Below are 274826 nucleotides of genomic sequence, written 5' to 3' on the forward strand. Positions count from 1 at the left end.
CACTAAAATAAAAAAATTTAATGTACATCATTATATTATGTTTAATATTCATACAGAATGGCCAGAATGTTTTGCAATTTCAAAATTTTTAATTTATGTATATAGCTAATTAATTATGAAAAATTAATTATAATAGATAACTTATTACGTTTACCCTACCCAATACCAAAAAAAAAGTTCAAATATACATTGAGAAACAATACATATAACTATAACTATATATATAAGTATATAGGTATATATAGCTATATAACTATACATATTTTAAATAAATGATTCTAAGCATACTTTAGAAAAAAAATGTATTATTTAATTAATGTTTTCTATCAGTGTAAGATGGATTTAATGATAATTTGAATATTAAATATAAATGTATAAACCTTTATAATTTAAACTTTAAAGCAAATATTTTTTTGAATGAATTGGCATACACCATTATAGTCATTACTCATTACCCATCAACACATCAACATTATACTATTTCCACAATAGTAAATAATAAAAATCTTTTAAACATTATGGTATTCAAAATATTATATGATTCTATTTCTTTTTTAATTATTTAAAGCATTTTCAATATAGTTCACTCGAAGCATTTTTAAAATTGAGGTTAGAATTCCTATCAGTCTTGTCAACTGTATTCCTCTATTGCATTACTTAACTTAGTATTAACCTTTGGTTTACTGAACAACGGTCATCGACAAGACGACAAAATATAATAAATAATGGCATACGCTTTTTATATGCATTACACATTTATGGGTACCGATAGGGTAATATATGGAATCACTTATAGGTGAATTAACATTCATCTCTTAAAACATAACCATAGCCATTCACTGATAAATGTTTATTAAATAATTTTCGAGTAAAACTATTTATCACGTTTTATTACTAATTAAAAACAATGGTTTTTTACAATGTGGAACAAGGTAATACATAGCTACCGGTTCGTGTCAGCAATACGCGTATTACTAATGTTTTTTTTTTTTTTTACTCTTGTAACAGAAGAAGACAACACGTTAGACTCGATTTTAAATTATATTTTTATAAAAGAAATAGAAATACGACATAACAGTTGTCCCCACCCCCTGAAACAAAGTTTCTATTGCGATATCGCATACAAAAAATATACTTATAGGGTACCTCGCCTAAAAACCATTGTTTTTTCATCCTTTTCAAATCGAATATTAGTAACGGTATACGATTGTATGGAATGTCAATGCTCATTATTATTATTATAAAGCGGACCACAATAATAATAAGTGAGTGTTTTCTTTGATAGTCACGCTACCAATATCCTTGTGACCCATAGCAATATATATATATATATATTTATAGGTTTCAGAAAACGCTACTTAATGTCCACTACACGGTGGTAGGTATTTACTATGTATAGACTTTCTCGGTTTTAGTTATACAGGTATGCTGCATATATTATACATCCGTTACAATAATATTATAATTTTACAAATCGCACTCGTCCAGTTAATAAATAAATTGGACAAATACATAATATAAATACTGATCGCAATCGAAAACGATATGATAAAATGTCCAAACGATATATCCTTTAGGTATTGATATAGTGTTTCGTTAGAATATATTAAAACGTATATAATTCGTGGTAATAAGTATAGCGTAACTGGCCCAGTTTATATATTATTAATGTTAGCTAGGTAGCTATTTTACATTCGTCGTAATAAATGATGTTTGTATCAGTTACTTTATTTGTATGTAATAACCTATATACATATAATAGTTAACTATATACCTATGTTATACAGTATACATATACAATATATAAGCATGTATTTTTTACCGTATAATTACACATTTACTGTAGTTGTACTTGTTTATAATATATAGTATAAAGTGAAATGTAAAATTTAATAATGATTAAACTTTTGAATTCACAACAATGGCAATTGACACGTATCTAATATATTTCTAATATTTAAACTTATAAAATAGATGTGCAATTCGTTAAACGACTTCTGATTTTCATATTTTTTTACTATAACACTTAATAGAGTAATCGATAAATTGAAAAAACTATTTTGTCAAACTATTAACAATTCGTGTAAAATAGGAAGAAATACAAAATGATATGTGCTCATGTAAACGTTAATCAGGACCAATTGTTGCAGAACAATGACTACCTAATTAGTAATTGACATAGACACAAATAGTTGACCATTTAAGTTATTCATTGAATTATCATAACAAAGCTATATACTGTGTTTTTGATTTATTGAAATATTTGTGATGATTTGATAACTATATTGATGACAAGATTACTTAAAACATACATAATATACTATTTAGTATTTATTTTGTCTAGTAGACGACTTAATGACTCGTAATCGTTATCAAAACTTCGTTTATATTACCCAGGATCGTCGGACTCGCAATATTATATTATTGCTTCACATACTAACAATGTACATAATATCATAACAATCGTCAATCTTACTACGGTCAGTTTCTAAGACATTAAACGATGTTGTGACCCGTGGGCCATGATTATTGCGACACAATACACACATACATTTTCCACATGTTATAGGAATATCATACTTTTATGAGTTCCATGTTATGTATTTACGTTTTCTTCATTTATTTAATTATATAGTTAATGGTTTTATTTTTTATTACCAACCTAGCATAATGAACAATAGATATTGTATTGTGATAAGTTAGATCCTACTATACACAATACACCCGCATATTATAGTGTACTTCTATGGTACCTTTTGGCACAAACTTTAAAACTTGCACAACTATTTGAGAAAAAAATTTAAATAAGTATATAGTTCAATTTATCTGTCTAAATTGGCTATATGAATTGGCGACTTCAAATCTATACATAACATTTACATATAATTATACAAAAAACATAAAAAAAATATTATAATATATTTTGTACTATGAACTGCTGTAATAATATTTTGGTATGAGTTTATTCATTAGTTTATCACTACTAAACATACTAATAAAATAATATAAAATTGTATACGTATTTTCTCTAAAATTGGACTTTTGAATAGTATAATTATTAACTACACGCTTATATATAGTATCTATTTACATAGGTATAGTTTGCACAATGCATCATGTATGGTATTAAACGAGATGTGAATTAATCTCAATACGTATAAGGACAACGAGTAAAGGATGAACATTAATTATCAATCAGTAAGATCCGAGTATTTCACTCAAGACTAAATATATTGAAGAGTACATTAGACAGTATATTGAAATTTCTAAAATATTACTTTGAAAAAATTCTGATAGAGTATACTGAGTATAGTATAATATAAATCGAAATTACAGTAGAATAACAATAATAGATATCTTGACAATGAAGAATAGGAATCTGTTTCATCACTTCCTTATATGTCATTAATTTCAAATTTGTTCAATGAAAAGCGCAGTAGGATAAACTATTAATTAGGTATGTGACCTATAGCCACCTACATTACCTATAACTTATAATGGTCAGAACGTATGATTTTTTTTTGTCTCAATAATATTAAAAACATGAATATTTATATTCAAAAAAACCTATCATAAACAAAATAGGTTCGATTATTATGTTCAAATTTAAATATATTATGTATAAGGATACTAAGCACCTATACATAGAGTTTATTAATGAATATGAATGAATAATCTGATATAGTTCCAATCAACATATAAATATGATATTAATTAGTTTTTTATGTTAAAAAAATATATAAAAATTAAAATTATATACTATAGATAACTTATTATTTTAAGAAATATTGAAAATTATAAGCCATTGTATATTTTGTTCTCTATAATTAGTATAGCTGGTATATTATTCAATTAATTTGATGCTACTTTAAAAACACCAAAATAAAAAAAATAATAATTTGAATGCATAAACAGTAAAATATAGATATTGCGTTTATACTAATATACTCTTAGAGTTAAAAACGATACATACGCCTATATTGTGTGGGTAATTGACCTACAATTATCAATAAGAAGTAAAGAATAAGAACTAATAAGCAAATATTATAATATAGGTACGTTTGAGATTTTATTTTTATTAATTAGTTTTATAATGAAGTGTATACATTAACAGGATAGTAACCAAAATTAAAACTAGGTATTCAAGGCTTGTATTTTTTTTTAAAATATTTTATACAAATATTTTTAAATAGATGCATGTTAAAATCTAACTATTTTTTTTATTGTTTTACATAACTTAGATCGTAACTTAACGAAAATATTGCTATTTAAAAAAATTGTAAAAAATCAACCACTGGACTTAAATAAATGTTTTTACCATCTAAATATTTTTTTTAATTAGATTCACAAATTAGCTATTTTCGAATATTTTGGAAATTTTTTTTATCAATTTTTTAGTTTTTTATTTTCAGTATAAAAATAAAAAATGTAGCGCAATTGCCTATGAATTATATTTAAAAATTGTTTTTAAAAATATTGATTAGAACAAAAGTTATTTCATTTGTCAGAACTTCGTGAGACAATTCGAAACGTCTTTCGACCAAAAATCAAGATTTAAATGTCAACTATATAAGCTGTAGGACCTGAGGACAGTTATATCAATCAGCAAATAACATAAGTTGGACGATTTCTATCGCGATTGTCACTCTAAATGAGTCACTCATCAGACAATAGAATACAACTGTATAGACAATTATTATTCATCCTTGTTGTAAACGAATCATGTCATATTGATAATCGAAAGTGCATTCTGATTAGTTAACATTATGTTGCTAAATAATGTATAGAAATTATTACTATAATTATAATATAATTTATAACAAACAGTATTATTAACATAGCCTATTATACTTTAATCCTTAGTGCATATTTTAAAACTTTGATTTATGGAATATTTAAAAATACTAAAAGAATATTATTTATTTTAGTATATGTACCTATATATATTATATTATATTATATCGTGTAATTTTTATAACATAGCAAAATAGTGAAAAATAAAAAATTTAGAAACCCTAAGTATTAAAATCATGTCTAATGAATTGGTTAATTAATGAAAATGTTGTTTGAAAAACCTGAAGAATCTTTAAATCCATACACTCATTCGTTTGGTTTATTTAATATGTAAGCACAAAATAAAAATATACATAAACTATGCACATTTTTAAGACCCTGACATCATATAATATTATATATTTTTCATTTTTAGAGTAATCAGTCAATCACTACGAACGTACATAATTTAAGAAAACGATATCATTTTATATTCCAAATGAAGCGCATGAACGTCGTTAAATATACTGTTTTAGCAATTTTTTTGTTTTCCTGTGATTTTTATCCCTTTATTATACTGTTATAATGACTAAAATGTTCAAAATAATAACTTTTTACGTGTTGATGATTATTTTGTTAGTATAACTTGATTGAAAACAAATACTGGACTTCTTAATACAATAATTATTTTGACAAACGTATTACATAAATATACCGTTCATATGTTATATTCTTAGGACGGAATCGTGTGTGATCGTGTTTCGTTACTTATATAATCAAGTTTTTATTTTCAATTTAATTGATTCGATACACGGTAGGTGTACCACCGGTACAATGGTTATTTTTCGACCCTAACATTTATCAAGTGAGTGGCACACTACTGATTAAGTTTTCGCATCATTCGCACCGACAGCAGGTTGTCAAGTATAACTGACGTTTTTAAAACGTGCTCCGTGTGTGTGTGTAACCGGAAAAGGTTCACAGGTCAAATGATTTAAAAGTTACGTTATTATATAGCTTCTTTTTTATACTGGCATTTTTCCTCTCTCTTATTCTTTTTCCCTCTCACTCGCTCCAACTCTCCCCTCTCTCTATCACAATATCGCCCCCCTCTCTTTATTAAATCCTATAAGCGTTCGTATGTTACCGTGTAATATAGTTATTCGCGCGCAAAAGAAGGTCATGCTGAACAAATAACTTTTCCGATGCCACATTTTAGTGCACACAGAATTACCAGGTATCGCGCGTAATGATAGTGCAAGAAGAAATTATTTATTTTGTGAAAAAAAAACCGTTTACCTATTGGTCGCGCACAATGGCACCGTAAAAATGGTACATTTGTATTAGGATTACAATATATTATCGAGGGGGGAAACGTGGAACAAATTTCATTGCACGTTTTATGATTTTTAATGAGATACTGCGCAGTATCAACAAATTGTTTTTGTTTAATATAATATTGGCAGTAGATTATAATAATAAATAGCCGGTAAAGTTATTTCAGCAGAACAGTGAAACGTAATAAATTACAACTGAAGACATCTAAACCGATAACGGAAACGTTTGTTATAAAAGCCGATAATATTATTATCGGTTGGGTCTCTATTATATACATAATAATATTAATGCAGAAACCTCACCTTATTATTATTGTACCACTATAATATATGCCCCGTGCACCGGGAATGAATGAATGACACTACATAATATGCTTTGCGCCTTTGTGTTTAACTTACTATCTCTATCAAGTATATTTTACTAAGCAGTCAATAATAATTTAACTGTATATCTCTATTTTATTATACACCTCGTTCTCAAAAGCTTACGCTTTTACTAAAATGTAAATATTATGTTATATTCAGGGTCGCCGAGTACAGGGGGGCTCGGGGGCTGCAGCCGCCCATGAGCTTGATAAGGTGGAACTCAGCCCCTTAAAATTGAAATTTCTAATACTATTAAATTGTTATAACATACAAAACAACAAATAACTATATTTTAATAATTGTTTAACGATTAGTAATGTTTAGTAATTATTTAGGTAAAACTGTACATGTGTTTATAAAATAATGAGTTCTCCATGACATTTTCAAAACCTGGCGCCTCTGGTTATATTAACTCATTTTTAGAATAGGGGCATTGATAAAATATGTATGTACCTGATCTGTATAGTCATGAGACTTCGAGGTGTCTAATATTACTGTTATGCAAACCTGCTATAAAAAAAAATAATAATAATAATCATACTCCTGATTATAATCTTAATCTTAATCTATAAACTCTTGTTTAATCTTTGATAAAATCACGTTCAAAATACTTCTAAAACGACTGTGATAATATTATTTTAACAACTTTATTCTTGACATCTATAATGTGTTATTTTTTTGTCAAAACATAGTTTTTCTAGAAAAAAAAACGTGCCTGATGATCAACCTTGAGAGAAATTTCTAGTAGAAAATTAAAATTAGTTGGTACATTTGGCAAGTAAAAATTTAAAATTATCTATAGGTACATTTTAAAATAATTGAAAAAAAATACGAACACTTGTTAAAATTGTATTGTTATTATTATTAAAATTACATTTCAATTTACTCAGAAACGTTTTTCATTGTATACATTAATTTATGATTTAATTAAGATTCACATCCACGTCTCCTCAATGACAAAATACACCAACTCCTATTGTACAGAATAGCAGTTACCAGATACTTTACTTTTTTTATTATTATTATTATTATTATTTCTTGATTATTTTAAAAAGCACTTAGAATTTATACTTTTGATCCACAAAGTACAAACCATATTAAATTTTCTAACAGAAACCTCGCTAGAAGTTGTTGATTGAAGTATTTTTTTCTACTAGAAAAAGTGTTATCAAAAGCTAAAATAAAAAAAAAAACACGCTTCATTGCAAAATCAATACATTCTACGTTCTTCTCAAAATGTAAAAAAACTATATTATTAAAACCGATAGATACGTTAACCACTACTATACTACACAATAAACAATCTATGTCTCTGCAGAATCTAAATGTGTGTACTATTTTTTTTTCTTATATAACTTAGAAAACGTATTCTAGTATAAATATCAAACTAATACCAAAACTAAAAATAGTTATTACATTTTCTATATTTTATGGTTCAGTCGTTAATTAGATTAATAAATGGACTAGTTCAATAATTATAATTGTAAAAAATAGTCAAATTGAATAAAACAAATTGCAACACCAAACCTGTTAATTATAAATCATAAACTCTATTTTGATGACGAAGTTCAAGAAACTTTGCAAAGTATAAAACATAAGTACATATTAAAGTAGATACTTATTTTCATCTTTCAAAAATTATTTTTTTTTCTACTAACATACTGTCATATTTTATTTATTCCATTGTAAAGCTTATTATAAAATAGGCACTTAATAAAACATTTCTCGTTTTCAAAGCATATTGAAAATTATAATAATTGTCAACAATGTCAACTGATATAAATAAAACAAAGTATTTGTACTCAAACCATTATTACTAGTTAGTTTTATAATCACTGTATATTTATGTACATAATACTTATATACTATATATACATCTATGTTTTCGATATAATTCATGGATAATATACCTAAAATGTGTACTTTTATCACTTATACACATAAGAACATTTTACTTTATTATATGATTAATAACATAAATGAAATGATTATTTTAATAGAGTGAGTAAAAAACGAATATAATTTATTCCAAGACTACTCGTATGTATTTTATATTATATTATCAGATAGTGATCATGGTTCATAATGTAACATTATGTGTAGACAATATGATTATTCTTATTTCTTTATAAATAATATATGTTGGTACAATGATAAGTACAAATTATATTATTATCTTAAACTCGTTATTTTTACTCCAAAAAACTTGACACATTATTTACAAGTACCGTGTTATGCCTGTTTGGTAACGATTGAATGATAAAAGTCAAACACTAACTATATACGATATATTTTTAATAATAATTTATCGATATGTATAATTAATAAATACCCACTTAGACGCATACACTATATATATATACGAATTTAAGACATTTAAATAAGGTACAAACAAAGTCTCATTTAAAATTCAAATTTTATTTAGCAGTGCAGACATAACATCATCTGTATGCATCGACAGCATTTAACGGTAATTCGTCATTCCAGACGGCATTTTAAAAACACGAGTAGAAGAACCTAAACCGTTTTAACGTAGTTCATAATTACGACGTTATAAAAGTGTCTCTCGATAACAAACGCGAATTTCATTACCAATAGTGAAGGGATTGCGATTGCTCCATTTATCTCGAACACGACACGCCTAATGAGCCGAAAATTATATGAGCGTTCGATGCATATACACGCGTAGACAGAATAGAAAATAGACAGCGTTTATCTTATAATAAAATATTGTTATATAATTATCACGATGTCGGTCATCGGAAGTCTTTGGTACAGTATAGGTATACACTGTATTACTATATATATATATATATCGATGTATTCATTTCATTATAATAGCATGCGCAATACGCGCCTATCGCCTGTATTATATTATTAATATTGTAACAGCGACACGGTACAGAGTGTAGTCGAGATCTGCAGCCTATAATAGGTGCTCGTCAGCGGCGATATTATTACATTATAGCAAGTACACAATATTATTTATTATAATATAAAACATGTACAGCCATTAATTAATGGATACAGTTACAAGCGACCACGCCCCCGTGTATGTTGTATATTAATTAAAATAATGAAAAGGAAAAATGAAAAAAAGAAAATTATCTAATGAAATTTGTAAATAAGACGTCCGTGAAAGATGTTCTCTGATGGCTAATTGCGGAATAAATAATTATTCTTGCACCGGGGAACTCGGTTTTTCAAACTGCCTGATTACTGTACAGTGTACACATATATACCTCCTACATAAATTATTATATAAAAAACGGTCTGGTACAAAAATAACAATTAAAAGAGCCAACACCGGTCAGAGGAGCGATTAAGCCTTCCGCCGCAAACGTTAAACACACGCACGGAGGTGTGTGTGTGTGTATATATATATGACATGGTTTAATGTTATTTTATGTTTATATGCATGTTACCTACATAATATTTACATGTAGGTACGTTATTAACGTAGTACTTATTCACTGTTATATTCTCGTATCAAACACGTCTTAAAAAAATAAACAAGTGGAGCGCTATATATATAGAAGCTCGCAAACTCATAAAAATCACCGAACCGTTTACTTGTAAAAAAAATAACAATGAAAAATAGATATAGCCACGGTAGTTTTTCGTGACATTCTACGGTTTTCTTAGATCTCATTAAATCTTATAACGTATACATTGCTACTATATAATATGGATATTATACAAACTAATTAGTAATTACTAATTATACTATCTTGATGATCAAGGGTCCCATGACGAGATTATCGTTAGAAACATGTTGTACTTACACGAACATCATGGGATGGCTAAAAAAAAAATAAGAATTATGCTTGTTAATTATTGTACAGGTAGAGAAATTATGAAAACTAACTTGAAATATTAATATTAATTTTCAATGCTATTACGGATAATTGTTAATGATGACCAACTATTATACTATTTACTATATCGTGTGGCATAAAAGACAATTAATTTACAATAAAACTAAAATAGCACATTATTGAGAAGAATCTTAAACAAAAAATGAATAAAGCTTCCATACAAAAAAACCCAAAACACGTTTTGCAATTAAAAACCCATCTTACTTCAAAATAACCAAATAGATTTTATTATTAGAAAACTATAAATCTATAGAATTTTAGAGCTTATGATTATCTGCCTGTAAAATACACTAAAAACATATTTTGTTGACTACCTAAGAGCAAATTTTTTTAACCAAATGCCTATTATCTCAAAAAAAATTATTCACTCAGGATTATTTATAATAGGAGAAAAATAGTGCATAGTTATTCACTATTTTCGGAATTATAATCAATAAACATTTTTATCGATAGAATAACATTTGTGTGTTAATAGTTTAATAAGTTAATACTAAGTTGAATCTTTTGTAATTAACTATGAAATCATGTTCTATGTTCGTCTGTATACTTATTTTCACTATAATTTTTATTTTTCCCAACTGTCCAACTGTAAATTCTTTATTGCTGTTAATTTATTTTTTTCATATTAAAATTTCATAATCAATCTTATTTAAAATAATACTATCTTCTCTAATACATGCTACGACTTAAAGTGATATATTATACTATATGGGTATTGTATAAATAAATATAATTAAAGTTTCAAAGTAAAATAATCATATAAACCGTAATCACAACAAATTATGAGATTCGGCTTTATAGATCACCTTAATAAAGCGAATATTATGTATAGTACCTACTAACGAACTATAGCTATTAACTTCTGAAATTAAGTAATTTTATCAGCATCTTACTGTAATTATTCGATGAACGACATACAAGTATAATATATATACAGCATCATTTAGACTTATATATTAGGTTTATCAGTTATTACTGCAAGAACGTACATACAATATAATTAATTAAATATTACTATTTATTATATGACCGTACATTTGAATTTCAAATTACTACTCATACTTATAATAAACAAATAAACAAACAAACTCAAAGTGCTAACAACAAACCCCTTGACCGTAGCGGTCACTCGCTGCAAGCTCTAAATACTAGTGGTTGGTTGCCAGTGTAGGTATACTTAAAGTTTATAACAAGTACAATGAAAGTTTTCAATTTTACAAGTACTAGCTGTCCGTTGCGAGTACTCGTTTTAGTTCTATATATCTGTCGTAGCCTTTGTACTTATTACTTTTAGTTCGTCCGTCGTCCACCATTACTAATTATAATTCGTTAACCATTAATCTAACCATGGATAATCGAAACTATTTAACATTGTACCCAAGACTAATTGAAAAACCATTAAATAGCATATACAGAAAAACACCGTATAATTAAATAGTTAGTGAAAAAACACCCTAACCAAAATCCCAAATTCAAAACATTCTAAGTATGTACTAATAACAGTATAGTTACGAAAACGATTTAAAATGTGCCTATGTGGTAACGCATAATATTGTATATTATTATGTATATAGTAGTTACACGCAACGAGGAAGTGATTTTATACCAATTGGTTTTTTACGTATACCTATACGTATATAAGTATAATACAACGACGGCGACGAGCACCACTTCTACACTCAGGACACGAATTCATCACATCCAATCCGCGTGATGGTACAATTCCTTTCACAAATACCCGTACAGCTGCTAAGCGTGTGATAAGAACAACCATGTTATGCGTATGTGTGTGTGTGTGTGTGTGTGTGTGTGTGTGTGTGTGTATTATATGTTTACAGAGACTCGAGTTATCTGTGCAAATAAAACAGAAGAAAACGAAATAAAAAAGAGCTTTTACCGCCGATCGTGTGAATCAGCTCAGAACGCGTACACACGCTCACACTCGCACTGTCGCGCGCACACGCACACGCGTATCGTAGAAATATCGTGTAAGTACATGCGAAGAGTATCTCTCATAGGATATTTCGTGATGAACTCTTTTTTTTATTTTCTGAGGGGAAACATTGTTGCAGACTCATCACGGGCACAATAGAGACTACGTTTTTCGAACGCACACGCGGCGGCGGCGACAAGGAGGACGCGGCGGACACACACACAGCACACACATCCTGCAGCTATATACAGCTATATGGGTGTTGACCCTTAACACCGACAGGAGAGTGATGGGGGGGGGTCAGTCTCCTCCGTCTAAGTCGAAGAACATGTGCAGTCATGGTCTGGTGTACACATACACACACGCACACGCGAGATATGACCAACACAATATTATTACAGATATACTGCTGCAACACGAAGGCCGAGCAGGGTGAGCCGCGCGCGTGGAAGCAGCTCGTGTCGGTTTTTTTTTTTACACTGCGCGTATATAATATATATTTTTTTAATGATTCCGGCGTATGACAACAACATTCATTCGGATGTATAATGACGACGACGACAGTGATGATTGTGCGATCATAAGCTGTTGCTGCTGGTGCGGCGGTGTTCGGTCACGATTTTTACACACGCATAATATCATTAAATAAAATATGATTATTATTATTATACAACGATATATGTGGTGTAAAGAGTCCTGTAAAGACTGCAGTAATATACGTCCGATAATATACGCACTATCGCTACTATATGTTATAATATATATATATATATATATATATATAGGCAGGTCGCAGGTATATACGCTGTAAGAATTTTAATTGATTCGTGTCCGCGCCGCGACGTGTGACGTGTCTCGTCGTCGCGTTGGATAAATTTTTTTTTTTCGGTCGATTCTAAATACACCTATTCGTGTTCGAAACGTTTACGACTGACGCTACAGCGCGGTGACGACAGTTTACAGACGTTGATTATCGTATCGGCATATAAACTATATCGCTTGTAACGCTCGTATTAAATACACGTACAGAGTTGTTGTACTCGTATAACTATTACTCCGTCGATTTCACCGTATAAACACAGAAAAGTCGTAATCGCAAAAACTAAAAATAATAAATCGTTGTTTATCAAAAGATACGATATGAACGTAGTCGGATTATTATGATTAACTTCAACATTTTATGAGTTTAAAAATACAAAGTGTTGAAAAATATCGAACGTATAATGTATACTTCGTACAGAATTACATGTCATTATATCATATATATATATACATTCTGTACAATCTATACTGTTAGTTTTGTATTCTGAATGGAGTTATATTACAGTTAATGTGTTTTTTATGATTAACTTGTACATTCATAAAACAATCAGGTATAAGTTTGATTAATATAAAATCACAAAACGCTATTACATGTGTAATATGTATTACTATTGAATCTGATACATTAAACTCCGTGAAAAAATAATAAATAATACGGAGAAAGGAAAACAATAAACAATTAGTAAAAGTAGTTTTCGTTCATACAGAGAAAGACCAAATAAAGGAATACGTATTATGTATAGACAATTTGAGTAAACCGGCATACAAATAAAAGGAATTAAATGTTAAATAAGACCGAGGAGACCTACCTATTATAAATTATTTACGTGAACCAAGTTAGGAGGTTACAGACGAACGTAGTATACAGAGGCACACAATTTAAGGCTACAGAAGAAAGGACTAGGTACGCACTTATACAATAATGGAAATAAATTTAAGAAAATATACATTGAATGTTCGTTTACACGGGGTTATAAATTGGAATAATATGCCAAATACAATATCTTCTACAGCATTGTATGCCATGTTTGAAACACATTATATTAACACATCCGACATACCGATTTTGTAATGTCATTATAATACTATACAAATAATAACAAGCAGTGGTTGAAAATATACCTACGCTATTTGTAGCGACAAGCGACGCTGTGTAGATACTTATTGTAGTAGTAGGGCATTATTTTTTTTTTCTATTAAATAATGCAAGTAACGTACTGAACGTACTAGTTTTGGTAGTAGCATTTGCCACTTGACGAGAGTGACAACAATTTTTCACAGACTAAATTTCACTACTTACTTTGTATTAGTGTATACTACATATAGTATACACTTTCCGTCTTTTCAACTGTATGTGATCAAATATTTCTATTTTATCCTAAACTAGAATATATGAGATTCGAAAAATGTTTTACACGTCTAATAAAAATACTGAAATCACATCATTGCTTTATGAAAAATTTAATAATTTTGCTTAATATTATCTTCCATTCTAAACAGGGCTAATCATAGATACGATTTTTCTAACTATAAAAAAAGACCTATTATGATTCGCTTTAAATTTTGCATGAAAATAGTGATTAATTAACCAAATTTTTATTATGACCTAAAAGCGAAGATTTTCACTTCAATAGTAGTGACTTACAATCACTATTAGTTAAAACTGAAGTATATAATTTCCAATCTTTCTTGCAATCAAAATTTGCAATCATACTTTTTCTATAAATTTTTCTTATTTCTCCTTAACAATTTTAACACATATTTACCAAAGTTTAAAATTCCGACAAATTAAAATGTAAAAAAAAACTTGGTAGGTAAGTATAGCAGATTTAACAAATGTATAATGATTAATCATACCTTAAAATTTAATTTCTTCTTTGAGATTTAAAAATATGTGAACATTAATTCTAAGTATAATTTTTTTAGATGTAATAATATAAATTTTATATTTAATGACCAAGTCAGAATTATTATGGACGGTTGTAATCACAAATATAGGTACTATAATTATCAGTTTTTGAACAAATTCAGTAATAGGCATTCATCTAATATTATAATTTATAGACCTTTAGAAACCCAACCATTTTCTTTTTCCTTGAACTCTGACTTTTTCCTAGTCTTAGCCTCTTTGCCTGGAGCAGAATACAGATCTAGATGGTGTTTTCTTATGACAATACCTAGAAGTAAGATTACCAAGCACCGCTCACATATTTTATGAGAGCTATGTAAAGTTGCTTGGTATTGATTCCGATTTATTGTTTAATAGAAATCTAAAACGAGTCTTCTCTTTCTGTATATTCTCCAGTTGTCCGTCCAAAGTTAATATTTTACCTAGGTTTTACAATTGTTTTATATCGATTAACATATATGATAGATCGATAATAATAATCATAGTAATATGTTCATCAAATTTTAAAAATAATTTTTTTTGAGATAAGTACTATTCAGGAAACATTATATTCAAGTGATATTCTGTTCACGAAAACTACTAGTATCCACTGTGTACAACTTGTTTTTTCTTGATTAAAAGCTTTATTTAGTATCTATTAATACACAAAAAGTAAATATTTAACGATAGGAGGAAAATTATACATAGCTAAGCTCGATGGAAGTGAATGGGAAAAGCGTTTAAAAAAATCCTTCTGTTACTTGTTAGTATATTACTTATTTTATAACGTTTTGTTACTGAAGGAAATTATCAGATGCCAAGTTACATTATAAACATAATATTAAATATAAACTGTCATTTTATTATTATTTAATTAATATTATAATGATTTTTAACATCCGTTAGTTAATAAAAATATTTAAATAAATGCATCCAAAAAATTAAAAAAAAAATTCAACAACATTAAAAATGAATTATGTATTCTGGTCTTTGTACGTGCTTTGAAGAGTGTACTATTTAATTGTAACACTACTACTACTACTATAATCTCTACATTTTCTCCCGGTCGGTATTTAATCTGAACAAGTCATCTATTTAAAAATTATGTTTAAAGTCGGGTCAAGTCGACCGCGTTACGCGGCACTTGGCTATTATCTTCATATTATTATTATCCGTTGTGTTAACTGGTTTACCATCACGAATTTGATTGTACAACATATAATACAACGGTTTAGCAATTTCGAGAACTTAACCGGTGTAAAGAGTAGAGCGTGCGTGCGGTAGCAATTACTGCTGCAGATAAATCACACAATCCGCTATTTAAAAAATATATATGTAGCGCCTATAAGACTATCACACCGTTTTATCAACACTACAAGTCAATCAAAAGTATAAACGTTCGTATTCTTTTTTTTAAAATTCGTATGGAGACACAAGGCCCAACCTCTACAATGATCAAACAACAATGCATCCGAAATGATGACATACCGACCGCACAACGTTATAATAATATATTATATTATTATTATTATTATTATTATTATACACGCATACCTATATAGGCGTATTGTGTTTATGTGTTTAGTGTACAGACGAGTTTTGCGTAATAATCATAATTCATTTTCCTAACACGTTCTCGTTTAATTTATGTCGGGAAGAAACAGAGATAAACTTGCATGACTCGTTGAATTTAAAAGAACCTCAACTGATGCGATCTTGTCCAAAAACGCTGCGGTTGACCCGTACGGGTTTTACGAAATTTCACATGACAATAATTTTATTGGTCGTAAACTAGAGCACGACCACGACGTGTTTACATTCGTCATTTTATTCGTTTCACTTGAAACACGTTGGAATAATAATTTGAACGACCATACACACAATATTATAGCTGAATTATATGATATAATAATTAATATTATATATTTTATACGGTTATACGAATGCAAACGATATTTTATTGAATATTGATTAATTTTATCTGTGGGCTAATATGGTGATAAAATATGCATGCGAAATGATAAAAAAAAAAAACAAGTAAATAATGTGTCGAAACATCTTTGTTTCTTTTTTATCCTATATAGATTGTCCATATGACCTTTTATAATTACATCTTATTAATGCGTAAATAACGAAATATTATTTGCGGATAGAGGATTATAGTATAGTTACCTACAAGTTGCTTATTTTTTGGTAAAAAAAAAATTTTTTTGTTTATTGATTCAAGAAGATAATAAGTATGGTTTTTAAAATATAAATTACATTTCAAAAGACTATCATCGTAATATGTAGGTAGTAGTGTAACTGTAGTGGTATTCTATACATATATAGGCTAGTATTAATATATTATAGTAATTATCTACTTAATATTCATTTATAATCATGTTGGTTATTTTTTTTACAACAATTCATTGTCGAACTAATTGACCGAGTTATAATTTGTAATATTAACTTAAACGTGTATATATTTGATGATCTGGCATAATATAATAATAAATAATTATGTCAATATTATGTCGCAATATGACAACGATAGTGTTATTATGAAATATCGAGAACGGCGCTTGTCGAAAACTAGTAATATTCGAGTGTTACTGTTCTGTTGATAGGCAAGCGACTTCTCATAGTATAGTGATTACATAGTGTGAGAATGAAAAAAAATTGTAAGCATGTGGTAAATAAACAAATGAAAACAGTTACGTTAAGTGCTGTCTGGCACAACTCGACCGTTCGCTGACAATGCGAGTAAGTAATTATTATTACGTACATCATAATAATTATATTGATGCTGTGCACCTTCATATACGCGCGATATGTCTGTAAATAATTAAAACTTCAAATCATTCGCCACGTTTTAATAATGAAATGAGGTCGTGTTATCGGACTTCGGTATCTGCCGCCTTTCAAACATTATTGTGCGAGTGCACGAAGACCAATAATTAAATAATAGCTGCTGAACTGACGACGTCGTCGACCACAGAATACTATACGCCGATAAAATTACGCGCTTTTTATTATTATTATTAGATAGCATTATCATCCCGCAAATTATGAACCATCTTGGCAATAATATAATAGAATTCGCATTCGGCAAATGTTATGCGCATGTGGGTGATACGCGTCGCTCGTACTACTCCTTATACGCATATAATATTATGTATACATAATATTTATTTATTTATTTATATTGATGGGCGAAGCCCTATACAACAATTTAAAATTTAGTTAACATATATAAGTTTAAACATGTTAATAATTCAGTTCAATATAAAAATAATAATATTGTAGATTATTAGAAGATTTGATCACACGTGTAGTACGCTAATAATCTGCACTATCTACAGACACATACTATTATTGTAATATTGTACTATATAATAGTAACGGCCGTAGTGTTAAGATTTGCAGGCAAAGGACACGAAACCGTATAATGTTATAATAATATTCAATTATTAATTATTATTTGTTCGTTGTTAGACGATTTCCTGTCGACCCAAATGATCTATACGTGGAATAGACACCAAGTTGTGAAAAAATAAAAAAAACTTTCTCCACGACATGAAATATGAACATATATTTTTTTTATGTATATTATATACATACACCTGTATATGTTTCTCGGCTGTATACAAGAGTAACGCGTCTGCTGTCGTACAAGCAACCGATCGCTACTCCGAAAGAGAAACCGAAATTCATAAATCGCACAAAAGGTCTTGCAACCCAAAGTGTACGTGCAAACGCGCGTGCTTGCAATGAATTATGTAACCGCTTAATACCATTACATTTCATGCCACCGTAGTCGGGATTAACACGTTTTCGTGCATTTTACATTAAGATAGGTATAGGCAATAAACTCAGATACAAGGATATATGAACTTATTTGTTTAAACCATTCGACGAGCTTAAGCGGTTTATTCGTAAATAGACGCTAAAAATATAAGCGCAGTTAAATAAAAACAAATGCATATCTATTTAAAGCATATTTAGTGTTACCTACTTGCTATAATAGACGGGCTAGGACTTTTGTCATTACGCAAGACGTGTAAGATAAACGATAAAGCTTAAATCATTTATAAATAAGTGACAGCTTTGCAGTGTAATCAATTATGTTTGCGAATTATTAAGAAATTTTCTTAAACTTATTACCAAACCAATTTTAGCACAAATCCTAACATTTCTAACTATTTTAAACTACGAATAAACTGATAAAATGATAAGTCATATAATAGATAAGTAATACTCTAATACCTAACACACACCGTCACTAGTTTATCTATACTTAAGGTATACCTTGTCCCTACATTATGCAAATAATGAAATATTATAAAACCTATAAACATTTTAGTTATTTTAATTAATAACGAAATAAATGTTATAAACAATAGATGGGTTTAACCAAAAAACTATTATTAACTATCTATAATATCGAGCATACTGGCTGATACTGCATATAAGTGATAACTATTATAAAGTTTTTTACAATTTTCATAAAAAATTATTATTCAATGAATTATAAAATTATTTCCATATTCTGCGATTAATATGTATTAGTTTTAGCATAACTAATTATAAATCTGTAACAAATTTTGGTATCAATTTTCAGTATTAGTCTTAACAAAAAAATCTCCGTCCGATAATCATTTTATTTATATTGAAAAATTACAACAATATACAATATAAACGCATATTGCATACAATATTTAGTTTTTAATTACAAAATAGTAGCTTTAATTACTGTAGATGAAACTATATGCACACACCATGCAATTATTTGCAAATGATTTATGGATTTGTTATACTTTAAAAAAATTAAAATTTTCATTTTTAAAACCAATAGGTTAATGTATAATAATAATCAAAGCTTACATGTTTTATTCAATTAGTGGCCAGATCGATTATCATAACCGGTTTTTACATAGTTATGCAAAAGAGTTAATACACACGTCCTATGGGTACTGACATGTACTAATTTTAAAATGATTAGCTGGAAAATTCTCATAACCAACACTATCTAATTAAAAAAAATAACTTTATTTTTAGTCCCCATAAAAAATTAATAATTTTAGATAGATCACGAGTAACTTATATATCACATATAATAATATAATATACAAGAAATGAAATATTATTTAGTAAATTTAATTCATTTTTAAAAATAGAATTTTATTAAGTCATAACGATTATATGTTATAAAAAATATACATTAATAGTTGCGCGTAATTTGGTTTGAATTAAATACAACATGTATTTCAATAGAAAAATGTATAAAAATAATATTATATTCTTGTTCATATTTCGTGTGCAATGGAAATTAAACAACAATCATCGAACCGTTGGATTAGCGAGTAGTGATGAATATATCTTTAAATTAATAACTTAAGAAAATATAAAATTGAAAAAAAACAAAACAAAAAATATTAACACCAAACTGGGTGGGATATTATTACGAACTATAAAAAATAAATACCATTAATTAACTATTAAAACCTGCATGATATAACCACTCGTAATAAGTTTACGGATTATATTTCGGATACATATTATAATATTATCGTAGTCAGTGTTATTTTACCAATAACACGATATTAATGAATGACTTGCATGATCCATATTGTACTGCCAGCCTTAAGACTTTCAACTTTCAACCTTCAACTCGATAAAATACGATAAACCGTTTCTTTTAACCAAAAAATAATATTATACATTTATAACCTACTCATATATACTTTTGATATTTTTTTTAAATAATACACAATATGCACACTACAGGTATACTGCACAGTATATATACAGTGTATTGTGTAGTTTATAGACATATATACATAGTGAACTATTATTTATAACAACATCGTGACTGATCGATATTAGAAAAAAACATGTATGCTTATATCTAGTGTTTAATCGATTTTAAACGGAACGAAATCTCTAGGTTATTAATTTTAAAAGATAATATTATTTTATTTATTAATTTTTATTTAAGAAACAGCGCAATAATTTCAACCAATAAATAATCGATTTCCCAATGAATTGTGCATTTTATGTATTTTAATTTAAAAACATAATTCTTTACGTACATGTCATTTATACAGTACCTACTACAATATTGAAAATGATTAATTAATGTATAGATATAAATATAAAAGATTCCACGATTCGTCTTCTTACACTTTCCGTGAATCCAAACGCTAACCAAAGATATGTACTTTTATAGGTATTTAAATTGTTTTTAATCGCATAATATTTATAAATCAACTTATTTAGGTTAATTCAGGATTTAATTTAAACATAACACATCGTTATATTTTAAACCAACATTAAAGAAAAATGTTAGCAATAACACGGAATATAAAATTAATATTATTATTACGTTTTAATACTTATAAAATATACAGTTATAATTAGGTAAGTTACTTATTTTGATTTTAATTTCTAAAAAATAATGCAAAGAACTCAAGGATTTACATTATATTAAAAATAAAATTATATTATGTAGTTTTAATTAAATGTGTATATTAATAGTTAACTATTCAATTATAAAATGCTATAATATTATGATTATTCATCTTTAATGCTTTATAATGACAGTTATATTTTAAATATAACAATTACATTGAAAAATAATAATTTAATTTAAAAGTTATAATCCATGTTAAACTCGAATTTAAAATAAATTCATTTTACATTTAAATGCATTAATTAAAAAAAAAAAAAACTTATTCTTATGTTGCTATAATATACTGTTTATATGAAGAAACTAGAAAGTAGATTAATATCTATTGTTTGTATAATGAACGATGTGAATAATTTACAAACAAAAGTACGACAAAAGTGACATATCAACTTCTGCCATCATTCCATAGTAATATCATATTATTTATAATAATAAATTTAACTTAATATTATAAATTATCAGTAATTTAAGATGTTATACAATAAAAATTTTAAGGTATACCAATTATTTACAGAGACTTTGATTTGTTAATTTTTATGGAAATATATAATAAATAATATAAATTGTATTTTTATAAAAAACTCACTAATGAAATAACGAATACAATTAGAGTTTTTTCATATCGGTTTATAATATGCAGAGGACAACATAGAAGCTATTGAGAATATTAATGAATTTTAATTACAGGTTCATTTGTACATACATACTTATATTGTATACGGTAGTCAATAAATACATTGAAATTTAAAAAAATTAAAAAGTCATTAATATTATATTAGATATTATTATATTAAACGAAATTAATTCAAATCAATATTAATATGTTATAATAATTTTAGTTTCTAAACAAAATACTTACAGGAAATCGCACTTCGTTAGGACCTCACTGACCTTTATTCTGGACTTTGACATTTTGTTCAAGGACGGCATTTGAACTTTATAATTTCCAGACTACAAACACTACTATATTATAACATAAGTAATAGTGAATTGCACAATACTGCTTTGGTGTCATCAACTCTATACCTTTAGTTTAATTACAAAATTGGATAAAAATGTATAACTTGATCAATAATTATAATATTGTTTTGAAATTTATCAACAGTGTACTAAATTTCTAATAACTGATTAATATTTCGGATAGTAGATCTTTATTGGACGATATAAAATATAATACGAGCAATTATAATTATCAACATAGTTTTTAAAAATATCCATGAGCTTATATAGTCATGATTTTATACTGCTGCCAATATCATTTTTTGAAACTACTTTTATGAAAAAACAAATAATAAAGGTTAATAATAAAAGTTTTTTATCATTAAAAGCATTCTCAATGTTATTGTTTAACACAAAATCACTGCACGTTTTAACATTATTACATAGATTAATAATTAAGTAATCTCAAATAATGTATAGGTACTAAATTTAATACGAGAATTATGTCATTATGATTATAAGATAATAACTAATAAACTAATAATTAATAGTTAGCATTTTCTTTAATATAAATATTACTAGATTTTCAGTTACTCGAAACAAAAGTTAATCTTTATTCTATAAAGTTGTCTTTTTAGACAAAGCGTGGGGGCAAATATAAGGATGATAAAGTGCAACCAGTAACCACTCCTTCTTTAGGCCAGATCTGGGTTTTTGTAATATAAAATATAAGCCATTATATTTTAGTCAAAATTCTTACAAAATATAAGTAAAATTTTTAAATAACATATAATAAAGAATTTATATCTAAAAAAAATGAAATTGTACATATACGAGTTTAGAGCTATACTTAGACTAGCTGTTTCTTCGTTCTGTGACCGTCCTATTTTTCGTTTAATAACGAATTTATTTATTAATTGAATTATGTTTCTGATTTTTTGAATAATTAAATATAATTAAGGATTAGATCTTCAAATACTTTTCATACCATTTAAGGTGCAATATCCAGTGATTATATTTATATATTTTTCTCTTTTCTAGACCTTTAAAATGTTCGATCTAAATCAAAATTTGAATGAATTATGAAGATTTTGAGGCTATAATAGACATTTTATAATTTGTTAAATTGCCTGAGATCCAATTTTACATTTACTTTATATTTATAAAGATCATATTTTAAAGGACTATTTCCCTTATTACCTAAATTTAAATAGCTTAGAGAAATAAAATAAATGACTCGTTCGAATTTTTATTAGATTAAAAATTCACAGTAAACAAGATTAATTCTCAATTAAAAATAATAAGTTAGCATCGTCACAAGACACTCCTCATTAAATGGTATGTGTTTCTTTTTTAAAAAAATATATACATAATTTAAACATATTAATTAAAAAAAATTCTTATAATATAAATGGAGGTTTTTTAAGATTTAAACTTTTAAGCAAAAATGTATATCGTAAATAGTATGATGTGAAATGTGAAGTAACTTTTTAATTTTAGTTAAGAGGTCACCTTAGCTAACTATACAAATAACTAATAAGCTGTATCTGTCACAAAAATATTAGATCAGTCACTGCGCCTTAACACTTTGATAGTTTGAGACTATAAATATAATATTCCTACCAAAATTGTACATGTACGTATTACAAATCATTAGTATTGCCATCATATTAGGGAAATATATGCATTATGCACTAATAAGTCATACTGTATAATAAAACCTATGCTTAAAAATTACATTTAAACAGAAAAACCTTTACATTTAAATAGATTTACAAAAAATTAAATATTCATGCTTTTATGTCGCTTAAATACTTTTAATAATAGAAAGTATATTATAATGATATAGTTACTTTAATGGAAATATTATTTTTATTTTTATAGAGAACGCACTGACAAGTAACTCAACTACTCAAGTAAGACTAGAGTTTATTTATATCGGTTTATAATATGGAAAAAATAAAGTAGTAGCTATAAAGAATATTAATGAACTATAAAGCCTTTCTACTTTTAATATTATATATGTATATATATATATATATATATATCGTACTCGTATTAAAATTAATTATTATTTTCAAACGTATCAACGAAATATATACATTATTAGATAAACAATATAGTATATTATAAATTTATATGTGTATTACTATAACACTAAATCGTACTACTTCACCATAATTAAAAAATATTTTCAAAATTGACTTAAGTCTTAAATCATGTTATTCTGCTGTCACCAATATCTAATATTATTTAAAATAAATTATTAAAAATACATTAGAGACGCATGTTTGCGGATGTTATCTCTCTTGGTCTTTTATTTTTTTATTTAGTTGAGTACGTATATACTCGTACCTAAATAATAATAATTTATATAACTTGTTTTAAAATAAAATATGAAAAAAAAAATTTTTGAGTCTTAGACTTCAGTCGTCAGATAATTCCTAGCTAATCTCGTTGTAAATGCCTGTACTGCGAGAAATGTCCCCTAATTTTAAATTAACAATAATTATGATGCAATGAAAATTGTAATATTTTTAAAAATCACACTGCATAATAAATATTATTTGACATACTTTTTCATAATTTGTTAGAATGATATACCTAATAAGTAATATGTGCATAACGCCTCACTTCAGCGGATTCCAAGCTGTGCACCGTGATGCTCAAAGGGCATCCACCAAAGCGTGGACCGATATGAAGTCTTAACCCTGTAAGGGGTTGTTGAATAAGTGGAAAGGCCCCATAGTACGTTATTAATAATAATTATTGTATATTACAAAAAAAATATCTGACACTTATTGGAAAAAATCACAAAATATATGTTTATATTCTGAGTCTTTCACGTGCTACTGAAACGCAGATAGTATTATATATACGCACGACTCCACGGAATCTGCAGCTATGTTCAGTATTGTTAACTTCCGTAATTGGTTGATTTTTTTTTATCGAAATAGACAAATTTGTCATCGACGAAAACTAGTACGAGTATTGTTTATATGCGTATTCCCCGTAGTAGGTATTCACTGGCCACAAGCCGGCGACTATATACAGTATGGGAACCGCTGCCTTACATCGCTAAATAATCCGTACGGAGATATACGAGTATTATTAACGAATTGTGGCGGAAAACAAGGTTTTAAATTAACCGTAATACAATATTATTTGACTTCTTTCACCGGGTTGTTCAATGTTCAATTTGTTCTACGCATGAAGAATACGCGGAGAACAAAAATGTAATAGCTACTTAACAATTTTGCCCTATCACAAATACCTAATAATTCCAAATAAATACGTATCGCATATTTTTCCATTCAGTATCAATTTTAACGTCAATCATCGTATTACATTGTTGTGGCAAACACTCGACGTATCCTGCAGGGTGTCATCTCGTGTAATTCGCTTCCCATGACGAGTTCTATTGTGGGCGTTCCGTCGTCAACCTATTGCCTATTATAGCTATGTTTATTATTAAGAGCATGGAATATTATATTTTATTATTATGATTTTTATTTTTATTTTTTTTTTTTTTTGTAGTCCAACAGTTACAATGGCCTCGAGTTTATTATTTCTCTTTTCTTTCACAAACTCTTTAGCTGGCAGAAGAAAACCAATGACCTGCGACGGCCACGGATAATATTATATTTTTGTCTCCCAACACAACACATCATGGTCGATTATTTTTCACCTATCTACACCACAGATATCCCCCACCCCCGCCCTTGGTCCATATTTTGGCCCCAATACGTGACCGCCAGCTATGTGGTTAAATATATATACATTTATACACTTCTTTTGAGGTTTTTGAGTGACGGTGGTAGCAGTATAACATGCGTAACAATAAAATCACAGTATATTATACAGAGATACTGTATGTGAATGTGTGTACCTATGTGAAATCAATAAGGACGAAAACAAAAAATTAATTGGCGACTATTTCGACCGTAACCATTTCAAAGACAATATTTATCGACCAATAGGATAAGAGAATGATTTTTTATAATATAAATAATAAGTTAAACAAAATATCAAACCATTAAATTATAATAAATACGTATATGTGTGTATATATACATAGAATATATCGTATAACTAGTTACTTATATAATTATAATAAAAAATTATTTTTTTGTTTTTATAAAATGAATTTAAAATGTTAAAGTTAATAGATCCAATGTTTTTTTAATAATTTTTTAGAGCTATGTATAAATAAATCATTTTTATAAGTAAATGTAATTATTAGAGTTTTTAACATAAGTCGTTTTAATATAGATTAACCAAATAATATCAGTGTAAGATAAAAATACTTTTATGCTTGAATATACCCATTATCGTTTATCATATTCATAAACATAAATTTTCCTAATAGCTATTTAACACATTTAAAAAAACTACAATTCATCATAATATTTTAGTTGAAAAATATGACATAAAAATGAATTTTTTTTTACTATTCGAGACATTAGTCTTCTTTGTATGTATATAAAAAAAAACTTTTACGCGTATAAATTGTTATTTTTCAAGTTTAAGGATACAATTATTTAATGATCTATAGTGTTAGATTATTTCAAATAATTTGTGAAAATAGTATACCTACTTAATATTAAAACACTATACATACGTCATATTTGTTTTGATTTTAATTTTTAAACATTTATGATCATACAGTAAAGTACATCAAGTATAAAAATAATATTCAATTGTATTTTATACTTTTTCTTTGTTTTTATATTCTTTTTGAAATAACTAGAAATTATGTATATTACATATACTATTCTTATGCCATATAAACGTCAACTGTGCCGTGCTTAGATACCTATTTTAATGTAGCTGTTAATAAATTGTTTTCACACATTATATTAATGAACAGGTTTATTATAACATTAACAGGTTGAGTTAATTTTCACTTTTGATTTGCAGTATTTTTATTTTTTTGCAATTACTGTTACTGCGTAGGTACTTACTAAAGATAATTTATTTTATTATTATTTATTTAGTTAGTTATAAATAGTTAAAATAATTCAAAAATATACTTAAATGATTCGCTCCATTCAATATAAAAACGTTAAGATACCTGATATTATATAATTAATATGAATTCGCTCAAAAATTTTCAATTTTCAATTTTCATTATGAATTAGGAATATTATATTTTACATAGATTATACACGTATAATTTTTATCTCTCCTTTTCAACCACATTCCTCCAAATGTTTATTTGACATTTAAGATAATTTAATAAACATTGACATTTGACAATGACCAAACAAATACGTTTATAATACATACACATAAAATCACAAAAAGTAAATTATAAATATAATGATGATTTAATTTTAAGAGTATAAATTATAGTTATTTAGAAAATAAAATATTTATTCAAATAGCTGCAATAGATTAAATACCTATAGAAATACGTAAAACGTTGCCTTTTTTATATTATTTATAATTTATATAATAAATATGTCAATATTTTTTCTTAATTATACCTACTAAATAGTAAATACGTATTTCCCAATTTTCATATATGTCTTATAATACTAACTATCATTTTTGTCCTTGAAAATTATATACAATTATATTTTGTAAATATTAAATGACATAAAAAAAAATATATAACACATTTTAAAGTGGTATTCCTAAGTACGTATTTTTCACTTTTAATAAATATTGAAGTAAATCATTAAAATGTTTATTTTTGAAACATTTGATGTAAGCTATTAAGGTTACATTAATTTTTTGCCTTTTAATACTCATATTTTTATGACTGTTAGTTTTAGTCAAGCTGAATTTTCATTATTTTTCAGCTCAAGTTTTTAATAATAACATTAAAAACTATAATTACTAAGTGTATATTTGGGTGATACTTGTAGAATTGTGAATCGTAAGTTCTATAAGACTTCTAACGCGTTTGTCGTTTAAAAAAAAAAATATTCCACTAATGTTCATGAAAAATTAACAATGTTACATTCGTTTGACTGTGTTCAATCGGGTTCCACCGACCCAAAAAATTTTTCTATTGGTTTTTTAGGTAGAGGATTGTTAAAATGTTTTTCCTTTCTACATAACATAATTACTACTTAAGCAATAGTAGTAATATAATTTATAAATTAATTATTGAATTGATTTATAAATTACAAGTATTGGATGTTTTATAAATAAAAAATTAAATGTGAAATTAAAATGAGTAATAAATAATATCATGTTCAGTGAACATTGTTCACAATTAAAATATTCACCTAATATTATTAACACAGAGGGTTACAGCCACCACCCACCAGGAAGATGTCGTTTTACATAAAAACGTCTACTTGAATTTTCATTTAAATAAATAAAAAAACTGCAAAGACAGTAGATGTACCTAACCTATGTCAATATTATCATTCATTTTTAAACGATGCAGCACGCTTATAACTTATTATAAGAAATAAAAAAAAAATTGAACACCTAATCCGGATCGGTCACGTCTTTTAACACACCTAAATATATACTTTCACCCGAACCATGTTTATGAACGAGCAATAGTAACAAATAATATCGTTTTTTTATAACATAAGTTAATACTAATTTATATCCTACAATTATTGTCGCGACAACAACAATGTACTTCTTAAGTCACGACTCACGATATTGTTTTAAAAAAAGAAACATCTAAAATTATATTCATAATACCTAGGTAGGTACATAAATACCTCCTATATAATTTTGATTAAATATATAAAACCAGATAAATTATTATCCGTAATACTTGTAAGTTATAAATGATAATATTATTGGATTAAATTTAGGTTTTACAAGTAAACGCTTATTCAGACTTAAAAATTATAAAATAATAATCTATTTCGTACAATTAAGTAGCCAATCATGTAATATAAATATTACTTATGTGTGTTATTTTCGTATTCGTTTCTTTTGTAATTAAATCATTATTTTGTTAAAACACTTAAAACATGTTACAATGGTTTTGTGACTACAAGTATTAAAATTATTAATTCAAATTATCTCAAAGAAATATATTTATCTTCTAACGAATGGTATAATTATTATGGTTATAGGTTATAGCCTAGGATAAAGGAATTTCAATTACCAACCTACGCTATTGCTTTAAATATTTAGTAGTTACTTATAATAATATAATTATAAATCACTTTATAATATATTAATATATTTATAAAAAAAACTAAATTTGTATACATTTATGAAATATATACTTAAACACCAGGGTTTAAATTATTATCCTAATATTCTCTCGTATGGTTATTTATGTAAAAAAATACCAACATGGAATAAAATCAGTTATGTGGTCCGAAAACCATCCATACGGAAGTAAGATATTTTTCATCCACCGTGAAAGAATGCTACTTTGTCAAGGAAAAAAAAGAACTGCTGACTAACCGAAATTAAACAACGAACATACAAAACCGTGCGTGGAAAACAGATAACATGCACTGATGACTATTTCCCAAGAGAAAAAGAAAAATGTCCGTTCTATAATTTTTTGTTTATATATAAAATGGTTAAAAATATTCAAAATATTTTATCCTAATAGGTTGTATATTATGGTTAAGAAGTTAAAACACTTGGAACAAAGGTAAGACACTATCGATTGAACAGATTTTTAATTAATTAATATTTTACTCTTTTTGATTAAACTATACTGACAAATAGTTTTCAATAAAATGTATTAAATTACCATTATTTTAAATAATATTATTATACGTATTAATAAAAAAAACATTATTTACAACTAGTTGTAATCGAAATTAAATTTTCGAATAAGTTTGATAAAAATGTTTAAATTATAATTTATTTTTACAACATTACATGCCATACCTGTTTTACACAATTTAAGTGAAATAACTTAAACTAGGCAGATGTTTATGGGCACTTGTTAAAACTATCATTGAATGTGATAATCGTATATAAATAATTTAGTTTATGCACCAATTGTTATGCACAATATTTACCTACTTTACATTTCAAAAGAAATATCTGATATAGGTATATTTATATAAATGCACTATAATATAAAATATACCAACATTATACATCTAATAAATGAATCTTATAACCACACAGTATATATTGAAGTATATAGTTAGTATGTATTCACAGTATAGATGAAGGATTACAAAGATAAAGGTGGGTATTATGTTAAAATGATTTCTTAAAGAATGCATTTGTGTGAAGATGCAAGTCCACGCCCTTGACGATGACCAATAGTCATATTGTGTGTGGTGGTGGTAGGGGGCTCGCTGTAATGAGCACGTGAGCCCGACACATTCGTCCTCGCATGAACGTGCCCCCGCGATTTACATATAACTGGTGACATTTTAACCTCAGCCAAGAGCATAATAATAAAACGCAACCATTTATGGAAACCTGGCAAACAGCATATAGGCTCTTGTGCGTTCTATGCTTCTTTACCGGCCCGTTAATAAGCCGCAGGTCAGCTCTGGGACCTGGGGGTCTTTTGTTTTCAATGCTATCCGATTGTGTATTGGCTACTTGTATTACTCATGTATATGTATTCACAATAATAATAAAACCAACCGTTTTCAGCACTAAATGCATTTGAAAAGAATAGTTCTTTACTGGCAAAGCAATAACCTTAGGAATTTTGGAATCAGTGCGGCTTGTTTTATATTATAATATTGTAACAACTGAAAGAGAAATTTTTAATAAAAATATTTTTTAAAATAATACTTAAACATTGTCGATATTAACTACATTACAATAATTAGAAAATATATTTAAAATTGAATTTAAAAAAATAATAATATTAAATAGCTTTAGCAAAATTTAAATTATTATGAATTAAAAATATAAATTAAAAAAGTATTTTATTTTAAAATTGTATATTTCTAAGATATAAGGTATACACATAGAAATAAAGACGTTAAATATAAAAAAAAAATAAACATAATACCTATTATAATATTTTATAATTTTTTGAATACTACAGACCATTATTCGGTCACTATAGCCACAGGTGTTAAAACGATTACCATAACAAATCCAAAGTTCTGATTTATGGTTCTGAATGAAATCGTCACCAATTGTATATACAAATACCTACAAAACAAACTAAGAAAGAAAACTCCGCAATATCTTCTCTAAGTAAAAAAATATGAATGAATAGTGCAAGACACTACTTCTGTGCTCCCAAAGATTCACAACAATAATAAATTATATTTTTTGAATGGGAAAGGTACATTATGTATCTCCCTTTGAAGATATTTTCATTTGTATATATTTGACGGTGATGTTGCTTTCCTGCTTCTTTTTCCCTAACCTAATGACCGTCGATTATGGCCATTGTGTGATGTATTACTATTATTCTTCAGTTCTTCACCTGAGTATTGCGTGTCCTTTTCAGTTACAATCGTCAAGCCTGTCAAGAACACCAACTCGCTAGTGCAGAGCAACCAATATAAAATAAAAATAATTTATTTGTTTATTCTTAAATTACCATTAGTAAGTATAACCACTAATAACCTGATATTAAAATATTTAGGGTACACATTGTATGTGTTAATTAATTTATATGTGAGTTTGTCTGTTGAATTTAACTCCACTCAATAAAAATCTCGTACTATATTATGGAATGTACCATTTATATCCAGTTATTTTGTTTTGAGATAATAATAAACTAATAGATAATATTGATAATAATATTTATCGATGGTTAGATTTTCGCAATCGTAAAAGCACACTTATTAAAAAAAAATTAAAAATTAAATACTTTAAAACTTTATCAAAAAATATGTTCGTTTATTCTTATATATATTATGAAGAACATAGGTCATTGTACATGGTGATTTTCTAAATTTTTAAAAAAATAATAGTTTTTACCTACGACCTACCACATTCAAATACAAATTGTTTAAAGAATTTTCTCATTATGAATTACTTATGAACTGAGGAAAAATTGGGAATAAAAACAGTTAATCTTTTTCCGCCTAAATATGTGGATAGTAAAAATTCCATGTTTTTTTTTTTTTATTAGTAATTATGTTATTATTAGAAGAAACATATCCTTCTAAATAATATTACAATCAAATACACCATCGACATCAAAAATCTATTAATTATTTTTATGTTCACACAAATTTGGTTTTATTAGTTTATATTTGAACTCTATAGAGTACTTAATAATAGTAATAATTTTTTTTTTTAATTTAAAATGGAAAATGTCATGATTGTTAACTAGAAAGAGTATTTTATTATGTCATACAATATATAGGTAATTATATATTTTATTACACATTTTAACTACCTATAATTTTTTATATTTTGGGAGACTAATATTATGTTAATAAATATAGGTAATCCCTTGTTAAAATAATGAAGGCCCTATGCTGCATAACTCAATAAAGGTACTTTTAGAAAAAAAAATTAACTTAAACATTTTCCACAAACTAGAATTTAAAATATGCATGGTTTTTTTTACACATTTATTGAAGTTAAAAATCTAGAAACACTAATCTAATCCCAAATATTGACAAACACGTTTAATCAAGTATCCTTATATTTCCACGTCAGATTTTTTTTAATTTTCCGCCGTCTTTTTGTGATGAAAAAAAAAAGTTATTTAATTAGGTTAAAAAAATATTGTAAAGCATAATATTATGTAATTTACAACACTATCTTGCAGCTCCGTTGCGTTGATTTGACTCTGTACGCCAAAATTTGTTTTAAATATTATTATTTATAAAACCCGTCGCACAGAACAAAAATGTGAAAATTACGCATAAAAATTATTATCGATATCTATGAGGGTGAAATCAATTGTGTAAGTCTGTAAAACACTATTAAACATATTTTTTTAAATGTAAAACACGAACCGATTTACTATTAGAACACTAATTATTACCGTCCAAATGATGATGCCATTTGACGAAAAAGAGTTGGAAATTCGGTAGTTGTGTGTACTTATGTCGATCTTGTAATGTTATTACTATTGTGTTCGACGCAGTACCTCCTCACAACAAACGCCAATAGACAACACATAATACACACGAGTAATGTTTTGTCCACCACACGAAACTACCGTCTTGGAACCTCTTTGGCCATCATGGCGCGAGTCCTTATCTCGTTTTGTTGTTGTTTGTAAAAGATTGATTACAGATGGAAAAAGAAGTAGGAAATTAATAATGTTTCACAGTTATTTTTCAGTTTTCGATTTGATCTTGTTATTAATCTTGTTTGTTTATTTAATCTTTGATTGAACAATATTGTGTACTAATTTTGCTGTGTTTACTTGATCGAATTCATTTTTCGTTTGCCCGTCATAGTTTGAAATATCATGTTGAAAACAGTACGTACATTTTGACGTTTAGAAAGTCATTTGCAAATGTTTTATTTTTTTTTTCTAAAAAGCAAGTATAAATAATCAGTGTATTCATTTACAATTTTATTTAAATTTATTTCCAGACATCATAAATTTTCATCTTCAGTATCAGCAAACAATGTATATCGGCCAAACTGTTAAAGAGTTATGAGTCAATTGTTATAAGATTTACATTTCAAATGTTGAAAGTCATACAGATGGGCATTCAAGCTTTCATGGTGTTAGCCTCGAAGGTGTGGGCCTGCATATGTTTCCTGATAAAACGACAGATAAAAACTGTAAGTTTTAAAATTTAAATATTTGATATGTGTATTATTACGATTTTTAGTTTTTTTTATAAATTAACTATTATGTTGTACCTACTTTTATCATTCTAATTATTGAAACTGTTGTTATACTAAATTTAATATAAGTATATTTAAGTAATAATCCTTTTAATGTATTACAACCTTTCATCTAAGTTAAAATAATATCTTTTAAAAAACTAGGTAAACTCTGATTGTATTATTTAGTAAATATTTTATATATTACTATCAAATACTAGGCATGTTTCAAAAATAAGGTCTCTGTAATAACTATGATCGAATTAACTTATATTTAAAAAATATTTGTTTTACGTGAGTTTATATTATACAATATTTATGAGTTATTTTTCCACCTAATTGCTATTCACTTGGATACATTTTTCATAGCGCACTGGCAGTTTTTGTATACCAGCCTCATAGAAACTCGCTGCATCTCCTTTTGCAGGTATTGAGTAACTTCTATCTTCAATTTTTCATCTATCTCCATCTTTTTTCCACCCAAATGTTTCTTTAAGTTCAAGAACAGGTGATAATTAGACATAGTAAGGTTTGGACTAAAAGGGAAGAGATGAGTAATCACATTTCATCCAAACTGATCTAAGATAGCTTTTGTGTAGCAATCAACGTGAGGCCGAGCGTTGTCATGCAGAAGATAAACCCCATTCGTCAGCATACCTCTTCTTTGGTTTTGTATGACTCAATGAAGTTTTTTCAGTCTCACAATGAGAAGCTGCATTTATGGTTGTCCCATTTGGCATAAACTCGATTAAAAGAAAGAAGTTCCTTTCTTGTTTCAAAAAACAGTTGCTATAACTTTTCAGGCAGATTGTGTTACTTTAAACTTTCTTTTTTTTGGAGAGTATGATTGTTGTTTGGAGCCTGGTGTGAAATGATGAGTTCATGTCACTTTACCTATTATTATGGAGTCTAAAGAAACCAGCATATCGAGCCAAAAACTTACATTGAGCATACACGAGAAGAGAGGTGGTGGTAAAAGCATCCATCGTTAACGCATGTCAGACGCAAAATAAACATCAGAATAAGTTAAACCAACTTTTAAATGGGAAGGAATTTAGCTATACACCAATATTAATAACTTTTGGAAAAATATTTATTTTTGGTGCTAGGCGCACGGAGAACTTATTTTTGAGACATACCTCATACATTCTCATAACTTTATAAAAAATTTAAAATTGGTCATTTTTATTACAGGTACGCCAATATCAACCAGTTAAATATGGAGTGTTTCCTCTATTACCATTGTCCAGGCATAGAATAAGTAAGTATTGTAAAGATTATTTTGCTTGTAATAACAAGGATTGTTTTTTATGTACATGGTTATAAGTTATTTTTACAAAATAAAAAGTTTTTAAGGCTATTAGAATAATTTTATCCTCCTATTCTAAATTATAGGTATGGTAAAACGGAAAGTTTTGGTGCTAGATTTAGATGAGACATTAATACATTCACACCATGAAGGTGTCCTACGTCATCCGTCCAAACCAGAAATGCCACCAGATTTTATTTTAAAAGTTACCATTGAGCGGCACCCAGTAAGATTTTATGTTCATAAGAGGCCGCATGTTGATTTTTTTTTAGATGTGGTAAGTTTTTAAAAATATTTTATTATACATTGAATACTTTTAAATACTAAATTTCATATTTTCCATGTTATAAAAAAATAGGTTTCTAAATGGTATGAGCTGGTAGTCTTTACAGCTAGTATGCAAATTTATGGTGCTGCAGTCGCTGATAAATTAGACAATCGAAGGGGAATATTAAGAAGACGATTCTATAGACAACACTGCACGCCTGAAATGGGTTCTTATACTAAAGATTTGACATCAGTTTCAAGTGATTTATCGAGGGTTTTTATACTCGACAATTCACCAGCAGCATACAGAGCATTTCCTGGTAATTAAAACACTTTAATTTGTAATTAAAAATGTTTATTATAAATAATAATATTTTTGTACTAATTTTTTCAGATAATGCAATACCAATTAAATCATGGTTTTCAGATACTTCAGATACAGCATTGTTAAACCTCTTACCAATGTTAGATGCGTTACGATTTACAGATGATGTACGTAGCGTATTAAGTAGAAATTTACACAATCATAACTTATGGCAATGATCTGTTCAATATAACCTGTTGAATTTCGTATTAAATAATATTTTTGACTATTTCAATAATATAATGTGAATATACTAACTAACTTATCTGACTTAAAGCGCAAATATTTAATTTATATTAGTATAAAACTTAATAAATAATAAAATAAGTGATATCTTCTATTTCAACAGCAATACATTCATTACTATTCATTTATTTCTTTTACGTCCATGTGTTGTGAAATAATATTTATATAATTTCAAACAAACTTGTTATTTTATAAAACATATTTAATTGAGTTTATAGACTGGCCAAGTTTATATTGATTATTATTGTGTTTTTATTTTTATTAAGTAAATAAAAATAAAGTATCCATTGTAAGGTTCTAGTCGCTGTTATTTCTAATATGCACTTTACAATACTAATAATTATAATAAGTAAAGTGAAATATACAGCATTATAACTTATAAATACTCATTTGTATGGTACGTATAATAAATTAATTTTCATTTTTCACTAATATAAAAATTCCTAAACTATAATAATGTGAAATATGTTTTCACTTTCTTTTAATCAAAATTATAGATGATATTCTAATTTCTACACAAATGTAATGCTAATTATTGTTGATTACATTGGTTGATTTCTTGAATTCTGATGCATATCTTTTAGTATTAAAATGAAAACATATTTTGTCAATGCACATTTTAAAAATATATTTTTGTTGTTGATATTCAAAAACCTAGATAAATTTATAACTTAAAAAATTATAAGTCATTTTGTTAGTTTTTATACAAAAATAAATAATTTAGGTTAACTTCTATTGTTTCAATATTATTTGTTAACTGTAAATTTGTTATATTGTTCATCAATTAACTTCCATACTCAAGTATTGATAAAAAAAAATATAAATATTATACATAATTAAATTTATCATACTAATTCATTATTGGTACCTAGCCAATACAAATTTAATGTAATACTTTCTGAGAACAAACATTTAATAAAAAAGTAACTGCTGAAATGTAAAACAATCTAACTTGTATAATAATATAATATGCCAATAACTATATATGATTATTATATAATAATATATGTAATATTCAGTCATATTACATTCATGTGATTTAAATTTATTTACATTGAATTTACTATTTAGAGAATAGTGGTATTTAATTTATTATTTAGTTGTGTGCTTACTGTGTGTCTCCAACAATAGTTGTGGAATATTTTCTCTTAATGTGATAAATTATGTATAAACACACATGTAATTTATGTATAAACACATAATTTTAAAAGAATGTTCAAGAACTAATGTAATAATTGTCATTTAGTACTTAATTAAAAATCTATGCCACCAAATTGTGATGTAAATATAGATTATCTTATTTGGTTTTTATAATTTATGTACATATGTTTGTATAAATTATAATAACCAAAGTTCTTAAAATACAGTTTTGTGGTTTAAAAAAAATTATTCATATTACTTTTTCCAATGTTTTAATTTGTATAATATTATGTTTTAATGTTTTCCAAATTATTGTCACCCGTTATCTATTTTTTGTCTACTTAATATTTAAATCATTTTGGACCATTCATATTATTATTGTGATAACTGCAAAATATTTGTTTGTATGCAAGTTATTAAACAAGAATATACAATTAAATCAACATTTTTAAATAATGTTTGTCTAGTGATAATTTTGTTAATTATTAATCTAAAAATGAACAATCTAATACTGATAAAATTATCGATGTTAAAAATAATGAATAATTTTAAAGTTTCATAATTTTTACAAACTAAAAGAATTTATTTTAAAAATAATAATTTGAGTTGTAATACACTTTAATGAAATTATTCAAATTAATAACTTGCAAATATTTTTTGTTAAATTTTGTTTATATTCAATCCACTGGGTATTTTTTTAACATTAGCATTACATATAATAAAAAACTGTAACGTCTTCAATAAAATACATATTATGTGTTTATAATGAAATATTAATTTAATTTGTTAAAATATGTTTATAATTTTAGATTTTGAGTGAAGTGACGGCAACTTGATTGTAAAATGGTATGTGTAGAGTGTATGTATTTTTATTTTTATTAATTTTTTGTCTGGTATAGATTATTTTACCAGAAAAATTACTTTATGCTTTAAGATTGGGAATGATTACTAGAAAAAAATTAAATTAGTGGTTGAGGGAGGATTTCTTAATTAGAAATTTTCTAGTAGGTAATTTTCTTAATTATTGCAAAAGGACTGGTATAACAGAAATATTATAAATAATACTGAACATCAGAATAATTTTCCCAGTTTTAATTATATATGAGTTATATTATAGTAACTGAAATATTATGTCACTTTTTTAAATCTTGGTTATTGTATACTTACTCAAATAATCTCTTATAATTTAAAAGAAACTTTATGAATTCTAATTAAAACTATTATAGTCATAGACTCATAGATTAATATTCTAGCACTAAACTATACTCCATGTTTATCCAAGAAATAATTTTAAAATTATCAATACCACTACAACTTCGAAATTAAAATCTCTGTATACATAGTAAATACCTTCATTAAACTATTTAAACCTGATTAATGATTATATTTAAATATTTAATTGCTCTGAGTCACAGAAAATTCAATTATTATAGCTAGTGATGGTGATTTAATGTGCAATTTTATGTGTACAAAAATAGCTTAAAGAGATACAAATATTATACTTAAGCATTTGTTAAAAATGCCTAGGCAGGGGCGCCAAACTCATGTCATGTGTCACTTTTTAAATGAGTTTATTATATAAATTGGACGGGTAAAACAAACATTTTAGATTTGCTTCATAAAAAGTCTGAGTTGGGTGCCACTGAACCTAAGTATAAAAAATAAAAGATATTTTGCTGGTAGCCATTTTTCACCTAACATATACTGTTAAACGTTTAATATTTTAAAATCCAAACCATTAATATTAGACTAGTAACAACAAAATGTTAATAAAGTTAAATTGACCACTAAAAAATCCAAATATTTAGTATAGGAAATTTAATATTTTTATTACTACAATTATTATCTGTACTTTACTAGTAAAAAATGTTAAAATTGTAAAAACATTATATAATAGCATAGAATTACAATAAACCATTTTTATGATAGGTAAGTAACTTAGAAATTTGTACTAAAAAGAAAATAAATTGTTATCCAGGTAGGTACATAAGGTAAATATTTTATTATTTTTGTTTTATTTGCTTTAAGCTCGCGGCAACTCATAAGACATAATCCCGACATAAAACTTGATACAAACGAATCAGCTTTGAATGCTTTAATAGAGTTAAAAGATGAGATGATTAAAAAATCACAATCTATTGATTCGACATGACTTTAATAAACTATTTGTTTTCTTTTTCTAAACCATATATAACATTTTGGACAATTTGTGTTCTGCAAAACCAAATGTTGAAATGTTATATTATTAACTTTAATCAAATACTTTAAAATTTAAAAATGGTTTTTTTTTTCTTAAATCCAAGTAATGAATAAGTTAATAGGAGTTTGTCATGAAATATATGTGAACAAATTTGATGTACACTATTCCCGATATTGTTGGTAATTAATAAAGACAACTTACTCACCTATCACCTAATATATGTATAATAAATGTATAAATAAATAAAATATATAATAAACAGTAAAATATTCAACAATAATAATATTACCAATATACTTCAGTACCTAGTCTTTACTGAGAATCAATGACTCAAATTCTTTCAAGTCATCTTCATTTTTAATTGAAAAAATTGTATCCATATTAAAATCCAATTGTTCAACTGATATAGATGAAGGTTTGAATTTATTTCTCAAGTCTAGGAGTTTTTCAATATTTAATTTATTAGTTTGAACAACAGTTGCAATGCCATCAATGCGATACCTTATTTGTGTAATTGTTTTTGTCAAGTAACTTTTTAAATGTGAAATTAAACAAATTATAATATTATAATAGCTATAGGTGGTACCTACTTATGACCAAGTGAGTTAATAACTATCAAATAAATAATATACTGTTTATTACCTAATATTTCTTCAGCTACCTACAGTTCTTTCTTTGAAAAGACATTTTTTAGCAATTGATAATTCATTATTGATCTTAGGAGAATAATTATCTTCAACAATCATTTTTCCAACAAACCACATTCCACTAGGTGAATTGACCACCTAGTTGTTGATTTGTTATCTGATCATCATTATTTTATTTTAGTTCATGATTATTTTTGCTATTATTTATTTCAAATTGTAACAGTTTTTTAGAAGAATAAGGATTTATCAATAAAATGTCATTATTGGGTTTAACTACAAAAAGTTATACAAATTCATAAAAATAGCATATCCATTACATTGCATTGTATGGAAATATTCTAATAATATTCTTCCCATTTATATGTTTTGAAGTATTTGTGCAAACTATTAAATTGTTCAATATTGCTGTTATTATTTGTTAATTTAAAATGAAATCAAAGATTCTATTGTTCAAAAAATCACTTAGGATATTTATATTTTTAAGAAAAATAATAGGTAAATACTTAAATAAAAATAAAACATCTATAATTATAAGCATATTTACTTTGCTGTAATATACCATTATCTACACACTTCATGGTCCATAGGGGATATTTGTCCGAGTCATAACCATTATCATTACATTCAAGCAATAAGTCTATGTATCTTCTGTAGATTTATTGGGAATATTTACAGCTGACTGGTTTGTTTTTGAAAGTTCTAAAAATGTAAAGAATTTTTTATTTTATAAAAATGTATTTTATATATTAGTTTGCTATATGTATACCAGAAATACAATCCTTAATTAGAGGACAACTACTGGGCATAGCATGAGAAACATTAACTGCTGTATATATTTGCTGCTGTGTAACCGCGACAACAACAAAGCTCGACCGATTTTTGACGAATGTGCCAAAGCTGTCACAATGGCGTGACAAAGTTGACGAGTCGACCGGGACGGCGACAAGTCCGCGGCGATCACAGCTATGACCACTCGGAAGGGAAAATGGCCAATTATGATGACCGAAATGTCACTTGCGCCGCGATGACTTTTGACCCGGCTGAAACGCGCCAAGAGGGTCGGTGTTCGAACAAGTCCTGTTAAATTTTTAATTAATGGACTATTGTATGAGTTTTTTAAAGAATTGGATTTTCAGCAAAAATTTATTTTTGTATGTTTGTAGTATTTATATTATCTTTTTTATTAGAATACTTTTCAAAAGATCAGTTAACAATTTGTTGTAAAGGCATTTCATGCTTTCTAATCAATGATTTTAATTCTTTCATATAATTTTCAAGTACAAAAACAACCGCAATTATCTAGAATGCCAAACTGATCATAATCATCACATGAACAAAGAAAGTCATGAATATTATGTAATATTAAATTATTGCTATAAATTAATTGAAATTTATGTACAAAATAATCTAATAATTTCCGAGCATATCCAATTAAATATTTATAATCAAGACTTGATAATGTCAAATACTATAGATAAAGAATCTTAACAAATTATAAATTAATAAGAATTTATTTCAAACTACAGTGAACAATAATTTTATTTTGAAAAACCAATTAAAACGTATGTTGTTCCTTCCAACTGCTCGACCTGGATAAACTTCTGGCGCACATCTACACCGCCGCACAATCAACAATTAACCACGACACCTCAGCCGTTACTACGAAGCCGCATGCAACGCCTGCATGCCCCCAAGGGCAGCGCCACCAGATGAGAAAAGGAGCGTCCACTGGTGGAATGATGACATCACGCGCCTCCACCACCAAACTAATAGTCTTCGCAGGACCAGTCAAAGGTCGGCCCGACGGCAAGATCATCAACCTCAGATCAAATCACATCGTGAGGCATACACGCCTAAAAGGAAAGAACTAAAATCAGCCATTCGAGAAGCATAGACCAGATGTTGAACTATTCAGCGTGCCTTGCTGCCAGAAAGTTCCCGTCTCGCTGGAAGACCGCTAAACCAGTCCTGCAGCTCCATAAAGGACCCGGCAAGCTAGTAGAAGATCCATCCAGCTTCAGGCCTCTGTGCACGTTAGACTCTGCCGGCAAATCTGAGAACGACTAGTGCTTGCTAGGCTAAATGACCACCTCGACTGCACGGGTCAACGGTCAGGGGACCGTACTAGTGTACAGCTACCACAGCGGCAGGTAGACAGTGGACGCAATCGAGCGCGTGCTAGAAGCCGCGCACAAGGCGGCGACCGACACCGCACGCCATCGTGACATCTTCGTAGCCGTCTCCGCTAGACGTAAAAAACGTGTTCAACACGGCTCCGTGGACCAAAATCGACGACGTACTACGAGTCAATCTGGTCCCTCCATAACTCAACAAGATGTTCGGATCGTACCTCAAAGGCAGGAAACTGCTGGTTGGCTGGAGTCTGCAAAGCAGGATTACGACGTGCGGTGTCCCTCAGGGCTTGGTTCTCGGACCAGCCCTTTGAAACGTCTTCTACGACGACCTTTTCAAGATCGACACTCCACCTGGTGTCCAATTAGTGACTTTCGATGATGACGTCGCCGTCTTAGGCATCTCCAGAACGGGCGAACGAGCCGCAGCTCTTCTCAATCCAGTACCTCGGGCCATATCGCACTGGATCAAGCGCCGCATTCGGTATCTTGGTGTAGAGTTGAACTCTCGACTGTCCTTCACCAGGCACATTGCGGCGGCGTCAACCAAAGCAACCAAGGCAACTGAGTCAGCGCGGGCGATCGGGTGGCTCATGCTAAACATGCGCTTCTGGGCTCAGTAGCAAATAGTAAGCTGTTGTACGCCTCGCCAATCTGGGCGTCAATGGGAATCAAGACAAAAACAACATTCATCGCGAAAAAAAGCCCCGTACAAAATAAGTACATTAATCGATTTTTTCGAATTATGATTTACATAATTAACTATAATCATTACATTTATCTATGTAACACTTTTTAAACATATTTTTAAGTATAGCTGAAATCTGCATTTAACATTGGCAATAATTGTAATTTGTCATTTAGTACCTACATAATTTAAAAAATGTTTAAGGAAAAAAATTTAAAATTAATTAATTTTTTTTAATTACTTTAAATTTTTTTTAGTTTTTATACGCGTGTTTTATTATGAATATGGATCGTGATACAACCGTTATATAAAATAACATTACCGGACCCATTTATATAGTTTGTGAAATTATGTTTTTTATCTTTTAATAAATTTTTTCCTATGGTATGATACAATCTAGCAATTTGTGAGTACCCTTCAGAAAGGGCATACATCATGCTGTTATTATTATTCTTATCAGATGTTTTTAGGTTTGCGAATGCTTGTTTTTCTATTTTATTTATCTTCTCCTTAAGCTCTTTGATTTCACGTAATATTGCATATTAAAATTAATCATATAATATGTTTCATGTCGATATTCTTTTTCTTTATTTCTTTGGTATAATTATCTTCTAACTATAAAATAAAAATACGTAACAATATTATTTCCAGTTACAAATTAATGGAAAAACATTATAATATTATATACTTACATTAATTACACAAGAATTCATAATTTCGAACAAAACACAATGCAATTTTTAAGAATGAATCACAAAATGGATTTTTATTTAAATATATTATTATGTTTATTTTTGTACATAACCAAGTAGGGTTGACGTCTTTTGTTTGCTATTAGCCATGTTGCATATATTAAAAAATATAATAAATATGGCTATTTATATATATATATATTATACTAATAAGTAATCCTGATTTAAAATCCATTATATTGTATAGGAATGATATGGAGTTTTAAAAACATTTTATTTTCTTACATGATAATACTATGTTATTCGTAAAGTTTAAAGTTTTATTTATAGATTACGTTTTTGGCGTACATAAATATTAGATTGACAACCACAGTATTACTGTCTTTCTTTAAAACTATAACTCTGAATACCATGAGACACAATATACTGATATATTAATAAATTACGTGGATCACATACTCACAATCGATTTGCAGTTTTTTACTATGTGTCACATATCATAACATGATGTAACACATAATAAAAATCTTATTTTAACCACTTTTCACTGATGAGTCATATTTTTTGTAAAATTAAATGTACACATAAGTACATTATTATAGATCACATATTTACATGTACATTTTTCGTAGATAATTTGTATATACCTACGTTAAATTGCATATTGGACGAACGCTCTAATGTCTATTCCCATGCTCATAATTGATTCGTTTTCCCCGTGTACTTCTCGTTAGCCATTAAAAATGAAGCATTTTATATATATGATTTAAACTTTATGTAATTCGTTATTTAATATTCGGTGTAATAAAGTTAAAAACATAAAAAATAGAGTGTCTTATATTAGGTTATAAACTTATAACCCATGTTCAAATTATGAAATGCGTAATATTTACTAATACCTAAATCAAAAACAGTTATTTATAATAAATGTAGTAGAAGAAAGTCAGTTAATTTACCTATCCGCGATGACGAGTTTATTATTGAAATAAAGACCATAATGTTCATAAAATAGCGTATTAAGATTAAGAACCGAACCGAACCATAATCGAACAGAATAGAACGTGATAATAATACGTATATAATAAATGGATGGTTTAACAAAATGTAAAATACAGGTTTAAAATGTATCCAATTATAATAAATACTATTTTATTTTTTGTAACAAAAATAATAAATGTAAAATGGCAATCCTATATAAACAAAATAATAATCTTTTTTCATGAGCCAACAAATGCCTGTGTGGCTGTGTGAGTCCTTTTTTAAAAACCAAATTTTACAAAAGCCTTTGTCAGTGTAAACTTCCATAGTTCTGTCATATACACTATAATTCAAAGGTACTACTGGAATTAAAAAAACTACCGTTTCTCCGATAATCGTTGTATAAATGCTTTTATATTTAGTTAAATGTATTTTTCTACAGAAAAATGGGTATGTAGCAGTATTTTACGTACACCATTGTATTAACAATATAGTCACTATTCAGTCATTCATGTATGTAAGGACAAATGTAAAAAAATGTCATTGTGGTTGGTCGCCGACCGATTAGAGGACATTATGCTTTGGTACGCTCAAGTGTGTGTAATAGTAGTAGTACCTAGTATAGTAGCCACTAGTAGGACCTAAGGATATTTTTATTGAAGACAAACAAGTGGATGTCCTTAATTTGCGAGAAACTTTCCTATCCATTAATACAAATAAAACGAGGTTGATTGCCATAAGCGAAACTGGAGGCCAAACATTGGGGGTGCTAAAATTATATGAATGAAACAGACCCGTGGGGGCTACCCCCCACACCCCCAAATACCATACTCAATTTTATAATTACTATTATCAATCTTAAATGCACTGTAAAAACATCAGCACAGTAATATTTAAGTGTCCAAACAGTAATATACCTCATAAATACATTAGGTACCTATTTAAGTATATTACCTATATTAATATTTAGGTGATTCATTTATCAAATAATGACCCAGTATAAACAGATAAATAAACATTATTTTTTATTTACATTTTTTTAATATTAATTATTAAACAATGATATATTATTTCATACTAATACTTTGAAGTAATTGTCACCATTGGTGTAGTGACTAAATAATGTTGTTATCGTAATAAGTATAATAACTATAAATACTAAATAATTCAATATACATATTGCTATAAATTATAATACATAATATAACATTAATAATATTATTTGTTACTGTTAATATCACCATCAGGTTATTTATTTATTTATTTCTAGCCACGTTCCAGCAATAACTTCTATTTCCTTGTCTGATTTATACTGATACTTAATTTTAACAGCACCTTAAATTTTCAAAAATACAAATAATGTTGTACAAAACTAAAATACAAAGCATTATATTATACCAATAGTATTTTTATAATATTATTCTTTATAGGTACTGTAACTAAATGATTGTGTTACAAATAAAAATAAGTATTTATTCACACAAAAAAAAAAACACAGAATTAAATACAAATAGGATAGTGATTTATGGTAGCCAAGTAAATTAGAACATAATATATAGACATAAAACTTTTTTGGTAAGTATTTTGTTTATTGATATACTTTTTTACAAAACCCAAAATGCATTAAAAATAATATTTTGTATTCTTTCAAAAAGGTTTATATAAGAATAATATTGCCCCAAAAACTTAAAAATTTTAATAATATAATATACATTTTGTATAAATGAAATTTTAGCAATAAAAGTATAAATTAATATAATAATTAAAGAAGAATCTGAACTCTTTACCAACCATAATTACAACAGTGTTAATATATTACTTTTCTTAAATCAGCTGTTATTAGTAGTTGCAAATTTTTTTTTGCCTAAACTAAATAAACTTTCACCACTTCAATACAATAGGGCTGTGAATTTGTAGGAAAGAGCATTTTATTTTTTGGTGGTTGTGAAACGTAGCTTTGCAAGTATATAATTTGAATTATGTAACATTTTAACAACAGATCCATTTACGAAACTTTTATTTTGCATTTCTTAGATTATTTTTTTGCCTCAATAGGTCATATTTTTCTTTTTAGTTGATTTTTTGGTATTTTTAATTAAGTTCCATTAATTAACATCATTGAAAACCCTTTAAAAAATGTTTCTGGAAAATAGCATTATTAAAGAATCAATAAATTTCAAAATCTAAATCAAATCAACTTTTTATTAAATAAATACATTTTATACATATAATATTTCCTTAGTCATAAATATGAATTTGTGTTAATGACCATTCTTAATGCATTTTGTACTATAATTTTTCACATTTTAAGTGCATTTTTTGCATTTTAAGTGCGTTTTATATTTCATTTTTTTTAAATTTTAAATGCGTTTTTAAGGTTTTTTAGTGCGTTAAATTTACAGCCCCATTCATCGGTCATAATATTTTTAAGAATGAACCTTAAAATTTCACTTTGAGACATTTTACCAATAATTAACAATATTTACTATAGTTGAATAACATCATATTATATGAATGTATTGTATCCAATATTTATGTACCTGTAATATACCTTTAATAAACTTATTCACTGGTTTATTATTTTTAAAAACATTCAACTACTAGATTTCCTATTCAAACATTTACCTGAATTGTAATTTTGTATTAGTACACAGTGGAATTTTATGTTTCTCTTTATTTCTATACATAATTTATAATTTAAAATTTATTAAATTACTATAATTTTGGTCAACAAATTTGTAAATATATAATACTAGATATCTTATAAATTGTCCTTAGTTATAGCAACTGACAATTGTCAAAATAAGTGATGTACCAATTATTCTTTTCAGAGAAATATGGATAAAAATTATAACGTAATTTGATATTATGTAAACTGTAAACGTAAAAGGATGTGATCATATCACAAAATGAAATGATAAAACTACAACGATATAAAACTTATCATGTGATCATCTCACAAAATCATATGAAATAACTATTATGACTTAACACCTCTTAGGTATGTGATATAAATTTCATATAACCGCATGTCTGCATATTGTATTAATATATTGTGTGTTTTATGAATATTAGGAACTAAATCGAATATCGATTAGATAGGAACGCTTAAAGCGCTACGCCCTATACATTCAACGAATAATAATGTTTATATATTTAATTATGAAAGTATATATATATATTATTTTACATTGTATCTACCTATTTATTAACAAATTAACGTTGATGAAAAATTGATTTATTGCGTCCACTTAAACTTTATATTTGCCTTTTACACAATTTAAATAGTATAATTATGAAATATTATTGATAATAATTATAATATCCAAAGATTGCACATCTCAATAAACGTTGCCAAATACGAGATAGACGGTTTATCAATCGGTTAGATTTTAATATAAATTCTATTCTAGTTGATATTCGTGTACTGATTTGACAATATGCCTACCAGCTATATGATACAGTTATAATAATAATTAATAATTATGAACACAGCGACCGAGAGAATTTCTGGAGGATGTGTTTGTACCGCACTGCTACGGAAATTGTCAATGACAAACAATATAAATGTATACGTAATTCGTCGTTACCTTATTTGCAAATCATAATAATACGTTAGATGTCGGAATGTTACAATAACTGTATACAATAATTAATGTATTGTGATCATTTTCCTCTTCTCGCGATGGTAATTTGGCAACTATCTACGACCTAAGACGAAAAACATATCGACTACAATTTATAATTATATAGATATTATACAATTTTAAAACGCGTTTTCTAATATCGTTTAAAATGATACTAATCAATAACTATATTTAGTTGAACAAATAACATCTTTGGTCTTTTTTTATTATGGATTAACGATTGACCTACTAGTATTGTCTAATAAGGAAAAAATCTTTTATTTTTTTTTATTATTACCTTTATTGAGTACTAATTACTGGATGAAAATAAACAAACAAATGTATCCCAAATCATTGCATATTAAGGTTGAGTCAAACAAATTCATCTGTTCATTACTAAACACAATTATTACTTTAATTTATATTTATGAAATGGAAGTAAAAAAGCATAATCATTCATTCACAAAGCTATGTAATATTAAAGTAATAAAGAAATTGTCATTTTTGTACATCATTGTTAATATAGTTGTTGAAGGTATGTGACTAAAAATGTTCTTACATAAGGTACATAAAAAATATTTGACATTATTCTTAAAACATTTTTAACTATTCAAAAGTTTGTACTATATAGCTAATAGCTATATTATGTCATGTTATACGTTACGAAAATATTTATATTTTATTTAAATAACTTCATCGGTTACTGAAAAAACCTTAGTTCATGTAAAAAAAATATTTGCCCCACTCTGCCTTCCCCCTGGAAAATAATTCTATAGCGACGTGCTTGCATGGAAACAATACCAAATACGCCATCTACTTTCCATTAAAATGTCCACATAATATAAATAATAAATGTCATTCCTCCATATAGCTATCAATACGGTTTGACGAATTTTAGGACTAATGCGGATTTCTTCATTTCGGTAGTTCGAATCCAAATGAATGTGAAATGATGATCGAATAAATGATTAATTATCGCCCGTGCGTGATGTGTGAACACTTGGACAAACGTCAAATAACTTAACGTTAGTGAAGTAGCATTATAATATAGTATTATAGTAATATTATAGCAAGTACTGTAATCACTGTCAAGGTCACGACTATATAATAGTAATAATCAGCTGAGCGTTTGCCGCGACCGTTCACGAGTGTCGTCGGGTAACCCCGACCTCGTGCTCACTGCACTCGTTCGGCCGACACTTCGTCGGTTGTAATATTCACGTTTCGTTTGTGCTCTGCGTGGTGTGTGGCTACTGTGTATATTGTTAGTCGGTCAGTTTCGAGTCCGCGTGTTGAAATTGCTGGCGACGGACGACCGATCGTTTTTGTTTCAAGACTAATATAAAGGTAATAATAATAATATGTCATATTCTACACAAATACACGACTAGAAAGAAATACCTACGTACCCATCACTTAATGATATTAAATCGACTAACGTTATAAGTTATTGTAGTTACTTATGTTTAACTCTATAGCAGGTACACTATATTATATATCGATAGATATATAGACACATAGTAGTATAAGTAGTAACAGTTAATTACATTTATTTGATTTAAGTTTATTCATTGAAATTCGTTGCCGTAAATCAAGAAGCGCGTTAATGTATTGATTATACTACAGCTGTGAGGCAATATGTTGAAATCTAAACGAACATGTTTTAGTCACATTGCTTTAGGAGATTTTTTATCTAAAAGTGATACTGTTTTTTTCTTTATTAATCACGCTAGTTTTATAAACATTTAAAAAATATTACATGTCTTAAGTACTTCAGTCAGACATTAGTATAATATAACAATAATATAAATTACAATTCAAATAAACTGGTAAATGCGTGGCTACGCATTTGTTAACTGACTAAAATAAACGTTAGAATACACGAAATATTATGTATTTATATATAGTCTTAGAAACTTTTAAATAATGAACGAAGCATTGCGAGCAATTGGTATAACAATCATGTGTTCTTTTTTGTCTGTCATCGCTAATCACTTCTTGAAACAATAAAAAATGCTTAGATTTTGAATTTTGAAAGTGGATTTTGATAGAAAATTAAATTAAGTTGGCACTTTAAAATATCGATAAAAAAAAAAAATATAAAAAAAATTAAGGAAAATCACGCAAAACAAGTTTTTAACAAAATCGATTTTAGTTTTTCGTTGTAATAATGCTATTCAAATTCATTGAATTAAAATTTAACACGCCCGTTACAGCGTTCAATTCAATTGCTTAAATACACAAAGTACACTCAATATTTTCTACTATACAGCAGATCCTACAAGTACCCCTGTTACTTTATTTTCATGTATATTATAGAACGTTTAAATGTGTATTATTAATTTTGTATTTAAATAAATTTATTTCCCGGAAATGAGCTGTTTTCAACTGTTTCAAAACAAAAATAATAATTTAAAAAATGAATAACAGAATATTATATCGATGAAAATTATTCCTAATAAATATTTATTTATAAAATTATAATTATATTATTTACGCGTAGATAGAGCCATATATTATATTTTTGTATGAAAAAGTTGAAATCTTGCAGATTTTGATTGGAACACGATGTGCATACTATAGGTGTACCTGCTGTCGAGCATTCTGCCCAATGTGGACAATTATTACTGAAATAGTTTATAAATTATATTACAAAGCACAAATAGAAAATATAATCAGTAGTCGTAGACAACTAGACAATGAGTTTCTTGTCCACGCTTATTACTTTTTTATTACGTGCGATGTTTGCAATACTTGAATAATATTATCTCATACCTATGAATTTATTGCATGTGGTTAAAGTAATCCAACTATATACTTAACAGTTATCCGGGAGCTAAACTATACACGTGGACACGGTATCGAAATGTATATCTCAATCAATTTAAACTGAATATTAAGATATGCTTCCACTTGGAAAAATTATCGCAATGGTATTATAAAAATATTTATTTCCATGCAATACAATAATCCAATAAGGTGAATTATTTTATGGTGGTGTAAGCAGCTAATGTCTAATATACAATCCAACACGCAATGTAAAAATGTTTGATACCTCACATTATCGCGATCACATTTTATTTTTCAATAAATTCCATATATTATAAGATTTAAATTCACAGACTAACAAATCTTTATATAATTTAGTGATATGAATTTTTAGATTTAGAATTAAGTTAAGTAAAAATGTGATCAAATATAATGTGATTGTTAAATTGTAGTGTAGTGTACAGTAAATTAAAAAATATATTATTTTTAGCATAAATTTTTAAATTTTTATAATTTACATAATAATCTTTATTTAAATCCAGTTACCTATAACTGGATTATTTTATAAAAACAAATTAGTTTCTATTTTTAAAATAAAAAAAATAACTATGATTACTATTCAAAATTAAAGTTAGGTAAGTATTTATATGCAGGAAAAAAATCGTAATTTAAATGTTTTCCTATAAGTTGTGTCAATAGTTTAATTGTATATTAACATTCGGAATATTTTAAAAACAATTTGTTAAAATATGTCTTGACAATGTTTTTAATCAGTAGGTTTATTTTGAGATATAAAAGTTTAACTATTTATTGCAGAGTTTCGTATAAATTGATTAATTTAATGGTTCACTACAATTTAATAAACTAATGATGGGTCACTAAATCACGGTTAAGAGACCATTTGTCCAACACTAAATTGTATCAAATTTATTTTGATCAGTATTATTATAATAAAGATATTTATTTTACAATTTTACAAAGTGTATACAGTACTATAGTATATCACAATAAAAGCGTAAAATAATTTGACATTCATAACTATTTGCAGTATAGAAATTTACTATACAGGTATTTTATTTATTTATTTATTTGGTAACCTAACTTAACCCAGGTAATCGAAGAACATAAATAAATAAATGTTTAATTTTTTTTATTATTATGACATATTAGACAAATGTAATAATATACATAATAATAACTATTATCTTCTATATTTTTGCAAAATTGATATTTATGATATTATTTTTAAAGACATTGTGATAACATTGATAACAAAATAACAATTTTGTAGCTATGCATTTTTTTGACATCAATTATTAATTTGTCTAAAGAAAAAAACGGTGGACAAGTGGATATCGCTCTGCTGTATAAGTAGAGATGGAGAGTAGGTCACTATAATGGATATGTGTTAAATTTAAATGCATTGACAGGTATCATTGTGTACGAAAAACAATTTTGAACGGAAATGATTTGTCAGTCCAGGATAATTAGTAGGATAGATTATATTATTACCTATATTTAAATAGTAATATATTATAATTTTACTCGATTTCGTAAAAAAATAAATTTCATACGCTCATTAAATTTTTTCTATATTGACGCTAGAATTTTTTTTTTCGGTTACTTGAAAGAAAACTTATGGATAACCTTGTAATGGGTTTTTTAACTTTAAATATAAATTACAAAAATTTTATGAATTTTCAACTTCAAAATGCCTTACAAATTTTCGTGATTTTGACATATTTCGTAAACATTTGAACTTTAATGCTTATAAACAAAAATTGTGACTAACGATTTTTAATTTTTTTTTTCTACGATAATTATAAATTATTATAAACCTCGAATTAAATTTTAAAGATTTTTTGGTTAGCCAATTTTTTTTCATAGTCATTCCAAAAATAAAAATTTAGAAAAATCGAAATTTTCAACTTTCTGCAAAAAGCTTAAAAAAGGTCAAAATATTTGGAAAATTTAACCGTAAATAGATAACGCTAATATAAACATTTGGTGAAATTTCAAATATTTACAATGATTCATTTTTGAGTTACAGCAAAACAAAAAAACCAATTTTGTCAAAAACTGATTATGCGTAAAAATTCCCATTTTCCGTCACTTTTTTAAGGTTTTTCCTGACGTTTTTGAAAACTACTTAACTACTGGAAATGTTTTACTTTTGACTCCCCCAAAGTACCAACTAGATGAATTTTACTTTTCAAAGAGACCGAAATCAAAAATCAAAGCATTATTTCTACTCCAAATCGTGATGACAGACACACACACAAAAAAAAAACCATACATCATTGTAAAATCAATACATTCTTCACTTCGTTCAGAATCAAAATATGCTAATTGAGATAATACTTTATCGTTAAAATATTATCATAGATATATACTTAACATTATTATATTAACCACGTGTTATTAAATACATTATATGCGTGGTGTGTGTGACCGACCTTTTGATTCATTCGTATGATATCATATCATAATTAAAATAATTAAAGATGACTACTATTGTAGGCATGATTCACAATACTGACATATACACATATATAGTTCGTACTTAAATGAACATAATTCATAGCAACATCAATGTATACTATAATATATATAGTATATATTATTTCTCTGTATAAATAGTTTTTTTTTTTTTATTTGTTATCAAATCATTAAAAATTGTGATTGCAATATACAATACTTAATAATACACTATAATTGCGTATAATGTATAAAATAATAATTTAATTTTTTTAATTGTATACAATTATACCTTATACAGTTACATTGCTATGGACACATTTTATGTATAGAGTGTTTTGGCGTTCAGATTCGTACTCGTTATTATCTATAAATTAAATATTTATTTTTGTAATTTATTATGTCACTACACTTATAATATAATTTTTAGAAATGGCCTAAAATGGAATTTGTATTGGGTGCTTTGGGCGCCAGTGGCGCTGTGTGTTTCACCAATCCTTTGGAAGTAATAAAAACCCGGTTTCAGCTACAAGGAGAGCTGAAAAAAGCAGGCAACTACAAAGTCCACTATAGAAACTTCGCTCACGCTATTTACGTAGTGGCAAAAAATGAAGGTCCGTTGGCACTGCAAAAGGGCCTATTGCCGTCTATGGGACACCAAGTGTTTTTGAATGGTACGAGATTAGGCATTTTCGATCTGGCGCAAAAAAAAAAGTGGATACTTAAAAACGATGGCACCGTTTCGCTGATCAAGTCCGCGTTTGTCGGAGCCGGAGCCGGCATGTTGGGTGGTTTTTTAGGCAGTCCACTGGGCATGGTGAGTGCAATTCATAATTATTTTATATTTATACGATATAAATCATACATAAATACAAGCGCATCCTAGAATTATCTTAGAGTCAGGGAAGAGTGATCGAATTTATAACTTTACTGTAATATTTTAATATTGTCATATCATACATATAGTCCGTGAGTAATACCCGGTAAGGTGGTCAACGACGGCAGTATTCGTACTGTAGTCGTAGATCGTCAAAAAAAATTTGAAGTGGTGGCTGTAACACCGATCAAAGTTCACTGTTTTATTAATAAAAAAAAAAGATAATTCAATATACATTATACGATATATTGTGTATTTCTATCGTATCAATATATTTTTTTTAAATATTCTACATTTTATTAAACTAAAAATACTGTTTGAGATTTAAAAATTAAAAGTTGAAAATTCATAGAGGGAAATTATTTTTATTTTAGACGAGTATACGACTAAAATAGTATTTTAACAATAATAATAAAAAACGATTTTACTAAAAAAATTGTCTAAGTGAGCCTTAGTCACCCTTAATAAATAATCATTATATATCGTTTATATTATTTCCGATAATGCGCTTTTAATTATGATCGAAAGTTAATAGATTCATATTTTTTATTTTTTATTGAGCATAATATACATGTACTAAAACCATAAATTTTTATGGTTCGGATCGTTTAGTTAAAAATTCACCTGCAATCATTTTCTGCTCAATCAATCGCCGTCGGTCATCAGCATAACACCACCAGCACGATAAACGGTCTACTAACGTTGTACAACAAATACGGCGTAGTCCGCGGGCTTTGGCGCGGGGCAACCGGGGCCATGGTACGCATTGGCGTAGCGTCGGCTACGCAACTGAGCACGATAAGTTTACTCAACGAGGCGCTCATCGATCACGGGGTGTTGACCAAGGATCAGAAATTCCTGAGCACTCTCATATGCAGCATGCTGGGTGGAGTGCTGATGTCAATAGTGATGGCACCATTCGATCTGGTATCCACCAGACTCTATAACCAAGGTACATAACGCGCGTGTTATCCTCGTATAATTTACCCACATTCAATATTGTTTGTAAGTGGCGTCGAAATCTGTACACAATATATAATAATATACATAGTATATATTTATATATTATGTCCACTTGGGCAGAGGGAGTAAATTTCAATGTTCTATGGGGTAATATGGTGACTGCCAATTGAATAGTGGCTGAGTGCCGAGTTAGGTAGGTACCTATCGTGGTTTACTAAATACGCGTTTAAGAACTAAATCGGACATTTGATTTGGCACATTTGATATATTTGTATATTTCGATGCCACTGAATATATACAGAGTGTTCACCAAGCATGCCTAATCTCATTTTTTTTTTAATAATTAAATTGTGATTTTTGGTGTTTTATAAGTATAGACACTTAAGGACACTATTTTCAAATAATTAATATACCACTTAAGGAATGTCTTGTAGTGATACCAATTTTTTTTTTCAAACAAAAATTCTCCTTTTCCACTAAATTTATAATTAAATTACTTTTTAAAAATATTAATGTATCTAAATTTATATTCGAAATTTCGAACGAATAGTTTTATAGTTATTTAATTTTTCTAGATACAAAAGAGTAAGGATAGTGAGTTTGAAAGATAAAATAAGATTAATATAATAATTGATAAGAAATATTTTATGATTTGTAAAAAATTTCCTAATATTATAAATACTTTATCCTAAAATACATATGTTTAATATTTCTATAAAACCCTTTCTATAAATCATTATCTTTAATTTTTATATTTTAATAACTTTTCGTTCAATTTTTTTAGAAGTTAGATATATTAACATGATAAAAAAAATCATCTGTATGACAGTAGGTATACAGCAGAAAAAATTGGTTCTCGTCTGAAAAACAGAAAATTTCATTGCTACAGTGATAGAACACATTATTATGGTATAAAAACTCTAAGTAATTTAAAATATAATTCTTAAATATATGAACCTATTAAAAATGATAAAAATCTGAACTTTAATACGTTTAAAAATGTGCATTAAGCATGCTTGATTAACCCCTCTGCGTATTGAATAATTTTGTCTTAGTATATGAATCGTGCAATACCTACACATTTATTTTGTATTATATCTGATTTTTCAAACGCAGCTGTTGACGCCAAAGGCCGGGGTCTTTTATATTCGTCGTACATTGAATGTATGACCAAGACTTTCAAACAAGAAGGAATCTACGGGCTTTACAAAGGCGTTGTTCCGTGCTACCTTCGACTCGGACCCCATGTCGTTTTGAGCATGGTGTTCTGGGACAGGTTGAGAATACTTGAATCAGAAGTGTCCAACCGCATTAAAACCATGCAGAGTCTTTAATATTTTAATTACTTTATTAAATGATTTTATATTGTGTATTTTTTACTCATCGTGTAAATTGGAAATCCCAAGGTTATATAAATTGTTAGATCATTTATATTTATATTCTAAAGGTTATGTTCCTGATGGTTTTGAATTTCAACCAAATGCAATAAAAGAGAAAATTTTACATTTAAATTAGCAAATATAACGTATAAGTCAAATATTTTTCCATTGACATTTAACCCACGCTCAACGATTATTTTATTTTATCAAATCAAGCGTATCAATCATGAAATGTCTATAATTGTATAATAATGTCTTAAGTTAAATTATAACAACATTATATAGTCTGATGTAACCATGTACGTATTATGAGTAATTGATTAATGGTTTAGTATTTACAACACAGTACAAATTAGATATCTACAATCATACCAGACCTAGTAATTTGGTACTTACATAATGTATAATAGCTATTAGCTGACTCAGTAGACTATTGAAATTTAAAGTCAATATTAAGTATAGTATATCCGATATCGTATAGATACCCAAGTATTGATTGTGATATTTTTTGTTTATAATATTTTTATAATCTTTAGTCACTGTTCATCAAATATTTGCATCATATTTATTGGGTTATCGCATTAATAAAAATATACCTAAGTACATTATAATTTGACCGATATTTAAATTTTAAAATGTAGCCTGCCCGTACAATGTGCATACAAGTCATTCATTATGCTAGGTGTACACCGCACTCGTCTTAATAATAAGTAGGTATAGCTCATAGCCAAATGATGATTAGTAATTTCAATTTTCGTTTTATCTAAGGTAGATTAAATCCCGAATTCGTGTTTGGCATAATATGTCTACGTGAATAATATTGTACAATTAGTATTTAATAGATAGCTTCAAATTCGATTTAATTATCTGTTGTTGTTGAATTATTGAAATTATGAAAATAAAAATAAATTATTATTAATAATATTATACTTGTATTATAATAGTATATCAATTATATATGGTATGTAATATTATTTCAACTTGGCCATTTTCAATATCTAATTTTTCTTTGTATTGAAATTAGTTTTTTTCCCAAATACCTATCTATGTTTCTTTTGCACTTACCACTTCATTATCATTCCTGTGTTTTTTATATCTAGATATGCAAGATAACGGTCTAACAATATTACGTAAGATGTAATTATAGTTTAATAGGTATCCAATATCCATAGTTAACAATGTTATTAATAGGAACTATGTACTCAGTACGTAAATATATATGTATGCTATCAATATTGCATTGTTACTATTGAGTACCTACTGTTAACATGTGTTTATATGATAGCGATGAATGTAATAATTATATCCTAGCAGGAACTTATTAAATATTTAATATTCAGCTTATTAAAATTTAAAATAAATCATATATTATACGTGCAATCGTTATGGTTTACAATTTAAATAATAGTTTTTATTGATTATTCTATGGGAAATTTCTGTTAAAAATCATATTTTGAAGTAGGTATGTAATTAATAATCTTAAAGTACAATTTTTACTTATTATATAGGATAGCTATAGGGCTAATGCTATCTGAAACTTTTGAATTTTAAATCACTTATTCTACAATAAAAATTGATTTAGTGATTATAATATAATTATTAATAGTATTATCTTAAGATAAAATTATATTAAAACAATAAAGAAAACATCATCGTACTTTTTATTGGCTGAAAGTCGGAAATCTGAATTAAAAAAAAAAATAAAACATAAAATACGAAAATTGTAATCAGAAGACTTAGAATACCTAACCTAACAGTTGATAGTTAACGACTACTGGTCGAGAGACGACGATGTCGTATTTAAGTTTGATATTTAAGCCTTTAAAAGCTTGAACTTCAACGACTATAAAATATTAACTACAATAGATATAAATACATATAATACACCAGATCATCATTGAGCCAAAATTAGTAACGACTACTAAGAATTAAGCAAAACACGGTCGTAAATACTTAATTAAAACAAATAGAAAATTAAATATAACCGTCTGTGCTCAGGTCGTCGCTCACCAATCATACGCGCACTACCATTACAGAACACACACACACTTCAGTCCTGTCCTTCAGTGTTCACACAATCGCTGTAAAGAAACATATTCGTTCTCTTCAAAACGATGGCAGTTTAAATGAATAACAATTTTGTGGTCCAAATCATTCGTTTTTTCGGTCTGTGGCTCAAATTAATTATTGTAGTTTAATAAAATTACCACTGTCCACTGGTTACTAATTACTATATACTACATTACTACAATACTACATATATTAAATCTAAAATAAAATGGATTATTAAATATTTGTAAATGGCTGTCCGAAAGTTTTATGTTTGCACACGAGACAAAAACTTTATAACGACAACGGTAGATGTCGTTACTGTTATCGTAAACCAAGCGTGTCGACTGAATACTATATAAATGACGACGATCTCCCAACTTTGTGGATACTACGAACTTACATAATTTATTACTTATTTTAACGATAATAATTGTCGATAATCAGTGACGACTTTAAGATGAGGATAAAGCGACACAATAATAATCGAATTTAACACAATTTTATTTTTGACTATGTGGAAGAATGCTTGCCTACATTTCAAAATTGTATTACAATAATTGACGATTTGAATTTCGAATTTATCACATTTTGTAGTTATATTGTATTATATATTCAAATTTTTACTAAATATAATAATACACCTATTTGTATAATTTATTGATTTTGAATCATTGCATTAGTACTTACTATTTATTTTTTTTTAAATATGTAAACGAATAAAATTTAACAGAGCTTGATAATGATTATGATTATAACATTTATTTTATAATTTATAACTAGGGGTTGATGAAACTTGATCCCGGTGAGTAGAAGCCGCCTTCGAGGTGGTTGAGTGAAAATTGTTTCACCGGAAATTCGGTAGGGAATGATGATCGGGTGTCTAGAAATTGTTCACTAAAAATGTGATTACCGTATTTATGAGATCAGTTTTTCTTTAACTTATTACTAATTATTTATCATTGATGTAAAAGTTTGTCCCATCGCTTGCTTGGTTTCTTTTTTGAATTCAAAAATAATAGAAATATGTCGATATTGTAATCGAGTGTCTAGCTACAAGCCATCAATCGGTGTAATACCGTGTCCCGTCGCATGCCCGGTTTTTATTTTTGAATGAATAATATATATATACATATAAATATGAAAAATGGTAATTGGGGGTTTAGCTATATCAGCCCTCAACAGATGCAAATCGATACCTGAAAATCTGATGCTGTCTTATAGGAGAAAATGTTAAAGTCGATCACCGTGTTTGAGTATTAAGTAGGTGACTAATCCATAATCATAGGGGAAGTCAAATTTACACGCAACTAACCTATCAGGTAGGCAATTCGACTATGTCGGATCGCGGACGAAGTGCACGTAACAAGTGTAATCAAAATTTGTATAAATTCGAACTTCGAATAGTGTAAAGCTCCTATACAAACACCTGTTAAAGTGAGAGTATAAACTTATCGTACACATTAGAATATTAATATTATGATATTTGATAGTTGAATTAATATGCATTTACAGTGCCGAATCTCGAGCACTTAAGCCGTTTCTGAGTCGCGAAGAATTTTGCGTCTAAAACTGTTTCACCCACGCGATTCGTATAATTCGTAAACGAACGTTCCACGTCAACGGAAGTACCTAATGGGAGCATACTTTAATAATACTAATATTATAATATAATTAATACATTGTGAACAATAATAATATTATCCATCAATCGTTAAAAATCTTTAAATATTCATAAATATATAAAAAAAAATATGCAAAATAAAATTTCATATTCGAATTATCCGTACTATAAAACGTATTTAGTACCTCACTCTGCTATGTCTTACATCACCAATGATGGATATGAAAATGCTGTGATTCCCGAACCCTGATTTATATTATATAGACAATATGTGCGGACAAATACATTAAATAATATGTAACATTTTTCTGTGGTAAGAAAAATTAATTATGTAAATTATAAAAGATTATGTAAATTAATTAGGCTTCTGGAGTGTAATAGTTATACCAGTGGTATATTTAACGATTGAAATCGTTGTGTTAATCTAAACACTTTTGCACAAAAAACATAGTAGGCCGCAGTTCCGACTTCGGTTTTATGACGTCACACGTATATTTTCAAATGCCTGTATCTCATTGAATAATACGTGTTTAAGTGCGAGACCAACACCATATTTCTTAGATAATGACATACTTTAAATCGAACCAAACTTGTTTTCAGTGTTATGACGTTCTTTAACTGTTATTGAATTTTATCCATTTCCATATAAAAATGACTTAAAAACATCAAAAATGTACCAAAAATATGCAAAAATGTAAAATAAAAGTTACATTTATTATTAATCCTTGATATACGAAACTTACTTTGTGCTTATAAAATAGAAAGCAATGTTTTCGGAAAGAAATGCAATTTGCATTTAAATCCGTTCCTTAATTATTATACTTGCATAAACAACTATTAGCAATCTGGCATATTCTGCTTTTGTAGTCTATATAAACATTTTTAACATTCATAACGCGTATTCAAATTGCAGAGATTTACAATTATTTTATATTTATTTTACTTTTAGAATTTCAAATATTATTGTTAAATATACGCCAGAACTTAACGCTAAAATAGTCTTACACCAAACAGCCATACGTTGAAATAGCTATACGCCAAAATGGTTCACGCCAAGATGTCCTTGATACCGGCAACAATTATCGCGCACATCATACACGTCCAACAGTTTCCGTCTTCAGTCGCACAGTCTCAGCGAACGCTTACGGGCACGACCGCGCACCATTCGTATCGGACGCGCCACTGCAGACTTGCAAAAAGTGTTATTAAATTTCTATCGGTGTGTTTGCCGTTTACGTTATCTTCTCCGTCACGTCGACACGCGCTTACGCGAGATGGGCCGTTGGTTTGCGTGGTTGCCGACGCTACTTCTGTTGCGGTTCGTGGCCTTTTCCGACGATCGGTGTCCGATGAACGCTTCCGAAACGGCGCCCGAAAACGCTCATCAGGTGAACGACATATTGTGGGCCGGACAACCGGAAAAACCATACCCGCCGGCCGCGTACCGTTCGCTGCAGGGCGTCGGTTACGTCCTTTGCACGTGCGAAACGAGAGCGTGTATCCGCAAGTGCTGTGAGCCGAACGCCGCGTACGTGAATTCGAGATGCACGCCACTGGACGCGTCGGACCATGTCGCCGAGTTCAAAGTAGGAGCGCCTTAATCGGTTAAAACCCTAATAATTATTTTACGCGAGATGACCAAGTGAGAATTCTTATTTTTTGACCGCACATTGGGTGGGTAGTTCCGGAATTTTTATGCATTTTTTTTCGTCGTTGTACGAGTCATTTAAAAAGTTTTCATAAAACGCAGTGTCATAATATTTTGAAAAGGAGCATTTGACCCCCTGCAATTTTAGTGTGTGCGAAAGTATTATTTTGCCTCTCTCCTAGATATGCTTACAGTAGAAATCTAAAAATCTTTTAAAATATAGAAACGATGTAATACATTTATTAAATAAAAATATTTTTTCTTTAAATTATTGCGTAAATACATGTTTTATATTTTATTTCTTATGTTTCTCCAGTTGTATAATAATACGCTAACGTCACGTTACCTAGGTTAAGCAAATGCATTAAGCAGTTTCATTGACCCTTAGTTGATACCCATACTTGTGTACTACATGAGAGGTTCGAGATCTATTATTGTTCCACATTAAAATGTGTTATCCATATCTATAGAATACATCACAGTTTCACGCGTAACTTAAACGTATACATCGATATTTATAATAAACAACATTGGTTTAGCTCAATAATCTAATCAAATATAGCTAGATATTATATTGAATGACAAACGATAAATAGCGTTTACATCTTGTACATATCTTATATAAATAATAATAAAATAAAAAACAATTACCTAATTTAGATAAATCTAATTTGGACTATGGAATCAGTTACAAATGAACTTTAAGAGACTTTTAAAAAATTAAGCATTGAACAACTTTGTTTATAATAATATAATACATTGATACCTAGCTATGGGCCATGACCAAAACTCAAAAATAATTATACAAATATAATATAATATGCTTAATATAAGTCATAACTCATCATTTATAAAATATATGTAGTCTAAAATAGTCATGTATTATGCAAATCTACTTTTTTTAATAGTTACGACTTTACGACTTGATAAGGTTTGACATTTGTTGCATGAGATTACGTCTAATTACCTAACCTAACCTAACGAATATTAATTTTTAATTTATTTATTATAAATAACAAAACAGATTCGATGAATAATATTTTAATAATATACCAACTTTAAATAAAAATAAAGATCAGTTAATACTTGTGTACAATTAATTATGTTAGATTGTAAGTGTAGGTAGGTACTATTAATATATAGTTTCATGTTTATTTTCACATTTTTTCGAGTTTAATTAAATATAAATTCTATTCAACGTGTCAACATTAATTAATGTATTATATATGCATCATAAAAATATTTAATTTATTTACACCAGATAATTATTGCTGACTTCAAAAATAGTTTTTTATATATATATAAACTTAGTAAGTCTTTAATTAAAATGTATTAAAGATATTATTATTTGAGATTATATCAAATTTACCTTATAGGTATATTATAAAAGTAAAAAAAAATACGATTTCCAACTTTTTTTAAAAATTTGTTTGGCCATGTTAGCATTTTGCGCAACTAACACATCCTCCCAATGTTCTCTATGTTTTCATTCATCATATTAGGTTCGAGTTCGTTACTTGGAAAATTGGATTACTCCTATAAAACGTAGGTCCTAAAGTGCACGGTCATGCTTGGTTTGCTTATTTAGTCTAGGTTAGTTAAGTTTGGTTGGTTAACAATCGTAACCTTGGGTTTCCTTGTATTGGCCGTCTGGTTTAAACAAAAAAAATTGTTTTTAATCATTTTACTTTTAGTGGCAGATATTTTCTACACATCCAATCCTTTTGGTTTTCATTATTGCCACTATATCCGGTTGAATATATAACTTATCGAGATTTATAGGTCATCAATGGTTCTGCGCTTTTATTCGTTGACATTCAACTATATATTGTTAAAAAATTAAGGATTTTATAAAAATTGTATTCTTGTATGACAATTTTAAATTAAATTTAAGAAATAATATTACTTCTGGATTTAAAAATTAATTTAGTTTATATTATAGGTTCCAAAATTTGTGAATGAGCACGGGACGGTTGATGTATATGAGCGGGCCTGTTTCACATAGTCTATGGAAGACTGACATGTAATTACAAATATAAATTGGATTTATCAACAAGGGATTATGATAATTTCCAAGTAAATAGCACGGGATTCTTACTGAGTGAATCTGGAATAATTATCGCTGCACCGGATCGATTTTGTTTGGAGCAATTTTCTGAATTAAAAGACATAACTACAGTCTTGTATTATATATGAGTACATGTATTTAAATACTATCTTGGACGTATTTGTATATGAAAATCAAATACTTTTATACACATAATTTTGAAAATTCAAACGAATTTTTCGTCAATTGTCTCATATTTTTTTTTTTTTTTTGTATATATTATAACATTTTATTTATATTTTTCATTTGTAAATTTTGAGAACCCCTATTGCTGATGTCTTGTTCATTTGTGAATATGGTAATTACAAAATTAAAATATACTTAAATGCAAGAACGTTTTTTGGGAATTATTTTTTTTCATTTGCTCTGTATATCCTCTTATTTATACTTCATTAACAACTGTTAAATTAATATAATATAATATGTTTTACTTATTTTCTTTTTATATAAACAATGAGCTATTTACACAATTTAGTAAGTGGCACAAAAAGTTCTAATAATAACTAGTTGAATGTAACATGACAATTTTAAATTAGTTATTACAACATTCATTTGGCAAGTTATCTATAGTGGAAAAGTAAAACAAAAAAAAGTATTTGAAAAGTATTTGTATTTGTTCTTAAATATTTTTTTTTAAAGTATTTGAAATTTATTTTAAATACTTTCTGAAGGATGTACTTGTATCTGTGTTTAAAAACAATTTTAAAAGTATCTTTTACAAAACACTGAACATAAATATATTTTATACGATCGAAATGATGCTCTCATTATCATTTTTGTTTTCAACGTTCCTTCGTTTATGCGCTTATCAGAGACTTACAGACTTTGCATGAAAATCTTTAATGTGTCATTTAGCAACGCTATTGGTGGCCTACAGCAGTCTAATAGTTGTTCAATTCATAACTGATAATGCTGATAAAACATGGTGCATTTTTTGAGGTAAGTTAATATAATATTATACATGTTATTTTTGCTGTATGACGTTTCTATAAAGTTTTGTTTATGCTTCAAGTTCAATGAATTAAAGAGATCAACACATAGATGTTTTTAAGGCGTATGATATAGATAATTTGAATGCATTAAAGAAAATACAAAATTTAAAACTTTAGTTTAAAATACTTGTTCAAAGTAACTTACAAATATTCCCATGATATAAGTGCCATAAATTAGTTGCATTATTATAAAATTAAAACGAAAAATCAGTTTCATGTAGAAAAAAACCCATACATCAAATTAAAAACAAAAAAAATCAAATATCCAATATAATAATGAATAATAGAACTTTACCTAAGGAATTTGTTTTGTTGACAATTTGACGATATTACTTATACGAATGAGTTATTATTGAATTCAAATCAAGTCAACCAATACCTACTAATAACATTTCCCCCCCTATAATATAGTAATCGTAAAAATAAAGACAAAATTGTACAGTAAAAATCTGCTAAAAAACTGTAACTAATTACTATATTATACTACATTACTACCTACAATACATTTAAATTATATTGTATTATTAAATATTTGAATTATATTAAATTTATTATTTATATGACAACAATATTGTAAGATATAATGATTTTCGGTTCAACCACCGTTCATAAAATCGGTTTAAACTTATTTCTTAGTCTCGTTCTCGTACCAGTTAGCATAACAACTTAATAAGTTAACATATGCTTGTTAAATTATCTAGTGCAATTGATAAAGTACGTGTGCGATAAGTCATTTGCTCTAAGCTGCCATTTGACTGTATATCGGCGGACGCATACGATCGAAAAACCGTATCCATCGACACGTGTGATAATTCGTCATCTCATAGTAGGAGGCTGACCTGTCACCAGCGGACACATACCGGTGAAAAGCTGTGTCACTGCGACGTGTGTTATAAGGCGTTCTCTGTAAAAAGTAATGTGACCAGACACTAGCGGAAGCATACGGGGGAAAAATCGTACTGATGTGACATTTGATGGCAGTGTCAAGTCGTTCACTCGTTGTAACAGTTTGACGAGTCCCGATAAATGGACGAACCAGAAGTCGACACACTCCGGGGACATGTCAGTAAATTGCACAACGCTGTCTGCTAGTCGTGTGACAAAAATTATCATACCAATATGATTTCAATGAATAATGATGTTGCCGATAATTATGTGTGCGACAGCTGATAATACGGTAGACGATGTTCGTTATTAACTGCACACCCGTATTCATTTTTTGTGTTCATCAAAAATAAATGGTTATATGTTTATTGACGTTTGTTTTCACACCGTTTAGTTGTCTACTTAGGATAAATAAGCGTTGTACATTATGTACTTTTAAATTTATTTAAAGTTGAAAAAGTTTTCATTGCATTTCATGAACCAGGGTGTGGGTGCTATGGATGATAGGAGACAATAATATGTTGATAAGGATACAAATCTATAGGTATGTTTGCTACACGGAAGAAATGTGGAAGAAGGGAGTGAGAGTATTTTGTATTGCTGGAGTGTTATGATACGGTGTAGGAGGTTACCACGGGGACTGTTCGTATGGCATCCCCGTTGAGTAAATGCTTAGAATTTATGTCTCCTTCTATTACGAATTTTGATCCGAGATAATTAAAATAATCGTTAAATTGATTTGGTGTTATTTTGTGACATGGTGGGCAGTACCTACCGTTGTAGATATTGTAATAGGTTGGTGGCTCAATGTTAAATATATGGTCTGCGAAACTTGCAATACACAGATCAGTTGATATCACAGTCAAACACATCATCACAGAATATCATGCGTACCAATAAGAACGCAATAATCTCGACGGAAACACTCAATGAAATTCTTGGATCAATTCCCGATCAAAACACAAAAATCATAACTTTCTTAAAACTAACCAACCTAATAGCTAAAATATGATTGTAATTATTAAGATAATGTAATATAATGCAAATCTCACAAAAAATTGTAATTTTACAATCGTATAAATTTCAAATTTCTATATAAATTATTTTGATACTATGTATTAAAAAAAATATAATTATTAATTTTAATATAAACTTGAAATAATAAAACAGACAACTTATTTTATAAGTGGCTATTTATAAATATAGATAACTACTGACTATCTAAATGTAACTCAGTTGTAATGAGTAGGTGGATAATTAAGGTACCTTTAACATATAATTTTAATGAGAGAGATCTAATATTATATATTTTTTTGAAGCTCTGTAGTGAATTAACTATAAAAGAAAAGTTCTGAAAATCTTCTTTACACTTCACCTAGCCAATGTGAATCTAAGAATCTAACAAGACCCCAAACAACGAAATGCGCTATCCGCGGTTTCAAAGATCTATCTCACTAAATGAAAATAAAATATATTATACATACATATTGCATGCAATTAATATATTTCCAAAAATTGAAAATCAAGTAAGTTTACATGCCAATCTCTGACTTGGCAAACGTTTTTTTTTAAAACTGACTTTGGCTGCCACGAGGCACATATCAATAAATTATGTGGATCACATACTCACATTCGATTTGCAATTTGTTACTATGTGTCTACGTGTCGCATATCATAATACGACGTGACACATCAGAAAAATCTTGTTTTAACTGCCATTCACTTTGAATCATATTTCTTGTAAAATAAAATGTATATATAAGTACAGCATTATAGATCACATTATATTTACATGTACATTTTTCGTAGATAATTTGTTTATACCTTGGTACGTTAAATTACATATTGAACGAACGCTTTAATGCATGGGTCATCAAATGGAAGCCCGCGGGCCGTATACTGCCCGCCAACACACTTTATCCGCCCCGCAGACAAGGAATAAATAACACAAATTACGACAGCATCATAATATGTGTTATTATTCTAAATTATTATTTTTGTTAACTTCGTGTATCCATTACAAATGCTGAAATGCATCGCATAGGCATATCATTCAAACTTTGTTTAATTCGTTATTGAACACTCGGTGCAATGATGTTCAAAACATAAAAATACATTATTTTATAAATTATAATCTATAATCAAGTAATGAAATGCTTAATATTTTATATAAATATTATTATTGAAAAATGTCAATAATTTACTTGTCCACAATGACGTGTTTATTGATAAAATGAAAATCATAAACCTAAACGTTCATCGAATAGCGTGTTAAGATACCTAAACTATCGAACAGTAATCGAACATAACAAAACGCAATGATAATACGTGTTGAGCGCAACGTTAAATGGACGTAGTTTTGACCAATCAATGTAAAACACAAGCTTAAAATGTATCCAATTATAATAACTACAATTTTATTTTTTCTAACAAATATCATTTATGGCTAGCCTATATAAACAAGACAATAAAATAACCGTTTTTCGTGAGCCAACAAATGCCTAGCTGTGTGAATCCTTTTTAAAAAACTAAATTTTACAAAATCCTTTCACAGTGTTCACTTGCATAGTTCTGTCATATACATTATGAAACATAGCTACTACCAAAATTAAAAAAAACTACCGTTCCTCCAATAATCGTTGTATAACATATTGAGTGAATTTCGTATTTAATTAAATGTTTTTCAGAATATATCGTATATAGTAGTATTTTATATAAACCGTTGCATTATCAATATAGTCGTCATAAGAACAGCTGTAAAAAGAAGAATGTCAATTTGGTTATTCGCCGACTGGATAACAAAATTAAAAATACAATATATTTTTTGCATAAGTAAAAAACCGGGTCTTACAACTTGTTACTTACTATTTTTTTTCCAATAGTACACATCTCAAACACCACCAGCCATGATTGGGTTAATCATACTTTTATAATAGTATAATTCGCACATCGCTATAAATATAGGTAAACAATAATATAATATGAGCATATGTTATCCAAAGTGACAATAATAAATTAATAATCAGTAACTTTTTTTTTACATAATATATAAGATTTTATGTATGTATTTTATTTTTAATTCTCAAGATATTATAATATTTTGTTAAAATCTCAATAAATGAAAAAAAATAAAATAAACCAATAACTTAAAACAACAATGTTCGTCAACGACCTACCTACCAGTAGGGGAAACTAGAAAAGTATAATTCTCATGAAAACGACATTTATAGGACATGGTCGATTCACACAAACTTAATAATTCAAATTGAACTTTAAAGTGGGTAAAATTAGCTCGACGAGAAATATGATTTCATTACTGCGATATGACTTATGATAATGTGCCGAACACTCAGTTGAAGATATAGTCGTAGGTTGCTTCTAAAAACGTGGTAAATTTTAGTAACAAGTACTAACAACCATCAACATTCAATTTGATCACAAATAGGAAGGTATATATTTTTACCACTTATAGATATTTATTTTAAAATATATGTTATATATAAATGGGCTAGATCGTATGAAGAAACTGACAATTTATTCTCTAAACTTAATGAAAACAGTAATGATGAAGGTCTTTTCATTATTACAATAATATACATATTGTTTTGTTTTCTAAAAATGTTGATGAAATATTTTAAATAAATTTAAACTTTGGCAGGGAAAACCAAGATGTCAATGGACTTAATTAAATAAATAATGTATGTTTTCTACCTGTCTTTGTTTATTCACTTTTATTGTAATCATGTTTCCAAACATACTGAATTTTTGAAAATACGAAAAAACTTTACCGAGTCTTATTCTTACTTTCTTCAAGAGACTTAAAAATTATTTGGATTGTGGGGACAACACGAATAGAATACACATATTATAACTACATCGCTATTCTATACGCACAGACCAAAGGCGACAATATTAATATTATTTCGCTATCATATAATAATATTATCTTGACTAAACATGTAAATCGCTTTGCGTGGCTAATGGCTATCGTAGCGGCAACCAGTATTGCGCATATCACACACGCCCAACGGTTTCTGTGTTCAGTCGCACAGTCTCAGCGAACACTCAACAGGCACAGTCGTTTAGACACATCACTGCAGACTTACAAAAAGCGTTAAAATATTTTTATCGTCGTGTTCGCCGTTTTCATTATCTTCTCCGTCACGTCGACACGCGCTTACGCGAGATGGGCCGCCGATTAACGTGGCTGCCGACGCTGCTTCTGCTGCGCTTTGCGGCCTTTGCCGACGATCGGTGTCTGATGAACGTTTCCCAACCGGCGCCCGAAAACGCTTACCAGGTGAACGACATACTGTGGGCCGGACAACCGGAAAAACCGTACCCGCCGGCTGCGTACCGTTCGGTGCAGGGCGTCAGTTACGTCCTTTGCACGTGCGAAACGAGAGCGTGTATCCGCAAGTGCTGTGAGCCGAACGCTGCGTACGTGAATTCGAAATGCACGCCACTGAACGCGTCGGACCATGTCGCCGAATTCAAGGTAGAGGCTCCGTAATCGGTTAAAACCCTAAAAATTATTTTACGCGAGACGACGAAATGAGATTTCTTATTTTTTGACCGCATGTTGGGTGGGTAGGAATTTGTTTACTTTTTTTTTTTGTCGTTGTACGAGTCATTTAAAAAGTTTTCACGAAATGCATCGTCGTAATATTGTGAGAAGGACATGTAAACTTCTACAATTTTAGTGTGTGCGAAGGTACCATTAATAAACATTTAACATTGATATTTATATTTATAATAAACAACATCGGTTTAGCTCAGAAATCTAATAAATTATTAATTTACATATGTAGTTGGATACTATATTAAATGACAATTTATTGGGTACTAAATTAAACTTTTTTAAATTTGAAACAATACCTAAATAAATATTTAAACTGGATGCTCAATAATTTTGTATTATTTTGTCTTGGGTTCATTTTTATCTTCTAAAAAGCATACGAATACTGAAACACTTAGTTAGGTATTCATAAATATTCTATATCGCATCGGCGGTATACGTATTCAATTAATATACAATTAATATAGAGTATAATCTTTATTCAAAAGTTAAGCTTTATCAAAATGAAAACTTAAGCCATTGGTCTTTAGAAAATTTTTTTATCAAAAATTTCATGTTTTTCGAGTATCATAAAAGTTAACATATTTTAGACTGTTAGAGGGTCGTCGACCCAAGAATTGCGTAGGTTTTATTTTTTCAATATATAGATATGGCTAATTTTTTTTTATTAAAAATAAATAGGGTTGACATATATACAGTCTAAAATAATCATGTATATGCAAATTTACTTTTATTAATTGTAATGACTTAACGACTTGATAAAGAAAATTTGTTGTGTGAGATTTACGTCATTAACGAATATTCATTTTTACGTTATTTATTATAAATAATAAAACAGATTCGATGAATAATATTTTAATAATATACTAACTTTAATTTTTAAATAAAAATAAAGATCGGCTAATGCTTGTGTACAATCAGTTCTGCTTGATTGTAAGCGTAGGTACTACGCTACGTATTAATGGGCATAGGCTGTTTAAGCGAATGGACCCAAAATATGGTCTGTTTAGGTGAATAAATATATACTGTTTGGGCGAGAATTATTCAATTGAAAATACCGTTTGGGCAGTATGAAAATGCTTATAATATACACTCAACAATTTAAACAAAATCATACAAATTATAAATAATTAGTCCTACCTATTTAAAAAAAAAATATTGATACAGATCTTAGAGTTTTTGTTTTTATGTTTATAAATATCAATTACCGATGAAAGCTTATGTTTTTATTTTTTGAACACCAAGAACGTCCACAAAGAAAACAGCTCGGCATTGTTGTAGTTAACACAAAAACAGAAAATTTAATAAAATAAATAGAATAAGCGGCACTTAAAAATACTTAAATAATATCTTAAATGCCGGTTTATTATAACGATAAAATTTAAAAAAAAATTGAATGTATGATAACTAGTTTTATCAGTGATCAGTTTAAGTAAGGTTTACAACAGTTTAATACAATATAGTTTGATGCTTTTCAATTGGTCACTCTAAGTGGTTTTCCATTTAATTGCTTCATATACAATTAATACATATGGCTAGGGTTTGGTATAGATATTTATAATATTATTATATAGGTAGATAGAGTAATCTGTTGTCAAAAAATTATAAATACAATTACATATAATATAATAAGTATATTTTAAAGTAATCTATTGACTTTGTATGAAAATACTCATAATATACATTCAATAATTAATTATTTAAATTATCGATAATATAATAATTAATAATGATTGAAAATAATATTCGTAGCATCTGTCACCAGGTTTTTACCTCACATTACTCAGGTAAAAATAATTTCACTCGCCCAAACAAACTATAATTTTTTTGGTCAAAATTATTACCTTCGCCCAAACGACCACCGCCCTTATTAATACATAGGTAGTTTTATGTTTATTCATAATATACATTTTTTCGAATTTAATTAAATATAAATTCTATTCAACGTATCAACATTAATTAATATATTATATATGCATCATAAAAATATTTATATATATATAAATTTAGTAAGTCTTTAATTAAAATGTATTAAAGATATTATTTGAGATTATATCAAATTTACTTTATAGGTATATTATAAAAGTAAAAAAAAATACGATTTCCAACTTTTTTTTAAAATTTGTTTGGCCATGTTAGTATTTTGCGCAACTAACACATCCTCCCAATGTTCTCTATGTTTTCATTCATCATATTAGGTTCGAGTTCGTTACTTGGAAAATTGGATTACTCCTATAAAACGTAGGTCCTAAAGTGCACGGTCATGCTTGGTTTGCTTATTTAGTCTAGGTTAGTTAAGTTTGGTTGGTTAACAATCGTAACCTTGGGTTTCCTTGTATTGGCCGTCTGGTTTAAACAAAAAAATTGTTTTTAATCATTTTACTTTTAGTGGCAGATATTTTCTACACATCCAATCCTTTTGGTTTTCATTATTGCCACTATATCCGGTTGAATATATAACTTATCGAGATTTATAGGTCATCAATTGTTCTGCGCTTTTATTCGTTGACATTCAACTATATATTGTTAAAAAATTAAGGATTTTATAAAAATTGTATTCTTGTATGACAATTTTAAATTAAATTTAACAAATAATATTACTTCTGGATTTAAAAATTAATTTTGTTTATATTATAGGTTCCAAAATTTGTGAATGAGCACGGGACGGTTGATGTATATGAGACGGGCCTGTTTCACATAGTCTATGGAAGACTGACATGTAATGGAAAATACAAATTGAATCCGTCAAAAGATAAAAGTCATAATTTCCAAGTAAATAATGCGGGATTCTTACTAAGTGAATCGGCAAATGTTGGACCGGATCAATTTTGTTTGGAGCAATTTTCGGAATTAAATTATCAAATTTTAGCAGTTGTTTGTTCTCCGAAACAATTGGCAAGTCAAACAGATGAAAAAAATTTATTTAATACCATCGGCATGATGCTATCACTGCCATTTTTGTTTTCAACGTTTCTTGTTTATGCGCTTATCAAAGACTTACAGACTTTGCATGGGAAATCTTTAATGTGTCATGTAGCAACGCTATTGGTGGCCTACATCAGTCTAATAGTTGTTCAATTCATAACTGATAATGCTGATAAAACATGGTGCATTTTTTTAGGTAAGTAAATATATTATCTTCTTTGTTTATATAATGAAAATAGTAATATGTTTATAATGCATGGGTACACCTGAAATATATTTTTAAACTAGTGTCAATATTTTTAATTTATCAATAATTTATTCATTAAAACATTTTTAAACATCACATTATATGATTTGTACGTTATATTTCACTACAATCGGCTAACACAAAAACTTACCATTGATATATAATAATATATCGGTAGTAAACCAAGTAAATACATACTTATAACAATAAAATACATTATTCTATACGGTGAAACCTCTATATAGTGGACAGCCATTTAGAAATAAGAAATTTCCACTTTAAAGAGAATATTATAATTAATAAACAGTTCTTTATTAATTACTTTATTTTTAAGATATTGACTGTTTATTAGAATATATTATTTATATTATTTTTAATTTATTATTTATATTTTAAGTATTTATGTATAAATAATGAATAAAAAACGTTAAAAAATACAATTAAAAATATCTATCATATTTTTTCTGTTCTTCAAAATGGATTTGCAAATTAGCTACCATAAATAATCTGATATCATCTTAATTTTTAAAATATGTTTTTAAATTATTTATTGTTTTCAAAACTTCTTCAAAAGTAGGATTGTATATCAATTCATATTCTTATTCTTCTGCTTCAGGTTCGGTTTCTCTTCTAAACTCAAATTGTCTACAATACAATATTGGCTATATCTGATGTTATTAATGTACTATCTTCTATAAGGATATTGTCATCTATAGAAATTAACAGTTAAAAAATGTTATCAGTACACGGTACAAGTTTTGAGAATAATATGTTCAAATTTCCTTAAACATTTTCGATATGTAAATGTATTGTGTCCATTTATGAAAAGTAATTTTTAATCCGCTATTAAGAGGTTATAACCTCTATTATGTACATGTATTTTTGAAGAGGAATTTAAAAATATCTACTATAGGGAGTTTTCCACTGTTGAAAGGTGTTCATTAATAGAGGTATCACTGTGTTATATAATAACACGCAAATACGCAATAATAACTTTAATATTTGATAAAATATTACTCGGACCTATAATTATATGAACGTATTTTACCTACATTGAATTGAACATCTTTTTGGTAATCTTGGTAATTAATATTAAATAGGTATATAAATATTGAAAATAATATATAATTCATAAAAGTGGACCTAGTTTCCAGTATTACCTAAAGATATATATTTTATAATTTTTTAAAACAATTTTTAAAAATAACTGTTCTTAGTATGAACTATAAACATTAATAAGTAGTGGATAATAACTCGTTCGTATTTGAATTGAGTGAATCAACATATCAAAAAAATATTCCCCAAATCACTAATATCTAATGGAGAGGGGATGACGTTTTAAGTAGTAAAAATATCTCAAGAATTTAAATATATGGTCATTTAGTGATTATATTAAAACATTTTAAAAATCCGAATTTGAATAAATGTATTGCTTAAAGAAAATGGGAGTGAGCATACTTGATAAATCACTGTATATTATACTATTAATCAAATGTGGTTTTTCTTTGTTTCAGCGTATACCCTTCAATTCACGTTTTTGGCAAGTTTTTTCTGGCTTAATATTATGTGTTTTGATCTATGGTGGACTTTCAGGTAAATAAAACATTGTGCATTGAGTGGTAGTAGTTATTGTCGCATTAGTTTAATATCCTTTAGACTACAGCCATGAAATATCCTACCTATTATTATTATTATTATTATTATTTACGTAGCTATCAATTACTGGTCCTTTTTGTTTTCAAAATAAAATTAGCCATGATATGATTAAAATTATTCATATTCGTTTGAATATTCAAAAGTTAAAATTAAAAGTTTTATTATACTTAACCTAACCTAGACTTTGATAAACTGGTAAGTAATTAATTACGATTATTCGTAATATAGATTCATAAAAATATAGAATTCATTATTATATTGTTTTTAATATAATACTACTAATTAAATGGATGCCAGTACGTTATACACATATTATTATTATTATTATTGTATCATTACTGGCTAGATGCTATCTAAATTCAAAACTCAAAAGGTTGTAAATTGTAAACATGTCCAATAAAAGAGTATACATGTAGTATACATGCCATTACAAGGTAATTACGAATACCTACGTATATTATTAAGTAAATATATCTAGAATTCTCGCCATAATACTACCATAACAGTAAGTGGCATACCCCGTTCCCCAATGCCCTTGAATATTTATACTTCATTATTATACACCTATAAATATTGTTAAAAAAAAATTATTAAATACAAAATGTAATGTAGTATTGTAAACAATTTTGCTTATTAGAAAGTTAAATTTCAAATGAAAAACCATTTACAATGTAAGTCGTATTTTACTTTGTACGTGATAGAAATAACGCTCAAATTTAAAGTATTTACGAATTAGAAGCAAAATGAAAACATTTTATACTAGAATATCATGACTATCATGTTTTAAATTTTTTGACAAATTTAATCAGTATTTTTTATTTTTAAAACGATAAGATTATATTAAATATATTAAATTCAATAATAAGAATATAAGATATTCAAATATACTGCAAACAAATTATGACGAAAAAGATGAGTTCAAGACCGCTTCATTGCTCCATGGCTCAACTTGTTCCACTTCGTCGCCGCCAATATCACCACCTCACTAGCTCCACTTGATCGGTTACGCTACCATTCCCCGACCATTTATCCTCCTATCAACCGATACTTACTCCCTTTGATGCTTACTTTACTCTTTATTACTTATGAATCATATATATATATATATCCTTATAACTGATTAGAGTATATTATATTATCATAACATGTGACCTAGGCATTTTGCATACTTATTGTATTCTGATACTTGAAATATAATTTTTCTAAACTATATTGTCATTGCGTGAGACCATTATCAAATACATTTTTTTTTTATTCTGACTATATAATTTTCTCCATCATAAAATGTACATACATTATTGTAAAACATTATCATCTCGACACATTACTCATACGTGTCACTCGTGAAATATAATTTGTAAAAGTGGTTTTTATATTATAAAATATGACTAAATGAAACGCAGATAATTAATTATATAAAAAATTTAAATATATTCCGTTTACTAATCCACCAAAGAAACTCATAGATTATTCTAATTTTATAATCGACTTCGCTGATCTCAATTTTTTAAACGCATTAAAACCAGAAATTAAAAAGTCTCAGGTAATATATAAACTATAAAAAACGTAGCATGCAAAATATCTTGGTCTCCGACTATGACAATATAATTCTGGTAGGCATAATTAGTTCATGTAATATAGATTACCTGTAGTAAACAATTATTTTTATACATATATATTACGAGTACATAATGAAATAATATGAATTACTCAATTATTGTATTGCAAATTACAATATAATGGTAGGTATAATAAGTATAGAAATGCCGGATCAAAAAATCTTTACAGTACAGACGAACGTGTAAACAAAACCATGGAATTATTATGTATTAAGACCATAATAATAGATTCATTTCTGGGTTACGTAAGCTTTAAAATTGGGTCACAATAAGTCTTCTTTTTAGCAATTTTAAGCAATTTTAGTTTTTTTACAAAGCCTACGTTGGTCGCGAGTTTATAAAGGTTGAATACCACTCGGACTGTATTGGGTAATAAAATATAATAATGTTTGCACTGGGTGAGCACTGATTAGTGATTACTCAAAAATCAAACACGCGATTTGACTAAATAGTACTTGAAGTAAATAGTTAAAGTTACTTTTAAATATATTATTTGTATTTCTGCAAACCAACGAAGTAAATTTCAAATTTTTACTAATACTAAAGCATCACGGTGCGTGCGTTACAGTGTTGTATAGTAGTATACTTAATACATAAACAATTTCACTCGTGCACCCACATTGTCCGCGATTCGACGCAATCGGATTACCTATCTGATAGATTTAATTGCATGTAAAATCGTAAAATGAACTTTCCATATAATCATAGACTACTTAACTCTCAAACATGGCATTCGACTTTAACTTTATCTCCTACAAAACAGTATCAGACTTTCGACGTCAGGAGGTATCGACTTACATCGATTGAGGACTGATAGCTAGACTCTCAATTACATTCTTTTGTATTTAATTATTTTTTTTAATTAAAAAAAAAGAACCAGACATGCAACGGTATATTACACGAGTTAGACACTCAATATTAACGTTTTCGGTAGGCATCAATTTTTTTTTTTGAATTTCCGATGAAAAGATTTTCACTTTCTAAATAATTTAATTTGTTTATGTATTTAATTTTCAGTGGATTTAGACCTTTAAGAGGAAATACACAAGAAAATGAAGCAAACAAGTTTATTATCTATTCAATTTATGCGTGGGGATGTACCTCATTAATTTCAATAATAACATTTGGTATGGATAAATTGCAATATTTACTAACTGATAACATTCGTCCAAGATTCGGAATTAATAGTTGTTGGTTTGGTTGTAAGTATTTTGTATGAAACTGGTTTGTATTTAAATTAAGTTTGAGACTGTACAAAAGATATTATTTGAAATCATAAAATTTAAGAAATCAATGCCACTTATTCTACTTATGTATTAATATTTTATATTACTTTCTAGTTAAACAATTTTACATTTTAAGTACCATTAATTAGTCGCATTAATACACAATTAAAACGAAAAATCAGTTTCGTGTAGAAAAAACCAGTACATCAAATTAAAAACAAAAAATCAAATATCCAATACAATAATGAATAATAAAACTTTACCTAAGGAATTTGTTTTGTTGAAAATATGACGATATTACTTATACGAATAAGTTATTATTGAATTCAAATCAAGTCATCTAAATACCTACTAAAAACCTTTTTTCCAATTATACAGAATTATAAAATTTTAATAAAAAAAAATATCCAGGCGTATCACGTCATTTAATTATTAATAAATTAATATTCTAGCAGATTTAGCCATGCTGTTATATTTTTATGGTCCTATCGGTACTTTATTATTTAGTAATCTATTGATGTTTATACACACGGCAATAGTGATTGTCAAACATAAGAGTGATGCTAAAGTACTGAGAGGATCTGAAAGCCAAAAAAATGTGGATCATGAAAAACAAAGGTAAGTACTTACTGAGAATTTTATCCATATTATTAAGAATAGCGTTATCCTATAGAATTTGTTGTTATATTTAATAAAAATGAATATATTTAGTTAATGAATTTGATAATTTTTATTTCGAATGAATTTGAATTAAACTATAGGTTATTATGTTTCAGATTCATGTTGTATTTGAAATTATTCATCGTCATGGGTGTCAGTTGGTTAGCAGAAATTTTATCATGGACAACAAATTCAGGTGGTTCTAAATTTGTGTGGTACGTCATAGACATTGGAAATTCTTTGCAAGGAGTGTTGATTTTTCTAATTTTTGTATGTAAAAAACGTGTATTAAATTTATTAAATAAGAAACTGTGTCCACAATTCCAACTTTTTAAGACATCTACCAAAACCGTCCCATCTAAGACTAGCTCTAATGTAAAAAATAAAGATGCAGTTGAAATGTCCACTGAAAGCACAAGCAATTCAACCAATAATCAATTACATGAATTTTAAGTTAAATGATTGTGTAATAAAAATAAAATAGTTTTTATTAAATTTCCTTATACTAAACTTAAAACTTTATTAATAATTATCATCATTATATAAATGTTTATGCTTTTGATTACGATTTGTATTTTAATTGAGTTTTTTATTTTGTAAACTAGTTTATGTTAGTTTCAAAAGTATCATATCATAGTGTATCTACACAGATGCTTTGTTATTTTGTTAGCTAGTAACATGTATTATTTACATGTAACTTTAATATATTTTTAATAGTAGGTATAATATTAGGAAATTATTTATAATTATAATTATTAATCAAATTTTTAAAGAAATGATAATTTTATTAGTCATACATTAATCATGGACACTACTAAAATTATACTGGACATTGGTATTATATAAATTATTGCTTATTGAAAATTGTGTATATTTAACTATAAATTTGTATTAGTTACGTTACATACAACATACCTACTTATTATAATAAATAACAATTAATTTAATAATAGTTTTTTTTTAATAGTCAACCTACCAATGATTTAGAATAAGTATTTATAGTTATTTTATTATAAGAGATTTCTGTATTTTAATCATTTATAATTAAAACTAACAAATAGATAAACAGTACCTATTTATGTAGTATCTGAAGAATAATAAATGTTTTATTAAGTATATACTATAGTATATAGTATAGTATATATACTATAGTTATGTTATAATTTTAAATTAAAAGTTATTTATTTTAATGTTTTCATAAAAAAATAATTGCATCATTCTTATAAAATTGTTTATGAATTGTTGTACAAAAATAATAACCTGAGCATTGCTTAATAAACTGTATGATTTATTTATTTATTGTTTTTGTTTACAGATGATTGGTACTCATTATTTAATTATATCGATGTTTGTAAAATATATAAAAACAAAGTAGTTATTTTGATTTTTGACAATGGTATAAGCTATATAATTCATCAATCACTTTGTTCGTATTGTAATCATTTTCAAAAATGTATCTGCTACGGAGAAAATCATAAATTCATCTCCAGTCACAAATATTCAAAATTCTAATCGACTATTACCTATATAGATGGTAAAAATGATTTACCTATAGAATAATTAATAATCAACAGTTGCTATAATAATAGATTAATTTGACTTTACCTAACTTAACCATACATTTTTTTTTTAGCTAAAGACAATGAATAGTATTCATTTATTCGTACAAATTAATTAGTATTTTTTTTTTTGTATTAAAAGACTGTAAATAATTGACTTATTCATAAGCTTGTCATGTGCGAAACCGTTTTTCTTTATAATATATTACACAACAACCATTGTTAGGACTATCATGGGACCACTTTTAAAATATTTTTAATTAGTATCTAAATATATTTAAGATTAAACATAATATTTTAATTCTTCTCAAAATTGCATAAAAACTGCCTGTATCAAACCTTTTTAAGTGGTGAGTATGCGGAGTACTCTTAAGTTGATGACGTTACCCATGCATGTATATTGTCTCCATTTTACAAACGTATAGCATAGCACATTTTTGTTCATCAGAATCGTTAATTTTAATATAAGGACGAATGATCGTTTTTTAGTTTTTTCGATATTTTAAGCTAATTACACACTATTAATTCTGATGAACGCAAATTTGCTATTCCATAAAGTTTGTAAACCAGAATCAACACATACACAGGTAACATCCACTCAAAAGTAATCCAAAATAAGAAAATAACTACTTTTTGGAGTCGACAGCCACAGTCTCACTATCGAGGAGAATATAATATATAACAATAAGATACCACGAATCTTGATGATCGTTATTCGTCGACTACAGCTTCGTTGTCGTGATGCTGATACCATATATCCTTGATCATGTCCGACACTTTTTCCGCAACCATTATGGTCGGCGCGTTTGTGTTTTCCTGGACGATAGTGAGCATGATGGAAGCGTTTACCACTCTGAGACCTGCGACGCGCAGTTCCGGGTCGACGACGGCATCTTTGTCTTGTTACGGTCCCATATCTTGCACGTGCCAACTGGATAGTATATGGTGGCCGTGTTCTCGGTGACCACATACGCCCAGTACTTGTGCGAGCCAAACTTATATTTCTTGTAAGCCTTTGCTGACACGTCGACTAGCATGGCACCTACATTTTACGCATTGACTCCGTGTTCACCAGGTTTGCTTCGATTTTCATACCGTCACATATTATTTAATATTAAAAACTATGCGCAGGCGATGACATGATACACATAAAATAGAATATTAATAATTAATATAGATAATAACTATATTAATACACCGCAAATATATATAATACATGATATGCTTCCTGTTTTTCTATTAAGGTAATACGTCAAGACAATATCATCAGCAAACTTATTTTTAGGCAATTAAGGATATTAATAAACCCTTCAAACGGTACTTCTAATATATTTTTTAATAAAATCTTATCTCCTATATCAAAAATTTGAAATATAAACTATTTTTATTTAATAATGTTATAATAAGCTACTTTGTATACACATATTTTAATATCATTAATTTTGATATTGCGCAAGACTCTAGCCTCTGTAACTACTAAATTCTAGTTACGCTCATGGACATGATATCTCTTGCCATGCATATGATATACATAATATATTTTACTAATGAAAACTATGATGTATAAATGATCGAACAGTTTTGACTTTGTGTATTACTATATTTCTTATTAGATGAATCTAATAATGATTTTTTTTCCATAAATCATAATTATGTGTAATTGCCTTGATGCTATTGACGTATATATTAGTGTGACAATGACAAAAAGAAACCTGATTTCCAGTAAAATTGTACACTTTGTTCGTAATATATAAGTAATACTTGATAATTTCGATTTTAAAATAAAATTTTACCGATGGGTAAAATATCCGGTCAAAATTCAGATATCTTAAACAAAAATATTTAATGCATATATTGAAATGACTTGCTCAATAACAATGCATACTTGACACCTACTGTACAGCAGAGCAATTACCTATTTCCCCCTTTTTTATACTTAATATTTAGTGTATATGTTAAAGCTTTTATTAACGTATATATTGTTATTTGTTACCACTTATTGATATTTATTTTGAATTTTGAATATAAAAATAAATGGGTTAAATAGTTAGAAACGTACAAACTGAGAATTCATTCTCTATATATACTTAATAGAAACGGTTATAGTGAAGATTATATCAATATTTCAAGACTATAATTTTTTTGTTTTATAAAACTTTTGATGAAATACTTAAAAATTAATTTAAACTTTGGCAAAGAAAATCATAATTTCGACGGATTTAGATAAATAAAAAAAATGTATCCTCTCTACTTCTCTCTGTACCTATACATACACAATAAAGATGTGTTTCCATTTTTCCAAACATATTTGAAGTTTTGAAAATATAAACAACTTTACCGGTTCTTTTTCTTAACTGCTTAAAGAAACTTAAGCTTAATTATTGAACTACATACACGCCACATGATATTTGTAATGTATATCATTGTACATGTCTATAATGTCTACATGAAATAAAAATGAATACAAGTTAAATTCATCTTACATTTTTGCAACAATAATAAGTATGCTATCAATAATTCATAAATCAAATTTACATAAAAAAAAAAACCAGAAAAACTTCTTATAAATTATCGAATAAAACAGACAGTTGGATGGTTACTGTAGTAACGTTTGTTAATAATTTTATATTTTTATGTTAATGTAGTTTTTACAATATTCCTAAAAATATGATTGTTTGAAGGTCGTACTTTATGAGTTTGATATCCCAGAATCCGAAAAATGCGTTTTATATTTATAATATAATAACACTACTACGTAGTATCATAATAATCCTCACTCAGGACTTCACTGGAAACTAATGTATAGATACCAACTTTATTTCTTTTATGAATAATAAAATCGTAATCTTGCCGGATAATGAGTAAGAAAAGGAAGGAAATGATACGATAATAACATGTATGTATGAGCATGACCAAATGGTACGTACGATGCCGCCGGGCGATGGATCCATCATACGGCCACGCCCACGGGGGGGAGTAATCACATAATGGACATAAACTCCAGGTTAGATAGGAGACCATTACGATGAACGTATAAAATAATAATAAGTAGAAAATATTCCAAATAATGATACTCAAAATATATAGTGGATAGTGTTAAATTTGGTGTATACTTCATTGGCCTCCCTCCTCCGTCAAATACAACTATCGACAATACGTTTTCATCTTTTATTATTATTTGTCAATGAATATTCTTACCACTCACACATTTTATATCGAAATGCTCAGAAGTTCTAAATTAGTCTGACCAGGTTCAATGAAATAAAATTCATTTTTATCGATGTTTCAATAACGAATATCTATTATCTACCATTTATAGTTATCAAAATCAAGACAAGACACATTGTGGGATATTACATAAAAATAATTATTGAAGACAAAGAAGACCCATCTAAGGAGTTCATTGAAAAGGCAATGGAGTTGTATGCATGAAACAAAATAGTAGCGTTAGAATTGAATCGGTTTAAAAAATAAAAAATTAATCATTAACCTTTTTGATTTGTATAAAATAAATAATACGTACTTGACTATCTATATTGTCAAATGCACCGAATACATCATGATAATAAAATTGATATTACTAAAATGTATCATAAATTTAAAAAAAAAAGTAAAATCAGCAAAAACTAACCTCCCCGCCATCAAAAAATAAATAAATAAATTGTGGTGATATTAGAATACAAAATATATTGTTACAATTATATCATTGTTCTATCTGTAGAACTTGAAGACGATAGCATTATTGATATTATTATTATTTCACTGTAATATTATCATGACAGAACACGCGAATCATGTTTGCGTGACTAATGGTTATCGTGGTGGTAACGCACAAACCGCACACACATCCGACGGTTTCCGTCCTCGGCCGCGGATCGCAGTCTCGGCGAACGCTCCACGGGCACGGCGCCACGGAGGCGCACAGTCGTATCGCATCTCTGCGCATAAAAACGTTTAATTAAAAAATTATTATCGCCGTGTTCGCCGTTTTCATTATCTTCTCCGTCACGTCGACACGCGCTTACGCGAGATGGGCCGTCGGTTCGCGTGGCTGCCGACGCTGCTTCTGCTGAGAGCCGCGGCCTTTGCCGACGATCAGTGTCCAATGAACGCTTCCCGACCGGCGCCTGAAAACGCTCACCTAATTAACGACGTGTTGTGGGCCGGACAACCGGAAAAACCGTACCCGCAGACCGCGTACCGCTCGGTACAGGGCGTCGGTTACGTCCTCTGCACGTGCAAGACAGGAACGTGTATCCGCAAATGCTGCCCGCCAAACGCTGTGTACGTGAATTACAGATGCACGCCACTGAACGCGTCGGTCAGCGTCGCCGAATTCAAGGTAGAGGCGCGTACGAAATACGGACGAGAATGGACGTGATGAATCGATGAATAATATTTTAATAGTTTACCGACTTTAAATATAAAAATAAATATCGTCTAGTGCATGTGTACAGTTAGTTCGGCAAGATTTCATGCGTAGGTAACCACTTAATGCATACCTGGTTTTATGTTCGTTCGTAATATTATACATTTTTCGAGACTAATTGAATATTAATCCTACTCAGCACGTCAACATTGATTAATATATTCATCATAAAAATATTTGATTTATTAAGACCGTATAAATTATTGCTGACTAAAATAATAGTTTTGTAATTCTACAATATAGTAAACAAAATCACTTAATTATGACCTTCGCAGAATTCACACAATTTTAGTTGTACCTAAATGTACATTGTACATAAACAGGTTAAGTTTTTAATTAAAATGTAATAAAGTTATTATTTTTATTAAGATTATATTTACTTTATTAGATTTATTATAATATATTATGTACACAGTACTCTGTATAAACTATGAGATATACATTATGTGACCGAATTACAGTGAACTGTTTAAAATTATTTTTCATGGATTTTAATTTTATCTATGGAGGAGCAATGTATGTTCGGACCTAGAGTTTAATATGATAGTGGATTTATCAAAGTTGTAGAAACCAAGGTATATTTATCAAAACAAAAAAAAATACACCTTGTTAGAAACAAATTATCATTTAGTTAATTTTTAACGAATACCAAGTCATCTTCAATACTTTTCATTACTTTTCCCAGTTGACTCCAGTACCAATCAAAACCGTATCATCGGCATAACATACTACATAGTAGTTTTATATCATTTATTAAAAAATTGGATAAATCGTACCCTGCGGTACACGCACACTATATTTTATTGTTTGTTCATTAAAAATAGTGTTATTTATTTTTACTATCTGTTTTCTGTTTTCCAAGTATACGATTTTAAAAGAGATAAATCCAATTCAGTAATACCTATATCATACATTTTATTTAATAGTTTACTATGATCAACAGTGTCTAAGGCTTAGTAAGATCTAATGATCTAAATAGTTGCAAATTTTTTTCCTGCATCACTTTAGTAGCATAGACCTATTAATGTTCAATTACGTTAACAATGGCTTGAAGTATGGGTGTATTTTTTATGTATAACAGTTATTATAGCTATTTTAAAAATGTTTAGAACTTTATTTTGGGTTATACATAATAATAGTTTAAAAATGTGGCATAATGGTGTACAGATATGACAGATTGGAGGATATTTTATCAAAACTGGGGGATGAGCCATTTTTTTATCTTGGCAGTGGTGTCTATAATATTTTTTTGTGTTGAGTTCGAATTTATTCAATATATTCAAAGCCAGGTTATTTACTTGTATAAAAACTGTATATTCAATTTAAGAAATAGTATCATTTCTAGATTTAAGAATTAATTAATTTCATATTATAGATTCCAAAATTTGTGAATGCAAACGGGACGGTTGATGTATATGAGACGGACTTGTTTCATATAGTCTATGAAGAACTGATATGTGGTCACAAATATAAATTGGATCCATCAGTGGAAGAAGATGATATTTTCCAAGTAAATAAAGCGGGAAGGTTACTAGATGAATCAGGAAAAATGATTGTTGCACCGAATCGATTTTGTTTGGAGCAATTTTCGGAATTAAATTATCAAATTTTAGCAGTTGTCTGTGCTCCAGAAAAATTTGAAGTCTCAGGAGGACAAAATATATTTTATACCATCGGCATGATGTTATCGCTACCATTTTTGTTTACAACGTTCCTCGTTTATGCGCTTATCAGAGACTTACAGAATTTACATGGAAAATCTTTAATGTGCCATGTAGCAACGCTATTGGTGGGCTACACCAGTCTAATAATTGTTCAATTCGTAGATGATAGTGTTGATAAAACATGGTGCATTTTTTTAGGTAAGTAAATATATTATCTTCTTTATTTATGTAATGGAAATAATATGTTTATAATGTATGGGTACACCTGAAATATATTTTTATACTAATGTCAACATTTTTAATTTATTATATAAATGTATTAAATTATTTATTCGTTGAAATAATTTTAAGCAACACATTATATGATTTGTACACAAAAACTTACCATTGATATATAATAATATATCTGCATAAGCCCAGTAATTACTTATAATAATATTATACATTATACTATACGTTGAAACCTCTACCTATATAATATTTTTTTGAGATAATTGAATATATATAATATACATATTAATATATTACATACTTTGTTTATATAATGAAAATAATTTGTTTATAATGTTTATAACTGAAATATATTATTATGCTAATGTAAACATTTTTAATTTAACTAGTATCTACTAACACAATCAACTACCATTATTATATAATAATACAACTGTCCTAAACCTACTAAATAGTAATACACACCTATAAATATTAATATTATACATTTTACTATATTAATGTATTTTAATAACACGCAAATACGAAATAATAGCTATAACATGTGATAAAATAATACTCGGACAAACATTATGTACCTAGGTTGAATTGAACGACTTTTTATGGATGAAAAATCCACTTATAATATTTATTAATCAAGAAAAATTCGACAGCACTTTTTCATCTATCTTAATATCATAATCTTTATTTAGTAATTATAACTGCGATTTATTTAAATAGCATTGTACTTATTTTATGTAAAAAGATACTTGAAAATATATATAAAAATAGCTACAAAGAAAATTTATATTTTTAGAAAATTATTTTAAGTAAAATAAAGTTCAGGTAAATTGTTGTAAACATTATCATAATTCATTAACCTTTTGACAAAAATAGGATGATTTAAAGTTTATTTTATTTTAACAAATATATATATATACATTACATATATGATTAATTGATTTTTGAAGTTGTGAAAAATAACAATGATCAATTTTAGTTTCAAATGTGTGATGGGTAAAACAAAAGTTACAAAACTACAGAAGCACGAAAAGCTAAACATGTCTAGTTCTTAAATTGAAATAGGCCAAGTTGCATTAGTTAAATAAAAAAAATACAATTAAATATATTAATAAAAATCCTTATAATTCTTTAACTATAAATTATCGTGACAAAGTCGCGTTAAAAATTAAATTTAAGATGTACGAACTACGAAGTACGAGATGTGGGTAGTTGTCGCATTGGCACTAAATAACTGATGATTATGCAAAGTGAAAGTTGTTTTAACTGTTTTAAATAGGTTTTTTCCTCGTCAGAGTTATAATACAAGAAAATAAACCTACACGATAAAATCAAGACTTTCCAACAAATTGCAATCTGAAATCTAATTTTGGTGATAAAAATGCTCGATTCAATATTTGAATTGTATAATCTATTTAATTATGTATTTTACTTTAATTTCGGTATACATTTATTATTTGTTCATCTCTTTTTCTTCGTTATATCCTCATAGTCGGCTATTCATGTGCACTGATATTTGTCTATAAAATATGTACTCAGGTTTAATAATAATACCAATTGGCCCACTCAACCTGTCGCTTGGAAAGTTACAAGCCACACATATTATTAAAAATTCGGTACACATCCTACAAACATATATTAGTAATTGTTGACACCTTAAATAGATAATAAAGTCTAGGTATAGGCACATCTTTAAAATAAAAAACTCAATTAATTTTCAGAAACTAATGAAATAATTATAGTTTGAATTTTACAATATTTTATTTAATCACATACAATTTTAAAATATATAAATTGTAATATTGCAGTTTTTAAAATTTGATTTTTGGATTTTTAAATATAATTAAAGACCAGAATTTCAAATTCTGGACAATTTTGTACTACTTGAGGAGTGTCCTTTAAAGTTCTATTTTTTAATTGAAAACTCCCTTTTTCTGACGTAAATTATTTAGAGGATAATTTTCCGAATAATGTTGACATATCAAAATCAAAATTACATATTATAAATAGTTTTTTAGTTAATTAAAATTGTATACTAAGAATAATATAGATCAATCATGATAGATTTGTAAGACGTATTGGCTATTCAGATTTTAAAATGTTGGTAATTAATATTAATATATTAACATTAAACATAGTATAGAATACGTTAAAGTTGTCCTAATATCCAGTATTACCAAATATATGTATACTATAATTTTGTAAAATAATTTTTAAACAAAATTATTCTTAGTGTAAACATTAGTAATTACTGGAAAACAACTCGTTTGAATTTGAATTAAGTGTATCAACATTTAAAAAATATATTCACTAAAAAGGGGTGAAGGGATTCTCACTTGACGCCTTAAGAAAGTAGTAAAAACAATTTAGAATTTGAGTATGTTTTGGTCAAGTATATTTAAAAATCTTAGAAATCAGAAGTTGAATAAGTGTATTGCTTAAGAAAAAATAGGGGTTTGCATACTTTGCGAATTACTTTAAATATACACTATTAATTAAATGTTTTTCTTTGTTTCAGCGTATATCCTTCAATTCTCATTAATAGCAAGTTTTTTCTGGCTTAATGTTATGTGTTTTGATCTATGGTGGACTTTCAGGTTAATAAAATATTGTATATTGAGTGGTAGCTATACTGTCATACTAGTCAAAATATTTTCAGACTATATCCAAAAAATAACCTTACCTCCATTTGTATTTTTGCGTTATTAAATTTTTATAGGTACTTAATAGCTAAACCCCATACACTTCGTTTCTCGTACAAAATGTATCTATGTTAAATTTGGTTGCCAAATACTAACATTTAGCGTAAAGATAAATACTTTTTTTGGTTTTCTGATTTTGTACATAAATTATATTTCTAACATATAAAATTTACATAACTGTCCCGCATAGCATTACATTTTTTCGTTCGATTAACCGATTATGTATCATTCGTTAAAAATCCGTAAGCAATTTGTATTAACTTTAATCAGGCCAGCCTATATTTTAATATTTATCTTTTTTACATAATGTATACATGAATTATATGTTTTATTTATCCACGAATAAAATCTCAATAGTTCGTTAATAATAATAAAATAGTAAAATAAAAAATGATTTTTTTATCATTATATTTTTTTTTTTTTTTGGAGGGGGAGGATTCTAGACTAGTATACGCCTATTTAATCTAAATTAAGATTATAATTGTATATGTTTTTAGGAAATGGAACAACATTTTCTTTTAGTTTCCAATTAAGAACTATCAATTTAAGTTTTATATATTTTAATATATAATTAAAATGTTGTATATAAGTACGGTCATTACTCACTATGACGTAACCGCGTAATTCAGTAAAATATTTTATTTTTTAGTAACGAAATAAAATTAACATTAATAGCTATTAACAATACAATTGATATGCATTATTTACATTCGTTTCAATATTCATAAGTTAAAATTTAAAGTGTTTTTATAATTTAATATATTGGTAAGTAGTTGATTTTTATAATTCGCGATGGATTCGTAAAAATAAAAACTCGTTATTATTACTACTAGTTAAAATTTAACCATTAAATGGATGTCAGTCCAATATACACATATTATTATTATGTCATTACTGGTTACATGCTATCAAAATTTAAAATTAAAAAGGTTTTAAATTGTAAATATGTTTAATAAAAGAGTATATTGAGTATTAATATATTATATGCAATTACAAGGTAAAATATGTACGTATTTTATTAAATATATAAAATGCCCGTCATAATACTACCATAATTAATAAAGTAGTAAATTATAAGCAGTGGGCATACCCCGTCCACCAATACCATTATATATACTACATTTTTACGCACCTATAAATATTATTAAAAAAAAATTAATTAATTAACATAAAATGTAATGTATTGTAAACAATTCCGCTTATTAAAATGATAATTTTCAGATAGCAACCCATTTAAAATGTAAGACGTGTTTCAATTTGAACGTAATAGAGATAACTCTCAAATTTAAAGTATTTATGAATAAGAAGTAAAATAAAAACATTGGATATTAGAATAATATGTTTTTTATTTTTTGACAAATTTAATCAGTATTTACTATTTTGAAAAAAAAAGATTATAATAATGTACTAAATTCTATATTAATTAAGAATAGACATTTAAATTTACTGCAAGAAACAATTTTTAAATTATAAATAGAAAAATTTCTAAATAATTGTATTTATTTATTTATGTATTTAATTTTCAGTGGATTTAGACCATTAGGAGGAAATATAAGAGAAGATGAATCAAAAAAGTTTATTATTTATTCCATTTATGCGTGGGGGTGTGCCTTATTAATTTCAATAATTACATTAGGTATGGAAAAATTGCCATATTTACCAACTGGTGCAATTCGTCCAGAATTCGGAGTTACGAAATGTTGGTTTGATTGTAAGTATTTTTTAAGAAAGTTGTTTATATTTAAATTGAATTAATTCTGTACAAAAGATATTAATTCAATTCATAATAATTGAATGACTATACTGTCGCACTTATTATTACTTATATTACCTATATTTATATTTTATATTTTTTTCTACAATTTTACATTTCAATAAAATAATTACTTTAAATAAATAAATTTATTGTAAATAGTTAGTGCATAATATAATATTTATTGCTATTAGTTCTTAGTTCTTATAAGGATTTTGATTAAAAATATAAATATATTTAATTTAATTTAAACATTTAAAAAAAAAACATTTGACTACTCTTTTTTTGCTGTAAATAATAATAATAGTTTTTTTGACATTTGATTTATTTATAGTAAATATCTATAAAAACATGCGAATTTGATGTGATATCAATGCTATGTTTAAATTAATAAACGAGAAAGTAATGAAATATTTTTAATGCTGTATTATGTTTCAATAAAGTAATTTTTACACTACAAGTTTAAAGAATTAGAGTGCACCACAGAACCATTTTTAAGACGTATAATATAGGTAATTTGAATGCATTTAAGAAAATTCAAAATTTTAAATTTTTGTTTTGAATACATATTCATAATAATTTACAAACACTCTCATGAAATCAGTATCATAAATTATTTGTTTTATTACACAACTAAAAGAAAATAGCGATTTTGTGTGGAAAAGAACCGATATAAAAAAAAATCAAATAGAATAATAGAACTTTAATTAAGTCGTTTTTATTGACAATATGGCGATATCACTTATACAAATAAACCTATTATCGTATTTAAAATTTAAATCAAATCATCAAAATGAAATAACATTTTTTGTACTAGTGATCGTAAAAATAAAAACAAAATTGTACAGTAAAAATCTCCTTTTTATGTAGGAAATTGCCCAGGCATAATGGTTTTTAACAAATAATTTATATACGTGTGACGTCTCTCAAGCGTTAGTATTTATACCAATATTTGAGAGTATCATCTAGAATTCTAGAGCCTATATAGGCTTTCTAGTATCATCTTTAGAACCAACCAGTGGCGGCTCGTGGGTATTTTATTTTTTTTTTTTAATTTAATCATTATAAACTGTTCATTAAGAATATTGAGGTGCTAAAAAAAATATTTTTCGGTAAAGAACTACTATGTCGTGACCATATTATTATTGCTTCTAAAGTAAAAAGAGCTATGCAATATGCACACACCAATCGGTACGCAACACTATGACTGTACCGCACGCCAGTATAAAATACGTATAGTTGATTAGTGGGGGATCACGAAATACAATGCAACTTGGTGCGCCGTTACCACTACGAACCGATTTTTAAAATAAACGTTATCTACGTTAATTTTGAGGTTTTTAAACTTTTTTTTTAATTATAATTAAGTTATTAATGTAATTATTAAATAATAATATAGCAGTATACTAACCAACTATCAAAATGACAAAATATGAGTTTTTATAGGAAGTTTGTACGTCGGTCGAAAATAATAAATAATTAGTATGTGGAAACAAAACATAATTAAATTTCTTTGTTACAAATATAAAATAATTAAAAAATTTCCACATTTTAAATGTTTTGTTATTTTTATTATTTATTTTATATAATATATTTATTAATATCCAAATCTCATAGTCAGTATGCGTTTTGGTATTAACTACAATAACTTATTTCAGTACATAATATCCCTATATGATCTATAAAATATGGTTCAAAAGCCAAACTAGTATGAATTTGTAACTTAAATAATTACGATAAGTACCTAATTATTGAAAAGGCGGATACATAAAATATATTATACATTTATTTATGCGGTAAGAGCCAACGACGTTTTAGGATTCGAATTTATCGTTTTAATATTCAAGTTTAATTATATCAAGATTTTATCATATTTTTTTAAAATAATTTTTCTTTTAATATTTTTTTTTCTTGATTTCAAAACGAAATACGATAAAAGCTTTAATATTAAATATTTTTGTTTACTTGTATTGAAAAAAAATATTACATACACTATAATACACTCGTCATTAAAAAATTCATAGTTAATTTTTTTTTAACAGATACTAAAATAAAATAAAATCGAGTAGATGGAATACCTTTAACGAATTAGTACTCGACTATTAAAATTAGTTATTTAATTAATATATACATTTATATTTTAGCAGATTTAGCCACGCTGTTATATTTTTATGGTCCTATCGGTACTTTATTATTTAGTAACCTATTGATGTTTATTCATACGGCAATAGTGATTGTCAAACATACGAGAGATGCTAAAGTACTTAGAGGATCTGAAAGCCAAAAAAATGTGGACCATGAAAAACAAAGGTAAGTACTAAGAATTTTATCTATATTATAAGGAACTGTATAATCAATATAAAATTGATGGTTATATTTAATAGAAATAAAAATTATTTTATTTATTCAATGGATTTAAATTGGAATATTATAGGTATATTGTGTTTCTAGATTCATGTTATATTTGAAATTATTCATCGTCATGGGTGTCAATTGGTTAGCAGAAATTATATCATGGGCAACAAGTTCAGGTGGTCTTGATGCTGTGTGGTATGTCGTAAATATTGGGAATTGTTTGCAAGGAGTGTTAATATTTTTAATTTTTGTTTGTAAAAAACGTATATTAAATTTATTAAATAAGAAACTGTGTCCACAATTCCAACTTTTTAAGACATCTACCAAAACCGTCCCATCTAAGACTAGCTCTAATGTAAAAAATAAAGATGCAGTTGAAATGTCCACTGAAAGTACAAGCAATTCAACCAATAATCAATTACACGTCTTTTAAATTAAATGATTGTGTATTAAAAATAAAATAGTTTTTATTAAATTTCCTTATACTAAACTTAAAACTTTATTAATAATTATCATCATTATAAAATTTATATGCTTTTGATTACGATTTGTATTTTGATTAGAATTGAGTTTTTTATTTTAAATTCTACTCTATGTGAAACTATACTCACGCTGGGCGAGATACCATGTCCTAATAAAAGGAAGTTTTTTGATAGAGTAATCAATTAGTTGTTTATTTCCATCCTTGGTTTTTAAATATAAACAAAATATAATGGGTGAAAAATCCTCCATCCGACAATCCCGTCGCCCTATGTGCGACGGAGGTCATTTTCCATCAACAGTTTTGATGGACATACAATGACAGGGTTGGGATATGACACCATACGTCGGGCCAGCTTACAAAAGTAGCGTCCGATCGTAAGTCTCATCCGAGAGACCATGGCCGAGGCAATTGCCCTCAAAAAGTCATTTTTTTGATTTCCTCATAAGATACCAGTGGGATTAACCGCCGGTAGTCGTAATTTTAAATCATGCACAATCATGGTGGCTCCTCAATATTCTGTTATCATTATTTAACCCAAATCACAATTCATACCTTTGGATAGTACAAATAAGTTGATCAGACTATATAAATAAAACAACTAACAACCGACTATATGTATATAAAAATTAATTAAGCTTATGCTAATAACTTAATTAATTATGGACTTGGCCAATAAATCACAGGTATTATTATTTAACTTATTACTTATAAGTATGATTATTTTTATGTATTATATATTATAACTACTATGTTCTTACTAATCATAGCTAAAACAGCCTGTGCCATTAACCATTTAGAATATAAAATATATGTTACTAAATAATATGTATTATCTAGGTTATATTTTCAAACAGTTCTAAGTCAGCAAATCACAAAAAATACAAAAAAATTACCCATATAGGTAGTATTGTTTTTGTAAAAGTAATATTTTTGATGTAATAATTTACTAAATCACTGAATTTTTTAGATGTTTATTGTTTAATGTAACACTGGTATTTTAACATCATAATATGTTTTATGTACCTAACTATATTGTATTGTACGCTGACTTTAATTAATCCAGCAAAATTATGTTTCCATGCAGTATCAGTCTGCCTCATGATTGAGTTCCTGGCCAAATTTAATATTATTAAAAAAAAAATAAAGATCATCAACAATGTTTCACATACCTTTTTTTTTTTATAATCACACACATAAAATAGAAAATAATATTCATTAAATAATATGTAATATTATAAACATATTATATGTAATATAATATGTTTTAATATTCATTTAAAACATACATTTTAAACATTTGTTTATTGTATAGTATGTATATATTACGTTTTTATAATTGTTTGAAACGAATAAATCATATGTTTAAAACAGTGTAAAATCCAAGTAAATATTGTGTTTTTTTTTTAAACCGTATTTTTTGTTTTAAACTGTTTTTTTTTTTTTGTTCAAACAATGTTTTAAACAAAACAAATTGTTAGAGTTTTAAAATACAACAATTCTGCCTATAATTGTTAAATACTAAATAAGTGTGAAAGATATGAAATGTGATTTGGGTTAAATAATGATAACGGTATATTGAGGAGCCACCGTGACACGAATTAAAATTACGCCGCCGGTAGCGAAGTTATTGTGCGTCGACTGGTTAGTCGAGATTCGCGCGGATTATCGTGACGGCACATCGAACACCTTCGTCGGTGGCGATGGTCTTCGACAGGCTTCGTATTGAATATTTTTTTTTGTCTTGATTCGCGTTTTATTGATTTTCTTTAAAATTCTGAATGTTACCATTTATAGTAATTATTTTCTTGAATGGTATACCTACATTTGTGCACTGACCGTTCAGTTACGATCCTCAAATCTACTGAAACATTCGGGCGTCACCGTTTCCCGCCAAAATCGACCTTTCCGTTTACCGCCAGTACAATAATATATATTTCCTGTATCCGCCACCACAAATTTCAGTTTTTATATTTTGGTAACCCCTGATTGAAAGAATTAAAATATTATATAATACACTTACGTATAGTTTATCACAGATAATATTATGTTCACAACCGTGTGTTTTTCTCCATTCATAGAAAAGAGAGGAAAGATTACGTTCGAAATTCATGCGACAACTGGAAATAAAGATGAAGCGTTTCTGGTTTGATCTTTTATACTTGTATAGATTTTACGATACTTATTAGATTTTAGTTTGTGTTGAAGTTCGTGGAAAAAACAGTACGCTCCACACAATGGAAAATATAATCGAGAGTTGGTAATCGTGGTAAAAAGCAGTTGATTTTGGATCATTTTAAATTTCGAATTGGTTCACGATTTATTCGTTAGCGGTGTACAACTAAAAACTGTACAGCAAAAGTTTATACAGATGAAAATTATACATTAAAAAATTTGTAAAATTGAATACCTAATTATTTTTGTTATTTTAAAAATCATTACCAATTATTAACAACTCCACTTGTTTACATGGTAAGGTGTTACCAAAATATAGAAACTGAAATTTGTGGTGGCAGAAAAAGAAATATATATTATTGTACTGGCGGTAAACGGTAAGGTCGATAGGTTAGGTTAGGTAGAAAAGTAGAAAAGCAGAAAAGTAGATCATTCAAACATTCCAGTTAGTATTCGGTGTTTACCTATTATTTACCCACTGTATAATGGATAAATATTTTTCTTAATTTCATTTTTTTTTTTTTTTTGGTCTTCTTCTGTAAGTACATTGACATTTTAACCATTTACAATAAAAACTAAAAAATAAACAAAAAGTATATATATAGTGTACACAATTTTTTTTAAAAGAAGGTTCTCACAACAGTACCAACAACATTTTCATTACTTATCGATAATTATGTAATTTACCTATCAATTTGTATTATTTACGTTACATACCTACCTATTTTAATAATTTTTATTGAAATATTTGACCTACCAATATGATTTAGAATATTTAGTTACTTTATTATAAGAAATGTTTGTATTTTAATTATTTATAATTAAAACTAACAAATAGACAAACAGTACATATATATATTTTATACAATTTATTTTTTAAGAGGGGTCTCACAACAGTATCAAAAATATACACATACATTAATAATAATCTATATCTATATTGTATATCTTATATCTATAATAATTTATAATTTAGTTTATAGAAATTATATACACCAATTTATTATGAAACCATATAAACTATATAACTAAATATATTAAATTATTATTATACATAAAATTGATTTTAATTTTTGGTAAATGATTTTATAATGATTTTTTTTATTTGTATCTCATCGCTCATCACCTTTCGGGGTACTAAAAATACTTTGATTTTCAAATTTGAGGATGATTTCTGGTAATAAATATTTTGCTTGAATTAGTTTGGTTTTCATTTCTTCGCAATTTGAGTAACGATTTTTCTCCAATCGAAGTATTAATACATCTTATAGTGTGTCCTAGAATCAATAATAGCTATGCCTATTCTAGTACTTTTTTGATTTTCGACGCGTCGAACGTCGGTATAAGTATATGTTTATAATTGGTTCTTGAATTATTTCATAACATAGTATGTATGATTGATATTGTAATTTTTTTTATTAAAGGGTAAGGATGTATTATTGGTTATTTTTTGTAATTTTTAGTAATTCAGAATAAAAAGTTTGTTAAAAGCTTATTTATTCTACTGTATATCGATTGTATATCACATCGTGTATTATATCTAATGTTTTAAGTGTTGATTTTTTTGAATTGCTATAAAATATTGAGCCATAATATATCATTATTATTATTATTAAAAATTTTACACTGTGTCTATTATAAATTCAAATTATTTATAAATAGTTATAATATTATCGCTACCCGTATAATAATAACAACGATTAGGTACTATGCGAACATTGTGAACTACAAATAACTGTGGCCTTGAGGCTTTTCATTCAGTTAAAACGACAAATCCAAATATACAATAAGATGATACAACTTGTACAAAACTAAAATATACTCACTTAAATAATCAACAAATATTAATATAAACATCCATCAAAAATATTATGGCACTATTAGATGAAAACCTGCAAATTATAAAATTTGAATTTAAAAAAAAAATTATAAATAAGTTTTTACCCGTGGTAGCATAATATTTAATAATAATTAATATATGTATGAATAACAAAACCGAAAATAAGAGACATTTAAAATAAAGTTAGGCAAGTGGGTACCGCTTTACTGTACATTAGATGTAGAGTTGACAGTGGGTGTATTAAATTTAAATTCAACGACATATCATTAAATACGAAAAACGATTCTGGGAGTTTGAACAAAGAGGGATTGATAAATTGGGTTCAAGAAAAAAAATATAGTTGGTACCTACAAAAAAGTTAAAGTTAATTAGAAATTTTCTAGTAGATAATTTTCTTAATAATTGGAAAAGGACTGGTATAACAGAAATATTATATATAATACTGAACACCAGAATAATTTTCCCAGTTTTAACTGTAAAAACTCATATTATAGTAATTGAAATATTATGTCACTTTTTTAAATTTTAGTTACTGTATACTTACTCAAATAATCTCTTGTAACTTAAAAATAAAAATTTATTAATTCTAATTGAAACTATTAAACTTCAATATTTTAAAATCCAAACCATTAATAATAGACTAGTAACAACACAATTTTAATAAAGTTAAACTGACCACTAAAAAATCCAAATATTTAATAAAAGAAATTTAATAATTTTATTACCACAATTATTATCTGTACTATACAGGTAAAAAATATTAAAATTGTAGAAACTTTATATAATAGCATAGAAATGCAATAAACCATTTTGATGATAGGTAGGTAACTTTGAAATTTCTACCAAAAAGAAAATAAATTGTTATCTAGGTAGGTACATAAGGTATATATTTTGTTATTTTTGTTTTGCTTTGTTGTAATTTGTTTTAGCTCACGGCATCTTATAAAACATAATCCCGACATAAAACTTGATACAAACGATCAGCTTTGAATGCTTTAATAGAGTTAAAAGATGAGATGATTAAAAAATCACAATCTACTGATTCGACATCACTTTAATAAACTATTTGTCTTTTTTTTCTAAACCATATGTAACATTTTGGACAATTTGTATTCTGCAAACCAAATGTTGAAATTTTATATTATTAACTTTAATCAAATACTTTAAAATTTAAAAATGGTTTTTTTTTTTTCTTAAATCCAAGTAATGAATAAGTTAATAGGAGTTTGTCATAAAATATACGTGAACAAATTTGATGTACACTATTCCCGATATTGTTGGTAATTAATAAAGACAATTTACTCACCTATCACCTAATATATGTATAATAAATGTATAAATAAATAAAATAAATAATAAACAGTAAAATATTTAAAAACAATAATAATATTACCAATAAACTTCGGTACCTAGTTTTTACTGAAAATCAATGACTCAAATTCTTACAAATCATCTTTATTTTTAATTGAAAAAATGTTATCCATATTAAAATCTCATTTTTCAGCTGACATAGATGAAGGTTCGAAGTTATTTCTCAAGTCTAGAAGTTTTTCAATATTTAATTTATTAGTTTGAACAACAGTTGCAATGCCATCAATGCGATTCCTTATTTGTTTTTGTATGTTTGTAGTATTTATATTATCTTTTTTATTAGAATACTTTTCAAAATATCAGTTAACAATTTGTTGTAAAGGCATTTCATGCTTTCTAATCAATGATTTTAATTCTTTCATATAATTTTCAAGTACAAAAACAACCGCAATTATCTAGAAGGTCAAACTGATCATAATCATCACATAAATAAAGAAAGCCATGGATATTATGTGATATTAAGTTATTGCCATAAATTAATTGAAATTTATGTACAAAATAATCTAATAATTTCCGAGCATATCCAATTAAATATTTATAATCAGGACTTGGTTATGTCAAATACTATAGATCAAGAATCTTAACAAATTATAAATTAATAAGAATTTATTTCAAACTACAGTGAACAATAATTTTATTTTGAAAAACCAATTAAAACGTATGTTGTTCCTTCCAACGACTTGACCTGGATAAACTTCTGACGCATATCTCCACTGCCGCACAATTAACAATTAACCACGACACCTCAGCCGCTACTTCGAGGCAGCTACTTCGAAGTCGCATGCAACGCCTGCATGCCCCCAAGGGCAGCGCCACCAGATGAGAAAAGGAGCGTCCACCATCAAACTAATAGTCTTCACAGGACCAGTCAAAGGTCGTCCCGACGGCAAGATCATCAACTTCAGATCCAATCACATCGTGAGGCATACACGCCTAAAAAGAAAAAACTAAAATCAGCCATTCGAGAAGCATAGACCAGATGTTGAACTATTCAGCGTGCCTTGCTGCCAGAAAGTTTCCGTCTCGCTGGAAGACCGTTAAACTAGTTCTAAAGCTCCATAAAGAACCCGGCAAGCTAGTAGAAGATCCATCCAGCTTCAAGCCTCTGTGCACGTTGCACTCTGCCGGCAAATCTGAGAACAACTAGTGCTTGCTAGGCTAAACGAACACCTCGACTGCACGGGTCAACGGTCAGGGGACCGCACTAGTGTACAGCTACCACATCGGCAGGTAGACAGTGGACGCAATTGAGCGCGTGCTAGAAGCCGCGCACAAGGCGGCGACCGACACCGCACGACATCGTGACATCTGCGTAGCCGTCTCCGCTAGACGTAAAAAACGTGTTCAACACGGCTCCGTGGACCAAAATCGACGACGTACTACGAGTCAATCTGGTCCCTCCATAACTCAACAAGATGTTCGGATCGTACCTCAAAGGTAGGAAACTGCTGGTTGGCTGGAGTCTGCAAAGCAGGATTACGACGTGTGGTGTCCATCAGGGCTCGGTTCTCGGACCAGCCCTTTGAAACGTCTTCTACGACGACCTTTTCAAGATCGACACTCCACCTGGTGTCCAATTAGTAGCTTTCGATAATGACGTCGCCGTCTTAGGCATCTCCAGAACGGGCGAACGAGCTGCAGCTCTTCTCAATCCAGTACTCCGGGCCATATCGCACTGAATCAAGCGCCTCATCCAATATCTCGGCGTAGAGTTGAACTCTCGACTGTCCTTCACCAGGCACATTGCGGCGGCGTCAACCAAGGCAACCGAGTCAGCGAGGACGATCGGGTGGCTCATGCTAAACATCGGTGGCCCATCACAGGCCAAACATGCGCTGCTGGGCTCAGTAGCAAACAGTAAGCTGCTGTACGCCTCGCTAATCTAGGCGTCATTGGGAATCAAGACAGCCAAAAACAATATTCATCGGAAAAAAAAGCCGCATAATAAGAAAAAAAAGCCCCGTACAAAATAAATACATTATTCGATTTTTTCGAATTAAGATTTACATAATTAAATATAATCATAACATTTATCTATGTAACATTTTTTAAGCATATATTTAAGTATAGTTGAAATCTGTATTTAACATTGGCAATAATTGTCATTTGTCATTTATACTTTTACATTTTCAAAAATATTCAAGAGTAAAATCTTATAATTTTAATTTGTCATTTGTATATACATATTTAAAAAAATGTTAAATACATTAATTAAATTATATACAAACTACAATTAATTAATTTTTTTTTAATTATTTTAAATTTTTTTCCCTCAAACATTTTTTACTTAGTTAAACTACAGTTATACTTTTATATATATTGGTTTTTATACACGTGTTTTATTATTAATATGGATCGTAATAGAACTGTTATTTCCATATAAAATAACATTATCGGATCCATTGATATAGTTCGTGGAATTATGTTTTTTACCTTTTAAAACATTTTGTCCTATGGTTTGATACAATCTAGCAATTTGTAAGTATCCTTCAGAAAGGATATACATAATGCTGTTATAATTCTTATCGGCGGTCTCTAGAAATGGTAAGGCTTGTTTTTCCAACCACAGTATTACTGTCTTTCTTTAAAACTATAACTCTGAATACCATGAGACACAATATATTGATATATTAATAAATTATGTGGATCACATACTCACAATCGATTTGCAGTTTTTTACTATGTGTCACATATCATAACATGATGTAACACATAATAAAAATCTTATTTTAACCACTTTTCACTGATGAGTCATATTTTTTGTAAAATTAAATGTACACATAAGTACATTATTATAGATCACATATTTACGTGTACATTTTTCGTAGATAATTTGTATATACCTACGTTAAATTGCATATTGGACGAACGCTTTAATGTCTATTCCCATGCTCATAATTGATTCGTTTTCCCCGTGTACTTCTCGTTAGTCATTAAAAATGAAGCATTTTATATATATGATTTAAACCTTATGTAATTCGTTATTTAACATTCGGTGTAATGAAGTTAAAAACATAAAAAATAGAGTATCTTATATTAGGTTATAAACTTATAACCCATGTTCAAATTATGAAATGCGTAATATTTACTAATACCTAAATCAAAAACAGTTATTTATAATAAATGTGGTAGAAGAAAGTCAGTTAATTTACCTATCCGCGATGACGAGTTTATTATTGAAATAAAGACCATAACGTTCATAAAATAGCGTATTAAGATTAAGAACCGAATCGAACCGTAATCGAACAGAATAAAACGTGATAATACGTATATAATAAATGAATGGTTTAACAAATTGTAAAATACAGGTTTAAAATGTATCCAATTACATTAAATATAAAATGGCAATCCTATATAAACAAAATAATAATCTTTTTTCATGAGCCAACAAATGCCTGTATTACTGTGTGAGTCCTTTTTTAAAAACCAAATTTTACAAAAGCCTTTGTCAGTGTAAACTTCCATAGTTCTGTCATATACATTATAAAACAAAGGTACTATTGGAATTAAAAAACTACCGTTTCTTCGACAATCGTTGTATAAATGCTTTTATATTTAGTTAAATGTATTTTTCTGCAGAAAAATAGGTATGTAGCAGTATTTTACGTACACCATTGTATTAACAATATAGTCACTATTCAGTCATTCATGTATGTAAGGACAAATGTAAAAAAATGTCATTGCGGTTGGTCGCCGACCGATTAGAGGACATTATGCGTTGGTACGCTCAAATGTGTGTATTAGTAGTAGTACCTAGTATAGTAGCCACTAGTAGGACCTAAGGATATTTTTATTGAAGACAAACAAGTGGATGTCCTTAATTTGCAAGAAACTTTCCTATCCATTAACACAAATTAAACAAGGTTGATTGCATATGTTGACCACACAATTAGTGTAGTTAGGAATTTGTGTGTTACAAGCAGAGGATTTCGCCGATAATACTATACTATAAAAAAAGCTAAAATAATAAAATAAAAGGCGTAATCGTAGATAAGACATCGTTTTGAAAATAATTGTATTAATAGTACCTACAGATGATATTCTATGTAGATAATCTTTAATAAACCAGGTGAAGAGAGAACAGAAACTAAATCTTACTCTATATTTAACGATTACCAAAATTATTTAAAATTTAATTTCCGCATTTATTTGATGTTTATGTTATTAACTCATGTAATAAGATGTCAGCAATATTTTAATAAGGAAAAATTAAAAATAGTTCAAACATATTATATTATCTAGAATTTCATAATTCAAAATTAACGTTAAACGATGAATCATCTACATCTGAAAAGTCCTTCAACCAAAAGTGAAATTTCGCACATTTTTTTTTTTAAATAACTAACCACTTTATAACAACTTGTTATAACAAAGTTATAACTCCAAAATAAATGTTTTCCTATAAGAAGTGCTTAGCAAAGTCATGGTTAATTTCTGTAAAACTGCAGGTCATTTTATCATTTCCAAATTTTTGACCATGCCAAAATATCGTATGCATTTTATGAACTCAAATTCAAATTCAGCAAGTCACTTCTCCCTAAAAATTATCTAGTGCATGTTTAATATTCGGGAATACAATATAAAATTTAATTTTGTATCAAATAGGTTATATAATGTAAAATAAATGTTATATTTGTTTTTTTATATAATTAATACCTATAATCTATGTAACATAATTGTATTACAAATTAAAGATACGGAATGAGCTAATTACCTAAGTAGACACTTTATCATTATGTATCATACATTTTATTACTTGATTATTAATATATTTTTTCTACATCAATAATATTAATCACTTGTATTATTTAATTTTTCATATATTATCTACTCGTACAGTCTAAAAGTACAAATAAAAAAAAATATATAAAATATGTAATACAAATTGTCCTAATATTAATTTTACTTATTTATTTATAGTAAGTGTTTGACTGTTACTTAAATTATTTTATTTTTTTCTCTCTAATTATTTAAAAATTATTTTCAATAATTCGTGTGTCGAATAGTTTATATTGGGTTTATATACTGTTGTAATAGTATCGTTCATACCTCATGATAAATATCGTTAAAAAATAATTAAATCAAGTAACAAAAATAATATAATATAAGCATGTGTATGCATTATCCAAAGCGACGAAAATATATTAAAAACCAATAATTTCAACAAAAATTTTTGTGAATGACAATTATAATATTTTAGTACCTATATACATTGATACATAAATACCATAATACTGAGCTGAGCGTAATGGCGATACATAATAGTCGCTCGGTAAATATTGGTATATAGCTATAAAGAATATAATGCCAGCATTGCAACATACCTTGCCATATAACACTAGGATTTAGGAAGTTTATTAATCTTTAAATTGCTTTTTTTTTTTGAAATTATTAATTGTAAGCAAAACGTGTGATAGTATCTATCATCTATGTTAAATGTACACTATAGTAATAGACAATTATAGTACTATACAATAGTAAAATATATTATAATTTTACATTTATGATTTATAATTGTGAATACATGTGCAAATTAAATAAACAAAATCTAAAACAAAAAAGTCGTCAACGTTGACCATTGTACTGATCGTTTGATCTTTATTTTATATTTATACCTACCGAAAATTGTATGGTAGCGGGAGAAACTAGAGAAGTACAATTCTTGTGAATACGCCATTTAACAGGACACGGTCAATTCACAAAAACTTAATAATTCAATTTGAACGTTGAAATGGGCCATTGACCAACCAAGATTACTCAACGATAAATATGATTCCGTTACTACATTATGAATTATGATAATATGCCGGATGCTCAGCTGAAGATATAGTAGAGTTCTGGTAAACATCCTTTAAAAACTTTTTACATTTTAGTTAAAACCAACTATTTAATTTGTCATTTGATAACAAAGGAACCTATATATTGTTGCCACTTATCGGTATTTATTTTGAATATGTAGATAAATGGGTTAGATAGTTATAGAAACACGCAGACTGAGAATTTGTTTTCTATATTTAATAAAAACGGTTATGACAATGAAGATTGTATCAATATTTCAAGACAGTATTTGTTTTTTTTTATAAAACTGTTGATGAAATATTTAAAAATAAATTTAAACTTATTGACAAAAAACCACGATTTTGATGGATTTAAATAAATAAAAAAAATGTATCCTCTCTACTTATCTATGTACATACACTATAAAGATATGTTTCCAAACATATTATATGAAAATATGAAAAACTTTACCGGTTCTTTTTCAAGAAACTTAAACTTAATTATTGAGCTATATACATGCCGCATGATATTTGTAGTTTATAACACTATATATGTCTACATGATATAACATTTATTACAATTTCATTTCTATTTAAATTTTTATAATTATATAATAAGTATGCTATCAATAATTCATAAATCATATTTATAAAATAAAAACCAGAAAAACTTCTTATTAAATTATCAAATAAAACAAACAGTTGGGTGGTTACTATAGTAACGTTTGTTAGTAATTTTACATTTTTATAGTTAATGTAGTTTTTTCAATATGCGTAATACGTATAACTAAGAATATAATTATTTTAAGGTTGTACTCGACGAGTGAGATCTCCCAGGTTCCTAAAAATACGTGTTTTATATTATTAAATTAATAATATTACGTGTCATTATATAATTCTCATCCAGGACGAGTTTACTGGAAACTTTAATGTAACTACACCTTACTTACTAAACTTACTTTAAGGTACCTACACCATTGTTTTTATATATTATAAGAGTAATGATTATCGCACAAAATCGTTATCTTACCGGATAATGAGTGAAAAAAGGAAAGAGATAACACGATAATGACATATGTATACACAACCGTATGCTGCCGCCAGATGATCAATCATACGGCCACACACACAAAGAGCATAAATCCCAAAATGTCTACGGACTATAGCCGATAGGAGACCACTACGATGAACGTGTATAAATATATAATACTATGTAGATAATATCTAAAATAGTGATACTCAAAATATAGTCTTAAATTCGGTGTATACCTTAAAGGAGCGAATGCTACCCTCTAATTTCATTCGTGTCCCTCCCCCGTCAAATACTACTGTCAACAAAACGTTTTTACCTTTATCAAAATTAAGACAAGACACATTGTGGAATATTGTACACACATAAGTATTGAAGACGAAGAAGACCCACCTCAGAAGCTTATTAAAAAGGTAAGCGATTGCTGATTCGCGTGCGAGAAACAAAATAGTCACATTAGGATTGGATCGATTTCAAAAATAAAAAATTTATCAAAACATTCATAACCTTTTTAATTTGTATAAAATAAATAATATGTTCATACTAAATTATCAATGCTGTCAAATGCACAGAACAAATTATGATAATATAATTGATACTACTGAAATATAAGACAAATTAAAAAGTAAAAATAATAAGTAAACAATATATCTAGTAAAATACCTCCCTCCCGAAAAAAAATTGTTTAAATTCAACACTGGACTGCAGATAATAGAATACAATAATATTATTACGATATGGTCGATATCTATACGCGAAGCCCGAAGACGATATATTTATTCTATTACCTACTTCACTGTAATAATATTATCACGAATGTACATGCGAATCGTTTTGCGCGGCTAATGACTATCGTAGCGGCAACGCGTATCGCGCACACTATACACACTCACACACACACACACACACACACACACACACACACACGCGCTCGACGGTTTCCGACGTTTCCGTCCTCGGTCGCAGCCCGCAGTCTCCGCGAACGTTCAACAGGCACTGCGGCGCACAGTCGTATCGCGCGCGTCATTACTGACCGACACGTGTGCGCGGTAAAACGTTTTATATTTTATATTTTTCTCGTCGTGTTATTATTGTTGGCTGTTTTTGTTTTCTTCTCCGTTTACTACACCGACGACCGTTATAAAAATCGTCTGCGTCACGTCGTCACGCGCTTACGCGATATGGGCCGCCGGTTCGCGTGGCTGCCGACGCTGCTTCTGCTTCGGTTCGCGGCCTTTGCCGACGATCAGTGTCCGATGAACGTTTCCGAACCCGCACCCAAAAACGCTTACCAGGTGAACGACGTGCTGTGGGCCGGACAACCGGAAAAACCGTACCCGCCGGCCGCGTACCGTTCGCTGCAGGGCGTCGGTTACGTCCTTTGCACGTGCGAAACGGGAGCGTGTATCCGCAAGTGCTGCGCGCCGAACGCTGCGTACGTGAATTCGAAATGCACGACACTGAACGTGTCGGACCACGTCGTCGAGTTCAAGGTAGGAGCGCCGCAACCGGTTAAAATCCTAATAATTATTTTACGCGAGACGACCAAATGAGATTTCTTTTTTGACCGCATTTTGGTTGGGTCCTTCCGGAATCTTTTCGCGTTTTTTGTTATACGAGTCGTTTAAAAAGTTCCATAAAACGCAGCCCCATAATATTTGTGGGAGGGTGCACTTGAACCCCTGAAATTTTGGTGGGGCCAAAAAGTAACATTTTTCTCCAGTGTCCCCCCCTCACAGATATGTCATCGGTAAAAATCTATTAATCTTCTAAAATAAAGAAACGACGCAATACATTTATAAGATAATATTTTTTCTTTAAATTATTGCATAAGTACATATTTTATTGCTTGTTTCTTCTGTTGTATAATAATACGTTGATGTCACATTACCTGGGTTACAAAAACAACCAATTGAAAAAAAAATCACCGTATTTTCATCTCATGAACTATATATTATGATTACAGTATCATCATCATATAATTTTTTTAAACAAATTATATCATATTTTTTATTAACAAAGTACCTACCTACTATATTTAAGTATATGGGTACTTACCATTTGTTTCTGAGCCATAAGACGAATTTTTAGATTTGTGTAAAAACACATTTAGATTAATATATAATGATTCCAAATTTATTTCCCCCCCTAGTTTTTTTACTTAGTTACGTTACTAGTAAATGTCTGTTGCGGTCCCGGAACTCAAATATCCTTAACAGTTAACGTAACGTTATCGCTTCATTCCGTCTCAAATCGCAAAAACAAAACAGTTTATGATTTCATACTTAGCTGATACTGGCGTTTCAATATAATTTGTGGACCACTATGTAATCCTGCCAATCCTATTAAATAAATAAATTACACCATACATCTTTTCTGAAAGTAAATTACAAATAGTTACTACTAATAATTACTAGACATTTTGTCGATCAAATTGGGGCCATCTGCCTCGGCGCCTAGCCAAGACTCGTCTAGTCTGTCTCAGCCATCTGTTCTACTCTTCAACGTATATAAATCGCAAACTATCCACCGCAATCTGTAGATCGCTTGCTAAACGGACGGGGCTGTTAAAACATAATAAAACATGAGTACCTTTCTACGTATTTTTACGTGACTAGAAAAAATTTAATTTTCCCAAACAACTCGGAACGATATTTTGAACATTTCCGGTTAAGTTTGTAGACCGAATGATTCCCGGCGTAGAAAACATCCATTACTAAAAGAAGCCGATGGAGCATCACAAATTATCGGGCGGCACCCACTACACACGGTCCGGTTTTGTGTTGTAAGAGAATGCACTGCTGTCGTGCCGTCGATGCGTCGACTGTTTGGGATATTACTTTGTTTGTATTTTGTAACATCATAACATTAATATAATATAATATATAATTATTATTTATTATATTACTGCACATCGCGGCTGCTCGAATGTCATCGAAACCAGTTTGGTCGTGGCTTTCTACATTTTGCGCATACTGATTATTGGCGTGTTTTTCCACATTGATGTTTCGTCATTTACAAATTTTTTATTATTTATTTATTATTTATTATTATTTATAACAGTCTAGACTTCATCCACTAAAATATTGCCAAAATCAATTTGTTTTGTAAATTCGGGAATCCCCACAAATAATAACAACACGTCATAATACGTGTACACTGAAACTGATAGGTATAAATGCATATCATATATGGCCGGTGTTTGGTGCGATAAAAATTGGATTAATTCATTTTATTGACAATATTATTCAGCCTTGGCGATATTATAAATTATCGTATTTTCGTTTCAGCTATTCGCAATAATAACCATATTGCCATATAATTTGTAATTATCTGTTTTGACGTATCTGTTGATGATTTTACGTAGGCGTAGGATCATACAGTCCAATGTTTTATATTACGTAAACTTCATATATTATGTAGTTTGTGAAAACTAAAAGATAATATGACGTGTCTGTAAGTATACAGTGCAAATGCATATAATTAAACAGTTTCAAAACACTTTTAATCACTGGCCCATAGGCATACTTGCGTACTACATGGAAGGTTCGAGACACAATATTGTTCCACTTTAAATTGTGTTTTCCGTATCTATGTGATATTTCACAGTTTCACACGTAACTATAAACGTATACGTTTGATATTTATAATAAACAACATGGTTTAACTCTGATATGTAACCAAATATTAACTGACATAGCTTAATATATTACATAACAATATTATTGTGTATCAAATTCAATTTTTAAAAATTAGAGAACAATACCTAAATAAATATTTAAACTAAATACTCAATAATTGTGTAATATTTTGTCATTGGTTTATTTTTATCTTTTAAAAAATATACAAATACCGAAATACCTGGTAAGGTATTTATACATTTTCTATTGCATTAGTTTTGTATACAATTAATACGCAAGTGATAATCCCTATTCAGAAGCTAAGCTTTATCAAAATGTAAACTCCAGTCAATAGTTTTATTATAACTTTTTTTATCAAAAATGTCTTGTTTTATGAACTTCATAATAGTATAAAACATTTTAGAGGTTTATCGACCCAAGAGTTTGGTAGGTCGTAAGTATATTGTTCAATGCGTATAGTTAATTTACATTTAATTTTGGACCATGATGGATTCAAAGTTACGGTTAAATTTTACGAGGCTTCGTAATATTAAACATTGAATTCTTTTGTTTATGTTAAATTAATACCCATAACCTACACTTATAACATAATTATATAATTATACACTTTAGTCATAACTCAATAACTCACAATTCATAAGTATAGTCTAAAATAACTATATATATATGCAAATTTACTTTTTTAATAGTTACGACTTTACGACTAGCTATGAAAGCGATAAGCAAAATGTTTTGTATGAGATTAACGAATATTCATTTTTAAGTTATTTATGATAGGTACATAACAAAACAGTTTAACGTAGTAAAAATAGACAAGAATGGACATGCTAAATCGATGAATAATTTTTAATGATACACCAACTTTAAATAAAAATAAATATCAGCTAATGCTTGTGTACTATTAGCTCTGCTAGATTGTATGCGTAGGTACTTAATACATAGTTTTATATTCATTCATAGTAAACATTTTTTCGAGATTGATTGAATATTAATCTTATCGAACATTGATTGATATATTCATCGTCAAAATGTTTGATTTATTTAAGCTGTGTAAAATATTGCTAACTAAACAATACAATATAGTAAACAAAAACAATCGATTATGACCTTTGTAGAAACCACACAATTAATTTTAATTATATAATATATATAAACTTATTCTACCTAAACTGAAGTCTTTAATTAAAATTTAATAAAGATATTATTGTTTGTTTTTTTTTTTTTACTCATTATACATTACAATTTAAAAAGATATAATTTACAATGTAGTAGAATTAATTACCCCTTTAAGCATGTTTTTGATGGGGTAAATGAGTTATCATACAAAATTATTGAATTAATACAAATAAACATAATGAATATTCAATACTTAAAATTAAAGTTCACTAAAAAGCCAGTTAACAATAGAATTTTTATTTATTATATAATTCGATTTTTTATTTATATTATTGAAAATACTTTGTTTAAGACATAAAGGCATTGCATTAAAATTGTATGGACCTAAATAATCCAAAAAATGTTTACCAATATTTTTTTTTGCATATTTAACTTGTAGATCATATGCTCTACATTCACAATAATATTTACTTTATAGGTATATAATAATAATATAATGCAATGTACAAATATAATGTAAGCCCTTTGCGCGATTACCATGTCTTCCTGATGTTCTCTATATTATCATTCATAATCTTTTCTGAGTTCTTTATTAGGATAGTTAGACTAATCCTATAAGACACAGTTCCTGAAGTACACTGTCACGCTATGTCGCAGACATATCCTACACATCCAAATCATTCAATCCTTTTGGTCTTTATTATTGCCACTATATCCGGTTGATTATAGAACTTATTGTCTTATTGAGGTCAATAGGTCATCAATAGTTTTGCACCTTTATTCGTTGGCGCTCAACTATATTACTAAAAAATCGGGTTTTTTTAAAAAAAATTTATCTTACTTAACAATTTGTTTAATTAAATTTATGAAATAATATTATTTCTAGATTAAAAAATTAATTTAGTTTATATTATAGGTTCCAAAAATTGTGAATGCAAACGGGACGGTTGACATCTATGAGACGGATCTGTTTCATATAGTCTATGGAAAACTAACATGTCGTAAAAAATATAAATTGGCTCCATCACAGGAGAAAAATGATGATTTCCGAGTAAATAATGAGGGATTTTTACTGAGTGAATCAGGAAAAATTATCGCTGCACCAGATCGATTTTGTTTGGAGCAATTTTCCGAATTAAATTATCAAATTTTAGCAGTTGTTTGTTCTCCAGAACAATTGGCAGTTCAACAAGATGGCACAAATGTATTTTATACGATCGGCATGATGCTGTTACTACCATTTTTGCTAATAACGTTCCTAGTTTATGCGCTTATCAGAGACTTACGGAATTTGCATGGAAAATCATTAATGTGCCATGTAGCAACGCTATTGGTGGCCTACAGCAGTCTAGTAGTTGTTCAATTCATAACTGATAGTGTTGTTAAAACATGGTGCATTTTTTTAGGTAAGTAAATATAAAAATAAATGTTATATTCTTTGTTTATGTTATGAAAGTACTAATTTCAACATTTTTAACTCATCATAAAGTACCTAAATATAATCAGTAAATATATTAAATAATTTATTCATTAAAATAATTTTAAGCAACACATTAACCGATATACGTCATGTTTTACTATCGGCCAACACAATAAGTTACCATTTTACATAATAATAAAACTGTCTAGCCTAGTAAATATACATATCTATAGTAAAATTATACACTATACTGTATTTTAGTAACACGCGAATACGCAATAATAGCATTAACATGTGATAATATAATATTCGAACAAACATATGTACCTACGTTGAATTGAACGACTTTTTATGGCAAAAAATATATTTATTACATTTACTAATTAAGAAAAATCCACTTGTAAGTACTTTTTCATCTGTTTTAATATCATAATTTTTAGAAAATGTTTATTCAAAGATATGAGCTGCCAGAGCTAATAATTTGTATTTAGTTATTATAAATTCGATTTATTTAAATAGTATATATGTACCTAAGAGTTACTTGTAAACGTATGTGAAAATAGCTACTTATAAACATTGAATCTTTAGAAAATGAATTTAAGAACAATAAAGTTAAGATAAATAATTATTGTACACAAAAATTAACTTATATTTTTTTAGTTCTATATTATCTGCAGTTATAGTTATATTATTTTTATTTTATTAATTTTTTTCAGTTAATATGAGTAAAATTTAAAATATTGTTTATCGAACTGTCCAATTTTAATTGAAATCATTATTTTAAAATTATCTTGATAAAAAATAAATTTTTTAGTTGTAAACAAATAAGTTTGAAAATGCACTTATTTATACTAAAACTAGACAAAAAATAGTATAGCTTTCCAGGGACTTAAATATTAAGGTGTGAAAATGTTAAAGCTATTATAGTTTTTTTTTTTTTTTTAAACAATAGTTTAAAGTTCCATTTACACCAAGGTCTAATACGCGGTACACATCATAATTAACCGTTTGGCAACAATAAGATGATTTTCAGTTTATTTTCAAAATGCACATAAATTATTTATTTTTTTTTAACGGGTATATATATTATACAATTAATTGATTTTTCAATTTGTAAAAACTAAAAATAATCAATTTTAGTTTCAAATGTGTGATGTGTAAATGTAAAACAAACATTATTATAAAATTATAGAATTACGAAAAGTTGAACATTTCTAATTCTAAAATTGAAATAGGCCAAATATACGATCATTAAACCAGTATAAAAACAAACAACAAAATAAGCATTCATGTGTATGAATTTTTAAGTATTTTATTTTTCGACCAACTTAATCTCATCTAAACAATAGAAATACAATTAAAAAAAAAGTCTAATAAAAATCCTAATGATTCTTTAATAATTATAACTTATCGTAACAAAGTTGTGTTAAACATTTTAATTATTAAGATGTACGAACTACGAGGTGTGGGCAGTTGTCGCATTAGTAGTAAATATCTGATGATTATGTAAAGCGAAAGTTGTTTTACACAAAGTGCCCTGTTACCTTGTCGGAGCTATACATGGGCGTAGGTAAGGGGTGGTTTGGGTGTTCAAACTCCCCCCGAAATTAAATAAAACAATTTTGAGCTTTTTATGAATTTGTTCGGAAATATTATTAACTCGCATATTATATACTAGGTATAATTTGTGGAAAACCACAATTTACATTGTATACTAGTTGTATTGTAATTGTTGGTAATAATATAACATTTAAACTCTGGTCATTTGAACGGTGCACAAACTATTATTCGTTCTGAATATCCAAAATCCATGTATGTGCATTGTAGCACTCATTCCCTAAATTTAGCAATTGGTTATGCCTGTAAAATTCAAATGATTAGAAACTGCATGGGTACTGCTGTTAAGTCCATTACATCATTTTTTTTAAATCTACCCAACGCACTAATATATTAAAAACACATATTTAATCTTCTTTAACAGAGTCCAATTATGATAGATTAATTTCAATGTGTAATGAAACCAGATGGGTTTAAAAGCACGAATCCATAAAACAATTTCATGAAATGTATATTCCAATAATACGACATACTTTAGAAGTTCAAGAAGTAATAAATAACGAAACACCACAAAAAGCACATTAATTTCTGGCAACTATTATCAAACCCGATTTCATATTGGCATTAAACGTAATTGAAAAAGTTTTTTCTTTTAAACTTCCACTTAGTAACTATTTACAAAAAATTGATTGTGATCTTACCAAAGCATGTGATCATGTTCAAGTTGTCATTGATTCATTAAATACTCTTCGTCAAAATGCTGAGATAGAATTTAACCTTATATTTATTATGGCTTCGAAAACTTTAACCGATGTAGATGGCACAATGAGTGTACCAAGATTTTCAAAAAAACAAATTAATCGAGACAATTATAAAGATTCTATGCCGGAAGAATATTATAGAAAATCACTTTTTATGCCATTTCTTTATCATTCTATAACACATTTAAAAAGTAAGTTTAAACAGCATTATGATTGAATTTTATCTTTTCAAAATATTATGCCGAATAATGTTTTTTTTACAAATGAGAAAGATGTTATTAATTTAAGTGATTTTTACAAGACAATACTTTCGGATCATCGACAGTTTAATTCGGAATATTTACTGTGGAAATCCAAATGGGTTAAAAAAAAGAAGATTATAGACTATCCTCAGCATTTAAAGCATTTTTAAAATGTGATTCTGATTTTTTTCCAAATATAAAACAATTATTAACTATTATTTCTATACTTCCCGTATCAACTATATTACTGCAGAAAGAACTTGTTCAACATTACGACGTATTAAATCATAATTGAGAAATTCGACAGAAAGTGAACGATTAACTGGACTTGCTTTGCTAAGCGTTCATCGTGAAATTAATATTGACCCGGAAGAAGTAATCAATATTTTTAAACTTCAACCAAGTAAACAAAGTTTTATCTTATAATTTTTTTTATATTTTTAAATTTGAATTGATATGAACAAAATATTGTATTGGTATTCAATTGTATTATTAAATACATACAAATAAATTATTCATAATTTTATAATATCAATATAAATTTAGACAAAAAACCCTACGAAAATATTTTCTACCTACGCCCATGGAGCTATAATATAAATTAATAAATCTGCACAATAAAATGAAAACTTTCCAGAAAATTACAATCTAAAATCTAATTTTGGTGATAAAAATTCTCGATTCAACATTATAATTGTATAATCTATTGAAATGTGTATAAATATATCAATTGTTCGTCTTTTTCTAATCGTTTTATGTCGGCTATACATCTACACTGATATTTGTTTATAAAATATATACACAGATTTAATGATAATACTAACTGGTCCAGTCAACCTGTCGCTTGAAGAGTTGCAAATCCATACCTATTTTTTCACAAAATTTTTGAGATTTGAAAATGATGGTAATTTATTAATATAAATATATCAACATTGAACATAGCATATAATTCGTAAATGTTTTCCTAGTATCCAGTAAATTTATTTTATAGTTTTGTAATACAATTTTTAAAGATTTATTATTAATCTTAGTATAAATATTAGTAAAGTAGGAACTGGTCAAGTAGTAAACATTGGGAAATAACTCGTTTGTATTAGAATTAAGTGTATCAAAAAAATATTCATTAAATAGGAAAGAGGGGATTCACACGACGCCTTAAGTATTAAAAAAAAATCTCAAGAGTTGAGTATAATATGGTCTTTAAGTATATTAAAAAAATCTTCAAAATTAGAATTTGAATAAATTTATTAAAAAATAATGAGTTTGAGAATACTTGGTAAATCACTTTGTACATATACTATTCTACTTTATTAATTAAATATAGTTTTCTTTGTTTCAGCGTACATCGTTCAATTCTCGTTTTTGGCAAGTTTTTTCTGGCTTAATGTTATGTGTTTTGATCTATGGTGGACTTTCAGGTAAATAAAATATTGTACATTGAGTGGTAGGTACTGCCGGTACTGAACTAAAATCCTCCAAACTACAGCCAAGAAATAATCTTATCTCCGTTTGTTTTTTAGATTTTATAGGTGTTTAAATGATGTAAAGTAGACAAATAAATAATAAATATACTTATATAATTTAATATTATACATTTATACGAGCTGGTTGGATTTATACGTCTACTATATTATATAATTATCTATATTATTTCTATTATATCGTCTAGATTATCATTATTATTTATGTAGCCATCAATTACTGGTCCTTTTTATTTTCTCTCGACGTGGTACAAATTAATGTACAATTAATATACTTTATTTTTTTTCCTTTACCTAATTTAGATGTAGCCGACAGTCGTGTATGGTTGTGTAAAACTCGACTATTATATAAACTATAATAACAGATAGCCAAAATAATTGAAACAATCGAAAACCTAACTTTAATTATTATATTTGTCACTTGTTAGTGTCAAAATATTGAGTATTAGTGCACCAATATATTTTTTTTTATTAAAAATTAATAATGAAAAAATGTACGACCACGATGATGATGCTGCTAATTAATATGATGATGTATTGATGTTCTTGTTGTAAAGCTTTGTAAAGTAATAAATAATATACACATATTGTTAGAATAATAGATGACCAAAAATAAATTTGTGATATTTATTTTCATGATAAAATTTACGATAATCTATTTGATTTAGTTGACGGTTCGCTGTTTTCGTAAACAACATATACACTAACCATACCACGACCAGTCTATATTCTAATATATTTTTCTTATATTTATATTGTATATACCTATGACGTTTGTGTTTTTATTTATCCACGAATTAAATCTAAATAATTAATTTATAATAATAAATACAAATGAAATGTTTATTTTATTATTATTATTATTTATGGGGAGGAGGATTTTAAGGATTCTAGACCAGTTTAATTTAAATGAACTCCCATAATTGTTAGAATAACATAAATCATGAAATTTACATTTTAATTTTTAAAATTAAAGTTTTTCATTATTAGTTAAAAAAGTGAAAAATTTCACAAGAAAAAACGTAACTAATTTAACTAAATATCAAATATCTTTGATATTTTATTTATTCAATATTGGAAAATGTTCAAAAGTATAAAGCTTTGACAGTGAAATCAAAAATGTGTAGTATAGTTGAAATTTGAATTTGTATACACTATATACAATATGTATAGCTTTACCTGAGTTTATTATAATAATTATCAAATATTAAGTTTTATTTAAGTATACTAGGTACAGGTATACGATTTACTATCAATATATATATTATCATTCATGAAGATTATAATTTTCTCTGTTTTTAGGAAATGGAATAAAATGCTCTTTTATTTTCAAATTGATACTTATCAATTCAGTTTTAAATATTTTAATATACAATTAAAATTTTGTATATCAGTCCGATTTAGTAACAAAATAAAATTAACAATATTCATAAGTTAAATTTAAAGATTTTGTTATAGTTGGACATATTGGTAAGAAGTTAATGTAGAATTAATTATTATATTATATTTAATATACTTCTATTTAAATGTGTATCAGTCCACCATATTATTATTGTGTCATTACTAGGTTAGACGCTATCTAAATTCAAAACTCAGAAAGTTGTAAATTATGAACATGCTCAATAAAAGAGTATACTGAATATATATGCCATTACAAGGTAAAAACATGTACGTATATTATTAAATATATAGAGTTCCCGCCGTAATACTACCATAATAGCAGGGGGTATACCCCGTTCCTCAATGCCCTTGAATATTTATATTACATTATTATACACCTATAAATATTGTTAAAACAAATTAATTAACACAAAATGTAATGCAGTTGTATTGTTAACAATTCTATTTATTAATGTTAATTTTCTCATGGTAACCCATTTACAATATAAGTCGTATTTTAGTTTGAACGTAATAGAGATAACGCTCAAATTTAAAGTATTTATAAATTAAAATTAAAATAAAAACATTTTATTCTAATATAAAATGTTTTTAATATTTTGACAAATTTAATCGGTATTAACAATCTTCAAAAAAAAAAAAAGTCTATAATAATGTACTAAATGCAATATTAATTAAGAATATACATTTAAATTTACTGCAAGAAACAATTTTTAAATTATAAATAGTAAAATAATTAAATAAATAAGTAAATTAATATATGTATTTAATTTTTAGTGGATTTAGACCATTAAGAGGAAATATAAGAGAGCACGAAGCGAAAAAGTTTATTATCTATTCCATTTATGCGTGGGGATGTACCTCATTTATTTCAATAATTACATTTGGTATGGAGAATTTGTTATTTTTACCTACTGATGCGATTCGTCCAGGATTTGGAATTAAGAGTTGTTGGTTTGGTTGTAAGTATTTTTATAAAAGTTGTTTATATTTAAAATAAGTTTAATTCATTGCAAAAGATATTAATTGAAGTCATAATGTTTGAAAAATTACTATAATATAATATTATATTACTATTCAAATGATTTTACATTTTAACAAAATTATTTATACGTATACATTTATTAAATCGATAAACGATAAGAGTTTGAAAATTCGATGTGTTATTGATGCTATGATTAAAAAAATAAACTAGAAGGTAAATAAATGTCATGGCTGTATGATGTTTGATAAAGCATTTTTCAATGTTAAAAGTTTAAATAAGGATTAAAGAGGCCACCGCACATCTGCTTTTTAAGGCGTGTAATATAGGCAATTTGAACGCAATTTAAGAAAATACAAAATTTAAAAATTTAGTTTCAAATACTAATTATTATTTACTAATTTAAAGTAACTTACAAATTGTCTCATAATATCAGTACCCTAAATTAGTTGCGCTATTACAAAATTAAAACAAAAAATCTGTTATTATTATATACATCCAATTTGAATAACTTTTTTTGTACTAAGTACTAAGTACTAAATAGCGATGATCAAATAATTGTACAGAAAAAATCTCCTCTTTATGAAAGTTTATTGCCGAAGTGATTCTTGCCCATACAAAACGGTTTTAATCAAACAATTTAAGGACATGTGACATCCCTCAAATGTTAATAATCAGTAGGTGGAAACAAACATTATTAAATTTTTTTGTTTTAAATACAACATAGCTAATATTTCCATATTAAAAATTTTTTTTTTTTAATTATTTATATTATGCAGTATACTTTAATATTCAAATTCTAAAATTTAATAAAGGTAACAATATTATCTATAAAATGTTATATTATGCTTTTAAAATGATTTATAGCTATACAAAATACTACAACTTTAAAATGTTCATAACTCATTTTAAAACAGAATATCAATTAATAAAACTATAAAATCATATGCCATTTTCTAGATAATATTCTTACCTTTAAATTTTATACTAGGTAAATTTATTTTAATATTAAACCTAACATCACGAAATATGTTTGGCTGAACATAAATTTTCTATGATGGACATTAGTAAGATAGAGACAAATGACAATACATACAGGTATAACGTCCTCTTAAGAAATTCATACGTATTTTTTTTTCAACAGACCCTAAAATAAAATAAAAATGAGTAAAGGGAATACATTTATCGAATAAGGACTCAATTATTACAATTATATAGTTCTACAATTTTAATAAAAAAAATATTCAAGCGTGTCATGTTATTTAATTTTTTATAAATTTACATTTTAGCTGATTTAGCCACGCTGTTATATTTTTATGGTCCTATTGGTACTCTATTATTTAGTAATCTATTGATGTTTATACACACGGCAATAATGATTATCAAACATATGAGAGATGCTAAAGTACTTAGAGGGTCTGAAAGCCAAAAGAATGTAGACCATGAAAAACAAAGGTAAGTACTAATTATTTTAATTCTATTTTTAAGAATAGCATTATCTTATAAAATTTGTGTTATATTTAATAAAAATAAAAATGATTATATTCACCGAGATAATGAGTTTGATAAAACTATAATATAAACTCATTAAATGAATTGAGCAAGCTATACTTGAAATTAGAAATATATTGTGTTTCAGATTCATGTTGTATTTGAAATTATTCATCGTCATGGGTGTTAATTGGTTAGCAGAAATTATATCATGGGCAACAGGTTCAGATGGTTCTGAGTTTGTGTGGTATGTCACAGACATTGGAAATTCTCTGCAAGGAGTGTTAATTTTTTTAATTTTTGTATGTAAAAAACGTGTATTAAATTTATTAAGTAAAAAGCTTTGTCCTCAATTTCAACTTTTTAAGACATCTGCTAATGTATCTACTAGAACCACTAATAGCACTGTCTCATCTAGAACTAGCTCTAATGTAAAAAATAAAGATGCAGTTGAAATGTCCACTAAAAGCATAAGCAATTCAATTAATAATCAATTACACGATTTTAAAGTTTAATGATTGTGTAATAAAAATAAATTTATTTTAATTAAATTTCCTTATAAGTACCAAACTTAAAACTTTATTGTCATATTAATTTTCGCTTTTGACCACAATTTGTATTTTGATTAGAATTGAGTTTTTATTTTAAATTCTACTCTATTAGTTCTAAAAATATAATCTCATATTAGATGTACACTATTTTTAAATAATGTTTTGTTAGATAGTAACAAGTATAATTTACATGTAATCTAAATTTTTTTTTAATAGTATGTATATTAGGAGATTATTCATAATAATTATTAATTATTATTAATCAATTTTTGAAATGAATAATAATTTTACTAGTCATATATTAATCATGAACACTACTAAAATTATATTGGTATTGTATAAATTATTACTTATCGACAATTATGTATATTTACTTATCAATTTGTATTAACTTTGCATATCTACCTATTATAATAATTAATTGAATAATAATTTTTCATTGATATATTCAACCTACCAATGATGTAGAATATTTAAAAATGTTATAATAAATCATTTCTTTATTTTAATCTTTTATAATTAAAACCAATAAATAGATTAACTGTATCTATTTAGTGTATACAATTTTTTTTAAGAGGGGTCTCACAACAGCACTATATAACATACATTTACATTAATAATCTGTATCATGTATATTGTACCTGTAATAATTTAGTTTATAAAAATTATATACTCAAATTTACTATGAAACCATTTTAATTACATAATTATATATTGAATTATTATTATTAATATAGGTATATTTTAAATTGATTTTCATTTCTGATAAATGATGAATTGATTTTACAATTATGTATTTTTTTTTTTTATTTGGCTGTTATCACTCATTGCTTTTTGGGGTGGTAAGATTGATTTGATTTTCAAATTTGTGGATGATTTCTAGTAGCAAACATTGGATTTAGTTGGTACCTACTTAGCTGTAGTCATTTAATTCTATAATTTTTAGTTATATTAATAATTATTAAAAAAAAAAAATAAATAATTTTTGCCTATTAATTATTAACAATTCTATTTTTTTATATGTATAATTATAGAACATTTCAGCAACAAATAAATATTAATTTAGTGGAAAAAAATATTAGGTGGATATAGAATGATTTTACTATTTTCAATTTTCTTTCCAAGTTTTTTAGGTGTATAAATATTTTAATATTTAGAAGTAACTAAATATAATTTTAGTCCAAAAATATATTAAGAGAGAAATGGATCAGCCTGCAGTTTAAAGTTAAACATTTCCATTACCTACTTTTCAATATAACTAAAAAAAAACAATAAATAAAGAGAAACTGAAACTTTTAAGCTAAACCAGTTTTTAACAAAATTGATTTTTTATTTTTGTGTTCCTACCCAATTCAAAAAAAATAACTGTAGACACTTGAACTTTCACAACATTTTTATATTAGCACTTTCTATTCATGGTATATTTATCAAAACATTTTGATAATTGGAGTGATTTATAGACATTAGACATTTTCGGTTTTTTTCTCGATAAAAAATTATTTGCTTTGTCAAAAACCTTGAAAATTTAATGTAAGGTTCCTCTTAAGTAGGGTCATCAGATTTTAAACGTCCCAAACTGAGGCACCATGACCGTTTTTTTATGTTGATGTAACGCTTAAAGTATAATCGTTTAGTAACAAATATAAAAACAAAAAAAAAACTATAGAAGCACATTTTTTTCTTCATAGACATTTTGAAATTTAAATTCGCAAAAATCTAGATATTTAAAATTTTAAACGATTAATAACAATTTTAGTTATTTTGTTGTAATATAAATTATTAATCATGGGTGTTTTGAAACTTTTAATATAATATTATATACACATAATAACACTTTCAAATGGAATCATCTCGGGAACAATTAATTATATCTACTGTATTAAACTAATAATAAAATAAGTTACTTTAATATAAATATAAATATATTATAACATAGGCTGACAGGCTGTCTACATTCAAATTCGTTTTTTGTATGCTATATTTTATCATTGAATTCAATTTTAACATAAGTTAAAGCCTAAAAGTACAGTTTCTCTGTAGCTTCAAACAGTAGAATAGTGAAGTTATGACATCTAAACGCTTAGTATGTCCAGACTGGTAATTGACACCAAACGCCGCAGAAAAATTGTACCTTAAGTCTAAAGAATTAAATGATCCTAATATTTCTTTTTACAATACATTAACAAAATTGCAGTTTGATATTTTTATGTATAGCCTATAATATAGGCTAAAGTAAGAATATACATTTTTGAAGTTAATATTATATTTATTTAAACACTTACAATAATCATTTGAAAGAAAAATGCAGTTATGTACATTATTACGAAGGATATAATATGTTCTAGAAATATTATTTAATTGACACAGCTAATTTAGTAAATGAAAACCAAAATAATTGTTTCTACAATTATTTATAATAGAATTATAACAAAATGTGCAAATAAAATTAAAATATGTTTAAAGGGAGGTATATATTAGGATGGACGGTTGATCTGTAAATCTTAAGGGTAAAATAATTAGGAGCACTATAAAAACAACTAATTTTAAAGATACATAGTTTTAACAAAGGTCCTTAATATGTATAGTTAAAAATATAAAAAAAACTTAAAATAATAGCATATTATGTTATTGGAGATTATCATTTCTCACGAATATTAAATAATTGTATACGTTACAATTACGTTACATACGTTATGTATACGTTTATATAAATTTTATCGTGTATTCGTGTGTCACTAATTTAGCTTAAAATTTAATAGTAAAGTACATTTTAGAAAGTAGCCTATCAAAATCCAAGACATTTAATTCTTTATAAATAAATTTAGAACTAGTCAGAATAGTAACTTTTAAGATAAATTTAACAATTTTATTAATACTCAAATTTAATTTGTTCGAGTGAATTTCATAGGCACCACCCCATATATTACGTTAACTGTTTTGTTATTTATCATAAATAACTTAAAAATGAATACTCATTAAAAGTGTTATGTGTACCTACTATGGTACACGTAAATACGATTTTAACACAGGAAAATATTTGGTAGCCCACCAGACAAACAAATTTTCGACCAGCCCATTGATATCTTATAAATTCAATTTTTTAGGTATACAAAGAAAAAACAATAATAATTTTAAATTATGTTTGTAGCAAATAAGGCATGTTCACTACTTTTTGGGTTAGCTCAAAAATCAAAATGCAAATTAACCATGTATTAAAAACGGTACACATAGCGGTTAATCCGTTAATAAATGTATGATATATTTTAAAAATGATGAAAAAACATAAATATAGAAAAACACGCTAATAAACAGAATGTTCAAAATGTAGAAAGCCACGACCAAACTGGTTTCGATGACATTCAAGTAGTCGGGATGTGCAGTAATATAGTAAATAATAATTATACATTATATTATATTAATGTTATGATGTTATAAAATACAAACAAAAATAATATCCTAAGCAGTCGACGGCATGACATCAGTGTATTCTCTTATAACACAAAACCTGACTGTGTAGTGGAGGTATTATACAAAAATGCCGGAGGAAAAAATGTCTGAAATCAAGAATGTCCGAGGTGAAAATGTCTGAAACCAAGAATATCCATAGTCCATAATAAAATTTTCCAAAATCTAAAAATTGAATGATCGTAATATAATAAAATGGGAACACCCTGTAACACATTAACGTAGTAATCTATGTCAAAAAAACACCCTGTGTTCTACTATGAGTGTGAATACCTATAGATATTTATACCTACCTAATTTTTAATTGACAACATTTAACAGTTCTTACGATAAGATTGTCGAAACAATTTTGTTACAACGTATTATGTAACATAGTTGTCTGTTTAAGTTCTGAATTTTCAGTTGAATTGCTTAAGCGTGTGCGCGTGTTATTTTATTTTATTAAATATATTGAAAATGGTTGAAACTATATTAAATCAAACAAAAAAAAATTGTGTTTAAATGGGTATGCATATACCATTCAACATAATATGCTGAAAACCAGAATTCATTGGCATTGTGTCAAACGCAATTTGTTAAATTGTTGTGCATCGCTAACTACAGATTTATTAAAAAATAATCCATTATTGGCTAAAAATCATTAACATTCAGCTGATTTCGACGAAATATCAATCGTGAAATGATTAGCAGAAAGGAAAGTAAGATTTATTACTTTAAAATTAACTTGATGTAATTATTATTTGAATAATATTTATAATTGTCGTTAAGAAGACTGTGCATTTGTTGTCTTCATTTTACACACGTACAAAATAGCAAATTTGCATTCACTGTGCTTATAAGTATCGGCAATCTTTCAATACATTAATTTAAAAATGCTCATATAAAAATTAAACCATTAAATCAAATATTGAAAAATCGCCAACGCTTAAGCACAGATAATGTTATTACCTAAAAGTTTAATAATAAGTCAATTTGCTATAATATCAAAACTAACAACACACTATTGAAACTATAGTGAATGAAAATTTTCTATGTCGTACGCGTTTAAGACGGAGATAAAAATTCATGGGTAGCGTTCTCTAAAATGAATTAAATGTAAAAAGTAATATTATACTAGAATAAAGCGACAATCACTGACAAAAATCTATCATCACTGTTTGCTGAAGGAATAGTTCAACTGAATATTGGTTGTAAATCTAGAATGTCTCCAGAACAATTAGTGGAATGGACACTACGGAATAAAAAAAATCTAATCACCCAATAGAACTCCAGCTGACCTTAATCAATTTAATTTAACAGGTATATAAATATGTTATACCTAGTGATGTAAATTTTCATAAATTTTTTTTTTGTGAACATTTTCAGAAACATAAAAATTTTATAATTTATCATATTAATTTCTTATCAAATAAATGTTTTGATACTATATAGTTATAGTTGTAGCTATAACTTTAGGTATAATAATTATATTATTATTATTCATATATTCATATAATTATATCTTAACTATGTACTTGTATTACCATTTATACCCATCTTAATATTATTTTGGTGTTATTATATTGAACATAATAATATAGTAAATTCAAAAAACAATTCATTAAATATATATTATATGTATATACCTATATCAATATATAGTATTTAACTCGATAATAAATGTACATTTTTCCTTTTATTAAAAATGTTGTATTTTTGCTTTAGTATAAATGTTGAGTGTATAATCGTTTTGCTACAATTATCGATTTTTTTTGTAATTTATTGTTTGAGTGACTTCAATAATTTTACCCAAATTATAATTTTTTTTTATTATAGTATTATTTTTATTATAAGTGTTTTGTTTGACTTTAACATTATACTTGTTACAATGTAAATAAAAATGAAACAGATATTTTATAAAGTATTTGAATATATCAAAAAATTAATTAAGTTAAGAAAAATACATTAAAACTCACATTTTAAAAATTTTCAAGCTTACATCTCTAGTTATACCTTATACTGTACTTACGTGTATTACAATTTACAAGTTTTTGATACTATGAGTATTGAACTAAAGTATAATTGCTATTTTTTGTGTTTTATAATATTACACATTGTATATGGTGTAAAATTAAAAATTTTAAATGATACATATTATAATATATGAAATTAATTTTATGCCATTTAGAGGAATGGAGCACCACTGGGGAACCAAACCATCAACGATTCTTACTATATGACAATAACAATGAATCGGATGAACGTATAATTATTTTTGCTACTGATGAATGCCTACGTTATCTTGCAGAAGTTGACGAATGGTACATGGATGGGAATTTCACTTGAGCTCCGATTTTTTTTTTAACAATTATATGTAATTCGCGTACAGGTCCGAAGCATTTTTATTACAGCTATGGGTGCTGCCCGCTAATTTGTGATGCTCCATCGGCTTCTTTCAGTAATGTGTGTTTTCTAAGCCTCTCGACGTGAATCATTCGGTCTTCAAACTTAACCGGAAGTGTTCAATATCCTTCGGGTCGAAAAATTAAATTTTCCCGAGTCACATTAAATACGTAAAAAGGTACTCATGTTTTATTATATTATACCTAACAGTCTCGTTCGTTTAGTAAGCGATCTACAGACTACAATGGATGATTAACGATTTATACATTGAAGAGTTGAACCATCTAGTCCTGGCCTAGCGCCGAGGCGGATGGCCCCTAATTCAATCGATAAAATAAGTCTAGTAATTATTAGTACTTACTAGGGCTTGGAAGTTGACCTTAAAAATAATAAAAAGTGCAAATGACATAAATATAACAAAAAATGTTCTTCAAAAATGACCTAAAAATATTACAAATATTTGTTTTAAATTAATAAAAATATATATATTATTTAAATTGTTCTCATTTTACAATAAAATTTTATATACTTACATTTATAAAAACTTACATATTACTCAAAATATGAAAAAAAACATTTCCTTAAAAATTTAATAAAAAATTTTGGACATTTCGAAAATATTACGAAGAAATAATAAAATGTAGGTATAATATTATTCATTACAACACGACAACGATGACTGTAATCGGTGAGATAAAATCGGATAGGTACTAGTCTTAGTCCGTGGTAATTTAAAAGTTTTAAGTAAGTTATCAGCATAATGGTCGACAAGAAACGATAAGTGAACTAATGTGAAATCAGTTATTTCCTAATATGTATATATATATAATAGAATTATTAATAATTAATAGGCAAAAATTAATATTTTTATTTTATATTATTATTAATATAAAAACTAAAAACTATGGAGTAAATTTACTACAGCTAAGTACCAAGGTACCAACTAAATTCAATATTTGTGAGGACAAGTAAAAACCTGGAATGTTAAACTCTGGAATTGAATACCTAGATTGTAGAAATCTGGACTGTAAAAACCTGGTTGGTAAAAACTGAAATTTAAAAATTTGAAATCCGTAAAAATATGGACTAGATAAAACTGGACCGTAAAAACACACATATATAATATAATGTATCTGTTTTAAGGGGGTATAAATAGGTCATAAATATTAATCATTCATGTTTTTTGGGATAAATAGTTTTTATTAAAATTCCTTACACTAACCTTAAAACTTTATTAATAATTATTATCATTATATAAATGTATGCTTTTGACCACGATTTGTATTTTTATTAGAATTGAGTTTTTTGTTTTAAATTTTTCCCTATATGTGAAACCATACTCACTGCTGGACGAGATACCATGTCGTAATAAAAGGAAGTCTTTTGATACAGTAATCAATTAGTTGTTTAATTCCATTTTTGGTTTTTAAATGTCTGACGGTGTTTACCTTATTTACCCACTGTGTAATGGATAAATATTTTTCTTAATTCGATTTTTTCTCTTTGGTCTTCTTCTGTATGGACATCGACATTTAACCATTTATAATAAACGCTTATTTTAATGATTTTAAGTGCTATAAGTCCCGAGCCCTGTTCATAATAAACATTTTTTCGAGATTAATTGAATATTAATCCTATTCAACATTAATTAATATATTCATCGTAAAAATGTTTAATTTATTTAAACCGTATAAATTATTGCTGACTAAAAAAATTGTTTTATATTAAACAATACAATATTAAAATATAGTAAACAAAAGCAATCGACTTTTATGGCCTTCATATAATCCACACAATTAATTTAAATCTTATATATATATAAAATAATTCTACCTTACTTGAAGTCTTTAATTAAAATTTAATAAAGATATTTACATTATAGGTATATTATAATATTATAATACAACGCACAAATATAATATAAGCCCTTTGCGGGACTACCATGTCTTATTCCCAGTTCCCGATGTTCTCTATATGATAATGATAATCATTCATAATCTTTTCTAAGTTCTTTATTCGGATAGTTGGACTACTCCTATAAGACACAGCCACACAGGTACTGATGTACACGGTCACGCTTTGTTGCAGACATGTCTTACACATCCAATCCTTTTGGTCTTTATTATTACCACTATCCGGTTGAATATATAACTTATTGAGGTCAATAGGTCATCAATAGTTTTGCGCCTTTTTATTCATTGATGCTCAACTGTATTATTAAAAAATTGGGGTTTATTTTTTAAATTTTATTCTTACTCATCGATTTTAAAATAAAATTAAAAAAATTAATATTATTTCTAGATTTAAAAATTAATTTAGTTCATGTTATAGGTTCCAAAAATTGTGAATGCAAACAGGACGGTTGACATTTACGAGACGGACCTGTTTCATATAGTCTATGAAAAACCGACATGTAATGAAAGTGAAAAATATAAATTGACTCTATCAGAGAAGGCAAATGGTGATTTCCGGGTAAATAATGAGGGATACTTACTGAGTGAATCAGGAAAAATTACACCAGGTCGATTTTGTTTGGAGCTATTTTCCGAATTAAATTATCAAATTTTAGCAGTTGTTTGTTCTCCAGAACAATTGGCAGTCCAACAAGATGGCACAAATATATTTTATACGATCGGCATGATGCTGTCACTACCATTTTTGCTTATAACGTTCCTAGTTTATGCGCTTATCAGAGACTTACGAAATTTGCATGGAAAATCATTAATGTGTCATGTAGCAACGCTATTGGTGGCCTACAGCAGTCTAGTAGTTGATCGATTCGTAGGTGGTATTGTTGGTACATGGTGTATTTGTCAAGGTAAGTAAATATATAAATATTTACTTTACGTTTTGTTTATGTAATGGAAGTAACAAATATCAACATGTTTAACTTATCATATAAGTACCTAGTACCTACTTAAGTATAATCAGTAAATGTATTAAATAATGTATTCATTAAAATAATTTTAAACAACACGTTATGCGATTTATACGTCATGTTTTACTATTGGCCAACACTAAACTTCTATTTTATATAATAATAAAACTGTCCTAAACCTAGTAAATACATACCTATAATACAATTATACATTATACTCTATTATAGTAACACTCAAATACGCAATAATAGCTTTAACTTTGGCAGTGGCGTAACTGCGGGATGGCAAGGCACGGCAATACCCCGGGACCCTAGACTTGAAAAGCCTCGGAGGGGCCCTCGACCCTCGTCAATACAATCTTTATTATAAAAAATGATAAACAAACATTCGAATTTTATTTTAAAATTTAAAATTCATGATACAGCAGGTACTGTTATTGAGACAGAAAAAAGTGCAACACAGCCAAAACATACCTATCATATTATTATAACAGATATAATATTATTATAATATTAGAAAACAAACGATGTTTATATTAATATTGCGGTGGATATTGTTAGGTCGCCATATTAATATAAACATCGTCTGTTTTCCGGTTTGTCCATCTATATTCTACACGCTATTTCACATTTGATTTTCGAATCGTCCGGACAACTGGCATAAAACAAGTAAGTTTAACTTTTAAGTTGTAATTATTGTTTTTACAAGGGTATAATGGGACAAGAGTAATGAATGGCGCATATGGCGGAGTTCAACCCCTTATCAGACAAGTACAACCCAATGCACTTTATGTTTATTGTGCACACAATTTAAATTTAAAAATTAATGACGCCACAAAATAATCGATTGAAGTTGAATCATGTTTTACTACTTTAGAGGACATTTACACATTTTTTGGAAGTAACATTAACAGATGGGATTTACTATCAAAATTTACTGGGGAATCTACCATCACTCTGAAAAAATTAAGTCCTACTTGTTGGACAGGTCAATGATATATGTCACTGTTAGCTATTAAACTGAAATATTTTGTAATAATGAAAGCATTAACTGAAGTCGCAAATCCAAACCTATTTTTTCACATTTTTGAGATTTGAGAATTTAGGTAATTTATTAATATTAATATATCAACATTGAACATCGCATATATAATTCGTAAATGTAGTCCTAGCATCCAGTATTGGTTACCTATATCGTATAGCAGGGGTGGAAAATTGCGGCTCGCGGCTTTATTTACAAAAACCAAAATTTTAATTTTTTTTGCATACATTTATAAAAAAAAAAGTTTATTATTATTATTATTATTATTATTTTATTATTTCATATTTCGTAATTTGATATGTTTATCGGATGTTAGCTATCTTTATTATTTTTGTAGTATAAAAGTACAGATTAGATAATTTGGCTCTTGATATAATTGCATTAATATAAGTGGCTCGCGTACATAGTCATGTTGCCCACCCCTGCTATATAGTATATATATATTTTGAAGTTTTGTAAAAAAATTTTAAAGATTTATTATTAATTTTAGTATAAACATTAGTAAGTAGGTACTGGTAAAGTGGGAAACAACTCGTTTATATCAACAAATATTTATTAAATAGGGAAGAGATGATTCACACTACGCCTTAAGTATTAAAGCAAATCTTAAAAATTTAAGTATAATATAATCTTTAAGTATATTTAAAAATCTTAAAAATTTAAATTTAAATAAATTTACTAAGGAAAAACAGGTGTGAGCATACTTGATAAATCATTCTGTATATAAACTATTAATTAAAATAATGTGGTTTTCTTTGTTTCAGCGTATGCCATTCAATTCTCGTTATTGGCAAGTTTTTTCTGGCTTAATGTTATATGTTTTGATATATGGAGGACTTTCAGGTAAATAAAATATTGTATATTGAGTGGTAGGTACTGCCATACTGTTCTACAATCCTCCAGACTACAGCCAAGAAATAATCTTATCTCTGTTTGTATTTTTGAGTTTTTTAAATTTTATAGGTATTTAAATTATGTTAAGTAGACAAATAATAATAATAATATACTTCTATAATTTAATATTATATATTAACGAGTTGGGTGGCTATTATACGCCTCTACTATATTATATAATTATCTATATTATTTCTACTATCGTCTATATTATCATTATTATTTATGTAGCCATCAATAAGTGCAGGTCCTTTTCGTTTTCTCTCGACTGTGGTACAAATGTACAACATTATAGTTTGATATATTGGTAAGTAGTAAATATAAAATTCATTATTATATTGTATTTAATAAACTACTGGTTAAATGGATGTCAGTCAATTATGCATAATGCGTATATTATTATTGTGTCATTACCCACATAGCAATTTGAAAATATTAATATTTTCAAAATATTTGAGTAAGGTTTTTTGTAAAACATTTAATTGAAAATCTTGTTGAGTTATCTTCAAAGTATTTGATCACCATATATTTGAAATAAAATGTAACTAAAACATTTTGTATATATTGTGTATCAAATATTATATTTTAATTTTTCCTAAAATATCTTCAAAATATTTGCGAACTACTATAGTTTTGAAAATTTCCTCCGTCGGCCCAAGTGCTGCGCCACCCGTACTCAAGGCCGTAACTGGTGGAAGGGTCAAGGAGTCCAGATCCTCACTTGAAATTTTTTTCAGTTACCCGTAGGGAACTGCTTTCCAATGGCGGTATGTTCGAAAATTTCGTCTCTTTTCCGGCGTTGTTCCCGTTTAATTTGTGTGTCGTTAGAAGCTCCCCTTCCCTCCGTGGTATTTTAAATTGTCTTTTTTTTTTTAAATGCGATTTAAGGTATTGTCACATGCAAATAAAACAACTGCGAAATTGTTAGCAATACTGAAACGACTTAAGTGCATGAAATTCGAATCAGTTTCCTAGCTCATACTGTAGTCGATAGGTGAGAGGCATAGATTTATATGAACAGGTAAGGCAGGTTCAAAAGCAACTTGGGAAGTACGGCGGTAGCGCATTAAAATACCCAGCCGCCCAAACTTTTGGCATTTTTTTACAAAATATTTTTCATATACGTTTAAATTTACTTTTGTATATTAGTTTTAAATTTAAATATTTTAGAAATATTATGTCTCAAATATTTTGAAAATGTAAAATCCAAACATTGTAGAAGTATTTTGCTACAATATTGTGAAAACGTTTTTTCTCCTGCCAAAAAATGTTTTCTATACATTTTCACACTATTTTAAAATATTGTGATAAGCAAAATAAAATATTTTTATTTTATTTATTTTATTTTTATATATTTTAAAAATATTTTGAAAATGTTATTTTGGCATGTGGGTACTGGTTAGATGCTATCTAAATTTAAAACTCAAAAGGTTGTAAATTAACAAATTGTAAACATGTTCAATAAAATTGTATACTGACACTGAGTGTATATACCATTACAAGGTAAAAATATGTACGTATATTATTAAATATATATCATTCCCGCGCATAACCCGTTCCTCAATGCTCAAGGGCACTTATACTGCATTATAATACACATATAGATATTGTTAAAAAAAAATTAATTAACACAAAATGTAATGTAGTTGTATTGTAAACAATCCTGTTTATTAAAATTTTAATTGACTCATGGCAACCCATTTACAATAAAAGTCATATTTTAGTTTGAATGTAATAGAGATAACACTCAAATTTAAAGTATTTATGAATTAGAATTAAAATAAAAACATTTTATATTAAAATAAAATGTTTTTAATTTTTTGACAAATTTAATCCGTATTAACAATCTTCAAAAAAAAAAAAATTCTATAATAATGTACTAAATGCAATATTAATTAAGAATAGACATTTAAATTTACTACAAGAAACAATGTTTAAATTATAAATAGTAAAATAATTAAATAAATAAGTAAATTAATTTATGTATTTAATTTTTAGTGGATTTAGACCATTAAGAGGAAATATAAGAGAGCACGAAGCGAAAAAGTTTATTATCTATTCCATTTATGCGTGGGGATGTACCTCATTTATTTCAATAATTACATTTGGTATGGAGAATTTGTTATTTTTACCTACTGATGCGATTCGTCCAGGATTTGGAATTAAGAGTTGTTGGTTTGGTTGTAAGTATTTTTATAAAAGTTGTTTATATTTAAAATAAGTTTAATTCATTGCAAAAGATATTAATTGAAGTCATAATGTTTGAAAAATTACTATATATATATATATTAATTACTATTTAAATGATTTAACATTTTAACAAAATAATTTATATGTATTCATTTATTAAATCGATAAGAGTGAAAATTAGATGTGTTATTGATGCTATGATTAAAATAATAAATTAGAAGGTAAATAAATATCATTATTGCTGTATGACGTTCGATAAGGCATTTTTTAACGCAAAAAGTTTAAAGGATTAAAGAGGACACCACACATGTGCTTTTTAAAGCGTGAGATATAGGTAATTTGAATGCAATTTAGGTTTTAAAATTTAAAAGTTTAGTTTTAAATACTTATTATTATTTACTAATTTAAAGTAACTTACATATTGTCTCATAGTATTAGTACCTTATATTAGTTGCGTTATTACAATATTAAAAGTAAAAATTGGTATATACGTCATACGTTTTGAATACATTTTTTTGTACTAGTGATCATCAAAAATAATTGTACAGTAAAAATCTCCTTTTAATGAAAGATTATTGCCCGAGTAATTCTTGCCCACGCAAAACGGTTTTTGTCAAAGAATTTAAGGACGTGAGATGTCCCTCAAGTGTTAATAGTTAGTAGATGAAAACAAAACATTATTAAATATCCTTGTTTTAAATATAACATAGCTAATTTTTTCCACATTTTAAATGTTTTTTTTTTTTTGTAATTATTTATATAGTCTACATTAATATTTAAATTCTAAAATTTAAGGTAAGAGCATTATCTAGAAAATGATATATTATGCTTTTATTGATATTTATGGTTTAAAAAATTGGTTATAGCTATGTAAAATACTATAACTTTAAAATGTTCATAACTCATTTTAAAATCATAGTATCAATAAAAGCATATAACATTTTCTAGATAATATTCTTACCTTTAAATTTGATAATAGATAAATTTACTTTAATATTAAAGTTAATATCACAAAATGTGTTTTGCTAAACGTACATTTTCTATGATGTACGTTAGTAAGATAGAGACAACACATGCGTATATAACGTCTTCTTAAGAAATTCATACGTACTTTTTTTAACATATACTAAAATAAAATAAAAACTAGTAAAGGGAATACGTTTATGGAATTAGGACTTGATTATAACAATTATACAGAATTATAAAATTTTAATAAAAGAAATATTTAGGCGTATCATGTTATTGAATTTTTTATAAATTTATATTTTAGCTAAGTTAGCCATGCTGATATATTTTTATGGTCCTATGGGTATTCTATTATTTAGTAATCTATTGATGTTTATTCACACGGCAATAGTTATTTTCAAACATATGAGAGTTGCTAAAGTACTTAGAGGATCTGAAAGCCAAAAAAATGTGGACCATGAAAAACAAAGGTAAGTACAGAGAATTTTATCACTATTATTAAGAATAGGATTGTCCTATAACATTTGTTGTTATATTTAATAAATATAAAAATTATAATATTCACATAAAATTATTAAGTAAAGAATTTAATAAAACTTTATAAAAACTAATTTAGTAAATTTAGGGGCGTACCCAAAAGGGGGAGGGGTCGGATCCAGACCCCCTCATTGAAATTTCTACATTTACATTTTACACAATTGTTTAATAGTAAATAGTATAATAAGAGTAGGTTTACAGTATATTTTAATTTCCCATTACCTTCAATATTATACAAAGCTTATAGATTATAAATTATAAATTATAATTAGAGAACAGATAAAATAAAAATTTTGGACCCCCCCATAAAAAATTCCTGGGTACGACTCTGAGTAAATTGAGCGAGCTATACATGAAATCAGAAACATTTTGTTTTTCAGATTCATATTGCATTTGAAATTACTCATCGTCATGGGTGTTAATTGGTTATCAAAAATGCCAGAAATTACAGCAGTGGCAACAGATTCAAATGGTTCTGAATTTGTGTGGTATGTCACAAACATTGTAGATTCTCTGCAAGGAGTGTTAATTTTTTTAATTTTTGTATGTAAAAAACGTGTATTAAATTTATTACGTAAAAAACTTTGTCCTCGATTCCAACTTTTTAAGACATCTACTAGTGTATCTACTAGAACTACTCAACTAGAACTAGCTCCAATGTAAAAAAAATAAAAATCCAGTTGAAATATCCACTTGGAATATAAGCAATTCAATTAATAATCAATTACACGATTTTAAGTTTAATTATTGGGTAATCAAAATAAATTATTTTTAATTACATTTCTTTACACTGAACTTTAAATTTTTTTGTAATTTAAAATTTTGCTTTTGACCACGATTTGACGTTATAGGGAAACTTTACTTTTAGGTTTTAACTTAATATGTTAAAATCGAATTCATTGATAAAGCATTTTATAGGAAAAATTAATTTAAATGTTGGTAAAAATGGTTAATCCATTTTCCTCTTGATATATTTTTTGACCAAAATTATATTAATTTCCCTCCAAATATTAAAATATTTATATACCAACAAAACTTGGAAAGAAAATTAAAAATAGTAAAATAATTCTGCACCCCTCTAATATTTTTTTTCTTTACATTAATATTTATCTGTTGCTGAAATGTTCTATAATTATATATATATAAACAAAATAGAATTGTTTTAACAATAACATCTAAGCAATATATTAATTGTGTGGTTTAATAAACATTTTAATTTAATCAATTTAGACGAAATTAGATATGGGAACAAAGAATAATAATTAATAACAATGATATAGTTAATTCTTCGTAATATATATACATGTCATTTATGGGTAAGTACTTGAAACGTTTTAAGTATATTTTTTTATTTTTCACATAATGAAAGGGCCTAAGGCCGCTTTCTACTGTAAAAGCATGATTAACAACTATATGATTTTGATAAAATACGCTTGTATGTAAAATTTATTTGTGCAAATGGTTTGTTAAAAAGGTATTGTTTTTGTGCTTTTTGGTTATATTTTGCGCTAATGAGCTACAGCCTTTTTGAATGTATCCCGAAAAATATTAAATCCATACCCTCTTAAAAAGTTAAAACGGATACATTATAATATAAATGTGTTTATGGTCCAAAGTTTTACGGTCCAGTTTTGTCCAGTCCAGATTTTTACGGATTTGAAATTTTTAAATTCCATTTTTTTACAGTCCACGTATTAAATTCCAATTTGGAGTATAACAATCCAGGTATTTATGCATCCCTGCAAATATTGGATTTATAATTGAGACTCGTTTGCGCACATACCAGTAGATTTTATAAAATTGTGAACAACGGAAACCTGTTAGTAGGTACAGTTTTGGGTGTACAGAGTGTATTAAGGTATAACGATTATTTTCAATCGTGGTATTTCATAAATTTACACTATAATGAACTTATCAATGCAGTTAATAAGAAAAAACTTAAGTGTAAAAATATTTAAAAGAATATTCAAAAAATGATTCTGAAATTGGAATGTGACTTAAATATTTTTTCGATTTACCTTATTTAGAACCTAATGATGTTCTAGACGCATTTATTCAAATAATTTCAATAGCTCCATGTAACATAAATATAGATTTATTATATACTATATATTGAAAAATTATATTGACGTTGATGCTGATTTTGACCCAGAATTATAGGCTAGTGAAAAATCTGAAAATTATAACATATTATAACACAGGTTATGTACACCCTATACGTGGGTAAATCTCTTTGAAAAAAGATTTCTATTGTGCGCAAAGGATTTGTAAAAAAGGTAAATTTGCGCAAACGAGTTGTAGCCGGATTTATTTGATACCTACTTAGCTGTAGTAAGCGGTCACTTTGTACGGTCCATTGTTTAAATTTCAAAACGCGGACACTTTGTACTATTATATGCATAAAGTACATATTAATGTATACCTATAGTAATATACCTAAATGTTATGTGTATATAATGTAAATTATTAAAATGTAAAAATTAAATATAAAAAAGTAAATTTATTAAAAACGTTATAAAATATAGTATATTACTATTAGTCAAAATAATCAGTTTAAATCAATTAAAAATGCGTACAATATAAATATAAATAACGAATTGTATCAAAATAAAATTCTGTCAAAAACGAGAAATAATGTTAAAACTGATATGTATAAGTATAATATTATATGGAATTTAAAAATTCAAAATTATTTCCTTGTTTTGATGCTGGTTACATAAATGTTAATAGTTTATTATTTTCACCAGAATTAGATTTTTGCTTCTTATGTAGCCTATTGACACATTCGTCCAGTTGTATTTTCCCGCAAAACTGTCCAAAAACTCGGAGAATGTGTAAGATACTCGTACTTAGATTTACCAAATAATATTTAAAATTAATAACAATTTTAATAAAATTGTATTTAATAATATATACATATGTTTATACTTTATGTATATAATAGTACAAAGTGTCCGCGTTCTGCAATGTACTTTTTTACCCGACCGTACAAAGTGACCTAGAACCGTTGTCAATTTACTCCATAACTTTTACTTTTTAGTTATATTAATAATAATATAAAATAAAAAAAAATAAAAATATTAGGTGGATGCAGAATTATTTTAATATTTTTAATTTTCTTTCAAATTTTTGATGGTCTATAAATATATTAATATTTGGAAGGAAATGAATATAATTTTAGTTCCAAACATAATATATTAAGAGGAAAATGCATTAACTTGCAGTTTAAAGTTAAAAATGTCCAGTACTTTTCAATACAACTATAAAAATAAAAAAAATACAGACAAACTAAAATTTTTACAACAAATAATAAAAACAAAAAAAATCTATAGAAGCACTGTTTTTTTCTTCATGCACATTATGAAGTTTAAATTCGCACAAAATTAGATATTTAAACGAATAGTAACAATTTTAGTTATTTTTTTGTAATATAAAATATTAGTCATGGACAGGGGCGTCATTTAGGGGGGGGGTGCAGGTGTACATTTGCACCAACATTTTTTAAAAACGCCTTCTTTGGACTGCCAACAATAAATATAATCGCCGATATACCTAAGTATTATATATTAATAAAGTTTATTTATTTTATATTTTTTCAATATTTAAGAGGACGCCATACCCGCATGTGTTGTCTCTGTCTTACTAACGTACATCATAACTAATTTTCGTTCAGCAGAATACATTTCGTGATGTTAGCTTTAATATTAGAGTAAATTTACCTATTATCAAATTTAAAGGTAAGAATATTATCTAGACAATGACATATGATTTTATTGATATTATCATTTTAAAGTGAGTTATGAACGTTTTAAAGTTGTAATATTTCACATGTAGCTGTAACTCACTTTAAAATAATAATATCATTAAACGCATATGTCATTGTCTAGATCTCTGACCTTTAAATTTGATAATAGGTAAATTTACTCTAATACTAAAGCTAACATCACAAAATGTATTCTGCTGAACGAACATTTGTTACGATGTACGTTAGTACGATAGAGACAACACATACGGGTATGGCGTCCTCTTAAAAAAAAAAAAAATTTACTTTAGGTACTAATGTGTTTTATTTCCAAAAACGATCAGTGTGGTTATGTGGTTATATCATAGACATAAAATATAAAATAATAATAATATAAATAATATTTTATGTATTTTTTTCTATTCTCTACCATGATATTACCAACTGATTTAATACATAATATATCTGCTGGTATAGATCAAGGTTTATAGATTATACAGGTTGCCTCATACCGATATTTCGATAAAAGTGGGAGTGGGGAAAATTGTGCCGTGACGTCACCCGTCGTACAAAATTGTTTGCTTGCTATAGCACGTATAGTGTTAACGCGCTTTTTTGCTGGCTTGTTTACACCGTGGTGTGATTTTTTATGCTCCTAGTATGCAAAATAAAAAATGTTATTATTGAGATTTTGTGGTTTTTTTATAATAAATAAGTTTGTTTTAATGGCAACCCCGAAATATGAAGGCGGTTAATGTTGTGCCTTGTGCAGTTGCCGTATGCAATAACGCCAATAACTATTTACTATCCAGGGCCCAGGCAAAGCCAAAAATACTGGTAGAACCGATTTTTCTTTTCACAGGTGTGATGTACATTTATAACTATACAAGGTGTATCATGAAGTTATGATAAGTTTTTGTACAAAAAATAAATAATTCAAAATCGCTAATTTATGATCATATTAAAAAAAATAGTTGTAACTTTTACAGTATTTAATTTGAGTACTCCGTTTGTGACCTATGAATGTATAAATATTCGTTCAACTTTCCGCTTCAGTGCAATTTTTAAAACCAAAAGTAAAAACCAGTAGGCAGTAGTCAAAACGAAATTTTTATTTGGAGTTAAGAGGACTCAACACTCGCAAGTGTTGCTCCGTCTTATAAGTGCGTAACAGCAAATTTACGCTCAGCAGATCACGTTTAGCTCCGTCAGTTTAAAAATTAGAGTTTATTAAACTTGATGGTGAGAACATTATCTGTATTCGTATGTTGGCTTTTTACAATAGATACATTTTTTAGCAAGTTATGCAAATAAATATAACGTAAATTAAAAATACTCATAACTTACTTAAAAACTGATTTCCAACAAATTACTCAAAAAAGAAGAGCAAAACCCTAACTTTAAATCACAAGCTTGAAAAACTTAAAAAACTGATGACCTAATTGTAGCCATTTATAATTATTAACATTATACTTTTGTACAATAATATATTATACCCTTAACTATATTTGTACACTTAATTTTATAATTTGCAAAAAAAAATATATAGTACTTATAGTAATATACTAATATATAGTACTATATTTTGGTACATAGTATAAGAAAGTGTAAGGTGTAATATTAACAATTTAAGGTGACCATGAAATGTTGTTAAAAAAATATTTCTATTTTTGAATAAATTTAGTAAAATTCTTAAATCAACTAGAACTTATGGTTATATTGGTTAATTTCACCTCACAGAAAATATGCATATCTTTCATTAATGATAAATAAGGAATATTACGATTAGTTTTGTACAAAAATGGTGCAGTCGGATTTCAGGGCTGATTATTATTATTATTGCTACTTACAAATTGACGAAGATTTCGAGGTTATAACAATAAATGCATAACTCTTATTCATTCAAATAAGTGTTAGGCCTTTGCTATACAAGTATACGACGCCGACATAGTAATATATCGTATTAATATAGTGAAAAAACTACTAAAAAATACAAAAGAACGAAAAATAATACAGATCGCCATGCAAAACAATGCGCTGCCTTAAAATGTGTACGACGGGTGACGTCACAGTCACGAAAGGCGCTGCGGAGATTTTTCAATGTTTACATAACTATAAGGCAACCTGTATAATCTATACACTCTGGGTATAGACTCCCATCAAAAGGGAAAAAATTGTCTAAAAATAACAATCATAGAATATTATTTGTTTACATTTTTAACCTTGTCACAATGTTACTTACTTCTTACCACCAATTTAAGTACATCGAGAGTATGATTGATCTAGTCGTGATCGAGAAAGAAGTGAAATTCTTAATAAAATATATATTATAATAATAATAATATTTGCTTAATATTTAATGTTATACAACCCGACAACCGCCAAATGTCAGTATTTTAGTTTGTTTAGTTTATTATTGCTTTATGATAATAGATGTTTTTATTTTATTAATGTTTTGTGTAACTAAATGGTTTGTTATTAAATAAAAATTAGAAGTGAAAAAATTTAGAAATATAAATTAAATATATTGTGCCATTTTGAACAAGGGAACCCATAAAACAAATTTCAGGCTTAGCTATATTATTTATTTTGAGTGTGCAGGGAGAAAAAATGTATAGGTTAGGGTCGGCTAAGTACTATTAAGGTGCTTTATACCCATAAATTTACTTACCAAACACCATTGGTATCCACAATATAATATAAATTCATTAAAAGTATCTACACATAGTTCTTCAAAAATAGTAATAATATTGTGATGTTTTCATACTAATATAGGTGACATATTAAATAAATTTTACATAACTTTTTCCGTTGTTTTTGTCACCACTTAACCCCCCCCCCCCATATTCACAAAAAAAAATGTCCATGTTATCTGGTAATGATTTGAATGGTCTACAAAAATGTTGGCACCAACAATAAAAAAAGTTGAAATGACGCCCCTGATCATGGGTATTTTGAAACTTTTAATATATTATATTATTATAGGTATTTTATACACATAATAACACTTTCAAATGGAATCTTCTCGAGAACAATTAATTCAATCTACTGTATTAAACTAATAATAAAATAAGTTACTTTAATATAAATATATATTATAACATAGGCTGACAGGATGTCTACATTCAAATTCGTTTTTTGTATGCAATGTTTTATCATTGAATTCAATTTTAACATAAGTTAAAGCCTAAAAGTACAGTTTCTCTGTAGCTTCAAACAGTGGAATAGTGAAGTTATGACATCTAGACACTTAATATGTCCAGATTGGTAGTTGACACCAAATGCTGCAGAAAAACTGTACCTCAAGTCTAAAGAATTAAATGATCCTAATATTTCTTTTTACAATACACTAACAAAATTACAGTGTTGTATTTTAACATATAGCCTATAGGCTTAAGTAAGAATATACATTTTTGAAGTTAAAAATTACAGTTAATAGTATATTTATTTAAATACTTACAACAATGGTTTGAAAGAAAAATGCAGTTATGTACATTATTACAAAGGATATAATATGTACTAGAAATATTATTTAATAAATTATTTGACACAGCTAATTTAGTAAATGAAAACCAAAATAATTGTTTCTACAATTATGTATAATAGAACTATAGCAAATTAATTGTAACAAAATGTGCAAATAACATAAAAATACATTTTTAAAGGGAGATATATATTAGGATGGACGGTTGATCTGTAAATCTTAAGGGTAAAATAATTAGGAGCACTATAAAAACAGCTCATTTTAAAGATATGTAGTTTTAACAAAGGTCCTTAATATGTATAGTTAAAAATATAAAAAAACTTAAAATAATAACATATTATGTTGGAGATTATCATTTCTCACAAATATTAAATAATTGTTATACATATGTTTATATAAAATCTATCGTGTGTCACTAATTTATATTTAATTAAAATTATAATAATAGGCAAGAATACAATAATATATTGATAAAATGCTTTGTATAAAAAAATCAACGGGAAAATAAACATTAGTAAATATATAACGGAATAGTCTTTAACAAGGTTAGGGTGAGTACATACTATATACAATCAACAAAATATAGAAATCATATGCATATAGGAATGTTAATAGAAGAAGTTTTTCTTTCATTTTTTTTTTTTTTGTTCTTTGGCAGGGTCAACTCTCTTTGGCTACTGCTTGTGGTATCAAACACAAGCCAGAACATAGTATGATATACAAAATATTATAATATTTACATTTGTTTTTGCTACTACTAAATTTAAATATTTTAACAATAGATAATATTAGATATGAACATGTTATTACTTATTACACTTGATCAGATAGTACATTATAAAAGAACTCGTGTTACACAAAATTAGTATTATTTTTACATGGTGTCGTCGGTATGTTGACTATTAATAACTATAATATAATTTAAATTAGACATTTTTTAAACTTGAATTAATAATATAAATTAAAGAAATGATATAAGGTCAAACACATTGCTAATTTGGAACAATGAGAAATGTTTTAAAATACATTTAAATAGTTGATACTCATTACTCATAAATCGTAAACAATAATGCTGATAATTTTAATAAAACACAGACTACCCACAATCACATGTCAATAATTATTTAGTTAATACAAAATTCTATCTTAACTTTTCACTTGATCAACAAAAATCTCAAGTTATTAAAGTTAAAACATGAAAAAAAATTATCATTCTATCTATAAAAAACCTATGCTAATTTGATTATAATTAAAGAATCTTTTACAATTGTATTTAGTTTAATGTGCGCAAAGCAAATATTCCCCCACCAGAATAGTTATATACTGTCAAAAATCAATGATGTAAGTTGAATTTTAACATGTATGACGTGTTTGTTAGTAAATCATGGTAATGACTGTCTTATCATAAAAACAATAAGATCACCCTGCCCGTCGTCCGACCAACGGAGGAAGGTCACTAAAGTACTACGTCAGGCAGGGGCGCCGCACACTAGGCGGACGATGTCACTTTACGTTCTTTATAGTAGATTTCTTCAGATTCTTTGTTGCATAACAGCAATACAACAGCACCAAACAAAAATATTCCGGCGCCCCATCCTACGCCGTATGCCCATCCAAACTCCCACACAGTACGGTTCCCTAAAAATTTTTATTAATACATAAGTAATAGTTAAATTAACAATAATGATCATAAGTAACTTTACCTAAATTTAATTCAGCTGCGAAACATACTGGATACACAATCAACGCTATCAATAAGGACAATACTAAAAAAACAAAAACAAAAGTTAATTACAATGATTTTTAAAACACAAATATAAAGATTATTATGATATACAAACATGCAAGTAACATAACGTAAACAGCTACTCTGTAAAACTTGTACTTGGTCCGTTGATCTTTGCTTCTCAACCCAAGCCCCGTTAAAAGAGTAGCCACTATGTCTGTGACCAATGTAACTATACATAAAGCTGCAGCCACTCTTATGTATCCTAAGATATTAAATACAATAAAATTAGTTGAAGTTAAATAAATAAAAAGAATGAAACCTGTTACATACCAACTTCACGTGTTGGATAACAATCTGGACCATTATCAGGTACATTAAATGGTAATGGGGTAGGTGCATTGACCGCAATGCAATGAGAAAATAAACCTTGACGCCAACCGGCCGACAATAACCAATCAGTGGAAGTCAATGTCAACAGCATCAAAACAATTACAATTAAACCACATATCAACGCGATCACCTGTGAAAATGTAACATATTATAAATTTTACAAGTCCTAAAATTGACCAAATCCTAATACAGCAAGCTATTTTTTTGATGAAAATCAAAATATTTAGCATACTTGTATATTATTATTAAATACTTTTGTATTTTGATTTTGATTTTTCTATAAATAATTATAATCAACAATAAAATAATTAACAAATAAATTTAATATAAATTATTATTAAAAAAATATGCATATATAGGTTTATTTATATTTATAGATAAACTTAATTTCATTTTAAAATTATTATTTATTTATTCATTCCATTAAATAAACAAAATAAAATAAATTACACTGTGATTATATTGTGTATTCGTGTGTATAGTCATGGGCTCATGGTAGTTACATCTTACATAACTAATAAAACAATTAATTCTCAGTAGTATTGCAGAAAGGAATGAAACCTATTTCAATAGCACAAACACTATAGTTAAAAACTAAATGACTTATTGAAATATACAAATCAAAAACTGATCCTAGAAACAATAACTATCATACTCTTTTGGTCCAATAAATGGGGAAAATTGCACGACTTATTACCCTCGTCCATCTCCTACCAACATCACTCATTATACTTATTTACCAATAACAACTGCAGACAAGTGTAAATATATAAATAGTTCTGCCTGTCCTTAATACTTCGTCCTAACCTGAGCGCTGTAACCCTTGTCGGACTGCATCGACCTGCCGTGCCAGTCTTCCGTTTCAGCAGCCGTCGCCGTCGCCGGATGTAGCGACAGTTCCTGGCGCCGCTGCCACGTAGTATCCACGGCCGTCCGTGACAGGACCAGCTTGCCGCTGTATTGCGGGCCCGTCTTGTATACGCGTTTCTGGGCAAAATGCCCAGAACAACTTTATCGGTTTTAAAATGTGTATAATACACGGACGAGAGCGTGTTTAATACAATGTGCGTTGTCAGACAGAAATGACTATATAGTTATTTTTTGTTAAATATACCGGAAGAGTTCGGGTGTAAAGACACTGTACTTTATTAAACGCGTGTAAATATTATTCCGCGAGCACGTGCGCAACGACAAGCCGGATATAACAATATAATATATTTGTAGCTATTCCGAGAACAAATTGATTTCGGCAGTCCGCGTTCGATTTCCGTGTATACTATCTTCGGACATTCGATTTGCTATAGGACTCTACCCTTATCCGGAACGTCAATAAAAAACATTCGCAAGAATATACGTAGAAGCGCGCGCGCACACATACACATAAACACACACACACACAGAGTATAATATCGTCCCTCTCTGCGCGGATCTATGCGATTGGCACGCGCAAGCTCAAGAGTTTACCCCGCCCGTAGCTCACCTTTAGAGGAAATTCGCGCATAGAAAAAGCCATTTCGAGGAACGCGGAAGCGGGCGGGTCGCCCGCGCGCGGGTTCGATCGATGAGACGCGCCGTCGAACGCGCCGCCGCGAAGACTTTACACACGACCGCCGCCAAGGGTGGTTACTGGTTATTACCTTATATATATATAGGCGATAAAGCGACATACATAATATACGTAATATAGACGTCCTGTATTACTGTATATATTTACAAGAGCTTTACAGTTATCGCGTCGCAACGTTACCGTGTCCCGTATGATCACCATCAGCAAACCTCAAACATAATAATATTTTCACTCATATACCAAATTATACATCTCTAAAGTCACTCTATTACATAACAGTCGACCACACCCCCGTCTAGAACGACTCCACACGGTCCAACGTAAATTTATGATTTTTTCTTCCCATTAGTATATATATATATATGTATAATATATTCACTACACCCATACGTCGCTGACGGATCGAAATAAAACGGACGCACAGCGCGTATATAGTATTACATTTTATATATTTGAATAGACTCCTGAAGCATCACAAACGGCACCGTATACGAAAAATCATACATTATCGACGACTGCGATAGAAACGATATATAGACGGAAATAAATTGATCCAAAGTAAGTATTATCTCTATTATTATTATTACCTGTAGTAGTAGTAGTAGTACTAGTAGTATAATATATATTATTAGAATATAATCTTGCACAGGTACTGAATCATTTTATGATTGTACTTAAAAAACCATAGCGTTCAATTATAATTGTATCTATTAGGAGTACACTATATTCTGAAAATTACAAAATAAATATGTTTCTAGGTTGTAAACTAACTCAACTACTAGTTGAATGAAATCATCACATAATATACAGTAGCATATGGTTCATTGTTTTATTTTCATCATATTTAAATATTTTAACCATTTGCATCAGTTGTAATCCAAAGTAGACATTTATTTGTTATGAGAAAAGCTTAAAATTAAAGATTTTTTTTTTTTATTTATTCTACAATAATGTTTGTAATTTATGTAATTGTTTAGACGGCTAAGTAAAGCAATTTTTACAGAACTTTTTAATTGTGAACAATTTAAAGTTATTTTTAAGGACAAAACAATTATCTGTTCAGAAACCTTATGAGTAACCTATCACCTATGGTACACTTGATTAACACGTGTTGTCATGGTCTAAACAGAAATTATAAGCTATATTCATTTGGACTAATAGATATTTAAAAGAGGCGTGCATAGACCTAAATTTCAAGTGGTACTTGTTGCAGTATTTTTGGAGCCCCTTCTGTATTTAAGTCATTTCCTGAGAAGTCAAGTAAATTCATAATGAATTTTAAATATTAAAAATGTAATTTCTTTTTAATTTGTTACATAATATGTAATAATAATAATAACAATTTGTTATATATATCATTTAGTAACAACAGGTAAAAGACCACTATTCGTGATCTAATTATAAAATGTTTAAAGGTGACCATTGACCAGGCACACTCATGTATACACACCAATACAGATAATAATTAGTCATATCACAAACAATAATATCATCTTTTATTATACATGCATCTATAAGATTGAATTGATTGATAAAAATCAATAAACACACATATATTTTTTCAGTATAGAGTTAATTAAATATGAATAATATAAAATAACTTACTTTTAAAGGTCTAGTAATAGTAATAGTTTCAACAGTAGTCGAAACTTGAGCCATGTTATTTTTTTTGAACTTGTTCACTGTAAATATAATAAAAAAAATATGTTAAAACAATATTTGAAGAAACTAAACTAAATTTAGTTTAAAATTAAAAACAAGATCAAATATGTAATGTAGAAATTATTAGTTAACAATAAAAACCCCTGAAGTACTAAAATGAAAAATTATATGAGGTTTGTAAGTTGTAATAGGTAAAAAATTATTAAACACAAATACTATACAATTTAATATTTTAAACAAAATGTCATTAGAATTTTTCAATATTATAACAAAAGTATTTAATTGGTTTTTAAACAATCCAATTGTGATAAATACCTATAGTATGAAAGAACATTTTTTCTAAGATTCATCAAATTATTAGATTATTATAATAACCAAATCTATTGTCGGAGCAATAACAAAGCAGTGCTAATATTTTTACCACGTAATTATAAAAAAAAATTATTTTAACCCCTGGATTGCTACTGAACATTTTATAAAAATATAACACAAAATAAAATCTTAAGGCGATTGCTTTGACATTTTACATTAAATTTACCATTAATTAATGTGGTATTTGTAGCCGGAGATCGGCACCCTCAAAATTAAAATTTTTATTAATTTGTTTTAAAGCTATTCATTGGCTTATTTTTTTAAGGATAATTTTAACCCTCTCTTCCTAAAATTAAATAAAATCCATTTATTACAAATATTAATGTTTCAATATATTATATTGAAACTTGTTTAAAAATCAAATAATTAGTACTTAATATAAAATAAAATGGAAACAAAATAATCAAGATAGTTGTTTAATATATTATTAACTTCTAAAAATTATTTGATCCAAATATTAGATGTCTTTATGTATTCTACAAAACCTATAATGATTGACTATCTTTTATAAATATAATACATACACACTGACTTTAATGGCTTTTGTCTTTTTAAATCATAGACAAAATAATAAATAATTGAGACAGAGAAATAAAGAATAATCCAAATAGGTAGTTATTGTTATGTCTACTAATTCATTTTTACTTGATTTAAATATATTTTTTTAAATAGTTATACTATGATCGTCTATTTAAATCAATTTTAAACATTTTTATAAATATATTGATCACATGCATTGTAATCACTATTTGCAAGACAAATATTTTTTTGTTTTTTAGATCATAATATGAACCCTCAATGAAATTTGTAAACATTCTTTACTCATTATTTGTTTATTATGCACAATTAATAATGGTTAAGCTTAATAAATAAATTTAAAATGTAATTGTTTTACAAACCCATTAGTTAGAAATATAAATTGTAAACAAAGATATTTCCTACAAAACAAATAAAAATATAATCGTATTACTTGCATGGCTATAAAAAAAAAAAAAATGTTTAAAATTATGAACATTATAAAGGTATACTTATTAAGTATGTACTGCATTTATATTACCTATTTATATATATTATATATTTGTTATTCCGATTAGTCATAAACAGAAAGTATAATAAGATTGTTAAATGCAAAATAGGTAAATAATTTCAAAATCCTCCAATTAAATGTGTACATACAAACTACTAAAAACCTACCATTACAAATATTCTGACTACTTATAAAAACATGTATTAATTAAAAGTGAATTTATGCACTTCATTGTTGACCTAAATTTCTGTGTAGGTACTAATCACATTGACACATATTATTATAAGATCAATACTTACACCTCGTGTAGACTAGTGTCCAATATAAATATGGTATATATAAATCCACATAGTACCTGTAATAGACAATAGTTGTTCAGCAATAGGTATTTAACACCAAAGTCTCCAAAATAAATATTGAATGACGCAACATATAACTACATAAACACTGCACTAACAATGATAAGGACCGTGGCCGTGGGTAAGAGACGTACTGAATAATAAATAATGATTGTTTTTTATTATTTTTTTTTATGCGTGGAGCGTGGACTGTGAGTCGTGAGTGTATTTATCGTGTATTATTATCAACTATGAAATAAAAAACCCAATTTTATTGTAAATAATAATATGTACTATATCTATTCAGTGCCACTATCACTTGCTTATAAGCAAACAGTCTGACCATATAACAACTCTGAAATATCTACGTATAAACTAAATTGTTACTAGTTATTATAATTATTTTATATCATTTCAATTATTTAATTACATTTCTTTACAATAGGTATTTAACTATTTAAGTACATCTAAATCAGTGCTGGGAGGAACTCATTCCAAAAATAACGGATTCCTGGAACGAGTTCTTTTTGTAGGAACGAAACTTGGAACTGCTTCATTTAAAAAGAATGGAAAAAGAATATGAACAAATTCTTTTTATTGAGCAACGTGAACGAAAATCACAGTTCCTCTTGAAATTTCAAAAAATAAATTTTTTATTTAATTTAGTTTTTAATAATCAGATAAAATAAAGACAAATTAAATCTATATACCTATTTTATATTTTATTTATAACATTCATATCATTATTTTATACTCAATTTAGATCAGTGTTAGGAAAGTTCCTTTTTAAATAGATCTCGTTCCGTTCCTCGTTCAGTTCCTATATATATGAACTCGTTCCAGATCCCCGTCCCTTATTCAAAGAAGGAACTCACTCCAAATTCAGTTCCTCTATAATAGGAACTTGTTCCAATTATCGTTTCATTTTTTTTTAACTTAACCAATCTAGCGGTTTTAGAATATTACCTTTTTATTTTTGGTGTCAATAAATGAATGATAAAAATGATAAATGAATTAGAATTAAAAAATTAATCTAAACAGGGACTGAGTAATTTCTAAACTATTGAATTAATATATAAAAAAAATAAAAATGTATAATAATTAATAACAATTACATGTCTACATACCTATCTATTTGTATTAATAAATAAAAATTTTCACTACGATTAAAATAAGTACCTACAATAATTTATCTAAGTATAAAATTCAAATTCTATCAAAAGCGTGGATGTCGCCTACTTAGATATTTACGTTACGATATACTAATGAAACTTACTTGATTAATAGACAATAGTTAATTTAAATATATTAAACTAAAAATTATTGTATGTATCAATTTATATCAATTATATATTTTTATATATTTATTTTCTAAACGTTCTTCATTGGCACGGTATGCAAAAAAACAAAAATCAAGCCTTTTCTTTTCTCTATGTAACAAAAAGCGGAAAAGTCCGGAAAGTATAGGTATAACTGTAGGTGTCGAGTATACCTACTGTACAATGTTTAATACATTATTAATTCAATTCAATGGTGATTCGGTTCGTAGTATACAAAAAAACAATTCCGAATAAACACAGCCCAATATTACTTTATAGTATATTGTTATTGTGTGATATATTAATTATATTGCTATTATAGTAATTTATTTTATTATATTATTATAAATACAGATTACAGTAGGTGTTTTACTGTATAAATAGGCTTAAATCCTTAAATATTTTGAAAATGTCGTGACACATAAAGTATAGACATTAGACTTATAGTATTATAATATAAAAATCCTGGAGAGTATGTAAAGGCAATTAAATGCATTATAGTATTATAGATTCAAATATAAATAATAAAGTTTATCTATAATAGTATTTTTATTTTCATAAATTCATATAAGTATTCTAATTTTTTTTAGCAAGAGTTGTTCAATAGATATTGTGTATAATAAAATCAAAATAATATTTATTAATTTTTTTTCCACACTTAAGAATATACAAATTTATAACTAGTATGCAGTCTAAAACAAATTTGTAAATAGGTCGCGTAGTGCGCATGGAGTATGCATTATGTATACCAACACTTTCGTAAATGTATACAGATTTTAAGGTTACGAGAACGAAAAAAGTCCACTGATCAATGTTCAGCAATTTTTGAATGTATCTACTGTAAATTTCAGAATAAATTCTGTTTTCATATTAATAATACACTTGAAAGTTAAAACAAGTTTAAAAGTATTGTAGTTTGTTGCTTTTGTAATTTAAATTATTATTGGTTTCTTATAGATATGTGGTAAATGATGAGACTACAAGGAGACATGGAATCAACCGATGACGAGCTTGACCAAAGTGTGTTCGAAAACAAAAATGGCCTAGCTGATGATATGGCGTTCTTGGCCAGTATGCCCGAATTATGTGATGTAACATTTTTAGTCGGTGAAACGAGAGAACCAGTGTGTGCTGTAAAAGCTGTCTTAGCTGCAAGGAGTCGGTAAGATATTTACACTTTTAATTACTTTTTGTTTTATTATAATAGGCAATAGGTATGTACTAAATAAAAAATACGTTATATAATGGCTGAAATTATACATGAATAATATAACAACAGCCAACAATACAACGCTCTGTACTTTATAAAACAATATATGTATATTAAGTTTAATGTAAAGTTAAATATTAGAATAAATCAATAGAAACCACTAAACTAGAGGTGGTAAGAAATTATCCATCCATAGGTACCTATTACCTATAATACTCACGACTAAATACTTACATAACGATATAAAATTGAATAAACTATTTTATATATAGCTATACTAGCTAGGTATAGTAACCATACTAACCAGCTAATCAATAATTAACGATGTGTATTATACAGTGTAAATCATCATAAAATCATGGAATTATTAGGTATATAATATATGCTCTAAAAGTTTAAAGTTAAAGACATAAAATAATATACCTATGTTAATTTTTAATACATCAGTCTTATTCAACGAATAATAAAATGTCTTACTTATAATATATAGTAAGAACTAACTAGGTACTTGATAATAAATTCGTAGAATCTTAGTTTTTCATTATTTAGATAAGGCAGTACTTATTTTACTTCACAGTAATAAGTAATAAGTAAATGCGCCCATCATTTTAAAAATATTAAATTATTTGATCAAAACTATTGTCATTTATATTAAAAACTTTAGGTTATGAATAGAATTATGTGTGACATATTTATTTGTGTAAGAGCTTTTCATCGATTCAGAGTAGGTAGTTATGATATTTATATTTATTAATCCCGTAAACCATAGTCGATAACTATTATACTTATAAGTTATGAGTTATGACTTTACGAGTAGAAAATATTAAGTGTATCTGTATTCTGTATTCTATATAATAACGTTGAAATGATTACGTAAACATGCCAAGATTAATGATCAAAACAACAACGTGATATGATCAAAACATTAATATGCCACGTTTAATACTTTAATAATAGTTTTTTAATTATTTTACAACAAGTCAACACACAATATAATAAAATTCTAAGAATACTTATCTTGTTGATTTAATTCAAGGGTGTCTTATTGGACAATGATGGTTAGAATTTGAAGAACACATAATTTTTACTAGGTATTACACTCTAATAAAATAACACGTTTAAAAAAAAATACACAAACATATTTTTTAAACGAATTTAGTAAATTTCCTGAAAAAAAGTTAATGAATGTATATTTCGTAATTTATATTAGTGCATCATACTATTTTCAGTATTTATTGTGTTTGATATTTTAAATACCTAAAATATTAAAATATTTATATATCTTACTCTATTTTTTCGAATAAGCTTTCCGCTTCACAACTCAATTAGCTTATAGTAATTATTAGTAACAGAAAAATAAACTAAGTTTGTAGTTTTGCACTACGCCATTATAATATTATATCATATTTTATGTTTCGTGTAATTTAATTGGGTGCAATCACAGGATAGGATAATATAATAATTTATAATCTATTATTAATAAATAATAGATGTTATAATGAAATTCTATGCGCTTTACATTTTTACTTGTACTGTTACATTTTGGCATTAGAATTTAGAATTGTGACAATTTGGATTGTTACAATAAAACTCATCGATCTTAGTACTTTATTATTACTTTTTTATTTTATTATAATTACCAAATTTAGTTTTTGTTATTTTATCATAGTGTTACAATAGAATTTATAATATAAAAATGAATGAAATATTAAAAAATATAACTTAAGAGAAAATATTATTATTATTATATAGATCATGTATTTGACAAAATTATATAGAAGTAATATATAAATGGAGCATCAACAGCTTGTTGTGAACAAGCTAGATTGATAAAAAATTGAACTATTCTATGGATAATGGATATAGTATGAATTATTTTTCTAAGTTATAACTTATAACTTATAAGGCGTAAGAGTTGTAATTGTGTAAATAGGTGATTTTAGTGATATTTTTTTATGAATTATTATGATTTAACGGTTCAATATAAAATATTAATGTATTCATTTGTGATACATTTATACATTTTAATAATGTACCTACCTAGTCACCTGTATATAAGATCATTAAAAAAGAGAATTTGTATTATTCATATAAATGTATATATAAAATAAATAATTAATGCTATATATATATATATATATATATATCTTGTAAATTATAATATAATATTATATAATTATCAATTTAATAATTTAATAAACATTAAGATTAAATTATAAAATAGCTTTATAAAAAAAAATTGTTTGGTATCGTATAAATATAATTGATCAAATATTGTACTTTTAGAGTATTCCATAAAATGTTATACCAACCACCGAGCCCTCAAAGAAAAAAAGAAGTTTTACCTAAAGAGACCACAAAACTAAGACGGCCTACATTTCTTAAACGAAGCAGTGAACCACTTCTCAATGTAAAAAATGCCAATACACAAGTATGGTTATAATTTGATTCAATGTTATAAAATTAGGTTCCTATAGTAAAAAGTAATTAATTGTACCAAATTTTAATTTAATCATAACTTGATTGACGGAAATAGATTAAATTCGAAATTTTTTTCCCGAAACAAAAAAATTAACTATATAGGACATATTGTGTTTACTTTTTTTATTTTATCATTATATGTTTTATTTAGACTCAATCCAATCAACACCAAACAGTCGTAGTTGATGAATTCGAACCAGACGTGTTTCGCCAACTCATTGAATATATACACACTGGTTGTGTAACTTTGCAACCCAGAACATTATTGGGTGAGTCAAGTTAAATAGAAATACATAATAATTTAATAATAATAATTACGTACTTTTTGTAAACGTCGTTCAAGTCTCTGCAAGTGTATATTATATATTTAAATACATTCATTTAAATTTTAAAGATTCATTATTACAGAAGTATTTTATACTGTTATGGCCTCAATAGCATCATTTGGGGAGGGGGGCAACTTGGGAATTTGCCCTAGTCTAACATTTACATCAACCTTAAGTCGGCACATTTAAAAATTATATGAAGTCTTATTTTTAACTACTTAAGGCCATTGTTATAAATCATAATATTGAATATTTTATAAGTAAAAATTTATTGTTAATTTTCTTATTGTATTTTTTAAAGAAATATATTATATTATTAATCAAGATGTTTAGTATTTACATTATGTATGTGACTGTAAATACTGCTATAACTACTTGTGAATCTGCAGTATTAAAAGGTACCTATTACCGATTTATTATTTATTTACACATTGCTCAATTATTCTATATTTGACAAAATTGTTTATATTTAATACTTCAAAATCCTGTGTGTGACGTTCATATACCTACCTAAAAATGTACCCTTCTCTCCTCGTCAACTATGGCACTATTATATGTGAACTGCGTGGAAAAATTTTGAGTCGGCAAATCAGTTAGTAGTTGCCCTAGTCAAACAAAAACTGAAACGACGCCACTGTAGAAGCTATAAGTGTATTTTAAAAACCACTACTAAAGTAAATTATATTTTCGATGATATTCTAAATAATATGTTTAGGAGTACTGAATGCAGCAGATTATTATGGCCTGGAAGATCTGCGGAAAGCTTGCACGGGTTTTGTTCAGTGTTGCATAAATGTGGACACGGTCTGCGCACTCTTGTCATCGGCAGAGCGGTATATTCAATACAAATGTACCAAAAGCCTCGTTCAGAAGGTAACGTATTATAATATTGTCTCTTATAAAATATTATTCGCCATTATATTTGGTTTACTTTGGTTTTTTTTTTGACGCTAAATATTTAGGTTTTGGAGTTTGTCGACGAGCACGGAAACGAAGTGTTAAACCTTGGATCATTCGCACTATTACCGCTACACGTGGTCCGGTTGATATTAAGCAGAGATGAACTGAAGGCAGACGAATTCACTAAATTTCAGGTATACCCTATGTATAGCATTATATTATATTTTTATTTTTATATTATAAACATATATTTGTATTTTTTTTGTTCGCGAAAAGAGTGTGACTAACCACTAACTCAAATTTACAACTGTATTATTAAGGCCGCGCTTATGTGGACGATGAAATATGGTGATACAAATCCGAATGTCGACTGGAAAGAAGTTTTTGTGGAAAATTTCATGTCGTCCATTCAATACCACAAAATACCGGCTAATGTACTTATGAATGAAGTGGAACCTTTAAAACTGGTTCCATACGAAGTGATCATGACATCATTAGCGTATCAGGTGCGCAACAAATTTCAATAAAATGTGGCTATCATAGTACCTACTAAAGTTCTATTGGTTCGTGAATAAGTGCTCATGATGTTATTGTTCTAGGCAGACCCCTCCTGTGTCGATCCCGACAAACTGAAGAGGGCCTTGAGAATGGGTAATTATCATGGACTGATGGGCATCAGTAGTACAATTGGCACCGTAACGGCTGAAAGAACCATGTCGGTGCAGAGTTCAGGCACACACCATGGTTCCAGCTCGACTATTAGCTCCATTGGATCTAGCGATCTGGTTGGTTCTGACAAAACTTGATCCGAGAGAACTCCAAGTTCATAGGCGTGCGCATTAGCCTTAACCTTGGTTTTATTTAAACAAACACTTCCAATTTGTTATTAATTGGATATTATTGCGTCTAATTAATTATAATTATAAAATATTTATTAACATTAAACAATCAGATTTATTCTAATAAAAAGACTGTGATGGTTACTAAAATGAATTTTACTTGAAAAAAAAATATCATATTATTATACATACAATTAATATTAAAATTAAATACAAAATGTATTATTATTAAGGACCAATGATAATCTAAAGTTACCTTTAACAATAACGTGAGCGTAATATAATAGTTACATACATTTCAAATCCTATTTGCGCACGCCTATGCATACAAATATATATATTGAATATATATGTATTCAAAAATAAAAGCATTTTATCAAAAATGAATTAACTTGAGATCCATATAAAGTTCGATTTAAATTGACTCCAATCCGATCGTTCAAATTCAAAAGAAATCACCTATACCAATGAGATGTTTAACTATTTGAATTATTTAATATACATGATACATTATTGTACCTACTATAGGTATCTTTAAATCGTTATGATATTTATATTCAAATTCAATTTTTTCTGTTCTTAAACATTTTTAAACACTATAATATATTGTTCGTGCACAGTTTGACAATTTAGTTTATTACCTTCTTTTTAAAACTAACGTGTTGATAAAATAGCTATTTGGTTCTTATTTCAAATTAAAGACACTAGATAATCATTTATTCATGTTGATTGATTCTATTTAATAGGTACGATTTTTAGCTTATGTCATTTATCAAATTAATATTTATTATGTTTTTAATATATTTTTGAAGCACAAACATAGAATTCTAAAAATAAATCAAAAATAGCTTATGTTTTTTTCAGACAACTTGAATGTAATGATTTTAAATTGTGTAAAAAAATACCTTTCAAAAACGTCCATACTTTTCAGGATAATTAGTATTAACTAAAAAATCACCCCTTTATTAAAACTGCCAACTCAAATTCATATAATTTTTTATTGATAAAATATTGTAGAATCCAATGGAAAAAATAACTTTGTTAATTTTAATTTCATTGGCATGTGATTATCTTAATTGTTGCCCACGTTTATAACTTTAAAGATTTATATTACATGATTTGTGCCAAAATGTATTTATATATATATATATATATTTAAATCTAACAAATAATTTTTAAATTATATATATGTTGCCTATTCTATTTAAATTATTTATGTGTCTTTTATTGATAGTTATATTTAATAATTTTGTTTAATAATACTAATGAAATTTAAATATGAATGTTATTATGTACTTTGTATAGAAATTATAATCTTTATAATTATTTTAAACTTAATTAATAAAATAAACATAATATATAGAATATAGTTTCTTTAATACATTCCTTTAAGTATTTATGAAAATATAAACTATATATATATATTTATAATTTATCTACTATACCTACTTATTAAAATGTTTTTATTTTATTTAAACGAGTTGTTTAAATAATAAAAACTTAATTACTAAATTAAAATTTACAGGTACTTAATAATAAAGAATTATACTATTATGGAAAATTAATATTTATAAATTATATAATTGTACTTCTGACTATTCTAAATTTAAAATACAATGCATATGTAAGTTATAAAATAATCTAATAAGTTTTATACCTACTCCATAATTTATGCAAATATTGTATACAAAATAAAAACATAAAAAAATTTGTAAACGAATTATGTTTATGACCTGTATTGTGTATACTTTATTATTAATAACTAATATCTAAGTACCTACTTTTAATAATAACTACTTATAACTATATAATATAAGTAGGGGCCTATTCAAATTGATTTATTGTTTTTTTAAGTAGATCAGCTATTTTATTATTTTATTGAATATTTTTCCAAAATACTCTACTATCTTATCTTTGATACATTAAATTAAATTACAAATTTTTTTCAAGTTACAACAATATCGTTTTTTAACTTTGATTGTTTGAATTTTTTTATTTAATTTAAATGTTTAGATTATTTGTGTTATATATTTTATAATATATATATAACCATACATTATACATTTATAAATATACTCTTCTCTTTTGAAAATTGTCTTATTTCATTATACTTATTAATTTATTCAAAATTATATTAAAATGTTTACTGCAATAAATTATAGTACTTTTATTTAATGTTGTATTAATAAATCTTATGAAATTGGTTCGTTTTTATATATTTAAATATATCATAAACTCGTATAATATTATATAAACCTTACAACAGTTACAATAGATATATACATTAAGTACTGCACACTTTATGTATCATGTTCTCATTGTTTATACATAACCGTTTTTATGCATTCATTTAATTTGGGAGTTTGTTAATCAGAGAAAAAAATACTTGATTATAATTTAAAAAATTTAATTTGATCTTTCAAATTTTGGGTTAATTTGAGATTAAAAATTGCATATAAATAGTTAAATTTACATTAATACTTTATGTGGGTATTTAAATTTTTAAAAACTATACTATATTCGTGAATTCATAAACATTAAAAAGTAGAAAATCCTCTAATTCCCATGATCATAATATATTTATTCTACATAAAGTTATAAAATGTTTGATTTTAATTATAAACGATATTATATTAATAATATATAAAATTTTTATTATTTTTTATCGTTCTATATTTTTTTTATTTTTTATACGATAACATGTGTACATGCAATTTTAATTTCATATTCCTAAGCCGAAAATTATTCGTAGAATTTTTATGTAAATAAATCAAACTTGGGACAAGCAGTTTATGATTTATTGATATTTAAATATTTAAAGTTTTGATGAGACTTCGCTGGAGCGATGGTACTCCAGTATCCCACAAAATTTGGATCCACTACTTATCATAAATTAATCGTCCGAAATTTTATTCATGCATTTTGAAATACTCCGAATATTTTTTTGCTTCAGAAAATAAAATTGTATTATTGTAATTTTATCATAATAAAAACTTAAATAAATATTATGTCAATAAAAAAATAATAAATATATATATTTATTTGAATTTGTATAATCAACTTATAAACAGAAATTAAATATTAAAAAAATATATTTTTGCAGAGTTAAAATGAGCGAACAAAATTGTTTACGGTCTTTATCGTAGCACGTCTTAGACCTATATTTATGAGCTATATAGTAATGTATATTTAGGCTTATGCGGTATGAGCAGTCATGAATGGCTTCGATGTTTTCATACTTCATTCTAGTCATGTAAAATTAAAAACTATAAGACTAATATAAATATGTACTTTCTAGTTAATATCAGTAATAGGTGCCTATATTTTAACTATTATTTATATAACAAATCACATTCATTTATCGTCAGTATTTTTTGCTTACACCACAAAATAATATTCAGCATCACAAAAAAAAAACATACATAAATATCTCACATTTAGATGACACAATTATTTTAGTCAACGAGTATATATGTATAATATGTACTATAATATTCTATACAACTATTTTAAGTACTATTTTGGTGGCCATAACAGACGCCAAGTCGTCTAGAATTATAGATAACGCGCGGAACAGAATATCGTATAGAGTACCTGGGTACCTATAGCATTAAAAGTTTAAAACTATTGAATAGTCGCTAATTTTGCACACACATATTTTTTGCGATTTTTGAAGTGTTTTGGCTTCGTTTATCGGCCCCTATGTATAAGTTGCTATACTAGATTTTGTTTTAGCTCATGAAAATTGAATAATTTTTTTGTGTGTATATATATATATTATATTATTATGTATATACATATACGTACACAAGGTTACAATTGATTATAAAAAAAAATTGATATAGACTAGCCGTTCCGCACGTGTTGATATGAGATTTTTTTCAAATACAAAAATTTTAAATGAATTTGTATTATTCAAATGTATGATAAAAATGATAAAATGTAATGTCAATTAAGTTTAATGGATCAATTTCAAAGATTGTTCTTACTGTTCTTATAGAGACATCAAAACAATTTAGAGAAGAGTTTGAACTACGTCCGAAATCATACAAAATACTCTTTCAAATCCAGTATCCACTGTAGGTGAATTGCCCATCTTGGTCGAATTAGTGCACAAAACGAGGTACCCCACAAGACACTGATATAGCGTTGTATTTAACTAATATTAACAAATTTGGTTAATTTTTTTCTCGAATGATGTGGCCGATGTTGGGTATATGAGTATATACCCAACAATAATGTACATATACATTTTCGTGTTTGTGAATAAGTAATCGTATGAACTTCTGCAGGGAAATAGGGCGCATCAGCTAAAAAATATTTTTCTATTACCCATTATTATTATTATAGGTACCTATCCAAAATGGTTTATTATAAGAGGACATCAAGCCACTATATTTGTTTTCTCTTTTTTAGCCGTTACTGGGTAACCCTATATAGGGTGCCGCGAAATCATTTAAAATATATTTTTAGTCTATAGGCTATAGGGCATAGCGCACATAGGATGCTTCTGGATTTTTAGAAAATGACTAAGGGTGTCGTGAGTCAAAAAAGTTTACTTTGCGTGGATCAGAGAAAGGAAACGTCGCCACGTAGTGTGTACTGACATCGTACAAATTGTATTTAGTGTGTTTTTAGTCCCCACTCCCCGTCCCCTACTATGTCATTTTAGTACTTAATACTAATAAACCCGTATGAGTGTATATTGGTGCACTATACGCAGTGAATACGGTATATTATTGGATGTATTATAGAAATTTACTACGTTTGAATATTTGCTAGATTTCTGACCCGTCCTTTGTCAATTTATCTTGTGCAAAAATTGATTTCATAACTATTGATACTCATCAGCCTTCAAGATTCTTTCCTACGACAAATTGTTTTGTGGTCAAAATGTCGTAATTCTACTTTAATGATTATTTTGCATTATCATTGTCGAATTTTTGTAATTAGCATAGCCTTACTGTGTTCGACTCGTGTCTTACTGCGTGCATTTCTTAGGCGAATTAATTGCATTTTAATTAATAACAGCAAGAATTGAATTTTTCAATACTTCCCTGCAGTGGCACGCCGGCTTGGATAGCAGCTAGGTATATAATAGATTTACAGGGTGATTCGCCAAGTATGCTCGCCTTAATTCATTCTTTAATTATAATATGCATCTATTTAAATTCTGATTTTTTGAATTTTGAAGTATACTTTAAGACCACACTTTTAAATATCTACTCGAATTTTAATGTCATGTAAAAGTGTCACTTACCTGCGAGTATTTTCTGCCGTTTTTCACCATAAATTGTTATGATTTTTATTTTTTTTATAAATAGTTCATAATGTGATTAAAAACATTAAACGCTTATTTTTTGAATTATTATTTATTAAGCATGAGCAAAAATAAAAATAAACCTCGTTATTAATATATTTGTATAAGATAATAATTAATAAACATGGTAAAAAAATTACTAAAAAATTTCAAAAATTAAAACTTGAATAGACGTACCTATAATTAAAGTATAAAATGGCAAATGTTTGATTAGTCACCTTATTAATATAATATTTAATATATAATTATAAATTTTAGTATGCGGAAAACTATAAAACCTTGTGTCTTTGTCTAACCACGGAAATTTTTTTTATCCTTTATAATTTTCGTTACTTGTCTTGTTCCGAAGACAGACCGCAGTTAGTAGGTAGGTATAACTTAACTGTTTAAGTCTTTGTCGTTGTCATCTTGTTTGTTATTATAACTACAGTTGTTTTGGTTCAATTATTATCGCAATTAAACAAATTTAAAAGATAAAATGTGATGAAATGATTAGGAAGTATGGTTGAAAGGTGTTTATTTAGTAGATAACCGTGAGTGGTAGACTTGTACCTATACTATTTAAACACAGTAAATAATTAAGCAATATTATTATAATATATTTGGTTTTTTTGGGGGGCAGCGATGATTCGGAAATCGAGAAATTGGATTCGTGCCGATGGACGTGTGTTTGGTTTCGTTACGTTATAATCAATTCATAGGTATTTATATTCCGTAATATTATAATCAGAATTCACGCCATTAATTTGAGTATTATATAGTTATTACAATAAACAGAAGTCTATTTGTGTACAATTGTATGGTTAATTATTTTAATTAATGTTACTCTGATAGTAGAATGTTGCGTTATCGAAAAAGCTAGTACTGTTGTCTGCTATAATAGGCTACGTATAAATTGCGATGACCTTATCAGCAGCGAAGTATATTATTGACTTTAATGGATTTATATTTCATGTTTACGTATTTTTGGTTTCTTTAAACTTTAAATTAAAAACCATTATTTTCAGTTTTCACTTAAAATTAAACTAGGTTTTGATAATTAGAAAGCACACACTTATTTGTTCAATACGTGATGTTATAATAATGGTACTTATCGACTATATTGTATAATTGTTTTACTTAAATATAAAATATTATAATTCAATTGCTTCAAATGTTTTAATTAAAAGCAGTGGTTACCAACTTTTTATGAACGTGAACCTAAAATTTGAAATTTAATTTTTCCCGAAAATAATAAATTGTAAACATAATTCTCAGTTGTTATAACACTAAATTATTATAATATAAAATAATAAAAATAGAAATTACATGTACGAAAACACTGATTACCTACATATCTATTCATAACGATCTCCTTTCTACATTTTTTTTTTGGATGTTCAAAAAAAACATGCTTGAATAATAGGTGAATAATATATAGTATACACTTTCAACAGTTTCAACACACTGTAAAAACCTTGGTGACTAATAATTTGGGCTGCGACTTGAGGTTGGAACCCGCTAAATTAAAGAAATAAATTGCTATTGTCTGTAGATATATAAATATATTTACAAAAGGTCGTTTTGGGCTACACGAATGACAAAAATGCGAGATTTATATTCTCTATCCGAAGTAATAGTAAAACTAGATTTTTTTTACAAACCTGGAATATTATTTTGCTTGATTTTGACGTTTTTTAGTTTTATCCATCTTAAGGACAAAAACATGCAAATAAACTGACAACATTAAAACACTATATAAATATATAAGTAATATATTATACACATTCACGGTATAGATATAATGCGTTTTTTACGAGGTAGTGCACGATCACGTCTGAATGCAATTAAAAGTATACTAGTAAGTTGTTAATGCGTGTTAATCATTGTATATAGTGTATTAATACAACGTTGATATTATTTTATATACACAATCCATAAAAAGGAAAGATTAAAAATATAATTTGATTATGGACTATTATCGTTATTGTTATTAAAACCTACATTATATTATAATATTATAGTATTATACTATTATACTATTTATACTTAAAATAAAATATAATCTTTTAATAACAAATATTATGCTCCTCTTAAATGGTTCTGTTAATATAATATGTTTATAATATTAAAATTATATCTATAATCCATATAATTACACGCGGAACATTAATTTTAAATGCGTTTCATAATTGATGGTGCAATGAGTTCAATAATATGGAGGTGGAAATCGAATAGACGACGCTCATATTGCATATTGGGGATTTAACGAAGAAATTATTGTTAGTTTGTATTTGTCTACAGTTGGCCGTGTACGCGTTTTTTTTACAAATATAATGTATTTTTTTCGAAATCGATTTATAAATTGATCTATTATTGAAGTGTTTAATAAAATATAATCCATAATCATAAAATAATGAAGAACGATATAAAAGAAGAGGAGAAAAAGGGTAAAACTATGAATTAACAATAACTAAACGTATTTTGTTACGCATTATGTAGTTTAGGTACCTTAATACAACATCATGCATATCCCAAACAGGGTTAATACATAAATTAATGTATAATTATTACTTTAATAAATTAAAACATTCGTAAACTAAATATTAAAATAATTTTAACAAAACTACAGAAAAAATAAATAATTAATTATAAAACGTATTAATGTATTATTCGTTTTCAAAATTAATAATTAATTTTTCCTAACTTTTATACTAAAAACGTTTCAATTTAGCATAGACATCGATTGAAAATAAAACAAAAACAAAATTAATAGTTACAGTCATCAAAATAGATTTTTTTATAATCAATTTTCAATAATTTTATTTTATAAAATATCCGATTAAAAACTTATTTTTATAAAATAATATATAGTTTTTATTTAAGTTTTTAATTTTGATTGAATATACTCGTATATATTTATTTGTTGTGTTTTATGTCACATTTAGAAGTAGAAAAAATACTTCAACTTTTATCATTTAAATTGCAGGTTACTAGTAGAAAATTTAAGGTTTAAAAGAGAATTCTCAATACTTTTGTATTAATGTTTTGAAAAAATAAGCAATATTTATACGCAATATCAGTTTTCAGCCATTTAGGTTTATTATACTTTACACAAAACGTATTTTTAAATTCCAGTTATTCAATAACTCATAAGAAATTTTGTATTTCTATTTAAACTTTAGATGATTTACTTATTGTTTGATTTTCTTGGTGATTTTGTAAAGTAATTTTTACTTTTGATCCTCTAAGGAACCAGAATAAGATTCAAAAAAATAAAACCAAAAACTACCCTCAAAGTTAAAGCAGATTGAAACAGTTTAAAATTTTTTCTGTTCCAAAAGGTGATGACAGTCGTGAAAATATTAATTAAAACACATAAGTAAATAACCCATATATTAATGATTTCATTCAAAATCTAACACAAGAAATTTTATTCATTAATGTTTCAAGTTTCAATGTACCTATGATAAATATTTTTTAAATAATTACAAAAACCGTTTGAGAGATCATTTTACGCTTAAATATTCGATGTGGCATATAATGCTAAGCTTTTTTATAATTTCCATAAAAAACTTATTCTCCTGCAATATTTTCCAAGTCTGATTAGCTAATGAAATTAAAATGAATACATTTTTAACTTCAAAATAATTAACATATTTTTGTGGTCGGTCTTAACAATTTTTGTAAAAATTTGAACTTAAACAATAATAAAAAAAAATATAACTATATTTTGATATTTTTAATTTTGGTAAGAACAACGTATTAACCTTGCATTACATACAATTACAATTACAAACTATTATTAAGTTATAAACATAATACAAAAAGAAATTAAATTTTAAATGTCTATAAAAAGCTCTAAATAAAGAGCCAAAATATTTTGAAAATAATATTAATAATTATGTATCGATTTTTATTGTCATTTACTGATTAGTTATTATAAAAAAAGTTTTACATTTAACCCCCAAAATACCAAAAAGTTCCGAAATTCAAACTATATTCTTAAAGTTGAAATATGAAAATTTTACAATACTTAAAAAAAAGGAGGTCGAGTATAATATATTATGTAGTACTCTGGTTCTCTGCTAATAATAAGCGTTAATGAATGTACTTGATCATTGAGTATAACTAATATAACTATATAAGTTAATAAGCCATCACTGTAGTAAATCCAATAAATTTGTATTTAATGAAAAAAATTGCAAATGAAAAACTGGTTTTGAACAAAGACAATTTGTTATTATACTAAATACATTTTATAATACATTAATATTGTTATTATATTAATTTATTTTACTAAAATACTAATACTTAATACATTAGTTAAATTATCTTTTATTTGAAAACATCGCATTTATTAAATCATTAATTATTATTACAATAGTATATATTTTTATATAATATAATATTATATTATTGACTATAACTTTTGAGTCAATAACAATCTACCATAGAATATTCTGAATAGGTTTATAGTATAAATAGACATTTTTAGATTATTAAGTTTCAACATATGAACTAGCTATATACAATGAACCTTAAATTCAGCCTTAACTCAAAAATTAATTATTAATTTACAATTACAAAATATTTTACAAAATGTTAACATGAAATGCGCTTATAAAAAATCATCTATGTATCTTTAATATTTATAATATCTATAATTTATCTAAAAAAATAAAATAATAAAATAGCTTAAATAACAGATTATGACGAATTTAAATTTTAAAGCTTTTTAACCATGCAAAAATATTTTTATCAACATTTATGAAAAAAAACTAAATTACTTAAATTTTGAATATTTTTGAGGGTAGAAAATTATAATTTAAGAAGCAGTGGAATGTTTCAAGTTTTTACGATTAATTTTTTGATGTACATCAAAAAGTTAAAATAATTAATTTTATACGTAATTATCAAATGACTTTAAAATTTAAACTTATATAGCTCATAAAAAAATGTGTGGCTTTATATCAAACTTTTATTTTATATTTCATTAAAATAAACTTATGAGGAACCTTTTACAAATGATTTTTTTTCTATGCATATTTTTTTTTTCATGGACATTTATAGAAATAACACAAAAAAAATATCGACAATTTCAAATATATATTATAAATATAATTAAAAAGAGTCTAGATATTTAGAATTATATCATGTACATAATATATAAATAATATATATTATAAACTTTGGTGAGAATTTCAAGATTTCTATACAGTTATTTGTTTTTCAACCACAACACAATTAGACAATCGATTATGATAAAAACTGCAGATTTTGTGAATAAAAACGTTTATAATATGTTCTTAATTTTTTCCCAATTAATAATAAAAGTTTAAGTACTATTAATTTTCTCTTGTTTGATCTCCGACTAAAACGTATAACGTATATATTATATATACATACTTATAAAAAATCATTGTAAAATCTATACACCAGAAACTAAAACATTACGCATTAGAGAAACAAGGACCTATAAAGCGATCACTCGTAAAGTCGTAAATATGTCTTTCTTTTATTTCCTATTTACACAACGGTTTATAAATATTAAAGAGACTTTTTATCCCGTAATAATTTTACGTAAATCAAGAATTCAGTATACTTACCTATAAGCTAGAACTGTAATAGGTACTTAATACTTATATAAATAATATACCTATATAGGTATGCATAATTTATACTTGTCTGTTGCAGTGTCGCCTTACTGCGGACTGTATAAACATATACCTATATAATATTATTATTTACCTATATTGTATTATAATTATTAAAGGTAATAATGGGAGTAGGTGACCTCACTTATTATAATTTATATTATTATTAGATTTTGAGCAGAGCGATGAATGTATTTGTCAGTTGTTACAGTTATTACTTACTTATTATTAGTTTATTGCTTTATAAATAATTATTAACCTATGATATAGGTATAAGTAAGTAAAAGCTATATAATACATACCATATAGACATGCACACTATACCCCGATACTATAATATGCTTATAAATAATTAATTAATAAGTAGATAGTGTTACGTTAATAAATTACTCCAATTAGTTTAAATCAACGATTTGATGGTAAAAATCATGACACATTGTCAGATTATAAGTTATAACTTTCAATATTATGAATTTAATTAAAATATGAAAACATGTAGCAGTGAAGTATTTACAAACAAAAATAATGTTATATCAGGTGAAACTAGTTTGTATAGTAATTGCATTAAAAAAATAAAAATGAAATAATAATTACTATTCAACCTGTGTAGGAGGTAATTAATATTAATTTATAGTAGCATGTTGGTACAACCGTATTATTGGTACTGACCAACAGTTTATGACCTTTATGTTCATATCATAATTCATAGGCAATCAAATACTAAATAGGTAGGTATATAATATATAGGTACATGTCAGACATACGCTGAGAAGCATGCGGTATGTCAAGAATTTTTATCCGAACTCTGTAATATCCATATATTAAACTCAAATATTGTCTTTAAATTAAATGTCTTACTTATATAAATCGATAAACATCAAACCATAATTTATTTATTATAGTCCTCAATTTAATAAAATCTCAAATTAGAGGTCATTCAATCAAATATAGGTCGGTACATACATGGCTAAATATATTTATAGTCATAGGTACACACTTATTCCTTTAATCAAGTCATATCAATACAGTGTTTGTATATTCTACGTGTATTGTTTATTTATTAATATACTGTAATAAATCATTAGATTTTGGAAGGCTACTTCGTGATTACACAAGTCCTCTTCGATAAATTCGTTTTTATATCAACGAATAAATAAAAAAACATACCGTAGACTAAAATCTATTTTCTATATTAAAATTAATTTACGTTTATACAGGGATTTTACTGATTCTAGACATGAAAACTACTTAATTAATAGTCACCAATTTCGTATACATATTCCTTGAGATTTCGGGTGTTTTGGGTTCGTTTTTCAACCACAATAATATAGATTGCTATAAATTATAAAGTAACTCATATGGATTTAGTTTTATTGACTCTTAAAAAATCGAATATTTTTATTTATATATAGGGTTACCATTGATTAAAAAAAAGAAAAAACTAAAAAAATTGGAACTATATAGTCTGACTAGTCTGAGGTTATACTAAAACCGATATACACCGATATAGCACCGTATTTTATATTTCAACATTAGTTCATTTATTCTCCGGGGGAAGTCGGGTTTTACGTCCAGCTTTGGATGGGACAGTCCCACTTTCAAGTTATGTGCTCCACTGACCCAAAAGAACGCAACAACAATGTCTTGTTTTAAATAAATGGCGATCTGCATTGACTGCATTGCATTCTATCAAAAAAGAACACGTATTAATTATTTTAATTAAGTATATCGTAACAGAAAATTACTGGTATACGATTATACATTTACACCATTTTTAATTAACATTATTTCAGTTATTTACAAAAATTTGCTTAACACGTTAGTTGTTTAGCTGGTGTTTTATACGATTAAATAAAATACACATAGATTCTCTGGTTCTCGCAGACTAAAATGTTTTATAAGCATGCACGAAAAAGCTTTTCTGATCTGATATGCATTTGCCACTTAATATGCTCAAATTTCGAAAACATTTTACAAATAAGTCACAAAATATTGGCTTTAATCTAATCGATTAGAAAAAGTTAGAGAGGTCAACATCACGCACGTCATTTACTCATTTTATTGGTTAGTGTTAAGCTGTAACTGTATAGATATAGTTCACAACATAAATATAGATAATAAACTAGATTGCTCTCTATGATAAAATTGATAACAAAGTTGAGTAAAAAAATAATCTGGTCGCTATCTTTAAAAAAAATAAGAATAATATGTTAAATATTATAAATTATAATTTATTTCATAAGTTTAAATTTTAAATACTTTAAAAACTCATAATGCTAGTTTCTTGCTGTGCCTTTGGTTACTCTAATAGAAGTGGACGAGATAATATACAATTTTTTTCCTAAGTATTCAGTTGTTTGATTAAATATAGTTATATAGTATAGGTCATATAAAGTTATAATATACAATTATGAATAACATGATATATAATTTCAGGGCTTGATTTAGGGGAAGGAAACAAATACTTCAGCCTCGTGGTCTCTACAAGAGAGAGGATCCCACAGGCAACAACCCACAATAAAATTATCTAATGATACCAAATAATATACTAAGATTATGAAATGACGAAATATTTTATAATTGATTTGAAAATTGAATAAAATATATATTTTCATCTCATACTAGATAATAGTCATTAGCATTTCGATATAATGTTATATAATGTTATTTGAACTTTCAGTAAACGGTCAACTACCGAATTCTTAGAATTATTTTTATCGTTTTGTGTTGTTAGGCCACCCATATTAAAATGATTGTTCTAAAAAATTATTTAACTTATTTAAAAAATCATATAGAGCCTCTACTCTATATTTTCCACAGGGAAATCCAGGCCCTATGTAATATCTCCAGTGCTCTGAATGAAAAAAAAACAGTGGATAGTTACTATTTGCGGATAATTTTATTCTCTCAAAGTAACTATTTTCAACTAGGATTTTTAGTGCCCATTTCACTGAAAAATCTACCTTTAAATATAAATTTTCCAAAATTAAATTATTATATTTTTACCTGGTTCTTTACTTATATTATATATTATTTTATAATTTTTTTTTTAAATTTATTTGAATTAAATTAATTAAAAGGCATTAATTAAATTTTTATATTATCAGCTGCGTCCTTTTTAAAAATGACGATCACTGCCTACAAATGTATCTATTTAATTACATTACCGATAAAAACAGGTATAAATTTATTTTATTATCTATATATGGTCCATAGATCATAGCCTATAAAGAATATGATATAAGTACCTAGTCATCAGTCTATCACGTTCGTGGTGAGAATTGTGCAATGTTATATCTGTCTGTTTTCACTCTTCCAGTGTTCTGTATGCCACTAGACATTATCATATAATATTAGGTTTTACTTATAGTAAATATAAATTATAATAAGCATAGACCCTAAGTCCTTTACTTATTCACTACAGTGTGTATATTATAAATTAGATACCTACTTGCGTATAGCCATAGTGGAGCCGAAGTCAATTTTTACTGGTATAGCAAAGAATACATTTAGTACCTATCACTCACCACTAACTTAACACAAGTAACTTACATTAATGAATGTAAATATTATAAAATGTATATAAAATTAACTAAGGTTACAGTAAAGGGTCTGAAATTAAGATAATAATAAATCCAAGTAGTAATATTTAATATATATCTAATATCTAAATATTATATCTTAGCATGTTGATGTTTATATTATGGAGCATTCATTATCAGGGGCGGACTGGCCCAGTGGTCTACTGTCCTAAAGGACAGTGGGCCACTGTCTTTTGATGGGTTTTGGGCCGTTGCCTTGCAAATACAATTATATCGGTACATGAGTAACTACCAAAATATAGTAATGCGACATAATAGAATTATATGAGACATAGCTACATAGGTGTAATTTGGCATAGTGTAATAATTGTAATAGCAGTCTAGCAGTATATAGAATATTATATTAGTATTATGTATAATTATGAGTTTTAGACGTTTTAGACTTTAATTATAATAATTCGATATCGTCTCAATTCTCGTTTGTCTTTATTCTTTAATCATTAACCATTTGCTAGTAAATATGAACATTTAGTTTTGCTAAAAATTGATTAACGTTGTCAAATTTATATGCTGTTCATGAATTTTTTTTTAGTTTATCAGTTAGTCAAGTTAACTGTGAACGTGAATTTAGCACTCTGAAAATAATAAAAATAGATTACGTTCCTCATTGAACCAAAAAAGATTAGAGACCTTTATGACGATGTCAGCAGAAAAACTAGTTTTGGAGAGGTTGATTTCCAAGATGTCTTGAAAATTATAAAAAATTCTTCATCGCTTTTATTAAAACTTTCATCATGAAATTTTATACTTATTGGGTTTAATTAATTATTTGTATACTATATATGAATTTAATTAAGTTATATATTAATTATGTTGTATTTAACTAAATACGCCTATGGTCAGAGAGAGTAGGGCTGCTATTATATTTGAAACAATGGGCCGCACCCTACCCAGTCCGGCCCTGTCCATTATACATGCATATTGTAAAGGTTCTACTAGGATATCTACTTAGGATACCTACTGGATACTAATTATACGTATATGTATAATATAATTATATAAATATGAATATTATTTTATAGGTACCTATTGCCTACCCTAATACCACTTTAACTGTAAACCGTTTTATGCCAAGACCATAATTCATAAGCATGTTTATGAAGAAATTAAAATATTTTTTTCGTATTATTAATTATATCCGAAAAGTTATTTAAATGTTTTTAAAGGTTTTTACTTGTTAAATAGTAGTTAAGATAAGTAGGTAACAGTTTTAATAGAATAAATTATAATTTAGTTGTTTTTCAAAGCGTTAATTTTGTTTTTTATTAATATTTTATTTTTTTAGGTACCTACTTTTAAACCTAATGCTTAACATATTATGCGAGATATTTTCGGCATACATATCACATTTCTGGACATGACTTATTGTTTTTAATTATTAATACCTAATTAGATAGATTACGAGTGTAATACACACGGGTGGTTACGTCAAACAAAAATAACAATATTTTATATTTTATAGGTAAGACAGAAATAGGTACTATAATTAATAGGTATTTGTAAAAAAATTAAAAATAATAGGTTTATAGATACTATATAATGATAATATATTAATATAATTAACAATTTGTGTCCTAATTAATTATATCATAAATAGTTACTAATAAAATAATAATTTTTTTCAGCAATAAAATATATAATACAACTTTACTTTAGTATTTCAACCAAGGTAACCTCAAACTACTACCTATATAAGTACAACAGCAATTTAAAATTTTTTGAATTATTTAGAAGAAAAATATAGTAAATATTGAAGTGGTTACATTTATACTACTATAATATTATAAACCTTACTTACTGTCTCCGTGCACTTCGTCGCCCGTATACAAAATGCACCCGTGTTAAGTTTGGTTGCCTATAATGCTTACAATGCTAACATTTAGCGCAAGGATAAAAACTATTTTTGGTTTTCTGATTTGGTGTATAGATGATATCTCTGACATATCAATTTTACATAACTGTCTCGCTAGAGTTGTATTTTTTCAATCGACTAACTGATTATGAATTATTTGTTAAAAATATTAAATAATCTATTATCTTTTCGAATAATTGATTAAATGATCGCACAGCCCTAAACATAATAAAGAGGTCATTAACTGGGATAAACAACTATCCTATCTTATAATGGAGATAAAATTACACACATAGATCATAATTTCATTAAAATCGGTTGAGTAATTTCGGAATGCACTCGTCAAACACCAAGTTTTTAAATATATTAGTTAGGTATTTTCGTATTAGTATTTAGTAGGCATCTATTTTTATTTTATATTACTTAGATTTAATGTGACAAACGATGCAATTGGGATTATAAATAATAAAAAAAATAATAATAATATTAATATATGACTTAAATTTATGAATTATCAATATATAACTTATTACTTATAGGTTAATTTACAATTTGCCTAAGAAATAACCCCAGAAAAAATAAACATGGAAAAAATAACTATATGATATTTTGAAAAATTTTAAATGATAATAATTGTATAATATTCAAAACTAAAATGTATATTACAACTAATACGTATATGAGAATATTTTATAAAATATGTAATTTAATTTTAAGTGAATTTTGAACATTTTCAAATATTTAATATTTTTTATACTCATAACTGACCTAAAAATTAAAATATTGTTAAAAAACCAACGACAGAACATAGATAATGTTCTTACCTAAAAGTTTGATAATAAGTCAATTCTGACTTATAAATATAATAAATCCGATATCAAAGCTAAAAACACACTTTATTGTGGGTGCGACGTCCTCTTAAGATATGGTAAATTATCTTAATATCTATAAGTCCTATATTTATATTTATACAGGGTAATTCTTTTATCATGAACAGAGGTTCATTATTTCAAAAAGTATTCATGTTTTTGAAAATATTTTTTTACATTATTTCAAGTTGTTAAAACACGACGTTTTTATTAAAAAATTATATTTTTAAATATTTTTTTAAGTTTTTTACTTTTTTGAATGACAACATAATTTCAATTTCATATTCCAAAGCAGGATAATTTTTTGAGTATTTTGATACATAAAAATCGAATTTAGGACGAGTAGTTTATGAGTTATAACTTATAAGTATTTAAAGTTTTGATATAATAAACATAATATTTTTAAAAAAAATGTTGATTTTTTAACAACTTGAAACAATGTACAAAAAATATCTTCAAAAACATGAATACTTTTTGAAATAATGAGTGGTTCACGATAAAAGAATCACCCCGTATTGTTAAAATATAATTTATTATTTCGAATTGGTTTTTTTTCCTCCTAACATGACGTTTCATTATTATTTATCAGTAATATTTTATCTTCTACTACAACTTTGGCAAATGAGCTTATATTCTACTAACAAAATTGTACAAAGACAACATATAGATCATAGTTATTAGTTATAAACAAATAAAACTAACCTATTTTTCTCATGAAATTAAATTGTATTTAAGTATATACCTATACTTTTTTTATATAATTGTACATTATTATATGTACATATATATATATTTTTTATTATTATGTTATTACATTATTATCATTAAAAATTTAAATATAATAACATTACAATTAAACTTATCATAGTGCATTTTTTTTCTACAAAACATTTACACTATTAAAAATTGTACCCCTTTGGATAGGGGACAACATTTCGGTTACCAAGAGTGATTCACTATTTATCTTTCTATAAAAATAAAATTAATTAACGTAAAATCAATTGGTAATCGTTGAATGCTTCTAGAAAAAAAAAACAATCAATATAATGGTCAACAAACATATTATTAGCTATATAACAAAAATTAGAAAAAAGAAGTTTTTGATGAGAAGAATCTAAACATTCATTGCATCTCTTAGAATCTAAAAGAAAAGAAAGTTGATAACCGTTCTGTTTAAAATCGCTTTTTTCCTTCGACAAATTGTCATAGGTAAATATATAATTTAAAAATTGTTTGTTAGTATCTAGCTAATTATAGTAATTGTGTGAAGAAGCTTTTAAAAAAATTATGTCATAGGCATTTCAAAAAACATTGATGCCTTTGTCTTTGCAGTTAATTGTCGAATATACATCATTATTAAGAATTCATTGTACCTAATGCAAGTGTTAAATTTGAATCAAAGGATGAATCATTGAATATGAATATATGCTATAATGCTATTATAATAACCAGTAATACAGTAAAATCAATTCATTTTTGTCGAAAATATTGCGTTTATATTATTATTATGAACTTATGAGTTAATTCTGACTACTTACTGACGATACCCACTGTCTATATAGATCGGTTTGTATAAGTTCGTAGTACCTGCGGATGTAAGCAATAGCATTCAACTGTTTAGGCGTCTAATTAAATGCCTATTTAAAGTCAGGCAAATTATAAAAATGAAACGGTTTTTTATTATTATAAAGTTTAAACTATCTATACTTTCCTATTAATTATTTATTATTATTCTGATTTTAATATAAATATGTTTATAATTAAAAATTTAAAAACACATAACTTAACAATATAAAAATATTACATCATTTACATCCATAAGTTTTTACCTTTTTAAAGTAAAATGCCTTATTTTACTAGAACCTTATCTTTATTCAACACAATATGGACAAATTACAATCTTATCAATAAATTGAATTTGTTACATTTGTATATAATGACATTAGCCAATGAATATAATATTTTTCTATATACCTATACCTATTTAAATATTCATTATTTTTATTTAAATGTTATTATTCTTATTAATTTATTATACAATATAATGTCATACAATAAATTGTTTTATGAAAAACTGAAATTTATTTATAACAGCCACGATGAAAAAAACCCGTCGATTCAAGAAGATTACGACGACGTTTTAAATGAAATCAATAATGCTAAATTGAATCTAGGTAAAACTAAATTTAAAACCAATAATATTTACGTCTTAAATATAATCTAATAATATTAGGAAATGTAAAATATATTATTTTAAAACCAAAAGCTAAAATTAAAAATATTTTTTATGTTGTACCTTATGAAAATTATTTTGAAAAACTCGAATTCATAAAGCAATTGGTCAAAGTGGAAGGAATATCTAAAATTTAGGAACAGTATTCTTCGAACTACAATCCAAATATGAATTATTCATTGTAGAACTTTAACTTGTAGGAAATTTAAAAAAAAAATTAGCACCTCGCAAAGGTGTTGTTGTTAAACCAATAATAATAATATTGATAGATTTTAATTCAAACCCTGATCGAACTGTTAAATGGGTCATAAACTATTAGAGCCATATGCAACCAAACATTTATATCTTCAACCACTTACTTGAAGACTAGCCATTGAAGTTGTACACGAACTTTTAAACAAATTTTGGAACAAAGCACTTTTTAAGTATTTTATTCCGATAATGGTAGAGAATCTACATTAAAAATAATTAAATAATTAGAAAATGTGTGGGGTTGTAGCCATAGTGTAAAATAATATACCGTCATATAGGCCGTCGCGGTATTGAGCCTTAGGGATCTGTAGAACGATTAAATTAATATGTAGAAAACATGTTTGAGCTTAAGCCGTACACAATAAAAGTATTTAGTAGTGAATGGGAGTTTATTTTGTACTAAGCAATAAAATATTTTACATCATCGAATTTTAAGTCATTCACTATATCGAGCATTACTTAGCATGGAACCAAAGGTAGGTCATAGTTCTATAAACTTACTTGCCAAAAATGTTATCAAATGAAGATGATCTTGAAAAAGTTTTACAAGAAAATACTGAAATAATGTTAACGATATACCTGCAAAGAAGGAAAATATATTCCATTATGAATAATGTCTGCTATTTGTGAAAAATCAGATGGTGATCTGATTTTATCACTTATCGGAGTGATAAGTCTGATGTACCATTATGTGTAAAAGAAACATTCATTCTTATAATAATTACAGTTATATTTTACAATTATAGTTATTTTACAGTTAATTTCAGTTATAGGTACACGTCATGATGATAATAAGTATTGAAGATATTTGTCCAATATATGTAATAATGAAAAACAAATAAAAAGTAAACCTTATTGAATTTCACAAACAACATTTATTTACAGCAGAAAAACTAACAGAAAATAGTGAAAAACTTTAAAATTAAAGGTTGGTGATTAATACCAAATAGTAGGATTGCTACACCCGCATGTTGTCTAGATCTTATAAACGTGGGAGGGCCGTATTTGCGCCTAATATGCGCCTGCCGCCTGTAAGCAAAAACTTCAATTGCGCTTAATAAAATTAAATATAAACGTACAGTACCGTCAGTACCTATTGCAAATTTGTTTACAGTAGATTTCATCAATCTTATGTTGTTATTTTTAATTATAAAAAAAATTGACCTATAAGCAAACTTAAAGTTATAAGAACATTATCTGTTATTTCTAGTTGTTTTTTTTATTTTTAAGCGAATTATGAGTATTTTTATATTTTAGTATTATACATATCTACTCATGAGTCATGATCGAAACACAAACGAAGAAGTACTTAGAATTGTGGGAGAAAAATGTACACTCATAGATGCGAATATGCGATAAGAGCAAGATGTTGGAAAATAATTAGACATATCTTAAGACACCCAGAAGAGCTGCTTAATATAATATTAGAGGGTATGATAAACGTAAAGAAAACTACGAAATTCTTGTATTGGACAAATTAAATATGATACAGAAATTATAAGGAATAGGAATTTAAAGAAAAGGCGAGCAATCGGTGAGAATGGAGAATTGAAGTTGTAAACCAACCAACCTTTAGGTTAAAAAAAATGCTCATAACTTGCTTAAAAATCGAAATATCGTTAAAAACAGAACATATTAAGCATACATTTTCTATGTTGTACCTTGACCAAGACAATACATTTGAGTGTAGCATAGGTACTCTTAAATATTCCAAAAGTAGACCGAGAACCTCTCGAAAATAAAAATATAAATGGGTTGATGATACATTTGGAACGTTGCTTACCAAATTAGCACAATAGTTAGTAAATAAAAACTGACTATTTACCTAGGCATTTAGTAAAATGTACGATTTTATTATTTACCTATAATACGACGTACACGTAAAAAAAAAATAAACACGTCATCATTTTAAAATCAATACATTCATTAATCCGCTTAGAATCTATATAAGACTACTATAGTTATGGTTTGGAGCCAATATTCAGGTAGGTAATATTAAAATAGTTAAAAATTAATAAATAATTAATTATAATGAATCAAAAAACACAAAAATAATAAATAACAAGTAACAAAACTTATTAAACATATGGTTTAATTATTTTAGCAAAATTTTAGATTTATTAATTTTAATTACTTTAAAATAACCCGAAGATGGCCCTCAGGCCCAAAATTAACGGTTTTTTGCCTATTAAATATTTATTTATACGTGTTTTTTTCTAAAATTAAATACTGCCTATATAGATAAGGTACGTTAATATTTACCTTTAATATCGTAGTATCATTCTAGGACAATAGTGTACCTATAATCTATATAATAATTTTGCAGTGTTGTAAAGTATTTGATTAAAATTATTTAAATAAGTATTTTTTTTACTATTGGATTCTTTTTTTTTGTAATACCTACTCAAATACACTATAGATAGTATTTGAGGGATTATTACTTATTTTAAATACTTTATTTTATAATTAAGTATTTTTGTAATTACTCAAATACATTTTAAAAATATGTTTTACAACACTGTAACTTTGTTATTTGCTGTTTTATAAAATATTTTGAAATAAGTTTTAATAAACTATAAACTTTATATTGATGCAATTAACAACTAAGATTTTTATATAAAAATCTAAGTGTCTTCAAACTCCTAAAACTTTCTTTAATTTATGAAATTCTTAAAACTATTATTTGTAGAATGTAGACAGATGCAGCATGTGCCATATATATCTATAAAAAGTATTTGATTAATTTTATAATATCTACGAGCATTAATAGTATTATAGTATAATATACAATATTACAGTAGCATATTTTAAAAGGGGAGGGGGTGTCTTGACTCAAGGCAATACTTTTCTCCGCAAATATTAAAATAGTTTCGCTACGAATTTATACCTAATTATATTAAACCTTATAAGAAGTTATCTTCTTAAATTTTTGATTATAGTTATGAAAGGATTTTACTAAATAAATTAAAACTGATTTAACACTTTTATTTATTGAGTAATTTCTCATATCAGTTAAATTAATTTTGTATACTCGTACATTATTATAGATATATTTTTTAAAAAAAACTTAATTTTAAAAACCTTAATCTAGTTCACAATAAGGTAGATATCTATTTTCTACTGCCATTTCGACATATACTCGACTACTTACTTTCAATGAGAACCTTTCGATTGATAAATCATATAGGTACCTAATTCATTTAGCCATTTATAAAGAAAACGATGCTCACTGCAGTTTTAAAATATTTTGTCATTCATCATTTACGATACTTCAGTAATGAATAGAATTAGAAATAAAAGAGGTTAACCCTAAGGACATCACTCTAACTAGTCTAACTTATCTAAATATATAAAAGTATTTTATTTTGATGTACAAGTGTCAAGTACTTAATCATAGAATATAAAATCCATCAATCAAAGAAATATTTTTATATAATAATAAATACCATTGTCGTCATCAGATCCCGTTAAAAGATTATTTTTCTATGCAACTATAATTAATTCACCGAAATATAACTGTCAGATGATATGTTTAGAGGAGTGGTCATTTTAAAATCTAACTTCAAAATTTAGTAACTAGTAGGTATAATGTTATTTGATAATGTTAAAATTATAATTTAAAATTTTGTTATTATTTATAGGTACCTACTATTTATTTTTATTGTACCTACCTATGGGCTATAGTTATTATAAAATAATTATTACAAATTAATATTATTATTATTATGGTAATTAAAAAAATATATAAATATATAATTTTTTATTCTCTTCTATGACTATATCATACAGGATAATTCTTTTATCATTAAACACTCATTATTTTTTCATTAAATGATTTTTTTTTTCAAAATATTTCGTTTCAAACTTGTTTTTTTCACCCTTTTATTTAATAGTTGAACCACTATCAACTTTTGATTTTCAAATGGGAATCTATATTTAAAATGTACTAAATTAATAATGCTATTTTTGGTATACATTTTCAAGTTCAAATTATTATTTTTCATTATCTTTTTAGCGTGATATAGTTTTTCAAAGTTGAACGGTTTTTGGTTTTTATAATACTTCTTCTTTCATATAATCATATGTAATAAACTTGTTACCTATCGACTATCGACGCAGTGATTAACTTTGTACCTGTAAAACCAAAGCCTCACAGTAGTAATAATCTGTAGGTCGAACGCCTAGAAACCGCAAACCACCCAACTTTGAGCAACTACTTATAACTCAAAAACAATTAAATGAAAAATAATTTATCAACGTTAAAATTCATAAAAAATATATAGCGCTATTACAGTGGTGATACTAAGGGGGGAGGGGTGCAATATGCAAAAAGGTCTTTAGCACCCCTTGTTTTTTAAACCTAACTATTATTATTTTAGTGAAATACCATCAATTAGTAACAGTCAACAGTTTTAGCACCCCACGCTATGATGAGGTCTAATTATAAATATAGGTTATCATTTGAAAATCAAAAGTTGATAGTGATTTTAATATTAAATATAAGGGTGAAAAAAATAAGAATGTTAGTTACAGAAAACCATGAAACTAAATTTTTAATAATGAGCGTTTAATGATAAAATAATCACCCTGTATAGTTTTGTATTTTTTTATATTAATTTATTATTATATTTTTGCAATTGCTCGTAAAATAAAATAAAATTTTCAATCGTGTAACCTAAATAAAAATAAAAATTAAATTTCAAATACACTTTTTTTAATAATTAAGTGTTTCAAATTAGGAAATTATCAATTAATGTTTAATAAAATAAAACTAATGAAATTTATTTAAGTATAATTTCATTTGAATGATTAGTTTTGAAAATTATTCGATAAATTTATATTCAAATAATAAATTATTCAGATAAAATTGAATTTGAATACATCTCTGTTCAATAATATACATTTGAATGAAGTTAACAAATAATAGAAAAATAAAAGTAAATTGCTTTACACGAACTTAACTATTATTAAGCATTAAATGTTTTAAATATAAACTTTAGAATTAACACATTATAATTAATTTGTTAGATGTTATGTATTATTGCATAGGTATTTGAGTTGCTATTACTATGAAATTAAAAGTTTTAAATTAATTTATGATCTGATTGTTAGTACATAAATAGATACCTAATAAAGAATAATTTTTTTTACTAAAATAAAATCACCAACAAACTCTATATATATATATATCAATATTTATAATTAATAAAAACACATAAAATATTTTAAGTACAATGATATCACTTACCTGTTATCCAAAAACGTAGAATTCTATTTGTTCATGTTATTTCTTCTTCTTTAAATTATAAATCAACCTAGATACTTGAATAATATTGATTAGTCAGTAGACTAATTTTTCTGAATCATACATATCTATTGACCATTCTATATTTAATTTCAATAATTGTTTAAGGTAAAAACCTATAGGGTACTTCAATATTAATTATTATTATACTTTTTATTAAGTATTATAATATTATAGGAATTGTAATAATAACATAAGGATCTATTAGTGTTCAAAAAATTATGTATAGTAATCAATATAAATAAGTATTAGCTTCTAAACGTGGAAATGCATTAGTCTTACAATGTTTTACTGAGGTTGTGAAGTAAAATATGAATTTATAAGTATGAATTATAATTAAACAGCTTAACTATTGATATACGCTAAATAATATTTTGTCATTTTAATTTGGACAAATACAAAGAATTCGCAAAAAAAAAAATTGTAATAATAATGCATAACTATACTATTATACAATTAGTTTAGAATTAACACAGAAAAATTTTTCCGTGCTAGAGGTTAAAAATTAAATATTAACATACCTAATGTCGACACTAATGAGAAAATATTAGTAACGCATGTCATATGGATACCTAGTAGGTATTATAAATATGTAATAACACTAATGCCTAACAAGTGTTGGACAAATTTTAGTTTCCAAAAAACACATAGGTATTTAACATTATCGTTTGTCAGACAAAATGTATGATTTAAAATGCTTTAATATTAAGTGTTTAACATCAAAATGTTTTACAGAAAAATTTACATGGGGCGAACGACACAAACAAATATTAATACTTTTTTTTGGCATGATCATTTCATATGGATTGAGAGTTAATCTGTCAGTAGGTATTGTAGCTATGACTGACAAAGCAAGTGCCAACCCACATTTCATAGTAAGTATGACGTAGTATAATATGTGAGCAAACAAGCTCTTCAGGTCATGATAAAAATATTTATATAAAATTAAATCTTCTCAGGAGCTGCCATGGAATGAATCATCAAAAAGCAAAGTATTAAGTTCATTTTTTTGGGGATATCTAATAACTCAAGTATATGCTGGACAAATGGCACAGAAGTATGGAGGCAAATATTTTTTGGCTGGTGCATTAGGAGTCAGTGGCATCTTGACAATATTCACTCCAGTATCAGCGATACATGGTGGTGTATTAGTTATGTGTGCGAACAGAATGGTTCAAGGAATGGCACAAGTGAGTTAAAACAATTAGGGGAAATTTATAGTTATAAAGTATAATATATTTATTTATAGTACTTATAGCTTCACTGTTTGTAAGTGTAATGGTAGAATAAATTTTGTTTTATAAAATATATTAACTTTTTATATTAATATAATATACAACAAATAAAAACACTGACATTTATATTTACTATATAGGATGTGATTGAAGGGAATGTCCATTGAAACTATTTCAAGTAGGTAAAAAGGTTAAAATGTATATTGTGTTGGTAGCATAAATAATGTATTTCATATATTATTTTATGACAAAAAAATAATGTTTCAAATTCCTTTAAAAAACTTGTTTAAACTGAAAATGTTCACTTACATAAATTAAAATTGTATCTTATATCTGCTGTAGCTAGAAGGTATAAAATTAAATACCTTCTGTATTAAATAACAAAAACATTTGTTTTAGGGTCTCATTTTTCCATCAGTTAATGTTTTGTTATCAAAATGGGCACCTACATCTGAAAAAGGACGTTTGATTTCATTTGTATTTAGTGGCACACAATTTGGATCATTAGTTATGCTTCCTACTGCAGGTCTTTTAGCTAGTAGTTCAGGAGGTTGGCCAGCTATATTTTATGTAAGTGGTGCTCTGACATTAGTATGGGTACTTGTATGGTCTCTAATGGGAGCTAGCAGCCCATCAGAACATCAAACTATAAGCGAGGCAGAAAAAAAATTCATTATTAACTCATTAAGTAATACAACATCAAAAAAGGTAAATTAATGAAATTCTAATAGAGAGTCAATTAGACATAATATGATATTTTTACAGCCTTTGCCAACTCCTTGGGGGAAGATATTTAAGTCAATTCCTATGTGGACACTTATAATTGTGCATCTATCACAAAACTTGGGCTTCTGGATTTTATTAACAAATATGCCAACCTATATTAATTATATACTTAAATTCAACATTAAATCGGTAAGATATTAATACAATAAAAATTTTAAAATTTATACATTATTAATTATATATTATTACCTAGAATGGATTTTTATCTGCTATGCCATACTTGATTATGTGGATACTGATTATAGCATTTTCTTGGATTAGCGACTACATCAGGACACATAGTTTGATATCAAATACAAATCAAAGAAAAATGTGGAATAGCTTAGCTCATTGGGGAGGAGCTTTAGCATTAGTCTCACTTTATATGTTTGACACATCAACTACAGGAGCAATAGTCTTATTGACTGTAGCTCTAGGTTTAAATAGTGGTGTTTTCACAGGTTTTTTGACTAACCATTTAGACTTGGCACCAAATTTTGCAGGCACGCTATTAGGAATTACCAATAGTATAGCAAATCTTACATCAATACTGGGACCATTATTAGTAGGGTTCATTGTAACAGACAGTGTAAGATGCATAATTTTTCTTTTAAATCACTACAAAATGTAAAAGTATTTTTTGTTTTAGTCTAACAAAGATCAATGGGGCTTGGTGTTTTTATGCTCAGCTGGCGTCTTCTTCATTGGAAACTTATTTTATGTTATATTTGGAACTGCTGATACTCAATCATGGAATGATGCATCAATAAACAATGAAATAAAAGCAAATAAGAATGAAGACCCATGAGTTACCACTTTAAAATATTTTATGGGAATTAATTGTAAATTTGTTTTAAATTGTTTAAATATAAATAATGTACTCTAAATATTTTATTATCATTATTGATAAAATTTATTTATAAAATTTTAAAAATTGTGTATAAAATTAAATCAATAAAAACAAATTATACTTCTAATAATTGTAAAAATGTCTCCTTTATCAATCACCCAACCTAAAACACATCATAAGATTTGAATTTATATTTCAACAGTCACAGAAGTGTTAATCAGCGCCCAAAGTAGTGTGCAAAGCCATTATGATTTGTTGAGTCATTTATTACCGCAACCATTTTGGCTTATCCCAAAAATCGCATTTGACATGCAAAACTACACTAAAAACAATCTGTACGCAGATTTGTAACAAATATTATGTAACTTGTAATAATATAATGTGTCGCCTGTTGTGGTTAACAGGGGACTTGGTAATACAAGTCCAACAGGTCAGCTGTGAGGGATAGCCTCGCCTGGGGCTGTGTTTCAGGGGACCCAATTTAGGGTCCAACAGCTTCACTGTGACCACAACAACCAACCTCAATCAGCGAATGTAGTATATTTGGACGGCAGGACTTGATAGACAGATACAAGTACCTTGTAGTGATGACCATATTTAGATTTACAAGATCCGTAAACTACCTTAATAGGTATTAAGAGGATTACAAAAATCATTCATAAATAATATAACAAAACTGTCTTCAATAACTAATTATTATTAGAATTTAAAAAATATATAAGGTTATAGAAATATTGATACTAATTATTTTAAATACTCAGAAAATATACTTTAGATTGAAATAAAAAATAATTAATTAAATAAGAGGGATTCAAGATTTGTTTTCAATTCAGGCATGTACAATGGTAAATTAAAATTTAGACATATCAATGTCGCATGGTTCATCACAAGTATATTTTGAACCATCTTCAGAATTTCAGTTTTATAATCAGATAGAACAGACAATTTAAAATAAAATCTCAAATTTTAATATCCTACACTTTAATCACTCTAAAATTATATTATTATGTCTTCAAATGATTGACAATAAGAAAATTGAACGGAGGATTAATAAACTTTCGTGAATAATAAGGTACTCACCATTTTCAGAGGATTCACTTAATAGAAATAATTGAACCAATTTTCAGATATGTGCTTACATTTATTTGAAAAAAGTAGAATATGCATGGTATAATCAAATTTTTTTTAAGAAAATTTGATTACAGTGCATTTTCAAAAATTTAGTATTATAAAACAAATATTTCTTACCTTGAATTACATCATACACACGTACTTAATATATAATAAATTATAATAATGTAATGATAATAAATTTGTTAATGATTTAGAATAATAAAAGTGTGTTTTCTTGTTTTCATTTTTACAATTATATTTTTAAATCTAATATGTTAGTAATTAAAACCCTAAACATTAGGCCTTAAATTTATTTAAAAATGCAAAATGACATACCAAAGATAATAGAATTCTGAGCCGCGTCATCTGAGAAATCAGTAGGCACGTTATATATCTAAACCTAAAAACACGCTTTTTAGAGATGAACAATGAAGTTTTACTATATCTTATACGTGAGTGATTAGTACTTACTCATTCTCACAACATAACACTATATAAATAATTAAAACACATTCAACAACATTTTTTTTTTTTTTTTTGTATATAAACAAATTTGCTGTGCATTTTATGCTGAGCGTAAAAAGTTTGTACGAAATCCACGTCACACTAATAAATACTACCACACACGTTCTACAAAAAAATGTACGTGTGACATTTAGTTACAAACTATTTTTGGGAATATACAAATAAATCAAGAAAAAAAAATCCAAAGAATGAAAAACGAGGGGTAAAGGACATTTAAAATATAAAAGGACTTACTGATTTTTCACTGAAACTGCGTTTCAGTTATTATTCAAAATTTTTCATTTTTCTGTAAACAAAACTGTATGAATAGAAATTTGTTATATTTTACTTAGTTTAATGAATGGGGGTAATAACTAACTTCTGTAAATAAATTAAGTTCGTAGATAGAAGTTTTAAAATATTCTTCATATAAAAAGAAAAAAGAAAATCACTAACATTTAATCTTAAATAATCCTAAACTCAATTAGGAAATAAAGTTTAATTTTTTCTCTTTTTTTCAATAAAATTAACAATTTGTTTTAAATTGGAAATAAAAAAAAAAATTAACAACTTACAAAAGTGACGGGGGTGTGTTGTTGTACACGAGTAATACGCCCCCCAACAAACCTGATCATCTGAAGCGAGGGTGCATCATAGGTGCTAACATTTGAGCGCCTGGGAAGCCCATTGGTCCACCGGGAGCATAAGGATTGACCATTGGTGGATTAACCATTAAACCTAATACATAATTCATTGTTGAATTATTAAAATTAATGCATAAAAACAGTATTTACATAAATATTAATAACAGTATTTTTTGTAATAAATACCTGGATGAATAGGCATTTGAGGTCTTAGCATGCTCATAGCATGAGGCGGTAAACCACCTAAAGATGGTCGTAAAAGAGTTGGCATTTGCTGAGCCATAAAAACAGTAGGAGGCTGGGGCATCATATTAGGCATTGAAATAACTGGTGCAGCAAATCGCTGTTGTTGCTGCTGCTGCTGCTGTTGTTGTTGCATAACTGCTGCCATAGCAGCTACTTGTCGTTCCATCTAAAATCATTAAAATAAATTAAGATTACCTAAATATGTTTGAAATTAACACATTAATTAATACAAAAATTATCCTAAATGTTATAAATAATAATAATAGTAATAATAATAATAGTAATAATAATAATTATATATAAGTATAAAGCAAAATACATGTTCACGAGCAGATGCAAATTAACCAAAAATACCTGAAAATTTACTCACTTTTGATTCACCCAACCTCTGATAAACTTTTGTATCTTATAACTTATGTATTTTTTGTTACAATCTAACCACGATTGAAGAAAATTTGCATAACAATAATAAAACAAGTGATAAACTAAAGAAATAAAACAGTCCTAAATTCACCTAAAATACCCTGTCCTAATATTCACATTTTATGTACTTACAAAGTCAGTCCACTCAATTAAATATACTTTATGATTTTAAGCAGTCTCAGTGATCAACAGGACATTTAATGGACCTTGAATGATTAAGAGGTGGATAACCTCTATTAAGAATTAGAAGCTGGAACCATATGCTTAAATATTCTCTACCTTACCTCATTTTGAATTGCTTGTTGGTGTTGTTGATGTTGGTGATGGTGGTGGTGCTGTTGCTGCTGCTGCTGCTGTTGTTGCTGTTGCTGCTGCTGCTGCTGCTGATGAAGGTGCTGTTGCTGTTGCTGCTGCTGTTGCAATTGCTGTTGTTGCTGCTGCTGCTGATGTTGTTGTTGTTGTTGTTGTTGTTGTTGAAATTGTTGAGTTTGAGGAGACACTTGGCCGTGAGGTGACATTAGTGGTGCACCAAGCTGATGTTGCTCAGTAACGTTTGTAGATAATGGATTTTCCATATGAATAGCATATTTAGGAAAACGAGCTTTATGTTCTTCCTAAAATAACATTTAAAATATTTTAAGTTTTAAATGTATAATAAATTTATATTGATATTAAACTTACTAAAGAAATATCTTCTGATGGATGAATTATTTTACTCGATGTTCCAGTAGAACTAATAAGTGCTTTAGATTTTGAATCATTATCATTCCTAGGATTTAAAAACAGAAAAATAATAATTATGTAAAATAGTTGACATTTATACTTAAGATATGGGAGTTATGAAATGATTGGCTAAATTGTAATAGGGTTATGAAATATTTATTACCCTGACAAAAAATAATATATATTTTACCCAGAGTATGCAGGAAATGCAGACTTATTTAGGCCACCAACAGGACCACCAGCAAGCATTGAGCTATTTGAACGAACATCAGAGTTGCTAGCCTAAAATATATATAAGTGCAATTACATTAAAAATAAGTATTAAAAAATTTTAAACTTACAATTGCTGCAGCACTAGGAAATAATGGCTTATTTGCCATTCCTACTGGCTGACCAGGTGGCATAGGACCTACAGAAACAGAAGGCCCCATCATTGGCATTCTAATAAAAATAATAAAACGTAAATTAAAATATTATAAACAGTAGTGGTGGAATAACATTTTAAATTTATTCCTCAGCTTTAAATAATTTACTAATAAATAGTTATAATTATTTTTTTTTTTTTACTGGTAGAGGTCATTATAAAAATATTTAAATTAAATAAGAAATAAATATTAAGTAAGTTTACAAATCTACATTGATTCAAAATTTAATTATAAGGAAAATGTTAATGTTATCAGTAAACATTAGTGTAGCGTAATATTGAAAAGTAATAAATAAATAAATAAGAAATTTAGTACTAAATGGGATCCTTGAGAAACTTCCTGTATCATATATTAGAATAAACTAGAAGTTCCCAGGTGCTACAAACTTAAAATTAGGGAGCTGTGAAATTATTTCGAATATATTTTTTAAGAAAAAATGATTTCATAAAAAAAAAACGCTTGCCAAGTCAAAGATCAGTATGTAAACTTTCTTGATTTTCAATTTTTAGAAATTTAGTAATATTTAATTGTATGCAATATGTATGTATAATGTATTTTATTTTCATTTTCATTTAGTGAGATAGATCTCTGAAACCGGAGAGCGGATTTTGTTGTTTGGGGTCTTGTTAGATTCACATTGGCTAGAAAAAGTGCAGTGAAGATTTTTAGAACTGTATCTTTTATAGTTAATTTACTACAGAGCTTCAAAAAAAAAAAATTAAAATACATTTTATTGTTAATGTTTTTCAGCTTTATAGCTTTATAGTGAATTAACGATTGAAAATAAAGTTCTGAAAATCATCACAGCATTTCTCCTAGCCAATGTGAATCTAAAAAGATCACAAATAACAAAATCCGTTCTCCAGTTTCGGTAATCTACCATGCTAAATGAAAATCTAACAATAAATAACTATTTCCTTGGTATAACATCAACATTTTATCCACCAAAAACGTAATTTACATTTTAAAATTTAAGTAAATTATAAATAGTACTCTTATTTATGAGTCATCAATTATATAAAATTACATAATTTAAATTGGATAAAACTTGCGGTACTATATTAAAATTGTTGGACAAATTTGATAATTTTATGGTTTTTAATACTATATTTTAAAATAATTAAAAAAATGTTTTTCAGTTGTATTCCTATGTTAAATTTTGTACAAAATAACAATAAATATAAACAATAATTTATTTATGATATTCTATACATGAAAATGTAGCATAATTTTCTAAATATTTTACCACATATTTTTTATAAACATCAGAAATTTTTTCAATTTAATGTCAATAAAAAAATATTCAATGGGTCAACAGTTTTAAAAATTAAATACAAGATCCCACATCAGTTATTATTATATGTATACAATTTTTATTGTATGGATTTGAAGTTCATCAAAACCATGGAAATTATTTTCCACACTATTATTTTTTAAAGAAATTTAAAGAAGTTTAAATAAGAACAAAATTACATATTTTCACAGTGAATAACTATGTCCATTATTTTATTGTAAATTGGTATTATTTTAGGGGACTTAAAACTCTTACATATATTATATTATTATAAATTTTACTTTCCATAATGACATTTTTGATTTATTTTAAGATATTCTTCATTTATAAAAATGAACCTTTCTTTATTGTCTTACATTATTTACAGAAAGGTGCTTTTAATTTTTAAGATATAGAAGTTGATATAATAAAATATAAATCAATGACAGATTAACATTTTTTTTTTTTTTTAGGGGAGTAGGGGTGTCACAATAGTGAAATGTTTCATTATAATTTTCAAAATAAATATAAATTATTAATTTATTAAATATTAACATGTTTAAAATTTGAAATCTTCATATTTTTTTTTTTTTTTTTGAGATAGGAATTGTTAATAGGAACTTTTTCCTCCAATAAATATGTTACTGATATAAATACACAATATTATATTAATTAAAAACTAAGAATGAAATATTTTTGGACAGTTATTATCAACATATCGCAACATTAAAATAAAATTAAATGACTTTAATGGTTATATTATAAAATATACTTAAGTGATATAGGCTGACGACCATTTCCACTCGGAATAATTTTTCGTATACGATATATCATTGAATTCAAATTTAACATATCCATAATAATGACCTATTTGACACCTAAGGTACAGCAGAGAGATACCCGCTTGTCTACTTTATAATACTGATGTTGGCTTTTAATTTCAGTTTTTAAAATATTTTGAATTTAGTTGATTTTGGGTATCAAGTACTCTAATGGTATTATGAGAATTCAGATGCAAATCCTTGATTGAAAAGAATGGTGAACATTTTCCCCCTCCCATATTAAAAAACTATTTAAAACATGTATTATAATAATTATTTCAATATTTTGCATTCCATATTCAAAATGTATTTAATATAAGTATAAATATTTGGATGTTTATTGAAAAACTTTGAGATCAAATTCAGTAGCATTTATTAAACTGTTAAATATCCAAACTGGTATGGTTGAATAGGTATACAAAAAAAGGCTTAAAAATATGTGTTTGGGGATATGTAAAGAATCGGACATTAAGAGCTTTTACAAAATGTTCCATATCTATGTCATAATTTCTAGTTATTTTATTTATTATTTATAATTTATATATTATTTTAATTTGTATTATTATTAGGTACTACTACTGTTATAATGTATTTCAAATTAATTAATAATGTAAAAATTTAAAAATAATTAAATTTATTACACATTTAGAAAAAGTAAAATATTATTTGTTATTATATTAATATACTAATTATACAGGTATTTTAAATAAAAATATGTGGGAGAAATGTCTGCATTAAAAAATTTACGGAGGGAAAATGTCCTACTATGCCAAAAATAGCCGAGGGGGAAATGTCCACTTACCGATAGAAAGTATAAATTATAAGAAATCATATGGAACTTTATTAAATTGTATGCTATGAAAAAATAAAAATAAATAATGCGAATGATTAAAAATGAAATAAATTACAAATGCTATTTTTATGAGATTCTGATATAAAATTATAATATCTTAGTTGGTATAAGGCAATTTTACGACAAAATCGAAGATATTTTGAATTTAAAAATTTAAAAATGGCTGTTATCATAAATTGTAATCAAGATAATTTTAAATTGTTTAGTTTTTTTATTTATATTTTATAATTTGCAACACCTTTTTTTAAAAATAATTTTACTATTTAAAATATAAATTGTTTCATTAGAAACTCATATAGATATATTGTATAATTAAATATTAATAAATAAATCATATTAGTAAAATACATATTTTGCTAACATAAATACATTATAAATCCGAGCCCTAGTTATTAAATTGTTTAATCTCTAAAGTGTAAAATTCTTATTTAGTTGTATTATTATAGCATCTACAGTTTCTGTAAAAATGTAGAGTGTAGACCCTCCATCAGTTAACTTTTAAAATGTAAACATTAACTAAAAAGGGACAGGGGAAGGAGCAATTCAAAAATGTTTATTTTACTGCTCATGCACAGATAAAAGGGTTAAAAATCCAAATGTTTTATAAATTTATTTTATATTTTTTTTTTGAATTTATACTTTACAAATATTAAAATAATCCTGTAAAATGTATTAAAAAAATATTTACAATATTTTAAAAGATAAAATAATCATATACCTGCCAATGTATAGTTTTATTTTCTTTCTTAAACACACTTTAGAATATCAATATTATCTGTATACCAATGTTTATTTTTGACTACACCAATAATAATGATTATTTAATTACCCAGGTCCCATATAAGGAGAGCCCATAGCTTGCATATGATTCATCATAGGATTATAAGGTGGCATCATGGAAGGACCAGCTGGATTTGAATACTCAGGCTTTTTCTTTATAGGTGGACCAGTGTCATCATCACTATCTGATCGAGTACCTATAATAATAAAAAATTTAAATATGATAAAATTGTTTTTTTAATTATTATTAAGTAAATAAAAATAAATGACAAATTAAAATAGTAGATAAAACTACCAAAAATATTAATTAGTTTATCAAAAAATTGGTATAGCTATTACAATGTGATATATTACCTTTGCCACCGGATTTTTGTCGCTCGTGTTCTTTCATATCTTCCTCTGGAATTCCTTCCATTCCATAAATTTCTATTTCAATATTTGAACGATGTGAAAGTGCATTGGGCACTTTGTCGATTGTTTCTTTGTGCACCTGTAAGATACAATTAAATAATTTATTGTTGCACTAAGATTAAGTAGATATAAAAAAAATTTAAAATAAATATTTAATGAATTATTATTAAATTTATTATTATAATTTAATTATAAGTTGGGAATTTCAGAAATATATCCATCCAAATTATAATAAAAAACTAAATTTTTTTAGAATGGAAGTCAAGTTATAAAATAACTAAATTTCTATTATACAGGTATAATAGAAATTTAATATTGTAAAATCATAATTCATTAATAATTCACTAACCTGCATACAATGAATTGATAAACCAGGACCAGTGTATAGTTTTTTATGGCATATATGACACTTAAAATGTTTTGCTTTTTGATGCTGAATTAAAATTTTTTCATCATCAAATTCTCGATTACAATACCTTATTATTTAATTAAGGATAATAAAATAATATAATTATTTAATTCAATTCAATCATTAGTAATATACATAACTCTACACGAATCAATAATATAAAATATCATTCTTAAAGTAGTGTAGAAGTCACTTAGGTATTTATTCTGATTAACTTTTTGACAGCAGTAGGCTTTTAGGAATATATTCTATTACCATTGTAAGTTATCAGGTATGTCATACAACAGAAACATTTAGAACATAAATAACAAAAATATAATGCAATATATTAATTTTGTTCAAAATGTATCTTAAGTAATTTAACCTAAAACCTTTAAAATTGTGTACAACTCTGGTATTAAATATATATACTTGATTTTTTAACCCAGGGCTGTTACGTAAAACTGTTATTTTTTTTTATTTAAGCAAAATTATTTAAAAATTAGAATACATACTATAAATACATATTAACTATTAGCTAACTCAACTATTTTATGGTAAATACATAATTTGAGAATGAAAAAATGTTTGTTTTAATCATAACATTACTTATTGTTATTAATACAAATAATTATAAAATAATACTAATTTAAATAATAGTAGTTATGTCAGTGATATAATATAAACTTTTTGTTAGAAAAAATGATAGTTGTTCAATTGTATATACGTGCTAATTAATTGCATCAATTTTATTTTATTCAGTGAAATACTAACACATACATTTCATTTTTTCCAAGGTGATGGTACATTAGCAAAAACAAACACTTTTGGCAATATTCACAAGACACAGCTATCAAATCTACTTAAACAGTATATTCATTAATGTTTAGTATGAGATATTTCAGACATTACAATCAATTAAGAGAGAAACCATACAAATGTGTTGTAAACTACAAGAGGGATAAATCAATAATAATTACAATAAAACCAAGACCCAAAAAATGTAGATGTATACATGGAATAGAGAAAAATGTATGTAATTATAATAAAACACAAAATAGGTTGTTTTGATTAAGTGTAGGACGGATGTTCACAAATAGTTAGTCCTATAGAATAAAAATAAAAATAATCACAGCAATATCAATGAAAAGGATACCAGCACCAAGGCTTGGACTGCTTCTTCTTTTTGCGACCCATATTTTAGTTCGTGTGTTCGGACGACAGCTGCTAGGCGGCACAGGCAGTGTACTACGAAAGTCGTACGCTATTTCAACAACACGTACTCGTCATCGCGCGGGAATTGCAAAAACGGCGATGGACAGACTTGAAATTAAACGTCGTCCTCGTTATTATTAATTGTAATAATATTGAATGCAATGCCAACTTAAACGAACTAGGAACTTGCGCCACTCCAATGGTTCAATCGCCCGAAGGATTTTGTTTACGAGACGGAACGGCGTAGGAAACGCGTCGAGAAAAAGATAATAATAATACACTGTCCAAGGGACGTTCGTTAAGCGACTTTATTTTATTTTATCATGACGGAGTGACGGACGGAACAGGACAGTCGTAGTGTACTCGTTACTCGTGTAGTACTTGTACTTGTAGTAGTACTGTAGTCTGTAGCAGTAGTAGTAGTGGTAGTAGTATTAGCAGTAGTTAGTAGTGGTAGTAGTTGTAGACGGAATAGCGTCAATATGACGAAATGAAAAAAAAATCGAAATCAAAACTCCGTCACATACACGCACTTTATACGCAACGCTCGCACACGAAGACCCCTCGGGTCATGGAAGAAAATATATTTGACTACAACTCTTTCCACGGCGTCGCGGTTTCGTTTACGATTACGATTCGCTACTGTGTTTTATTCGTTTGTTGTTAGCGGCGCTGATGCGGATTCGGAACATGTGTTTTCGAAAACACACGGTCCAACAGCTACTACTACTACCACTGTAACAACCGCGGTCCGTGACAGACGATCGTAGAAAAACTTTACAACTCGTCCTACGCGGCCACACCGTTTCAGACAAAGCTTTAGATTTAGCCTATATAGGTTGGAATGGGATGGATGAAAAGACGGTAACGCGCGGCTTGGTCGACAGGCGCAAGGTCAATCAGTGTGTCCACTTTTGTGAACACGTATCGAATCAGCCAATCCGCGGTTTAGGCTATAGTGAGTACTGAGTCGTGGAGTAATGACACACTGACACGGACCATCAACACTCGGCCAATTGCCCATTGGCATTCGACCGTCGCACTGTCGTTCGCCGCTCGGCGCGCAGTGCTATTGTTGTGTTGCGCGCGTGCGTCCATCATATGATCAACGCCGACAGTCCTACACCGTCGTGACTCGCCATTTACTACTCGCTAGTTCGTCACTTCGGAACTTCTTGCTGTTGCCGCACTGCTTGTCGGATGAGGGCAAAGTACGTGTCTTACTGTTTTCTCTTGTAAGCACCTGTCCGGCTCGCCCGCCACCTTCATTCAATTATTTTTCTTTCTTGATCGCCGTCTTGTGAGTTGGTTTCTCATCGTCGGGTTCCATTATCGAGTTCGTTCACGACGCATCGTGAAATAGAGCAGATCTCGTGTGAAACAATTCGCATTTATTTTCCGGTGAGTGATTTTTAAACGTCTGAACGGTAACAAGACCAATGTTTACACCGGTTATTCTTGGAGTCACCGGCAATCTCTATCACGCCACCTCTGCGCTTGACAATTTTTTTTTTTAATTTTCGCCATTTGATATGGTCTGTTCTTTGTTTTACCAACCATTGACCAGTGTAATTACGTTCTACCCCGAATACTAATAAAAGTGTATCTTAATTTGTAGCCACAAATTATTCAAATTTGTTATCCTGTTTTTCGCCTATCAGTGACCATAGATTTCTCCGAAATTTTGGCGAATGGTATATAATGGTTAATGGAGTATCTGTGTACACGTTATTTTTAACTAATAACAATATAATATGATCCTTCATGTCTAAACACCTGTTATCGAGTATCTAATTTATTTAGACCAAATATTTTAAGATTATTTATTTTTCATAGTGCAGTAATTTACTGTCTAAGTATGTAACTTTAACTGAAGATAAATAGTTTCAAAATTATATTCTACTTGGTATATTCTATACTTGTATATATTTTCCCATCTTATTAACGTACAACAGCAAATTGGTCTTCAGCAATTCCAAATGTGTATAGTACATTTAATTATCAACCCATTAAAATTAAACTTAAAGGTAAGAATATAATGGGAAATATTTTCATTTTTATGTCATGAGAGTTTTTAATTTGTAATAATTTATGCTCACAACTTGCTTAAAAATTTAAGCATCTTAAAACCTTGTGAAAATACAGATATTATTCTTACCCTTTAAGTTTGATAATAGGTTAATTCACTTTATTAGTAAAGATTTTACCATTTGTATAGCAAGAGTATGACTTCTTAATTATGTTACCTACATTTTAAATACACACAAAATAACTATTGTCTTATCATAAATGTATTATGTTTGATATTACTAAGAATAAGTTGCTATGAAAAATTATTATATTTATTTATTCCTGGCATGCTTGCATTAAAATTGTTTGCAAAATAATAGGAACTTGAGAATGGTTTTTTTGTCTTTGTTTTAGTTAATTAATTTCAACAAGGTGATTGACAATGCCGAGAACTAGCAGTCGTAAAAGGAACAGTCGTCGAATTGATAGTACAGTTAGGGTTACTTCCAATTTATCACCAAACGCTCCAGAATTTATTCCTATAGGTAAATATAGTAACCATCAAAATTAATAATTTAAAAAGTTTCATTAGTATTTTTAATTTTTATTGACTACCTAGTATTTATGAGTGTTAAAATTGAAAACCACGCACCTAAAGTAAAAAAAAATTAAATAATATTAACATTATATATATATTATTTATTATTAAATATTTACAAATCTTATCGTTCACCTCTACCCTAGCATTGTATAATATATTATTAATGTCATTTTTTAAATAAACAGTAAAAACCGTTTTTAATACTTGTGTATTTAATCTTATATTTTTTTTTTTTTGTAATTCTAGGACATAAAATATGTATCTAATTACATACTTGATTATACGTACCTACATTTAAAACTCATGTTTCCTCCTCCACGTGTACTGATTTAGTTTATTCCCATTATTATCTTTCATAAATAAATAAATAATAACATCAATATTATTATTGTGTAAATATATATATATATATTCAAAATGTTGCTAATTTGTTTTATAGCAAATGATGAGACTACTTCTAATCAAAGAGGAAATATAGTAATTCAGTCAATGACATTTTGTGCAAGTTCCAGTACATCAAATAATAGTGGGTGAGTATTCATTTATGTATAAATATTCATTATAACTATCAATAACCATTGATTTATAATTTTCATGTTTTAGGAATAATAGTAACTCTAATTATGAAACTAGTACTATAGTTTCATCTATACCAGATGCATTAAAAAATAAGGGTCAACGAGATTTACTTATTAACCTTTTGAATGAATGCAGAGTGGATTGTGTAATATGTTATGAACGAGCTAAAAATGTAGAACAAATTTGGAACTGTCGTAATTGTTACCAAATTATGCATTTAAAATGCATAATAGTTTGGTTCATTAAATCTCATCGTAGTAAGTAATAGTTAATATTTAATAGGTTTATGGTTAAAATTGTTAGAGGCTTAAATGTTAAAAATTTAACTTTATATAACCTATACTCTGTAACAGAGTTATTCAATCTCCCAAATTCTTGATGTATATTTTAGGTCCATAAAGAAATATTAGGTGTAAATTTTATTTTTGGCAATTTTTGTTATTACAATGGCTATAAAAAATAACAGTTTTTTTTAAACCTGCTGAGTTAACATAAAAGAGTTTGTAGACAAAAAATAATTTCATTGATAAATAATAATTATAATTTGTAATTAAAATTTTTAACTGTGGTTTTACTTCAAAGGTGATTTTCCAGATTTTCTAAAATAATAGGTCTAGTTTTTAAAAAATTAGAATAAAACCTTTGTTTTTAAATCGGGTGAATTTTAGGTAGATATAGTAGCTTTAAATCCAAATGACTTAAAAACATTTAAACAATTCAATTATTTCAAGTACCACTATTACTTTTAGACTTGATCTTTATTTCTAATATATTATTAACACTTTGACTGCGGCATGGGTTGACTTGAGCGATTCCCCTATGCGGAACATTTTTTGTAATAATAGTAGTAAGCATAATAAAAATATATAAAATACCCGGAATCTCAAACCACCGCAAATTAAACAATTTCAGCCTTTTATCTGTGTGGAGGCGCAAGCACAAACAGCTTGTATGCTGGTATTATTGGGAGAGATCAGAAGGTAATACATGTTGTCGACGTCAGCAGTCAAATTGTTAATGTACATTTTAATGCTAATTTATCATCATAATTATTTTTAAATTTTATTTATTAAAGTTAAATAATAATTTTTTTTGTAGATGCTGTCTGGAGATGTCCAGCTTGTCAAAGTGAAGTGACTGGAAAACCAAAATATGTATGTTATTGTGGTACTTTACCAAATCCATATCATAACAATGTTGACATACCTCATTCGTGTGGTCAAGTTTGTGGATTGCAAAGAAAAAATTCTAATTTAAACTATAATGATTGTCATCATAAGTGTACACTACTTTGTCATCCTGGTCCTTGTCCACAATGTGTTGTACAAGTTTTAAGGTTGTTATTTAAACAAATTTAATTCAATTTTAATTTTTATACAATACATAATGTTTAGATCATGTGGATGTGGAAAAAAACGAGTTTATGCACAATGTGGACAGTCAACCCAGATTATGTGCGACAATGTTTGTCTCAAAAAATTAAACTGCCAAATACATGAATGTGAAAAAATATGTCATGCTGATAGCTGCGAACCATGTAATAAGGGCTGTCCTCAAAGTAAGTATTACATTTTATTTAACAAATTAGATTTATTTTAGAAAAAATAAAGGTTTGGTAAAAAAAATATTATTTTTATATGATATTACTACCAAACTAAGAAATAAATTGATTTTTTCCTCTCATCTCAGCGATAATATGGATTTTAATCTAATTTAGTATATTGTACTTATAATAAGCTCTTTTTAAGTTGTTAGTGATAGTATAAGTTATTGGAAGCAAACAATTAAATAGCTTTAATACACACAATTACACAAATAGTTAATACAAAATAACTAGTTCTTAGGCATTTGACAGAAAAATATCTATTTTAGTTTTAAAGAAATAGACAGTTAAAACACTGTTTATTTTTATTTACTAAGTTTAATTTTTGCAATGCATGAATTCGATTTGATTTTCCTTTAAAAGTTTGGTTCGAATTCATAGCCATTTTATAAAATGAAGATGCAATTCTGAAATATTAATTAAGCGCTTAATATTAAATAAATAAGAGTTTATAATAACACTAATTAATAGTTTTAGCTATTATAATGAATTATTATTAATATTAAAGTTAAAATTAATATTATTTTTAAAAGTTTTTTTACAAAAACTAAAATATAAACTTTACCATTTAGTTTATTTATTATTAAAACTTTACTTTAAATTATTGTAATATTGTATTTCATAGATTCTAACCTTTTACTTATTAAGGCTCCCTATTATATATTATGTTTTTAATTATTTTATTTTATACTGTTTTATTATTAAAATTATTAAATGCATTAGGTAGTTCAGTTAATTAAAAGCTTTGTATAATTTTTACTAGATGTCAATTAATCAGTTATTATTATTGTTATAGCTCACAATAATAATTATATCTAAATTTTATATTTTAATTAATAACACAGTGAATACTTAATGATTATCAGTTTTGATTAATTTGTCTCTGACAAGGTAGTATTTCAGTTTTGTTTGATACACCTTATTTACAATCTATAGTTAGAAAAAAATATATAATGGTCTTATTATTAAATAAAATAGGTTAAAAGTTAATATTTTGTGTTTTCTTAATTTTTTACTCATAATTTTATTACCAAAAATGTAATTTATTATTATTTTATTAAATATCTTTAAGCCTAGATCATCTTATTATTTACATATTTAATTTAACTTTTGAACATCTAAATTTGCTGAGAGTCAACATGTGTTACCATGTTAATGGTAAGTAATGATAGAAATTAATGTAAATTTTAAATTAACATTTTAGGCGTTTTTTACAAAGTCATACTAAAATTTAATATTCTCAATAAATGATACAAAATTGATAAAAAATATAAACTAACAATTTTGCTTTTATGGAACTAATAGATTCCGAGTATTATATATTATAATAGCTTTCTCTATGAGTTACTGTGTTATATATTATTTAGAAAGTAAAGGTAAAATTCTTTTTACTACAGTACATTTTAAATGTGTTTTAACACAAAATTAAATTGATTTTTAACACATTCGTCAAAATAGTATATTATAATTTATAATCTTACTTTTTTGTTTAAAAAGTTCATTATACTTGATAATGTTATCTCTGTTTTACTGCATACAATCGTTCCAATGTAAATTTTCATGAGTTATGTGTTAGTAAGACAGAATAAACACATGCAAGTATCACATCCTCTTAAAATGCTATTTTCAAATGATGAACAATTATTTCATTTTGTAATATAAAATAAATCAATATATTTAAAGTTAAATATTATTTTTTTCAATTTAAATAAAATAATTATTATTTAAGATTTATAAAACAAGATAACGCTATAACCGGCTGTGTTTTCTTTATCTTACAGTATGTAATATAGCAAATTTACACTTAACAGATTAAATTAAGGTCCGTTAGTTTAAAAATTATAGTGAATCAACCTATTATGAAACTTGATGAAAAGAAATATATTTATGATTATATGTTGATTTTTACGATAGTTCAATTTTTTAGCAAGTTATGCATGTATAATATAGCGTAAATAAAAATGCTCATAACTCACTTAAAAACTGAATAATCAAAAAAATCAACATACAAACACAGATAATGTTCTTACTATTAAGTTTCATAATAGGTTGATTCACTTTAATTTTTAAATTAATGGAACTAAACGTAATCTGCTGAACGTAAATTTACTATGTTATGTACTTGTAGGTTGGAGACAACACATGTAGGTATGGTATCCTCTTAATCATAATATTACTTTACAGAGTGTCCTATGAGGATTTACCGATTGCCATACCTCCTAAAATAATGGAGATATCATAATCTTGTATCTTTTTATGAGACTCACAATAAGGACAAGTATTTCATATTTTAATTTAATGTTTTGGTAAAAAAGTTTTATTTAATTATTTAAAAAGAAATTGAATTTTGTAGTTTATTTTTCTATCTTGTTAACATTACAACATTTTATTTTCATTAGCTTCATGATTTTAATATTTTTTCTAGTTTAGAGAAAAGTGAATTAATTAATGCTGTAGAGTGCTAGAGTTATCAAACATGTGGCCTGTGGGCTCATGTCCATGTAATAATACAAAAATATTCTCATAACAAAAAAAATATATTAAAAATCATGATGCTAATGCACATAAAATGTTATATGTTAACATCAACAGTTTTCAGAAAAATAAATAAAAAATGGCTATCTTCAATTTTTAACTTTTTTATTAAAACATTAAATTAAATCAAATTGTGAAATACTTGTAGTCCTTGTCCCTGTAAGTTATTAAGAAACAAATATAATTATGATATCTTCAATATTTTAGGAGATACTACAATGGGTAAATCCTCGCAAGAAACTGTATCTGCATATAATTTCCAATTCATATGTTACCAAATTTAATTTGTACTGTCTTTTTATTTCAACATGTTGTAAATTGTAAATAACAGATAAGGTATCTTAAAAAAATGTTCCTAATCATTATATCTAATTGTTATTCTACGTTACCAATTTAAGAAATCATTGTACCCCAGCACGTGTTGTCTCTGTCATAAATCATAGCATAGCAAATTTATACATCGGACTTACTACAATTTATTTATAGTTAATATTTGAATTTACTTATTGTAAAGAGGAGAATGTAAATTTTACTTAGGTAAAAAAAGTTATTACATTCTTCTTCTATCATTTTATTTCAAATTAAGTTAAGTACTGAAATAATTTATGTTTTCAAATTCATATCATACTTTTTAAAATTAAAATATAAAAAAAAAACTACTTAATCACGGTTTATATTCTCTTCTACAAATTGACTAAGTAATTTTGCTCTAGTATTAATACTTCATTGTGTGATATTAATGTGTATACACTAAAGTTTGTAAATTGTCCTGAATTTTACAATAAGAAACATCTTAAACCGTAAAAAACGCCTTATATTTAATAAGATTTTTTTTTAAAAAATTAAAAACAATAAGTAAAGAACGCCTAAATATTTTCATTTTTATTTAATGTATAATTATTTTCCATTTTTGTTTTAGATTTAAATCCGTCAGAAGAAAATTTAGCTATAGCAAATGCAAGATTTGCTGATGCAATTTTGCAATATAATCTATTGCCACCTGAAGCATTAGTAACAGAGGAAGAATTAAGAATGCTAGGATTGAATCCAGAAGAAATATTTGATCAAAGAAATGGTCCTAATTCATTTTATCCTACTACTCGTAATGATGATATTGCTAATATGATTCCTAATAATGAAGATTTTTATCTAATAGATAGTGATACTGACGATGATTTAGTTGTCAGGCGTAATATGGATGATATTATGAGAGATATTCATTTTGGAATGCATAGTAATGCTCTTTTTTTACAACGTCGACGTTCTGGTTACCCTGGTTCTGATGATATTTTTGAGGATGATCCAATAACTGAAGAGAGTCAAGATGCTGAAGAAGTAGAAGATGATGATGATGATGATGATGATGATGATGAAGATGAAGATGATGATGGTGATGTTGATGGTGGTGATAGTAGTGATGATGATGAATATTCAGGTTGTGATTATTCAAATAATGATATTCAAAGTTTGACAAATACTTCTAGTGAAGAAGATCATGAAGAAATAGAAATAGAAATATCTTCACCAATGGACAGTGATCCAACTGATCATTCATGGGACATGAGTGAAAGTGAACAAAATGTTAATGTTAATTCTAGTTATTCTGAAGATTCTACTGATAGTTCAGAGAACGATACCAGCTATTCAAATAATGCCAATCTTCTGCCAGTACCACTAGCTCCAGCTCTCGGTCTAGATCTAGATCTAGCTCTAGTTCCAGTTCCTCTTTTTAAGAAAATAAATGTATTTAATTTTTTCCTATCATTTTAAAATAAAATATTACTTTTAAAATAATATATAATAAAACATGCATTGTATTCAAAGTGCCAATTTATATTCATTATACTTATTTTTACTTTTATTATAAAAGAATTATTTATTATAACTTATTCGTATGATAAATATATGTTAAAGTAATTAAAAATATAAATATCTAAGAATTAAGCAGTAAATTTAATAATATTTATTTATCTTTCAATGCTCATTGAACTTTGTTGATATACAAACTGTTATATATTCTTACTAAGTAAGTAATAGTTTTCTTAATTATTATTTGAAATAATGGAAAAAATATTATTTTATTGAAATAAAATTGATAATTTTGAGACATAAATATTTGTTTTTAATTTTTTAGTTTCATATCATATGATTATTAAAGCAGAATATATAACTACTATCAATCACTTAAATTATGTTATTTATTAATATTTTATATAAGTTATATAATATTTTTAGACTGACTAATAGAATAGGCAATTTAAATGACTAACGTCTACAAGTAGCTTTCATCAATAAAAGACCAAAGTGTTGTTACTTGTTATAAACTCTTAAATTATCAAATATTTAATGAACTAATTTTTGTTGAATAAATAAAGATGTATTAATATAAAAATATTTATTAGAGGATATTGATGTGTGCATAGGCGGAGCTATGGTGGGCTTCAGCCCCCTAGAATTTTTGAGTAAATGTATGTGCATATAAACATATTAGTATTAACTTTATTTTTGCCTACAATATAACAAAATATAAATGTTTCATATAAACGAAAAATCGTTCAAGTCAGTTTTAAACACCAATAGAAGCAATAAATAATAAAAAAAATTTGCTATAAAATATTTTTAGGAATTTAATCCCATCTTAACTTAAAAGACTAATTACGCCTATGGTCTATGTATTTGTGTAGTGCCTTTTTGTTATCTGCAAATTTATTGCATATCAAATTTGTTTTTAAATTTAACATTAGAGTTAATCGATTTATTGATTATTACCAAACTCTAAAGTATAAAATATTATTTATTATCAAGCTTATAAAAGTACTTCAATTTTAAAGCATATGTTTTAAGCATTCTAAAATTGTAATATTTTTAAAAGTTATAACTAGAGACCTGATTTTTATTTTCTTCTATACTGAAATATAGAATTATGCATATTACTGAATATGCAGCTCCAATTGGATAAGCTTTCTCAGTGATTCATTTTTGTATAAACTGATGTACACCAATTGTTAGCACATATTTCAAGGTTAAAGAATATCTTGTGCAAAATACGTTTTATGAATATATTACTATATTAGAGTTTAATTTGAATATTTTTTAAATGTATGTAATGAGATGTCTATGATATCTATTGGGTAAATATTTAACGAAATAGAGGAAAGCACTGAGCCCCGCAATAGACCGTTTTGTAGCAATGGATAATTATTCTCTTTCCCATTTCATATCTGATAATATGTTATCTTTGAGTCGTAATGATGTCTTGCATTTTAGTATTTTGGCTAGTTTCCATACCCTGTCATAAGCGCTGGGGGTGGTCTAAGAAAACTGCACCTGTTTTTAGTCTCTTGGAAATCATTTTTCACGAAAGCGGTCATTGATAGTATGGCTTGTTTGCTACAAATTCTTCTCTGCTTGAAGTCCACCTGTTTTACTGACAAAGACACATCAATTCGTGATTAGATCCTAGCTAGGAGTACTCTTTAAAATAGTTTATAGTGTAGACAACAGAATCAGATGTATCAGGTTCTAATATCGTAATTATTTTCTACCATAATTTAAGCATTACGTTATAATTTTTTACAGACAACAAAATGTTTGACAACCAAAGCTTATCTTTAATTCTTATACGTGTTTGAGGAATTCCGGTAATTCTGATGGTGAATTGGTGATCAACGCCTGCAGTTTTTCCATTTTTTTTTTGATTTGTAGAGCAACCTTAATATCCTCTACAACTCATAAGGACTCAAAGTTTTTAATAATTTTGATTTTTTCTGTACCTAGTTCTTTCTTGTATTCAACTTTCACCTTAATCCTCTCATTCTTCTTGAAAATTGAATTTATTAGTTGTTCTTATACCAATTGAAATATAATAAAAATATACTTTAACAAATAACTAATATTTTACCTATAAGAGTGATAATTTAAAAATATATTTTTTCATATAGAAATGTACTTAAAATGTTTTGTGTTACCAATTTTGGTAAATTGATACAGATGGGACAAAGAAATGATAATTTCTAAAAAATCAAAAGTATTAGAATAGCATAGTATAATTATTTGGAGATAATGTTGAAAAATAAATTTATCTTTTAAATTATTCTTTATAATACCTACTACAGTTATGGTGTTTATTTTGCAGTGTGTTATTGTGGAAAATCAGAGCGGGAAGTACCATGCACTCAAGAAAATGCCATGGTGATGTACTACAGCTGTGGAAATCTGTGTGAAAAAAAATTATCTTGCGAAAATCACTTATGCCAGAAAATATGTCATGTTGGTCAATGTGACCCATGTATAGCTTTATCTGTCAATAGATGCCCTTGTGGAAAACGGTTATTGACTGAAAATGAACTTGGCACTCGTACATTATGCACACAACCAATACCCACGTGTGACCTACCATGTGGAAAACCTTTAGAATGTGGTCCCCCAGGTATGTGTATTATATGCATATACATAGGCGCAAATAAGAGGAGGTGCTTAAAGGGTATTAGCACCCCCAATTTTAAAAGTTGCACCCTAAAATATTTTTTTATACTATTACAATCAGTAACTATTCAACGCTATGTCCAGAAAATGAAGAGATTAAGTACCTTCAGTTTTTTTTATTGAAATTGCGCCTATGTGCATATACATAGTCATGTTATAAGCTAATTTTTATATTTATTTATATAGAAAATCCACATCTATGTGAACAAAAGTGTCATGAAGGTCCGTGTGTTCGCTGTGAACTAAAAACCAAATATGTATGTAAATGTGGTAGTAGATCCAAGGAAATAAAATGCAATTCTGTGACCAGTGAATTAACTTGCAAAAAGAAATGTAACAAGGTAAAATTGTATTTTATATAGGTCAAAGAGATATTTTTAACAATAAACATTCATTATCAATGTTTCTTTATAAATTAATGTTTTTATTACAATTTAAATTCTTTTCTTAGTAATTAAAAAAAAAATTATTTTACAATTTTTATATACTACAATTAATAATATTATTTTTTTTTTTTACTTCTAACAATTTTAATCCGGCCTTAATAACTATACATAATTCAAACTGTTAAATTAAAACTTTATAAAAACATAAAAATTACAGATAATAGTTAATGTTTGCCTTTAAAATATGTCCTATATAAAAATTAAGCACATTTTAAATATTATATATTTCTATAAACAATATACTTATGAATTTATTGATTATGTTTGAGATATAGGCATACACTATGCACATGGTTGTTTTTCTATGTACAGAATAATAATTTTAGTAGTAAGGATAACTATAGGGATAACTCTTCCACAACTTGCTATATTGCATAATCATAAAATTGTTTAGCTTAAAATTATATTTGTAAATAAATCAAAAATTCAAAATTAAGATTTTTGCTAAGTATACAGCTGAGCTGTATATACAGAGTGTGCATGCTGTAATTGTTGGTGAGGGTGGACCTGAAAAGAGCCCTTTCTATTTTGAACACCTAAGCATTCTAGAACCGACGTTGGTAAGATTAGTTTGCGATATTCATCTTGGTATAAACTCATATAATTGCAATGCAGGGACTGATGCCACGCACAGTCTCTTACCATGTCCCCCTATGCGGCCATGCCTATGATAAATTATAAATATTTATTTACTGTTGTATAGAAAAAAATATTTTGTGTTTTTTAGATGATGTCTTGTGGTAAACATAGATGTATGACTATGTGTTGTAATGCACAAGAACATATATGTACCAGAACTTGTAATGGACTATTAAATTGCCGTATACATCGTTGTGATCGTGTGTGCCATACTGGCAGCTGTGCAACGTGCTATGAAGCAAGTAGGTGCAATATATTATAATCTATAACCATTAATGTTGTGTATGAAAGTATGCAACAATTAGCAGTACTAAAGAGCTATAATTTGTGATTTTAATTTATTTTTTATAATTTTTATTTTAAATTAATTTATTCATATAATATAGTATTCTAACTATAAGTTTATTGTTTGAAAACAAATTATTTATCAAATTAATTCATATAAATTACAAGTTTTTATTTAATTTCAGTTATCTAGGTATAAATGTATAATCATTATTAGTAGTAGTAGTGGTAATAGTGTACATATATACGATATAAAAGGCATCTGATCTTATTATTTATGACATAAATATAGTGGTTTTGGTCTATTTTTACATATCAGTTATCCTAAGTTACCAGTTGACCTAACCTGTGGTAGATAATGTTATTTCAACACAATTTTCTTTAAAAAGAATTTATATCAAGTTTAAAGTGTATGGAATTTTAGGATTTCTTCCATTTTTGCTCTCTTAACAATAATTTTACATTAAACATTATAAAATATCGCATAAGCATAACTAGGGGGAGGCTTAGGTGGGCTTCAACCCCTAAAAATGTTTGGATAAATGATGTGCTTATAAAAATATTAGTATTAATTTTATTTTTGCCTAAAATATAAAAAAATATAATGTTTTTTATAAACAAATAATCATTCAAGTCAATTGTAAACATCAATAGAAACAATAAATAATAATCTACTTTAAAAAAATTGCTATAAAACATTTTTAGCCCTCCTTACTTAAAGGACTAGTTACATCTATGAAAATATGTTACAAAATATATTTAAGTTAATATCTATAGTAGATATACTTAAAAAATAATACCTATATCATAAATATAAAATACAAATGTAAATTTATAAATTGGATTTCATTAATTATTGTTTTTGTATTTTTCTATTCATATACCTGAATTTTCTTTATTTTAATAGTTATTGATTTATCTTAATAGGTTTTGAAGAGTTGTATTGTCGTTGTGGCAATAGTTTCATTTCTCCTCCAATCAGATGTGGTACTCGTCCACCATTATGTACATTACCTTGTTCAAGAGAACATGAATGTGGTCATCCAGCTACCCATATATGTCACGACGAGGAAGAATGTCCTCCTTGTATAGCTTTAACTGAAAAATTGTGTTTTGGTGGTCATGAGGTATAAATTACAATACATTAGTGTACAATGTATACAACTAAATTTTTTTTCACTATTTAGCTGCGATTTGCTATACCATGTCATATAAAGAATGTATCATGTGGAATGCCTTGTGGCATTCCACTTCCTTGCAAAAGACATACTTGTACCAAACCATGTCATGCACCACCATGTAATACCGGTCCATGTCGGTTACCATGTAATTTACCAAAATTAGATTGCAGTCATCCATGTTCTAAACCTTGTCATGATGGTTCATGTCCATCAATAGCATGCAAAATAATGGTAAATTTTTTATGATGCAATAATATACATATATACTAAGATAACCCTGGGCCTCCACTCGAGTTTTTCTCAATGAGGCCCAGTAATCTTCTTGATATCAATGTAAATAAAAATATATTAATATAATTTATAATTATTCTTTTTAGGTGAGTGTTAGCTGTATTTGTGGGAATTTGACAGAAGCTAGGATATGTTCTGATCCCAAGGTGGTTGAATATCGTCTTCAAGTTAAAGCACAATCAATGAGCTTCCTAGACAATATTGTTGACTCATCGCCAATCATAAAATCATATAAAATGTAATTTATTTAAAAAAGTTTTATGACTAGAATGAATTTTTCAATTATATTTATAATTTTTAGTTTGGAGTGTACAACAGAATGTGCTAAATTAGAAAGAAATCGTCGTATTGCTCTTGCACTTCAAATCCGCAATCCAGATTTATCTCCTAATGTCACTCCACGATATTCAGATTTTATGAAAGAATTTGCAAAAAAAGATGCACCATTCTGTAGTTATGTCCATGAAAAACTTGCTGAATTAGTCACTAATGCCAAACAAGTAAGTGTCATAGTTAAATTTAATTTAATTTAAACTAGTAAGTAAATTACAAATTTTATTAGTCTAAACAAAATTCTCGAAGTCATTCATTTGAAGTAATGAAGTATGAAAAACGGAAATTGATTCATGAGTACAGTGAACATTTTGGATGTGAATCAGTAGCTTATGACGCTGAGCCAAATAGAAATGTTGTAGCTACAGCTCTTAAAGAAAAAGTAAATTTTCATTAAATATTCATTTATATTTTTAAATTTAATTATACTGATTTTTTACATTTTGTTCATAGTCATGGCTTCCCAATTATAGTGTAGTAGAAGTTGTACAACGTGAAAGTGGATGTCCACGAGTCAACCCATTTGCAAGCATTCAAAAGCGAAACACCATTATTCTAAACAAAAAACTCTAAGATCATTAAAATATTTATGTTTAATTTAGAATATATTTTCAAATTACCTTAATAATTAAAACACAATTTCATAAATATTAAATATATAAGTATATAACATATTTTGTTTTCTTCCAATGTCATTTTTATTGGTTATGGATATTTTATTAAAAATAATTTGTTGATTATTGAATACGTAAATATATTTTAGCATGTTTTGTATTAAGGTTTAAAAAGATTTTTTTAACCTCTTTTACTGTATTTGTTAACAACGATATACATATTTTAGACAAATAAAAACCATCATTTACAGTAACATTGATAAGTTGTTTATTTCTAGGACTCGAGCAGATCCTTAAGCAAAAGCATACATAGTCATAGAGATTTGGATGCAAGTAGAATACTGGTCTTGTATACATTAATATTTCATAATATTCGTTATGAAAATATTTAGCATAGTACCTACCAAGTAGACAAATTTAAAAGCACCCTTCAATTTGGTAGGATAAGAAAACATATTATTTAAACTGAAAGGATTTTTTTGAACAGCTATATCAAAAGTTCTATTTGACCGATTTTCATGATTTTTTTTTTTTTTAATGCTAGTATTCAATCAGTAAATGAGCCATCTAACGAGGAAAGTTCGAAAATATATCAATTAAAAAGTTATCTGTGTAGTTGCGTAGTGATTTACGTTACTTACTGTGCGCACACACACACACTTACAACCTCCACTACCCTCCTTACATTAACTGCTGCACCGTCGTATCTGTCATGATTCATGAACATAATTTAATATTTAATTTAGTTTTCTAATTTCTATTTATTCCTAAATTTATTTGTTGACATTTTAAGTGAAATACCTTTTAGTATACTCAATATGTTTAACTATGTATAAGTATAAATAAAAATAAGTCGAATCACTTAGTATTTTATTTTACTTCTAAATACTAAACATATATATTTGCATTATTATAAGTTTAGGTTAGTAAGTATAATTTTTATTTTTTTATTTTATTTATTTCAGCAGTTTCCAACATCATCTTATAACTTTTGAATTTTTTACACATGAGTACACTTAAAAAATGTATAAATAAAAAATTTAATTTGTATTTTGTATTAAAAAAAAAACCCAAAAAATAATAGTAGAAAAAATTATTTATATATTTTCATATTAAGTGAGGCCCTTGTCCTTGTTTTGAAGCACATGAATGATTAAAATTTGATTTAAATGGATGAACAATACAATATTTAATCTAGAACTGCATTCAACTTATTTCTGTATTTATTTTTAATATAAATATATAACAAAAAATCTTTTTTGTACCTTAGACTGGTCAAACATGAACTGACAAAAAGATAGTAAAAGTAAAGTGGTAACATATTTATTGTTTTTAAATGTTTTTATTATGTAAATGTTTAATACATTTTAGTATTATTAAAATATAACAAAATGTGTTTATGTTATTTGGTAAAGATATAAAATTATCTCAAAACAGAATCCAATAATAACCACTATCATTGTCACATACATAGCCTATAATGAACTATAACTATATAAAAGTTATTTTAAATTTTATTATTAAAATATAAAGTATTTTTTGCTTTCTAAATCGTAAGGTTTTGATCCTCGGTACCAAACTAGACTGTGCATTAAAAACTAGAGTACATATTAGTACTTTAGTAGTCATTCACTATGTTTAAGAGGACGTCTCACCCGCATGTGTTGTCTCTGTCTTACACACGTACGACATAGTAAATTTTCGTTCACCAGTTTCAACAGTGTGCTTTTAGTTTTAATATTAGTGTGAATTGACTTATTATCAAACTTTCAGGTAAGAACATTATCTGTGGTCTCTCGTTGACTTTTCACAATATTTTAAGTTTTAAGTGAGTTATGAGAATGAAACTATTAAATATTTGAAAACGATCATAATTCATTTAAAAATTAAAATATCGTAAAAAACCAATAAGAGAACACAGATAATGTTCTTATCTAAGTTTGATAATAGGTCAATTCACTCTAATATTAAAACTAAAAGCATACTATTGAAACTGGTGAACAAAAATTTACCGTGTCGTACATGTGTAAGACGGAGACAACACATGCAGGTGAGACGTCCTCTTAAAGTGTCTCATTTTAAACTCCCATCACATGGATTTGACTCACCCAAAGGGAGGAGACTTCACTTAAGTTAATACTCTTAATAATATATAATATAATAGATATGGAACGGATTTATATGTAATAAAAATACAAAAATATGTACATAAATATGAAGTATAATATATAAAATATGTGCTAAAAACATCCAAATATGTGGGGAAAAAATGTAATTAAAAAAAAATACAATTAAAATTATTAAATTATCAAAATGATTTGTTGCATTGAATTATTACAATTTCTTTTAAATTATCAAATGTTAAATTTCGTCTATTAGGTCTCAAAATATTTTTAAAACGGCAAAATGATTGTTCCACATCAACCTATGTAATTGGAGAATATTTGAAGCGCATAATATCAGAAGGCGATAATTCCAAATTTTTAGAAGTGTCTGCCACTCATTATGTCATTGGTTGTTTTAAAATCAATATAGCCGGGATTTTTTTCTGTAACGACATGAATTTTCTTTTTTACAACATCTATTGGTCCGCTAACGAGTTTTAATTTTTCAATCGCTAATTCAACAATTTGCATACTATCATTTAAGTACATATTTTTTGTTTCTAATTTTGTAATTGTATGTGCAATAAAACTAAAATTTACTGAGATGAAAATTAAATTATTTATCAATGTTTCATTTTGAGCTTTTCCAATAACAATAGAAGTTTCTGGATCTAATTTTGAAATAATTTCCTGTATTTTCGAAAAGTGTTCACAATAATATTGAGCAGCTACCAACCATGTGCCCCACCTAGTAATTATGAGCTCGGGTGGTAGAGAAAGATCAGGGTTTAATTCTTTAAAAATTGTGGTACGACTAGGAGCTTTCAAAATTTTTTTTTTACATGAGAGAATTGGCGATAGGGTATTCTGCTCTGATTGTCTCTGCCACACGATGAAAACGATGCACTAAACATGTAAGATGTATTAGTTTTGGAAAAAAAATATTTAATTCTTTCCCTGCCTTCACCATATAAGGAGCTGCATCACTAACGAACTTGGCCAAAGTAAACTCATAGAGTCATTAAACAGTTTTGCTATTGTCTGATAATTTGATATTTCAAGTTTTTCAGTTAAGTAGTATTGAATTAGTAGGCTCATCGCATACAGTTAAACACTAACTATAAAAACCTTCTGTTATCGCCTGTCAACCATCTGCTATCGATTGTCAATCGTATATAAATGTATACTATATTAAGATATCTATTATATCTATATGAAAATTATAAGATAACGACTAAAAGGGTCTAGGACATTTCGCCGTGGCTGATTTTGTCCACTGCAACATGGCTTGAAAACGTATGAACGATGAAATGATAAAATATGTTTAAAAATATTAACAAATTAGTGAAATATGTAAAAATATGTAATTGTTCTGAAATATGTAAAAATAAAAGTAGCATCATTTTAATAGAAATGATTTAAATTATGAGCATTTCTTATCGATTCTTAAATATCTTGTTTTAGTAAAAATATGCATTTACATATAAATCCATTCCCTAATAATAGATATAAGTAAAACGTAACATGGCAACGCTTGTCACTTTAAAGTTTTAACTAGCATAGGTAATTCCAGTCGCCCGTAACGCAAAACTGCAAATTTTTAATGCTACTTAAGACTTCTTATTTCCCACACATTTTGTTTTGCATATTTATAGTCAACATCAAGATTAATATTAAAAATGTTTTTTTTATTTATCAACACCGGGTCACCAAAGTTTTTGAAAAATCAAGTTTTCCAAACTTTTGATTAACTTCCAAAATCAAAGAGTGACAGACTTTTTTAAAAACTTTAATATTTAGTACCTTAAAACAAACATATTGAAAAATCAAATAAAATAAATAAGGGTTGAAATACCAAATATATCTAAATATTAATTCCTTTTAATCAAGGATATACAAAAAGTCGACAAAATACAAACCGTAAAGCAGGTTAGATAAGGGGTTATTTTATATATTCTACTAGTTATGCAATACATTATTATATAATAATACAAAAATTGTTTATTTTATTAGTATAACAATAAAAATAATAAAACGCTGTACATACAATTTTCTTTTCACATGTCATGACCACAATTATCAATAGATTAATGTAATTAGTTCTACAATTACAATAAGAACATTTTTAATAAAAAAATATATACATTTCTGTATAATATGAACTATAAGATGATAAAAATATAATTGACAACTGGTAAAATATAAAAATAAACTAAAAATACTCATAATTTCAGTTTACACAAATAATTAATAAACGTTCAGTTGGGCAATGAACACAATTTTATAAATTGGTGGAATACCAGGTTTTGATTAATAATAATTTTTAAGATACATACAATTAACTAAAAAAAGAATTTACTATAATTAATACATTCTTTGCTATGCTGAGAATTTAAAATATAGAAAATATAGAAATATCACATTTTATATTTCCTTTGTAAAATGTTACTTAAATACTTTAAAAAATGATGCAACACCATCAGTCTTTGACTTTTTTTTCTTATCTGTATGATTACTACGTCGTTGTCCTTGAATTGGCATGTATGGAGGAACATCGTCCAATGATGAAGATAGAGCAGTAGAAGTAGCACCTATAAAACAATTCATAATTATTTTGGTGAATAAATAAAAGCTAATTAATACACTTACAAGAAATATCTTGTAGTTCTGTTCTTCTTGAACTATAAGTTGGATCAATAGCAATAGCAATATTAGAAAGAGGTTCTTGAGTACTTGATACAACTTCAGATGATTCTTCTAACTGTTGTTGCTTTTTAAGTAATGCTTTTTGTTTAGCTTTTTCACGAGCTCTCCTAAGTCGCGCTTTTTCCTAAACAAATTGTAACTTAATGAACTTTCCTTAAATTAAGATTATAAATCTTACTTTTTCTTGTAAAAGTTTAGCCAATTCACAGTCTTGTGTTTCAATAGCAATTAATCTATCTCTATCTTCAATTGACATGGGCCGTCCTTCTTGTTCTTGTAGTCGCTTGGCCAATTCCTTATATTTATTTATAAATAATTACTTATTTAATAAATACTGTATGTAAATTTAAGCTAAGATATAAATGACATTGAAATACTGTTGCTTAGGTCTTTAGAATTTGACGAGTGTAACTCTAGTCACGATTGTAAATATTAACGTGTACTAAAGACTACACCCGTTAAATGCTATGACAGTGGATCTAATAATTATTTAAAAATATATAAAGAACAAAAAGGAAGTACTCACAGCATCTTTTTGTTCTTGAATTTGACGGTTGACCTCTTCTTCATAGTCAATATCATGCAAAATGTCATCAATATCAAACTCAGTATATTCATTGGACTCAACTGTAAAACTATATAAATAAATCAATATTTATTTATGTCATTACAACAATTTTTAGAAGTAGACATTTGATATGATACCTTTTAGTGGATTCTGGCTGAGAGTGTTTTTTTAATATCCCGGGTCTACCTCCAGCTGAATTTGTCTTAATCCCAATGTCATGTGTATACTTAGTTTTTGTTAATTTTTCAGCTAATTCCATAGCAACTTTGAGATCTCTTTTTTCCCTAAAAAAATATAAATAAAATAAAGCGGTTTAATTACATACATATACAAGTAAATTATTATATTTAAGAAACAAAAGTTATTGTTCTAACATGACAAGTTTATGAATATAAAAATATTACAGTAAAACCACCTTTTATATAAAATTACTCAAGACCAACTGATTTTTCCATTAAAAAAGATTTATAATTAAACTAAAATACATCAGATTTTTGTTAATTTCCATTGTAAGAAGATTTCTGTCTTACAAGTAGTCTGTTATAGAGATTTTACAGTACACTAACTTTTAAAGGTATTATTTTTTTATTAATAATATTAAGAAGATTACAAAAAATGTAAAAAGGAAAATGGCATAGAAAGACTAAATGATTATATCAAAAATCAGAAAATTTGTGTTTAAAAATTATGTATACAATTAAGCATCTACACTCTATACTTATACTCACTGTTCTTTTATGAATGCACCATATCGTTCTTCAGCTTCACGTATCTCCCGTTCCTGTTCCTCCTTGGCTGTAGGCAAGTCTTGTCGAACGATGGCATTTCGTGAACGATTGCCACTGTAATGCTCGTCGACTGTAAAATAATAATAAGTATATTAAGTGGAGATAATAAAACAAAATAATGCATAACAACAAGTATACTGACCTTCCAACTTTTGTAAATGATACGCCAATGCGCCATCCTCGTGGACCAACCATTCTTTACACACTGGAAAATAATAAAGCAGTTAAAATGAGAATTCAATGTAAAAAGCATTTCATCATTAATAATAAAAATAATGATACAGCAGTCAGCAAGGCCTCCCTCCTACTCCGCTTTATAGACACTACTATACCATAAACAAACGACGATCTTATATACGACAAAAAAAAAAAAGTCTAAAATACATTCCATGAAATGAGTACCTGCAGAGAGAGAAGAGCGCGTCAGCAACAGCCTCTATTGTTGATTGTGAATAGACTGTGAGAAAATAATAACGAGAAAAAAACGGTCCTATATGAGGTTCATTGTAATGGAAAGTCACAATGGTTTCACGCCTGGATGAATAGATGCATGCGTGCGTGCGTGAGTATGAGTAGTATCAGGTTTACCAACCGGTTAATAAGTTAAGTGTTTCTCTGTATTTAAAAATGTTTTTAGTAAAAATATGATTTACCTCTACTACCTATTATAGAGAAAATAATTTTAAAAATAAAACATAAGACTTAAACAACATTTTTCCAGCGAGAAAAAAACAGGCGTCGTTATACAATTATACATAAAATAACTATAGTCATGATCATAAAATATTAGAAAATAATAATAACAAATAATATTGTTCCAGCGCACGTACAAGTAACACATGCGTGCATACGCTGTTTACTGACAAACTACCTGTTGCTCTGGGGTTGGCAGGTGGTTTTCGGCAATGGGGTGCGGCGAAGGCGGCGCTTTCTCCCTCTCCCTCGAGATGAACAGTGGAAAAAATAAGTAGGATAAATTCCACGGGTTCGAAAAGTCGCGCGCATTCGAAAACAGAAATTTACTTTTGTTTAAATGTATATACATCGATACTCTGGATGAAAATTACGAAAACGAATTTCACGATATATTAATAATAATAATATTATTATTATTCTATCGTCGTATATAAAACAATCAATCAGGTATGCTAGAAACAATGACGATCTACAGGCGAGCGGTGATTATTTGATGTTCAAAAGAACGCGCAGACGCCTGCAGAGGTGTATCGCTCGTTAAGCTACACGGAGGCCTGAACTACAACTGTAACTGTAGCCTATTGATGTCCAAGTCATACACAATTGTATACCATGAAACATTAATCGAACCGTGCAACTACACCTACGACCTACGGTCGCGCAGACGACGGTCAAATATAATATTATATTTTTTTTTCACAAACCAATCTCGCGCGTGTGATTAAATTTTACGATGAACAATTTTACGTACCTACATGTTATCATAACAAACGTTTATAATATAAAATATTAATAATAATATATGAAGTACGTGTGCATAGTGCATGCAAATTATTATTACCCATGTCCACCATTTCCCCTCCCACGCATTCAACCCCTCCGATCGAGTCATTGCATGACACACCAGCTAGCCAGTAGCCACCTCTATATTGGGGGAATCGCACAGCTCGAACACCGGTTGTGGCGCCCGACCGATAAACAGACTATCCGTCCCGCCGCCACTATAACTACTTTCAGTTTGGTTTTTTTTTTTTATTCAAGGAGAAAAACGAAACAAAAGTAGAATTGGTTAGATGCGATCTCAATGAAATTTATAGAAAATTATAATAATATGAACAGTTTTCTGATAGTTGATATTCTTGGTTCAATCGATAATATTAATAATACACATTTATTTCCATTGGATATAGAATAGTGAATACAATATCATAATATTACATAATATAATTAAAGTTTAAACATTCACCACTCAAAATTGTTTATATACATATTTTTACCAAATATAAGTGTATAACAATCAATAATAAGATAAAAAAAAACAGATCACATGCTTAAAATAGCAATATAGAATACACTACCTAAACATTCTAAATACAAACAATACGTAGTAGTAACAAATAAGTATTAAAATACTCAACACAAATATTATAGTATTTATTCCTTCGACATAAATATAAAGCCTATATTGACTATTTTTGATTCGCATACAAAAAAATAACCCGAATAAATGAATTAAAAATAAGTACAATATAAATCAAATAGATCTAAGTATTATTTTCTATTTTCCTAGTAGGTTATGAATGCAATTAACTTACTTTAAAGCACTTTCACGAAACCAATTATTTGCTTCAATGAGTGTCGTGGTAAATTAAATGAAAAATAAATCTAACCACTAGTTAAATTATATATTAAAATATTTTTAAAATGGATAGTGAAACCTATAAATATTTACAAGATTAGTCTAAATTTACCTATAAATCTATAAAAATAATAAATTAAGCATTTGAGAGTTAGTATCAGTATAGTTGATAAAACATTAGCCAATTATTTTAAATTATATTTATAAGTTAATACTAGAAACTATACATCATTTTGTACAATATTATGTATGTCACACAAAACTATAACAAATATTTTGTTTTATGAATTTATATATAGGATAAAAAAAGCGAATAAAAGCGAGGGGCCAATTCAATAATAAACAGTGGCATAAAACACTTTTTTAGTTTAAGCCAGAATATAAAATAATAAGTTGTATAGATTTAATAGATTTATAATTATTATATCTGGTCAATTCCAAAACGTTAAGGAATATAGGTATACTTTAACAAAAGGGACAATTGGCTACTCAGATTCTAAAATAAAAATATATTAAACATCAATAAGTTTTAACTAAGATGATTGTTACACATCAGTGGCGTAGCCATGGGGGGAAGTCGGCCATACCCCCTCATCAGGGAGTAAAAATTAATTATTGATTATGTTTTTTTTAGTATTTTGGGTATCCCTCTATATTAAAATCTTGGCTACGCCACTGTTACACACAACAAAAAAATTATTATCAAAGTAAATAAACAATTTATTATTTATATTATTTATTAGTAAAATTAAGGTAAAAAAAAATTGAGGTAGGTATATAAAAAGCACGATTTAATTTTTTTTCAAATCTATCTATTTAATTATAAATAAATAAATAGATACCTAACTACCTATTGTTTATTCATTATTTTAAATATCGTTATCAATATCATACTAGTATTTTTTAGAATAGAAGTTATAGAAAAACATTAAAAATACACTTGCAGTAATATTTAATATAACCTTATTGACAGACTAGTCTGAAGTCCAGAGACTAATAAAAAGTATACTTAATTACAATTCATATAAACGTCAATTCACTACGGTATGCAAGTACTTGCGTCTTGTACAAACAACTAAGTTTATGCCTAAATGTATGTAGTTAAGTTTCTTTAGTTTAGTCTTCATTAATTACTCTTGAATTCCTGATCTATTTTAATAAATGAGTATAAATAGAATTAAATGCACATCAATACGTTATCATACCAAATATATTATTTTAACTGTATATTATTCTTTTAAATTGTTTTTTTTTTCAGTATATACATAATAAATATATTTCACTATATTAGGAAAATAGGAATAAATAACTTAAAACTAAAAAGTATTAACTAACTTAAATAAGACACGCCCAAATACAATATTTTAATGCATAATATTATAATAACTTATGGCTACACTGCTTTCGAGATTGATAAAAAATGAGAACGAATTGAGGTTAACGTTCTACTGTAGTTTAGTAAACCTTATATTATTATTTAAAAGATTTATGTTATTATACTACAGATTATTATAATATTTATAGGCAATTTACTTTTTTTTTTACTAATATATTATACTTAGAAATTTTCATTTTAAACCAAACAATACAGTTAACAATTAATAATTTGGAGCCTGGATCATCATGTTAAACTGTTCAACTAAAGCTATTTGTAGCCGAGGATTTATACCAAATGTCATCAGTGTTCGATTTAGAAGAGTCAATGTACAGAAACCCAGAAAACCAGATCATTACCGTGCAGTCATTGATACAATTACAAAGCCTAAATATCCGTGGCCAAAACCATCAGATATGACATGGAGTGAAAGATGCCCTAAGCCGATCAGTAAAGCATCTAAACAAATTGAAAATAATCCATATGAAAATATTTTGGCCAAAGAGCTCAGAGAATTATTTGAACAGAGTGCAATGGTTGCAATATTTCATAAAAATCCTGTAAAAGGGGAAATTGACTTCAAAACTAGAAAAACTTTTAAGATGGCTGGTATGGATCAAGTTGTGTATGGTAAAAGCACTTTAAAACTAGCTTTAGCAGAAACAAATTATGCTGTAGTGTTGGATTTATTTCAATCGCACAGCTCAATAGTATTCAGTAGCACATCACAGGTACCTAAATTATTAAAAATTATAAAGAAGATGCCTCATTTAATTTTATTAGCATCCATAGTTGATGGAAAATTGTTAAGCAAAAACCAAACTGTAGAATATGGAAACCTGGTAAATATTGATAACGCCAGAGCAGCACTGATTGGTGTAATACAACAAGTAAACAATAGGTGTTTGCAGACTATAGGACAAACACAGTTGACAATGGTTCGATATTTGGAACAATATGGACAGTCATTAGATGTTAATACAGAAAAAAAGTCCACAGAAGAATTAGACTAACTTAATATCAAAATAAACTTTGTAAAAAGCAAATTGTTTTTGTTATAACATTTATTTTATAGATAATTTATCATTTTAATTTTCAATAAAATATTTGTATAAAATGAATACTAATGTTTATTTTATAACTACAGTGATGTCTAATAATTTAGTATACTTATAATTAGAAACAAATTAAGCTTCATTTAAGGTGTAACGGATTCAATAAAAAAATTGTATAGAACATAATATTATGTATATAATAATAAGAATTATTTTACGTTGAAACGCAATAAAAATACTTATTTCATTTGAAAAATATTTTGGGATATCTAAAGGTTTATTTTTAAAACAATTCTTTGTTATTAGAACATTTTGAGATGTTATAAATATATAATGGTATATCAAAAAAAAAAAAATATGGGATATTTTATAAAAAACAGAATATGTAGATGTCTCGAATGGAATAATTTGGTTAACTGAACAAAAAGTTTAAAAATAAGACAATTCCATATTAATTAAATAGGCGATCTGGCTATCTTAATTAGTATTATTACAACCAATTACTAAATATTAAATAAATCATTTGTGAGCTAATACTCTCTTAAACGTTATTTAATATCTCGTTCAATTTTAGACTAGTGAATCATTAAATTAATACATTAATCAAATGTTTTATTAAATATCAATAACCCAACTTAAAAAAATAAAGTGCTTCTAATATGAAGAATTTTCCCCCTTTACTCATTTTAAATTCCAATTTTATCAAACTTCAAATTGTATACATTATGTAATAATTAACTATATATATTGTTTAATAGTTAATTTATTAGGTATTTATTAAATTCATTTTACTCTTTATATGGCAGTAATACATTTTTGAGTGTGTGAGTATCTTTATATGTTGAGAATCAATAACAATAGGGGAACTCTTTTGATAGTGCTTCTTTATATTATGTAAGCTCTAACTACCTAAATACAAAACGATAATTTTTTTATACTTTTATTGATAATCAGCAAATTGCTTACAAAACTAAATCCTAAATTATATTTTCCTTAGACCTAATTGATTTGACATAACTATTAAATAAATATAATATTTTTTGAAAAGATAAAATGTGTCAGATTGTTATCACAGGTACTAAAAGTCAAAATTTGAAAAAATGGACTTGACAAATTTGACTTATTGATCACTAATACTTCTCATTTCACAAAAAAATATCAATACAATTGAATCACCAAACGTGACCAGAAATGCAACAAAACCATATAGAATGCACTTACATTGAAAAACAATAGTCACAATATTTGTGCGATTGCACTGAAACGAAATCATGCCCCTGCCCATACTTAACAATGACTACCGAGCGGTATGCAGTCATGCAAATGTGTTACAACACCCCAGGCCAATCGAACACCACGACACTGCAGTGAAAGTGACCCAAAACACAACTACCACTTTCTTTCTCCAACGAATTCAGGAAATTTACAGGATTGCACACACAAGAGGACGGAGAACTTCGGCCTACATTTCGAGCGTATGAATAAACAAACTACTACGTATATAAACATCAGCAAGTACAAATACATTAATCGCTTCACTCAGAATAGTCAGAATATATTATGTAAACATTGTACATTTGTAAACAATAATAATAATAATAGTATAGTACCAGAGTTGACCTTTCCGGGTTTGGGCAACGTGTCGCTGGTGGCCTTCTTCCTAACGTTGTCCCCCATGGATCCGACGCCGCCAAATCCAAACTGACAATGCATATCCGGCCGACAATCAGCGTCGCGACACGGCACAATGTTCTCTGGTGGCATCGATAACCATTATGTCTTTGTCGATGGCTACACATGCACAAAAACACCAGTGTGCAATGATTGTCGCGGGAGACAGAGTTAGTCGCGACCGTCGGCGGACGAACGCTCTGGCGACGACGCGTTCTCACTGTCCTTAGCTGCTGTTGCTCCGTCAGTGACGAATGGTTAATGGTGATACTGGTTGTCTACCGTCGCGATCGTGGTACCAGACTGTGACGCGCCACCGACACCTCCTACTACCAAGTTTTTCTCGTTGGTCAGTGACCAGTGTATAAACATCAATGTACTACATACGTAGTCCTACTATGTATATTAATATTACTATATTATAACTAGTGTGTGGCGATCGTCGCGTGGTAGGCTACGATGACAACCGCTGGACAATGACGGTCCGCGAAATATTTATATGTTAAATATTTTTTGTGTAATATTATTTTATAAATATATTGTCGAGTATTTCACGTATAGACCGATAAACTGTAGGTATTAATTGGTCTATGATTTCATACAAGTATTATCCCGACGTCCCGTAGACATACATTAACAGAGTAGGTAGTATGTCTGTTAAATGTAAATAAGCCTGTTTTAGTGTTATGTTTCGTTCCTTAGTGACCGTGTTGTATAGTTTGTTAGTACTTCTAAGTATAGTCATTACTATTAGTACACAACTGACAACCGATAGGCGACCATTATAAATCTAGATAATATCACGAAAAATAAATTTACCTTAATACATACATTATAAAAATAATAATAAGCAATAATCAAGTAACCGATTATAGGTAAACATTTTATTTGTTGATGAAACCTGTTGCACGCCGCAGGCTTCTCATTCATAATTCATCAGCTTCCGAAGTTTGGTACAAATTACCATTAGAACAAACGTTTTGTGGAAATAGTGGTTAGTAGGAGAAATATTTTCCGGACCAAGTAGAAGATATTGATGGAAACAAGCGAATTGAAAATATGGAATAAATTTAATTTGAAATATAACTTAATAAGCAGTGCATTGCATTCATTTTTATTTTAAATAAAAGTCGTTTTCCGTCCTTTTTGTCTACTTACACTTATGTGATTTAATTTAAAAAGTAATTGTGTTTTGTGTTATACTGGCATAAAAATAAAACACATATTGAACCTGTCTCACAATTACAAAATGTATGATCCATAAGACCATAACTACACATTTCATTAAAAATGTATAGGACCATGAAATATTTGTTCCGAAAAATAATGTACTCGCTACGTACCAGTAAGAAAATAACAGCACTAGGGTATAAACCATGAAAACTAAAATATTCTATTAATTTATATATTCAACTATGCTACAGTTACTATAGACGAATTTGAATAGTACGGTTTAATAGTAGTTTATGCCGTTTATGGTATAATAAAGATTTACCTATCTTCTTTATCGATTCAACTTATATTATTTACATTTTGTGGACTCGGAACGTCAGTGATCTACTCTATCGATGACGATATAGAGTACACACGACATCTACTAAACAAGAGTTGATAAAAGAATGACTTCTCTGAGTTCTGTGATTTTGTTATTATCTTGTGTTTAAACTTAACATTTCAATCAAAATGCTTAAATTAGAAATCAACGAAACAGTTAGTTTTTTATTTTAACTAAATATACATATTATATATATACCTTTATAAATAGGTATTTTACAGAATAAATATATGATAAATATTTTAAATATTTATTTAATATTTGAAAAATTTGACTGGTACAACATTTGGTAGAACAAAGTGTTCCAATGTACAGCATTTGATCAGCACTTCGATCATACACAGTGTTTATGATTTAAATTTTGGCACGACTGCTTGTGTACACGTCCGTCATCATCGGTCGACGTTGATAACTATACTGATAAGACCACTGTACTTGCTGCCGACGACAACATTCTGCATCCACACACACTCGTTACACGAATACAGATAATAAATAACAATTTTAATATTTTGAACCCGTACATGTTATTCTTTGAACGATCAAATAATTCATACGAATACTCGACACAGTGGATATTCTGAGGCTTTAATTGTAAAACCTTAAAAATGGTGAGTGTGCTTACTACAACTGCCTGGGATACGACTACAGCATATTTAAGACTTATCCAGAGCACTGTTAATCGTTTGGTATTTTCCAGCCTTTACGTTTAGACATCAAGCGTAAGTTGACTGCCCGGTCAGATCGTGTCAAGTGTGTTGACCTTCATCCCAAAGAGCCATGGATGTTGGCATCTTTATACAACGGCACTGTTCATATATGGAACCATGAAACAGCTACACTCATTAAATCATATGAAGTAAACCTACACATTAATTAAATGATATTTGTCATAATACTTTAATGATATATTAATATTTGCAACCAATAATAAGCTTATTTTTATATTAAATGAAAATTCTTAGTATTTAGATATACAGTTGATGTCATCACATAGAATGTGTCTATATAGGTATTATTATTTTAAATTAATTTTCTCATACATATATTTATGTTTGAATTGCATTCATAACTTTTTCAGTTAAATATTATAAATTAATATAGTGATCCATTTCCTATCATACAAATTTGACAAAAAAAAAAATACAAATTTATATTTGTCATTTGATTATTTTAATTAAATGTAATTGTTTTAATTACTTAGTTATTAATTATAGTTTATATTTCTTTTTACTTATTTTTATATGCACAGTAAATCATGACATGTTTAAACTCGTATATTAATTGTTAATTACTATATTAATATAAAATTATTAATTTTAATTTATTTTTTTTTAATAATAATTTTTTTAAATATATCGGTAATGACTTTAAATCAAAGAACCAATTTTAAATAGCAAAATACAAATTAATTATTTATATAAGTATTGACAATTTACTTTTTTATAAAATGTATAAAGTGAAATATTTTATATTTAATTTTGTAATTGTCACATAGATATAGAAATAGGTATTTGTTTGGCCTATATTTAATGTGAACACATCTTTTATGTTAATACATATACATAATTGTAGATAATAAATTGTTGATATTTATATTATTTTATATTAGGTATGTGAACTACCTGTAAGAGCAGCTAGATTTGTTGCTCGAAAAAATTGGATTGTTACTGGTTCAGATGATATGCAATTGCGTGTTATCAACTATAATACTTTGGAACGTGTTCATCAACTAGATGCACATTCTGATTATTTACGAAGCATTGCTGTTCATCCTTCACAACCTTTTATACTTACAAGTAGTGGTATGTATTAAATGTTTGATACACTCTGTGTGGGTGGACTGTTACTTTCTTCCATATAGCCCATAAAGCTATCAAAGGAAAATGCATTCTACCTATTATATGTAGAAGAAATTGTTTTGCATTAAATTGTTGTATGGTTTATAGATGATATGTTGATTAAACTTTGGAATTGGGAAAAACAATGGGCATGTCAACAAGTTTTTGAGGGACATACACATTACGTGATGCAGATTATGATTAACCCTAAAGATAACAATACTTTTGCCAGTGCTTCGTTAGATCGAACTGTTAAAGTATGGCAACTTGGTTCTTCAACACCAAATTTTACGTTAGAAGGACATGAAAAAGGAGTGAATTGTGTTGACTATTATCATGCTGGAGATAAGCCTTATTTAATATCTGGTGCTGATGACAGACTTGTTAAAATTTGGGATTACCAAAACAAAACATGTGTTCAAACATTAGAAGGCCATGCTCAAAATATTTCTGCTGGTAATACACTTCTAATGACTGTTTATTAAATTGTTCTAATCCAAAAATATTTGTCTTTTTAGTTTGTTTCCATCCAGAACTTCCAATTGTTTTAACTGGTTCAGAAGATGGTACAGTCAGAATTTGGCATTCTGGTACTTATCGTTTAGAATCATCATTAAATTATGGATTAGAACGTGTATGGACAATCTGTTGCTTACGCGGATCTAATAATGTGGCTTTAGGGTAAAAATATACTTTATTATTTAAACTTATAAATTCTATTATAAATTAAAACTCAAAATGGTTATTATAATTATGATTTTTTTTAGTTATGATGAAGGTAGTATAATGGTTAAAGTTGGTCGTGAAGAACCAGCCATGTCAATGGATGTTCATGGTGGTAAAATTGTTTGGGCACGTCATAGTGAAATTCAACAAGCTAATCTTAAAGCAATGCTTCAAGCAGAAGGAACTGAAATCAAAGATGGTGAACGTTTGCCTATACAAGTTAAAGATATGGGTAGCTGTGAAATTTATCCACAATCAATATCTCATAATCCAAATGGTAGATTTTTAGTAGTATGTGGTGATGGAGAGTATATTATATATACATCAATGGCTTTACGTAATAAAGCATTTGGCTCAGCTCAAGATTTTGTATGGTCTTCTGACTCTGAGTATGCAATAAGAGAAAATTCTTCTACAATCAAAGTCTTTAAGAATTTTAAAGAAAAAAAGTCTTTTAAACCAGAAGGCGGAGCCGATGGTATTTTTGGAGGTTATTTGTTAGGTGTAAAATCTGTTACTGGGTTGGCTCTATATGATTGGGAAAATGGTAACTTAGTACGTAGAATTGAGACTCAACCTAAACATGTATTTTGGTCAGAATCTGGAGAATTAGTGTGTCTTGCTACTGATGAAGCATACTTTATATTACGTTTTGACGTCAATGTACTTAGTGCTGCAAGAGCGTCAAATTATGAAGCTGCTAGTCCTGATGGTCTTGAAGATGCTTTTGAGGTTAGTTAACAAAATTACTTAAATCTTAAAAATATTTAAATCATTTGTTTATTATTAACCATAAATTACATTTTAGATTTTAGGAGAAGTTCAAGAAGTTGTGAAAACTGGTCTATGGGTTGGTGATTGCTTTATTTACACCAATGGAGTAAATCGTATCAATTATTATGTTGGTGGAGAAATTGTTACTGTGTCTCATCTTGATCGTACAATGTATCTCTTAGGATACGTTGCTAAAGAAAATCGACTCTACTTAGGCGATAAAGAACTTAACATTGTTTCTTATAGCCTTCTTTTATCAGTATTGGAATACCAAACTGCAGTCATGAGGAAAGATTTTGAAATTGCTGATCGCATATTACCATCAGTACCATCTCAATATAGAACCCGAGTGGCTCATTTCTTAGAAAAACAGGTAATATAAATATTTAATGATTGACCTTGGTTTTTTTAGCATAAAAATATTAAAGTTAATTATTTTTATTTCACTATTCAACCACAAATGAATATTATTACTTATTAGGTTACTTAACAATGTAAAAAAATAACCAAATAACTTTTTGATGCTATTACCCAAACTACTTAAATAAACTATATTATCTAATTAATGTTTTAATTTTCCTTTAATATGTGTAATAACTTAACTATAATTACTTAATTATAATATTTCACAGGGTTATAAGAAACAAGCATTATCAGTATCAACAGATGTTGAACATAAATTTGAATTGGCAATCCAATTACAAGACTTAGCTAAAGCACATTTACTTGCAAAGGAAGCATCTAGTCCTCAAAAATGGAGACAACTCTCTGAATTAGCTACCGCACAAGCTGATCTTGAATTAGCACAAGAATGTCTCCATCAGGCTCAAGATTATGGTGGATTACTTTTGTTAGCTACATCTTCTGGTATGTATTAGCATTGGTTGTTCCTATATTATATTCAATTAATTTAAATTTATTTATTTATCTAGGGAATAGTGAAATGGTAAAAAAATTAGCTGAAAGTACAAATTCAAATGGAAAAAATAATATATCATTTCTGTCTTATTTACTATTGGGTGATTTAGACAAATGTTTACAATTATTAATAGAAACTGATAGGCTGCCAGAAGCAGCATTTTTTGCTCGATCATATTTACCAAGCAAAATGTCATATGTTGTTGGATTGTGGAAAGATTCATTAAGCAAAACTAATATAAAAGCTAGTGAGTCATTAGCAAATCCAGATGAATATGAAAACTTATTCCCTAACTACCAGGAATCATTAAAAACAGAAGTTTATTTACAAGCTGAAAGGAAAAGGCAATTACCAGCTGCTGCTTATGCTAATACTCCAGTAAGCTAATTAATTGTTAACATAATTTATTCTTTACTATATTCCTATATTTATTTTTAGTTGAATCATGAAAGAAATTGTTTAGAAGAAATGAAAGCAGCTGAAACTAAAGAACCAAGTTTTAGTTTAAATGAACAAATTGCTAACATTAAAGCCGAAGTTTTACAAGCCAGTTGTATGTAACAGTTATTTGTTTATTTTTTATTATTATTCAATGATCAGAAAAATAATAATAATTTTATATTTTTATTATACTACAAAAAATTAATAACTAATAATTATTAAATACCATAATAATATTAAAGGAGGAAGGTTATATTTAAATAGAATTAATTTTGTATTAGCTTCAATATTAGTGTGAATTTTTCTATTATTATGCTTATAGGTAAGAACATTATCTTTGTTTATTTTTTCATTTTTTTTTTTATGATTCAATTTTTAAGAGAGTTATGGATGAATAAAAATATTTCAATACTATTAGAATATTAATTCAAATTATAATTTGCTTAAATATTAAAATATTGTAAAAAACTAGTATACAAACATAGGAAATATTCTTACTTATATGTTTAGTAAAAGATCAATTCGCTCTAATATTAAAGCTAAGAAATACAAATGTTCTACATTGTAGGATTGTAGGTCAAAGATTGCAAGTATTATAACCTATATTATTTATAAATATCAAAAAATAAACCACAAAACTTACTCTGGTTTATACATTCTATTCGAGTTAAGATTGAACAATTCTTGTGTTTGTAGACAGAGCCACTTAATACTGTCAAACCCCCTAAATCAGTTACTACATATCATGTTATATGTTTGGTTGAAACCCGTTAAAAACAAATTACATTATTTTTAAATTTGTAGATGCCACACTTTGTGTTGGTACTGTTGTTTCCACATCTTGCCATACTCTTCGTATTAGGGTTGGGTTAGGTCAGTTTTAAATTATTACATCACATTATTAAATTATTTTGAATTTTTAGATGTAGAGAAGAAACAAGAGGATGTAATTTTACCGCCGCCATTAATTCCTACAAAAATAGTGGATGATTTTGAAGACGTAGATAAAGAATTAGAAGAAGAGCTAGAAAATATGAACTTGGATGATATAGGATCAACGGTAACATACTTTATCTAATCTAATATATAAATAGTTTTCTTGGTATCTAAAAGCTGAAAATAAATGATGCAATAACTGTTGAGAACTTAAAGTTAACAAAAATCATAAATATTTGAATAATGTTTAGATATATTATTATTTTTAGAGATCCATTATTGTCATTAAAAGTCAACTGTACTATAATATAAAAATTAACTACAAGATATTTTATTCTCCAAATTTGATTAACTGATTATAGATTGCCTTAAAATAAATAATTTTTGTTTTAATTGTTTATATTAATAGCTACGTTTGTACTAATTTTTGTTGAGTATTATTCGTGTAGAATTATAAAAATAAAAGTTGTTTTGTTCATTTGAGAAAATAGAGCTAAGAAGTTGTACAATTTGAATGGCTTTTCCTATAATTATGATAAATTGTACAACCCATTTTATATTTTAATAAGAATACTTATTTCTGAAATGTCCTTAGTCATAAAAGATCAATTTTTATTTTTTTTATTACTTTTTTTAATGTATTGTTATTATTATAATTTAAGGTTTGAGTTGAAATCTTAATCTGTGGTATCTTTTTTCAATTTTTATTTTACTATACATCTATTAAATGTATTTATCTAATTTTCTAAGCTGAGAATCAAATAATAATATTGTTAAATATTTTTATTTTTATATTTTTAGGGCATTAATATTGATGCAGAATTATCCGATGATGATGATGATGACGATTATGCTTGAATAAATAAATATATAATATATTATGTTTGTTATATTCTTGGATATTATGTTTGGTGAGTATAAGCCTCAATAAATTAATAATGCAATGGCTTTTAATTGTAAAAATACTACTATATTTAAAATGAAAATTATATTATTATCTTTGTTTTTATTATATTCTAATTTATGATTTATTTTTACACAAAAACATGTCCCTTCATTCCATTTGTTGTATTTGTGTTATAGTAATATTAAATTAAGGTTTAAAATTATAATAAACCAGACACAATTTCTTCTATTTTAATTATTATTTTTGTTTTGATTAATAAATAATTCTAAAAATGGCATATTAGTTAATTATATTACTTATCAACTTCTCGTTTTTTTGAGCTTGAAATACTCAAAATGTATTTTATAATTATAATATGTTTAGTACCTGTTTATTATTTGGAATTTCAGGTCAATGCATTTAATTTCTTGTACAGTATTAAACCTCAAAATTGTTGACACCAAGAGTATTTGCACAATAATAAAATATTATATAATCTCTAACTTAATATAATATAAATAGTGTTTACTATTTTATATTATATAATTATACTGTTACATACTTACTATAATTGTGTGTTCATAGCGTGAAAATATATTTCAATATTTGTTTTTATTTTACATATTTTTATTATATTATAATATAGTCTTATATGAAAAAAACTAGTTTGAATTTATCAAAATATAGTCATTTACATATTTATTTGTTATTAAATGTATGAAATACAAAAAAATTATCTTGAATCCTTTTTCCAACAGTGTTCTATAAAAATACTTTTTTATCCAGACTCACAAAAAATGATATAAAATATTATTCGAGATATAACTATTTAGGAAATAAAAATAAAAAATCTAATTTTATATATGAATATTTTAGTTTGTTTGGTTTATAGTCTGTTTATACCTAATAATACTTGTTATCTTAGGGGTAAGCAATAATATGGAGATTAAATCCTGCCATATAGAATTAATTTACGAAATAATGTTTTTTAGAAAAAGTTTAAACATTTCAAGTATAACACAACATGTGTAATATGTACTTTTATTTTTGTGCCAATCATCAGGTTTTAGAAAAGATAAAATTCAAAATTTCATTAAGTATGTCTTAATGTTTTAGATATTTACTACTAATACTTTTTGAATAACTACCAAAAACTAAAATCATCTGATTTGAAATTGTTATTTTATGCATGAACTAGCTGAACTAGCTTTGCCCGTATGCAGTTTTTGCATTCTCAAAATGAAATTCTTAAATTATCTCCCGTGTTAAGTGTTCAATGTATCACTAACGTACGAAACATCGCTTGGATTGTTATAACGCCGAAATGATTATTAATTATTTCACGGTTTCAATATTTCATTAGTTGTCTCTGTAATTTGAACTATTATCATTCCAGAACCGTATACAAAGAAGCGATTGAGGGATAGTATTATTGAAACTAAGTCGGAAGATCACTCGAAAATTCCAATTTCTACATAAAAATAATTTCAAATTTCTGACGTCGAAGTTCTTTTTATAGATGGCCTCTTTACAGTGGTGGCGCCAGGGACGGGCTAGGTAGGGCCATGGCTCTACTTGAAAATGCCTGGCCTTACTTTAAACATAATAATATACTAATTTTTTTTTTTTTTTGTGGTGCTACTTTATAATTGTTGGCCTTCCATTGGTCTTACCTAGAAAAAAATCCTGACGCCGCCACTGCCTCTTTAACAACTCCTCACAATCATTCCAATCTCATCATATAACACTTAAACATACTTATTAATAGTATTTTATAGATGTGTGTAAATAAAGATTAAACCCTATTAACAGTAAATTATGCTTTTCAACCATGTTGTTTATTTAGCGCTGGCACAGTCGATTTTAATATTTTAATTTATGCAAGGAAATCATGAACCGAACTCGATTTGTTGCCATATTTTTGGTTCTCAATAATAATGACACATCCTTTTATACTGTATTATCAGTTATTTATACACATTTTATACATATAACTTTTAACTTTTTAAGTATAAATGTGTTCTTTATCAGGAAAACTTAATCAAAGAATGTATCTTTAGTGGCCTATATATCCACAACGCCCATAAATATATTTATACATAAATAATATAATCAATGTCCGCAGTGCCGGGTTAACGAATATGCCGTCTGGGGGCAGATTTTAAAATGCCGCCCTTTATATACCTTATACCGTTATATTCATCATAAAAAAAATAAATATTGGAATAAAAATAGTGTTAAAATAGTTTATTTTATTAATTGATATACATTTATAAACATATCATAACATTGATAGTTTTAATATAATATATTACTATTAGTACTAAGTATAAACATTTAAGTATAAGTTTAAATTCAAAACTTTTTTCTAGCTTTCTGTGAAGCAAATTCTTTAATAAATATATTCCAATCCATACATTGTAGCAAATTATTTTAAATAGACATTAGAGCCAATGATGACATCTTTTAATTAGATAATGAGGTTCTCTGGTAGTTCTTCACTCTCTTTAAAACTGAGAAAGACCTCTTCCCGCTAGCGTTTGAGCATGGTATGGGATACAAAAAGTCTTAAAGCTATTTTCACATTAGGAAATGAATCATTTAACTTTGATTTTGTTAATGCTTCAAGCATACTGTGCATAGATAATTTTTCTTCTTCTGAAAAATGTTTTACTATTGTTTTAAATTGAATAATCTTATTCTTTAGTTCACATTCTAAATCTTCACTATGCCTAAATAGCTACTAATTGTTTTGATTTTTCACGTAAAATATCATTGTCAATTTCCTCTAAATTTAAAATAACCAATCATCGTATTTATCTCAATATATACCATCTTTCTTTCATTTAAAACACAATAATTGTATCAAAAATTGGTAAAAATGTTTTATTTTTGAATTTTTCTTGTCCGTGAAATACTGTTTCTTAAACATTAAGGTCACTGTAAAAACATTTTTTTCGTTTACTTTTTTTTTCTTCGTAAGAAAAGGCTTCATATCCAATCATTTGCTTTGCTTCAGCTAAAATATTATCAAATCTATTTCTTAAATCTTGTTCATACATTTCTAGAGATTCGTACAATTTCACAACACAAGATAAATCAATATTAATACGTTGTAAATTTTTACTTATAGCATCGAATCTTTCTAATATTGGAGTCCATAGAACTATTATAAATGAGAACTCGAGAGTTTCAATTTTTATACAATGATTCTGCTTTGTGTCTTACACTAGTTTTCTGATCTAAGTTCAAAGCTATAGTTTTCAATGAATTTAATACAGCTTTAAACCCAATTTTTAAACTCACAAACACTATATCTAGATGACCATCTAGTAGGGCATCAGTTTTTTACAAACATTGAGTTTGGTATATTTTTCAAATTTATTGAAAGTTGTTCCCACCGCCATGTCGATACAGAAAAAAATACATAAATATTTTGGGCAAGTGAAAAAAAGTGATAACCTTCTTTAGTTATATCAGCAGCATGACAACCAACTAAATTTAATGAGTGTGCTGAACATGGACTAAAAATTGCATTTTTTGATTTCTCTTTGATACGAGCTCGCAGACCATTAAATATACCTGACATATTTCTTGCATTGTCGTATGGTTGTCCACGATAGTTACGTATGTCGATATTTAATTTAGATAATTTCGTTAATATTGCAACTTACATTTCTTTACTTTTAAGTCCAACCGATGGAATAAAACATAAAAATCGCTCTACTGCAGTCCCACCTAAATTAACATATCTAATAGCAATCGTTAATTGATCAAATTTCGTGATGTCGGGAGTAGAATCCACGATTAACGAGAAATATTTAACAGACGTTATTTCATTTACTATTTTATGAAGTACGGTGTTGTTTATAAGTGTTATTAACTCATTGCAAATAGTGTGGAACAGATATGAGACATTTCCATGGCCTTTATTACCATACTCGTCAAGGTGATTGGACATTAATGGTTCGAATTTTGCAATCACCTAATTCTAAACAGCAGAGATAATTTCCATTATTTTTAGAACCCAACGTCTCATTATCGCCACGAAATGCAAGACCTCTGCCCGATAAAAATATAATTGTTTCAATTAAACGGTGTATTATACTTCTCCAATAAAGTTCTTTTTTTTCGAGTTCAATTTTTAACTCAACATCAATACCGGTAGTTATTTTACGTCTAGAGAACCATGTACGAATAGATTCGTTGTGTGTCAAATTCTTTTCGTGTTGTTTAACTTTTCAAAACATTTTTTCCAATCAGTAAATTCTGAATCGGTGGAACTAAAATGTATTTTTTTATTAGAAAAAAGAAGGCAGTAAAAACAAAATAGTGCATTTTTTGATGTTGAGTATAGCAACCATTGTCTATCTTTTATTTAACCATACAAAAGTTTCCTTTTGAAAATATCATGTGGTAACTTTCTATTCAATTCACCACATTTACGAATAGTATTATCAAAATTGATAATTTTAGGATTTGATTCAACTGGATTACGAATAAAATAATCAACCATATCAGAATTTATATTCCTATAAGGCTGGATATTGTGATGGACAAATTGGAACATTAGTAATTTCACAAGAGACATTAATGTCAGATTTCAAAGTTTCGTCATCGGTTTTCATCAAATTTTCAACTAATTCATCAGAATCGGGTTTCTAGAAATTTTAAAATACCATACTATTTTAGTAACTAAATTCATTTTTACAATCCACAGGGCTGAATTTTTACATGCAGTAAATTAATTTTAAAACAAATTGTTGTGTATCCAAATATATAAAATAAAAACATCAAACATAATTTTACGATAAGTATAGGAACTAATCAGCACTATTTTTTTCGTAATTATCAAATCAGATAAGTACAAATAGAAACTTACATGCTGCAGAGTAGCTAACTATTTAACTATTAAAATAACCATTTGGTACTACTCTATAAGCATTTGCAAATTTATAAGAAACGTCAATTTCTTTTTTTTTATGTGTGTTTTTAGCTTTTATAATTCACTAAGAGCTATGTCTACCTGTGTTAATATACTCTGCATTTAAACAACTAAAAGTGTGCTTAAAAATCAGATATAGTATATACTGATAAATTTAACATTTAAACTATTTATAACAAATAACATATAAAAAAAAAAAAAATACAGAAACCAAAAATTATAGAAAACATTTTATGACTGAATAGCTTTTGAGACGAGTCGGTCTTAAAGAAGCATATTACGTGGTGCTTCTACATATCGCCTAAGTGCTTGTAACCATTGTGCTCTTACAGCACCGTCTACAACTCTGTTTCAATACCAAGTATGCACGATGGAGGAGGATTAATTATCGAGGATACGCTTTTAACACCAAACATTCCCAAATTTGAAACGCTAAATGTATCTCCCTGTAATAGAGAAAAGTTTGAATGTTACAAAATTATTATGGAAATTCTGAAATTCACCGAGAAATAATAAATACCTGATATTCTTGAGGTTGCAGTTTACCTTGGCGGGCTTTAGCGACAAGTGCTTTAACATCAGTGCTTATTGCAATTAAACCTTTAGTATCTGCATTAAATACAATTGGTGTTATCACTCCTGTTTTAGTACTTACATACTTACATCAACTGTGTCATATCTATAATTAACAATATTTGTTTTTAATTCTTTAGTGTAAGTCTCAAAAATTTTCAATTTAATTTACTGTCTAATGTAACTATTCATCCAAGATAAATTGGCTTTTAGAACTTTCTTACATGCTAAAGCTGCAGCTTTAATAATGAAATCATTTATAGATAATTTAACTCCTTCCTTTTTCAAAAGTTCATTCATACGCTTTCTCAACTGAAACAATATTATCTAGACCTAAATAAACTGTCAAATAATAATAGGGTATAGTCTGTAAATAAACATAGAATATATGAGTTGTGTTGATGATAGACAAATGAATAATTCTTATATTACTTGTTTTGACTCGAGCAAACGTTTTGCAATGATATTACGAACATTTGTCAGAGGTTTATCAACAAATCCGTAACCGCGAGTTCCATCGGCAACAGCAGTCTTTTTACTACTGGCTATAGAAGCTTTATCCAGATCTGTAGATTTTATTGAACCAAACCAAAGCTTGGGCAATTGTCTACAATTTAAATACCTTATACTTATATGATTATTTTTCACATAATTAAATATATGTATTCTTACTCTTAAATCCAATCCTTTTTCATTAGCTAAACGTTTGGCTAAAGGACTAGCAAGTATACGAGATCCTATTGGAATTGATACTGATATTGGCGCTGAAGCTTTGGGAGTTACAGGTGTGGTAGGTGGGCGAACCGGTGTAGAAGTAGATGGTTTGGGCGATGGTGCTGTAGGAGCAGGAGCACCTGCGGGAGTATTATCCACAAAGTTTAAAAGCAGCAACATCAGATTCATTTTCTACAATAATACACACAAGCTGAAATCAAAAAAATAAAATTTATAAATTCTTGAAGTACCTATATTATTAAATATTATGTTTTAATTTTATAAAAAACCTTATATTAATACTTTATTAGTTATTTAACCTTCAGGTTATCAATATTTAATTTGACCAATTAACAATAGTACAACTTTTCATTGTAGGAGACAGAGCTGGGAGAGAAACTTTAATATGACTTGGAAAATCTGTGGCATAGAAACGATAGCCGACATTTTTTACTGACGGACGTCTGCCAGTGCGCCAGTCAATGGAACTTTGGCAACTAAATACACCCCCCCCCCCCCAAAAAAAAAAAAAAATTATTATCCACTTCAGTATCTTAACCCGTCAGTAGTCGCATATGAGCGTGGCGATCACTTGATTTCTATAATCGCCATTATTGGTTTTAATTTAATTCTAATATTGTTGATATCTATTTATACCTTATGTAATCATACCTGGGAATTTCGCTATAAACAATATAACCCAATACAAAATCTTGTGTTGAAATGATAATGGATTAAAATGGCCGGTCCCGACAAAAGTGAGTACCGCGGCATATGTACTATAATATGTAAATTCCGTCGATCGGGCTCGGAAGCAAATTCAGTTTTATAATAAATAACTGTAACGGATATGTGCCTATGTATAGGAAATTTTTAATGATGAATAATCATAGTGATCCTAATTAATTATTCATACTAGAATTTTCACTTACACTTCGAATAACCACTATTTCATGTCCACTATGTCCTATTTCCTAATTCCTATATAACTACTATTTTACTATACACTATAGAGTATAGGTATTTCACTATTACATTTATTTAATCATTTCAGCTTCAACGGGCCGTCAATGATGGGGAGGGGAGTAGGTCTATTTTTCTCAGGTCGACCAAATTCAGGGGATAGGGGCCTTATGGTAAAGTTTTTGTGTATACTACATACAAATATTACTACTTACTACCTATATTTACACGTTACATTTGGTAGTGTTGTAATTCTAAATATTAATTAATTTTTACACAATAACATAGATATAGTCGATGACCGATATAGGTAGTAATATTTTGATTGTGTCTATTATTTATTTTAGTACCTACATTAGGTGTTGAAATGAGGCACGGGTTAACAGATTAACAAGTTAAGTTCAATAGAAATATACAATACAACATACAACTCAAATAAGTCGGGAAAACATTAACTGAAGTCAAACTAAGGCAACGGTTATTGCAAAATTCTAAATAGACTGATCTAATTATCTAATACTAACCGTCTACCAGTGCCGTATAAACGGTGGCCGCCGGGGGTCCGGACCTCCTCCACTGGCGCCATCATATAGGCCTAACTACACCTTTAAGTTAGGGGGACTTAAACCCTAGCATTTTTATAATGAATTAATTAAGTGGGGGCTCTGCACCTTACCCCCCCCCCCCAAACACATAAAAATGATTGTTAATAAATGTAATGTAAATCAATAAATCAATATTTTATTTTATTAATATAGTGTGCCATGTATTCGTGTGTATAACACAAATCTTTGTTCTACTGTTTTACAGGCTACAATCATAGAAGAGGTATAATAAATAATTCGATTAGATGAGGTAATTTTACTTCATACACCCATCCGAACAATTCCTATCTACACGCCGATAAAATACACACACAAAAAAGGTCAGGTTCCAGGTAGCTGGAAACCCTCGGGACACCGTGACGTACCGTATTCCCGTTATCGGTCGACTGCTATTGTAATTATTATATGGAATAGATATACAAATTACATGTAAAAATTTATTTTCACTAATTTCAACCCTTTAAAATCAATAAATCATAAATTTTGAAAATCGGGCGACACGGTGACACTCGGATAGATATTTGGAACAATTCTGTGAAAAAAAATTGGAAAAAAGTTAAATAGCATCGTCACAAAATGGGTACATAAAAATGGCCTGTTCTTTATAGATAAAGATAACGCTCTTTAGCTCTTTATAATATTCATAAAATGGCCTTCAATTTTTTTTTATAACTAATAAGAAAAACTTAAACGGAACCTTTTATTAAATTTTCAAACTTTAGGAATAAATATTTTATGTTATAAAATAATTCTCAAATTTTGGTGATATATAGAGTATTATGAAAATTTGAACTTTAAACGCTTATAAAAAAATATTATGACTCTATTTTAAATATTTCGGAATTGAACAACTTATCCAAATGAGTAACTTAAACTAACTTAGTATTAAATTAACAAGATTATTGCCCACAAAACAAAGATTAAATCAAAAAAAGGTAAAAATGTCTATAAATAATACAAAAACAGACAAAGTATTTTGAAAATTGTCAAAAAAAGTGGTACGTAATAAAAAATTACCGGTTTCGCGTAATAATTTTTTAAAGATATATTGTGCGTGATTGGAGTTAAGTGAATTTATATGCCTACGTAGTCATAACGGCCATAACGCACGTTTCTTACCCACACCCACGTAGCCAAACTCAAATAACTCGAGACTGAACAACAGATGACGAACGTCGAACATATTTACTGCTTTAAAACGTAAAATTGCCTATACACGACCCCTTAACAAATCACCGCTTCCAATTATCTTTTAAATAGGTAGGTTGTAGGCGTTGTACATAATTGTTTAATTATTGTTTTTATTACGTAAAAACTTTTATTTAATAACAATATAATATATTTAAGACTTACCTAAGTGTTTGTATGCATTAATAGCTAATTAGATTTTATTATTGTGATTAGTGATATTAAATAAAATTATTGGCCAATTTTTCTAATTTAATTCGAAATCAATGTAGATATTTAATAATAAAACTACTATGGTATAATATGCTGGCACGATTTGGGGATCTGGACTTCATAACGTCCCCTTGTGCTTGTTTAAAACTTTGAGCTTCTGTTGTAATCTCTATCAATAAATACTTACTGCCAGGCACGTATACAAAAAAAAAAATCATGGGAGGGGGGGTTACAAAATTTAGCAGTACAAATTGTGCCACAACATAATAAAACAATTTTTTCCTCATTAGTTGAAATTATTTCGAGCCCTCCCCTGTATACGTGCCTGCTTACTGCTGCTGCTAATGTAAATAGTAGTATACCTACTAATAGTAAACAAAATTTCTTAAGAATTTACCCACTTGCTGTTACCTAATACTTAAAAATAAGTAAAGACGAATTAAGACTTTTCGTTTTAAGTAGCAAATTGCAAGTATACATATAATAGATAAAAAATATCCTATGTACCTAGTTACATTGAATAATAATACAATGGTAATAATTATTGAATTAATAATATAATAACTATAATAAATCATTTTTATTTTAAATATTTAAATCACAAACTGTTATATATAAGGCACTTAACGTAGGTATTTGTATTTAACAATAAGATAGGTAGGTACTTACTTAAAAAAATAATAATGGCTATAAAAACCTAATATTTTATAATACAAAAATACAAAATTAATATAAATAATATTCATATATCAGAGGCAGACTTAATTTTATTTGTTCATAATATAAATTATTAATTTTTGTTTGTACTTTTAAAATGTTAAGTAAGTCTAATTATACCTAAATTATTATTATTTATGACATTTTTAAAATTGACGTAAAAATATATTCTCCTTCTTAACAATATAATACTGACATTTAATACTAAAAATATTTAAATAAGGTTAATTCATTTTTTTGGTATATATACAATTTAAACCATTTAGTAACAATAAAAGAAATTAAAATGTTCTGTTGCTTTAACATTAAATTATAAACATAATAATTTAAATATAACACATCTAAGTACAAACAAGTGATAAACTTGTTATATAATAATACTTAAAAATTGATAAAATTAATAATTTTTTTTTTTAGTTAAATTATATTTTACTTTGGTTCTTACTTTACAATAATAAATATTTTTAATTTGGCCTGCCTCTTAAAATCCCCTTAGTAAGACTTACTTTAATATTAGTACTTCATAAATTAATAATTATATAAACTTTGAATTCAGATAAAAACGCCATTTTATTCATACCTAGTTACATCTCGTTGTTACTTATTATTAATGCATTATGTATAAAAATTATATCATAGAACCATAAATAAATGAGTGTTTAAGAATAATTACAAATCATTTTTCATAAATAACATTTTTGTCGCGAATCTGTAACTTCAAAATCTACATTTGGGGGTTGTACCTCAAAATGGTCAAGGTTCAATGTATCTTGTGTTTTTTCCAATAGATTCAAATGTTCATCTTTTACTAAATTAACAGATTTTAAATTCATATTTAAAAATGATCGGTATGGTATTTAAATATTGATGTTGAATATTTTATACCAGATATCATGTGATCCGGAGAAGAAGTTGATGTGGCCCAATAAGAATACTGCAGTGTAGTATCTGGTAATACCTCTTGTTGTGGACGCCGTTGACATTGTGGATATGTTCCACCGAATGTCATATTTGAATTTGCTAAAAAAATATAATACAATTCATAAAATAAAAATAGTTGAATAATACTACATAATTCAATTTTAATTTTTCTTACCCATAGTTGTTGGTAAATGATTGTAGTTTGAATGATTCATTGATGAGATCTGGACAGATTGCACTGGTTGCAACTAAATTTAAGATCAGATTTAAAAATTACCTCTTTACCTCTAATGCTGGTTTTAAATATTCATAAGCCATACAACATTAATGTATAATATAATCATTGATCATAAATATTATATTATTAATAAATAGGTTAGATACAACAAATAATTGGTAATTTTAAATTTGAACGAATACAAAAATGTAAGAAATAATACCACTTACCGACAGATCGATTAAATGTGAGACACTCATTGGGTACCCCTACTACCTACTTAAAAACTCTTTTTTTTTTTACATAATTTGAAGTAGTTAAGAAATAATACATATTTTTAATATTTGTTGGAGTACTTTTATACCTATAAATTGAACTTTGGACAAATAACTTATGAGTATACAAAGTTTTAAAAGTTTGATGAGTGGAGTGAAGGTATCCTGCATTCCCGCTATATGTTAGTCCACTGCTGCGCCCATCAAAAATTTAAAAAATAATACCTGCATGAAATTTGATTTTTATAAATAGAAATACTCCGAAGAATATTATTCGTAATATGAAATTGAAATATATGAATATTTGCATTCAGTAGCAAAAAATAAAAAAATTATAACGATAAAAAAATATAATTTTTTTTAAAAAAGTAATTTTATAATGACTTAAAATTATGTAAGTTCAAAAACGTTCATATTTTCTGAAATAATGAGTGTCTTACTATAAATTACATAAATTAGGTCCCTCCGTAGATATACTATATAGATGTTATCGTATTTATATATATATATATTAATATTAAAATTTCATTATTAAAGTCTAAGATATATAAGATATAACTAAGTAAAAGTATAACTAAAAGTTACCTGAGATGGAAAATGCAATTGATGCGCTTGAGGACCTGCTGTATAGGGTGATAGAGGCCAACTGTTACTGAAATAATAATATCAGTTATTGAATATGCAATGCATACCTACAATAATAATTGTATAATTGTTGATAAATATATCATACTTGTGGTCAAATCTCGATGGTATATTAGGATTTGAACCAAAACTTGTAGGATGTGATCCTAAAATGCCTCTACTATAATCGGGTCCAAAATAAGTTCCAGGTGTACTATAAGGTGTTGTTCTATATGGTCTTTTCATTCTTCGACGTCTTCTATAGTTCCCATTTACAAACATGTTATTATATTTTGGATCTAAATAATAATTGTTAATAAAATATAGTTGCATAATAATAATAATAAAAGATTAAATAAATAAATAATGCAGTTGATTATAAATTGTGTTACGTAAATCGTTCAAAATTAGACAGCCCGTGGGTGTTTTAATATGTTACAATAATCATAGATAAAGGGATTGAATTGCTTGTTTTGTTTCTTTTCATGTCCTCGGTTGGAACTATAAACATTCTTTAGATAAGTTACTGTCATTTACAAAAAAAAATAACACAGGGACTTGTTGATTTTATAATATCATTATGCGTACTATAAACCAAAAGAAAGTTTTTAAACTAAACATTTTAAACACAAAAATTTACTAAATAAGAGAAGGTATTTACTGTTAAAATAATAGCCATATATACTATACGAGATAATATTGGTAATAATAATGTGATTATTTTTATTTGAATATACACACTATCTCTAAGAATACATTCACAACAAACACATGTGATGATGCGGTTATCCGGGTTAGGTTAGTTAAATGTATACACGAACGACAAAAAAGAACTCGTTTACAGTCGAATACAAAATAAATATGCTTTGGCACAGCACTATTGCACTATTTAAATTTTTTTTACACAGAAAAAGCGCAACACGATAACAAAAAGATAAAATTAATTTTTGAAAAAAATGATCTCGTACTTGAGAAGAAATATTGCTCAACTAGGGTGCATTCGTGTTGAGATTTTTTCAGATAAAAAAGTAAAAGAACAAAAAAGTGTACATCGTGTTGTACTCTTATTGGTCATTAAATACTATGAAGTAATTTAAACGTCTTATTGTCAGAAAGTTTAAACGAGCTTGAATCCTGAAACCTCGCCAAATGATTTAACTACAAATAACTTTACAAATAATAATTACCCTTTTTTGAATAATTTACGTACATTTTAAGGAATTCAATAAAAAATATTAATATTATAATATACAAAATGTTATAGCATACATGCAGGGCGTTTAACCCGTGAGTTCCAATATTTAATAAAATTCAAAACAGAGAAATTAAACGCGTTAAAAATAAAAAGCGTAATCAATTGTTGATTATTAAAAACTAACTCATACAGTCATACATTTTTTCAGACTTGATACCTATAGGAACTTTCTCTTTTATCATACTTTAGTATGGCCAAACAAGTCAAACCACAGATTCCTTAGATGGATCGACAATTTGATCATAATATTACCGTTCATTATAATAAAATAATTATTTATATTTTTAATCTTCTTAATTCGTGAAATTTAATATTACAAAACGTTGTTCTTTTTGTATATTTGCGACCGTGACATTCATAGTTGTATATAATCACGATTTACGATGTAAATGTTTATATTAATTAGGCTATACATGAGAATGGGTTTTTATTGCTTATATTTTTTTATGTAGTGTATAAATGAGTTGTCACAAACTTAGTAAGAATATTATTAGATAGGTGAGTTATGAGTATGAAATTATTAAATATTTGAAAATGATCATAATTCACTTAAAAATTAAAATATCGTAAAAAGCCAATAAGAGAACACAGATAATGTTCTTACCTAAAAGTTTGATAATAAGTTAATTCACTCTAATATTAAAACTAAAAGCACAATATTGAAACCGTTGAACGAAAATTTACTATGTCGTGCGTGTGTAAGACTGATACAACTCATGCGGCCGGATGCAGGTGGGACGTCCTCTTAAATGAGTTTCTACCAATAATTTATTTATTTTTTTGGATCAATACCTACCAGAACATTTTGAAGATAAATATTTATTTTTTAATCATGAAAAATATTAATACTATAAAGGTACCTATTATATTTCAAATATCCAGCTACATGTATATAGCTATATAGTAATAAAGAACATCATAACGATAACATAGGTAGGTAATCCAAATGAAATATAAAAGCTATATATTATAAACATTATGAACCATGTGTATACATAAAATATAGCAAAGGTACAAATAAATATACAATGCAACTATAATATTATGTACTATTTTATACACAATAATATTTTAGTATTTTTCCGAAATTAAAAGTATCTACGTAGTACCTACCTATAGCCAGGCTGTTATAGATGTGAGTGAATTAGTCACTGCAACATTTATAAAAGTAGATACTACAGTAATAATGTAAATATGTAATTCAAGATTTTGTTTACTTGTTTTTGAAGAAATCTGAAATTGCCATTTATGATTTATAACAGCAATTTATTTATGCGTTTTAATTTGTGATAATGTTATAATAGAACCATACTATACTATTATTTTAGTATTTATAACCTACTTTATTTCTTGGGGACTGATAGGTAGGTTATTAGTCTATTGATGTAGCATGTGCCATGTATATGCTCTCCATTAAGGTACTTACAAAATATATAATATTATTGTAATTATATTTAATTCATTCGATTTCCAGTTTCCACAGTAGGTAGAGGTATCTAGCTATTTTTATTTTAATTAATTTTATATTATCTACTACCTACGACAATCTACATTTAGCAATAAGAATGCATTAGATATTACACACTTATTTAAGATTTATATAAAATAAGAAAAAGTCGAAACTAATTTTAGTATTTCAAGGGGAAAATTGTTTTGATGATAACCAAAAGGTCAAAATAATCATTTATTTTATTTTGATTTGGAATAAATGTACACAATTAAACATAGGCGTTTATCTATATTTGCTTCTTTTCTAAATGCTCTTTAGTGTACAGCGTACTTACCTAATTTGAATATACCTATGCCCATCAAATCGCATAATATTTTAACAATACAAATTATAATCATAAGCAAGTTAAAACTTTTGGAATGAATTATCTATCTTATAATTTGTAATATAATTCTTTTATGAAGTTACACTCTTACACTTTTACAATTATTATTTACTATGTACGGATAAATATAACATCATATTTATTTGCATATAAAATAATATATGTACACCTACCTAACAAGTAACAAATAGAAAATTTTAAACTTATATTACATTTTTGTCTAATTAGGTCAGAAGATAAATTTATAAATACAACTTACTTGATGTATAAACATAGAATATTACGGAACAAATATAATTATCTTATAAACTTCACTAATTATTAAAGATACGATATACGATATAAAAATACTTAAATTAATATAATATAATAATGAAAATAGTGATAACCTATATTAGTTACGTAAATTGTATACAGGAATCAAAGAGTTGAATTATATATTCTAGACATTGGCTAATTATAATGAGAAATATGGCTTTTTTGCCTATTTTAATGAAGTTTGTTTTGTAAAACTATTACGGTGACGTCTTAGAAAGCTTTAATACCCTTAATGCAACGCTTTATTAATTATATTAGAAATATAATAACTAATTAGGTATCTATTTTAGGTCAAATATTATACCTAAATCTTTAATATTTGAAACGATAAATAGGTAGTTTGTAATTGGAGATGGATTATAAAAAAAGTATGATTCTCTCAGGTCCGTTCTTACCAAGTGAGAATTAATTTTTTTAACCTGATGGTTACCCTAACCTATAGGTTGGGTCAACTAGAGTATAAACTTACAACTTAAACTAATATCTTTCTCACAAACTTTTTAAACATTCATGTTTGGGCAACCTCTAGGTTAACACCGAAATTATAGTATTGATGTTAGTAACTATATGTTTGTTATCACATTTTTCGTTGTTATCATTTATTTATTTATTAATTTTGTGTTTTTCTTGGATATCCTAGGATACTTAAATACTGTAAAATACTGTTTTTATTTTAACATTGATAATATAGTTAGAATTTATTTTAATTCAATTAAATAAAAAGAAAAAATATTTATTTTAATTTAAATTCTATAAATATATATTGTTTAAATTATGGGTAAAAGAACAAGAGGACCTAAGTATGACGAAAGTCATCTGGTGACCCATCATTTGGTCTGGTATATCAGGGGAGGCCAACCAATCGATCGCGATACTCTTTCACATTTTTTTGAATTTTTAAATTGTTTTCAGAAAACTATTAAAATATTTATTTTTTTGTAAATTAGTGCAACTTTGTATATCCCACGAATGTAAAAATTAGATTTAGAAAAAGGCGATAAAAACTATGATAAACGAGATTATACACCGATATCGAATAAAAAAAAGTGAAACACGCAGGTACATATAATATAGGTATATTTTGTTTATTGACCTTTTTTTTTTTTGGTCGATCACGACAACCTAGGAAAACTTGAAGGTCAATCGCAAGTCTATTAAAGTTGGCTACTCCTATAATAACCGGCAACCATTAGAATCCGCGACATTTGATCCGGTTCAAAATAATCTGCTAAAAACGTTCGGTAACAAATAAATATAAAATACAAATATATAGAAATTATAATTATAATTTAAAAAAAATAATCTATAATATTATAGAATATTATAGAATGTAATAAACGGATAGTCCATTTTACATAAAGATTACCTTATATACAGAAAACAGTCGGAAAAGCCACGAATAAACGAATCTAATCAGCTCTCAACGATTTATCAGATATAAATTATTATTATGACAGAAATGGTGTAATATCCGTTTTTTTCGGTTTTAGTACAGGTGTACACCTAGCTGTATGCGAACAGCAGCGAACGTAATGCCACATACATTCATAAAAAGCCAAAAAGGCATAAATATGCCTGTAATTAAAGATTTTTTTTATATAGTATTATTGATGAGCACGAAAAAAAAGTAGTATGGCATTGTATCGAGTATAAAAAGTTGATGTCACAGAACAACGAAATATGAAACGGGTATGTACTTAAATCAGTATAACAAATTAATAGAAGCAGGAACAGGGTCTCCAAAAAGCAAAACTCGAAAATAATATTCTGGGTGAAAATAACCCTACAAAAAAGAAAATATAAAAACATAGACCAACGTCTAAAAAATACAGTAGAAAACTATGAAACTACAAACATCAATATTAATATTTTATATTACTTAATATCAAATAATATTAAAGTTACTTAATATTTAAGTCATATTGGCATAAAATATTTCTAATTATTGTTAATTTAAGGTGACAAAGAATGATATTTTTATCATTATTATATATTATTTAAAAATTTTATGCATACCGTGTATCCAAAATTCATTATAATCCAATAATTGATAATAGCATATGGCTAATATATTTTATATAATAATTTTAAAAAGGTGATTTATTTTAATTTCTTAGAGTACCTTTGATACCAATATTACAGTATACATACAAGTATATCATATTATAAATAATAACCAAGTCAAATAGTATCTAAAAGCATTATTAAACTCTAAATAAAAATAAACAAATTTGTAAACTGAAAATAAAATTCTGAAACAATAAAAATAATATAATGTGAACGCTTCAAAAATGTGTTAATTTAATAATTATATAATTATAAATCCGGTCAATTAAGTTGACGTTAGTTTTTATAATCTATACTTATACCTACTCCACTTATTTGATCAATAATAATATATTTATACTGTTTATACTTTATAGTAATGACTAATGACGGTGATTTAATTATCTAATGCAATGTACAACTATCATCTTCGTATTATTTAAGTAGGCATTTCAATCAGGCAACAGGTGCCAGGTGCCAGCCATATAGGTGGCATTCGAATATCCAATGCATAGCAAAATATTTAAGTACTACTTATATAGTACATACCTAATTAAATATTAATAGTAGTATATTTTCATATAATAATAATTAATAAATAACCAACAATGGGCTATAATTTAAATAAAAAGTGCTTATGAAGCGGGCAGTTCAAATTTTTTCCTGGATTATAATACTAGGCCTAATAATAAATAAAACATAATGATATTTTTGAAACGTAATGAATTTCATGTTTTGGTGAGCTAAGCACAACGCACGCGTACAAATCTTTATCATATGTTCAATACTGCTTTCACAGCAGTTTTCACACATTGTTACGACCATCAGCTGTCGTTTGAATGTAATAACAAACAAAACAAAATCATGCAATTTTAAAATCTTTATCGCTATTGATCAAAACTAGTTTGGACATTATAAGTTTTGTCGAAATTATAAATGCTGAATATTTTATAACAATTGTATATAAAATATTAAGATATCTAAAGGATATTTATTATATTAGCGCATATTTGTTTATATTAATTTGATCTAATGTAAAGAGTAGGTATTAAAGATAGAGAGAAAGATTGAAAATTTAAGTTTTAAAAAAATAATGTACAATTAAGTATTTACTATTTATAAATATTATTTAAAACAATACTGATGTATCTAATATTATATGCAAATAGATGAGAAAAAAAATAACACAATCATTTTATAGGTAGTCTCTAATTATATAATATAAATTTAACTTTTTTTGAATGAAATAAAGCATTTTGATGCTAAAATATTTACAATTTTTTCGGTTTTTTCTCTGTTTTATTGTATTTGTGTTAAGTGATAACTAATAATATATTAATAATTTTTTCTATAATTATTAAAATATGCGTAATTATATTTACACGAATACGACCAGTATAGGTACAATTTAAATTTTTAAAAGTTTTGGTATGAATAACATATGAAATTAATATGCATATTAAAGGTACGTAACATATAGAATGATTTAAGATAGGACGCCTATTCTCTTAGCATTGCTTGTATTTTTGAATTTTGTTTTTTAATATATTTTCATAAATGTATTATATAATAAATAATAAGTAATTTTGTACAAAACTCAAATGTATTTACTTTCCGTACTTTTTTAATTGAAAATCTATAAATAGGTAATATAATTCATGTTATTAACTTATGTTTTTTTTAATATACGAATAACACACTAAAACATGTAAATGACTTTCAAAAACTTATAAATTTACCACTATTTATATAATCACTATGAATAGATTTGCTCGGTAATATTATGTCTATGGACTGTAATCATATTAATTCTATAATTATGTTATGTACATTATTGATAGGTATTTTCGATCGTTATAACTATAGTATTTTTAATTTAATCGAGACTGGCATAATATATAAGTAGGCACTTGTATCTAATTTAATGATTAGTTAGGTACTTACCTAAATAGGTATTAAAATTAAACATGCATTCTAAATTCTAATTATTTTTTGTGTTAAAATCACTAAACATATACTAGGTACTTAATATATTTATCTGCAGAATAATTAATTTATCATGATCTAGCCGGATTTTTTTTTAATATATTGGTTCTAAACTAAAATGTTAAAAAAATTGTTTTCAGCTGAATTAGTTTTAACCAGTTCCAATTCTGTGTAGTAATAATTAAACTTAGTGCAATAATCTAGAATATCATTTGTTTTTTTCATGATTTTTTTTTTACAATATTTTTATTTTTAAGCAAGTTAGTTGTTAGAGTATGTAAAATATAACAAAATAAAAACTCTCGTAACTCACTAAAAAAAATAAAATGCCGTAATGAGCTTACCTCTTTAAAGTTGATAATTCATCCTATTATTAATAAAGATTACTACACAAAATTGAAATTGCTGAAAATAAATATTTCTTGTTGTATGTTTTGTATGTTTGTTAGTGTCTTCGTGATATTTTCGAAACTTCTATATAAATATTTTGTAATACCTAAATCAGTGGTGTAACCAAGGGGGGGGGGTTAAGGAGGCTTCAGAAAGTGGTGTTTTCGTTACCTACACTAAAAGTTGCAGTAACTATTGTTTCGCCTATACTTTGTAACTAAGTATTTCTTTATAGAGCTAACAACAAGATCTTTCGAAACCATTACCCAACATCATATTCACAATGCACTAGAAAAGCTTCGAGCAGATGAACCCTTCAAACACATATTTAAGAATATTTTGGAAGTAACAAACTTAGCAAATGTTAAAATATATTTGCCTTGGATATATAGAAGGCAAACCGCCAAACCATATAAAATAAATATAAATCCAATAGATTCAGACACAACAAAATATCAGTGTTTCATCTTTTTCTCGGTTTCATCATTCAATAATAGCGAGTACGAATTATTCAACGGTTAAATAATATAATGCAGGGACTCCTTCTATCAAATTTTAGTATTTATGGCAATGAAACTATTTTTAAGGACGCTTTTATCTGTGTTCAAGATTTTCCAATTAACGATACTTCTATTCTTAAAGCAGAGTTGCGCATTTGGAGATGTCAATAGATAAATAGCTAGGAACTTAGTCAGATTCGGCTACTAATACGTTACCCCATTGCACAGATATTATACCAAATATTCAAATATTTTTGCAATTATTTTCAACATTGCCAATTACCTCATGCTAAATCTAAACGTACGTTTCAACACTGAAACGATTAAAAATTTATATTAGGTCAACTATGTCGAAAGAACGACTTAATGAATTGGCTTTGGCTAATATTAACAAAAAATAATTTCTAAATGAAATAATCAAATCATTTTCCAAAAAGGCATCCAGAATAATGCAATTAGATGACCGTAGCAAGTAATAAAATACCAAAAGGCAAAAATAAATGTATTTTGAAATCATAAAATAAAATAAAAATTATAATTTATGAAATTTATTTTTTCACATTTGTATTATAAAACAGTTCCTATACTATCTACAGATATATGAGCCCAGATGTATAAATGTGTTATATAAAGTATGTAATAGGTAAGAAAATATTACAATTGCCTTTTATACGACCTATATTGAGCCTAGTTATTAAGATATCAAATTCTGATTTACTTTGTTTAACCCCCCCCCCTCCCACATTGAACAATCCTAGGTATGTCACTGACCTAAATCAAATGTATTTAATTAAATTTTTTAATTTCTTTAGTTGAATTATATTATTACAATAAAAAAAAAAATCATCTTTATTTCGTAATTCATACATTTACTAAGCTATTGATATAATAAATTACTTCGTACCTAAAGTCCAGTAGTTGCCTTTTCTATCACCGCCACCATCCCTAGGTATTTTGAGAAAGCACTCGTTTAACGACAAATTGTGTCTTATTGAATTTTGCCAACCTTTTTTGTTCTTCTCAAAGTACGGAAACTTAGCCGTGATGTACTTATAAATTTCAGACAACGTAACTCGTTTATATGGTGATTGTTCAATGGCCATTGAAATTAGAGCTACGTACGAATACGGAGGTTTTGAAGGCAAAGTCGTAGCAGCTGGCTGCTGTGGTTGTTGTTGGTCAGTAGACGTCGGGGATCGTTCCTCAGGAGACCCCAAAGAAGTAACCGTATTGCTACTAATGTCACCCGAATGTACAATACCATTATTTCTAAACATGAATACATATATGTATACTAAATCTCACATATTTGTAATTCATTAATAATTAAAACTTATAAGAATATAATAGTTTTGTACATACTGCAAGTCCGTTTCTGTAGGATAAATAGTTAACGGCACTAACTCTGTGGTAGATGGTTCGTGCATAGAAATATGATGAGAGTCTTGAAAATAGTTAGGTCGTTTATCTTCACTGGTGTTGTTAGCATTTATATCTGTATCATCTCCTGAGTAAATACAAATCAAATACAATTTAATATTTACTCCATAGCGAATTATAGTAAATATTTGTTTATTTATCAGCTATAATATCTATGGTTAGGTTAGTATAGTATTGAAAATACTATTAATTACTAATAATGTACTTAATTCTTAAATATTAAATGTAAATATTATGACATAATATTAAATAAAATACATACAATCGTATCTACATTGTAGATTCCACCAATAATAATTGTTACGAACTTTAAATAAAGTGATATTACAAGATGTTTAGGTTGAAATATTCATTTTTATATACCTACTTATAATATTATACATACCCGTTAACAATTATTTACATATACATATATATGTATATAAATCTATATAAACTATTTAGACGCCGTATTATAGACTTATACATATAGAAAAAAAACGTTCTCATAAAAACGTGTTTAAAAACGATTTTAGATCCTGTTAAATATTATTTATTACAAAATGGCTAAATTGTTTACTTACATACATATATATATATATATATATATATATATATATATATATATTATAACTTAAAACCTCAAGACAACAAACTGCAGCATACGCTAAAACTAACATTAAACGCAACAGGTTTTAAAAGGGTTTTTTCGATTTTTATGTCGTAAAAACTCTAAATAGTATACTTTTTTCAAACTAAATATTATATTATTACATAGGTCTCATAATTAAGTTATGGATTTTTAAAAAATGAAAAAAATAAAAAAGTTTAATGATTTCATACCGTTATTTATTCTAATAACAAAATCATTATAATAACTAAAATAATATGTTTTGATTAAATCGAGATGTACACAGGTAAATTTTACGGAGATAAATGTATTTAAAATACACAAATTATTAGTAAAATAGTAAATTAATTCTGAAAGCAATAATATTTATATGGATCAACTATCTAATAAATAATAATACATACTTTCAACAGATTATTTTTCAGGTATAATTATTCTCATAAAACTAATTAGAATTCCAAACTATATTATTGAAGTAAATTCATAAAATTAATCAAAATATGTAATTGTATATCTAAATTTTGTTTATATATTTTTAAAATTTTAATTCGCTTATTACAAACATCTGCAATAAACAATATAGGAATTTAAAATATATAAGTATTAATCCTATGTCTGCTGGTTGGCGACGTGTCTACTCAATTCGATAAACTAGCCGTGGCGTTTAACAGATCATTAAAATGGTCCTCGTTAAGTACACCCCTCTCCCAACACCTCTTGATCCTACTGCCGATACCTCCACCCCTTCCGAGTTATGATTGAAACGTGACGAAACTACCTTTTCTGGGCCACCTCTCTTCTATAAGTCTGTGACCCATTATTTTAAAATACTATATATAAAAAATAAAAATGCATAAAAAACCACACCTACTCACACGGGTCACTCAAGTAAATAAAAAAAAAAAAAAAATTAGAAAAGAATCCTAGTCAGGCGAAATTTAAACATATGATTCTAAAATAATTTTCCTCAGAAAAATTATAAATAGGTATTTTAATATATTTAACTTAGGTACTTTATAAATGTAGGTACTATATGTATTATGTATATACTTATTTCAAATTATTAATAACTGAACAAGAAATTTTATATTAGAATTCAGAGTATTTAAATATAGTTAAAGTCGGATATAATGATCCACTATTGCTACGGCAATGAAATATTTAATAACTTTAATAAGTTGTCTATTACAACTTTATAATAATAATATATTTTATAATGTGTATCTAGGTACACAGTTAAACTAAACAAATATGTTATAAATAATATTTCAATAACCAAATGCTTGGTAGTAGTTCGTCTATAGTGTCGTTCCAAAATTTAAACTCACCCAAACTTTGGGAAATTTCTCAGTAGAACATAGTTTAATGAATATTACGATTACAGCAGCCAATAATTATGTAGAATACGATAAAAGTCATACAACATGACAAACGACATAGCTGTGAACCCAGCTTTAGTTTTAATAATTATTATTATAGGTACACCCATATACTCCATAGATTTTATATACTTAATAAGGTTTATGGATACACCAAGTAAAAATTAAATATCAATAAACATAACATTTTGAATCTTACCTCGCATCGAAGTATTTTGTTCGGTGTAAAAACAATCTTCCTGAACATCTTGAAGATAGGTTGTTTCGTTTTTAATATTACTCTGAAATAGGTTTTTAATAATATTAAAATTTAAAAATACGATTTTATAATTTACAAATTACTTTAAATGTGGAAACAAGATAATTTATTTTCTATGAAATTAAAAATTATGCGATATAAATTTTTATAATCTACATTGTCTTAATTAAAAACTTTATAAATTACCTACCACACGAATTAACATTGGAGTAGGTATATAAAAACTGAATTACTTACGGATTTTATTATGTTACTAAGTATTTATTTGTAATTAATCGTTTATTACTTAATTTATTTACTGACTCACATCGTCACATGATGTTATTCAAGGGTTAGGTGATAAATATAATATAATCATAATCAAAACAATATTACTTTTTAATGGGTAGAGGTTTGATTAAGCAAACAATTGTTTACTTTTTTTTTTTTTAATTTACACATGCCACGCAAAATTGTTTATATAACTACGTAAGAGAATAATAAACTCATATAGCTTCCTGGTTGAACAGCTCGGTACTCTCTGCACTGTTGCAGTACAAATGTACGAGCATAAATATCACTTTGAAATAAATAATATTAGTTAAGTGAAAAGAAACCATTTAAAAAAAAAAAATAATTTGTAAAAATGTAGTAAAAAGGGGTAAATTGCTTTGCAGTTACTATGTTTATAAATCATAGTTGTTTTATTCCTGTAACTAGTAAATTTATACACCTATTTGTTTATTAATAAAATGATGAATTTGTTTTTTTTGTTTTTTTTTTGTAATTTAATCTTTAGTTAGGTTATTTAGAAATATTTTGTATAATTATTTTAGTCATAATAAAATATTACACATTATACTGTTGTACAGTAATATTTTCCAACACTTGATAGCTTATGAATACTAAAATACCTACATAGAATACAATAAGTACTTTAAAATATTTCGAATGAATTACTAAAAATTAAATTGTTGACACTTTTAATTCCAAAAGGGTAGGAATTACATTCACGTGTTAATTATAAGTATCTATATGTTTATTGTTTAATATTAATAAACAATAAACATTGCAATGTTAAAATCGACTTGATTATTGAAGGATTTTTAAAAATAAAACAACAAATAAAAAACATGTAAACGAATAGAAATATGCAATTAAATATATTATTCTAAATCATAATCTATATAAATTTATAAAAATTATTAAATATTTGAATGTTTAAAGAAAATACTAATTGTTATACTTATAAATCTTGTTAGATTTAACACATTACATATTATGTAGTGTAATTAATAATTATACGCACGTAAAAATATTCATAAATGAAAATTAAACAAAATTAATAGGTATTATTGCTCATAATATACGTAATATAGGTACGTAATATATATATATAAACTATACTGCTGTGTACACTGTACATGTAGTATAAAATAAAATGTAAATATTTGTAAATTCATTGGGAAAACGGGAAATACTGTTAACACAAATCTGCTGTATAAATAGGTTTTTACTTAAACTCGTTATTGAGTACTTACAGAGGCCATGTTAAATTTGAAGTCAACTATAAATAAATATGATAGGTATAAATACGAATAAAAATGGTTATGAGTGAAGCAAATGAATGAATCAGCATCAGTTATTTCTATAAGGACATTTTACAATAAATTTATATTATTTTGAGTAATACATTTTTCTATTAATACTTAAAAATCAATGTTTATGAGTTTACTTTATCTTATAATGAATACAAGTTACATTTTAACATGAAATCTATATTAGGTATTATTGTTTTTAATTAATTATTAGTCAGGTCATCAATGAATCGAAGTACCTATAACGCATAGATTAGTATGAAAATAAGTTAATGGTATAAATAACATAAAATTAGTCTAGACATTTTGAAAATGTCATTGCGTATATAAAATAATACTATACGAAAGGCCGAAAAATTGCAAATTTCTTTGATTATGTTTTTTGAATTAAAAGTTACAACTAAAAAACTAAAATAATTGTCTAAATTAACAGTTATCGTTGTTTCAAACTTCAAATGCTTGAAATAAAAACTTTTGACGATATACTTATGATATTGTTAAATTACTATAAAAATAGCTCTTATAAAAATCAAGGTTTTAATTTCTTGTATTTAAAAAAATGTGTTATTGACAAAATCATTTTTTTTGTTACCTATTTAAAACAAAAATTTAAAAAAAAATTAATTATTTCAAATATCTATAAAAAGCTTAAAATCATTCTAATTATTTTCAAAGTTTTAATAAGTGTAGAAAATGAAAATTTCAATAACAGTATGTAATGTTACAATCAATATTTTTTCAATAATAACAAAATACCTAAAATCATTTGAGGAAAAAATAGAAATTGTTATTTTACGTTTTATTTCCAATTTTGTCAAAATTTAAACATCACCCAAAGACAAATAAAAGTTGATATCATATGTTATTGATAAAATTATTTGAATTGAAGTTTCTATAGCAAAAAATATGAGAAACGTATGCAATTTTTAAGCCTATGGTATTAAAATTGAAAGTTAAACAAATTTTAAACTAAAAAATAATTTAAAAATTCTCGTGATTTTAAAGAATTAATTTGAATTGAATAAATTTATCATATACATAGAAAATGTTAATGTAGATTCTGAGTGAAACAATGAGTATATTTGTATTACAATGATGCACATTTTTATGATCTATCTTCATCTTTTAGGGTTAAACTAAACATTTGATTTTTAACTTTGAAATGGTTTCTTCTAGGTAGTAAATTGGATAGAATTGGTACTTTGGGAGATCAAAAGTAAAAATTTCCAGTAATTTTCAAAATAACCAGGAAAATACGAAAGACGGGACATTATACGCAAGACCAATATTTGACTTAGGCTATTTCATAAATTCAGCATGAAATAAATTCGAACCAAACTATCAAACATCTTTTACTGTTCGAAAATCGTACTTGAAAATATTTGTCGAACCAGACTTATTGGCCACGATAGTACAAAGATCAAATATTTGTACAATTCTTCAAAAGTTATTTTTAAAAAATAAAAATTGATAATCATTATTTAGAAATAATTAGACTATTGGCGATAGAAAGTTATTAACTGTAACAGGCACTTTATGTACCATTTATAATAATAATGATACAAAGTATTGAGTTCGACTTAAAATGATTTTAGCCTCTAGGTTCGGTTCGGTTCGGTGTGAGTTCAAAAAAATAATTTAAAGTTCGGTTTAAGTTAGGTTCGATTTAAAAAATCAGGGTTTGACCCATCACTAATCATATATTTAGTAATATAGGATGATAGCTGGTTGTTTTCGCTTAGAATCGTTTTTCGTACGCAATGATTTATTGTTGAATTTAAATGTAAAAACAAACATTACAGTGACTTATTACTCCTCGTTGATGAGGTACACTCGACACCTACTGTACAATAATGCAGTTTTACATACTTCTCCCCATTCTTAACCTAATACCAAAGTACAAACTTTATAATTCAAATGTTTTATCTGCGAAAATCTCTCGTAAATATTGAATCATTTTTCCTATTTCAAAAAACTCATCAGTATCGGACACAAAAACTATTTAGTATTTATTCTTTGTATAAGTAGATAGGTGGGTTGTTTAAATTATAACAATGTAAATACTAAACAATTTAATTAAATTAGAAAAATATGAATATTAAAAATCGTATCTTAATAGCTATGATTGATTTTTTTCCTTTAAGATTTTTGTATGTTATTGGATCTTTTGTTATTTTATCATCAGAGTACCTATGTATAATATATATTGTATAATAACTATGATGTGGATCCAAAACGATTGAAAACCTCTAGTATAGTTGATTACAGTAATTTAATAAACGAATATTTTTACTTAAAAATAAATGCATATAATCTATTATAAGAAAATAATTTCAAAAATGTAGTAGTTCAAATAGATAAATAAATAGACAGAATTAGTGAAGGTTGTTCTCACAATGTTACACAATAGGTATACTAGAATTGTTTGCAATTTGCTGTTAGTAATAATATTTGTATATAAATTTTATAAACAACATGACAAAAACTTAGCTCCAATATTATCATTTTTTTAGATCCGGTTACTGTGTAGGTACTACTGTGTGATTTTTTTGAATTATTAATAAACATAATATCATCCATTAACACATAAATTGGTATATGATGTAAATAAAAACAAAATGTATACACATTAAAACAATGTTTTATTCATTATTATATATTATAGTATTTCATATTACTTCAAACTCCAAAATGATAATCAACTTTTAATAGTCTTATGAAACTCAAAAAGAAATATTGACATAATTAGAGCAAAATATCTTAAATCAATATAAATTTTCCACTTTGTTAAATTATTGTATAATTAGACTAAATTTTAAATTTTAATTCAATCTGTAAACAATTATTTTTTATGAAATATTGAATACTCTACATAATATAGATAGAATACTTATTAAACTTGATTTTCTTAATAAATAATTTATACACACACATTTATATAGATACTTAGACATTTTTTGAATATAAGAAATAAAAAAAAAAAATATTGAACCACTACTTATAGATACTTTACTATAAACTATAAAAACAATAAAATAGATTACATTATAGATGATAATATACACATCTATTTAAAAACTGTAAACACTCAATATTTAAATATTTTATTTTTAGAAAAATTTTAATTTTTACAATTCAAACATTTATACTTCTATAGTTTTACCTTTAGTTAAACATATGTTTGTTTTATTAAAAAATTTAATAACTTTTTGATGGTAATCTATATATTTTATTTCATAAACTAAATTAAATTACTTTTACACAAATATCGATTATTGAATGAATATAAGTAGTTTTTTTTTATCAAGCAGGAAGAATGGAGTATTTTAGCGTGTCTATATTTTATTAAAATTGTAATGACCACTTGCCGATCTATAATAAATATTTTTATTGAAATTAAAAATATAGATTCCCGTTAACAATTAATTAATGAATTCTTCAATAAACATAAATTAAATACGTAACTTACCTTAAGAGGATGCCATACCCGCATGTATTTTCTGTATCTTACTAACGTACATCATAACAAATTTGCGTTCAGCAGAACACATTTTGTGATGTTAGCTTTAATGTTAGAGTAAATTTACTAATAATCAAATTTTAAGGTTATAACATTATCTAGAAAATTACTTATGCTTTTATTAATATTATTATTTTAAAGTGAGTTATGAACATTTTAAAGTTATAATATTTTACATAGCTATAACTCACTTTAAAATGATTTTTCATTTTTTAGATAATTTTCTTACCTTTAAATTTGATAATAGGTAAATTCACTCTAATATTAAAGTTAACATTACAAAATGTGTTCGGCTGAACGCAAATTTGTTATGATGTACGTTAGTAAGATAGAAACAACACATGCGGGTATGGCGTCCTCATAAAAAAAAAATTGTAGAATTTATATTCTATTTTTCACTTCAAGTTTATTCTGAACCACAAAAAAATATTCACTTTCAATTTTAAAATACTGATATTTGAATCAGTGCCGGTCACATGACGGTCAAGTTTAGTATTATACGAGAAATTATCATCACAAAAATAATAAGATGTTATAATTACCTATACCTATTTACTATTGAAAAAAATCATATTTTTAATTCGAAAAATAAATAAACAGCTGTATAAATGTAAAATTTAACATTTATAGTTGAATATTTTTGGACAAAAGTATAATTAAAAAAAATAAATAAATAAATAAAAATAAAAAAAATAAAATATAAATCAATACTCAAAATCATTTTTTGAAATTATTAAATTGTTGATTATTTATTTATTCAATATTTTAAGAAAATGTTTTTAATTATTTAATTTTATAGTATATTCAAACAAGAATTTAATCGAGCTATTATATTAAGAATTATAAAATTTAACCAGTTTCATATTTGTTTTTATAGTTATATATTTCAATATATGTATAGTAGAGAGCTAATAATTTAGAAGTAGAAACTATAGGTAAGTATAATATTGATTTACACTCGTAAAATACAATTTCAAATATGAATATAATATGATATAATTAAATGCATATCTATGTAAGCAAAGAAATTTGTATTGTTATAATTTATATTAACTGTATGATTATACATAACATAAATATAAATCGTTGTTAAATGTATTCTATTATAAATGTAATCATATACATATTAAAATATATATTATTACAATATCTATACAAAATAAAATAGAATTTTCCAATAATAAATTATGCATTATTAATGAGGTAATCTTTTAGGTCGCTGTTAATAATGTTTAATAATAGATTAACCATCATAAAAAAACTTTGTACAATGAGTGCATATGGTTATAATGTTATATCATGATATCTATGTCACGTGCACTATAGCACGAATTTTCAGAAAATAATGTCGACCGTACGCTATTGAACAAATCGAAAAAAAATTTTTTATACTCCTGGCTAACATATTTGGATAGGACGTTTCGTAATAGACACAATGTGATGATGTCACTTCAGTAATATGAATATTATATTGTGTGTCTAACACTCTAACAAGTCATACTAACACGCAACTAATTTTTTTCATAGAAAACTGAACGAAAACCATTTCTAAAATAGGTCCATTTGAACTTTATATACGTTTTAATTTTAGAAAAATTGTAATAACAACCCACCAATTTAATTGTTACAAAAATACATTACGTTATCGGTTCTTCATTCTATTTTTATGATATTGAATACAAAAAACGTGAAATTATCGATATGAAAATAAGAAATATGTAGGTAATCGCAGATAATATTATGGTAGTTAATTGATTTTAATTTTCCTTTTTGCATTATTGTTTTCAAATGATTATGGTTTGAAATAATTCTTAATGATATAAAATTAAAAGAAATGTTGAAGAAGTCTGTAATTATTTTTTTAATTTTACAAGGAATATACTAAAACTTAAAAGAGTGCTCTCAATGAGAGATTAGAAATTTCTCCTCCAAAAAATTTTTTCCTATCCATTAAATATACATTATATCTTATCACAAATTCTTATTATTATAAATATTTACAAATTGTTTTTATCTAAAAAAAAAAAAAAAAACGAAATATACAATTTATAGGTACCTAGCCAAAAGGGTAGGTCTAATTTACGAGCACACTTAAACATAAAAATAAATACATCTAGGTAAGTAGGTACTAAAACTGTCTTTAAACTTGTATAAATTATTTTATCTATAAAATATTATTGTACATATTATTATGGAAAATAATAAACATTAATATAGTAATTTCGTGATTTATTATCAAGATATACAACAATTATTAATTTAATATTGGTATAGTTATAAACTTCAATTTTTCATTTAAACTTATATTTTTCGTATTCTACAGACTATTGTGTTTATCTTTATTTATTATATTGTAACAAACTGTATTCTCGCATTTTAAGTTATAAGACGAATATAACATTATTTTTTAAGTATAAATGCAGTGATTGTATAGTTGTATGTATTTTTTTGTATCTAATAAAATATACCAACCTACTATATAGTACTATATATTATACACGATTTACCAATAAAATTAACGACTAAAAAATTATTACATTTTACGACTTTTTAAACTAAAAAATATCGTGAAATAAAATGCTCAAGTACTATACATAATATGTAAATTGATAAAAACTATGATACACTATGTATTTCTTGAAGACAAAGATTTTCCTATACAATATCATTATTTTAATAAATCAACAAGAATTTCAAGCATTTTCCAAGACAGCTAAAATTTTTAAACAATGAAATTCAGTATCATAATTTACTGCACATATTATCTATACATATGTACAAAATGCATAATACAAACAAATAGGTATCTAGACAAAGGTACACGCGCGCGTACTTCATTTACAATTAAATTACAAGTAGCTTGCTAGAACAACCATTCGGCGTTTATAAACATACAGATTATATAAGTGTACTTGCTATAATATTTTATTTAATATCGAACACCGAAGTGTACATTATTCATATACGTAAATAGGTAAGTGACGTACTAATGAAAAATGCGTATAAAAATGATCTACACTGAACTTTTTGACTGTATTAGAATTAGTACTTACTCGGTCTTTGGAGAGAGAGTCAAAGTTGTAGTTCTCTGCTGCAGTTGTACCGGCCAAATCGCCGGAGCCCGGAAAGTAGCTCATATAAAATACTCCTCAGACTGTGCAGATCTCTCGAATTGGGCCCGAAAGCAGCGCGATGACCGACGAGGGGTGGTAAGCTGAATGATATGTAAAGGTATTATGTATACGCAAAACGTACGGAATCCGGCCAAGTGCACTCGTTCAGTGCGTGGACGTATTATATATGTAAAAAATACGCATATACAATGTACGGGTACGCGGGTAATAAATAATGATCATATTATTTGCAGCGCGTAGGGTTGTTCGTGACCGCCGACGATACTGGTGCCGCTGTCATCGGAAGATCCATTTCGCCGTGACGGGAGATGATATATGGGCCGTCGAATCCGCGGCGTTCGAAAATCGATGAAATTATCAAACACCACTGGCGACGAGACGGACGCGTAGGACGTATCGCGAATACGCGACGGGAATAACTACGGTCTGCGGCACTTCGGTCGCGGAACGGAAATAATAATTTAATATATTATTATTGTTTTAGTATTCTGACCGAAACCTATACGGCGGGCGTAGTGGGGGGGGGAGGGCAGTCGCAATTATACAAAATATTGTTATAATATTATAGTCGCGGCCCGTTGCGCGGTGCCGATGGACTTCGGCGGGTGGACTCGTTATCGCGACGGCTTCGACAGGGTGAGTGAACGGGTGCGCGTTCTCGCCGAGCGACTGTGCCTACACGCGCTGTGCGCGTCGCGCTGCCACTCATTGGGCGAGACCCCGCGCTGACGTCACCGCCCACCGGACTGGACATTGGCGGCGGCGGCGTCGACGCCCCGGCGGACGACCGCGTACGCGACGACGACCCACCGTGGAGCGTGCGTGCGTGTGCGCGTGCATCTGAGTCGGCACAAATTATTTAGGCTATACGCTATACTCGGCGCGTCTCGCTCGCCGCGTATGCGTGCGTAGACATATTTTTTTTTGATAATTTTTTTTTTTTACCCGTTTATGAGTTTTCTTCGCTGCACATTTGCTGTAACAATGATTACGATGTATATTAATATAATGCGTTATACTTTACAGTTGTACACGAGATTATTGATATATACATTATAGGTATTTATTCCATTTATGGGATATAGCCAAACATACATATATTAATAATAAATTGTTATATAAGTCGGAAATATGAAATTTTCCATCATGAATATAACATTAATTTAATTATTTTTAGAACTTAAATAGCTGTTCCGTATTGATTAAAGTGTTGATAAGTTGACAACGATTTTAAACCGATGTTTACCTGTGTACAATTAATATCCCTGAACTATTCAAAATCAAAGACAAATTTAACATTATTTTAATGAGTTTATTTTGGAAAAAAATACGTAATAATAATATGTGTAATATACAGTGTAGGTACACTAAATCATTATTGTCGATCTAATATGCTTATAGTTTATGTATATTTATGATACGTATATATTATATAGCCATACTTTATTTTTATTTGATAAAAGTTAAAACTGTTAAAAGGCTTCAGCTACATACAAATGTTTAGCCTATAAGTTAATTTATATACTTATTTATAAATTATATCAAAATATTGAGAACAAATAATTGAATCTACGGGCCGTGGCATAGAAATCTTTTATGAATGAATTCTTTTACATTTAGGTATCTATATAATATGATACATACATGTATATAGTATAATTATAAGACATATCTTTAAAACGTTGGTATTAACGTATTATAATTTATATATAATAATAGGTATATTCTGTATACGTGTGTCCATTGTTCAGCAATTATCAGTTATTGTTGCAGGAATAAGACGCACTATTTTTGATGTACCTAATAATGCGCTCTATATCGTCTACCGCTACATACCTAAAAAAAAGATAACTACAATAATCGCTATATGTGTGTATATATAAATCAGTAATAACTTCAAATGTAGAGCTATCAAAATACGTAAATTTTTTTTTAGCTAGACAAATAATATATTATATATAGGATAGGTATAGAATAAGCTATATATATATAAGGATAATTTGGTTAGGAAGGAAACTCATGTGACCAGTAAATCTGACAGTGTACGTGTAATTTATATTTTTAAGACGCAAATATGGGAGTGAGTCCATTTCAATAATTTGTTTGAATTTAAGTACAACTATTTTTAAATTTACAATATCCTTTAATTATTTTAAATTTAAATAAAGTAGAAATATTTTAATTATCAAAAAATGTAAATTGTTCTTATAGATATTAATTTCTAAAGAATAATATAGTAGAAATTTACAGTATTGATGAAATCAATAAACGTTTCTTAATAATTATTAATACATAGAAACAAAATGGTATCGGCATATGCGCTACTTCGTTATGTAAGTTACAAGTTATATTATTACATGATGGCTACTAAAAGTAGAGCTTATTACAACGAACAGCATTTATCATATTACTTCTAGTAAGAAATCCGAATTGGTTGTCGAATTACCAAAGGTACTCTATCTGAGTAATTTAGATTAATTTATTAGTTCCTATACACCCATAGATTTTTAAAGAAATTTCAACATTCTTTCTCGTTTTATATACAGATTAAAAAACCATGGTATAGCACTATAGCGTCTATTCAAAAAAGTAATATTGACTGCTTAACAATTTACAGAAAAAAGAAGTTGCCGTTCGACTGACATAATAAAGATTTAAAAAGCATTTGAAATCTGCTGGTCCTTTTATAATATATATATATATATATATATATATATTATATATCTTTATCGGCCTGACTGGTATATCAATATTGTTGCAGCCTAAACGCTACTCATAATATACTCTGCAATTACTATGTACTTAATTATTATACTTTTCAATCGGGTTTATATACCTATCAATATATATCACGAGAGATGAAAGATTTGTTCTATAATTTTGATATATCTAAATAAAGTAAATATTATAATATAAACGTCTTATTATAATAGTTGAAGGTATACACGTGATTGGGGGGGGAGGGGCAAAGCTGGTGACGTAGATGATATAGAGGATACAAAAAGTGCCGGTTCAGACGGGGGTCAGCTGGCGGCCTCCGGATTAGACGTCGGCGCAGGTTGCGCATGGCAAGCATGTCTTGCTGTTTTAGCCATTGCTCCCTGGATATTTTTTTCTCCTTCAGCTTTTGCCAATTCTTACGAATCCGCGCTTGCTGAGCCTCCGTCCTCACTTTAACCACTGGTGTGCGGGGTTTCCCCGACGCCTCGGTTACCTCTACCGACGCATCGGGCATTTTGCCCTTTTTCGCCGATATTTTTGGCTCGCCATTTTTTCCAGGGGTGGTTCTCCTGACAGCTGCGACTGCAGAAGAAATTCGCTGTCCGATTGCCTCATTGATCGCTGGATGTGCACCGCCCGGTCTCCCAGCCCCGGCGGTATATATATAGACGCCCGCAGTATAGGTCCTATAGCAATTTGTCGATGGACATCCGGTTCACCTCAGCTTCCGTCTGCGGTTTCTCCTGATCGCACACAAGTGGATATAAGTAAGATACACAATAAAGATATGATGTCCGCCACACCAGTGCCTTGTTTCTAGTCTTTGCGTCTGGAAAGGAAGGTTAGTACAATGTAATTTTATTCATTAAAATAGAATGCTGTGACGGAAAAAATTGTTGTAGCTGCTGTTCATTGTGTTGAACTACCAAACTACGTACGCGTTCTTTGCGTGATTTTTTCCGTGTGTACTACACCGATCGACACCCGTTCACATATACAATTATAAGCTTATAAAAATTATAAGATAATAGTTACGTTTTTTTCCATCCAGGTATCCGATTAGGTATGGCTTGACAAAATAGCATATTACGAGCATTTTAATTGTGATGCTTTAATACAACGGTGCTTAATACTTTCCTAGTAAGTACTATTAACAAGTGGTAATATATTAGACATATTCAAAAACAATTTCGTTTTGATCAGCTGCGTATAAGCATGTCTGAAGTGTTAGGTCCAAATTTCACTATGTTCAAAAATATATGTTTTACAAAAACCTTTCAGTAATTATTTATAATATCACATTGTTATAGTGCCATGGAACATAAAAGTGTATATTACTGGAATATTTGTAACAATTCTTTGCACGGAGGGTAAATATATATCTACTAAACAATTTAAAAAAATCAGAATTCAAAAAAATATATTATTATAAAAGAAAAAACTAAAAAGGGAGGTCATGCTTGATGCGCGAAGTATCTTGTATGGTTGTATAATATATGCTCCACCTAGTTGTGACAGTGATTGGGAAAAAAATGTATTGAATTATTTTATATACGTATATTTTTTACTACGAAACAACGTATTATAGAACATTTACGGTTATTATATAATTTATATATTTTATTTAGATAATATTATAAATTATGATGTTCTATACTTGTATATAGGTAATGCAAAAAATGAAATATATTATATTATCCAAAGGATAACACAGCAGTTTTATTAAACTTTCTAATAATGATTTGTTTTAAATTTTATTAAAATTTAAAGCTATATTTATTAAGAACAATGGTCCTTTCAAATTTAACTTTAAAGTCTGAGGTCATCTGATTGTATGGACTTAAATAGTGGGTTAACTTATCCACTCTTAACTATATATTTATTTTAGTTAGATATAGATACTAGCTATGTATATATATATATATATATCCCCACTATTCATTAATTTATATTTCACCATTTATTTTATTGTTAAACGTACTTTCAGATAACGTTCAACTTTTTAGTTTGAACACAATAATAAGACACAATAAGATACATTTGGTTAAATTACGTCGTGTTTATTGTATGTAATTTTATCGGTATGAATTATCAGGATCAAATTTACAATTGACTTTTTTTATCATCTACCATGTATACATACTATCGGGTCGAGTTTTTATTTGTGCATATTAACATTTAATAAATTCTTACAAATTATTTTAATCACAAAAAATATTTAACACATTCATGTTTTTAATATAGGTGCTTGATACTTTATTATTCAAATGTGCTTAGATTTTATGTACCACGCAAACATTTATAATAAAAAAGTCAATAACCATATTGTTTGCAGTACTTATTGTTTACGCCTAGTGACAGCTAATAAGATACAATTCAAAACTAAAATTAATTTTAATAGTTTATTTTTACATTCACAAGTTAAATCTAGATTATTACTAGAAAATCACAAATATTTTTATAATTGACCTAGTTTGCAGTAATTTGACCTAATTGTTGATTGCAAAACAATGTATACGATTACTTTAATTTGAAACTGGCAAAAAAAATTTAGAACTAAAAAAAATAATCAACAATAACAGAGCCTTGTAAAGTATTGTGATGCGAAGATTTTTGTTCGATGACACACTAACCTAGTTGTTGGACAAACCATATATATTCTTTATATGTGTGTAAGCCTATTTTTACTTTATCGCGAAATCAGCAAAATATTTGAATGAGTTCTAATAACGCCATGTCAGTTTTTAATCGAAACCTTCAAAGTGTCGATATTCAAATTATACATAACGGGTGTTCTATTTTTGTAAAATATATAATATTAAGTTTATTTGACATAAAATATAGTATACGCAGTAATTATTGTTGTCCGTAATTAAATACGGATCCTGCAGCTTCTAGTAAATATTTTATGAAAATAATATTAGGTATATTGTTTATGTTGTCTAATTCAATTAAATTTAAATATATATATACATATTTCATAAATTAACAAATGTTATTAATTTTTATTATTTAAGTTAAAAATTGTTTCTACTTCAAGCCTGTATATTATACATTGTATAGGTACTTAGTAGTAAATGTTAACGAATTTTCTATCTGCAGATAGGTACTGGTGCTAAAACTCAAATTATAAAAAAAATAAAGAAATTATGACCTTGCATGACTGTAGTATGAAATCTGCAAATATTGAAGTATGAAACTAAAAATCAGAATATTAATTATTATTGAATTATGTATTAATTTTAAAATTTTTCATATAGCTTATTGAATATTACATAATGTTCAGCATTGCTCAGCATGGAGACAATTGTAAAAGAGATATCTGTTGAAAGCATAATTTTTGCAACAGTATCTGACTTGTCTGTTTCAGTTTTGTATGAATTATATACTAATAAAATGTATTTTTTTAAATATATTCAGACTACAAAGTTAGATTAGATATTATTATATAGTCGGTGAATGGATACAGCTTAACACGTTGCGTTGTGAATTATTTGGTTAGTATTTTATATCATCTACTGTCGCTGAATATACTAAATATTATTTATTTTTTAGTATATACATATTATATATACCTTATACACGTTAATTATATGTTTATAAGGAGCTGAGGTGATACACATTTTAACTCAAGAATTGTAATAAATTTGAATTATTATTACTATACACATAAATATAGTCAAAATGTATTAATTTTTATATTTTAAAAATAATTGAAAGTTGTGGGAGGCAAATACCACATCCACCATAATTTTAAGGACGTGCCTGAAATATAAATGTTTTCTCGTAAGAGCGTTTGATTTTTTCGGGATACTATGCATGAGTTACATAATACATAATAATAAATAATTCATCGTCCATAAAATGTATACTTAGATACCTTTTACTGTAGATATTCATGTCTTATATGGAGTTATGGAAATATCGATGATTGGTATGCAATTTATTGCTGCGACAGAAGCACTGTATTTAACTATACTATTATATAGGCGACATAATGATGTTAGGTATTTACATTAAACAACTTTTTTTGAAAACTAGATGCGGCGGTGCATTAGGACCATGGTGAATGGAGGCAAGTGTATATTATATTTTGTTTTTCTGTACATATTATAATCTTATATAGGATAATGTAATATATAAATTTATATATATAGAATGACTCAAGATATTGTTTTTTTTATTACTTTACTTCGTGGTGTATAATTAAGGTATTTAGAATTTAATTAATTTGTATTAATCTATTATGATTTATGTAATTTATGTTTTGTTGTAAGAGTATAATATAACATGTTTATCAAGATTTAGCCACAAAGGGAGAACGATAATAATAAAATATTGTAGTCCCAACTCCCCCCCTCAATAACCATTGAAAACATATTGCTCCCTAGTAAATAAATCTCACGCAATCACTGTTAAAAGTTAATAAGAAGTAAGTTAAGTACTTAGACTACCTACTGCAAGCTACAGTTGTAGGTCACGTCTGGTCCAATGGTATTACATAATAAATTGAATTAGCCTATCTGACCTAGACCAGACGTGTCTCGTTTTTCAACAATCTTAAGTATATTATAAAACGTATTTAATATAGATAAATTATATAACTTATAATAGTAAAGTTGTTATACGAATAGAGTCCATCGAAATATACATTATTACCACTCATTAATAACAAATTTACTGTTATACAGTTATGGTTTTTATATTTTTGTTTTTTTTTTGATAATTCATCATGATAATACCCGGAAAAGTTTATTTTTTATATAATAATGGACATATCACATATCGGACGGAATATAGAATTATATGTGTTATAAGAAAATTAATAAATTATCGCTGTATACAAATTATATTTCCGCATAGTATTAAACAACAAAATATATAAATATAATTAAAAAAATTATGAGTATAATTATGTTTTCAGAAGAAGCGACAAAAGGGTTTGGTATATTATGTACAAATAGGTATCTTTCACACATTAATAATAACTAGTGAAACAGCAAAACGAAAGTAGAAACGTCATAGTTGACGCAGATCTGTTATAAATTATTGGGATTATTGAGATAAAAAATTTATTACAGAAAGTGAAGCAAACAATATTTTCAAGGACATCCTTTAAAGTTCTAGCATTTTTTTTTAAATATGTATATATTAAGAAAAAATAGTTAGACAGCTATAGTGAATCATTAGTAATGATATACAGAGTAATTCACTATAAAGCATAGTCAAGTTCAACTCCTTTTTTCCTTTTCTTATAATTTATTATTTTAATATTTTTTTAAATATTCATAACTTTTGAATCATAAGGTATTCAAATATTAGAAAAAAAATAGAAACTTAATTAACTTGTTTTATACTTTAAAATTGATATTATAATTTATATGAGCATGTGTTAAAATAATGACGCATTTATAGTTATTACTAATGCCTAATTACAAATGTATAATAATTAATATCAAAGATCAAAGAAATGTTTATCAGTTTTAAAAGTGTTTAGATAATAGGAATATCTGGTATATATATATTGTAATTTATGCGATTAACATGCATTTTCATTTATATAAAAATTATATATGATAGAGGTTTTTGTTATAAAAAGGAATCAGATTATTGGATTAATAATTTACAATAAAATAAGTCATCAGGTAATAAAGATACATTTAAATATAATATTTATACTTTACATAGGTAAATACATAACATAAACATCCCTGTTTTGTTTATATCCTGTAAATTTTATTTTTTTTTATCTATTTGAAGGTATTTAAATATCAAAGTAGTATAAACTTATTAATATACATTTCCAAATATGTCTGTTACTCTGCCCTATTCATCTCAAATTAATTTTAAACGCTAATAAAAATAATATTTACTTGTTTGTTTTTTAACCTATATTATAATCTGTATAGTGTATATAGTTAATATTAGATACTCACTTACATAGTATATACAAATATTTTGACACTTTGAAAAAAATACCTCTTAATGATATCATTATATCAATTTCTGGATTTGTGTTTTATATTTTTGACTCCGAGCAAGTTATTTCCAATATTTTTTTTTATGGAAAATCAGTAAAATTTACTCAAAACTAGTTTTAGAAAAAATTGATTTGATTATTAATAATTGTAAAGACTATACTTTACATTTACAACAAATATTTATACTAAGATTTTCTAGACATGAATTAATTTTCGAAATATTTTGTGCTGTTTAAAGACATTTAGAAATTTAGACTATGCTTAGTATTTTTTATAGGTTAAAATTCTTGAAAATGTAATAAAGATTCCTCATTAGTTGTTATAACAGCAATTAAGAAATATCGATAATATATACCTATATATTTTTTTTATTTATATAAAATAAGAAAATTTACAATCTGTAAAAATAAACAGAAAGTACAATAAGTACCTAAATGTCATATTATGAAAAAGGATTCAAAAATCATATCGATAATATATTGCACATTTGCTTATAGACATTTTAAGCTCTAATTTTTACCAATAATCTAATAAATATTTAAACAATATATAACGGTTTTGGTTATTATGTTATTTATCAAAAAATACTAATTGTAGAGACTTGAACATTTTTGCCACTATGTACATTTTTTATTTTCTATACACAAAGAAATTGTCTAAATATTTAGACTAAATTTAATCTATTTTTACCAAGAAACTATTCACACCATATAAATGTGGCACGTGGCATTAGCTTATGAGTTTTAAGAAATAGTTATTAATAATATAATAAAATATATCATTTTGTTTTTCACTTTTATACTGTACTCTTATGGTTTGGGGTGTTATATTCTTATAACTGGACTTCTGATAGAAAAATAAATTATTTATTTTAAAAAATTAAAAAATATTTTCATAAATTGGGACTGATACATAATTTCCGCTCAAAATCGTATGTATTGATTTATATTTGAATAAATTCAAATTTAACACATCCACACAGTAACCCAGAGACTCAATATTATGATTTACACTCGAAATCTACTATTCTACAGCAAATCAATTTTTATGATTTTTATATAATCAACCAAAGTCCAAAACTAATAATAAGTAACGGCTGAAAATCGAGATCCTCGTTATATTGGTATTTAGTAATTACTAAGTGAACGTAATATAACCTTATAAATAGTAATTAAAGACACTCATAACGTATAGATAGAATTATTTTAGTTAATACAAATATACAATCCATCAATGTAAATTATACTAAACATTTCGTAGATAGATAAGAAATAATTTGTACCTACTGGCTACTTATTAATAAAGCGAATTAATCATTAAATAATATAATTCGGTGAATGTGACAACGTTGTAATGCAATTTAATATTCATTAAGTGTACGCAATAGCATCAAACATTCAGCTTATTTGCAGTATATGCAATAACTTAGGCAGAACTAGACATTTTTAATAAGAAGGCATGTTCGTAATGAGGGCGGCAGGAGTAGGAGTTGAGCAGTATATAAAATATTTTCATATAATTTATAAGGAAAATATTATGTTTTATTTAGTTATAAAAATATGTAATGTATACTTTAATTATATATAGGTACTATATTCGACAGAAAACTATATAAGTATGAAATACATATGTATACCTACTTATACTGGTTTTAAAAATTTTATTATTTTAACAAAATATAGGTATCTCAATAAGTAGGTAACTGCATTTACTTTTGTATAATATTATAACTCAATGTTAATCGTAATATTTTCTTATAATATAGTTAAAGAAATGATTTAAAATTAATTTACTTAAATCTAAATGATTTTTGTTATGGATTATAAAATAAAATACACCTATTATACATTAATATTTTATGTATTACAAATATTGAAATTTATCAAGTGCCACTTAACTATAATTCACATTTTTAATAAGTTTTCGACGTCACCATGGATAATGGATAATTCAATAATTATAATCATATAAACCCAACTTCACTAAAAAAGAATTATTTTCTTTTATTCAAAGAGAATTAACCAATACTATTAAGATATATTTACTTTATAGTTGCACTGCTGTAGACTTCTAGAAATTAAGCTTTTATCAATCAACCTATATGGGACATATATATTGTTTAAGTTAAAGAATTTTTATAATTCAATGTTATATACTTATATGATGTACTTATACTAATACTAATGCATATCTACACCTAAGCTTTAAGTGAATGATCTCAGATTTGATAGATTTTAGGAAAAAGATCGTATAAATCAAATTATTTAATTAATGTAGACACTCATGTTCTGTCTAGTTGTGACTATGTAGCAATACTGTCCAATCATATTCATCACTGAAGATTTACTCAACTTATTTTGTGTACTTAAAATATTGGAACCTCTTATATTATAGACTGCCTCGACTTTATAGAGATATAATTGCATACTTCCCTAACCTATATGACCTATAGATAAATTGTATTAAGTATACACACTATATGATGGAACATGTCGCACATAGGGATCTATTAATTTAGGTACACAGGAATACAGATAACGAGAAATCAGAAATGCAGTCTCTACAGGGGATGTGAGTGTCTATCGCGCAATTGTAGCACTTATCGATTTGACCACCTTTATATTCACTTACCTATACCTATTATTACATATTGTTATTGAGCGTACACCATCAACAACGTTTATTAGTAATATCACTAATATCCGTATATTGTATTTAGTATCTACTATTTACAGTTTGAATAATCCAATTGGCATTGCCCGTTTTCGATGACAAAATATGTCTCATGGACTTTGCGTATATTCGATTGCATTACAACTGTTGACGAAAGCAGTTCGGAGTTTTATAGGTTTTACACTGACGACCTCATATTTTATTAAAATATCATGTTATTACATATTTTATGTTCGTGCAAATAGTCGACCAGATGTTTTGCCTTAATACCTACGCTACAAACGTATATGAATGCGTATACGTAATTATTGCTTTAACACATTTCTGGTGATAATCAATACGATATTACAAACGTTATAATTTTTTGGTGATAGAATACTGTCGTTTTAAACAGCGAGTAAAGTCCGTTTTTTCTTAAATATTCAACTTATTTATAAATTATTT

General features: G+C 26.9%; 15 protein-coding genes and 2 pseudogenes across 24 annotated transcripts; 12 read left to right on the forward strand and 5 right to left on the reverse strand.

Moving 5' to 3' along the window:
* Positions 1-33537: 33537 nt before the first annotated feature.
* Positions 33538-36481, forward strand: LOC113553689 (CTD nuclear envelope phosphatase 1 homolog). The gene is made up of 6 exons (XM_026957157.1): positions 33538-33707; positions 33824-34018; positions 35258-35324; positions 35459-35649; positions 35731-35959; positions 36034-36481. The coding sequence occupies exons 2-6, from the start codon at positions 33920-33922 to the stop codon at positions 36180-36182; spliced, it is 735 nt and encodes a 244-aa protein (XP_026812958.1). The 5' UTR covers positions 33538-33707; positions 33824-33919; the 3' UTR covers positions 36183-36481.
* Positions 36482-49551: 13070 nt separating this feature from the next.
* On the forward strand, positions 49552-57688 carry LOC113554468 (solute carrier family 25 member 35-like). Its single transcript, XM_026958344.1, has 4 exons — positions 49552-49699; positions 54030-54416; positions 55089-55428; positions 56556-57688. Exons 2-4 carry the CDS (start codon positions 54042-54044, stop codon positions 56771-56773), a joined length of 933 nt encoding a protein of 310 aa, XP_026814145.1. The 5' UTR covers positions 49552-49699; positions 54030-54041; the 3' UTR covers positions 56774-57688.
* A 3804-nt stretch (positions 57689-61492) lies between these two features.
* Positions 61493-64432, forward strand: LOC113554469 (annotated as a pseudogene).
* Positions 64433-70309: 5877 nt separating this feature from the next.
* LOC113554467 (G-protein coupled receptor Mth2-like) lies at positions 70310-79548 on the forward strand. 2 transcript variants are annotated; one of them, XM_026958343.1, is made up of 7 exons: positions 70310-70621; positions 73340-73823; positions 75389-75467; positions 78167-78351; positions 78828-78993; positions 79152-79305; positions 79372-79548. In XM_026958343.1, the coding sequence occupies exons 1-7, from the start codon at positions 70310-70312 to the stop codon at positions 79486-79488; spliced, it is 1497 nt and encodes a 498-aa protein (XP_026814144.1). In that variant the 3' UTR covers positions 79489-79548. The 2 variants fall into 2 exon arrangements, with proteins under 2 accessions (XP_026814144.1, XP_026814143.1); XM_026958342.1 differs by having other exon boundaries at positions 79152-79548.
* Positions 79549-84491: 4943 nt separating this feature from the next.
* On the forward strand, positions 84492-94992 carry LOC113555070 (G-protein coupled receptor Mth2-like). Its single transcript, XM_026959387.1, has 6 exons — positions 84492-84936; positions 86399-86885; positions 89437-89515; positions 91147-91331; positions 93518-93683; positions 93825-94992. The coding sequence occupies exons 1-6, from the start codon at positions 84625-84627 to the stop codon at positions 94159-94161; spliced, it is 1566 nt and encodes a 521-aa protein (XP_026815188.1). The 5' UTR covers positions 84492-84624; the 3' UTR covers positions 94162-94992.
* Positions 94993-107373: 12381 nt separating this feature from the next.
* On the forward strand, positions 107374-121188 carry LOC113555069 (G-protein coupled receptor Mth2-like). Its single transcript, XM_026959386.1, has 6 exons — positions 107374-107895; positions 112076-112565; positions 116479-116557; positions 118796-118980; positions 120290-120455; positions 120640-121188. The coding sequence occupies exons 1-6, from the start codon at positions 107584-107586 to the stop codon at positions 121004-121006; spliced, it is 1599 nt and encodes a 532-aa protein (XP_026815187.1). The 5' UTR covers positions 107374-107583; the 3' UTR covers positions 121007-121188.
* Positions 121189-128979: 7791 nt separating this feature from the next.
* On the forward strand, positions 128980-136059 carry LOC113555131 (G-protein coupled receptor Mth2-like). The gene is made up of 6 exons (XM_026959468.1): positions 128980-129027; positions 129221-129707; positions 131574-131652; positions 133702-133886; positions 135164-135329; positions 135777-136059. Exons 1-6 carry the CDS (start codon positions 128980-128982, stop codon positions 136057-136059), a joined length of 1248 nt encoding a protein of 415 aa, XP_026815269.1.
* Positions 136060-143243: 7184 nt separating this feature from the next.
* LOC113551876 (transmembrane protein 47) lies at positions 143244-163859 on the reverse strand. Of its 3 annotated transcripts, none has more exons than XM_026954425.1 (6): positions 163746-163859; positions 147914-147990; positions 144682-144871; positions 144464-144613; positions 144326-144388; positions 143244-144260 (listed from the first exon to the last, which is right to left on the reverse strand). In XM_026954425.1, exons 1-6 carry the CDS (start codon positions 163807-163809, stop codon positions 144112-144114), a joined length of 693 nt encoding a protein of 230 aa, XP_026810226.1. In that variant the 5' UTR covers positions 163810-163859; the 3' UTR covers positions 143244-144111. The 3 variants fall into 3 exon arrangements, with proteins under 3 accessions (XP_026810226.1, XP_026810227.1, XP_026810228.1); XM_026954426.1 differs by lacking the exon at positions 163746-163859 and adding an exon at positions 149669-149932; XM_026954427.1 differs by lacking the exons at positions 147914-147990; positions 163746-163859 and adding an exon at positions 145549-146106.
* LOC113551874 (serine-enriched protein-like) lies at positions 146409-157903 on the forward strand. 2 transcript variants are annotated; one of them, XM_026954423.1, is made up of 8 exons: positions 146409-146866; positions 151984-152188; positions 154523-154667; positions 154869-154986; positions 155759-155916; positions 156006-156137; positions 156264-156449; positions 156543-157903. In XM_026954423.1, exons 2-8 carry the CDS (start codon positions 151995-151997, stop codon positions 156747-156749), a joined length of 1140 nt encoding a protein of 379 aa, XP_026810224.1. In that variant the 5' UTR covers positions 146409-146866; positions 151984-151994; the 3' UTR covers positions 156750-157903. The 2 variants fall into 2 exon arrangements, with proteins under 2 accessions (XP_026810224.1, XP_026810225.1); XM_026954424.1 differs by having other exon boundaries at positions 146412-146866; positions 156547-156712.
* Positions 163860-164383: 524 nt separating the features above from the next.
* LOC113554172 (putative inorganic phosphate cotransporter) lies at positions 164384-184752 on the forward strand. The gene is made up of 7 exons (XM_026957896.1): positions 164384-164531; positions 182587-182726; positions 182811-183041; positions 183486-183794; positions 183852-184001; positions 184066-184440; positions 184501-184752. Exons 1-7 carry the CDS (start codon positions 164498-164500, stop codon positions 184657-184659), a joined length of 1398 nt encoding a protein of 465 aa, XP_026813697.1. The 5' UTR covers positions 164384-164497; the 3' UTR covers positions 184660-184752.
* Positions 184753-186336: 1584 nt separating this feature from the next.
* Positions 186337-194502, reverse strand: LOC113554173 (BUB3-interacting and GLEBS motif-containing protein ZNF207). 2 transcript variants are annotated; one of them, XM_026957898.1, is made up of 11 exons: positions 194462-194502; positions 193267-193393; positions 192861-192996; positions 192556-192703; positions 188696-188795; positions 188545-188636; positions 188313-188400; positions 187916-188245; positions 187149-187374; positions 186946-187056; positions 186337-186625 (listed from the first exon to the last, which is right to left on the reverse strand). In XM_026957898.1, exons 1-10 carry the CDS (start codon positions 194500-194502, stop codon positions 186950-186952), a joined length of 1395 nt encoding a protein of 464 aa, XP_026813699.1. In that variant the 3' UTR covers positions 186337-186625; positions 186946-186949. The 2 variants fall into 2 exon arrangements, with proteins under 2 accessions (XP_026813699.1, XP_026813698.1); XM_026957897.1 differs by lacking the exon at positions 186337-186625 and having other exon boundaries at positions 186776-187056.
* Positions 194503-195511: 1009 nt separating this feature from the next.
* LOC113554171 (protein shuttle craft-like) lies at positions 195512-210209 on the forward strand. Of its 3 annotated transcripts, XM_026957895.1 has the most exons (16): positions 195512-195921; positions 196945-197075; positions 197571-197661; positions 197735-197967; positions 198809-199046; positions 199105-199268; positions 202768-203313; positions 205984-206277; positions 206520-206674; positions 207507-207660; positions 208631-208830; positions 208891-209115; positions 209262-209413; positions 209477-209675; positions 209738-209890; positions 209962-210209. In XM_026957895.1, exons 2-16 carry the CDS (start codon positions 196973-196975, stop codon positions 210079-210081), a joined length of 3027 nt encoding a protein of 1008 aa, XP_026813696.1. In that variant the 5' UTR covers positions 195512-195921; positions 196945-196972; the 3' UTR covers positions 210082-210209. The 3 variants fall into 3 exon arrangements, with proteins under 3 accessions (XP_026813696.1, XP_026813695.1, XP_026813694.1); XM_026957894.1 differs by lacking the exon at positions 202768-203313 and having other exon boundaries at positions 195512-195731; XM_026957893.1 differs by lacking the exon at positions 202768-203313 and having other exon boundaries at positions 195518-195921; positions 209962-210208.
* Positions 210210-214154: 3945 nt separating this feature from the next.
* Positions 214155-223010, reverse strand: LOC113553874 (coiled-coil domain-containing protein 50-like). Its single transcript, XM_026957430.1, has 8 exons — positions 222665-223010; positions 216432-216494; positions 216230-216359; positions 215639-215785; positions 215460-215568; positions 215112-215228; positions 214877-215057; positions 214155-214818 (listed from the first exon to the last, which is right to left on the reverse strand). Exons 1-8 carry the CDS (start codon positions 222816-222818, stop codon positions 214673-214675), a joined length of 1047 nt encoding a protein of 348 aa, XP_026813231.1. The 5' UTR covers positions 222819-223010; the 3' UTR covers positions 214155-214672.
* On the forward strand, positions 220088-221304 carry LOC113553875 (39S ribosomal protein L10, mitochondrial). Its single transcript, XM_026957431.1, has one exon. The coding sequence runs from the start codon at positions 220248-220250 to the stop codon at positions 221010-221012; it is 765 nt and encodes a 254-aa protein (XP_026813232.1). The 5' UTR covers positions 220088-220247; the 3' UTR covers positions 221013-221304.
* A 1686-nt stretch (positions 223011-224696) lies between the features above and the next one.
* Positions 224697-232357, forward strand: LOC113553221 (coatomer subunit beta'). Of its 3 annotated transcripts, none has more exons than XR_003405191.1 (13): positions 224697-224891; positions 224981-225139; positions 225893-226085; positions 226230-226577; positions 226640-226802; positions 226889-227579; positions 227656-227994; positions 228254-228488; positions 228554-228918; positions 228979-229093; positions 229905-230041; positions 230719-230828; positions 232200-232357. XR_003405191.1 is itself a non-coding variant. In XM_026956428.1 (12 exons), the coding sequence occupies exons 1-12, from the start codon at positions 224889-224891 to the stop codon at positions 230773-230775; spliced, it is 2805 nt and encodes a 934-aa protein (XP_026812229.1). In that variant the 5' UTR covers positions 224697-224888; the 3' UTR covers positions 230776-231021. The 3 variants fall into 3 exon arrangements, 1 of the variants encoding a protein (XP_026812229.1); XR_003405190.1 differs by lacking the exon at positions 232200-232357 and adding an exon at positions 231214-231383; XM_026956428.1 differs by lacking the exon at positions 232200-232357 and having other exon boundaries at positions 230719-231021.
* A 3655-nt stretch (positions 232358-236012) lies between these two features.
* On the reverse strand, positions 236013-237224 carry LOC113555132 (annotated as a pseudogene).
* A 3810-nt stretch (positions 237225-241034) lies between these two features.
* Positions 241035-263624, reverse strand: LOC113553773 (forkhead box protein I1c-like). Its single transcript, XM_026957285.1, has 9 exons — positions 262927-263624; positions 254717-254798; positions 252451-252595; positions 251993-252357; positions 242868-243057; positions 242720-242786; positions 241818-241890; positions 241607-241741; positions 241035-241529 (listed from the first exon to the last, which is right to left on the reverse strand). The coding sequence occupies exons 1-9, from the start codon at positions 263008-263010 to the stop codon at positions 241405-241407; spliced, it is 1266 nt and encodes a 421-aa protein (XP_026813086.1). The 5' UTR covers positions 263011-263624; the 3' UTR covers positions 241035-241404.
* Between the last annotated feature and the right edge of the window lie 11202 nt (positions 263625-274826).

This window comes from Rhopalosiphum maidis, chromosome 2 (genome assembly GCF_003676215.2).
Source record: "Rhopalosiphum maidis isolate BTI-1 chromosome 2, ASM367621v3, whole genome shotgun sequence".
Taxonomy (NCBI): domain Eukaryota; kingdom Metazoa; phylum Arthropoda; class Insecta; order Hemiptera; family Aphididae; genus Rhopalosiphum; species Rhopalosiphum maidis.

Coding starts and splice junctions, on each gene's coding strand:
- LOC113553689 (XM_026957157.1), top strand. CDS start 33,920: ATGTTGAAAGTCATACAGATGGGCATTCAAGCTTTCATGGTGTTAGCC. Junction 34,019..35,257: donor TAAAACGACAGATAAAAACT/GTAAGTTTTAAA, acceptor TTTTTATTACAG/GTACGCCAATATCAACCAGT. Junction 35,960..36,033: donor AGCATACAGAGCATTTCCTG/GTAATTAAAACA, acceptor TAATTTTTTCAG/ATAATGCAATACCAATTAAA.
- LOC113554468 (XM_026958344.1), top strand. CDS start 54,042: ATGGAATTTGTATTGGGTGCTTTGGGCGCCAGTGGCGCTGTGTGTTTC. Junction 54,417..55,088: donor TAGGCAGTCCACTGGGCATG/GTGAGTGCAATT, acceptor CGGATCGTTTAG/TTAAAAATTCACCTGCAATC. Junction 55,429..56,555: donor CACCAGACTCTATAACCAAG/GTACATAACGCG, acceptor TTTCAAACGCAG/CTGTTGACGCCAAAGGCCGG.
- LOC113554467 (XM_026958342.1), top strand. CDS start 70,310: ATGGGCCGCCGATTAACGTGGCTGCCGACGCTGCTTCTGCTGCGCTTT. Junction 73,824..75,388: donor AACATGGTGCATTTTTTTAG/GTAAGTAAATAT, acceptor TCTTTGTTTCAG/CGTATACCCTTCAATTCACG. Junction 75,468..78,166: donor GATCTATGGTGGACTTTCAG/GTAAATAAAACA, acceptor TTTAATTTTCAG/TGGATTTAGACCTTTAAGAG.
- LOC113555070 (XM_026959387.1), top strand. CDS start 84,625: ATGGGCCGTCGGTTCGCGTGGCTGCCGACGCTGCTTCTGCTGAGAGCC. Junction 84,937..86,398: donor TCAGCGTCGCCGAATTCAAG/GTAGAGGCGCGT, acceptor TTCATATTATAG/ATTCCAAAATTTGTGAATGC. Junction 93,684..93,824: donor GTGGACCATGAAAAACAAAG/GTAAGTACTAAG, acceptor TTGTGTTTCTAG/ATTCATGTTATATTTGAAAT.
- LOC113555069 (XM_026959386.1), top strand. CDS start 107,584: ATGGGCCGCCGGTTCGCGTGGCTGCCGACGCTGCTTCTGCTTCGGTTC. Junction 112,566..116,478: donor AACATGGTGCATTTTTTTAG/GTAAGTAAATAT, acceptor TCTTTGTTTCAG/CGTACATCGTTCAATTCTCG. Junction 118,981..120,289: donor TAAGAGTTGTTGGTTTGGTT/GTAAGTATTTTT, acceptor TTTACATTTTAG/CTGATTTAGCCACGCTGTTA.
- LOC113555131 (XM_026959468.1), top strand. CDS start 128,980: ATGTCTTACACATCCAATCCTTTTGGTCTTTATTATTACCACTATCCG. Junction 133,887..135,163: donor TAAGAGTTGTTGGTTTGGTT/GTAAGTATTTTT, acceptor TTTATATTTTAG/CTAAGTTAGCCATGCTGATA. Junction 135,330..135,776: donor GTGGACCATGAAAAACAAAG/GTAAGTACAGAG, acceptor TTTGTTTTTCAG/ATTCATATTGCATTTGAAAT.
- LOC113551874 (XM_026954423.1), top strand. CDS start 151,995: ATGATGAGACTACAAGGAGACATGGAATCAACCGATGACGAGCTTGAC. Junction 156,138..156,263: donor ACGAATTCACTAAATTTCAG/GTATACCCTATG, acceptor TGTATTATTAAG/GCCGCGCTTATGTGGACGAT. Junction 156,450..156,542: donor TGACATCATTAGCGTATCAG/GTGCGCAACAAA, acceptor TTATTGTTCTAG/GCAGACCCCTCCTGTGTCGA.
- LOC113551876 (XM_026954425.1), bottom strand. CDS start 163,809: ATGTTTTTGTCCTTAAGATGGATAAAACTAAAAAACGTCAAAATCAAG. Junction 147,991..163,745: donor CAAGCAAAATAATATTCCAG/GTTTGTAAAAAA, acceptor TTATATTTACAG/TGAACAAGTTCAAAAAAAAT. Junction 144,261..144,325: donor CGCAGCTGAATTAAATTTAG/GTAAAGTTACTT, acceptor AAAAATTTTTAG/GGAACCGTACTGTGTGGGAG.
- LOC113554172 (XM_026957896.1), top strand. CDS start 164,498: ATGAAGAACGATATAAAAGAAGAGGAGAAAAAGG. Junction 164,532..182,586: donor AAAAGAAGAGGAGAAAAAGG/GTAAAACTATGA, acceptor AATGTTTTACAG/AAAAATTTACATGGGGCGAA. Junction 182,727..182,810: donor GTGCCAACCCACATTTCATA/GTAAGTATGACG, acceptor AAATCTTCTCAG/GAGCTGCCATGGAATGAATC.
- LOC113554173 (XM_026957898.1), bottom strand. CDS start 194,502: ATGGGTCGCAAAAAGAAGAAGCAGTCCAAGCCTTGGTGCTG. Junction 192,997..193,266: donor TATCAATTCATTGTATGCAG/GTTAGTGAATTA, acceptor TGTATCTTACAG/GTGCACAAAGAAACAATCGA. Junction 188,246..188,312: donor CATCAGAAGATATTTCTTTA/GTAAGTTTAATA, acceptor ATGTTATTTTAG/GAAGAACATAAAGCTCGTTT.
- LOC113554171 (XM_026957895.1), top strand. CDS start 196,973: ATGCCGAGAACTAGCAGTCGTAAAAGGAACAGTCGTCGAATTGATAGT. Junction 197,076..197,570: donor TCCAGAATTTATTCCTATAG/GTAAATATAGTA, acceptor TTTGTTTTATAG/CAAATGATGAGACTACTTCT. Junction 203,314..205,983: donor TTCAAATAATGATATTCAAA/GTTTGACAAATA, acceptor TTTATTTTGCAG/TGTGTTATTGTGGAAAATCA.
- LOC113553875 (XM_026957431.1), top strand. CDS start 220,248: ATGTTAAACTGTTCAACTAAAGCTATTTGTAGCCGAGGATTTATACCA.
- LOC113553874 (XM_026957430.1), bottom strand. CDS start 222,818: ATGCCACCAGAGAACATTGTGCCGTGTCGCGACGCTGATTGTCGGCCG. Junction 215,569..215,638: donor CAGCCAGAATCCACTAAAAG/GTATCATATCAA, acceptor TTATTTATATAG/TTTTACAGTTGAGTCCAATG. Junction 214,819..214,876: donor AGAACTACAAGATATTTCTT/GTAAGTGTATTA, acceptor ATTGTTTTATAG/GTGCTACTTCTACTGCTCTA.
- LOC113553221 (XM_026956428.1), top strand. Junction 227,580..227,655: donor GTCTTGAAGATGCTTTTGAG/GTTAGTTAACAA, acceptor ATTACATTTTAG/ATTTTAGGAGAAGTTCAAGA. Junction 229,094..229,904: donor CGAAGTTTTACAAGCCAGTT/GTATGTAACAGT, acceptor TTGAATTTTTAG/ATGTAGAGAAGAAACAAGAG.
- LOC113553773 (XM_026957285.1), bottom strand. CDS start 263,010: ATGAGCTACTTTCCGGGCTCCGGCGATTTGGCCGGTACAACTGCAGCA. Junction 252,596..254,716: donor ACAAAATACTTCGATGCGAG/GTAAGATTCAAA, acceptor GTATTTACTCAG/GAGATGATACAGATATAAAT. Junction 241,742..241,817: donor TCATTTACCAACAACTATGG/GTAAGAAAAATT, acceptor ATATTTTTTTAG/CAAATTCAAATATGACATTC.